General features: G+C 40.2%; 3 protein-coding genes and 1 pseudogene across 6 annotated transcripts, besides 12 other annotated features; 1 reads left to right on the top strand and 3 right to left on the bottom strand.

Annotated features, from left to right (window-relative positions):
* The first annotated feature begins 84,630 nt into the window (after positions 1 to 84,630).
* Positions 84,631 to 126,433, top strand: BEND4 (BEN domain containing 4). Of its 3 annotated transcripts, none has more exons than NM_001159547.2 (6): positions 84,631 to 84,754; positions 84,910 to 85,629; positions 93,292 to 93,858; positions 111,612 to 111,703; positions 116,992 to 117,161; positions 119,551 to 126,433. In NM_001159547.2, the coding sequence occupies exons 2-6, from the start codon at positions 85,143 to 85,145 to the stop codon at positions 119,558 to 119,560; spliced, it is 1,326 nt and encodes a 441-aa protein (NP_001153019.1). In that variant the 5' UTR covers positions 84,631 to 84,754; positions 84,910 to 85,142; the 3' UTR covers positions 119,561 to 126,433. The 3 variants fall into 3 exon arrangements, with proteins under 3 accessions (NP_001153019.1, NP_997289.2, XP_016863674.1); NM_207406.4 differs by having other exon boundaries at positions 116,992 to 117,232; XM_017008185.2 differs by lacking the exon at positions 84,631 to 84,754 and having other exon boundaries at positions 84,896 to 85,629; positions 116,992 to 117,232.
* Positions 84,939 to 85,258: a silencer, noted in NCBI's record as "silent region_15391". NCBI's record gives its function as "represses an Ori minimal core promoter by ATAC-STARR-seq in GM12878 lymphoblastoid cells {active_cell/tissue: GM12878}" and the evidence as "EXISTENCE:reporter gene assay evidence [ECO:0000049][PMID:35858748]".
* Positions 85,314 to 86,157: an enhancer, noted in NCBI's record as "H3K4me1 hESC enhancer chr4:42153146-42153989 (GRCh37/hg19 assembly coordinates)". NCBI's record gives its function as "activates a minimal SCP1, AML or CMV promoter by ChIP-STARR-seq in primed H9 embryonic stem cells {active_cell/tissue: H9 hESC(primed)}" and the evidence as "EXISTENCE:reporter gene assay evidence [ECO:0000049][PMID:30033119]".
* Positions 85,459 to 85,548: a silencer, noted in NCBI's record as "silent region_15390". NCBI's record gives its function as "represses an Ori minimal core promoter by ATAC-STARR-seq in GM12878 lymphoblastoid cells {active_cell/tissue: GM12878}" and the evidence as "EXISTENCE:reporter gene assay evidence [ECO:0000049][PMID:35858748]".
* Positions 88,239 to 89,212: an enhancer, noted in NCBI's record as "VISTA enhancer hs847". NCBI's record gives its function as "enhancer in: forebrain[7/8]" and the evidence as "EXISTENCE:transgenic organism evidence [ECO:0001131][PMID:17130149]".
* Positions 100,442 to 100,977: an enhancer, noted in NCBI's record as "OCT4-NANOG hESC enhancer chr4:42138326-42138861 (GRCh37/hg19 assembly coordinates)". NCBI's record gives its function as "activates a minimal SCP1, AML or CMV promoter by ChIP-STARR-seq in naive H9 embryonic stem cells {active_cell/tissue: H9 hESC(naive)}" and the evidence as "EXISTENCE:reporter gene assay evidence [ECO:0000049][PMID:30033119]".
* Positions 126,434 to 146,824: 20,391 nt separating the features above from the next.
* Positions 146,825 to 246,756, bottom strand: SLC30A9 (solute carrier family 30 member 9). Of its 2 annotated transcripts, NM_006345.4 has the most exons (18): positions 246,526 to 246,756; positions 235,506 to 235,670; positions 219,116 to 219,175; positions 216,771 to 216,870; positions 214,356 to 214,448; positions 213,902 to 213,984; positions 201,953 to 202,011; positions 198,233 to 198,300; positions 187,807 to 187,909; positions 177,040 to 177,095; positions 174,165 to 174,300; positions 171,937 to 171,976; positions 170,665 to 170,736; positions 170,094 to 170,201; positions 166,595 to 166,760; positions 161,500 to 161,629; positions 158,961 to 159,074; positions 146,825 to 151,204 (listed from the first exon to the last, which is right to left on the bottom strand). In NM_006345.4, the coding sequence occupies exons 1-18, from the start codon at positions 246,632 to 246,634 to the stop codon at positions 151,160 to 151,162; spliced, it is 1,707 nt and encodes a 568-aa protein (NP_006336.3). In that variant the 5' UTR covers positions 246,635 to 246,756; the 3' UTR covers positions 146,825 to 151,159. The 2 variants fall into 2 exon arrangements, with proteins under 2 accessions (NP_006336.3, XP_047305481.1); XM_047449525.1 differs by lacking the exons at positions 146,825 to 151,204; positions 158,961 to 159,074; positions 161,500 to 161,629; positions 166,595 to 166,760; positions 170,094 to 170,201 and having other exon boundaries at positions 170,717 to 170,801.
* Positions 206,022 to 208,218, bottom strand: ATP1B1P1 (ATPase Na+/K+ transporting subunit beta 1 pseudogene 1; annotated as a pseudogene).
* Positions 246,585 to 246,724: an enhancer, noted in NCBI's record as "active region_21512". NCBI's record gives its function as "activates an Ori minimal core promoter by ATAC-STARR-seq in GM12878 lymphoblastoid cells {active_cell/tissue: GM12878}" and the evidence as "EXISTENCE:reporter gene assay evidence [ECO:0000049][PMID:35858748]".
* Positions 246,585 to 246,875: a biological region, named in NCBI's record as "ReSE screen-validated silencer GRCh37_chr4:41992428-41992647".
* Positions 246,656 to 246,875: a silencer, noted in NCBI's record as "fragment chr4:41992428-41992647 (GRCh37/hg19 assembly coordinates)". NCBI's record gives its function as "represses an EF-1alpha promoter that drives an FKBP-Casp9 reporter gene in an ReSE screen in K562 erythroleukemia cells {active_cell/tissue: K562}" and the evidence as "EXISTENCE:reporter gene assay evidence [ECO:0000049][PMID:32094911]".
* Positions 247,005 to 247,084: an enhancer, noted in NCBI's record as "active region_21511". NCBI's record gives its function as "activates an Ori minimal core promoter by ATAC-STARR-seq in GM12878 lymphoblastoid cells {active_cell/tissue: GM12878}" and the evidence as "EXISTENCE:reporter gene assay evidence [ECO:0000049][PMID:35858748]".
* Positions 250,821 to 255,530, bottom strand: DCAF4L1 (DDB1 and CUL4 associated factor 4 like 1). The gene has a single exon (NM_001029955.4). It carries the CDS (start codon positions 255,491 to 255,493, stop codon positions 254,303 to 254,305), a length of 1,191 nt encoding a protein of 396 aa, NP_001025126.2. The 5' UTR covers positions 255,494 to 255,530; the 3' UTR covers positions 250,821 to 254,302.
* Positions 254,268 to 255,040: an enhancer, noted in NCBI's record as "H3K27ac-H3K4me1 hESC enhancer chr4:41984263-41985035 (GRCh37/hg19 assembly coordinates)". NCBI's record gives its function as "activates a minimal SCP1, AML or CMV promoter by ChIP-STARR-seq in naive H9 embryonic stem cells {active_cell/tissue: H9 hESC(naive)}" and the evidence as "EXISTENCE:reporter gene assay evidence [ECO:0000049][PMID:30033119]".
* Positions 254,268 to 255,799: a biological region, named in NCBI's record as "BRD4-independent group 4 enhancer GRCh37_chr4:41983504-41984703".
* Positions 254,600 to 255,799: an enhancer, noted in NCBI's record as "BRD4-independent group 4 enhancer chr4:41983504-41984703 (GRCh37/hg19 assembly coordinates)". NCBI's record gives its function as "activates an origin of replication core promoter dependent on BRD2, P300/CBP, MED14 and CDK7 cofactors, and independent of BRD4, by STARR-seq in HCT116 cells {active_cell/tissue: HCT116}" and the evidence as "EXISTENCE:reporter gene assay evidence [ECO:0000049][PMID:35650434]".

Genomic DNA, 266,729 nt, shown 5'->3' with positions numbered 1-266,729 from the left:
GAGGTTCACAGATCTCCTGGCTGCCATTCTGAGAGCCACGATGTGGCATGGGCACTGTGTGGTACAGTGTGGTTTGTGGTGAGCCATCGTCAGGCCTACCCATGCGTAGTGGATGTAAGTGGAGAATCCTCAGACCCTGCAGCAAAGGTCCCATAACCCAGACATTAGGCCTGGGAGATGCAGCTTGCAGAGGGACAGAATGAAAGCCTTAGTAGGTCGCATGAGTTGTCTCTAAGTGCTGATGTAGCCAGGGCATAAGAGACATAGGCCCACAGTTCTCTGTACTCTGTGTGACCTGGGGTCATCTTCCTGCATGCAGGCTGCCAAGGCCACCAGACTGAATTGATCCTCCATGAGAAAGCAAGGCAGAGAGAAGCCATTTCTTTCCATCTAAACCTTTATCAAGAGTAAATCCTTTACATTGCTATTTAGCAGCTTTGATTGTAAGTCAGAACAAGAGCAACCTTGAACTGAGTCCAAACTGCCCTCTTCACTAACCCTCACACCTGGTCAGGCCTAGCCTACATACGTGCCACCCACTCCCTTCCCCTCCCAGGGGCAGACATTGCTAATGGATCACAGCAGTCTGTCCTGCTGAGTCCAAATGAGCCCCACAGTTCTCATCACTGGACTTCAGGCGGCTACTGTCATCCTACTACGGTTAGCAAATAAGTTCAACCCAATTTGCCAACCCTGATGGACACTGAGTTTTATGAGGTAGACTGAGAAATACTAAACAACTCCATATTTAAGGAGTTAGAAAAGCATAATCTGTTTGTGCACCACTATTTTTCAAACCAGAGAGAGTATATGATAAAAATAAAGACTATTGGCTGGGTGTGGTGGCTCACACCTGTAATCCCAGCACTTTGGGAGGGCAAGGCAGGCAGATCACGAAGTCAGGAGATCAAGACCATCCTGACCAACATGGTGAAACCACATCTCTACTAAAAATACAAAAATTAGCCAGGCGAAGTGGCATGCGCCTGTAGTCCCAGCTATTCAGGAGCCTGAGGCAGAAGAATCACCTGAACCAGGGAGTCAAAGATTGCAGTGAGCCGAGATCGCGCCACTGCACTTCAGCCTGGGTGACAGAGTGAGACTCTGTCTTGAAAAATTAAAAAAAAAATAAAAATAAAAAAAATAAAAATAAATAAATAAATAAAGACTATTGCCAGATATTGGCCCATCTTATTTAGATTTTTATTGTTTTCACAGCTTTCTAATCGCACATCTATTTTAAAGTTTCCTCTCTGTTTCCAAAGTGTTTCTGACTCCTTTCTCTCTCACACCCTCTTAAATGTGGTGGCCATTCAGCAACTGGATCTGGCCTCTCCATCTAAGAGCACTTCTGCTCCCTTTTAGACCTTTCAACATTTAATACCCTCTCAGTGTCACTATCAACAGAGCTATGAGTGAGCTCAACCTTTCCCTAGAAGTGGTGATTTAATGTGTGAATTATATGGTTATTAGAATGGGTGTCAGGGAAACAGTGTAATATATGTAATGTGGGGGCTGATGGGGCTGGAGAAGCTGAATCCATCTGGATGATTTCTGGCACTTCTTTTAATGCTATGTCAATTATTCTTATGACCAATCACTCAAAGCTGTCTATTACCTTCTAATAATAATAATAATATTTTTCACTTAATGTTGCACCTTTCACCAGAGTATTTCAAAGAGCTTTGCAAACATTCATTAACATTTTATGAAGTGGGCAGGTAATATATAAATACCAAGTCACATGTCCCTGAATAGCAGCCGTTAATAGTTCCCTTGACACCACATTCAGGTTAGGGCAGAAACTAAAAGAGACCGTGTAAATGAGAAGTCACGCGCCATCATTACCGGCATTTACTGGGTGTCCACAGGGGCCTGCCAGAGATGCAAATATAAGTCTTATTTTCTTGTCTTTCAGTGTGGTGGGAAAGGTGGGCTGTCCTTCCTCTTACTACCTCTCATACACACGAACCCCTCTTCCGGAGACACAATGTAGACAATCCAGAATACTAGATTCTTTCAGCCTCAAGCTCTCAGATCCCATGCTAAGAGGAAGCTATCTTCACAGGGGGATAATTCTGGTTGTCCTATCCATGATCCTGACACAGGAATCGTAAGTTCTTCCACCCTATCCTCAGAACAAAATGGAATGGCTGACAGCGCACAGCAAGGGCTGGGAAGGACATGCTGTCATACTCTGGGTAAGGGGAGCTTGAACATTGAGTGCCAATGAGATTGAGTGTGAGCAGTGACCTAAGAGGCAACCACAAGGGGTCCCTAAGAGCCAAGGTTACAAGTGCCCCAGTTGAGTAGCTGGTGGGGACAGGCAGAGAAGAGGAGTCACCCTTGAACTCCTATTCTCTCTCTTTTTTTTTTTTTTTTTTTTTTGAGACATAGTCTCACTCTGTCGCCTAGGCTGGAGTACAGTGGCATGATCATGGGTCACTGCAACCTCCGCCTCCTGGGTTCAAGCTATTCTTGTGCCTCAGCCTCCCAAGTAGCTGGGATTACAGGTGTGCACCACCAGGCCTGGCTGATTTTTTTTGTACTTTTAGTAGAGACAGGGTTTCTCCATGTTGGCCAGGCTGGTCTCAAACTCCTGACCTCACATGATCCGCCTGCCTCGGCCTCCCAAAGTGCTGTAATTACAGGTGTGAGCCACTGCGCCAGGCCTGAACTCCTATTCTCTATGTAATTTGTCTATATTGGAAGATATAATAGAATTAGAATGAGAACCAACAGCACATTTTGTTCATTCCTCTTGACTTTCTCTGGGAATGTAAGCGTGTATTTACCCACATACTGGTATTAGTCAAGATATGCTAAATTAGGCTGGGCATCATCATCAAATAATCTCGAGGTGTTGACACCACAATCGTTTACTTGTTGTTCACACTAAATCCATTTCAGCCTCATATCAGACTCCCTACTAAGAGGAAGCCATCTTCATGGGGAAGAGGTGAAATTCTGGTTGCCTCTAAATGATCCTGACACGGGAATTGTAAGTACCTCAACCCCAGCTTCAGAACAGGCTCAGGTTGTTCTTGGGGACACTCGTCCTCCATGTGGTGGCTCACCATTCCAGGCTTCAATCTCGGGCGTCTCCATCCCTGCATGATCCTTCCTGGTTCACCATGGTGGGGAAAATAAGATGGAAGGTAACATACCAGCTCTTAAATGCTTTCCCCAGAGGTGACACACGTCATTTTTATTCCCAGCCTGTTGGCTAGAACGAGTCACGTCGTGCCATCCAACTAGTGGAGGGGCAGGAAATCACAGTCCTCTGTATGTTTTAGGAGGGGAGAACTGGAAACATTAGCAATGTCTGCTGCAACTATTAAGTGCTGGCTTAGTTTGGGACCAGAGGAATCTTCTTCTTTTTTCTTTTTGGAGACAGACTCTCGCTCTGTTGCCCAGGCTGGAGTGCAGCAGTGTGATTTCCGCTCACTGCAACCTCCACCTCCTGGGTTCAAGAGATTTTCCTGCCTCCGCCTCCTGAGTAGCTGGGATTACAGGGGTGCGCCACCATATCCAGCTAATTTTTGTATTTTTAGTAGAGATGGGGTTTCACCATGTTGGCCAGGCTGGTCTCGAAATCCTGACCTCAGGTGATCCACCCGCCTGGGCCTACCAAAGTCCTGGGATTACAGGCGTGAGCCACCGTGCCCAGCCGGAATCTTCTTTAGACTTCAAAGGCAATGTGGTAGAGCATAGAACAAGAGTGTCATGACAAGTGAGTTGGCTTCCCTTGCCTTGTGCTCTGTGGACACTGTCAGACTGTAGATAAATGCATCCTCAACATTAGATATCATTCAGATACGTCTAACGGTGCCATTGTGTTTCTTTCTGCACAGACCTAAGCTTTCTCCCAGTAGGTTTTCCTCTCATGCTTTCTTTCTCCTTTTCATCCATTAATTTAGAAAGGTCTTGGGTCAGCATATTCCTCTCCTACCCCACCCCCAGTTTCCTTTACACAAAGGGTGTTTTCTGACTGCAAAAACATCATGCAATGGGGAGAATCCTGTGAGCCAATATTTCTGTGTTCACTAAGATAGCCGGGCGCGGTGGCTCACGCCTGTAATCCCAGCACTTTGGGAGGCTGAGGCGGGCGGATCATGAGGTCAGGAGATCGAGACCATCCTGGCTAACACGGTGAAACCCTGTCTCTAATAAAAATACAAAAAATTAGCTGGGCGTGGTGGCAGGCGCCTATAGTCCCAGCTACTCGGGAGGCTGAGGGAGGAGAATGGCGTGAACCCGGGAGGCGGAGCTTGCAGTGAGCCGAGATCGCGCCACCGCACTCCATCCTGGGAGACAGAGTGAGACTGTCTCAAAAAAAAAAAGGAATGTTCTCTCCTGTCTCCTTTTTGAAATTTAAGAAATGATGATCATTCCGGTGATTTATGCAATATTCACTCTTGATTACCCACCAGTGCATTATCCATATTGTTTCCTAAACATTGTTGACATAATTGGGTTAGGAAGATATTTTTCACCCTAATTCACTATCCCTTCTTTAAAAGCAGAAAATTTTCTTAAGATTTTTCTTAAACCCAAAACAGATTTCATGTTCTTCATATTAGAAAGAGTATGAAGCCAAAAGGTACCGGCTCCCTTCGCTACTCACAGCCAGAAGTCTCTCCCTTCCTCCCCGACCTTCTGGGCTCAGTGGCCCCATCAGTCCTTCATTTTCTTTTGGAAGCTGGTTCAGGGAATAGTCTACTGTAGCAGAGGAAAGTCAAGGCAAAGGGGAAGGAAAGGAAAATTCCTCCATGTCACAATCAAGTTCCCGGCACCCTTTCATTCCAATTCTTTATAGCTAATCTAATTTTTTCTAGTGGGAAAAAAGGATTTGAGAGGTATAAGCGTAGGGGCAGGGGACTTTTCCACAACTTCTCAGCTATGTGATTTGGACAACATACTTAATCCCTTGGGTCTCCGTCTACCAATCTCTAGAAAGGAAACAATAATACTGCCAACATCGTAAGATTGTTGTAAGGAAAAATGAAAATACATACATGAAATAGCACAAAGAAGACATGTAAAATTTATCTCCCCTTCCTGAAAAGGTTGTTCCATCTCCCTCTTCCCCTCCTCTCTCCTTTTTCCTCTCTTCCCAGCCCATCATTTCTAACCTTTTCCCAGGCAAAGACTGAGATGCCCACAATGAACCTTTCTTTGCCCAAGAAAGGTTCCATTAGGCCTCTGTCTGTGACAAAGCTCCATTAGACATTGCCCAGGTGAAATTCCATTAGATCTTAAACAAAAGGACAAGTCTCTCATTAAATCTATTGGGAAGCATCAAGAGGAATTCCTAATAACAAATCTGCATATGATATTTATTATCCCTTAATGAAAGTATGCATGCAGTGACCCTTGGCATATCATCATGAATAAAAATGGTTTTAGGCTGGGTGCAGTGGCTCACACCTGTAATTCCAGCACTTGGGAGGCCGAGGCAGGCGAATCACAAGGTCAAGAGATCCAGACCATCCTGGCCAACATGGTGAAACTCCGTCTCTACTAAAAACACAAAAATTAGCTGGTGGTGAGCGCCTGTAGTCCCACCTACTCAGGAGGCTGAGGCAGGAGAATCTCTTGAACCTGGGAGGCAGAGATTGCAGTGAGCTGAGATCGCGCTACTGCACTCCATCCTGGTGACAAAGCGATACTTCGTCTCACCAAAAAAAAAAAAAAAAGGTTTTAATGTTAATAGCCTCTCTCCTGACTTAAAAGAAAAAGTCTTCGCCAGGCATGGTGGCTCACCCCTGTAATCCCGGCACTCTGGGAGGCCGAGGTGGTGGATCACGAGGTCAGGAGATCGAGACCATCCTGGCTAACACAGTGAAACCCCGTCTCTACTAAAAATACAAAAAATTAGCTGGGGGTGGTGGCTGGCGCCTGTAGTCCCAGCTACTCCGGAGGCTGAGGCAGGAGAATGGCGTGAACCCAGGAGGCGGGGCTTGCAGTGAGCCGAGATAGCGCCACTGCACTCTGGCCTGGGCGAAAGAGCGAGACTCCGTCTCAAAAAAAAAGAAAAAAAAAGAGAAAGTATTGCATAACAGGCTGTTAAAAGGTTTCAGGTGCCCCATCCAGAGGTTCATACGAGAAGTTAAATTTTTCCTGGGGTCCAGGTGCAGTGGCTCACACCTATAATCCCAGGCTGAGGCGGGCAGATCACTTGAGGTGAGGAGTTCGAGACCAGCCTGGACAACATGGGGAAACCCCATCTCTACTAAAAATACAAAAATTAGCCGGGCGTGGTGGCAGGCACCTGTAATCCCAGCTACTCAGGAGGCTGAGGGACGAGAATTGCTTGAACCTCCGAGGTGGAGGTTGCAGTGAACCGAGATTGTGCCACTGTACTCCAGCCTGGGTAACAGAGCAAGACTCCATCTCAAAAGAAAATCTTTCCTGGGAACCTTCTATCCTCAGGTTTGCACATTCCTGTTAAAGTACCTCCTTCATGCTTCCATCTCATGAATCTCAACCCATCTTTTGGGAAACTTCAGCCCCTCTTCTTGGAAATTGCTCTCAATCCCAAATCAATCCCCTCTCACGCCCCAATCTAAGGTATATTTCTGCAAGTCTCAGTAGTTAAGTACACAGCAACACCTCAGCCAGGAGGAGGGCTGGAAGGGAGAGACTCCTAGGTGCTTTTTTTTTTTTTCTTTTTTGAGACAAGAGTTTCACTCTTGTTGCCCAGGCTGGAGTGCAATGGCACAATCTCAGCTCACCACAACCTCCGCTCCCAGGTTCAAGTGATTCTTTTGCCTCAGCCTCCCAAATAGCTGGGATTACAGGCATGTGCCACCACGCCTAGCTAATTTTGTATTTTTAGTAGAGACGGGGTTTCTCCATGTTGGTCAGGCTGGTCTCGAACTCCCGACCTCAGGTGATCCACCCGCCTCAGCCTCCCAAAGTGCTGGGATTACAGGTGTGAGCCACCACGCCCAGCCCCTAGGTGCACACTAATAGCACAGCCCAGGATAGGGAGGGCGCAGACCTTGCAAAGCAAGTCCCTGTGTGACCTCACCAACCCCATCAGTGTAAACTGAAGGCACATCTATTTATTCTCCCAACTTTATAGCTAATAACTGTTGGGCTAAGTAAACACATCCCCCAAAGACAAAAAAAAAAAAAAATCTCATCTGTTCCTTCATTTATTCTGCAAATATGTATTGGGTTATCATTATTATTATTTTGAGATAGAGTCTCACTCTGTTGCCCAGGCTAGAGTGCAGTGGCACAATCTCTGCTCACTGCAACCTGTGCTTCCCGGGTTCAAGAGATCCTCCCACCTCAGCCTCCCAAGTAGCTGGGATTACAGGTGTGTGCCATCATACCTGGCTAATTTTTTACTTTTAGTAGAGACAGCGTTTTGCCATGTTGGCGAGTCTGGTCTTGAACTCCTGGCCTCAAGTGATCTACCCACCTAGGCCTCCCAAAGTGCTGGGATTATAGGCATGAGCCACCACGCCCAGCCTGTATTGGGTTACTTATTATTTATTTATTTATTTATTTATTTATTTATTTATTTTTGAGACAGAGTCTCCCTGTGTCGCTCAGACTGGCCTGCAGTGGCGCAATCTCAGCTCACTGCAACCTCCGCCTCCTGGGTTCACGCCATTCTCCTGCCTCAGCCTCCCGAGTAGCTGGGACTACAGGCGCCCACCACCATGCCCAGCTAATTTTTTTTTTTTTTTGTAGAGACGGGGTTTCACTGTGTTAGCCAGGATGGTCACAATCTCCTGACCTCGTGATCCCCCTGCCTCAGCCTCCCAAAGTGGTGGGATTACATGCGTGAGCCACTGCGCCCAGCCCTGTATTGTGTTATTATGTGTGTCAAGAACTCTCCTAGACTTTTTTTTTTTTTTTTTTTGAGACGGAGTCTTGCTGTGTCGCCCAGGCTGGAGTGCAGTGGTGTGATCTGTGATCTGGGCTCACTGCAAGCTCCGCCTCCTGGGTTCATGCTATTCTCCTGCCTCAGCCTCCCGAGTAGCTGGGACTACAGGTGCCCGCCACCACGCCTAGCTAATCTTTTGTATTTTTAGTAGAGACGGGGTTTCACCATGTTGGTCAGGCTGGTCTCTATCTCCTGACCTCGTGATCTGCCTGCCTCGGCCTCCCAAGAACTCTCCTAGACTTTGTGGACTGTTGCTCCTCTTGTGAAGCTTGCATTCTAGTAGAGGTGTGTGCTGGATATCTTCTGTGTGCTTGGCCAGATCCCCTCTCCACTCTTTGCAACCCTACTCTGTGTCTTGGGAGACTGATCTTTATGAACTATATCCATTGGCAGCCTTGCCCTTTGGTCTCTGGTTGGGTAAGGCCAATGAGAAGCACTAGCAGAAGACTGGATTGAAGCAGGAGCGTGAGGTCTGCATGTTTATTCCCCCACACCCTCCCTGCTAGGTCACAGCCCTGGCAGGTGAGCTCTCTTATAAACTGTAGCTATTCTCTCCAGGCTCACGTAGCTGCTCACTGCCCCTCCCCGTTCAGGCCTAGGGTGGTAAGAGTTTCTTGTTATTGTTAAAAGGAGCATCATCAGCCCTCGATGGGTTCCCTTACCTGCCCACATCTTTGTGAACAGGCACTTTACCAGCCTCTCCTCAACTGTCCCATTTGAGTGGGTTGTTTTCTACTGGAACTTCATTGATGTAGGGAGGTAGATGTATAATCAAAATGATCCATAATACTGCTTATAAAATCTAGTTATTGTAAGAGAAGATAGATTGTGGAGGGGAAGGCACTGTAAGAGTGGTTAGGAAAGGTTCTTTGAGTAGGTTACCTGACTAATAAACAGGGGTCAGCAATTCTCTGAGGGAGATCATTCCAGACAGAAGGAAAAGCAAGCGCAAAAGACCAGAAGCAGGATGAGCTCTGCATCATCTAAGAAGGAAAATGAGGCCAATGCAGAGAAGGAGGAGGAGTGTGATATGTGATGAAGTGGAGAAGCAGGCAAGAGCCAGCCCAGGTGGATTCTCACACTGCTATACAAAACTACCTGAGACTGGATAACTTAGAAAGAAAAGAGGTTTAATTGGCTCAAGGTTCTGCAGGCTGTACAGGCTTCTTCTGGTGAGGCCTCAGAAAACTTACAATCATGACTTACAATCATGGCAGAAGGGGAAGCTAGCCCATCTTACACGGCCGGAGCAGGAGGAAAAGAGCGAAGGGGGAGGTGCTACAAACTTTTAAACAACCAGATCTCATGGGAACTCAATCACTATCAAGAGAACAGCAAAGAGAAAATCCACCTCCGTGATCCAATCACCTCCCACCAGTCCTCTCCTCCAACACTGGGGATTACAATTCAACCTCAGATTTGGGCGGGGACACAAATCCAAACCATCTCAGAAGGAGTTTAGATTTTGTTGTGGGGCAATGTGAAGATGTGAAAGGGATTTCGGTAGGAAGGTGGCATGATCAGCTTTACATCTCTGAAAGCACTCCCTCGGGCCGATCTGTGAGAATGGATTCTTGGGGACAAGAGAGGAAGCGGGAAGATCCATTGGAGCCTCTGGGAGCATCCAGAGTGGAGAAGATGGGGACCTGGAGTTGGCTGGAGACTGACAGTGAACAACAGTGTTGGGTGTAGTATATGTTGGAGGAAGAACTCACAGGACTTGCCAGGGAGTGAGATGTGAAGAATGGAAACAAGAGGAATCAAGGATGACAGGGAGGTTTGGTACTTGAGCAGTTGCATATGCAACGGCACCATTGACAGGGATGCTTAAGACTAGGGCAGCAGCAGGGGGTGAGGGAGAGGAGGGAAGATTAGAGAAGACATCCAAGTGCAGCTGCCAGCATCAGCGATACCATGTAGAGAGGGACTTACCGCAGAGGAGCTGGGCAAGCTGGTGGAGGGAGGGAATGCAGTTCATCTGCACCATCTAAACCTGGGAAGGTGATGGGACATCATTTTCTAACTGCTCATACATTTCAAAGTGCTGCTCTCTCAACAGAGTCAGCGTGTCACATTAATATGCAGAACACTGCTTACTTTCTTTCCTTCATTTCATACTTCCAAATTGTACGTCTTGAGGCCTGCAGAAAATAAGAAAGAGGCCCAGCTCTGAGCCACATCCCTTTAATAGCTGTTCCTTTAGACATGCAAAGAAAAGTCTGGAGCTCACAGGGATGACCTGATTTTTTTTCCCGTGGAACCCCTCTCTCCTCAACTTCTATGTATGGGAAAGAAAGGAATAGCTTTATTCATTCATATATTCAACAAGTATTTACTGATTACCCACTCTGGGCCAGTTTCTAGGTGCTGGGGTAGAAAACAGACAAAAATTGCTGCCCTTATAGAACCTACCTTCGAGGTGGGGGAGACAGAAAATAAATAACAGACATCATTTTAAAAATTAAATGATAAAATGTCTTAGAAACTGAAAAGGCTCGGGGCGGAGAGACAGGAAACAAACAACAAACATCATTTTAAAAATTAAATGAGCCGGGCGCAGTGGCTCTTGCCTGTAATCCCAGCACTTTGGGAGGCCAAGGCAGGTGGATCACCAGAGGTCAGGAGTTCAAGACTAGTCTGGCCAACATGGTGAAATCCCGTCTCTACTACAAACACAAAATTAGCTGGGCGTGGTGGCACATGCCTGTAATCCCAGCTACTTGGGAGGCTGAGGCAGGAGAATTGCTTGAACCTGGGAGGTGGAGGTTGCAGTGAACCAAGATGGCACCACTGCACTCCAGCCTGGGCAACACGAGCAAAACTCTATTTCAAAAAAAAAAAAAAAATTAAATAATACATCTTAGAAACTAAAAAAAAAAAGCAGAATAAGGGATATTTGGAGCACAGAGGGGGATTCCATTTTTAAATAGGATGGTCAGAATAAGTCTCATGGAGCAGGTGGCATTAGAATAGTGACTCAGAGGTGAGGCATAAGCTAGGCAGATATGGGGATAACATCCAGGCAGAGGCAGCAGCCGGAGTCAGGAATGAGCCTGGTGTGGGAGAAATAGCAAGGAGGCCGGTGTGACTTACATAGCCGTGCCTAGGACACCGGCCCTCTCCAGCACCTGCTGAACACCACCTGTCCTTCAAAGCCCAGTCCAAATGCTGCCTCCTCCACGAAGCTCTCCCCAGATACTCCAGTCCACATTCATCTTTCCACTCTCTGGACTACCTCAGTACCCACAGTCAAGGCCACACAGTTCAGAAGTTATTTTCAAATGGTTTTATTCATTTTGCCTACCCAGCTAAACTCTTTCAAGGTTTCTAAATTCAGTGAACCCTTCTTTGTACTTCTTTGTGTCAACCTTGGCACACAATAAATGAATAATAAATGCGATTGATTTATTGACTAAATGAGGAATTCTTAAATCATTATATTGGACTTTGAAATTACAGGCACACAAATGTACATCCACATATGCCTAAAATCTTCCCCTCATGTAGTGCTAACCTCTCTTCACAACCTGGCTGAGAGGACCTTGCTGGAATATCAAAAGACTGGGACCAAGGAGGAAAGGAGGGATGGAAGGGTGAAGAGGCTCCAGGCGATCATGATGTGTTTGAAAGATGAATGCTTGAGGCACAGATACTTGGGAATAGATTTGTTAAAATGGCAGAGGGCAAGAAACAGTTAACTTTGGTGCCTCAGAGCAGCAGAGGAAAAAGCTGAAAATCATTTTTTTGTAAAATTTGTAACTTTAAAAATCTATGTTTTAAAAAAGACAAAAAACAGTGCAGGAGAGACTGTCTCAGTAACTGTCTAACGAGGTTGGCAAAGTGACAAATGTTTCTCTCTTCAATGGTTTTTCCATAGTTAAAAAGGGAAGTTAACATCCATGGTAATTTGCAGCATTCAACAGAAAGATGACCTCACTTTGCAAATAGACTTCTTATTTTCCTTCCCACTTGGTGTGTCCCAAGAAATAAATGTGGGCAATGTCATAGGAAGAGCACTTTTCCTTCCACCCCCATGTTCTTAACCTAAACCACAGAGAAGACACCATCTCCTGTCTGCTAGGTGAGAGAATTGAGAACACCTGTACTTTCTCTCTCTCCTCTGTCACTGGCTCATTCCATGTGACAGAGAGATGGGAAAGGGCAGGGCAGGCACAGGCCATGTTATCCGGGAGGCAGGACCTCCTCCAGGAAGCAGAGACCAGCTTTGGTTCACTCCTTCACATTTGCACTCAGCTCAGCTTCACAAATCTGCATGTGCCCAACGAGATGAATAACTGTTTTCCTCTCCCAGCTAATAAACAGTCAAATCGGGCCTTCTTCGGGCAGGCCTGGTCAGGTCTTCACCTTTACAAGATGGGCTGAGAATGGTTAGGTCAGGAATGGGAGGGTAAGGAAGGTTGTGTTTTGGAGGGGGAGGCAGAAGGCTTAGCCACATTCTCCAGCATTGCTACTAATAAAGCTGATCAGCATCTCAATTGGTCAAGAGCCTGTAGAAGAGGAAGGGTCATTAATTAGCCCCCTCAGATATCCAACACAATTGAATTCTCCTGATAACAAAGACTCTTAGAGAAGTACCTGAGATATTGAAACATTCAAGCACATCAGCACCATTGTATTTTGTGATAAAGACTAGAAAGCTGAATCTAGAATCTATGATCATTTTCCAAAAAACATGGCAGGTTTTAGGGCTCTATTGTTTCATGTAGTAAGATTTTCAAGGAGAATTTCCAAGTAAGAAATTCTCTGTAGTCTTCATTTTAACAAATAAGAAGGAAAACAATGAAAGATATATTCTAATGCCCATGAACATTTTCGAACTGACATTGCATATTCCCTCCAAAGTGGCACTGAGAAGGACACATCTTTTCCGTGGTATTCCTGGCAAGAATGCATAACTTGAAACGAATCATAAGAAAACAATCAGACAAACCAAAATTGGGGGAACATCAGGGGCTTGTACTCTACAAAACTGTCAATCTCATGAAATACTATAAAAGAAAGACCAAGGAATGGTTGCAGATTAAAGGAGACTAAAGAATGTATGATCCTGGGGCCTGGCACGGTGGCTCACCTCTTTAATCCCAGTACTTTGGCAGGCCAAGGCATTTGGATCACTTGAGGTCAGGAGTTTGAGACCAGCCTGACCAATATGGCGAAACCCCATCTCTACTAAAAATACAAAAATTAGTCAGGCATGGTGGTGCATGCCTGTAATCCCAGCTACATGGGAACCTGAGGCAGGAGACTCGCTTGAACCCGGAAGGCAGAGGTTGCAGTGAGCTGAGTTTACGCCACTGCACTCCAGCCTGAGTGACAGAGGGAAACTCTGTCTCAAAAAAAAATAGAAAGAAAAAAAAAGTATGACCCTGGAATGGAAAAAAACATTTGCTAGAAAGGACACTTCTGGCATAACTGGTAAAAATTTGAATATGGAAGGTATATTTAAAAATAGCCTTGACTGGGCACGGTGGCTCACGCCTATAATCCCAGCACTTTGGGAGGCCAAGGTGGGTGGATCATCAGATCAGGAGTTCAAGACCATCCTGGCTAATACGGTGAAACCCCGTCTCTACTAAAAATACAAAAAATTAGCTGGGTGTGGTGCTGGCCGCCTGTAGTCCCAGCTACTTGGGAGGCTGAAGCAGGAGAATGGTGTGAACTCGGGAGGCGGAGCTTGCAGTGAGCCGAGATGGCACCACTGCACTCCAGCCTGGGCCACAGAGCAAGACTCTGTCTCAAAAAAAAAAAAAAAAAAAAAAAAGAATAGCCTTGAATCAATGTGAAATATCCCAGATTTGATAAGTTTATGATGTTGATGCACTTAATATTCTTTTTTTTTTTTTTTGAAATGGAGTTTCACCCTTGTTGCCCAGGCTGGAGTGCAATGGCTCAATCTCAGCTCACTGCAACCTCCCCCTCCCACGTTCAAGCAATTCTCCTGCCTCAGCCTCCCAAGTAGCTGGGATTACAGGTGCCCACCACCACACCTGGCTAATTTTTGTATTTGTAGTAGAGATGGGGTTTCACCATGTTAGCCAGGCTGGTCTCGAACTCCTGATCTCAGTGGATCTCAGGTGATCTGCCCGCTTCAGTCTCCGAAAGTGCTGGGATTACAGCATGCCCAGCCAAGGCACTTAATATTATTAGAAAATATTTGCTGACACCATTATGATCTCTGCAACTTATTCTCAAAGGGTTCTGCAAAAAATAGAATTTGTTACATATCATGTATCATATCATAGACATGCATTTATAGAGCAAATGTGGCAAAATACTAACAATGGATCAATCTAGGTAAAGACAACTGATTTTATCACTCTTGCAACTTTTCAGTAGGGCTGAAAAAATTCAAATTAAAAGGTTAAATTTTAAAAAAGAGATCCTCCCCAACAAGATACCATAATTCTTATGTATTCTTGAAACTTTGAGAGAGGATTAAATAAGTCTTGAGGATGTCATAAGAGATAGAAAATAATTTTGTAACAAATCCCCTGTGTCTCAGCACACTGAGGCTGTAATTTAGGTCACCTCACAAGGGGGATCTAACGGTCTGAGTGACTGCTTTCCAATCTGCCTGTCAAAAACAGACCTACCTGATGTGCAGGGTGGAGAGTGGTGGCCCATAAAGTGAGGCTTGCTTTAACTGGTTCCATTTTGGAGCCACGTGCAGCCCTCCTCACTTTCCACCCCTCCCTGGGCTTGCATCCCCCCCATCTCATCCCTGTTCCAGTCTACAGCTACACTGAAAACACAGCTGTGCCTTCATAGTGGAAAAAAAGAGAGAGAGAATCATCCAACGCTCAGACTCACCTAGATCACAGATTGTGTTTTTAAAATATATTCACACTGCTCTCAAGCATTTGCCATAGAAACAGACATGCATAAATCCGCTTTATGATAAGGTCTTTTTGTTAAACCAGTTTAACAATATTTCCTTGAAAACGGTCCAAGACAGACATGCCTTATACTAAATAGTGTTAGGGTGAGGTTTCAAGGTATAATTATGACCATTTCAAATAAGCTATTTCCATCATAAATGTCAGATAATTTGCAAATCTTGTTTTAGTTACACAGCCAGGATTCCTTTACCTCCTCTGTATCAGCCCATTTACAGGCCCTCAGTAGGTGTCAGAGATTGCGCTCGATAAATATTATCTTACTGGATCCTCACTACGTTTTTAGGTATAACGTATTATACCTAATACCTACATTTGTGTCTCTGTTTTACAGACAAGAAAATTGCGGCACAAATGGTTAAGTCAATGGCCCAAGGACACACAACTTATATTAACAAGCAGAGCCAGCGCTTGAGCCCAGATCTACCTAATTCCAAGATCCAGACCTTAACATTACTCCATACCTATGTCTCATTCACTGCAAAGTAACCCCTGTATTGGATTCCATCAGACCAATATGAAGCCATGGAGAGACCTCAGAACCTCAAGAAAACTCTAGGACAAGCCAAGCAAGAAAACAAGGACATTTCTTTTCTTTTTTTTTTTAGACGGAGTCTCGCTCAGGCTGGAGGGCAGTGGCATGATCTTGGCTCACTGCAAGCTCCACTTCCCGGGTTCACGCCATTCTCCTGCCTCAGCCTCCCGAATAGCTGGGACTACAGGCGACCGCCACCACGCCCAGCTAATTTTTTGTTGTTGTTGTATTTTTAGTAGAGACGGGGTTTCACCTTGTTAGCCAGGATGGTCTCGATCTCCTGACCTCGTGATCCACCCGCCTTGGCCTCCCAAAGTGCTGGGATTACAGGCGTGAGCCACCGCGCCCAGACATTTTTTTTTTTCTTTCTTTTTTTTTTTTTTTTTTTTGAGACGAGTTTCGCTCTGTCACCCAGGCTGGAGTGCAGTGGCGCGATCTCTGCTCACTGCAAGCTCCGCCTCCCGCGTTCACGCCATTCTCCTGCCTCAGCCTCCGAAGTAGCTGGGACTACAGGCACCCACCACCACGCCCGGCTAATTTTTTTTTTTTGTATATTTTTTTAGTGGAGACGAGGTTTCACCGTGTCAGCTAGGATGGTGTCTATCTCCTGCCTCGTGATCAGACCCCCTCGGCCTCCCAGAGTGCTGGGATTACAGGCATGAGCCACTGCGCCCGTCAAGGATGCTTCTTATCGCAGGAAGAATAGAAGACTTTTCTGTTCAGCTCCCACTTTTTTGCCTGGATTGCTTGAACTTCTCACTCATAGAAAAAAAAAAGGCCAAGTTTTGTTTTGTTTTTTTTTTGCCATTTATTCTCTTCTTGAAATTGTGTAGACAACTTAGAATGACGTTTTGAATCAGAATCAAGTTCTTCTGCCACTCATCCAAAAGTTCAAAACGTCTGTTTTATATAGATGGCACCAAAAGCTTCAGGACATAATTCACATGCAAAAAAGTACAATGCTGAATATGAAAATCTGAAATACATACTGCATAAGTAATAGTAGTAAAAAGCCAATGACATTTTAAAGATATTTTAAAGATTTAGTATTTATCATTGTAACACAGCTTTTATGTTTGATGTTATAGGAAGCTATGAGTTCACTTTGGAATCAATGCTATTTTATTGCTTGCTGTTATATTTATGGAATGTTACTGTGAACAAAGCGGAGCAGGCCAAGTCTATTCCCAACATAACTTATAAATAATGTAAGTAAATAAACTAAGCAAATCTTCATGAAGCAATACATTATTTACTATTCTTTGTTGCTGAAATATGAGTTTAAGTTTTGGTTACATATTAATGTAAAATCTTAGCTTTTCCTAGGTCTCCCTGGGGAGTCAGATTCTAAAGCTTAACTCAGGATTAACCTTGCAGGCCTTCCCAACTCGGCTAGCTAAAAGCCACACTTCTCTCCAGAGTGAGGAACCAGAAGCTGGACTTTGGAAGTACCATCTCCCTCCATCACAGGCCAGTTATTGACAACGATCCCAAGAAAGTTCACATCAGCATCACAGTGTAACTAATCCAAGTGGGTGTTCTGTGGTTTATGGCCAGTTGGGTTTTGCAAGAAAATCACTTGTCTAAGAATTTATCTCACTAATTAAGGCTATTTTAACTTTCATATACTATACCCCAAGTGGGAGTCACTCAAACTTTCTTCAACCTTTAGAGTGTATTTAATGACTCATTTGCTCATTTAAAGAACATTGGCCAGGCACAGTAGCTCACACCTGTAACTCCAACTTTGGGAGGCTGAGGTGGGAGGATCACTTGAGGCCAGGAGTTTAAGGCCAGTCTGGGAAACATAGCAAGACTCCATCTCTATAAAAAATAAAAAATTGGCTGGGTGTGGTGGTTCATGCCTGTGGTCCCAGCTACTTGGAGGCTAAGATGGGAGGCTTGCTGGAGTCTAGGAGTTTGAGGTTGCAGTGAGTGGCAACTGCAATTGTGCCACTGGCCGTGCAGCCTGGGTGACAGAGCAAAACCTTGTCTCAAAAAAAAAGGAACATTAATTGAGTCCTATCATGGTGCAAAGTCCTGTTCACATTAGCATATTACAGTGAATAAGATAGGTAAGGCTTTCTTCACAGAGATGACATTCGTGAGGAAGTAGAGAATTAGACAGCAAACGTAAACAAATAAGATCATTTCAGTAGTAATTAGGAAAAGAAACAAAGGTGATATGATGAAAATGATGAACTCACTTTAGAAAGGGAGGTTAGAGAGTGTTCTAGAAGGAAGTAACATTTGAACTGAGGCATGCTAAAGAAAGACTAGCACTTTTTTTTTAATGAGAAAATGTATTCTTTTCTTTCTTTCTTTCTTTTTTTTTTGAGACAGGGTCTCACTCTGTCGCCCAGGCTGGAGTGTAGTGGTGCAATCTCGGCTCACTGCAACCTCCACCTGGTTCAAGCAATTCTCATGCCTCAGCCTCCCAAGTAGCTGGGATTACAGATGTATGCCACCACGCCCGTTTAATTTTTGTATTTTAGTAGAGAGGGGGTTTCGCCATGTTGGCCGGGCTGGTGGCAAACTCCTGACCTCAAGTAATCTGCCCTCCTCCGCCTCCCAAAGGGATGGAATTACAGGCATGAGCCACTGCGCCTGGCCTTTCTTTGTCCTTTTAAGGCCAGCTAAGAGTCAGTGATCCATGGAAAAGAGGCAGTAAGATCGCTAGTTAGGAAACTTTTCAAGGTAATCTGAGATAGAGTCTTCTTGGAGAAAGGAGACACGGTAACGTAAGGGAAGTGCTAAATGGTGGATGCCATCCCTCAAAGAGAGAAGTGGTCCAAAATGGCACCTGGGAATGAAATGCAGTGGCAAGAGATGGTTTGGTCCAGGGAGTGGGTACTAGGAGATCACAACAGAAATGGGGGTGAAATAAGAGATTTGTGTGGCCATGAGCAGCGGGGGTGGCCTCAGGAGGAAGGTGGGGGGACAGGAACTGAAAAGACGCCACCGAGCCTGAAGATGTTCTGAGGGGCCAACCATGCAGATTGCATCTTCGTTCATCCCCGTGTAATCTCTGCTTTGTCCCTGCTCCTGAAGAACAAGCAGCAGTGGTCTCACTAGCAGCCCCAGGAGGCTGAAGGTCTTACTTGTTTGAGAACATTGTCCCATCTCCTAACCATGCTTGAAAAGTTGTATGGCTTGGCTATTCATATGTATCACCCCTAATAGACTTAATTATCTGAAACCAAAAGGCCAGAAAAGATCTCCAGAGGTTTCCCAATCAATGTTCTGCCTCTAAACAGAATAAACGAACAAACTACCCACGACAGAGATTAAACGCCTGGTTAGATGACCAGGCCTCCACAAATTTGTGAAGAGGGTGAAAGTCGACTTTTTACTTATAATTACACCACCCTTCACTGTGTGGGGTTAATGGGCCTTATTTTCCTAATGCCTAACATTTATTTCAAACTCTCTGCACCTGTTCTATCAGGCTGTCCCTCAGTAAATATTAGGTAGAAAAGACTATAATAAATGAACTCTCTCTAAGCAGTCAAGGTCTCCAGTTTAATATTAATCAATTATAGCCCTTATTAAAGGTTTACCCATAGGATGGAAGTGGGATGGAGGAGGAAGAATGTTTGCCATCTACCAGGGACACTTGATGCCAATTAAAGGAACAGAAGGTACGAAGGGCACAATAAATTGATTTTTTTTGTTTTTACTTTTTATTGACATACATAAGAAAAGTATACTCACCAAAAGTGTACAGGCTGATGAGATTTTTAAAAACTGAACATGCGGCCGGGCATAGTGGCTCATGCCTGTAATCCCAGCACTTTGGGAGGCTGAGGTGGGCGGATCACGAGTTCAGGAGATCGAAACCATCCTGGCTAACATGGTGAAACCCCTTCTCTACTAAAAAATACAAAAAATTAGCCGGGCGTGGTGGTGCGTGCCTGTAGACCCAGCTACTCGGGAGGCTGAGGCAGGACAATGGCGTGAACCCGGGAGGCAGAACTTGCAGTGAGCCGAGATCGTGCCACTGCACTCCAGCCTGGGCGACAGAGCGAGACTCCGTCTCAAAACAACAACAAAAATAAATAATAATAAAAAAAACTGAACATGCTCATGTACTCAGCACCTCGATCAAGAAATTGGCAGGATGTGGTGGTTCATGCCTGTAATCCCAGCACTTTGGGAGGCCAAGATGGGCAGATCACTTGAGGTCAGGAGTTTGAGATCAGCCTGGCCAACATGATGAAACTCCATCTCTACTAAAAATACAAAACTTAGCCGGGCATGGTGGTGGGCACCTGTAATCCCAGCTGCTCGGGAGGCTGAGACAGGAGAATTGCTTGAACTCAGGAGGCAGAGGTTGCAGTGAGCCGGGATTGTGCCACTGCACTCCAGCCTGGGCAACAGAGCAAGACTCCGTCTCAAAAAAAAAAAAAAGAAAGAAAGAAAAAGAAATTGATCACATTCAGCTGTCCAGCACCTCTAGCTCTCCCTGTTCCTTCCTGTGTCACTCCTGACCCCGTGGGCAATCATTTTCCTGACTTCTCACACCATTGATGAGTTTTGCCTGTTTTGGGATGTTATGTAAATAGAATCACAGAATGTACTCTTTTGCGTCTGGCTTCTTTGGCTAAACATTATCTTTACGAGATTTGTTCCAACTGTCGTGTGCAGTTAGAGTCACTCATTCTCATTGACATATAGTATAAGAAGTCATCTTGTAAATGTCAATATTTGACTCCCAGGACTGAATTCCAAGCATGCTTAAAGAGAAAAAAATATAAACTCATCCCCAGAGTAAAATTAACTCCGTTGACTGCAATAATTTTTATTTTGTTCATTGAGCACTGAGTTCATAATGCATTCTCTTAGACGTTCTTATTTAATTTGAAATTTACATCTGAGCTACTCTTAACAGGATACAGACAGATGAGTTCAAGACACAACCCTTTCCCAGCACCAAAGGAATGAAGCCAAGTTGTTCTCTTGCTCCAATTTTATTTCTTCTATCACAAGTAACTATGCATGAAGATACACCAGGAACAGCTGCCAGCGACTCATCCTCTGGGGGACCCATCCAGCTCAGCCAGTCAGTCAGTTGCTGGCATTTGTTCACAGGTTGCAAACAACAGAAAGTGCTTGTGATCATTATCTACACACTTCTAAGCCTTGCAAACAGAGACACACAAAGTCATAAGCTACAGCTGCTCCCTAATTCCTAAGTGTGTGCTTTGTCCATTCCACCAGCTTGCCTCTCCTAAATAACTTGCCTTCCGTCAGACACCTAGGGAACAGTGGCATTGGACCAGGAGGCTTCTAGTTCACACTGGACTGCAAACTGTTCCTAATTTTTGCTTGGATGGCAGTAAAATGTAAAATGGAATGGGTAGAAGTTGACATCAGTTTGACTTTAAGAGTCATGCCAGGTCTTGCAGGATGTGGTCATTACAAGCCTATGAAAATTTCTGTTTACTCTATCTTGAAAACTAAGAGTTTAAAACAGCAGAACATTTTCAGGGCTGTGTGATACTTACGGTTCATTACAATAGCCTGTAAATAAATTCATAGGTGAAAAAAACATTTCCATTTGGAATAAGCTTAGCCTCTTTTGCCTGTATTGTGAGGTAGCGTGGGGGCAGTGGAACGAGAGCTGAGTTTTAATTCGGGAGATGTGAGTCTCCTTACATCACAGCATCACAAGCTGTGAGACTGGTGTGTCCTTTAAGAATTTCATAGGTCCTAAGTTTCTTCCCTGTGGAGGCTAACTTCACATCCAAGGGGCTTGGATCACATCACTTCACAACCAAGGGGCTTTTTAATTTAAGTTTCATAAATTGTTCTCATTGTCTAATGTGATTTTTTTTTTGACATTGATCATTTGAGTCTGAAGAGAAATACTTGGGATGTGAAGATCTGGACATTTAGGACTCTGAAGTCTTAGTTCCTGGAGTATATTTGGAAAAATATTACCTGATTAGAGGAGCCTGTTGCTCAGGCTGGAGTGCAGTGGTGCGATCTTGGCTCACCGCAACCTCCGCCTCCCGGGTTCAAGCGATTCTTCTGCCTCAGCCTCCCAAGTAGCTGGGATTACACGCATGCGCCACTACACCCAGCTAATTTTGTATTTTTAGTAGAGACAAGTTTTCTCCATGTTGGTCAGGCTGGTCTCGAACTCTCAATCTCAAGTGATCCACCACCTCGGCCTCCCAAAGTGCTGGGATTACAGGTGTGAGCCACCGCGCCCGGCCCTAAAGTTACTTTTATCCAGTAAGGTATTTCTTATTCCTCTTTTGCATAATTTTCTCAACTATTTTAAGATTTCCATTAAGATTTTCAATGTAACTGCAAATATGTATTTACTGATTTTGAAAAAACGGAAAATTTTACAGTTTTGAGTGATTCATGTCAATGATTATACATTTCTCCATTTATCCAATATGATTTTTAAAGGTTTTTTTAGAAGGGTACAAATCTTTTTTTTTTTTAACTTTTTCTTTTTCTTTTTTTTCTTTTCTTTTTTTTTTTTTTTTTTTGAGACAGAGTTTCGCTCTTGTTGCCCAGGCTGGAATTCAATGGTGTGATCTTGGTTCACTGCAACCTCCTCCTCCCAAGGTTCAAGCAATTCTCCTGCCTCAGCCTCCTGAGTAGCCGGGATTACAGGCGCCTGCCACCACGCCTGGCTAATATTTTGCATTTTTAGTAGAGGCGGGGTTTCACCATGTTGGCCAGGCTGGTCTTGAACTCCTGACCTCAGGTGATCCACCCGCCTCAGCCTCCCAAAGTGCTGGGATTACAGGTGTGAGCCACGGTACCTGGCCAGGGGTTATGAATCTTATCAAATTATTCCTACGAATTTTGTCAGGTGTGGTGGCTCATGTCTGTAATCTCAGCACTTTGGGAGGCTGAGGCAGGAGGATCCCTTGAGCCCAGGCGTTCAAGACCAGCCTGGGCAACATGGCAAAACTCCATCTCTATCAAAAAATAAATACAAAAATTAGCTGGATGCGGTGGCACGCACCTGTAGTCCTAGCTACTAGGGAGGCTAAGGTGGGATGATCGTTTGAGCCCGGGAAGGGAAGATTGCAGTAAATTGAGATCACATCACTGGCACTCCAGCCTGGGCAATGGAGTAAGACCCTGCGTCAAAAAAACAAAAATAAAAATAAAAAATCTGACCAGGCACAGTAGTTCATGCCTGTAATCCAAGCACTTTGGGAGGCCGAGGCAGGTAGATCACCTGAGGTCAGGAGTTTGAGACCAGCCTGACCAATATGATGAAACCCATCTCTAATAAAATTACAAAAATTGTAATGGTGGCACGCACCTGTAGTCCCAGATGCTCAGGAGGCTGAGGCAGGAGAATCTCTTGAACCTGGGAGGCAGAGGTTGCTGTGAGCCAAGATCGTGCCACTGCACTCCAGCCTGGGTGACAGAGCCAGACTCCATCTCAAAAAGAAAAAGAAAAAAATCTAATACCCAGAATCTGTAAAGAACTTAAACAAATCGACAAGAAAAAAAAAAAAAAACCCAAATAACCCCATTTAAAAATGGTCAACATTTCCTCTCTCATATAACTGGGAAAGAGGGGGATAAAAAGGGCAATAGAAATAAACAGACACTTCTGAAAAGAAGACATACAAGTGGCCAAAAAACATATAAAAAAATGTTCAACATCACTAATCATCAGAGAAATGAACATCAAAACCGCAAGGAGATACAATCTCACACTAGTCAGGAAATGCCTATACACTGTTGGTGGGAATGTAAATTTGTTCAGTCACTGTGGAAATCAGTTTGGAGATTTCTTAAAGAACTTAAAATAGAACTACTATTTGACCTAGCAATTCCATTACTGGCTATTATCCAAAATAAAATAAATCATTCTATCAAAAAGACACATGCACACATATGTTCATTGTGGCACTATTCATGATAGCAATGACATGGAATCAACCTAGGTGCCCATACACGGTGGATTAAAGAAAATATGGCACATTTTTGCCATGGAATACTGCACAGCCATGAAAAAGAACAAAATCATGTCCTTTACAGCAACGTGGATGCAGCTGGAGGCCACTGTCCTAAGCAAATTAACTCAGGAACAGAAAATCAAAATACCACATATTCTCACTTATAAGTGGGAGCTAAACATTGAGTCCACATGGACATAAAGATGGCAACAAGGAACACTGAGGACTACTAGAGGGAGAAGAGAGGGAGGGGGGATTGGGCTGAAAAACTACCGATTGGCTATGATGCCCACTACCTGGGTGACAGGATCATCCATATCCCAAACCTCAGCATCACACAATGTAGCCATGCAACAAACCTGCACATGTACCCCTAAAATCTAAAATAAAAGGTGAAATATTTTTTTAAAAAAAGAATGGCTATTTAATTTTACAAAATTATATTATAGCATCTAATGATTTAATCCTATTACTCTTTTTCCTCTTTTAGTTTAATTTGAAGAATTATTAACTTGTAGATTTTCTTATATCAAAATAGCTTTACTTACAAAAATAAGCCCTCCTAGTCACGGTGTGCCATTCATTTTATACAATGCTACATTCAATAAACTAATGTTTTAGTCAGACTTTTTCCATCCACATTTATAAGTGAACATACAATTATCAGATTATCCTAGCTTTGTAAAGTGAACAAATGAACTGTCCTTTGTTTTCCCTGTGGCATGAAATTATTTAAATAATTTATGAATTTTCATTTTACTTCATAATAACTTAGAGAGTTATTACTAGATATTATTAGAGAAGGTATTGTTGTTACATACCTTTTAATCATGACAAGGAGCTGGTATTCTGAAAAGAATATAACTTGACTAAAGTCAGGCACCCATTAAGAAATAAAGCTGGGAGTGGAACACCAGGCTTCTGATTTGAGGCCTGGTGCGTGGTCTATCATTTACTACTACTTCATCTTTCTAGGGAGGATCTTGAAATCCTGACTTCAACAAGGGTGAGCAGAAGTCCTGTAGCAGAACCAATAGAAGAAAGCTGCCCTTTGGAGAACACACAATAGAGCAGCCACAAGCCCTGCAAAGAAGAAATATGAATTGCTGGAAAGCTACAACTACAGAATAATCTCCTCGGTATTTGATCCTTTGAAATGGGATGGTCCAGATGGAGCAAACAGACCACTGCCAGTGATTTAAGATGGCAGACTCACAAGGGGCAACTGTGTGTTGGTTGACAACACCTAAAGTAATGATAATTCATGCACACATATTTCTTTATAATTTACACATGATAAATTTAGGTACGTTAAATCATTTGTCGAAGATTATACTCTATTATCCCAGGGGTACTGGACCACTCCATAACCCCTTGAATTATGCTCCTTGTGTATTTCCTTCACAGCATTTATCATTCTTATTGCAATTATTTTATTTATTTGTGCTACTTGTTCTTTGCTTGCCAGCCCCACTCCCCAACTACAATGGAGGCAACATAAGAGCAGGGGCCATATTGCATTATTGTTTTATCCACAGGCCTGAACACAATGAAAAGACACTCAAAACATATTTGTTCTATGACTGAAAAAAATAAATATCATAAACCATTTACGCCTAAAGTGATCCCTGCTTGAATCCTATGTAGAAAGGACACCATCTTTTTCTCCGGGATGGTGGTCCCATTGCACACAAGTTTAGTAATCACACTGTTTGCTGCTGCCTCTCTAAATATAAAATGTGCTGTACATCCAAGTCCAAGTTCTCCATATCAATCTTACACAATCACCTTATTTGACAGTGACATTCTTTTTAAAGGCAAATCAGTGTGAACTCCCAATATCCCAAATTAGATCAAGCACACAAGTTCAAATGAGTTGGCCATTAATTACTCACCACCACTGGCCTAAGTTTGAAACCACCAGATCTCATTTTTCATGGAGCTGACATCCTGAAAGGCACCATTTGTCAGGAGACCTCCCTTGTATTTTTTTCTTTTTCTCCATTGTTTCACTGAATTAACCAAAGCAATATTAAAGAAGTTGCTAAATACAGATATTAGTTCATTTGTAGCTAATTATTATAGGTAAATGGTGCAGTAAACGAAGCACCCTACTACACCCTCCCTGGCTTTTTTTTTTCCTGAAGCTTTTGTGATGTTCTCCAGGTAAATCCCATGCATAATGTAAGAGTGGCAATGTTGTTTGCATAATAAGCTATTTTCTACCACAGAAGCAGAAACATTTTATCGCTATAGAGAAAGCTCAAATTATGAATACATTTTCATATAAGTTGATTTATGTGAAAATTACAAATAAAAGCAGAGCCGAGCTGCAAGTGAATTGTTTGTTCCCAGTTCAAGGAGTGGTGTTATTTGAAATTAAAAAAGAAAACAACCCCACCGCATCCTGCTAAGAGAAATATTTTTAATGTTATTCAGACTGAAGCACACAACATGGAATCCAAGAAGGAAAGCATTACCTGGCCTGGCAGTGGGACCTGAGGTTGCAAAAACTAACATAAACTTGTCCACTGATTTCTGAAACCATTTTATCCGTGATATAATGTGTTTTTACTTGAACTTGGACTACAAAGATTCTCAACAAACTCTATAGTAGATCTATTTCTTTCAATAGTCAAAGGAAGTTGAAGGAGCGAATGGCAGCCCATTATCATCTCTGCATAAGTAAAAGATAAATCTGTGTTGAAGATATGAGAATGGTTTTGTACGGGACCCAACGCTTCCCAGACACCTGCAAAATTCTCAAAGTGGAGTTCACATTTCTAATTCCAGGCCAAATCATTGGGAGTAGAGAGCACATCTTGCAAAAGTTCCCACAGGTACACTGTTTGGCATCCAGGTGGTTGATCTGTAATCAGGATACCAGCCTGGCCACAAAGTTTTGGCCAACATCTAAGATATGGAGGAAGCAGGTTTTAGGGAAAGAAGATCGTGACAAATCTACACAGTTAAATCTACATAGTCTACATGAACAAATCTATATAGTCAAATAAATGCAATCAGTTTAGCCATTTGCACAAAGTATGTCTTCCTATGCCTAGTCCTTTAAGCCTGTTGGTATGGCCCATACCTAGGCCATGGTCACAAACACCCCAGGCCTGGCTCTTGTCCCAGACCTCTGCCTGCTTATGCTTGAACTGCTGCTTGCTAATCCCTTACTTTTCAAATTACTGGTTCCAATAATGATCTGCATCCCTCCTTAAATTTTGCACCCCTTCCCATGTCCCAAACTAGGTTGCAAGACTTGGGGTCTTAGTTCTTTGCTCTGCATGCTCCTCAGAATCTGGTGATGCTTAAAGCCTCAAAGGAGACTCCCATTTTAGCCCCTGGCCATGTTGCTAAGCCACCATGAACACTTCTACCTCTCCCCCTCCTCCTCCCTGCAACACACAGGAGGATCATTTGAGTCGTATTGATAGTAATCTGAATATTTGTCTCAGAAATCTTACTGTACAGCTGTTAGTTGCCAATTCACTGACCTGCCAAGAGATGTTGCATGTGCGGATCTGAATTTTTGCAAGGCCTCTCCCTCTCTGTTGCCTCCAAACCATCAAGATTCATTGTTTGTTTGTTTGGTGAGTATCTTCCAGCTAAAGCAGAGACAGAAATCATGTAAATTGACCAGGCTTGTTAGGTCAGAGACTAGAGCCAGTCCCTTCACTGTGACCCAGATTCAGGTATTAAATGGCCACCCGAGGATGTCTGCCACATTCATCCTGTTTTTATTTCTTATTTGTGTGTCTTGGGTTGATTCTGCGCTTTCCCTCCAATACTACACTGGCAGCCTTGATAAGATGTGAAAATAAGTAATGTTTAGGTGAACCACTGTCTTAATCGCATTGCCTTGGATTACCACATTCTGTGTGTTGACAGACAGGGGGAAATACTGGGTTCACCATTCCTGCACCATTTGAATTTCAGTCTAGCAATAAATCTTATACTTGGGACTTAAAAGTCTGAAGTAGATGATCTGTTACATCTCTTCCTCATCTATTAATCTCTGATTCTGTAAATACAAATAGGCCAAGAATAACCAGAGTTCTCTTTGAATCAGAGTCTTAAGAACCTCACTCTACCAAACAAGACCACATAAGTTTGTGTCCCTTACCAATTCAGAAAGATAAAAGGCCTTTAAAGAAAAAACACTGTGGCCAGGTACCTGTAATCCCAGAACTTTGCGAGGCCGAGGTGAGTGGATCACTTGAGGTCAAGAGTTCAAGACCAGCCTGGCCAACTTGAGGAAACCCCGTCTCTACTAAAAAATACAAAAAATTAGCTGGGCGTGGTGGTGGGTGCCTGTAATCCCAGCAACTCAGGAGGAGGCTGAGGCACGAGAATCGCTTGAACCCAGGAGGCAGAGGTTGCAGTGAACTGAGATGGCGCCACTGGACTCCAGCCTGGGTGACAGAGCAAGACTCCATCTCAAAAAAAAAAAAAAAAGGAAAAGAAAATTAAAAATACTGTATGATTCCACTTACATGCGGTACCTAGAGTATTCAAATTCATAGAGACAGAAAGAAAGTAGAATGATGGTTGCCAGGGGCTGGGAGGAGAAGGAAATGGGGAGTTATTTTGTAATACGTACAGAGTGTCAGTTTTGGAAAATGAAAAAAGTTCTATGGGTGAATGGTAGTGATGGTTGCACAACAATGTGAGTGTACTCAGTATCACCAAACTGTATGCTTTAAAATAGTGAAGATGGTAAATTTTATGTTATGTATGTTTTACCACATACAAAAAATAATAATAATAAAAGAGATTTATCGCACCACATTTAAAATGGGTAAAAATGTACTTTAAAAAATATCAGATGTTGGGCCGGGCACGTGGCTCACGCCTTTAATCCCAGCACTTTGGGAGACTGAGGTGGGTGGATCACTTGAGGTCAGGAGTTCGAGACCAGCCTGGCCAACATGGTGAAACCCCATCTCTACTAAAAATTTTAAAAATTGGCTGGGCGCAGTGGCTCACACCTGTAATCCCAGCACTCTGGGAGGCTGAGGCGAGTGGATCACGAAGTCAGGAGATCGAAACCATCCTGGCTAACATGGTGAAACCCCGTCTCTACTAAAAATACAAAAAATTAGCTGGGCGTGGTTGCGGTTGCCTGTAGTCCCAGCTACTCAGGAGGCTGAGGCAGGAGAATGGTGTGAACCCAGGAGGTGGAGCTTGCAGTGAGCAGAGATTGCGCCACTGCCCTCCAGCCTTGGCGACAGAACAAGACTCCGTTTCAAAAAAAAATTAACCAGGCGTGGTGGCAGGTGCCTGTAATCCCAGCTACTCGGGAGGCTGAGGCAGGAGAATCTCTTGAATCCGGGAGGTGGAAGTGAGCCGAGACTGCACCATTGCTCTCCAGCCTGAGCGACAGAGTAAGACTCTGTCTCAAAAAAAAAAAAAAAAAAAAAAAAAAAAAAAAAAAAAATCTGATGTTTATATGTGAATAGCATGACTATTGAATCATTGACGTAACACTCTAAGCACCTACTATATGCCTCGCACTCTGCTAGATCCTGGGGATACAGCATTTATTACAAGAGACACAGGCTCTACCCTCACAGAGCCGAGAGTTAGGAGAGACAGAGGGATATAAAAAACCCATTACAATTGGATGAGGGCTTTGAAGGAAAAACGAACGCTGCGCAGGAACATTTAGCAGACACCGATTCTGATTCTCCTAACCAGATCTGGATCAGAAAAGCCTTCTTTGAGGAAGGGACATTTAGGCTAAAACTGGAGGGACAATGGAGAGTTTACTAGAAGAGACGCTTTGGGGCGATGCTTCGTTTCGGATTTTTCTTTTCTTTTTCTTTTGAGACAGGGTCTTGCTCTGTCCACCCAGGCTGAAGTGTAATGGTGCAATGACAGCTTATGGTAGCCTTGACCTCCCAGGGCTCAGGTGATCCTGCCACCTCCGCCTTCTGAGTAGCTGGGACTACAGGCATGCACCACCATGTTCAGCTAGTTTTTTGTATTTTTTGTAGAGATGGGGGTTTTGCCATGTTGCTCAGGTCGGTCTTGAACTCCTGGCCTCAAGTGATCCACCCACCTGGCCTCCTAAAGTGCTGGGATTACAGGAGTGAGCCACTGTGCCTGGTCAGTTTCAGATTTTTCAATGTACCATCTCTCCACTAAGAACTCTCTGGGCTCTTGAATTTCTGTAATACTTGTCACCAAGAAGTTTTCTGGAGACCAACCTCACACAGAAGACAAGTATCTTTCTTTTAATTCAATCTGAATACCTAAGAGAGTGGGACCTAGATACTAGGCCAAGGTCAGTGATAAAAGAGATGGCATTTTAATCTCTTGCTTTACCTTTTCTTTCCAAAGCTCTTATTGGCATACAGGGAATAATAGAATTCTCTAAGGGCCCTATAAGTTTTTTTTTAAAATAAGGTTGGAAGAAATTTTAAAGAGGCAAAGTGGTTGGCTAAAAGTTTGTCATTAACAGTTCAATAGCATGTTATATATTTGTATCTGTTTCCATGCCCTCACTTCTAAAAATTATCCAGTTGCTTAGAGTTAACAGCAATTTTCCATCATCCTTAATGTCTGCATTATCCCAACAAAAAAGCTTGCAAGCAATATCTCCTGCCTCAAAATACACACATACACACACACATAAATTTTCCATCTCCATTAGATTATAAACTTAACAAAGCAGGGCCCAGTTCTGTTTTATTCCCTAATGCATATTCTCAGGGGTTCTTACAACGTCATAGGTCCTCAACAAATATTTCCTAACTAAACCCCTCTCTTGGCCCCAGCTTCTGAAATCTCTGTCACTCATAGCTATGATACAGCCCTTTTCATACTGTATATGAAATAACATGGCTTTGGGAATCGGACAGACCTAGGTTTAAATCCTGGATCTGCTGTTTAATAAAATATGAATTTAGGCCAATTACATAAACACTCCAAATGTCAGTGTCCATATGTGTGCAATGGGAATAATAATATACTCAGTGATGTTAGAAGATGCGAAAGTATTATATACACATGTGGCGTGTAAAAACACTGTAATGGTGCCCAGGTTGTTAGCTCCTGTTTACAAATAAACACAGTGTGGCCCACTGAGGTTAAGTAACTTCCCCAAGGGACCAACTTCATCAGCTTCATATGCTTGATTTTAAGGAAGGTGGAAAGAGTAAACAATGGAATTGCTAAGACTGGGGCTGAATCCCTGATTTTTTAGGTAAACACAAAGTCTCGCCCCTCTGAGAAAGATCTAAAAATCAAATTGTATAGGATAATATAAAATAAACCCAGCAATGCATCTCAAACTTTAACGTGCATCCAAATCATCTGGGATTTTGTTACAATGCGGACTCAGATTCACTGGGGTGAGGCCTGAGACTCTGCATTTCTAAGAAGCTCCTAGATGCTCCCCCATGCTCCTGCTGTCTGCAGACTTATACCCTGGGTAGCAGAGGTTTAAAGCACTATGCAAGATATTGGTTATTATCACTCCAAGGGCCACACTGTTGTAATGATAGTGTAGAAGCATCTCATTTCTGTGCTCCATGCAGTGACTTCCCCCAAGTACTGTGATTTTCTCTTGATGTCTTTTAAATGCCACAAAAGTCATTCTTTGACTCCAATAATGATTGTGATAAATCCATCTGAATAAGGATCCCCACGCTTCTGCTAGGCAGTGTCTTGAAGCTCAGCACCATATTGTTTGTAGTTGCCTTAGTTTTTCTCCTCTCCAATCTGTTGTCAAGTCAGTGAACCAGACTCACATCAAAGTCAATCTGAATTCATTTGGTACAATTTCAACTGATTCTATTTCAAAAGGCTCTGCTAACTTCAAAAATAATATTCATTACCTGGTCGTTGAAGGAAACTGCTCTCAGGATATTGTATCCCGCCATCCCTTAATTTGGTAATTCTATCAGGAAAAGCAATTAAGTTTGTCTGACATGACTTGTTTTTATAAATCCATGATGCTTACTGCTCTTAATTTAATTCTCCTCTTACCACTTATAATTTCATTCTCATCTGACAGTTCATATTTTCTCTCTGAATGATTTTTCCCCCTTTATGTTACTAATCACAGAAAATGCAGTGAATAACATCAGCCTCTGGGTAGGAAAGAGACTGGAAAGGGATGGGTAGTGCACAGGCTTCCCTCAGGAAGAGCAGGAATTTTGTCCCTTATAGTTTCCACATACCCTAGAGCAGTCCTTGGCACACAAATGGTGCTCAATCAACACTTAGTATCAGGCACCATGCCAGGCACTGTGGAGACAAAGACTCTGACCCAGGCCTTTCCCCACACATCATATTAATGGGAAGGCAGACATTTAAAGAAATAATTATGAAGCAATCTGGAAAAAAAAAATGATACTATGACAGGATTTCTGGAGGCTGGACCTTACAATTTTATTTTGTTTTCAATGCTGGAAAAACTTCCATTTAAAATGCTGTCAGCAGTTTCTACCTTATTGATTGGAGACCTGGATTAACTATGATAATGTACACGTAGCAGTAGCACAAATGAGCAGCTGGTCAGCCATCCTGGAAAATCTGAGGTCAGGAAAGGTGATGGGTAACAGAAGTCATAGAAACTCAATCAATGGGCCATAGGGAGCCACTGAAGGGTTTGTAAGCAGGGAACAGAGATCATAAGATATATGCTATGAGAAAAATTAATAGTGATTGAAGGAATTTAAGGTATGGGTTTAATGGGGGATACGACTGGAAGCATGAGAACAGGAGACAATTCCTGACAGTATAGGTGAATGGTAACAAGGGTTTGGAGCAACTGCTAATAGCAGGAACAGCTGTCATGTATGCTGTAGGTACCATGTGCCAGGCACAGGGCCAACACCTTGCAAGCATTACCTTACTGAACTCAGAGACCAAGGGCAAGAGAGGAGAAGGGGTTTGAAAGACATAAAGGAGGCAGGGTCAATATCCCTAGTGGCTGACTGGATGTGGAGAGGCGAGGGAGAGAAAGGAATGGAGGATGATTTCCCTGTCTTGTGACTTGTAGATGGCAGTGTCTTTTATCAATTTAGAAATGATTTGAGGTGAAATATTTTTGGGTTGGTGGAATATCATGAGTTCAATTTTAGATAGGGTGAGTTGAGGGGCTTGTGAGACCTCCAGGGAAAAATGAACAGCTGGATAAATGAGTCTGGAACTCAGAACAGAGTTTTTGGCAAGAGACAGTTTCAGGAATTCGCCATATACAAATGGAAGTAGAAATGGCAGGCATGGGGGGAAGAGGGTGCAGATGAAAAAATCACAAAAGCAGAGATAGAAAACGTCAATATTCAACAGGTAGGCAAAGAATAAGGAAAAAGGTTTAGAAGGAATCTTAGAAAGGTAGGATGAGAACCAGAAGAGGTTGGTGTCAGGACAGCCAAAGGAAATGAAAGATTAATAAAGAATGGAATGGTCAGCGTTGTCCAGTGCTGCTCAAAGTATATTCATTAAGTTTATTCTGGGAATAAAAGTGTCATTTATTCATTCAACATGGGGGGTCCTTACTGAAAGCGTTCTTGCCCATCAGAATATGGCAACAAGCCGGATGAAGCTTTGTTTGCAGACAAGTTTATCCACTTAAAGTCTATAAAATTCAAGAAGTGTAATACAAGTCAGCAACATTGTGTAGATGCCAGAAATTCACCTTAGAAGTACAATATCTATGTCGGCTGGGTGCAGTGGCTCACTACTGTAATCCCAGCACTTTGGGAGGCTGAGGTGGGCAGATCACCTGAGATTGGGAGTTTGAGACCAGCCTGACCAACATGGAGAAACCCCACCTCTACTAAAAATAAAAAATTAGCCAGGCGTGGTAGTGCATGCCTGCAATCCCAGCTACTAGGGAGGCTGAGGCAGGAGAATCACTTGAACCCAGGAAGCAGAGGTTGTGGTGAGCTGAGGTCACGCCATTGCACTCCAGCCTGGGCAAAAAGAGCAAAACTGCGCCTCAAAAAAAAAATATATATATATAGATATATAAAAATATATATATATATATAGATATATAAAAAATATATATATATATATATAATATCTATGTCAAGAGAGGTGAGTATTCCTGGGAGTCTCCTTTGCTGATTAGGCTGCACCTGGGGTTCAGGTATGAACATTATGCATTGGAAGGGGTATATATTAATCAGACATGACCATCAGAGGAAGACAGTGATGATGAAAAAACTTGAATCTGCATCATGGAAGCAATGGCTAAGAGCAGATCTTCCGTGTGCCTTGGCATCCTGGTGTGCTCTGAATTGTTAAGAGCTTTGCCTGGAGCTGCAGGATACCTCAGCCCTTCAGTAGGACCTGGGACAACCAAAGACCCCATGCCGGCCAGCTTTGGCCCAGGTAGCCTTAGTAGGGGTTCTACAAAACATTATCCAAGCATAGTGAGGTCTGAGGATGCCCTTCATGGTTCTCCAAGGGGAAAACACCTGCTCCACTTGCATGTACTGAACATGGACAAGAAGATGCTCTACCATCTGAAACACAAACCTTCACAAACAGCAGCATGGGACACTCCTGCCCATCTTGAAAGTGGGGTCAAGGAGCTGTTACTGAAATAGTTCATATTCCAGGGGCCCAAAGAGCACAGTGTGTCACCTTAGGTGTTGCTGGTTGGAGGGTGCAGGTGGGGAAAGGAAACTGGGCAGAAATGTGATTCTGGTGCTGCCCAGAGCCTCTTTCTTCACATATATCAAATATCTCTCTCCATGTTGCAGGACAAGTCCCCTTAGAAACCCAGCTCTTTCCCCACTTTCTGGCCTTTGGTTTTCAGAATAACTGCAAAATATGCGGGGAACACAACATCTTGAGATAAGGTGTAACTGTCCAGAACAGCCTGGGTTCTGTTCATGTCCCCACTAAAATAGGGTTTCCTGCAAAATTTTAGCTGAGCAAGATCTATTGTCTCCAGGTATAAAACCCAGAATCGACTGCTTTTGGAGTCCCTCAGCTGTAATGTCATGTAGAGACCATGCAGACAAGATTCCATCCATCCTCTGCAGATTTCCTAAGCCTTGGGGGACTGGTTCACCGTGAATGCTAGGCTTAGGATCTTGCTGCCTAACTGTAAGTGATAAAGTTGCTTTGCATAGTGGGCCCAGTAGCTCATGCCTGTAATCCCAGCTACTCAGCAAGCTGAGGCAGGAGGATTGCTTGGGCCTAGTAGTTCAAGGCCACAGTGAGCTACAATTGTGCTACTGCACTCCAATCTGGGCTACAGAGCAAGACACTCTCTCTAAAATAAATAAATAAATGAAGTTGCTTTGCTTAACTTGTGTAAGTGTTCTGTCTCACTAGACTTGTGCAAGTAGTAGAAGTTGCTGCCCAAGATGCAACGGGCTAAAGAGGTAACCAATGCACAGTAAATCTGCTTCTGACATATGTGGCTGATGCAGCCATACAGAAGGCATCCATACGGCTGCTTTAACAACATGCACGCATTCTGCAAAACAGAGCTTCAACATATTTGGGAACTCCCCTCCCCTCCTCTCCCCTCCCCTCCCTTGCTCTGCTCTTCTCTTCTCTTTTCTTTTCAGAAAGGGTCTCATTCTGTCACCCAGACTGGAGTACAGTGGTGCCATCTCAGCTCACAGCAACCTCTGTGAAATGGTTTGGCTCTGTGTCCCCACTCAAATCTCATCTTGAATTGTACTCCCATAATTCTCACATCTTGTGGGAGTGACCAGGTGGGACATAATTGAATCACGGGGGCAGTTTCTTCCATACTGTCCTTGTGGTAGTGAATAAGTCTCACAAGATCTGATGGGTTTATAAGGGGTTTCTGCTTTCGCTTCTGCCTCATTCTCTCTTGCTGCTGCCATGTAAGAAGCACCTTTCACCTTCAGCCATGATTGTGAGTCCTCCCCAGCCACGTAGAACTGTGAGTCCATTAAACCTATTTTTCTTCCAAGTCTTGGGTATGTCTTTATCAGTAGTGTGAAAATGGACTAACACACTTCGCCTTCTGGACTCCAGCAATCTTTCCACCTCAGCCTTCTGAGTACCTTGGGACTACAGGCGCCGCATCACCATGCCCAACTAATTTTTGTTTTTTTGGTTTTTTTGTACAGATGAGGTTTTGCCATGTTGCCTAAGCTGGTCTCAAATCTTGAGCTCAAATGATCCGCCCACCTCAGCCTTCCAAAGTGCTGGGATTATAGACATGAGCTACCGTGCTTGGCCTTGGACTACTTAATATTAAAAAGTTCAGTTGGGTTAGAAATCCTTTCTTATAAACACTAGAAATTTCAACATTACATTTGTCAATGAAAGTAAAGAAAGAGTGATTAGAGTCTTTAACTATAACTTCAACTACTACACATTTTTGAAAAGTTGTAAAAATGGTAATGTTATTTTTAATCATAGTTCCTTGACCATCATGGCTATCAAGAATTTGAATAAATCTTCATTAACAAGTCTGGATCAGGAATTTCATGCAGCCATTTCAAGCATAAAACCTGGTATTAAAAGTTATGTTCATGGAAGCAAGCTAAATTTTGCTTTCAAACATTTGAAAAGATTTTATTTGGAAGTTTAATACAAATTCAATATTTAACATCTTTCATAATATTTTGTATTTTATTTTCTTATAATTATACACTATAAAGAGAAGTGTAATAATTTTCGCCAAGCCCCAGACAGACATCCTTAACTCCCCTCTGGTTTACCCCAGGGCGCCATGCAAATATCATCATTTTCAATGTCTGCCTTGGTGTTCAAAAGACTGAGAAACACGGGTTAAAAGACTTGTTAACGGAGAAGGAGAAACATCATGAAAACCTAAATTGGAACTGGCATGGAGGCCAGGAATTCAGTTGTTCTGAGTATCTCCACGGTGGTGGACTTGGAACCTCAAATGGGTTCCAGTCAAAACCCAAGTGTCAACACTACCCAACGACAGAGGCCATGAAGGTTCTAACAGAGTCTGGCTGACCATTTTTTGTAGGTGAAGATTTAAACTTCAGAGCATGACTGGCCTCAGGAAGCTGTAAACTCTCCCTGGCCTTTAGATTCTATGATTCTGTCCCAACCAGTTCAGGAAGACTTCCAGCCTCTCCCGCAATGATATCTCTTAAATTCTCAGCATGGAGAGACAGAAGTCATCATCAAGCAATGTAAATAAGAAGATACACATGCCATGCCTGGCAGAAAGACTAGGACATCAGATCAAGATTATGTACACAGCAGCATCTCTACTGTCTTTACCTGTAAGAAAAACATATGAGGGTTGGCATGGTGGCTCACGCCTGTAATCCCAGCACTTTGGGAGGCTGAGGCAGGAGAATTTTTTATGTCAGGGGTTCAGGACCAACCTGGGCAACATGGCAAGACACCCTCTCTACAAGAAATTTTTTAAATAATTAGCTGGGCATGGTAGCACATACCTGTAATTCCAGCTACTCAGAAGACTGAGGCAGAAGGATCACTTGAGCCAAGAGTTTGAGGTTACAGTGAGCTACAATTGTGCTAATGCATTCCAGCCTGAGTGACACAGCAAGACTGTCTCTAAATTTAATAAATTTTTTTTTGAGACAGAGTCTCACTCTGTTGCCCAGGCTGGAGTACAGTAGTGCAATCTTGGCTCACTGCAAGCTCCGTCTTCTGGGTTCACACCATTCTCCTGCCTCAGCCTCCCAAGTAGCTGGGACTATAGGCACCCGCCACCACACCTGGCTAATTTTTTGTATTTTTTAGTGGAGACAGGGTTTCACCGTGTTAGCCAGGATGGTCTCGATCTTCTGATCTTGTGATCTGACTGCCTCGGCCTCCCAAAGTGCTGGGATTACAGGTGTGAGCCACTGCGGCCGGCCAATAAATATTTTTAAAAAAGAAAAACATGTGAAGAGACAGACACTGACCACAACTCAGAGTTCCAGTGTTTAGTAAACTACCCACTAACTACTAGATACTGGAAAAGTTGATTCACCTCTTACTTAATTTTCTTCTGAATACAAACAATGGGAATGCGGGGGAGGCTTAGTTGATCTCTAAGCATCTTCTCAGCTGCACACTTTTATCAACCTAAAATTGTGGATGTAACTTTTCTTGGTTGTACTGCTCCTCAGATATACAATGAATACAGAAGGGCCTCTCTCTTGCAGGGTAGTTTCCTTCATTTCAACATTGTCTAAGCACTTACTGTATGCCAGGCTCTGTGCTGGACACAAATGTATCAAACTGTAATAGCAAGGACAGACTACAAAAAGGAAAGGAGAAAGGACAGGATTCCCAGAAAGGCCCTTGAAGACCCAAAGGGCACTGAAGTAACTCTCAGGTTATATGGAAAATGAGGGTGTAGAAGAATAAAAGCAAGATGGTGACAATCAGAAAAATGAAATAAAGTCTCCCACCAATCTTGTCCCCCATAGCACCACAGCAACAGGATATTTAGATCACTGTGTGTACCTTGAACAAAAAGCAGGCTGGACAGGCAATAGCTGCTTCATGACCCAGGGCTTCCCTAGAGGTACAGAAAAGAAGAGGTTGGAGATTGAGCAAAAAATAAGAATGGTGGCACTAAGAGGAGAGGAACCATTCGGTTCACCTTCACAGAAAACTGAAGAAGGAATTCCTGAAAGCTTACCAATGGAGTTCCAGGAAGCCAAGTGGTTTGATAAAGACACACACATACTTGCCAAGACCTTGTTAGCCTACTTGGATAATGGAATACAGGGACAGTGGTTGAAGGTGAGTTTTGCAGACTATGGCCATCCAAGAATTCCAATGCCATCCAAATACTATCCACCCATGTTAATATGTTATGTGGTATATTTTATTCATTCATTTATCAACTTAATATAATTATGTAATTTTGCCATAATGGTGCTTGTTCTATATGCCAGGTAATCCTAGAAATGCTGAAAAAAGGATGTCTGCCATCTGGCAATGTTGTTTGAAACAAATTGCCTAAGAGAATTCATGAACAATTAAATGGAAAGAGGGGGTGTTTCATAAAAGGAATAAGACTTCAGTTCCTGCAGTCATGGAATTCAGAAGCTAACTGGGTGCACAAACATGTATGCAACTATCAATGTGAAAAAACCATCAGGATCAAATGGATAACACATATGAAAAGGTGCTGTAAACCATAAATCATGATACCCACCACACAGAAGGCATATTGGTGTTAGCGCTAGAAGTAGTGGTATTGTCACAGTGCAGTTCCAGATTTAGACTAACTTCCCTATAACGAAGAGGTATAATCCTTCTCTCTGATCATTTGAGTAGCATCTAAACAGTGTCTGTTTCTTTCTTTCTTTCTTTTTTCCAAGTCTCGCTCTGTCGCCCAGGCTGGAGTGCAGTGGCGTGATCTGGGCTCACTGCAACCTCTGTCTCCCGGGTTCCAGCCGTTCTCCTGCCTCAGCCTCTGAGTAGCTGGGACTACAGGCACGTGCTACCACGCCTGGCTACTTTTTGTATTTTTTAGTAGAGATGGGGTTTCACCACGTTGGCCAGGCTGGTCTCAAACTCCTGACCTCATGATCCACCCACCTTGGCCTCCCAAAGTGCTGGGATTACAGGCATGAGCCACCACAACCAGCCGAACAGTGTCTGTTTCTAAAAATCATTATTCTATGCAAGTCTATGTTTGTCACTCAGCTGTGCATTAATGTTTTAACCAAGCACTCTGATACCAGTTTAGTCAGTTATATAATCCTCAATTTTTTTCCCGCATTTTGAATATCTCTTTGTTGTTTATTGCTCTGCTTTCACATAGAACTTGTCTGAACGGTCTGGGTGCTTTCAATTGGGCCTTATCAGAGATCATGGTTATTGGAACTCTGCATTTTACAGCTTCCATCTCATTAATGCCAGCACTAATTTGTGGTCCAATCCAATACCACCCCCATAAGATCTGCATGAATACACACTGAATTTCAATCTGCCATTCAGCAAGCATGAAGTCCTTTATGTTCATTATTAGCCAATCAAAGAGCCCCCGTTTCTTTTCTCTGCATTTTTTCCATAGCAAAATCATTTTGTTATTATCCCAAAGCAGTTGCTTGGTAGGAAATATTAGAAAAAACAATGACAACAATAACAGCCCTTCCTCCTCTTCCTTCTCTCTAGCAAATGCAACTGCTTCAACCTGGAAACTCTGGATCAAATTGAGTCACCAACTTGTTTGTTAAAATCCTCCTTCCCTAAAATAGTTCACCCTAAAATATTTTGTGGTATATTGAAAAATGGGCCTATTTTCTCACCCTTCAAGGAGCAAAAGGACTGTTGAGATGAAAACCAACTTATGCTCTGGCAGAGAATCAAACCAGGTTGCCAAACCAAAGCAAACTGATAGATGCAATGCCACATGCGTCAGGGTGACCTCATTCCAATGCCCACCATTTTCTTTTCCTGAATACTAGGGCCTGGGGTCATTATCACGGAATTCTCCTTTGTTCAATTTACATGGTTAAATGATTTCCCTTTCACATCATTTCAGTCCCATGCATCATTACCAAAAGTACTCCACTCTGCTATAATGTTCTGCATTTCCTGTTCCAACAAATGCCTCGTCCTTCAAGTTCCTCACGTAATTTTCTGTTCTGCAACAAATTTCAATTGCAAAATTGGTTCAAGTAGGCTTGGCTATTCACATTTTGAGACAAATTAAAACTAGAGTGAACGTTAGTAAATAAAGGGAAATAACAAATGGCAGACTGTCTCGTTCAGCAAAAGAATGTAGTGAATTTCAAAGGAGGTCAATTTTTTGGGATTTCCTTTTTAAGGATCAAAGAAAGAAGATCTCAAAGGTGAGTATTTTCTCACAAAATAAAGACCTGAGAACAACCTCCTTTCTACCTCACACTGAGACCTAGTTTTGCAAGTTGGACTCAGATGATTTCTGTGCAGAGGTGTGCTGGGGAGTGTTCTTGATTCAACACCAGTGGAGCAGAGGAAAGGAAGTGGCAGTGAGAGAGGCTGGACTGCAGTGCCACCACAACACGGTCTCAGCCAACCCCACAGGGAGGTCTGGAGCAGGCATGGCTCTTCAGAGTTGTCCCGGGTCTGGACAAAGGGGCTGGGCTTTTATACCTCAGTAGTGGCCAATCATTGGGCGTGGGCTGCCCCAAGACGGGGGCAGGGGCGGGGGCGGGGGCGGGGGCGGGGGGTGGGGAGACGGGGATGACCTTGAACAAGAATGCTCTCTCTCCACCTGATGGTAATTTCCAGAGAAAGACGTCAGCCAACAACCTTCCTGGCAGTTAAGGGAATTAAGTCCCTCAGTCCTAAAAGGGGAATCTGAGTGATGCCTCACAGCACCCCAGACACATGGAAACTCTTTGCAATGGGAAATATCTGATTAACTGCCTTAAGCTGCAACACGTTCCTTGAGGAGATCTTCTGCCAGAGCTATTTAAATGCTATCTGATGGTTGATACCAATCACTACTAAACAGTTTATTCCTATGGCTTTTATTAAAAAGTATATTCACCCCTATTTTCATAAGGTGCAAACCTCTATTACTCGAGGCGCAGAAGAAAGTAAAGAAGTGGGTTTTTGTCCCAGGTCAGCTACTTCTGTACCTTAAAGGGACACTTAAACTCTGTAAGACTTTGCTTCTTCCCCAGTAAAACATGGATAACAATATGTTCTACCTTCCTCGTAGGGTTATTAAAAGAGGCAATGCACATGAAACACTGCCTAAACAATAAAATGCTATACAGAAAGTTTATAATACTTAGCAAAGAGTAAGTGCTCAAAAAATATGTTGAATGGATATAAGAATATGATCATTCCCCCCATTTCACCAAGAGTCTATGGCCCCTGGCTTCCTTCCAGCACATTGTCAGTCTGGGTCTCTCATACTAGCAGCTTGTGTAAGGAACAAGTAGGATTTAGTGTGATGTGGGGGCACACTCCCTGCTGTGATAAGCAGCACAGCAAGAATTCTCTCCACCCTGATGTCATGGCTTTAGTCTCAAAAACCCAGGGAAGTCTCCAAAGCAACTGATGTCGTCGCCTAATTGAGTCTAAAAAATAGCTCTTTATCAATTAGGCCTAAACAAAAATTATTTTTATGATAGACATGCTCCAGTGTTGAAGTGTGAAATGTTAACTAGGCTCACCCAGCAAGCTAACTTGTTTTCAGGTGTCTTGAAAGCATAACCGCATGATGCAAGTCTGCAATCCCTTATCTACAACTCCAAAATCCAGAAAGCTCTCAAAACCAAGTTTCTCCCTAACTCATTTGGTAGCAAAACCTGACCTGAACCCCTATGAGGTTGTTTATGGTGTTTCCTTGGCTCTCCTAGTGCATTTCACTGCATACATATGACTGTGTGTGATTATCAGGGGCTACCAAGAACCCGATGGTAGTGTTACATAGATATAGTACATGCTCCTTAAGGCTTCAGACATGAGATTATGTGAACCTCTGATAATAGCCAACATTTATTTATTTATTTATTTATTTATTTATTTTTGAGACGGAGTCTAGCTCTGTCGCCCAGGCTAGAGTGCAGTGGCGTGATCTTGGCTCACTGCAAGCTCTGCCTCCTGGGTTCATGCCATTCTCCTGCCTCAGCCTCCCGAGTAGCTGGGACTACAGGCGCCTGCCACCACGCCCAGCTAATTTTTTGTATTTTTTTAGTAGAGATGGGGTTTCACCGTGTTAGCCAGGATGGCCTCGATCTCCTGACCTCGTGATTGGCCCTCGGCCTCCCAAAGTGCTGGGATTACAAGCGTGAGCCCTGCGCCCGGCCAATAGCCAACATTTATTGGAATTGCTATGTATCAGAAACTATTCTAAATGCTCTGCGTCTAATATCTCAATTAATTCTCATATAATCTTATGAGATACATGCCAACTTCTGTCCCATTTTACAAATGAGGAAGTTGAGGCACACAGAGGATATGTAAATTGCCCATCATACAGAAAGTAAGTCATGAAGCTGGGGATTGAAACCAGGCAGTCTGACTCCAGAATCTGCCTCTTTTCTTTGCCACAAATTCATCTTGGTGGATCCTATAGAGGTCAGCAACAGAGAGAGAAAGAGAGAGAGAGAAACAGAAAGAAAGAGAAAGAGAGAGGGATTAAGTTTAAGGAATTGGTTCATGTGATTGTGGGGGCTGGCAAATCCAAAATCTGCAGGACAGATCAGCAGGCTGGACACCCAGAGAAGAGTTGATGTTGCAGCTCAAGTCCAAGGGCAGCCTTCAGGCAGAATACCCTTGTCCTTGGTAGAGTCAGTCTTTTTTCTCTTAAGGCCTTTAACTGATTGGATGAGGCCCATCCACATTAAGGAGAGTAATCTGCTTTACTCAAAGTCCACTGATTTAAGTGTTAATCACATCTTCAAAATACCTTCACAGTGACATGGAGACTAGTGTTTTACCAAACACCTGGGTACCATAGCCTAGCCAAGTTGACAATAAAATTAACCATCATACTAATCTTAAAATTATCCAGTCTAGGCCGGGCACGGTGGCTCACGCCTGTAATCCCAGCACTTTGGGAGGCCAAGGCGGGTGGATCACGAGGTCAGGAGATCGAGACCATCCTGGCTAACACTGTGAAACCCCTACTAAAAATACAAAAAATTAGCCGGGCGTAGTGGCGGGCGGCTGTAGTCCCAGCTACGTGGGAGGCTGAGGCAGGAGAATGGCGTGAACCCCGGGGGGCGGAGCCTGCAGTGAGCCGAGATCGCGCCACTGCACTCCAGCCTGGGCGACAGCGAGACTCGGTCTCAAAAAAAAAAAAAAAAAGAATCCTAAACTGCAACCACTTTATTCCAAATCTGAAAAGCAGTGACTTGAGGATATACCTTTACATTTTCAGTTGGGAAAGAAGAGAAATGGCTTGTAAGTAGAGATAGATGACATGGGAGGAGATACCAGAGGCCCATTTTTCTCTGCCAGAAATGAAGGTTTCAAGGCCATTCAGTGAATCCAGGGCTGCGGGTTGGGTGAGGGGGTATGGGGTAATCTGGAGCCTGGGGACTCCGGCACATGAGAATATGATCCACCGCAATTAGCTGGGGTAAATTCTCATAGAAGACACTTGATAAAATCAGAACACTGAACAGAGTGTGGGTCTTCTGCTGGTCTCCCAGAGCTTCGGCTGCCTCTTCCCCATCTTCCCTCTGCTTTACCCATTCCCAAGGATCAATCAAAAAACAAAAAGAAAACAAAACATCCAGTCTTCTAACAACTCAGAGTAGGAAAAGATGAGGGCTCAGATACAGTGGAAGGGTCAACAGGGATTCATCTACACTCTATTAGAGCAGACAGTTTGTAAAATCTGCTCACAGAAAGCATAAGAAAAAGGAAACGAGATGACAAGAAACCATCCAAACATACTACAGCAAAGGAGGAGGCAGAAGAAATGCAAAGGAAGAAGGGAAAAAAGGAGGAAGGAAGGAGAGATAAGGAGAGAGAAAGAGAGGGAGAGAGTGCCCAGTGGGTGGGCCCTGGGTGTGGCCTAACCAGAGAATCACATGGCAGGTCTCCAGGGGAGTTTTCCCACTGCTTAGTCGCCCTTGGTTCCCTCCCATCTTCTGAATAGGATTCCCTGGTCTTCCCACTTGTGAACCACCAATATCCTCTGATCAATTCCTTTTCTAAGTTAACCAAAGTTGGTTTTCATTGCATAAAACCAAGAACCTAAATGTATACAGATGGTAAGCAATTAATCCATTTAAATAGAAAATTAAGATTAAGCCATTAAGGGAATAAGAGCTGCAAAACAGGTGTTAATGTTATACACTTTGCCAATATTTAATAAAATAATATAACAAAAACAGGAGAGGAGGAAAGTGGAAGGAAGTGGGAGTACTAATTTCCTCATTTTCCCTAGCAGGGAATTAATAGGTACTAATTAAAATGGAAACACATGGTTTTAAAAACACAATGACTCGTAACACTTCTTATATCATTTTATTAATCTTAGAGTGATACTTCAGGTAATCCAGGTGAGGAAGCTAAAGTCCAGAAGTAATAACGGACCTAACCAAAATGTAACAAGTTTATTCAATAAAAAATTTAGCAAATGTGCCTGCTAGGTGCTAAGCATTATGCTAAGTGTTGGGCTTACAGTGGAGGACAACCCAACATGGTACCGGCCTTCATGGGGCTGCCAGTCTAGTGGGAGAACCAGGCATAAACAAATGAACAAAGAAATAAACATGAAAGTGTAATAGTGATAAGGGCTGTGAAGAAAAAGAACAGGGCACTAGGAGAGAGAGAGAATATCACCCACTTGACACAGGGTGGACAGGAAAGGTGAAATTTAAAAGAAGACCCCGGCTGGGCGCAGTGGCTCACACCTGTAATCCCAGCACTTTGGGAAGCCAAGGCAGGTGGATCACAAGGTCAGGAGTTCCAGACCAGCCTAGCCAATGTGATGAAACCCCGTCTCTACTAAAACTACAAAAATTAGCCGGGCATGGTGGTGCACGCCCGTAATCTCAGCCAATCAGGAGGCTGAAACCAGAAGGCGGAGATTGCAGTGAGCCAAGGTTGTGCCATTGCACTCCAGCCTGGGCAACAAGAGCGAAACTCCATCTCAAAAAATAAATAAATAAAAATAAATAAATAAGTAAAAGAAAACCCCAAAGTTACCAGCCTTACAAAGATTAAAGGAAGAAAATTCCAAATAGAGGGCATGTACAAAAGCCCCAAGGAAGGAGAAGACTTGGCATGTAGAGGAAAATGGAAAAGGATATAAGAACAGTGAGTGAGGGGCAGGGGGGATGAAATGAGGGCGGAAAGATGAAAAGAGATAAACTATACAGGGCTGGCTTGTGTGGACACGAAATGGTATTCAGCTTTTATTCCAAGAGCAATGGAAAATCTCTGAACAGTCTTCATCAAGGAAATGGCACAGTGAGATTTGCACTGTATAACAACTACCATGGCTGCTGGGTGGAATGTGGTTTGAAAGGCCACAAGAGGCCAGGCGCGGTGGCTCACGCCTGTAATCCCAGCACTTTGGGAGGCCGAGGCGGGCGGATCACGAGGTCAGGAGATCGAGACCATCCTGGATAACACGGTGAAACCCCGTCTCTACTAAAAATACAAAAAATTAGCTGGGTGTGGTGGCGGGCGCCTGTAGTCCCAGCTACTTGGGAGGCTGAGGCAGGAGAATGGCGTGAACCCGGGAGGCGGAGCCTGCAGTGAGCCAAGATAGCGCCACTGCACTCCGGTCCAGGCAAAAGAGCGAGACTCCGTCTCAAAAAAAAAAGAAAGGCCACAAGAGTCGAATTGGGAAGTCAGGTTAGGAGCAGTTGCCTAGGAAAGCGATGATGTTGATTGAACCTGGTTGATGGCAGTAGAAATGGAGAGAAGTGCATGAACTGGAAACATATTTTGGAAGTAAAGTCCAAAATGTTCGTGATGGATTAGATCTGAGAGGTAAGGGAGAGGGAAAAATGAAGGATGACTCTCGGGTTTCTGGCTTGGGCTACGGGATGATCCCATTTACTAAAATGGTGAAGGCTTTGGGATAAACATTTTGGGAAGTGAAGTGATTATTGAGAATTTTATAGACATTTCATGCCTAAGATATCTGTTAAACATTCAAGCAGAGATGTTAAGTAAGCCATTCAATCTTTTTCTTTTTCTTTTTTTTGCAATTGCTTCTCCTCCTCTTCCTTTGACATCCCAGGATATCACCATAGGCCTCTAAAGCATTTACATTGTTTACATGGAAGCTGCTCTGTGTAGTCATCCATGTAGTAAAACTTGAGGGTGGCCTAATACCTGTGTATGCAAAACTGATCACCATACATGACCTAATTTCTTGTCATTATCACATTTTTTAGTCATGGATAAATCAGCCAAATATGTTTGGTTTTCTACTCTTCAAGGCACATGGTAGGATCGTTCTTACTCCCTCTCCTGTGGTTGGGTGTAGCCATGTGACTGGCCGGGCTGGGGAAGCCACTAGATCTTTAGCTCAGAAGAGAAGTTGGGGTGGAATCATCATTGCACAGGGGGTATTTTAAAACATGGGAATGTCGAGAATGACCTAAAGAGAGTGTTGAAAAAAGAGGCCTATAACAAACCCATGAGAAAATCCAATACTTAGAGGTAGAATAGAACAGAAGGATGTAGGAAGGTAGCTATAAAACTAGGAGAGGGTGGTGCCCCAGAAGCCAAAAGAAGAAAGTGCTTTAAGAAGAGGGAGTTTCCTACTTTGTTGACTGCTGCTACCAAGCTAATTAAAATGAGGACTGAATAGGGTCCGTCGTGTTGGGCAGTCAGTGAAAACTGACAAGAGTAAAATACTCTTTTTCTGTAGAGATAAAAGCCAGAAAGCTCTTTTAAGAAGTTTGACAATGATGAGAAGCAGAGAAATGGAGCAATTACTAAAAAAAGATTGGATCAGGGGAGGAATTTGAGGATGCTTGTATGATCCAGTAGCAAGGGTGGTGGTGGGGATGACAGTAAGGTAAGGAAAAAGGAGAAGGCACAAAGACAACATGTGAAGGGGGGATGTTCTAGAAGAGAACAGCAAAGAGGTGAATGAAGACACAGGAAGGCCTGTAGATACCGAGATGGAAAGATGAAGGTGTTCCCACCATATGGCTTCTGTTTTCTCAAAGAAGATAAGTTCGTCAGCTGAAAATCAGTTGAGAGAAATGAAGGAAGGGGTGGGAAGTTTGACAAGCAAGTCATACAAAAGTCACTGGGACAGTGGGAAACTAAGCTTGTCTGAGGTCTGAGGTAGGACTGCAACACAGTATAAATGTGGCAACGCCCAGGTGCTCAGGTGAATGCTGTTTCATCCTGGGTTAGGATTTTGCCAGGTAAATGCGACAAAAGGTGAGAGAATCAAGGGAATTCCAGTTATCTATAATACACCAATTATAATAATGTGATATGAACACTGAGTTGGATAATGAGGGAAGGAAAGGGCAGAAGGGGGCTGTAAGATACAGAGAAAAGAGGATGGTTAGTGGACCAGAAATCTTAATGACACCAAGGAGTTGTTACAGTAGAGAATTGAACAAGACAACTGGAAGCAGAGGTTTCAATTGAAGAGTGGGGTGAGTGGAGCAGTGATTTTGAAAATGTTGCAATATTTGTTGATGAGTATGGTAGCTGCAATAGAATGGAGATGAAAGTCACTGAGCCGTGTGTTAGACGGGTCAAATCTGCAAGGTTTTTTTTTTTGAGACGGAGTCTCGCTCTGTCACCCAGGCTGGAGTGCAGTGGCGCAATCTTGGCTCACTGCAAGCTCCACCGCCCGGGTTCACGCCATTCTCCTGCCTCAGCCTCCTGAGTAGCTGGGACTACAGGCACCCACCACCATGCCCGGCTAATTTTTTTCATTTTTAGTAGAGACGGGATTTTACCGTGTTAGGCAGGAAGGTCTTGAACTCCTGACCTCGTGATCCGCCCATCTCGGCCTCCCAAAGTGCTGGGATTACAGGCGTGAGCCACCATGCCTGGCCAACTCTTGCAAGTTGAAGTCATCAATTATGTGCGCAAACATTGGGGTGACTAGGAGGCTGTTGGCCATGGACATGTGATATGAACACTGAGTTGGATAATGAGGGAAGGAAAGGGCAGAAGGGGGCTGTAAGATACAGAGAAAAGAGGATAAGGAGGGATCGCGGAAGTAAGATTAAACGGCAGACTCGGTAGCACTCGTCCAGCCTCACTTCGCCTTTGCCCGACTGCTTCCCCATTTAGCTACTCTAGCCCAGCGTTCAGCTGCCTTTTTATACTGAGGAGCTCCTTTTGATTTCCTCAGGTTTCACAGTCTTGAGGAGATAAAAAGGTGGTGGGCTAATGAGAAACAGCATGGATATGTCAACCCTGAGTAAGGGTGGGGACTGGAAAAGTCAATTACTGAAGGGGTACAGTCTTGATAACTTCTGCTCCCCATGGAGACCCTTTATTAGGAGTTGTGGCAACACCATTTAGGATGCAGACTGCCCAGGTAAAGTTGTAAGATCTGCCAATGGGAGTGCCCTGGCTGTAAAAATAAAGGAAGACAGAGATAGAAAGAGGAAGAGAGGAGAGGAGGAAATATGCATTAAACCATCACCTATTATGTGCCATATTTTGGGGCTGTTTGCCATTTAAGTCTCTGCAGGTTGTGTACTGCACAAAGGAACCACATTCCACATTTAGACACCAGAGATTTGACTTTTGTTTGTTTTTAATTTTTATGGGTACATAGTAGGTGCATATATTTATGAGATACATGAGATATTTTGATACCAGCATACAACATGTAATAATCACATCAGGATAAATGGGGTATCCATCACCTATAGCATTTGTCATTTCTTTGTGTTACAAACATGCCGATTCGATTTTTAGTTATTTAAAAATGTACAATAAATTACCGCTGACTGTAATCACCCTGTTGTGCTATCAAATACTAGATCTTATTCATCCTATCTAACTATATTTTTGTACCCATTAACAATCCCCACTCCCTGTCGCCCCACTATTTTCCCCAGCCTCTGGTAACCATGATTCTACTCTTCTCCATGAGTTCAATTGTCTTCATGTTTAGCTTCCACAAATGAGTGAGAATATGTAAAGTTTGTCTTTCTGTGCCTGACTTATTTCACTTAACATTAAGTCCATATTTTCATCTATGTTGTTGTAAATGGCAGGATCTCATTCTTTTTTATGGCTGAATTGGCTCCATTATGTATACGTACCACATTTTTTGTATCCATTCGTCCGTTGATGGATACTTAGGTTACTTCTTGATTTGTACATATATTTTGACAGTTTTCTGGCAGATGGCAGTTAAGTGTCTTGTTCCAATTTTCAGTATATTAGGACAATTTTCTAATAAGCAGAAGTAAAATCACTGGAAGAAAGAGTGGATTTTTGGCTGGGCGCGGTGGCTCATGCCTGTAATCCCAGCACTTTGGGAGGCCGAGGCAGGCAGATCACGAGGTCAGGAGATTGAGACCATCCTGGCTAACATGTTGAAACCCCGTCTTTACTAAAAAAATACAAAAAATTAGCCAGGTGTGGTGGCAGGCGCCTGTGGTCCCAGCTACTTGAGAGGCTGAGGCAGGAGAATGGCATGAACCCGAGAGGCGGAGCTTGCAGTGAGCCGAGATCGCGCCACTGCACTCTAGCCTGGGCGACGGAGTGAGACTCTGCCTCAAAAAAAAAAAAAAAAAAAAAGGAGTGTATTTTCGTAATTCACATAAAGTTACCATATAGACCAGTAGTGGCCGTAATAGTCACAATGCCAGATGCTTTATGTTATCTCATTGAATCACCATAAAACCTTACAAAATCATAAGATGAAGAAAACGAAGCTCAGGGAAGTTCACTAACTGATTAACAGTCAACCACACACTGGCAAGAAGCTAAGCTGAAATTTGCTTCCAGATCAGTGTGTACCAAAATCCAGGTTTCTCACTCCACCACGTTGCTTCTCACTGCAAATCCCGATCTAAAAGAGACACCACTAACATCAATTGTGCTTTGACTTTGCCTCAGACACTCTTCCAGGTGCTTTCACATACAACAGTGAGCTAGGTCTTACTAACTCTGTTAGAGAGCAGGAAATGGGCCTGAAAGGTTTACCCAAGGCCACACAGCTTAAGTTGTCCATTTACTGCCTCTTTCCTACTTTCTCCTTCTCCTCACACCACACTCCATCATCGAACGTTCCCACGTCTTATATCCACTTATCCTAGGCAATCCATAAACAAAAAACAGCCTTTCTCCCATTTACCATATAACTTATATCCCTTTAGCACAATCAACATCATCTAAAATCATTTACAAAGTGAATAAGATAGCAATTGTCTGATGATGCATTTGCTCTCAAAAAACAAATAAATGAAGATCAAGTTAGAAGTAAGCAAAAGCTTCATTTCAGGGAACAAATTTCTAGCTCTTCTTGATATATATAGTTTTTATTGGGTTGATTTATGTATTTCACCCTAAAGATGAATTTGACCCTCTATAAAGAACATACAAATTAATATTCACCCAAGATATGAATCTTTTTTCATTTTCATATTAGTGGAAATCAATTTGTTAAACTATTGTTGAGTGCAATTTGTTAATTTTTCACTCCTACTTTTCTGCCTAAGTTGAGGTATTTGGAAATATCTATATAAACACTTTCTGTCAATACTACCAAGATTTATATTGCCAAGTTACTGTAACTGTTGGCTCTGAGAGCACTATGAACTATGCCTTGCGATGTTAGATTCTATTGAACTTATGTAATAGAGAAGTGATCCATTTTTTTAAAAAGCTCACAATGATTTTTGTCTCCAGCAGGCAGTGTGTAGCAATGACTTCTAGGTTGAAGAGATACAACTAAAAAACTGGATGTGACCCTCTTAATAGGTACCTAGTCTAGTGTGCTGACATTTCCATGTATTCTTTTTTTTTTTTTTTGAGACGGAGTCTCGACCTGTTGCCCAGGGTGGAGTGCAGTGGTGCGATCTTCGCTCACTGCAAGCTCCGCCTCCTGGGTTCACGCCATTCTCCTGTCTCAGCCTCCTGAGTAGCTGGGACTACAGGCGCCCGCCACCACGCCTGGCTAATTTTTTGTATTTTTAGTAGAGACGGGGATTCGCTGTGTTAGCCAGGATGGTCTCGATCTCCTGACATCGTGATCTGCCCGCCTCGGCCTCCCAAAGTGCTGGGATTATAGGCTTGAGCCACCGCGCCTGGCCTCCACGTCGTCTTTAACCCATTTCCTATGGTGGTCACTAAGCAGCTCGCTGCACCAACAACCCCACTTAGTTAGAGCCTAAGAATTGGGATTTATTCAGAAGTCTCTCTCTCTCTCTCTCTCATAGTTGGCTAGGGCTGCTGTAACAAAGTATTGCAAATGGAGTGGCTTAAACATCAGAAATGTATTGTCTCACAGTTCTGGAGACTAAAAGAAAATCAAGACATCAGCAAGGCCAAGTTCCCTCTGAAGGTGCCAGGGAAGGGTGTCTTCCAGGCCTCTCTCCTGGCTCCTGGTGGTTGCTGGCAATCTTTGGCCTTCCTTGGCTTCTAGACACATCACTCTGAGTTCTGCCTTCATGTTCATATGGCCTTCTCTCTGTTTGCATGTCTGTGTCCAAATTTTTCTTTTTTATAAGAACAGCAGTCATGTTGAATTAGAGGCCTACCCCATTCCAGTTTCACCTCATCTCAACTAATCACATCTGCAAAGACTTTATTTCCAAATAAGGTCATATTCTGAGGTACCAGGGGTTAAGACTTCAACAAATGAATTTTGGGTGACACCATTCAACCCACGCACTTTCATAATCTTCAACATACAAACATACTCTTCCGTCTCCTTTCTTATAAATGCAGTCGTGCGTCACTTAAGGATGAGGATATGTTCTGAGAAATGCATCATTAGGTGATTTAATCGTACTTACACAAACCTAAATGTAGAGTCCGCTACACACCTAGGCTATATAATACAGCCTACGGTATCTAAGCTGCAAACCTGTACCGCAGGTGACTGTACTGAATACTGCAGACAACTGTAACAAATCATAAGTATTTGTATATTTAAATATTATATTAGTCTGTTCTCCCATTGTTATAAAGCAATTACCAAAACTGGGTAATTTATAAAGAAAAGAGGTTTAATTGGCTCATGGTTCTGGAGGCTGTCCAGGAAGCATAATGGCTTCTGCTACTGGGGTGGCCTCAGGAAACTTACAATCATGGCGGAAGGTGAAGGGGAAGCAGGCACGTCTCACAAGGCTGCAGCCATGAGAGAGATGAGATAGAGAGATGGGGAAGGTGCTCACACTTTTAAATAACCAGATCTCACAATAACTCACTATCATGAGAACAGCAGCAAATGGTGCTAAAACCATTCATGAAGGACCACCGCCATGAGCCAATCACCTCCCACCAGGCCCCACCTCCAACAATGGGGATTACAATTCAACATGAGATTTGATGGGGACACAGAAAACCATATCAAACATAAAAAGGTACCGTAAAAATACAGTATTATAATCTTATGGGACCAATGTTTTATATGTGGTCTGTCACTGACTGAGATGTCGTCATGCAGTACGTGACTATAAAGCTAAAGAATAGTAACATTTACTATAACCTTGATACTTTCTTCCCTTTCACAGCCAGCTTCTGAAAAGAGCACCTTTTCTCTTTATTTCTCTGTCCATTTATTCCTAAACACACTTTAATCTGGCTTGGCACCAAATGTTCTCAGTAAGTTCAGCAACAGCTGCTTAACTTTTAAATCATCTTACTTTTTAATCTTGATCTTGATAAACCTCCGTATGGCTTTTGAAACTGCAAATCACATCCTTCTTCAGAAACTGCATCCTTTCTTGGTGTCAGCATTACTATCTTGAGGTTTTCCTCTTCTCTGCTGCCAGGTCTCCTTGGCCACATCTTCTGAAAGTGTTCCGGGAATCCTGGCTCCTGCCACCTCCCTTCACTCATCCATGCTCATGGTATCAGGCACTTCCTGCCCATGGATGTCCTAAGTCCACCAATCGAGGATACACCTCTCCCCTGAGTTCTAGAACATCCCCAGGGCTTTATTTCCCACCTCCTCCATGTGCTCAAGTCACCTACAATTCAAATAATCTAAATAGAAATTTTCCTCCATGACCTATACATTGGAGAATGGTCCCACCACTGACCCGGATGCCCTTGTCAGAAACCTGGGAGTCACCTTGCCTCTTGTTAAGCCCTCTTACCCCCAAACAGAGAGTCACAGAGATTTCTAACATGCCTTCCCATAAAAGGACTTGGAAATGTGACGCACAAATGAGAGCAGGGTTTGACAACGACTCCCTAGTAACCTGAAATTTGATTGTTCTCACAAGGATGCACAATAAACAACAGCTGCTCAAGGCCACTGACGGAGTAGATGGCATTGTTCCATCCTGCCTTCTAGAATCCTACCCCTCCACTGTGGTATCTCCTCAACCCCTGGCCTGTCCCTGAGCCTCCCACCTGGGCCCACAGCCAACTACTCCACATGGCCTGGTTAGTACAGCGCCTAGGCCATCCTCCTTTTAGGAGTCCACAAAAAGGTTTTAAATTAATTTATTTTAAAATCAGAAGAAAAAATAAATATAACTCAGCCTGGATTATACTGATCTATATGCCAACACGGTTGTAAAATATAACTTTTGATTTTTTGTTGTTGTTTGGAGGAGGCGGCCCACAAAAGCAAAAGTGCTCAGAGGATAAAGCAGCCTGCCTAGATCTGCCCCTCCCTCATTACCTTGTCAATGGCCCTTCCCTTAGCTACAAAGGAAAAGATACACGAACTCACTCACACTGCAGCACCAAAGGTTGACCATTTAACTAGGTAGCCTACCAAAGATGATTTGCTTTAAATTTGTCTGAAGTTGGCCAGGTGTGGTGGCTCACGCCTGTAATCCCAGCACTTTGGGAGGCCGAGGCGGACAGATCACGAGGTCAGGAGATCGAGACCATCCTGGCTAACACAGTGAAACCCCGTCTCTACTAAAAATACAAAAAATTAGCTGGGCATGGTGGCGGGTGCCTGTAGTCCCAGCTACTAGGGAGGCTGAGGCAGGAGAATGGCGTGAACCCAGGAGGCGGAGTGTGCAGTGAGCTGAGATTACGCCACTGCACTCCAGCCTGGGCGACAGAGGGAGACTCCGTCTCGAACAAAACAAAACAATTCGATGTATTTTCTTTCTGTATCTGTATGTATTTGTTGATACACGTATATATGTTCTTTTAAAACACTTTATTGAGGTATAATTGATATATATTTTCTCTTAATCAAAATTGAGATCATCTTTGTTTACTTATAATTTTATCATAAGCAATTTCCTATAGCATTAAATATTTTATTGTTAGTGCCATAACTAATATTATTGTACAAAAGTTTTTGTCTGTATTTCCAGTGATTTCCTTAGAGTAAATACTTTAAGTGAAACAACTGGCTCCAAAGCTATAAACATTTTCAGTTTCTGATGCCCATTGCTAAATTTTTTTACCAGAAAAGTATAACCCTCTCATGCCAATTTCCCTATACCCTACTCAGGACTTTTGGGGTGCTTTGTAATCTCTGAAAGTCTAATATGAAAAAAAAGGCACTTCTTTGTTTCACTATGTATGTATTTGATTAATTGTGACATTAAAGGTGTTTTTTTTAAATAATTACTAAACAGTTATGTTTCTTCAGTGAACTGTCTATTCATGTGCTTCACTTATGATCTTGGGGTGATGACCTTTTCTATTTGTAAGTCCTTTCTATTTAATAGAGTTATTAACTCTTTATATATGACTGCACATTTTGGTCCAAGTTTATAAACCTTTCAATTGGGTATTATATCTTTAATCATACAGAAGTTCTTAGTTAAAATTTAATAAAATCAGCCAACCCTTCTTATTTCTGCTTTAGAATTATGCTTTGAAAACCTCTATGTCATCCTAAGATTATCATTTTTGTTCTAGTATTTTATGGAATTTTGTTTTTACGTTAAAATCTTAATCTACATAGAATTTATTTTGACATAGGCAGTGAGGGAATACTTTGGTCTTCTTCTTTTCTAAGTAATTAGAAAATTATACAAAAATTAGTTTTTGAATAATCCATCCAGTCTCTCCCAAATTGATTATGTTTCCCTTTATTAATGAGAAGCAAGTCTGTTATTTGACCTTCTAGTCTGATTCATCATCTGCTGCCTAATTGTTGGCCAAGTACTGTTTGAATATTTGTAAACTTACAATATGTTTTAAAATCTGCTGAGTTAAGACTACACTTTTAATCCTACTTTTCCGAAATGTTGTTTGTTACCCTACTGCCTTTATTTTTTTCAGAGTAAGGGAGAGCAACACAGAGAGACAGAAAGAGCAAGAAGGCAAAGAGAACACACTGAAGACAAACTTGGCCATTTAAGTTCCTCCTTAGCCTCATTTTCTCCAGCTGAAGATCTTTAGATTCCATTATCATTTATGGAATGCATTGTAAGTGACCTAAGCACATTCACATAAATTATGTCAGTTTCTTCCCGTTTAGTGTCAATATCCAACTTTTAATCAATTACAATTTTTTTACACTTTAATATCCAAAGAGTACAGACAAAGCTTTTATGTGTTCAGAACTACAAAATAAATTTATTAGTGATCATCCTAAGGATTAATATTCCTAGACTTTCCATTCCTTGAGAAGAAAAAAGACTTTAATAAATATCTTATAATCAGGGATTCACATCCAGAAACACACTTTGCTGAAAAGCACCACTTATATTATTTTATGGATATCAAAGTTTTGAAGTTTTATTATGTAATTAAAAATATATATATTTCAAGTAGTAAATCCATTCCCAAAAGAACACAGAAATGCAAATAAATTAAAGTTCTGTAATTCACAGCATTAGGAACAGTTTCTGTGGGGTGGCCAGACGATGGGCTCAAGTATAAAGTAGATGTGTTTTCACAGAAGGGGTAAAGGATATGAAATTTCTCTTCGCTACCTAGATGTAGACTTCCACCTAGATCATTCCAGATAAACCACCTTCCTTCCGCACCCTGGATGATGGTTTCCCTTCCCCACAGCAGCCAAAGAGCAGGCCTTGAAACCAAAAGATCCACCTGCCAAGCTCAGCTCTTCCATTTGCTTTATGACGCTGAGTCAACTGCTTCACTATCTGTGATTCAGTTTCCTTACCTATGAAATCGGTAAAATAATGCCAGGTTTTGGAGTTGTTGTGGGGATTAAAAGAGTAAATGCATGCAAAATGCTCAACATAGAGCATTCACATAATTTTACTGAAGTTTTGAGGTTGTTTTGTTGTTGTTGTTGTTTTAGCTACATCTGCTGGAATAGGACGAGGTTTTGAGTTTTAAAGGAATAATGATTTTTAAATAAATCCTATTTTTAAAAATCATTTTAAGATAATTTTAAAATAAATCATATTTAAAATCAAAGCCCTAGCACATTGTCGTCATTGAATAAATGTCAGGCAACAACTTAATAAGGTAATGCCCCTGTGGAGTAAAGAATTTTAAGATTCATGAAAACTTCTAACAATATCAATTCTTAAAAATTCAAACATTTTATATATATACATATACATACATATATATAAACATATACACATATATATACACATATATATGTGTATATATATATATTTCCCATTCACCAATGTAATGCAAAGGGAAAGAAGCAAAAATAAAAAGTTTCACTTAAAATGGTAAATAAATTTACAATATATGCTTTTCAACCTCAGTTTTGCATTGTACAAGAAATGCTGGCTTGACTATACAACATGTTCTGAAAGATGGGTGTGAATAATACACCACTTTGAACAGACTTCTATTTCCATCCAACTAAAAAGTACTATAAATTCCCAAATGATCCTCATCTTTAATTTTGCCCTTTTCCTTTCTAGTTAACACAAAAGAAGAATTCAACTAGCTTAAACACAGATGGTCCAGCTGAGGTTAAGATTTACCACCTCTTGCCCTATTGTGGTTTCCATCTTTGTCTCAATGGAGTAAAATTTATGAAATAATTATTTCCTATCACTTTAATTTTTCCACCTCCCACTGGTTTTAATAAATATAACCGGCAATATAAAACAGTGATTTTCCAAAGTTTTTAAAGTTGTGGAAATCTTTCTTTAAAAAAAAAAATCAGCCGAGCGTGGTGGCTCACGCCTGTAATCCCAGCACTTTGGAAGCCTGAGGGCGGGCGGATCACGAGGTCAGGATATCAAGACTATCCTAGCTAACACGGTGAAACCCCGTCTCTACTAAAAATACAAAAAATTAGCCAGGCGTGGTGGCCGGCGCCTGTAGTCCCAGCTACTGGAGAGGCTGAGGCAGGAGAATCTCTTGAACCCAGGAGGCTGAGGTTGCAGTGAGCCGAGATCGCGCCACTGCACTCCAGCATGGGTGACAGGCGAGACTCCGACTTAAAAAAAAAAACAAAACAAAAAACTATCCAGAAGCCCAATATGCAAAATAGATCAAGGTGAAGCTGCCCAGATTGAAAGGAGATGGGAAACCTAGAAGCCTTCTAGTAGCAACCAACCCCAGCCCAACAGCTAAGGTCTCTGCCACCACCAAGATCTCTGAAATAAAACAGATCAAATCATGTCACACCTGGCTCAAGACCCTCCAATGGCTTCCCATCACACAGAGATTAAAATCCAAAATCCATGCCTTGCCCAACTTGTTCTGGACTCCTGCTACCCCTCAATCTTTGATGTCCTAAAGATATTCCTTCCCACCCACTGCCATCCCATTCCTGCCACCATCCTGACACCTCACACTGAGGCAGGAGATAGGGTCTGGAGGCAGGGAACCTAAGGCCATTTCACCCTGACTTTCTAGAACTAAATCAAAAGGAATCCCCCCACCCCCACCAACTTTCCACACGTAAGTAACAAAAGGACCAGAGACTACTCCCTTTGCAAACCTCCTTTTCTGCGTGACACATGGAAAATTGAAAGTACCTCTGATTGGTTGCATAGGAGTGTAACTTTGTAACTTCACTTCAGCCTTTGATTGGTGGCAGACAGCAACCAATCAGACTGATTGCAGGCCAAGTCTTCATCTGCGTAAGAGTGCAAGTTTGTAACTTCACTTTAGCATCTGATTGGTTGCTTTCCGCAACCAATCAGATGTTTGCATAGGGGTGTAACCTTTGTAACTTCACTTCAACCTCTGATTGGTTGTAAGCAGCAACCAGTCAGACTGATTGCAAGCCATCACTTCATTTTCAGGGGATGAACACCAAGTGACCAATGGGAAACTTCTAGGAGGGTATCTGGACCCCAGAAGAATCTGTATCAGGGTCCTTGAGCTGCTGCTCGGCCGGCTCCCACACTATGGAGTGTACTTTAATTTTCAATAAATCTCTGCTTTCATTGCTTCATTCTTTCCTTGCTTTGCTATGCGTTTTGTTCAATTCTTTGTTTGAAATGCCAAGAGCCTCAACAACTTGCAGTCAAGACCCTCTACAAGTAACAATACCGCTACTGCTACTGCCCTAATTATACCTTGAATAAGACAAACATTCCTGTTCCTCAGACCCTTTGCATTTGCTGTTACCTCTACCTAACGGCTCTTCCACTGCAAAACCCATGGTTCCTTCCCTTATTTCTTTTATATCTCTAAGAAAATGTTATTTCCTTAGAAAAGTTATCCTGGCTGGCTGCACAGTGCAAAGTAGTACACTCCCATCCCCATTACTCCACCCCTTACCAATTTTTCTTTTTGGCACTATTATTGAAACATTTCTCTATTTACACATACCTACTTTTTCATGGCCTGTTTCTCCCAGTTCCCTGTGAACTCCCTAGGATAGAAAATGTTTGTTCACCACCTACTCAAATACAATACCTGACACATAGTACTGCTCAATAAATAGTGCAGGTTGAATAAACGAATGAGATAGCTATGCATGGTTCTCGAGGCAGTTCTAAATCTCTACAATGAAAACTGTGGTATGTGTGTAAGTGAATGCAGGTACACCTCATCGCATTGTGATTTGCTTTATTGCACTTTAAAGATAATGCATTTGTTATGAATTGAAGATTTGTGGCAACCCTGCATTAGGCAAGTCTATTAGTCCCATTTTTCCAACGGTATGTGCTCATTTCATGACTCTGGGTCACATTTTGGTATTCCTGCAGTATTTTAAATGTTTTCATTATTATTATATCTGTTATAGTGATCTGTGATCAGTGATCTTTGATATTAATATTGTTATTGTTTTGAGGTAACACAAACCATGCCCATATAAGATGACAAACTTAATTGATAAATGTTGTGTTCTGACTGCTCCACTGACTGGCCCATCTCTCTCCCTCTCCTTGGACCTCCCTACTCCCTGAGACACAGTATTTGAAATTAGGCCAATTAATAACCATTCAATGGCCTCTAAGTGCTCAAGTGAAAGGAAGAATCTCATATCTCTCACTTTAAAACAAAAGCTAGAAATGATTAGCTTAATGAGGAAAATATGTCAAAAGCCAAGACAGGCCAAAAGCTAGGCCTCTTGCACCAGTTAGACAAGTTGTGAATGTAAAGAAAAAGTTCTTGAAGGAAATTAAAAGTGCTACTCTAGGGAACACATGATTATAGGAAAGCAAAACAGTCTTATTGCTGCTATGGAGAAAGTTTGAGTGGCCTGGATGGAAGTTCAGACAAGCCACAACATTCTCTAAAGCCAAAGCCTAATCCAGGGCAAGGCCCTAACCCACTTCAATTCCATGAAAGATGAGAGAGGTGAGGAAGCTGCAGAAGAAAAGTGTGAAGCTACCAGAGGTTGGTTTATGAGGTTTAAGAAAAGAAACGATCTCCATAACATAAAAGTACAAGGTAAGGCATTAAGTCCTGATGAAAAAGTTACAGCAAGTTATCCAGAAGATCTAGCGAAGGTCACTGATGAAGGTGGCTGCACTAAACAATGCGTTTTTCAATGTAGATGAAACAGCTTCTATCAGAAGAAGAAGATACCATCTAGGACTTTCCTAGCTAGAGAGGAGAAGTCAATGACTTCAAAGCTTCAAAGGACAGGCTGACTCTCTGTTAGGGGTGAATTTAAGTTGAAGACAGTGCTCAGTTACTATTGCAAAAATCTTACGGCCCTTAAGAATTACGTTAAATCTACTGTGCCTGTGCTCCAAAAGTGGAACCACAAAGCCTGGATGACAGCACCTCTACTGATAGCTTGGTTTACTAAATATTTTAAGCCCACTGTTGAGACCTACTTCTCAGAAAAAAAAGACTCCTTTCAAAATATTACTGCTCATTGACAATGCACCTAGTTTCCCAAGAGTTCTGATGGAGATGTACAAGGAGATTAATGTTTTCATGCCTGCTAACACAATACCCATTATATAAGCCATGGATCAAGGGGTAATTTTGACTTTTGAGTCTTATTATTTAAGAAACACATTTTGTAAGGCTGTAGCTGCCATAGATAGTGATTCCTCTGATGGATCTTGGCAAACTAAATTGAAAACCTTCTGGAAAGGATTCACCATTCTAGATGCCATTAAGAACATTTGTGATTAATGAAAGGAGGTAAAAATATCAACATTAAGAGAAGTTTGGAATAAGTTAATTCCAATCCTCAAGGATGACTTTGAGGGGTTCAAGTCTTCAGTGGAGGAAGTTACTGCAAATGTGTAAATAGCAAGAGAACTAGATTTGGAAGACAAGTCTGAAGATGGGACAGAACTGCTGTAATCTCATGATAAAACTGTAAAGCATGAAGTCTTGCTTCTTATGGAATAGCAAAGAAAGTTTTTTTGTTGTTGTTGTTGTTGTTTTTTTAGAGACAGGGTCTCGCTATGTTGCTCAGGCTAATCTCAAACTCCTGGGTTCAAGCAGTTCTCCCACCTCGGCCTGCCAAGTAGCTGGGACTACAGGTATGTACCACCATACTCAGCTTGAAAATGGTTTCTTGAGATGGAATCTACTCCTGGTGAAGATACTGTGAACACTGTTGAAATGACACAAATAATTTAGAATATTATATAAACTTAGTTTATAAAGCAGTGGCAGGGTTTAAGGGGATTGATTCCACATTTGAAAGAAGTTCTACTGTGGGTAAAATGCTATCAAACAGCATCTCATGCTACAGAGAATCTTTCATGAAAGGAAGAGTCAATTGATGCAGCAAATTTCATTGTCTTACTATAAGATATTACCACAGCCACTCCAACCTTTAGCAACCACCACCCTGATCATTCAGCAGCCATCAACATTGAGGCAAGATCCTCCACCAGCAAAAAGATTATGACTTACTAAAGGCTCAGATGATTGTTAGTATTTTTTAGCAATCAGGTAAAATTTTTTTGAGATGGGGTCTCACCGTGTTGTTCAGGCTGGTCTCAAACTCCTGGGCTCCAGGGATCCTCCTGGTTCAGCTTCCTGAGTAGCTGGGACTACAGACACGTGCCACTGCACCTGGCAGTTTTTTTTTTTTTTTTTTTTTTGAGACAGATTCTCACTCTGTTACCCAGGCTGGAGTGCAGTGGCACAATCAGGGCTCACTGCAGCCTCGACCTTCCCAGGTTCAAGTGATTCTCCTGCCTCAGCCTCCCAAGTAGCTGGAACCACAGGTGCACACCACCATGCCCAGCTAATTTTTCTATTTTTGTAGAGATGGGATTTTACCATGTTGCCCAGGCCGTCTCAAACTCCTAGGCTCTTGCAATCCACTCACCTAGGTCTCCCAAAGTACTGGGATTACAGGTGTGAGCCACTGTGTCTGGCCCATATTTTTTAAATTAAGAATGTACATTGCTTTTTTTAGACATAAGGCTATTGCACACTTAATAGACTATAGTGTTAACATGACTTTTACATGCACTAGGAAACCAAAAAATTCATGTGATTCACTTTATTGCAACATTTGCTTCATTGCAGTGGTCTGGAACTGAACCCAAAATATGAGGTATGCCTGTATTCCATAGACAATTATGGGAACAGTGTCAAAACTGACATAAAAAAGGGTGACTGAAGGTTTCAGATAACACCCAAAAGTACAAGTTGTTTGAACATACAAATTTTGTGTCTTAGGCCTAGATTCAGGAGAAGCACAGGTGAGTTTGTGAACGGATTATGAAATTGATCTCATAAATGCAGATTATTTGTAATCACAAGCTTCACAGGGCCTCAAAAAGGACAAAAGAATGACAGATTCGTAGGCTACTGCTAGGTGTGTCTTCCTGGTATCCTCCAAGACTGTGGTCCATGAGGTATGAAAAATCCACCAGGTCCAAAGATCCCCACACAAAGAGGGTCCCTAGCTTCTTGCTTCTACCCCATTCCCTGCCAGATAGGTCATGTGATGCTATGGTCTGCATGTTTGTAATCTCTCAAAATTTATATGTTGAAATCCTAAACCCCAAGGTGATGGCATTAGGAGGTGGGGTCTTGGGGAGGTGATTGGATTATAAGGACAAAGCTCTTATGAATGAGATTAGTGTCATTATAGAAGGAGACCCCAGAGAGCTAGCTAGCCCCTTACACTATATGAGGTCACAGTGAAAAGGCACCATCTATGAACCAGAAAGTGGGCCCTCATCAGACACCAAATTTGCCAGTGCCTTGATCTTGGACTTCCTAGCCTCTAGAGCTATGAGAAATAAATGTTGATTGTTTATAAGCCACCTTGTTTATGGTATTTTGTTATAGCAGCCCAAATAAACTACATGTTAGCTCCCAGAAACAGTTTATATCATGTATAGAACATTAATTATGGTCACCATCAATCTGCATCCCTCAGGCCTGACATACAGAGTCTCCATCCTGAAATTCTTGCTGCATCATTCTCATGCAATATATTTTTTCTTTCCCCTGTGTCTCAGGATCCACGGATCAACCTTATATATACATTTAGGGGCTATCCATTGACTGATCCAGTCCACCAAAGCATGAAGCTGAGGACTACTTTGAAAACACACAGAGATACCAGAAAATGCCATGGCTTAAGCAAAAAACTGCTTCTGGAAATGATTTAAATAAACAAAATTAGATACACAAAAATGGCTCCGCAAAGGAGTCCTGGTGGGCATATTAACATTCACTTAATACAGGTCTTACCAGAGCAGGAATCAGGTCCAAAGAAATGTGGCCAGAGTCACTGGGAATAAGATGGGTTATTTTGGACATTACTACAACTCATGTTTAAATTGAAGTTAACATGCCGGAGTTTACCATTTTGCTATTGATAAATCAAGGTTTTGGGGTTTTTTGGGGACGGAGTCTTGGTCTGTTGCCCAGGCTGGAGTGCACCATCATGAATACTTGTAGACACCAGCTTTGTTAGAGGAAAAAAAAAAAAAGAAACAGGGCAGGGCGCGGTGGCTCACGCCTGTAATCCCAGCACTTTGGGAGGCCGAGGCGGGCAGATCACGAGGTCAGGAGATCGAGACCGTCCTGGTTAACACGATGAAACCCCATCTCTACTAAAAATACAAAAAATTAGCCTGGCGTGGTGGTGGGCACCTGTAGTCCCAGCTACTCAGAAGAATGGCATGAACCCGGGAGGTGGAGCAAGCAGAGAGCCAAGATCGCGCCACTGCACTCCAGCCTGGGCGACAGAGCGAGATTCTGACTCACAGAAAAAAAAATAAAAAAGAAAAGAAAAGAAAAAAAAAAACAGAAACAGAAAAGAACAGTGATCCTTGCAGCAAGATGTGGATCATTTTCTCAAGATTCCCATTCCCAAACCTCCCGCCGGGGAAAATTCCAATCCTTGCAGCAGTAACCCATGGAATCCTCGGCTAGAGTACTAATCAAAACTTGACCTTGAGATTTTTGAAACCTTGGTAGAAATGGTAGAAGTCAACTGTCATTCCAAAGCTTCAGAAAGACGATAAACAATCAAAAAGAAAACAAGCAGTGCTGCTCCTCTATGCCCAGAGGACCAAATGCAGCAATGCACTTGGCACTGGGACTTTTGTCCTTCTCTCAGAGTGATGTCTGGAGAACTGGCAGCCTTGGGAGCATCAGGAGATGGCACCCTTAGCCTATAACGCTATGGCATGCTCCCAGTAGACAGCCACCACCACTGATAATGATGAGAGCCTTCAGGTGGTGTTTTGGCACTGGGTACCAACTAAGCAGGAGAAAAAGAGCATGGCGGACACCAAATGGTGTCCGTAGGTGACATTCAAGTTGTGGGGCCCTTTGAGGACTCCAAGAAATCTTTGTTAGGTGAGGTATTTTCAGGGCAAGAGATGCTGCAGGGCCTGAGGATAAAACAGGATATCTGCATTTCTAATGTTCTGACTTCATTTGTATTTGTAAGGTGGTGTGCTTTGTAACCTTTTGATAATAGCATTACACATTAGGCACAAGGAGAAGGAAAAGAGAAAGAGGTTCAGAACATTGTTGAGTGTGGAGTAAGGGGATCCTGGCATTTAAAAAAAAAGCCTCCTTGGAAACCAAGATAGGGGCTGCAATGTTACAAAGCAGCAGGAACTGATAGGTGAATGCCAAGGCAGCAAGTATACAGCATGACAATGACGCCCGGAATGTTATAGGTTTGGAAGTTTTCCTAATCCTTGTTTAATCTCCTGGGAGTTTTTTTTTTTTTTCTTTCATAGAAATGCATCTTTAATTCCATAATGAAAATCAAGAGACAAATAGATTTTATGTTACGGCCAACTTATATCTATTGCGTTAATGAGTGGGCATCTGTACTTAAAAGGAGAAGGAGTTCTAGATGATGATTATTTAGCCTCTGAGGAAATTGCCTTCAATTTATTTATTTGACAAATATTTATCAAGCCTGGCACTCTTGTCTGCAATGGAGATACTGCAGTGAGCAAAAGTCTCTGCCTCCACAGAATCTACATTCTAGTGAGAGGTAGACAATGAACAAAGGAAACAAGCAGAAGGGATACTGCAAAGTGATGAAGGCTGCAGAGAGAAAGTGGAGGGTGTTAGTGAGTGTAAGGGCAGGGCAGGGTAGGAGGGTCTCACTGAGAAGGCAACCTTTGATCTCTCCCTCAGGGCATGCTTGCTCACACTGAGAATTTGATCAGAGACATAAAGGAGCTGAAGGAGCAACCCCATGGATCTGAGGGGAAGAGAGTTCCAGGCAGAGAGAACAGCAAGCTCAGAGACCCTGAAACAAGGCTGCTCCTTGAGGGCTCCAGAAACAGCCAGACTGGTGTGGATGGAGTGGGGTAAGCGCAGGAGGGTGAGGTCACACGGTGGGGAAAAGAGATGTGATCATAAGGGCCTCTGCGGTGTGTGTGAGCTTTAGCCCGAGTGAGAGGGGAATCCACTGATGGATTTGAGCAGAGAACTGACAAGAGCTGACTCACTTTTAAAAAGGATCACTCTGGTGGTAGCACTACCAGTGCTGGATATTATTTGACCCGAAGCCACAAAAAAAAAAAAAAAAAAAAAGATTAAGACTTAAACTTCCACAGAGTTCTTATCCATCTACTGACTCACCTTCAACATGGCCACTGACATTTTCAAAACTGGGCTGAGAGATCATTTTGTGAAAATGCATAAAACAGCATTTCTGTCACTTTAAACATACAACAGAGATGCACAGCAGAGATGCACGAGGAAGTGCGGGATGGGATGAAGTACTGTCTCCCCAAGACAGGTCAGGTTATGCATATTGGCCAAGTCTGCAGCTTCTGGCCCATGCTCCAAACTCAGTTTTCGTCCTATTGGAGGTTTGGGGGTACCATGGCCAGAGGAACATGAGGGGAGAAGAAAGGAAGAAACAAAAAAACTGTCCTGACCCCAATCCTAAAATTCAGTCTTCATGAAAGAACCTGGAGTTATTGCCCACAGACCCAAGTGTGGGGTCGCCATCAGACATCAGACTAAGTGTTTAGGTCCTGGTCCAGAGAGGATCTGTCAGGATCTAAACACTTACTCTGATGTCTGATGGTGACCTCTGGTCCTGGAGATTCCAGGACAGTTGTGATTTCATATATTATGTCCCATTGGTCCCACAAACCATCAAAATGTTCATGAAGAACTTCCCATAAGGCTGAAAACAGGAGTCTCTGTCACAGAGAGAAGAAAGAGAAGGGAGGCTGGAAGAAGAGGGTTTCTATCAAGAGGAATCAACCCTCAGGATGATGAGGAGGGGGACAAGGGAAGGTTTGGGTAGTTCAAGGGCATCAAGTTCTGGGCTGGGACCACTATTTCTATGTTTCTGGGTTGGTAATCCTGATTTTAAAAGAGAATTCGTGCACATAATGCTCCCCAGGGCCCAGGCACTCAAAAAGGCCAACTCCCTGGCCTCACCCCTGAGCCATCCATTATCAACTTTTAGGAAGGCAGGAGGAGAAAAGCAGGCTTTAGACAACTCGCATAATATAATTCCATGTTTCAAACACATACAAACATACATGCATATACTAAACATACACACACACATGCATACACACAAACACACATGCATATACTAAAACACAAACATATACACAAACACACATGCATATACTAAAACACACACACATGCATACACACAAACACACATCATGTACTAAAAAAGAACATTAAGAAGAATGTAAGTCAAAGTGTTGACAGTCACCATCTCTGGATATTTTTATTGTTGTTCACCTGTATTTTTTTCCTTTTCAAACAATGAATGTGGATTGCTCGTATTTCTTTCAAGGCAGGGAAGTATGCGTTATATGGTAAAAAGGATATTTGGACCAATATGAATGGTCCAAATGAGAAAGTTCTTCCTGAAAAGCTAATGTTTTGTCACCTAAATGACATGCGTGGAAGCAGTTCTTGAATCTCTAGTCAGACTTGAAGTCTGGTTTCGGTTTTGGAATACATGACCTGCACGGCACCCACCCCTAAACAGACTGGTTTGAGCATGGCATGGGCATCAGGGATGGGAGCATGTCTTCCACATCTTCTTAAGAAAATGTGCTATGTCCGTCCTGTTGTTTCATTATAAGCTTGCCAGTAAAACCACTTCAAATCAAGTGACTAGATTTTTGGAGGGGTTTCACTGCTAGAGAAAGGGCTCTTTGCTATCCCTGTCTAGCAAGATACAGAAAAGTTGATTGCTACATTTTGCTTTCCATCTGCCCCTTTTTCTAACTTTTCTTTTTTTTTTTTTTTCCCCCGAGACAGGGCCTTGTTCTCTCATCCACGCTGGAATGCAGTGGTGCAATCACGACTCACTGCCGTCTTGACCTCGTGGGCTCAAGCAGTCCTCCCACCTCAGCCTCCTGAGTAGCTGGGATCACAGGCACATGCCACCACACGTAGCTAAATATTTTGGTTTTTGGTAGAGACGAGGTCTCACTATGTTCCCCAGGCATTTAAAAAAAAAGTGTTTTTTTGAGACAAAGTCTCACTCTGTTGCCCAGGCTGGAGTGCAGTGTGGCGCAATCACTGCCCACTGCAGCCTCGACCTCCTAGGCTCAAGGGATCCTTCCGCTTCATGCTCCCAAGTAGCTAGGACTACAGGCAAGCACCATCACACTCGGCTATTTTTTGTAGAGATGAGGTCTCACTATGTTGCACAGAGTGGTCTCAAACTCCTGGGCCCAAATGATCCTCCCTCCTCGGCCTCCCAAAGTGCTGGGATTACAGGCATGAGCCACTGCACTGAGGCCTAACTGGGGGATTAATTGCATTTATCCTCCTTTACCTCCATTATTATATGCTGGATATTTTGGAGATAGATAATTAGGCATAGGTTGGTGGACCATAAAGAGCCACATTTGAACTTGACCAAGAGGAAAAGGCATTGCCCAGAAATCCTATCCTTGGAGCTAGATGCAATAACTGGATGTGAAATTAAGTTGTTACTCTGATAGGAAACGGGTGAGTGTGTTTTGGCTGAACATGGGGCAGTTAGAAGAAATGAATCCATTCTTCTGATTGTATGCATATGTGTGTCAGGCAGCCAAGGGATGGACTGCCCTGGTCTCTAATGACAACTATCACATCCCCTCCTTCGGAAATACACCCTCTGCCCTGGCTGTAGTGGTAAACGTTGGACTCAGATCAATCAATCACAATATCCATCCTTTGGCAGCAGAGATTGATTGGTCCCAGGGTAGTCAAATGTCCCAAAGTAAAGCAAATCAGTGTCCTTCCCTAGGATTTATATACAAGCTTGTGATGAAAGAACTCTCTTGTGCTAGGCTACTAAGTTGAAGCTGTGGGCTCTGACGTGTGGACAGGGTCAATCTGCAGTAGGAGAGGCTGAGATGGATTCTCAAAGATAAACTGAGGCAAGCAGGGAGGAAGAGTGGATGCCAGCACCAAGTCTTGGTTCCAGTTGCTACGGCCTTGACTGCTATAGTGATTGTTAGCCACACATTTATCCCAGTTATGTCAGTCAATACATTCCTCTTCTCAAGGTGGTCTGAGTTGGTGTAATGGTTAGTTTTACATGTCGACCTGACTAGGCCACAGGGTGCCCAGATATTTGGTTAAACATTATTCTGGGTGTGTCTGTGAGGATGTTTCTCGCTGAGATTAGCATTTGAGTCAAGAGACTGAGTAAAGCAGATTGTTCTCCCTAACATGGGTGGGCCCCATCCAATCCATTGGAGGTCTCAATAGAATAAAAATGGGGAGTAAGGAAGAATTCACTCTCTGCCTGTTTTTGGGCTCTGACACTCGTCTTCTTTTGCACTTGAACTGGAACTTACACCATTGGTTTTCCTGGTTCTCAAGCCTATGGACTTATATTGGAACTACACCACCAGCTTTCCTGAGTCTTCAGCTTACAGACAGCAGATCACGAAACTACTCAATTTCATTATCATGTGAGCCCATTGCTTATAATAGATGTATCTATCTAACTATCTATGTTCTATTTCTCTAGAAAGCCTAGAAAGCTCTGACTAATGCAGTTGGGTTCACTGATGACACTTGTACCCAACGATTCAGCTACAATAAACATTACCAAAGAGTCAATGGATCCCAACTCATGTTTCTTTGTCATAAAAGAAGCCTAACAAGTTTATTTTTCATTCAACTCCATGCTGATCTTCCATGGTCGCCTGTTCTTTTTTTTTTTTTTTTTGAGACAGTCTTGCTCTGTCACCCAGGCTGGAGTGCAGTGGCGCTATCTCGGCTCACTGCAAGCTCTGCCTCCCAGGTTCACGCCATTCTCCTGCCTCAGCCTCCTGAGTAGCTGGGACTACAGGTGCCCGCCACCACGCCCGGCTAATTTTTTTGTATTTTTTAGTAGAGACAAGGTTTCGCCATGTTAGCCAGGATGGTCTCCATCTCCTGACCTTGTGATCCGCCCACTTCGGCCTCCCAAAGTGCTGGGATTACAGGCGTGAGCCACCACGCCCGGCCGGCTGCCTGTTCTTAATTTACCTTTGATTGGTGTTGAAAGGCCTCAGGATTACAATGGGGTGTCAAATAAAGAATGTAAACATTTTGCCATTGGGCCCCCCACTTGAACAACATTTCTCAAAGCAACAACTGTTGTTAAGATAGACTCATGTTTCCCCTGTGGAATTCCCTGGCAACTTAACATAAATAAAGAAATCAGCCATAGGAAGGGGATGTCCTGGGGCAACTGAGGTGGGGAGAAATGGAATTCAAGGCTCAGATGAGAACGGCATTTCCTGCGCTACCTCAAAGACCCCAGCACCTGAGAGAAGTGCAACCGTGACAAATATGCAGAGTGTAGTCTCTCACCACAGGAATTACCAAAGAAACTAAAAACAGAAACATGCACTGCATAATCTCTAACCTCAGGGGACAACAAAACAGAGAATTGCTGTGTCAATCTCATTTCCTTGTTAGGTGCATTATCATAAGTGGGGAACTTTCGTTTTGAATGCCACACTTCAGTAACATTTACCCGGCTCCAGCTTCTGAAATATTGAATTCCATAGTAATTTTATTTTTTGCTTTTGATCTTTAATGTTTTGCTCATTTATCCATAAACATGAGCTACTGAGCCAACTTCAAATTAAACAGCTAAAGTCTGACGCCATCCAGCTAGGACTAAACCAGTAGCCCAAGGAGGACCTTACGTTGGTGTGCGTAATAATAAATTTTAAATGTCTATTTTTGGATACCTCCATGTAAGATTCTTCGGTGATGATCCACGTCTTGATTTACCTGCTGCTCTGGTTTAGGAAGAAAGATGTATACAACATTGGGATCTTCCTGGATATGGATGGTAAAAGTCGTTCTCATAATGTGAATTTTAGAAATCCTCCCATTTTGTCAAAACATTCTATTATAGGACGGTTCTGAGGAGGGGAATTGCTAGAACCACTGTGCAAAGCAGTACTTTGTATCAGTTGATTAATTTTAAAAGTAGCTCATTCAACCAGTTTTGGCAACCAAACTATTTCTGAAATCCAGAATAGCAAAAACCTGAGAATGAGACAGGGAAAAAAACAGGCGAGTTAAGAATAAGTCACAGTGAATTTACTGAATCATTGTCAGCGGGGGGAAAGACAGACTGGGGTGCATCCGAGCCACTCCTCGGCTAGTTCACCTTCCCTGTGCTTCCCCATCAATGCCAAGCTCGGGCCTGGGGCAGCTGGCAAACCTGGCCTGCCTGATCTGCCCACCTGGCAGAGGAGTGAGTTAGTCGTGATTATCCTGTTTTTACAGCTGGGGAAAATGGGACTCAGAGGTCACAGCTTGCCTAGGGTCTCATACATAACAGTGGAACAAAAATTTGGATCCAGGGAGCTGGGTGCAGTGGCTCACGCCTGTAATCCCAGCACTTTGGGAGGCCGAGGAGGGCAGATCACGAGGTCAGGAGATGGAGACCATCCTGGCTAACACGGTGAAACCCTGTCTCAACTAAAAATACAAAAAATTAGCCGGGCGTGGTGGCAGGCGCCTGTAGTCCCAGCTACCCGAGAGGCTGAGGCAGGAGAATGGCGTGAACCCGGGAGGTGGAGCTTGTAGTGAGCCAAGATTGCACCACTGCACTCCAGCCTGGGCAACAGAGTGAGACTGTGTCTCCAAAAAAAAAAAAAAAAAAAATTTGGATCCAGGGTTCCAAGGTCTGTGCTCTTCATGTGGCTTGGGGAGAGGCCAACAGAGAACACTAAGCTCTGAAGATCCCTCTAGTGGGTAGTTGCTAATTTTGGATTAAGATATATACAGAGGGGCCAGGCATGGTGGCTCACGTTTGTAATCCCAGCATTTTGGGAGGCTGAGCTGGGTGAATCACTTGAGGTCAGGAGTTCCAGACCAGCCTGGCCAATGTGGCAAAACGCTGTCTCTACTAAAAATACAAAAATCAGTTGGGCATGATGGTGTGCGTCTGTAATCCCAGCTACTTGGGAGGCTGACACATGAGAATTGCTTGAACCAGGGAGGTGGAGGTTGCAGTGAGCCGAGATCGCACCACTGGACTCCAGCCCGGGTGACACAGCAAGACTCTCTCTGGAAAAGAAAAAAAAGATATATACAGAGGACTTAATCTGATTCTATCTAATGATGATGGTAAAAGCCAATCTTTACCAAGTGTTTCCTGTGTGCCAGGCATGGTTTGTATACACACATTAATCCTTTTATTTCTCAGAGCAATGCTGCTAAGTGGGCACTATTATTATCCCCATTCTTTAGATGGGGAAGCCCACTTACTGACACAGGGATACACAAATGGTAGGTGAAAGAGTCAACATAAAACCCAACAACTAGGCTATAATTACAGCACTTTGGTTAGAACCGAGGTGGGAAAATCACTTGAGCCTAGGAGTTTGAGACCAGCCTGGGCAACATAGGAGAACCACCATCTCTATAAAAATAAAAAAATTAGCTGGACACAGTGGCATGTGCCTGTGCTCCTAGCTACTCAGGAGGCTGGAGCAGGAGGATTGCTTGAGACCAGGAGGTCAAGGCTGCCGTGAGCTATGATCACACCACTGCACTCCAGCCTGGGTGACAGAATGAGACTCTGCCTCAAAAAAAAAAAACCATCAAAAATCCAAGCAACTGGCTCCAGAGCCCATGCCCTTAACCTCTAAGTCTTCCTGTTTCTCAGGCACATCTATAATTAGTAGTTAACACAGTCCACAACCTTGTAATTCTAGATTGCACGACCTGGACTTTCATTCAGAAAAACATTCATGTTGCCCTCCTATTGGCAATAACGAGACACTTGGGACATAAGCAGCTTACAAGTTTCTAAAAAAAAAAAAAAAAAAGGGATCTTTCTCAACTTTACTCAATTGAAAAAAATCTATATTTGAAACCAGATCTGTGTTCTTAGACATCCAGAATAGTTGTGATTATTTCAATAGGCTGAAAATACAAGCCCTCATAGGTTCAAGGAGTGGGCTCACCATGGAAAGGGTCATACCCATGGGTCTGTCCTTATCTCCCAAATTCATGGATGACCATCCTTGGAAAGCCTGGAGTCCACTTGGGAAAAAAATAAAAACTAGATCTTTCATTAAAGGGAAAGTAACCTAAGTAAAGCTATTGTCATACATATCATAGAAAATACATGACTTGATTCATAGAGCACGGTGTGTCTCAAGTCACTGTTGCAGGTAAGTCTGTCCAGAGCAATCCTTCTAAATTTTGCCAACTAGAAAAGAGAGATAGCAAAGCATAAAGTCATCTATCACTTTTGATATTCAAGATTGTGTGTCTGACTTTGTCCTTTCATTTTTCCCTTCCAATTTCACAGAAGGTTTTATAGTTGACTTAGGAATATTTTTATCCCACAAAAATGGCTTTTATTAAAAGGTTGAAAGAGGAGCTATTAGTTAACTCACTCTTAAAGATGCAAAAGAGAGCAGTTGCTCTTGTCTACTCAGCATCCCTTCCTTAGAGAACCATTTCCTCCTATATGCGGTTCTGGAGGTGTCTTATGGCCCAAGCGTAGCTCATAACAGGACCTACTCTCCCAGGCAATGATGCCTGGTCCAAGGATAGCATGTGAGAGTCATCTTTCTGTTGTGAGTTTTAAGCTGGGAAGATGACACTTTATGGCTGCTGGAGGCCATCTTTTTTGCAACACGGAGAGGTGAGAATTGGATGGAGAGAGAGAAAATTCTGGAATCAGTGAACCCATTTTTCATCCCAAAAACTCTTAATTCCTGCAGTCCTCCTTTCCTGTGAGAAAGCTTGGCATTCTTCCAAGTTGAATGAGCCAATAAATTTCCCTTTGTACTTAATCTGGTTTGAGTTGGATTTCTGTCTCTTGCAACCAAGAGTCAGAATGTAAAAGACTAAAACTTTAAATCTCTTCCTTAACCTCTCACAGAAGGTGTCTGCATAAGTTAAATGTATTTCCCTCTCTTAAAAAGGACTATTTCTTTTATACCCAGTAAACTTGTCATCTTGCTAGCCTCAGTCCTCTTCACATTAAATCCATTTCTTTCGTTTTCACTTCCCACTTAGCCCAGACTTCAAGCAGATGTGATTGCTTTCTAACTGCAGTAACTTACTTTGTCTTTGGGGAGACAGGAAGATACTCAGTTTGCTCATAAATAGCAAAATGCTCAGGCATCCCAATGTGTACTTGTTTTCCATGTGGTAACCTTCATACCATGATGTGTTTATTCTAGTGACATTGCCAGTGCTTCAAGCAATCGTTTTCAAGATAGTTGTATATTAAAATCACCTGAAGATATATGTTTAAATCACCAATAACAAGGTCTCACCTCAGAAATTCTGTGTTAATTGCTCAAGAGAGGGGACCAAGTATCAGTATTTTTCAAAATTCTTCCAGCCAAGGTTAAGTCAGCCAAGGTTAAGATTGGCTGACTAAAAATATGTTCATATATGTCTTTAATAATTTTTATGAGTGATTCAACTAGAATAACTTGTTCTCTGTCCATGCTTTTTGTGGTAGTGTCAGAAAAAGCTTGGAGGCATTAGCCCTATGTAACTGTCCTTCACCATTTCCTGGGATGTGCTTGAATTCATTAAGGCATATTGGACATTTCCAGAGATGTGATGGAAATGAGCAAGGGACCCTGTTCTTTTTTTTCTGAGACAGGGTCTCACTCTGTTTCCCAGGCTGGTGTGCAGTGGAGTGATCACAAGTCACTGTAGCCTCGGACTCCTGGGCTCAAGTGATCCTCCCATCTCAGTCTGCGAGTAGCCAGGACCAAGGTGCATGTCACCATGCCCAGCTAACTTTTTTTATTTTTTGTAGAGGCAGTGTTTTGCCATGTTGCCCAGGCTAGCTGAGCTCCTGAGCTCAAGCAATCTGCCCACCTCAGCCTCCCAAAGTGCAGACCCTATTCTTAATAGCCACACATTGGCCCTTTGTTCTGTGGCCTCCTAAGAACTCACTGTTCATGCCCAAGTGTACATATCTGTTGTGTATATTTAAGTCTTCTGTCAATATGTATGAAATCATACAAGTTCTGATAGACTTGCAAAAAAATCAAATACTTGACCTTTTTGGCATAACTCATTCTGATAGAGATTATCATATAATCTACATATGGTATATGATTATCATATATGTATATATACCATACACCTACATATATGGCATATGTATTAGCTTGCTAATGCCGTAATAAGTACCACGTATATGCATTAGTTTGCTAATGCTGCAATAAGTACCATGTATATGTATTAGTTTGCTAATGCTGCAATAAGTACCACGCTGGGCATGGTGGCTCATGTCCAAAGTCCTATAATCCTAGCACTTTGGGAGGCCGAGGCAGGTGGATCACCTAAAGTCAGGAGTTCGAGGCCAGCCAGGCCAACATGGTGAAACCCCATCTCTACTAAAAATACAAAAATTAGCCAGGAGTGGTGGCAGGCAATTGTAATCCCAGCTACTCGGGAGGCTGAGGCAGAAGAATCACTTGAACCCAGGAGGTGGAGGTTGCAGTGAGCTAAGATCACGCCACTGCACTCCAGCCTCGGCAGCAAGAGTGAAACTCCATCTAAAAAAAAAAAAGAAGTACCACAAACTGGGTGGCTGAAACAACAGAAATTTGAACAGAGACAGGGACGTAGGGAGAATGTCATGGAAGATGAAGATGGAGATTGAAGTGGTATTTCTACAAACTGAGGAACACCAGAGATTGCTAGCCAACCAACACCAGAGGGTAAGAAAGAGTCATGGAATGGATTCCTTCTCATGGCCCTCAGAAGGAACCAATCCTGCTGACACCATTTGGTTGAATCTTGGTTGGATCTTGGATTTGTAGCCTCTAGAACTCTGAGGCAATAAATTTCTGGGTAAGCCATTCCGTTTGTGATATGGCAGCCTTTTCTTTTCCCTTATGGAAAAGAAAAATCTGACTTTGCAGTCATTCACTTTTGATGCTGGAGTGGTGGGGAGAAAGACCCACAAGTTTGAATTACCTGAAAACAATAAGTTAAAGGATCACTGTTGGTCTTCACGCAATATATAAAGTCTGTTACCAGCTACTTTTTGGAGACCAAAGAAGAGGTTAAAAAAAAATAAAAGTCCTTGTTCTTTCCTAGCCTAGAAAACAGATCCAAAAAGTCCAGCTGCCTGGACATTTCTTATATAAGTCAGTTAGACACTTATCACAATTTTAGAAGCGAAATCATATTTCTATTGGTTTCCAAAAACTAGTGCTTACAGAAGCTTTGTTAGTAAACCATGAAATACTCCAGACAACCAGAACACCAGACAAATCCAGCTGCTTTCTTGGCTGGGGGCAAATGGCATGCATTAATTTATAAAAATTCTAATAAAGTGTATAATGTGTGATGTTACAAAACTGCAAGTTGCCAATATTTAAGATTATATTTCAGTGGCTCATTTCAGAAGCTTCTCTGTGGAAGTGGCCCTCCTGTGATGGTATGGAATAAAACCTTGACTTAAACACCAATAACCATTATGAACCGATCATTTCCTGTCGTAGCACAGTACCCAGAGAAAGTTAAGAGTGGCCAGGATGGAAATGGATCTTGCTGGAAAAGACTGCAAACTCTTCTTAGGAATTAAATCCCCAACAGTTTGACTTGCTGTTATCGTATATTCTCAACTTTCTCTTCCTAACTCTTTTCTCCTTTTTTCTTCCTGGCTTTAGTATCCAATTTTATTCTCTTAAATATCTCAAGTGGCTGGGTGCAGTGGCTCATGCCTGTAATTCCAGCACTTTGGGAGGCCAAACCAGGAAGATCACTTGAGCCCAGGAGTTCAAGACCACGCTGGGCAATGAAGTGAGACCCTATCTCTCCAAAAACAAACAAACAAACAAACAAACAAACAAACAAGAAAAAAAGCTGAGCGTGGTGGCTGAAACCTGTGATCCCAGCTATATGTAAGGCTGAAGCAGGAGGACTGCCTGAGCCCAGGAGGTCAAGGCTTCAGTGAGCCAGGTTTGCACCACTGCACTCCAGCCTGGGTGACAGAGCGAGACCCTGTCTCCAATAATAATAATAATAATGAAATTAAAAAAAAATTAAATATCTTAAGCTCATACTTATGTCCATGGTGCTTTCAGCTCTTTGGGAGGAATGTTTCTTTAGGAGTTGGAAGAAAGTGAAGAATAGAGAATAAAAGGTTAAATTTATGAAACTTGACAAGGTACATTTGCTACACTGATAAAGAGAAGAATATTGGGCTAACTTCTTCAATGATTTGCTTGGTGACTTTGGGGAAATTTCTTCAGTTCTCTGAAGGGAAATAGCCACAACGTCATAATATTGGAAGGGTCAATGGACAAATAAACTAATCCATTATCAAGACCCAATTAGCCAATAGTCAATTCTGGAGCTGATGGGAAAGAGATAATCTCTTGCACACAGTTGACAACTGCTGGTGGCCAGATAGACACTGTAAAGGAAAGACCTGCCAGAGAATGAATCAACACAAAGAAAACTGGAGGCAAGAATGGACAGGGGTAGATTACTAATAACACCATGTGAGCACCCATGCCTGCAGATATATCTCTGCATTATTCAAGCTATAAACATATTTGCTTAAGTCCATTTGAGTGGATTTCTGTCACTTGCTACTAAAAGAGTCTTAATGATTCTAGGATTCTATTAGTGAAAAAAAAAATGGTAATTAGATCAAAGATGACTGTCCTCTTCTACTCTTTAAAAGGATTCCAAAAACGTCTTAGAAACCATCATAGAAAGGTGTAGTGTTACGATATATATTGGTTTTCATCCACTGTTCCTGGCTCACAACTCTCATAGCCCTTGTTACAATCTTTTGTGACAATGTTGAGTATGTTAGGCCTCAGGTGCAAGCCTGAGGAAACGCAAACTCTGCCCCGCCCTCCTCTCACCTGCCCCAAGGCTGAACTTTAATCTTCCCCCCACCTTTCTGACTGTGGGTCTTTTTTTTTTTTTCTTTCAAATCTCCTATTCTGAGAAGCAGGACTGTGGGTCTTAATACCCGTGCCAGAGAGGGCCCCACTCTATACACTGGGAGAAGGAATGCTGACATCATGAAGCTTCTATAAAAACCCAAAAGGAACTGGGTTCCAAAGTCTTCTGGATAGCTGAGCACGTGGAGGTTCCTGGAGGGTGGCATGCCCAGGCAGGGCATGGAAGCCCTGAGCCTTTTCCCTCATATCTCACCCTACACGTTTCTTCATCTATACCTTTTGGAATATCCTTTATAGTAAACTGGCAAAGGTAAGTAACGGTTCCCCTGAGTTCTGTGAGCTGCTCCAGCAAATTAACTGAACCCAAAGAGGGGGTCATAGGAACCCCAACGTGAAGCCAGTAGGTCTGAAGTTCCGGAGGCCCGCACTTGCGACTGGTGTCTGTGGAGGGGGCAGTCTTGGGGACTGAGCCTTCATCCTGTGTGATCTGATGCTATCTCCAGGTAGATGGTGTCAGAACTGAAGTGGCACCAGCTGGTGTCCAGTGCTTGGTGGTGGAGAAAACCCCCATGTTTGGTCACAGAAGTCTTCTATGTTGATGAGTGTTGTGGTGTGAGAGCAGAGGAAAAATGCAGTTAGAGTTTTTCCCAACCCAGAAGGAAAGATAAAACTGTTGTAGATTTCATTCCAAAGAGAGGATGGAGGGGATTAAGCTTCCTCTGAATAGCCACAAGGGCCAACAGTTCTGAGAAGCAAAGACGTAAATTTGTGTTCAACACAAGGAAAAAATTTCCACTGTTGAGAGCTATATAAAGCAGAACAGGTTGCTTCTTAAATGCATTCCGGATCTGCCCACTTCCTTCCATCGTCACTGCCGCTACACTGGTCCAAGCAGTCTTGGCTCTCATTTAGACTGCTGCCAGGGCTTCATCATGTCACTCAGTCAGAAAATATTTATTGAGCCTCTTTTATGTGCTAAGCATTATTTTAGATGCTGTGGACTCTGTAGAGAACAAAACAGATAAAATCTCTGCCCTGAGGGAGTTTGCATTCTAGTCAATGGAAGCAAATAATAAACAAGTAAATATACAGCATGACAGATGGTGATAGGTGCCAGACAGGAAAGGATATGGGGGGCGGGGGCAGGGAGGGGCAGGTAAGTCAGCTGTAAATAGGTGATCAGTGCAGGCCTCACTGAGAAAGGGATACAAGAGCAAAGACCCAAAGGAGATGAGGGCGAGAGCTATACAGGTATCTGGGGAAACAGTATTTCAAGAAGAAGGAGTACTGACAGCAAGAATCCTGCATGAGACAGGACATTTTTAGCCTGTTCAAGACCAGTAGGGCTGGAGAGGAGTGAGGGAGGGAAGGAGTGAGAGACAAGACTAGCTGGATTTCCTAGGCCAACTAAGAATCCCTAAGCCTAGCTGGGAAAGTGATCACTTCCACCTTTAAACATGGGGCTTGCAACTTAGCTCACACCCGACCAATCAGATAGTAAAGAGAGCTCACTAAAATGCTAATTAGGCAAAAACAGGGGTAAAGAAATAGCCAATCATCTATTGCCTGAGAGCACAGCTGGAGGGACAACTATCAGGATATAAACCCAGGCATTCGAGCTGGCAATGGCTACCCTCTTTGGGTCCCCTCCCTTTGTACGGGGGCTCTGTTTTCACTCTATTAAATCTTGCAACCGCACTCTCTTCTGGTCCATGTTTGTTACAGCTCGAGCTGAGCTTTCGCTTGCCGTCCACCACTGCTGTTTGCCGCCGTCGCAGACCTGCCACTGACTTCCATCCCTCTGGATCTGGCAGGGTGTCTGCTGTGCTCCTGATCCAGCAAGGCGCCCATTGCCACTCCCGATCGGACTAAAGGCTTGCCATTGTTCCTGCATGGCTAAGTGCCCAGGTTCGTCCTAATCGAGCTGAACGCTAGTCACTGGGTTCCACAGTTCTCTTCCGTGACCCACAGCTTCTAATAGAGCTATAACACTCACCACATGTCCCAAGATTCCATTCCTTGGAATCCATGAGGCCAAGAACCCCAGGTCAGAGAACCCAAGGCTTGCTACCATCTTGGAAATGGCCTGCCACCATCTTGGGAGCTCTGGGAGCAAGGACCCAACCACTCCCACCACCGTAACAGGAGTACAAGAAATGAGGTCCCAGAGGCAAGGGGTAGTGACAGATCATGAGAGGCCTTAAGCTGTCAATTTTAAGGACTCTGCATTTTACTCTAAGGAGGAAGACAAGAAAAGGCAGAGTGGAGACCACATTTTACACACACACACACACACACACACACACACACACACACACACACACATATATATTTTTTTGAGACGGAATCTCGCTCTGTCGCCCAGACTGGAGTGCAATGGTGTGATCTCGGCTCACTGAAAGCTCCGTCTCCCGGGTTCCAGTGATTCTTCTGCCTCAGCCTGCCAAGCAGCTGGGACCACAGGTGCATGCCACCACACCCAGCTAATTTTTGTATTTTTAGTAGAGATGGGGTTTCACCATATTGGCCAGGCTGGTCTTGAACTCCTGACCTCGTGATCTGCCCGCCTCGGCCTCCCAAAGTGCTGGGATTACAGGCGTGAGCCACCGCGCCCGGCCCATGATTATATTTTAAAAGGATCACTCAGCCGCTGTTTTGAAAATAAATTGTCTCCCTGCTGCCAATCTGATCCTCTAAAGTTCATTGTCCACAAAGCAGAATGAATCTTTTAAAATACTATGAAATGACCCAGCAATCCACTCCCAGACATTTATTCCCCCAAAAATAAAACTCATGTCCACATAAAAACCTGTGTTTGTTCAGAGCAGCAAGAGTTGTTAACAGTTCAACACTGAAAGCAACCAAAATGTCTTCCAATAGGTGAATGGTTAAAGAGCCTGTGGTACATCCATACCATGGAATCTACTCAGTAATTAAAAGGAACAAACTACCGATGCACACAACAACACAGGTGGATCTCAAGGGCATTCAATTAAGTGAAAAATTTCAAAGGATCACATAATTGCATGATTCCATTCACATAACTCTAGTGACATAAGATGTACCCATCGGAGGATACAGATGAAGGGTACCTGGGACCTCTCTGCAACTTCCTGTGAATCTGTACTTACTTCAAAATAGAAAGTTGTTTTAAAGAAAGCACTGTAGAAAATAAATTGTGTTTCATTGGAAAACTGCACTGCCTACAAGCAACACACCCTTCCCAGTTATCTGATTCTACTCTTTCATTGTCTTTGAACTATTTTTACAAGTTCTAAACTCTGCAAGTTTAGGCAACTGACAGACATGCAAACTGTCCCATCTGGTATAGGTTCCCTTTCCTCCACCTGCATGCCTCCATGGAAAAACCATTTACACATTCAATTCAACATTCCTTTATTCCATACCAATCTGTGCTTCCCTTTGAACAGTGTAAGGGCCCTGAATAATTATGTTTAATACAATCTTTAACACGTGCTCATTTTTATGTCCGTATGAGAGTCATGATTTTACCTTTTCTGAAAACATCATTTTTTAAGAACATGAATCTGGTCATGTTGTTACCTCTGTGTAACTACCTCCAAGACTTCCCGCTGCCTTTAGAATAAATCCCCCAAGTGTCCCGTGATGTACAAGGACCTGCACAGCCTGGGCCCAGCCCGCCTCTCTCCTCTCCTCCTTGCTCTGCCCCTTGCCAGGGCAATTCCCATGGCTTCCCCTCTTTCAGCTCCCTGAGAACATCAAGCTTGTTCCCATCTTATGGCTCTTGCACCTATTGTCCCTTAGCCTGGACTGCTCTTCTCATGGGTGGCTTTTTCTCATGAGTGAACTCTCAGCTCTATTGTTCCACCTCAGAGAGATCCTCTCAGTCACATTCTATCAAAAGTAACAGCCTCACCCTATTTTTTTTTTTTTTTTTGAGAAAGGGTCTCACTCTGTTGCTTAGGCTGAGTGCAGTGGCACCATCTTGGCCCACTGCAGCCTCAACCTCCTAGGCTCAAGTGATCTTCCGGCCTCAGCCTCCTGAGGAGCTGAGACTACAGGTGCTATTAGCCACCGTACCTGGCTAATTTTTTATTTTCTGTACAGATAGGGTGTGACTATGCTGCCCAGGCTGGTCTCAAACTCCTGGATGCAAGGAATTCTCCCACCTTGGCCTTCCAAAGTGCTGGGATTACAGGCATGAGCCACTGTGCCCAGTCTCCCACCCTGGTTTTTCATCATAGTTTGTTTAGAGACGGGCCTGGCTCTGTCCTCCAGGTTGGAGTACAATGGCACAATCACAGTTCACTACAGCCTTGGACTCCTGGGCTCAAGTGATCCTCCTGTCTTAGCCTCCCAAGAAGCTAGAAGCACAGATGCACAACATCATGCTCAGTTATTATTATTTTTTTGTAGAGACGGGCTCTCACTATGTTGTTCAGGCTGGTCTCAAACTCCTGGGCTCAAGTGATCCTCCCCATTCAGCCTCCCAAAGTGCTGAGATTACCAGCATGAACCACTGTGCCTGTCCCTCATCATAGTTATTTCTATTTGAAATAATATTTTTCAGTTAGTTACTGGTTTATTTGTTTACCTGCTCCCCCCAAATCCATAATAGTAGGACCTTGTGATCTGGGTAACATTATATCCCCCAGTGCTTAGAAAGGTACCTAGCACATGGTAGACACTCAATAAATATTTGTGGAATAAATACCTGGGGGAATAAGGTCCCTGAAGGTAGCAAGATCCCCATCAGTGGAGGCATTTAAACATGGTTTGCACAACCACTTGCCAGGGCCATCGAAAACTATGGGCAGAGGCTTAGTCACAAGAATAAAAGACTGCATAGGTCCCTTCTAGTCCTATGTACCTACGATTATATGGCCACCACACCTTTTTTGCTATGCAATGGGAAAAGCAAAGGAGTATTCCTCAGTCATTTTGTACCAAATGATAGTATGCATACTCCTGTTCCTGCTGCAATATCATCTTGGCATTAAAATGTTGAAGCTAATCAGACATTTAATTTCAAAGTGGAAGGTCATTATCTTGTCACAAAATTTTATTCCAATTACTTTTTTTTCTATTATACGAAATGAATTAAAAGTAGCACAAAACATTGGGAGATCAAACAGTCAATCAGAAGCTCATTAAATATCATTGAAATTGGTGCAATAAAAAGCATTTCCCATGGCTGAGCTATTATTTAAAAGCTATATTCTGGATGGCTCAAGGAATTGACATGCTGCCAATCAAAAAATCACCCTGTCCATAAATAGCCACTTGGCTTTTCAAAATTCACTCTCACTCTCTCTCTCTCTTTTTTTTTTTTTTGAGATAAGAGTAAATATCTAAAAAGATTTAAAGCATGGGTATAATTACTATTCTATCAGCTCCTATGAGACCCCTAAGAGAAGATATCAGCAAAGTCACTATCTGATAATTTAGGCCACAATTTAGAGCAAGATGCTCACAGAGTGCTACCAGTAATTTTATGAACACTTAAATACATTACATCTATGTACAATACTCAGTTAAATACAATCTCAGGCAGGGGTTAGTGGTCAGCTATAATTTTAAAATTGCCTTCAACTCCACACTTAGAGTAAATGCTCATTTTATTTTTAAAAGGGTGATTCTTAAGTACTTCACTTTTCTATGAACTCAGGACGCAGACATAGGTGACTGCCCACATGAAAATCTGAAAGCTGATCATTTAAAACTTTTAAATATTTTTCCTCTGGGCACCTTCCCCTCCCCCTTCCCCCCACTTTTAAAAGCTAAATGACTAATTTGATTATTTCAGTTTTATAGAAATAATCACTTTTTGATGTAAAGGACAGCATGTCCTTTTCAATAGAAAATATACAATAGAAGTATTGTTCCCAGTCTCTTAAGGTGTTTAAGTGGTGAGGAGGATATACATTTAAAACTACATAGAAGAGGAAGCCCCCAGGTACAGGAAATTACTTCTTCAGAAGAACTAAAAGATTTCTCTCCTCTTAACTCCCCACACTGCCACCACCCCAATTTCTTTTCAAAAGCCAGGACTTATTGGCAAATTATCTGGGAGTAAAGTGGGAGGAAAACATTTCAATGCAAAATTCAGAACTGCTTTATAGAAAGGAAAGTGTGGGGAGGTTTGTTATCATTTATTTCCTCCAGTATATCATTCAATTTCAGCTGTCTCACGTCTCAGAAGTAGCTCCCCCATTTCTCACTTACGTGCCTAAGAAACATCTCCCTGGCATCTCATTCTCTTTCTCTTTCACCAGCATTTCATTATTTCTTAACTGTCCCTCTCATGCTTGTCTCCTTTTCCTAGTGATCCACGTGTCCTCATTTAGCAGTTTTCAGAAGCCAGGGAGAAACATTGCAAATAATGTTAAATATGATTAATATCTTGAATTCCTTGAAATATGACATGCATGAGTTACAATGAAACCTCTTTTATTTCCCCATGAAATGCTTTTGCATAATGAGAAAGAAAATGTCCTCTATGCCCTAATCAGCCCTGACAGTTCCTGGACTCCCAAATACTTATATTTATGGCATTATTTATTTCATCTCTAATAAATGGATTGGGGGGGGGACACAGCACCATCTGAGGAAGCTGCAGGAGAGAGGGAGACAATCTAGGGGGGAATAATACAGAAGCTGAACCAGCAAGGCAGAGAGAAAAAGCTTCCAAAGGGAAGGAGACCAGGGAAAGAGAGGCCAAAAGATGTGAACCCCCAGAAGAAAATGGGTCACCTTCCTAAGAATAAAAGGAAGGCTCTGAAAAGGAAACAAACTTCAGAGTGCAGAGATGAGGGTCCTACATCAAGGAGCATCCAGAACTCTGACCTGGAGAACGAAAAAGGAAGGCTGAAAAGCAAACCTGGGGCAGGGTATGCTGGTTGGCCTAGAAGAGGGGTGATTTGGGATAGGGAGCAATGGACCCTCTGCCCCAAAAAGTGGCTGGGAGAGACCAGGACATCTGCATCCCATGGAGGATCTTCCTCCCAACGACTGAGATCTCTCATTCAAACGGCTACTGAAATTGGGCACCCTCCAGACCCTCGCCGGATGGCGCCAGTTGCAGTGAGTAAAACAATGCAAGGAGTGAGTTCTCGTGTTTCCCTGGGCTTGCAAGTACATATACATATATTAAAAATGACACTGTTGAAAGTAATCATCACCTCAAAGGGAGGTATCAGGACATTTCCCCACTCAATTGCACAGAGGCTACTGGCTATGGGAAGTGAGGAGTTGACTTCAAATAACCTGGATGCGTCAGTGCAACACAGCCGCACACTCCCGAGTGTCTGACTTTGGGCAATTCCCTTCAACCTCTCAGAGCCTCGGTTTTCTCATCTTTATAATGGGGGGGAAATCATGGTGTCATGCACGTTCTCGGGGCCCCTACGGGAAACAAATGAAAACGTGAAAAAGTTCTACGCCTTGCGAGCTTTTATGTTCCGCATGAGCTCAGAGGCCGCGATGCTCGGGGAAAGCAGGACCCCAAAGCCCCGTAAACACCGCGCGACCACCCGGGCCAAGATCTTCAAGAGGTTCTTTTCAGAAGGATCGGAGAGCAATTCCCGATTGGTAGAAGAACTTGCTGTAATACACACGTACTCTGACGACCCCGCCCCAACGACTAGCCCCTCCTCTGTGCAACCCCGAGAGTTTGGGGTCATGCAGGGGGCGCCACGAGCTCGTTTCGGAAGCCGGACCCCGCCCGCAGCCGCAGAAGCCTCGAGTCCACATCTGGGTCTCTAAAGTCTCGCCGTAGCCAGATCCCGGATCCCCACCTTCTTCACCAGTTCCCGGGCGTCCTCCAGGTCCTCGCTTTCCCCCTTCCCCCGCTCCCCGTCGGAGGCGCGGAGCCGCCAGGCAGACCCCGCGGGCGGCTGCGGCGCCAGGCCCCGCCCCGCCCCCATTATCATTAGCAGATATTACCCTAAACACTTGCTCTTTACCTCCTTTCTCCCTCCAGGCATTGGCGAGGCAGCCTGTCAATCAGGAGCTCGGGCGGCAGCCCCCCGCGCGGGGGCTCGGCGATGCCAGCCTCAGCGACAGGCGGCGGCGGCGGCGGCCACGGCACAGACACACACCCTCCCACACGCGCGCACCAGGGCAGACCCGGCGGGCAGGCGGCGGAGGCACCCTCGGAGCCCGGCGCCCGGCGGGGAGGGGACGTGCTCCGAGGGACCGGCCCCGAGGCGCCGGATGGAGGAAGAGATGCAGCCGGCAGAGGAGGGGCCCAGCGTCCCCAAAATCTACAAGCAGCGCAGCCCCTACAGCGTCCTCAAGACGTTCCCCAGCAAGAGACCGGCGCTGGCCAAGCGCTACGAGCGACCCACCCTGGTGGAGCTGCCGCACGTGCGGGCGCCCCCGCCGCCCCCGCCGCCCTTCGCGCCGCACGCCGCCGTCTCCATCAGCAGCAGCGAGCCGCCGCCGCAGCAGTTCCAGGCGCAGAGCTCCTACCCCCCCGGGCCCGGCCGGGCCGCCGCCGCCGCTTCGTCGTCGTCGCCGTCCTGCACGCCCGCCACATCCCAGGGCCACTTGAGGACTCCGGCGCAGCCGCCGCCCGCGTCCCCCGCCGCCTCCTCGTCGTCTTCGTTCGCCGCTGTCGTCAGGTATGGCCCAGGCGCGGCGGCGGCCGCCGGCACCGGCGGCACGGGTAGCGACAGCGCCAGCCTGGAGCTCAGCGCAGGTACCAACTCTCCGCACAACTTTCCTTCCCGCCACGGCCGGGGGCAGCGGGAGGGGACCCAGGAAGGAGAAGCGGGGGGCCGCCGACACTTACCCGTGCTGGGCCGTGTCGGGATGTCGGGGCGCACCTGGGGCCTCCCCGCGCACCCGGAAACTTCGAGAGGATTCTCCAGCGCCGCCGCGCCTGGGCTTCCGACGGCGCGCGCCTAACAGGTGGCTCCGCGGCTTGGATCCCGCGCCGGGAAGCACGGCTGTGGCAGTCGGCGACCAGGATCGCTCGGGCGTGGTCCGGAGTGGGGCCAGACGCCCCCCCGGGGGATAGCGGCGGCCGCTCGGGAAGAAGCTGGAGCTTCTCGGGCCGCCCCGCTGGGACGCCCTCGTACTACTTCACTTTTTCCGTCTGCTTTTTCCCTTTCTCCTTCTTCCTCCATTTGTTTCTTCTTCTCTCCACTTCTCCTTTGCCTTCTAGTGCTTTCTTCGCCACCTCTTTGATGCACTCTCACGCTGTCGCAGTCCATGCTGGCTGGCTCTCAGTTCCGTTTTTCCTTCTGTCTTTTTTTGTGCGCCTGTGTTTCTCGGGGGCGCTCTGTCTCGCTCTGTCCCTTTTCCTTCCCACCCCTTGGTTGTGAGACTCGGGGCTCCTCCGCGTCCGCCACGCCGTGGATTTCGGGCGCGGGGAACCATCCCGCCCCTCCTTCCTGCCCCGGGAGTCGCAGGCACTCTGCTCCCACCGCCCACGTCGTCGTCCCCGCCATCCCCTCGTCCCCGTCCGTGGCACGCTGCCGCGCCGCGGGGTCCTGCCCCTCCCGAGCATCTCGGCCCGAGCCTTACAGAAACGCCTCGTGGGAGGCACCCACTCTGGGGTCCGCGACTCCTCTCCTTTATCTCGAGTCTGCGGGCGCTGCCCGGCAAAGCAGCCCACTGCCTGCCTGCAGGGAGCGAGATGGGCTGGTTGCGAGGCCACAGCCTGAGGCCTGCGCCCAAGGGACCTCTCCACCAGCTCCCAGTGGGTGCAGCCACGTTTATCCACTCATTAGAACTAAAAGTTCCTGCCAAGGCCTTTTATGGCACTTTGAAGCCCCCCAAATCCTGCATGTCAGTGAATCTTGAGACTTATTTTTTTCTCCTGTGGAAAATAGAAGTGTTGTGTCTAAATGAGTTATAGATGCCTCCAGTAATAATTCTGTTGTTTGTCAATATTTTGACACATGAAGGATTGGTTTTGGAAAAGAAAACCTAATTACAGGTTATAGTGAAGACTTGATCTGTTGCATCTCTCACTGATTTGAAGATGTTTGATTGCTTTCAGTGGGGTTCTTAGGTGGACTTCCTTATTGTTTGTGGGGTATGTTTTTTTTCAGTTGCTCTTGCCCCAATATTCCATTGTGTTTTTATATTCTTTGTTAGGCAGTTGGCTCACTTGATTTTCCTCCTTACTTTTTTTCTTTTTCCCCCCTTCTTAAGGAGGTTCATTTTCTTTCTTTCTGGCTTGAGATCTTATTTTCTCCTAAACTACTTCTTGTTCAGGCATGTGTTTATTTCTAGGCTCAGCTTTATCATCCTGTATTTTTATGTTCTTTGCCAGCAATTTGGGTCCTTTTCCCATTTTCTGTGTTTTGCTTTTACTCTTTTGCGTAGCCTCAGTTCCATCATTTTCATTGACGTTTTCCCCTCTATCTGCCCAGGTCAGTCTTTGATCTCCTCTTGCTTCTCCTTCCAGCCTTTGTTGATTGTCTTTCCATATTTTACTTCCTGTTATACACTGTAAATTTACCCCCTTCTCATTTCCATTTTCATCCATAGTTTTAGCCGGCTATATATTTCCTGTATTGCTTCTTTTTTTCTGCACCAGTCACTTGCTGTTCTTTCCTTGGTTACTTCTACCCTGGCAGTTTCCTTGCTGTCCTTCCTTCATGTGGGTTTTTTTTTTCCTTCCTTTTCTCACCTTGTTCTAAATGTTCTTTTTCAGTGTTCCTTCTGATGTCCTGTTTAGTTTATTTTGTCTCTGTTCCCAGATGGAAATTATAACATCACTAAATCTAAAGGAGTGAAGAGGGGCTTTTTTGATGCCCTTCGAATTTCTCCATATTTCCTTTTATTCTCACGGTTGCTTTTGTTGTTTTTAAGGAGGTCATAGAGAGGGGTAAGCTTGATAGCACCAAGGGCTGGATCCCTCGTGCTTGTTGGAAAGATGGGAATTGGATGGTAGGCTTCTTCCATACAGTGAGGGAAATAGTCTGGGGGGAAGAAAGCCATAGAACTAGACATCATGAATTGTGGTCATAATATTAATCACTGATGGACAAAGCCATCTCTTAACAGGCACAGTGATGTGAGTGGCCATCAGAGAACAGCCACCTGAAGAGCTGATTGGTTCTCTGAGAAACTAGTCGTTCCACTTTGAACCAATAAGCATGTGTGCACAGACCCGTGGCCATTTAAGCATACTGGGTGGGGTGGGGGGGGTGGGAGCGGCGCTTTGCCTGTTGCACCCTCGCAGAAGTGTAATTGCTGTGTTTCAGGCTACCTAGTAAACTGAAAATAGTCAAAACATTCATGTTACGAAATGAGTCAAGGACAGAAGAAGAGACGTAACTGAGTGTCCAGAGTAAATGGAGTGAAAAGATGAAAGGGTTGAAGTGAATCTTATTTGCCATTAAGGGCTATAACTAAGAAGAGAAATATGTGATTAAAAATAGATTTTTTCAACATTTTTATAAAATCTCATGAAGAGTATAATTTTCCTTAAAAGGGGTAATACACCATGGTTTTAAAAGCATATTTTTCCTCTGTGGGAGGCTTAGAGTTAAAACCCACGTAGATCTTGATATGCAGCCTAAATTTGGCATTAGGAAATGGGAAATTGCATCTTTAAGCAGAGTACAATCAAAAATGAATTATAATAAATCCTATATAATTGCATAGGTCATTCTCTTTAATGAGATTTTATTAACCTGACTGTCAAGCTTTTGAGTCAGGCAGATATTTTATCTTCTTCAACTGATAAAAGTGTCAGCTATAAACCACCATATAAATATTCATAAATCTACACATCTGTGGCAGCCTATCAGCATCATTCTTTTGGACATTAAAAGCATTCTAATTACTTTCTGTCTAGCAGAGCTGAAATGCTGCCTGTTATAGTATGTGCTTGGCAGGCATGATTGCTTTTGTTTGCCATCACAAATAGCAGCATCCTATTTTATATACCGATGGTCCAGAAAATATTCAGGGATTGACTGAGCAGGATGAATATTAGGAAGCACCATCTGGTTTTGATAGCACCGAGTATATTAACTCATCTGTTAATTTTTGACACATCATTGATTTATTTATTTAGAAAAATTCCATCCTGTTTTGCTGTGTTGATGTTTGCCATTATGAAAAAAATTGGATGGCATTTTTTAAAAAAGACATAGTTCATTGATTTAAGACAAGGGTGGTGCTTCCAAAGATGCTTTGATTTTCTAACTTCTATTTTCTATGCCATGAAGCCCTCTTTTAAAAATAAGTTAAATTAATGTTTTAAGGAAATCATCTATTTTGAACTAGTTAGAAATCGTTGGGTAGATATAACATATGAATACATGATAGTAGGTCACTAAAAAAAATTTCTGCTTCTGCATTTTTAATATTAATATATTTCACCCTTCGCTGGGCTAAAATCAAAAGGTTACCACTAATCTTGACTACTGTGATCTCCTTCATAGAAGCAGAATTCTCTTGGGGATCTGCTGTGATGGGCAAATTCCATTCAAGGCTTTACTTACAAAGAGGGGCGGTAAAGTAGGGAGACTATTTGATTGCCTACTTCCCATCCCTCTTCTTATTCACTTATCAGATATAGGATGGATTAAACCTCTTAAATTCAGACGAATTTCCCAAAATGAATTTTTTAATTAAAAAAATAATCATGGGTTCAGATTTTGGAATCGGACAAGGCACAATTTGCAGCATAATATTATCTCCCAGTAGGCTGCACAATAAAGCAAAATAAATTAGAGAGAAGTGGGCATTTTAGAGGGCTTTGTGATTGTGATTTATTAACATTTTATGGTGTTTAATTTTAGGGAAGTTAGGGATAAAGTAGCCCTTCTGTAAACTGTTGATTTTCTCTTTCCCTGCCATCACTTGAGTGGAGCATTCTATGACTTAACAAAAAAAAAAAAAAAAAAAGTTAAAAAAATCATAATACGTGTTCACAGTTTGCTGAGTTAAGAATCATAGATCAGTAGCCATTCAATTGTGTTTGTATGAAAACAGAACTTCATTTCTTAGTGATAATGGGCATCACACAGTACTTGGATTTATAATTATATTCTGTCTAGAAGGCTAAAACTATTGCTGCATGCAATGTGTATTAAGTGGAAAGATTTGCTGTTTTCCACCGAATGTAATGGTAATATTTTTCATCACAATCTTCCATGTATCAATGTTAAAATAATATTCAAATAATTCAAGGTAATGAAAAGAGAAAAAATTCTACTCTAAGGGTGACAATAGCCATTTTTGTACATATCATTTCTGAAAGCAAATTCAGAATGAAGCATTTAAAAAACTGCAGGCAAGAACTACTTTATGATTGTAACTATTCTCTCATATTCTGAGTGCACTTTAATAGATTATCTTCATAATGTAGTATATTACATAATGATTTTTTCTCAGCATGTTACAAGTTTATCCTTCAGTTAAGAAAACAAATCACGCTTGTCCCTAAGTCAGATTTTTTTCCCTTAAAATCTATACTCTAATGTGATTTATCAATGTGATTAAAACTACTGAGTGTGTTGTAGGACACTGAACAAATACATTCAAGCAGTTCTTACTAGCCAGTTCTGTTTTAGACTTTCATATTTTGTCCCTTTCATCAAGGTTATGTTAAAGGTGTATAGGGGAAATCAATTGGGACTATGCTGATTAAAATGCAAACAGTAAATACAACTTCAGGTCTAGAATGGGATTATAGGATTAAAATGAATGAAAACTGCTGTTGTGCTAGAATTGAAAATTCCCAATCAATATCATCCTTTGATTTTACTAATAAAAGAACAGAAACCAGGAAGTAAAAAAATGAGTGTAGCATCTTAAACCTCTTACTTGTATAGTTCAGCTGTTGGCTTTCTTATTATTTGGTTTTGGCCATTGTAAATAAATGGCACCCAAATATTTTTGTGAGACTCCGGATAAGAGTACAAATAGTGCCTCACAGAGCATATATCAGATAATTACAAAGTATAAATCAAGCTAACAAATTGTTTAACAAAATATGTTCTGTCCACCTACCTTGGCAAATACACCTTCACAGTAACCAGGTTTGGAATTTACAACCAACCCATGTCTTTCTCTCTCCACTCCTAGCTTTATCTTCCACTAGGAGGGACCTCACATACACATATGTGGAGGTCCCAGTCCACACTTCCAGGATCTGACACCATGGTCTCTGTCTTTGGATTGATGGCTCAGAGAAGATGGCAGCATAGATCTTTAAAGCAGTTTGAGTGGGGAATTCTTGGATCTTGGGGTACTTGGCCATGTGGACAGGATTGGCTGGAGAAGGAGGGTCAGGTGGCGGTCCTGCTGCCAAGGTCTGAGGGTAATACTGCTCCTAAGAGTAAGAAAGTACTATTCTAAGAAGAAAATAGTCCTGTGGACTCTCAACCAGCCTAGGGTGGACTTGCTACCCCTACCTCAGTCAAGTAAATCTGAAAATGCTATAAACTAAGATGCTCTTATGTATGTACAGGAGTACCTGCTGTGTGTTCAGTAACTATTTCTCAAGGTGTTGTGCTGGCCTCTGACACTCCAGTGCAGTTTATGATCCTCTACTGAGTAGAAGAGATCTGGCCTCTGTTCTGACTTGCAGTTTTTCAGCGGGATTCAGGATTTGGGAGATGTAAGGCATGCTTCCTATGTGCCAAACACTGTGCTATATGGGCTTTACATATATATTCTTTTTTTTTTTTTTTTTGAGATGGAGTCTTCACTGTCGCCAGGTTGGAGTGCAGCGGCACCATCTTGGCTCACTGCAACCTCTGTCTTCTGGGTTCAAGCGATTCTCCTGCCTCAGCCCCCCGAGTAGCTGGGACTACAGGTGCGCGCCACCATGTCCAGCTAATTTTTGTATTTGTAGTAGAGACGGGGTTTCACCGTGTTGGCCAGGATGGTCTCGATCTCCCACCTCGTGATCTGCCCACCTTGGCCTCCCAAAGTGCTGAGATTACAGGTGTGAGCCACTGCACCCAGCTGTTTTACATGTATATTCTTATTAAAAAGTTGGAAAAGAGCACTTGGACCCCTCTCCTCTGACTATCTTAGTTATTTCATGAAAGGATAATAAGAAAAAAGAACACAGTGGAACGTTGAGCACTGCATGGAGTTCTCCTGTAGTGTGGTTTCCTTGGTCTTACATCCTGGGTGTGTTCTAGGGGATTTCTTATTGAAGCTGTTCTAGCTTATTTTTCCCATAGCAGCCCTTGAACATCTCACCATTTTTTATTCTGAAAGTTTTCTTTCCTCCAGAAAAAAATGCAGCTAGTCAACATTTTCAGAGAGAGCTAGTGCTAGTTGCATTTTTATCTTAAACAATAGTTATAGGCATCTACAATCTAGAATATTTTGTTTATTGCCATTATTCTGGGAAAGGGGAGAGGAAATAAGAGACATCCTCATGCTTCTGTGTCAGCTCTGAAAAGTGCCCCTCTCTGTATTTATAATAGCCCATTCTAGGTGGCAATCAGGAAAGAAGCGAATCTACCCTGTGACATTTATATTTGGGGTAAATTTTCAAGACCCTTCGATATCATTAAATTACATTTTCTTTTTACAGTGGGTTGATTGCTTTTGTTTGCTTTTTGCTTTCAATGGTTGACAATATGCTTTAGAATTCATGTACATGGGCTAACAGGCACCCATGCCTCGTGCCATTTTAGGATATTTGGCAATCTACTGGAAGAGGTTCTAAGAAGTGATACTACTGATTTTCAAATGATACACGTCAGCCTAAACATTGGCCTTGACAAGAAGTCCAAGTTAGCAAATAAATGAAAAGAAGGAATAGTGAACACTGATGTTAGAAGACACATACAGTTTTGTGCTCATCCTGTGCCCATAGGCCTACTCTTTGTTTTACCTTAAATTTCTAGTGAGCTCTTCAAAAAGACTTATCTTTCTTCCCCAGTTTGCATCTGGGAGCTATGTACTCTCTGCAGGGATTGTATCAGCTGATTAATAGCAAGGGCATGAGGGCACTCCAGAAATAGAAGTAATGATTGCTTTAAGCCCTCCTATCAATGAGGAATTGAGTCTGCAGTGGCTGGCTCGATTCCTTAGAGTAAGGATATTAATGAAACCAAAGGTGTGAGTTCAGACCTGTGCAGCCAGTTAATGCCACAGAGAGGGAAATCTCTATATGGTGCCCAAAGTCACAGTCCAGCCGTTTCCTAGAGCAAGAGACTGCGTGTGACTCAGCAAGCATCCCGCAGTCGCAGAACAACAGGAAGCTATGCGTTCTATTCACAGTGGATTTATTGTGTCATCTTGGTTTATGACAGACAGTAGAAATACATATTTTTAACATGTTTGAATGTTAAGCTGAAAATTGAGGACTTTATTTATCTTTTGCCGTTGGCTGTTGGTCACTGATGTGTCCTTTCATTTGTTTCAGAGAGTCGAATGATCTTGGATGCCTTTGCCCAGCAGTGCAGTCGAGTTCTTAGCCTCTTAAATTGTGGAGGAAAACTCCTGGACTCCAACCATTCTCAGTCCATGATTTCTTGCGTAAAGCAGGAAGGCTCAAGTTACAACGAAAGACAGGAGCACTGTCACATTGGGAAAGGGGTCCACAGTCAGACCTCAGACAATGTAGACATAGAGATGCAGTATATGCAAAGGAAACAACAAACTTCTGCCTTTTTGAGGGTTTTCACTGACTCTCTACAAAATTACCTGCTCTCGGGAAGCTTTCCAACTCCAAACCCCTCGTCAGCCAGTGAATATGGCCATCTGGCCGACGTGGATCCTCTGTCAACCTCTCCTGTGCATACATTAGGTGGCTGGACTTCCCCAGCAACGTCCGAATCCCATGGCCACCCATCTTCATCTACACTGCCAGAAGAGGAGGAGGAGGAGGACGAGGAAGGCTATTGTCCTCGATGCCAAGAGCTGGAGCAGGAGGTTATTTCACTGCAACAAGAAAATGAAGAGCTCAGAAGGAAATTAGAGAGCATCCCAGGTATCCTGCCATATTCCTTGCAAGACAACTGCAACCCTTCTTTCTTTCACTTGTCTCATCTGTCTGTGTATTTCTGTACTCATGTATGTGTATGTGTATATGTATGTGTGGGCTTTTTTTGTTTTTTGGCCAGTGATGTAGAAAAGTTGGAAAAAACAGACATGCTCAAGAGCTTCTCAGCCCGTCCAGTGCCAAACAGAAATTTTAGGAGGAGCCACTAGCCTGTTTACTTCCAGCCACCGTGTTCTTGTGTATAGGCCTGAACACCATAGTCCTATTAAAAGGTGTGTCTGTCAATATAAAAATAATTTCTTGATGTGCTGCTTTGACATTGAAATAGGTCAAGTGCTATAAGCCTGTTTTCTTAAAAGGTGGTCCTCTTCCTTTAAAATGGGTTTTGAATTTTTAAAAACTTTGATCCTATGCATTTTATTAGTCAATGATAGAAATTAAAGTGAAATACTTTGAGAGGCAGGACTCAAGTAGTACTGAACAAATGAAATGGTCTCTTCTATTTCATTAATTTTCCCTGCCTTTCCTTTGAAGTTTCAACAAGCATAACGTCTTTAGCATATACACTGTCCTAATAGGTCAAAGATAGACCAGTAATTAAGCCGGCCCCAAACCGTTTCTTGGCCCTGACTAAACATGAGGCATTTCCTGCCTGTTAGAGACACTAGATTTTCAGAGTAGTAAAATCATCTTTCTGGCAAGACATTCTCTGGGTTGAAAAGTCTTTTTTTTTTTTTTAAACTGGTAAGGTACTGATTTTACTTTTTTTTTTTTTTTTTGAGACGGAGTCTCTCTCACTCTGTCACTGAGTCTGGAGTACAGTGGCACCGTGTGGGCTCACTGCAACCTCCGTCTCCTGGGTACAAGCAATTCTTGTGCCTCAGCCTCCCGAGTAGCTGGGATTACAGGCACCCACCACCACGCCTGGCAAGTTTATATATATATATATATTTTTTTTAGTAGAGATAGGGTTTCACCATGTTGGCCAGACTGGTCTCAAACTCCTGACCTCAGGTGATCCACCCATCTCGGCCTCCCAAAGTGCTGGGATTACAGGCATGAGCCACTGCGCCAGCCGTGATTTTACTTTTATCTTTGAATTCATTCCTGTACGTCTGTAGCTTACAGAAGACATTAAGATCATTAACAGGAACAATCTCTTCAAACCTTTTTAATTGCGTGGTCATTGCTAAAAAGTGTTTAAGCTTGAGGCCGGGCGCAGTGGCTCACGCCTGTAATCCCAGCACTTTGGGAGGCCGAGGGGGGGCGGATCACAAGGTCAGGTGATCGAGACCATCCTGGCTAACATGGTGAAACCCCGTCTCTACTAAAAAAATACACAAAAGTCGCCAGGCATGGTGGCAGGTGCCTGTAGTCCCAGCTACTCGGGAGGCTGAGGCAGGAGAATGACGTGAACCCAGGAGGCAGAGGTTCGGTGAGCTGAGATTATGCCTCTGCACTCCAGCCTGGGTGACAGAGGGAGACTGGGTCTCAAAAAAAAAAATGTTTAAGCTTGTGCCCACAAATATACACATTTATTGGCTAACTGCATACATGTACTACTATTCTAATATATTGGGGTTCAAAATAAATCATACATAAGAAATTTTAAAATTTTAATGCTGATACATATGCATAAATATAAGTTATATCCTTTTTTTTGTTTGTTTTAATTGAGACGGAGTCTTGCTCTGCTGCCCAGGCTGGTGTGCAGTGGTGCCGTCTTGGCTCACTGCAGCTTCTGCTGCCTGAGTTCAAGCGATTCTCCTGCCTCAGCCTCCTGAGTAGCTAGGAGTACAGGCATGCACCACCACGCCTGGCTAATTTTTTTTTTAATTGTATTTTTAGTAGAGACAGCGTTTCGCCACATTGGCCAGGCTGGTCTCGAACTCCTGACTTCAGGTGATCCGCCGGCCTTGGCCCCCCAAAGTGCTGGGACTACAGGCATTAGCCACAGCACCCGGCCAATATAAGCTATATTCTTTGCCTAGTACAGTATCTTTGTATCACTCAATTTGGCAGCTGATCTAGAAAGAAGGAAATGTTAAAGAAAGCTACCCACTTGTTTATTAGTAGACCAAGGAAACAAAAAGAAGGTTTATCATTTAAAATAATTCTCCAAATAGAGCTGAGGCTTGGTTCAGAACATTTTGGAATTAGATTAAGTGCAATTGTCCTGTGGAGGGGAGGAAGTAAGAGGTGCAGCAAATCCGTTTTCTCCTTTTACATTGGAGCCCTGGGGTTAGATGCAGACGAGTAGTGTTTTCCCACGCCAGGCAGGCACCGACTGCAAGACAGACACTGGGTAGAACCCAGAAGAATGTAATGGAACCAGATCATTCCTGGTTTCCCCAAGTCCGAGACATGGTTGCAGCTAGCACACTGTGGGATTTTACAAGTCTCACAGCTGTGTAACCAGTGCTTAGTTCACTGTGGGTTTATCTCATAGGGGTATTTCTGTTGTCACCCCCACTGCCCTCTTTAGCTGGGGCAGAAAATCGTGTCGTAGAGATCATCCAGCTACAGAGACTTTCATCAGCCACTCAGAACCATAACCAAAGGAGCCTTCCTAGCTTCTGAAGTGCTTAGTGGCACTCCTTGATCTCATCTTGGGAAAGAGTTTCAGAGTGCAAGGACAGGTGACACAAATGTCCCAAGTATTATTGTCTAATTCCTGATCCTAAATATTTGGCAAGCTGTATGTCCTTGATGTGCCCTAAGCAAACTTGGGGTTCAGTCCGCCTCTCACTTACCGAACCCATAGCAGGTCAGGTTCCTGTGGTAGGAGTTAACTCAGTGTTGGCTTGCCACTAATCATTGTCTTTTGTACTTCCCAGAAAGTTGGAGATGCTGCCATTTCTTGAGCCTTCTTGATGATCAAACATTGAATTGACACTGGTTGAAATTAGGCTAATCATCAGTCCTATTACTGTAAACATTCAACCCTGTTGACAATCCCGTCCCCGAACTTGAACCAGCAACCATTTCACATGGATAACCATGATTATGTTAAGAAATACATCCAACAATATGGATGAAAAGCCAGTTTATTAATTATGCATTGTAAAAATAGTATACAATGAAGAAAATATTAGCTTATTTGTGATTACTTATTACGTGTTCATGACCTAGGGACACCTTAATATTGGAAAACAGGTTAAAGTGTCACTTGGAGATGAAAACTTGATCAAAGGAAAATATTAGCTTATTTGTGATTACTTACCATGTGTTCATGACCTAGGGACACCTTAATATTGGAAAACAGGTTAAAGTGTCACTGGGAGATGAAAACTTGATCAAAGGGAGAAGTCACTGCCCTCTTGCCCTTACCTCTCAATGCCCATTTTTACCTAAACAATAAACTAGCCTGTGAGTGACACCCAAGAATCCACTTTTTACTTGATTAGCTGTGCATTTTGGGTGGAGGGGTATCTGTTATCATTTGAAGAAAAGTGCAGTACATGGTACACTGGTTTTGCATAGAATAAAAATGTTTTGTCATACTGTAACCCTCCTACATAATTTGGGATGGATTTTCCCTAAGCAGTGGTCTCAACAGGACCCCATCGTTCTAGAGGCTAGTACATTTCTGTGGAAGGACCTGGGGCTTTCTTCTAGTAGAATCTACCTGTGTTGTGGGAGTCACTTTTTTACAGCCAAGCAGGATGGATGAATACAAAGGAGAACGCAACGCTCAGCAGTTAGCACAGAAAATAAGGTTGAAAAGGAGATGGGTCAGCTACTGCAGGTCAGAGCCCAGGTAGCGTTCCTCGGTCATTTGTCTGCCTTTCCGGAGGAGTGCTGTTGAGGATTTTTTTTTTTTTCTGAAATAAAGCCTTTATACCTGGGAGCAGTTCTTGAAATGAGAGTTAAAAATAAACAAGCCTATCAGTCTACAAGAAAAAATGATTTCACTTGGGCACCTGTCAAGGAAAAAGGTGAAAGACCATACCAAAAAAAAAAAGAAGTTGTGGGCAGGCACTATTTCTGGCACTACTCTGAGAGGGGCAGTGTTACGGTATTATTTATAAAATATCCAACACAGTCTTTTGATGATCAGCTACATGCAAGGCAGGGGCTTCTGGAAAATTCTCTCTAACTTTTCAGAGTCAGTTGCAGGTGTAGGGAATTCAAATTTTATCCCAATGAAATAGCATTAGCACATTTTCTTTTGTATTAGATCACCACACTAGAAAATTAGAAAGTCTGTTTAGAAGTTAAATTTTTTGAAAAGAGTGAAATTTTATAAGCAAAAACCACAAAAGCAGAAGACTTTTGGATCAGGAATGTGAAGGGATGAGAGGTTTTTAAAAGAAGGAAAATAGTGCATAGAACTTCTCATTGGACAGAGTGTCAGCTTAGAGTAGTCACATTTACTTAGGAAGCTTAGTCAACACTAAGGAGAACTCATAAAAGAGGGCAAATATAAAATACCATATTTCATCTAATCTAAGACGCCAGTGGATGTAAGCTACACCAATCTTTATGTTCCACTAAGAAGAAATCATAATTGTACATAATAATTATCTTTGAACACAAAGTCCATAGATACTAAATGTGAAAAACTCTGGGTCTTAGAATCATAAAATATAGTAATTTTTGCTAAGAAAAGTCCAAAGTAAAATAATTATAACACATTAAAAATACCTTGAAATTTTCTAAGTGTCAAATATAGGGAGGATCTGTTTATTGTTGATATTTTAAATAAACTTTGTTTTGTAAAGTTTGAGTATACAAAATGAAGTTAGAGGATATATAGTTAAAAGGTTACTGTAGTGAAGCTGTATCTATCATCTCACATAGTTACACATTTTTCTGTTGTTGTTCTTGTAGCAAGAGCTGCTACAATCTGTTCGATAGCCTTAATCTCAAGTACGGTACAAATTTGTCACGTGTATTCCTCATGTTGTGTTGAATCTCTAGACCTATTCATCCTACATAGTGCTACTTCGTAACCTCTGAGCTATATCCCTCCGTTTCCACTCCCACTCCCCACCCCTTGTAGCTACTATTTTGTTCTCTAGCTCTGTATATTTGAATTTGAATTTATTTTAGGTTCCACATGTAGGTGAAATCTTACAATATTTTTCTTTCTGTGTCTGGCTTAACATAATGGCCTTCGGACTCACCCAAGTTGTGGCAGTGGCAAAATCTTGTTCTTTTTTAGGTCAGGATAATACTCTATCCAATAATATACCACAGTTTCTTTATCCACTTGTCTGTTGACAGACAAGGTTGTTTCCATGTCTTGGCTATTGGGAATAATGCTGCAATGAACGTGGGAGTGCAGACATCTTTACAAGATGTTGATTTCATTTCCTTTGGGTATATGTCCAGGAGAAGTTTTGCTGGGTCATATTTTTAATTTTCTAGGAAAATTCCAATACTGTTTTCCATAATGTCTGTACCATTCTACATTCCCACCAATGGTGTACAAGGGTTTCCTTTTTCCCATACACTCACCAACACTTGTTATCTTTTGATCTTTTGCCAACAGCCATCCTAACTGGTGTCAAGTGGTGTCTTATAGTGGTTTTGATTTGCATTTCCCTGATGATTAATGATGTTGAGTACATTTTTATATACGTGTTGGTATTCTTTGGAGAAGTATCTATTCAGGTCTTTTGTGCATTTTGTAATTGGGTTATTTGTTTTTCCACTGTGGAGGAGTATGAGTTCTTTAGATATTAACCCCATGGTTTGCAAAATTTTTTTTTCAGACCATAGATTGCTGTTTCATTTTGTTGATTGCTATGCAGAGACTTTTTAGTGTGATGCAGTTCCATGTTTAAAATTTTTGCTTTTGTGGCCTGAAAATTTTGTGGTTGTTCTTGTAGTACGAGCTGCTAAAATCGACTCAATATCCTTAATCTAAAGAACAGTACAAATTTGTTACATTGAGTTATTTGTTTTTGCTTTTGTGGTGTGAGCTTTTATGATACCTAAAAAATTATTTCCAAGGCCAGTGTCCAGGAGCATTCCCCTGTGTTCTTTGTCTTCCAGGACTTTTATAGTTTCTGGTCTTGTATTTGGGTCTTTTATCCATTTTGAGTTTATTTTTGTGTATGCTGTAAGGCAAGGGTCTAATTTCATTCTTTTGCATGTAGAAATCCAGTTTTCCCACACCCTTAGTTGAAGAGTATTGTTAATATTTTTGTAGGACCCTCTACTTTATAAAAAGTGCATTTTTTTATTATCTCATTTTATCCTCATAACTCCATGGGGCCACAGCAAATATTAATATCATTCCTATTTTATAGACAAGGAGGTTGAGACCTGGACAGTGAGGTCAGTTGGAAATTTAGGATTATAATCCAAGCCTCTGACTCCAGATCTAGTTTGTTACCCCTCGCCACCCTCAAAACAGCTGATTCTCATTATTCACCATCGTTATGTTCTATAAAGTCACTGTGAGTACCACATAGAGAATATTAAAGCATTCCTCCTAGGGGAAATACAGAGCTAGGTTCCTAAGAGCCTCTGCTCACAACAGTTTCATCAGCTGATCAATATATAACTTGTTTTATGTGCATGTTTATTTAAAGAGATCTTATTTAATAATTAACGCTGGTTGAGTAACAGCACTATAACTCATGCCCGAATGAGGCGTATCTAACATGCTTGTTTTCTCTGTAAGGCACATCACAGTCTTCTTGTACTTAGGAACAGTAGACAGCACTTCAGTGCTACAACTGGGGCCATTTGAAACAGTGAGATCACCAACAAAAGTCACAAAAATACAAAAACTGTAGCACTAAATAATAGACCATGGTGAGGACACTTGTTTACAGTTACGAGAGCTGAAACAAGAATGCAAAGCATCCCGTTGTTAAGCTTCAGCTGGGAATGTATGCATGTCAGGATTTCAGTGCTCTGCATATGTCTGTGAATGACTGCAAAAGCACCACAAGTTCTGATTTGGGGGTTACAAATACATTTTGGTAAGTAAAGCAAATTTGCAAATACCGAATCCATGAATGATGAGGACCCACTGTACCAACTCCAGAGGCTACAAACTAGAGAACTAACCTTGGATTCTGCAGTTCTGATCATGTTAGTCCACTGTTGACATTTTCTAATTAAGAAGGTTTTAAAATGATCAATCATGTCAGTTTTTGGATAACAGGAATTTTGCAAGAACAAAACGCCCTTAGAGTAGATGCAGTGTAGATGAGTGCTAGTATGCTCCAGTGCCCTCACCAACCTCCAAACTTGAAAATACCCACAAGGGCCTGTGGGAGGGAAAATGCTTAGGTCGGTTTCTGATCCTGAGAAGCTCACGGATCATATGTAAAGTGGGGGCTCTGAGGTGGATGAAAAGACCTTAATACATTCTGAGTATTACAGCGAATGATAGGGAAAGAGGAATAAAGAACTGAGTTCTTTCACTGAGAATTTGGTGAACATCATCATGGCTCTTGGTTACAACTATCAGTGACACTGAGGGAGACAGAGCAACAGAAGGTAAAGAGAATGGATTCGGAGTCAAAGCCGTGTTTGAATCTCTTCTCCTGCTACTTGGTATCTGTGATTGTTTTGCCAAATCGCTTTAATCATGCCAAATCTGTTTCCCTTTCTCTAAAGTGAGGTTAATAATACTCTAGGAATGTTTTTTTTGTATGTTTGTTTGGTTGGTTTTTTTAGACGGAGTCTTGCTCTGTCGCCCAGGCTGGAGTGCAGTGGCACAATCTCGGCTCACTGCAAGCTCTGCCTCCCGGGTTCATGCCATTCTCCTGCCTCAGCCTCCCAAGTAGCTGGGGGTACAGGCGCCCCTCACCACGCCTGGCTAATTTTTTGTATTTTTTTTAGTAGAGACGGGGTTTCACTGTGTTAGCCAGGATGGTCTCGATCTCCTGACCTCATGATCTGCCTGCCTCGGCCTCCCAAAGTCCTGGGATTACAGGTGTGAGCCACTGCGCCCAGCCATAATACTGTAGGAATGTTGAAAGTACCAAATACAATAAGGCATGGTTGGGATACCTACTGATCTTCCAGTAAGCACTCAATAAGTGGAAACTTTAAGAAAAAGAGGAAATTATTCTGTGCCTAGTGCTCCAGAAATCATAAGTTGTTTTCCTTATGATAAGTGGTATTCTTACCTTACAAAGGTGTCACCATTCAATTAGTTGGCCAGGTAGGGGACCTCAGATCCATCCAGAGCTCATCTCTCCTTCCGACTCCCAATCAGCCTCCGTTCTTCTGGGTGCTACCTCTTACACACCCATCAGTGGGACCTCTGCTTTCTCTCCACTGGTGTCAACCAGGCTCATCTCATAACTGGAGCTGTTGCAAGAGTCACTAAGCTTCCCTCCCAGACTCCAGTCCCTCCCATACCAGACTCTGGTCTCTCCCCCAAACAGCCCCAGGTCACCCACTGCCAAAGAGCCTCTAAGGGCTTCAAATAGTCTATGGAGTAAATTCTAGCATCCTCAGTGTGACACACAAGGTTCTTCAATTCCTGGATCTTTTCCTGTCTGTCTTTGGAGACTGAGCCCTCAGTGCCCACCAGACACCAAGTGTTCCAACCCCATTGGACAGTTTGTGAATCCCTGAACAGTCAAACACTTCCATACTTCTGGCCTTCCTTTACTCCAGCTATTCCTTTCAACCTAAGAACATACTCCTTTTCTCTCCACTTGAGAAACTCCTATTCATCCTTTAGTACCCAGCTCAGGTGACACTGTAACAAATGCTTCCCACAGTTCGCAAGCAAGCACTTTTCATAGCACGTCATGCAGATTCTGTTATCGTTACCGTGGGAAATTGTTACTCTATATGCGTCTGTGTCTCCTGATGTCCTGATATGAAGAGAGGCCATGGAGGTCTTTGAGGACAGAGACGCAAAGTCATCTTTGTGTCCCCTCTTTCCTAGCCCACTGTTAGGCATGTTGTAACATCTGCATGTCAATTGAATTGAATTAATGGAATGAGGATATTGACATGAACAAAAATATAACAATGCATCTGTAGGCTAATACTTAAAGCTCATTGTTTATTTCTAGATATTTACAATTCAGGAGCTTATACTTTACAGAGATGATGTGAATAGGGCACGTAAAGATGATTAAACACACACATGGCCATGGTTATCAGAGGACAGTAAATAATTCAGTTGCCCTATGAAAGTGTATGTGGAGTATTTTGAGATGTTTTAAGTCCTTGAAAACAACTACATAGCAAGATAGATTAAGTAGTGCTTGAAGGGTGAAGAGAGAAACTCTCATCAAGATTTTAATGCAATGAAAATTAGGAACTAGAGACCCAAGCACCCTTAAGATGGGCAAAACCAGAATCTGAGCAGTTTCCCCCAAGGAAAACTATTTACGAAGACCATTTCAGTAGTCTTATTTACCAGCTGCTCATACAAGACAGCACAGTCAACAGAGTCAATTAAGTGGCCTCAATGAAGAATTCACTAGACTCCCAATCTTAAAATGACAGTAGCTTACAATAGGCAATATTTATTGGATGCCCATTGCTTTACATGTATTATTTTAAGTAATCCTCACAATAACTGTATACAGTAGGTCATTTTCCCAGTTTGTTTGTTTGTTTGTTTTTTGAGACGAAGTCTCGCTCTGTTGCCCAGGCTGGAGTGCAGTGGCACTATCTCGGCTCACTGTAAGCTCCACCTCCCGGGTCATGCCATTCTCCTGCCTCAGCCTCCCAAGTAGCTGGGACTACAGGCGCCCACCACCACACCCAGCTAATTTTTTGTATTTTTAGTAGAGACGGGGTTTCACCATGTTAGCCCAGGATGGTCTCGATCTCCTGACCACGTGATCTACCCGCCTCAGCATCCCAAAGTGCTGGGATTACGGGCATGAGCCACGGCGCCTCGCCCATTTTCCCAGTTGTACAGGTGAGATCATAGAGGCTGGGAGAGGTTAAGTAACCTGCCCAGGATCACATGGTTAATAAGTGTCAGAGTCAGTACACTGAAAAATAATAGTATCCAAGAGTTACTTTAGGACTAATATCCAAGGCTTTTTTGTCAGTTAATTGGTGTCTACTAGTGTTACCATAGAATGTCTTAAAGACCCTATGTGTGTGGCTTTAAATAACATCCCTGGGGGCTTTCGTTTTCTTGAGCAGGACATCCATCTAGATATCCTGCATACCCAGTGGAACATTTGTAACCCATCCCTCTCCATGTTTACTTTGCTTAGACAATATTGTCTATTGCTGCTTAGACAGTACAGCTGCCAAGGTGGCACAGTCAACAGAATCATGTAAGTGGCCTCTGTGGATAATTCATAGACAACCAATCTTAAAATGACAATAGTTTACACTAGGCAGTATTATTGGGTGCCTTTGGCTTTACATGTATTATTTACACAAAAGACCTTCCTTATTTCCTTTCTTCCTCTTAAGTATTTTACTGTTTCCAGGATTATACAAGATGCATTTTGAGATTTTGTTACATAGAGGAGAAAAAAATTATAAATATCAATATCAGGATAGGTAGTAGGTACGTTTTAGCTGCCTTTATAGCCATTCTTCCTTGTAATAGAAGTTTCATTTTTGGTTCCTCATGTATTTTCTCATTACACCTACTAGATTCATCAGACTTTGTTCTGTAGAATGGACAAATGAATGAGTAAAACATGCCCAATGGGTCTGAAGTAGTAGTTTCACCGTGAGAGTGACTTGTTTAAAATTCCTAATTTAGGCTGGGTGCGGTGGCTCACACCTGTAATCCTAGCACTTTGGGAGGCTGAGGCGGGTGGATCACTCAGGTAAGGAGTTCCAGACCCCCCTGGTCAACATGGTAAAACTCCCTCTCTACTGAAAATAGAAAAAATTAGTGGGGCATGGTGGCGGACGCCTGTAATCCCAGCTACTTGGGAGGCTGAGGCAAGAGAATCTCTTGAACCTGGGAGGCGGAGGTTGCAGTGAGCCGAGGTCACACCATTGCACTCCAGCTTTGGCAACAGCACTGAAACTCCATCTCAATAAATAAATAAATAAATAATAAAATAAAAAATTTCTAATTTGCACGAGGAGGCAGTTGGCTGTGAAGGCCTCTGGGGGCATCAGCAGCTCCTCAACGATCCCCTGACCTCTTGCTGCTGAAAGCCAAGACTCACTCTCTCTTCCCTTGGGGGCCAAGGGAGTGGTGTGGTGGCCTGGACTCCACACAGCTACACCTGCAGCACTGGCTGCTTACCCCACCCGTGAAGGCCAGTCCTCACTCGGAAACTCCACAGTCCCCCACAGAACCTTAGGTTAACAGAACCGAGGGACACGAGGACAGGAGGTTTTCCACAATTTCCTTTTCAGTGCCCATGCACCTCCGGGCAGGCAGTGTGGTGTAGCTGTGGGTCAGGATCATAAATTTCACTCCCACTTTTCTAGACGCACCTGTCTCCGTTTTCCAGATTGACTTTTTTTTTTCACAGAAAATATTTCACTTGATTCCACAGCTTCCCTGTGTAAATCTAGGCATCTATCCAGAGAGCCCCCAGTCAAGAGTGATTTTCCAAATCCTTTGCAGCAGGCCTTGGCTGGGGGTGCTTCAAGGTCCCTGCCTTGTAGGACCAGGAGTGGGAGGATGGGAGGACATTTGGTGAAGGGAGGCACTCAGAACACCTGGGGCAGTTTTGGCTATTTTTTTTTTTTTAACAATTGACCAAATATGAGCCTTGTCTTCAGTCTTACTGGTCCTTAGCCTGTGCCCAGGTATCAATGTACAGGACCCATTTGCCTTAAATAGAGCCACCTGTGGCCAGTAAATATGCATAACACTGCATTTCCTTCCATCCTGTGTGCATCCACCGGCTTGGGTCATAGCTTAGCACTGCTGCCTAAATGTTGTGCATGGAAAGAAAGAAAGAGCCAGCCTGTAAGCCCTTCCAGGACTGTCCCCTCCACACTGAAGTAATAGCAAGGAAGGGGAGACAACGGTGATGTAGACATTTTTCAAACAACTTTTAAATTAGTATAAAACTATTATACCCACTGTAAACACTTTTTACAATTGAGTTTTTAAAAGGTCTTAACTACCCTAATCCCACAATTAAAATGTAATCATTGTTAACTATTATCGTTAACACTTTGGCTTATATTCTTTCCTATCTCTTTTCTATGCATATAATTATATTTAACATGGTCAAGGTCATGGTGAACAGTTTTATATGCTGCCTTGTAAACATTTTGGGACTTAATGTAAATTTATTTTATTTTATATATTTTAAGTTCCGGGATACATGTGCAGGATGTGCAGGTTTGTTACATAGGTAAACATGTGCCGTTGTGGTTTGCTGCACCTGTCAACCCATCACCTACGCAATAAGCTCAGCCTGCATTAGCTGTTTTCCCTGATGCTCTCACCCACTGCCCCCCCTCCCCAATAGGCCCCAGTGTGTATTGTTTCCCTCCATGTGTCCACGTATTCTCGTTGTTTAGCTCACACTTATGAGTGAGAACATGCAGTGTTTGGTTTTCTGTTCCTGCATTAGTTTGCTGAGGATAATGGCTTCCAGCTTCATCCATGTCCCTGCAAAGGCCATGATCTCTCGTTTCCTTTTTGTGGCTGCATAGTATTCTATGGTGTTTGTGCACCACATTTTCTTTATCCAGTCTATCACTGATGAGCATTTGGGTTGATTCCATGTCTTTGCTATTGTGAATAGTGCTGCAGTGAACATACACGTGCATGTATCTTTGTAATAGAATGATTTATATTCCTTTGGGTATATACCCAGTAATGGGATTGCTGGGTCAAATGGTATTTCTCGTTCTAGGTCTTTGAGGAGTTGCCAGATTGTCTTCCATAATGGTTGAACTAATTTGCTTTCCCACCAACAGTGTAAAAACGTTTCTGTTTCTCCACAGCCTCGCCAGCATCTGTTGTTTCTTGACTTTTTAATAATTGTCATTCTGATTATCATGAGATGGTATCTCATTGTGGTATTTTTTTTTTTTTTTTTTTTTGAGACGGACTCTTGCTCTGTCGCCCAGACTGGAGTGCAATGGCGTGATCTCGGCTCACTGCAAGCTCCGCCTCCCAGGTTGATGCCATTTTCTTGCCTCAGCCTCCCGAGTAGCTGGGACCATAGGTGTCCGCCACCACGCCTGGCTAATTTTTTGTATTTTTAGTAGAGATGGGGTTTCACCGTGTTAGCTGGGATGGTCTCGATCTCCTGACCTTGTGATCCGCCCGCCTCGGCCTCCCAAAGTGCTGGGATTACAGGCGTGAACCACTGCGCCCAGCCTCATTGTGGTTTTGATTTGCATTTCTCTAATGATCAGTGTTGTTGAACTTTTTTTCATATGTTTGTTGGCCACATAAATGTCTTCTTTTGAGAAGTGTCTGTTCATGTCCTTTGCCCACTTTTTAATGGGGTTGTTTGTTTTTCTCTTATGAATTTGTTTAAGTTCCTTGTAGATTCTGGATGTTAGACCTTTGTCAGATGGATAGATTGCAGAAATTTTCTCCCATTCTGTAGATTGTTTGTTGACTCTGATAATAGTTTCTTTTGCTGTGCAGAAGCTTTTACTTGGATCCTATCTGTCAATTTTTGCTTTTGTGGCAATTGCTTTTGACATTTTCATCATGAAATCTTTGCTTGTGCCTATGTCCTGAATGGTATTGCCTAGATTTTCTTGTAGGATTTTCATAGTTTTGGGTTTTACATTTAAGTCTTTCATCCATTCTGAGTTAATTTAAGTCTTTAATCCACCTTGAGTTACTTTTTGTATAAGGTATAAGGAAGGGGTATAGTTTCAGTTTTCTGCATATGGCTAGCCAGTTCTCCCAGGATTCCCTATTCTTTCCCCATTGCTTGTTCTTGTCAGGTTTTTTGAAGATCAGATGGTTGTAGATGTGCAGTCTTATTTGAGTTCTCTGTTCTGTTCCATTGGTCTGTGTGTCTGTTTTTGTACCAGTAGCATGCTGTTTTGCCTACTGTAGCCTCCAGTTGTGTTCTTTTTGCTTAGATTGTCATGGCTATATGGGCTCTTTTTTTTGTTCCATAAGAATTTGAAAGTAGTTTTTTCTAATTCTGTGAAGAATGTCAATGGTAGGTTAATGGGAATAGTATTGAATCTGTAAATCACTTTGGGCAGTATGGCCATTTTCATGATATTGATTCTTCCTATCCATGAGCATGGAATAGTTTTTCCATTTGTTTGTGTCCTCTCTGATTTTCTTAAGCAGTGGTTTGTAGTTCTCCTTGAAGAGGTCCTTCACTTCCCTTGTTAGTTGTTTTCCTCGGTATTTTATTCTCTTTGTGGCAGTTGTGAATGGGAGTTCACTCATGATTTGGCTGTCTGTTATTGGTGTATAGGAATGCTTGTTTGATTTTTGCACATTGATTTTGTGTCCTGAGACTTTGCTGAAGTTTCTTATCAGCTTAAGAAGCTTTTGGGCTGAGACAGTGGGATTTTCTAGATACAGGATCATGTTATCTGCAAACAGAGACAGTTTGGCTTCCTCTCTTCCTATTTGAATAAGCTTTCTTTTTCTTTTTTTTTGGGAGATGGAGTCTCATTCAGTCGCCCAAGCTGGAGTGCGGTGGCACAGTCTCGGCTCACTGCAAGCTCCGCCTCCCGAGTTCACGCCGTTTTCCTGTCTCAGCCTCCCGAGTAGCTGGGACTACAGGCGCCCACCACCACGCCCGGCTGTTTGTTTGTTTGTTTGTTTGTATTTTTAGTAGAGACGGGGTTTCATCCCAAAGTGCTGGGATTACGGGCATGAGCCACCGCACCCGGCCTTGAATACCCATTATTTCTTTCTCTTGCTTAATGGCACTGGCCAGAACTTTCTTTTTTTTCTTTTCTGTTTTTTTGAGACGGAGTCTTGCTCTGTCGCCTAGGCTGGAGTGCAGTGGTGCGATCTTGGCTCACTGCAAGCTCCGCCTCCCGGGTTCATGCCATTCTTCTGCCTCAGCCTCCTGAGTAGCTGGGATTACAGGCGCCCACCACCACACCCGGCTAATTTTTTGTGTTTTTTAATAGAAACGGGGTTTCACCGTGTTAGCCAGGATGGTCTTGATCTCCTGACCTCGTGATCGGCCTGCCTTGGGCTCCCAGAGTGCTGGGATAACAGGCGTGAGCCACTGTGCCTGGCCCAGAACTTTCAATACTGTGTTGAATAGGAGTGGTGAGAGAGGACATCCTTGTTTCGTGCCAGTTTTCAAGGGGAACGCTTCCAGCTTTTGCACATTCAGTATGATATTGGCTGTGGATTTGTCGTGAATGACTCTTATTATAAAAATTTTTTCATATGCGTCTTTTTGTTTGTTTGTTTTAGAGAGCGAGTGTTGCTTTGTTGCCCAGGCTTGAGTGCAGTGGCACAGTCATGGCTTGTTGCAGCCCTGAAATGCTGGACTCAAGTGATCCTCCCAGCTTATTCTGGGTAGCTGGGATTACAGGCACAGGTCACCACACCCAGCTAATGGTTTGATTTTTTTGTAAAGATATGTTCTTGCTGTGTTTCCGAGGCTAGTCTCAATCTCCTGGGCTCAAGCGATCCTCCCACCTTTGCCTCTCAAATTTTGGGATTAGAGGCATGAGCCACCATGCCTGGCAACATCTTAATGACTCTAAAATATGGGTGAGGGATCAGAAAAAAGTTCATTCAAATCCTGGTCAGTGAGTCTTTACAATTTCTCTAAAACTTCCAAGCAAAATCCAAGGTAGTACCTTGCACATGTCACTTGACAAAGCAGTGACATATGTACCCTTGCATTTTATTCTAACCATAAACTGTGAAGAACAGAATGCTGCTTTGGAGCCTCATACTCAGCACTGTGTAGAAGGGATTCATACGTAGAAAGTAAATGAAGTCCCCAAGGTCACACAATCAGTGAAAAACCCGGAACTAAAATGCAGACCTGTTTCCTGTCTCCATTTGTTTCTCAAGACTTAGGGTTTTTTCCAGCAATTAATGCTCAGTGTCAGGAGACACATTCTTCCTCACTGTGGCATCAGTAAAAAGGGTTGGACTTTTAAGAAGCTGGTGAAATTAGGGCCATTTGACAGGTTTATTGAACTTTGGTTTAATAACAGGCCTACTTCTGATACACGTGACTTATTTTGGTTGACCTCTTATTGTTCAGCAAGTGCTTCGTCAATTTGGAGAATATATCCATATAACTGTTCACAAGTGGCCACAGCCCAGGTCTGTAAGAATGATGACTATTTAAGAAAATACTTCTTTGGCAAGAAGAAAAATTTTCTAACCTACTCCTACTTCCTGTTATTCAAATTCTTCAAAAGGATGTTGAAGTAGTTTTTGATTTATTATGTTACATTGTGATGTCACCTAAAAAATCCAAAGCTATTATATTAGCATTGCATAAAATGATAATTCCTGTTTGCTATCTTAAAAAAAATGGGTGAGAAACACGAAATTTAGAAAGCTTGGTGGTGATACTTTAAAATTAGGGCTTAGGTTAAATATTTATTATTTTCTTGAACGTGACAAGAACATCTTAAGAAAACACACAGCTAAGAAATACAGTGGAAACAATTCATATAAATTAGGTTATTAACTAAGCTACCAAGACCTTTATCTTTTGTTCTTTTTGTTTTGTTTTGTTTTGTTTTGTTTTTCCTTTTTCTGGAGAACAGGGTCTCGCTATATTGCCCAGGCAGGTCTCCAACTCCTGGGCTTAAGCTATTCTCCCGCCTTTTGCCTCCCTGAGCTGGGATTACAGGTGTAAGCCACCACGCCCGGCCTAAGCTACCAAGACCTTTAAAGGCAATTAGTTACTACTCCTGAAAGGACTGTAATGTAAATCTTCAGATGTAGGCATTATTTATGTAGTGGTACAAAAAAATGTCATGCTCTATGTTAGGTTGGTATCTATTCACTTTTATTGTGATTATTCAATGAGTCTATAAGACTAAGCCTCAAAAAATAGTTTAATAGTAAAATGTATAACCAAAGGGATCAAATCAATTGAGCTTCTTTTTGGGACACTTAGGGAAGAACTGTGTGGCCAAGTGTGTATGCATTGAGAAGCAAGTCTAATTGTATGGAATTCTGCTTACTGAAGAACTAGGAATGAATCCATCATTAGAAACACTTATATTATTGATTAATAATTAGCAAAACCTTACTTTTCAGTACCTTAATTTTTAAAAGCATCATTGGGTGCTACTGCTGCAACCTGAGTCAAATAAGTCAAGACATGTCTCTTCTGTGAGTTCTTTGTGATCATGATTGTTGACCCAAATTCATCTTGGAGTAAGTTTGACTTGAAAGTTCTCAGTGAATTGTGCTGAGCCTAAAAATTCTTTCCAAACTATAGCATCTGTTCTGTATTTACAAACTGAAATAACTACGGATGTCAAATGAAAGAAGATTCTATTTCCTTTAGAAAATATTTTTTTTTTTGGAAGTTTGCATCAAAAATCTTTTTAGAGGCTGGGTGCGGTGGCTTGCGCCTGTGAACCCAGCACTTTGGGAGGCCAAAGCAGGAGGATCACTTGAGGCCAGGAGCTCAAGACCATCCTGGGCAACATAGCAAGACCCTATCTCTGCAAAAAAATTAACATAATTAGCTGGGTGCAGTGGTGCGCACCTGTAGTCCCAGCTACTGGGGAGGCTGAAGTGGGAGAATCACTTGAGCCTGGGAGTTCAAGGTTGCAGTGAGCTGAGATCACCACACTGCACTCCAGTATGGGTGCCAGTAAGACCTCTGTTTAAAAAAAAAAAAACTTTAAAAAATTTATTTATTTTCATGTTACGGGATAGCCAATGTGTAATTGTTGCCATTTCTTCCACCCAGTGCCCTGCCAGACCGTTTTAGATTACTTGAAGATGGTTCTGCAGCACCACAACCAACTCCTGATACCACAGCCAGCTGACCAGCCGACAGAGGTAGGTCTCTGGTAAAAAGGTGAATGTTCCATTTGGAATTCTCTTAAGTATCTTGATTAACTTATCAGTGTATACCAGAACAGACTGGCTAGCAAAATAGTTTTTGACTGAGGTTTATGGGTCTGTTGCCTGTAAGTATGTAATTTGTGGAGAAAGATCACGCATGTATTTAACTACAGAGATTCAGCTGCATGTACTAAGTGGGGAAAGACAGAGCTAATGACAATTTAAATAGCATGGGCAATTTTTCCACCATTCTGTTTGCACAGAGATGCCTGGAATGAGAGACACCAACTTGTCATTCCCTCAGACAGAGCCTGTGTTCCACATGCCCCTCACTCTGGGCACCTCACACACTGGGCATGATTCTTCAGTGTGCAGATAGGCATTTTCCAGAAGTCAGGGCCCCTGCACATGGGTTATTTTTTTCACCTGGACTTAAATGGAAGAAACCACAGTCTCTCCCAATCTGTAGAAGAAATGGTGTGTTTTAATAGTAATAAAGATGGTACATACTTATAAGATGTTCAAGACTCAGTTTTGAATATATGACTTTCATACGAGACTTGAGAACCATGGACAATCCCCATGAGAATCCCCTGGGGAAGCTCTCAGGTTTCCCCCAGCCTAAAAAGAAGCCTTCCTTGGATTCTCCTTCTCTTCTGCTGTCATTGCTCTCCTTTCTACTTCCATCTCCTTCCAGGCTCCCAAAGTATCCTGGGTCAGCACCTTCATTCTACACTACAGCACATCTTGCTTCTTGAAAGTTGGGCCCGGGTCTCATCTCTAGTGTCATAGAAGACACTCAATTCATGATTGCTGAATGGTGACCTCATTTTTTTCTAATGATTAAACATTTGAAAAGCTGGTCTATATTCGTTATCTTCTGTCTTTTAATTTCCATTTGCTCTTCCACCCTGTAATCTGGCTTCACTTCCACCGCTACCAGAGTTTTCTGCAAGAGGCCCCTGGTGACTCTCCAGTTGTCTGGTCCAGTGACCCTTTTTCCACTCTGGTCACCCCAGGCCCTCACCTCTCCTCCTCCGTGCTCTCTCTTGTCCTTAGCCTTAGTGTCAGTACTTTCTCCTGGTTCCTTGCCCCTCTTCCTATGACGCCTTCATGAGTTTTTCCATCTACTGTTCTCCAGAGTTCATGCTTTGTCTTTTTCTCTCACTCTCTACTGCCTTTTCTCATCAGTTATGTTTCCTATTTATTTGTTCACTTATTTTTGAGACAGGGTCTCGCTTTCTTGCCCAAGCTTGAGTATAGTGGCATGATCATGGCTCACTGCATCTTCGACCTCCCAGGCGCAGGTGATCCTCCCACCTCAGCCCCGCAAATAGCCGAGACTACAGGTGTGCACCACCACGCCCAGCTAACTTTTAGTTTTTATAGAGATGGGGTGTCACTATGTTGCCCAGGCTGGTCTTGAACTCCTGAGCTCAAGTGATTGTCCTGCCTCAGCCTCCCAAAGTGTTGGGATTACAGGCATGAGCCTGTGCCCAGTTATGTTTCTTATAACATTGACTACATGTGTGTTAACAAGTCCCACATGCATACCTAGAGCATCAGTCCCTGTGGCTTCACTGTAGACCACCGTGCCAAATACCTGGCCCACAGTGGTTTGCCCATACATCGCTTGATCTCACCACACCTATTCTGAATACCCATCTGCAGTTCCTCCTGTTTTCAGTAAAGGCCCCACCAACCCCAGGTAGAAGTTTCTGACATATCACTGACCCCCTTACTTCCTACGTCTAAGAATTCTACAGCCATGTTGAACTGCCTCTCTTTTCCTAGGTTGACTCTCTCACCTGACTATTGCAGCAGCTTCTTTCTTCTCTGTTCTCCACCCTGGAAAGTTGTTTTTTTTTTTTTTTTTTTTTTTCTGAATTACAGATCCAAAGTAAATATATGCTTAAAATCCTTTGCTCCCTAGAATTAAATCCATATTTCCTAACTTGACAATACTGTCATATAAAAAGCACCGCTGAAAAGCCCACTTCTTCCAGGAAGCTCTCCCTGACTGCCACACCCCTGCTTTGTGCCTGTGTGGCACAAAGCAGTCTAATTCAGAACTAGTTTCCTTGCTTAATAGTAAATGTACACCTGTGTCTTCCATTTGATGATGACTCTTAAGTAACCCATTAATTAAGGGTGATTTGTTCTGTTTTTTTTTCAGTGACTCAACAATAGGTCAATGTTTAATAACCTGTGGGTGGCTAATTGAAAATATACAACCAGAATTCTACAAAAATGAAAAGATAGGGGAAATATCTACATAAGACTACTTAAACTTTATGACTCATCATCATTATGACTCTTTATATTGTCATTTCAGGCACATGAGCATTTTCTCGTTTTTATTATTTATCATATTTTACTTATTAACTATGCTAAAACAGGTTTATAGATCTCATCCATAACCCAGAGAGCATTCTGAATTGTGCTTTGGGCTATAAATTGCTTTCTTTTTCTTTCCCTTTTTCTTGATGAAAATTACCTCCAAATGGTATTCCTACATTTTATGAGACCAACATTTTATGTAGAGCTGCTGCATTCAGTGGATTTTTTCAAAGGTTTTGAGAAAGCTCTTTTCCTGGATTGTCAGCTGCCAGATCACTAGTCCATCCCATCTTGAAATAGACCATTTTCAGGGGCACAGCAAAGCATCGCTTACAGGGTGAACTCTGAACTTGAGGATGGCATCCGCAGCCCCGTCCCTTTGAGTTGTGAGGCCTTGGAAATGGATTTGACCTCCTTGGTAAGATAAAGCTGTAATCCTGGCTTACCAGGTAAGCTCACTCTCCTGAGCAAAACAGCTTTTAAAAATTATATGGTGTTAAATAAACAGCTTAAAAAGCAGCTAGACAGTCTTTTTTAAGGCTGACGAATATTTACAGGGACCATAACTAAGAGGATGGTGCACGTCTCATTTTTTAAATTAAGGATGGTAGAAGTCTCCTTTTTAGTGGCTCCTCATCTATGTTGCTCTCCTTAAAGTTCTTTAACTTTGCGAATTTATATTCAGTGGTTAAAAAAAGTAAGAATTCTTCATTGTAGCCACCATTACTGGGTGTCTGCTGTGTGCCAGCCACAGAGGCCCGTGCTCTACTGCGTCAGCCATTCAGCAAATGTTTATTGCACCTGCATTGTGTGAGGAGCTGTACTCCACCCTGAGAGTCTGGCATTGAATAAACAGGTAACAGTCCCAGCCCTCATAAGCTTTTTTTCTGGTGGGAGACGGCTGGTCTCCTCACCACAAACCACCAAGCTGGGATTATCATCTGTATTTTAACACAAAGGAGCAAAGTTTAGAAAAGTCACCTGCCCAAGGCTGAACCCAGAGCCCAGCTGAGGAATAGACCTAGTACCTCCACCTGTGAGGAGAAAGGAGGGAAGTGTGCAAAGTGCTTGGGGCAGGTGCTTCGGGCTGGTCATCAGTTGCTCAATAAATGGTGACAGTTACTAAGCTTAAGCTTCCTCCGCAAAAGTACTGGTGACACAGTGAGTGGTTTTGAGTTAGCCAGCCCCCCGATTTCACCCCCGCTCCCGGCCCACCCAGCCTCCCTGAGGGCTGGGGGTCAACCATTCAGAGCCCTTAGGAGCCTGTTCCTCTCAGTGCTTGGGAAGCAATGGATTTATTTTCCCTCCTGCTGCTTTCCTCCCAGCCGTAGCCTCTGTTCCTCATTTTTGTGAAAGACACCGCTGTTTGACCTGGGGATCATCTTGCTTCCTCAGTCTCCCGTACATACCCTGGCCCATGGAATTGGTTGCCTAGCCCTCTCAGTTCGACAGCTTTCACTCCCACCTCTCTCTGTCCTGCACAGACTTGATTCAGACCTCCGTCTCTCATCTCCTGCCATGAAACTGCAACCGGGGCTGAAGGACTTTTTGGGAGCTCTGGGCCCCTGCCCATCTTTTGATTGTCTCTTATACACAGGGTCCACCACTGTACCCAGCCAAGGCTTGGCTCATGCTCCCAAATAGTCATATCTTGTACTCATGATAATTCAGTTCCTTTCAGTTGTACAGATGAGGAAACTTTGGTCCAACAACTTGAAGTAACTAGCTCGTTAGTCTAATAAGACACAGAACCAAGATTCAATTAAAACCCAGCCTGACTAAATTCAGAGCACAAACTAGGTGCCTCAGTTGCCTTCCTTAGGAAAGGAAACCACATCACGCCGTTGCTTGTTGAGGAGAGTATGAATGCTGCCGTGATGAGTCTCCACGCGCAGAACTCCGTGCCGGTTTCCTAGCCGCATCGGGCTGCCTCCCTCTTGTTGGTTCCTATGCCATTTCCCCTTCTCAGTGTTTAACTCAACAGAGCACTTTTTGAAATAAAACCCTATCAGATCCAAATGGTGCCAAATTTATAACCTGTAGTAAATTTGCCGAGTTGTAAAATGAATGAGTTTTCCCTTTGTTTTGTACACCTTAATTACTGGGGAAGGAGTATATTAAAACTAAGATCATGGGTTAATTAATTTGTCCTGGACTGTAGAATTTTATGGACAACCAGAACTAAAGTAATGGTTGTGTAGGTGCAATTGATTAAACATGGCTTATAAATGTTACGGAAATTCCCGTAATTAGTCCCACTGCAGCTATTTAGCCCGGGAATTTTATAGCAGACGTAAATTATGAAGGTGAAAAGTAAGAAAAATTTTGAGTTGACATAGTGGCATTTGCAGAAGCTATAATTTGAGGAAACCTGTTTTGCATGATTATTAGTGATTTTTTTTTTCAGTTTCCACAATTCTCCCTTCTTAAAATTTGCTTTTTAATGTTTCTGTTGTAATGCAGTGACTACCAGGTGTTGGGTGCGTTAAACACAAGTAAAACCTTATTAAAATAGATCACCAGCATCATTTCTAAAAGTACTTAAAAGTAACCAAAGAATTGAAGAGACCTGTTTGATCACACTCTTCAAAGTTTTGCATATTTTAATAGATTGAAAAGGAAAGTTACAGGTTAGATTTAAATAGTGTTCCCTGTCATTGGATCTTGACACATTTTAACCTACCTGTTAAAATGTAAGTTATAAATAGCTCCCCTTTCAAAGGTGTTCATTATACCTCATTGGCTCTTGTTATAGAAAATGCAAATGTAATTTGAAAAGTGCCCCTTCTAAGTCTGAGCAATTATTTGCGCACTTCAATACCTGGTTCATTGTCAGCATAGCCACTTGGTTAAAAAAAGCATGTTTGCCTTTGAAATGGAGATCACTTCTGCTTCTGGCTGGCTGGCTCGGTGGGTAATGAGAAAATATTTCGCTTTTCCAGGGAAGCAAGCAGCTGTTGAACAACTATCCTGTCTACATAACGAGCAAACAGTGGGATGAGGCTGTAAATTCTTCAAAGAAAGATGGGAGACGGCTCCTTCGATACCTCATCAGATTTGTTTTCACAACCGATGAGCTTAAGTACTCATGCGGCCTTGGGAAAAGGAAAAGGTCAGTGCAGTCAGGAGAGACAGGTCCCGAAAGACGCCCTCTGGATCCAGTTAAAGTAACATGCCTCCGAGGTACTGCATCCTTCCGCTCAGTGTCACCATCTGTGATCTCATTTCACCGCATTGGCTGTGGCTCTCCCCGTACAAGTGTTCAGCCTTCTGTATTTTGATTTCTTTCTGCTGAGAACGTCTAGGCTTCATGTGGCCCATCTACTCAGTCTTGAGAAGCTCTTTTAAAAACCTCCGTTTGCCTTAGCGTTGTTGTTCTCTCTTAGTGGTACATAAGCATCGCATAGCACCTCATGTTTCACGCTTCAAATTCAGATTTTCTTTGCTGCCAGAGAAGGCCACCTCCAGCAAAACTGGAGCATAGGGGAACACACAGAAGAAGGGAAGGTGTGGAAAATTTTTTTAATGGGTACAATGTTACCTCATTTCCAGTTCTAGTTTGTGTCCCCTTCTAATACCTTCTCAAGAATACTTGGCCCAACTCCTTAAATTTGTTTAGGATTAATTCTCCTTAATGCTAAAATACACCTTGCCCAGTAGAACATTTCTCTTTTGGTTAAAAAAAAAAAGTTTCTATTAAGTGTACTGCAGAGATAATACGACTTCAGCAGTATTAATAGCTGATTACTTTGCAGTTGATCTGCACTATTGTAGGCCAGGCAGAGGGGTGGGAAGGAGGAATCAGGAGGTATCCAGTTGATTCAGCAAGTGCAAATACAGACCTAGACAAATAGAAGTGTTATAGTGCCAACAAAACATTGTTCACACCTGAAAAATCCATATCAAAAAGCTCAATATTAACCTATACAGTTCAGTGGCAGTTTTATTGGCTGGAAAGACTTAATATTGATTTACTGAAATAGGGATAAAAATTTTTCCTGGTGAGGAAATCACAGTAAAAAAAAAAGCCGGATTATCACTGCTAAGGCCCTAGTTATTGGAAAGAATACTCTACTTCTGCACTCCCTCCTGAGATGCTCACAGTGATTCTGGACATTATGTGCCTAGGATGCATATGTAGTTTTTGTTAGCAGCTGAGATTCCCTAGGCCTACCCCCAGACATTCTGATTCAGAAGGGATGGGGCAGGCATGCGTGGTTCCTAGATCAAGACAACCTTAGGGGCGTATGCACACATGGCCCACGATTCAGGAAGCCACCTGAGACGAAAATGCCTGTATTTACTAGGCACAAGTGCTCCAGCACACCTCCTATTAGTTGGTCTGAATATTCCACTTACTCAGAGTGACTAAGTGGCAGAAATTTCCAGGGTCTGTCCTGCCAAACTAGCCATAGTTTTCTGTATTCCCTGACATCATCAGAGATGATGGAGTTACTCTCCAAGGGGCAGTGTTGAGCTTGGGGGCTTGACTGAGTGCCCTGTCTGTGTGTACTCAAGGGAGTTGCCTTTGGGCTTATAAAGGAGCCAAATAAGGGGTCTCATCGCTGTATCATTTTCCAGAAATTCTTACTCAACATTTTACATTTCTATAGCAAGTCAGTAGAACTGATGGATTAAAATACATCCCAGAGAACTAGTGCTGCTGCTCTGGAAACACTGCAGGAGCCACTGTCACACTGATGCCTGATGCAGTCCAGGCTGCCTAACCAGAGACTGCTGTCTCTAGCTCATTTTTCACTTAGGGCCACAATGCGTGGACCTCCATCCCGCTTTTGGTTGGGAAATACGTAGGCAAGATATGGTGATTATCTGTGTTGGAGGCAGCTGCGACAGTTCACTCTTCTGGGCATGTTAATTGCTTTTTGGTAAAATTAAATATTTAGAGGAGATAACACGTAAAAAATATTTGTCAGCCCATGTATAGAAATGACATTTTCAGAAATAAGTATAGCTAATCACACAACATTCTAAGAACATGGGTACCTTTTCTGAACTAACACTTAGGCACCTCCTCAGTCATTAAGACTGTTATTTTATTGTACTCTATCTTCAAATTAGTAGCTGGTTAAAGAATACCATGCTAATGGTATTTGCTGTGCTTCTGGAGATAGTAACATTCTCAAAATGTGAGCAGGTAACAACTTGGGTTTTGAAATCTGTCTCCTTGACTTACACCAGACATGGTGCATCCCATGCCTTACAAATCAAATTTACCTTTTATTTCAACAGCAAATGTTCCTTAGAGGGATTACCCTCTATATCTGTGTAATTTTTTTTTTTTACTTTTGCACATGAGAAGAAAATTTGTATGGAATAAATTGGGTCTAATGAGTGACATCATCATGGCATTGCGTTGGATTTCCCATAAAGCTTTTCTTATAGAGCTTCTGTTAAAGTTTAAGCAGCCTGCCCTGTCATCTTCTGCAAAAACCAGCTGTTTTTTTCTCTCTCTCTTTTTGATGTTGTATATATTCCTGCAGAATTCATTAGGATGCATTGTACCTCCAACCCCGATTGGTGGATGCCCTCGGAAGAGCAGATAAACAAAGTGTTCAGCGACGCTGTCGGTCACGCCCGACAGGGGCGGGCGGTGGGGACTTTCCTGCACAACGGTGGCTCATTTTATGAAGGGATCGATCACCAGGCTTCTCAGGATGAAGTCTTCAATAAAAGTTCCCAGGATGGATCTGGGGATTAGTGGACAGAATCTTCCTGTTGTAGCAGCTGGTCCTCTCAAGAGTTCCAATTGTGAATGTCCTGTTCCTGTCACCTGAGAGTCCAAAGCCTGTCATTCTGCCATAGTCTACACATTCTCAGCTGCCACAGTACCCAAATAGAAATCCATTTTAGGGTTGTTTGGGAAGTCTGTGGCACCTACAACAGACTTTTGGAATATTATATTATAAAAAGAAAAAACTACATCTGATTTTTAAATGATTACTAGCTAGATCATGAGGGTGAAAAAATAGGTGAGCTCCTAGTTACCTTTCTGAAATCTTCAAACTCTGCTACCTGGGCAGAGATAGTCCCCAAGGTAGGCTGGGGTAGTGTTTCTGCCCATGGGAGAAGGTGGAGACATGGAGTTGTGTTAAGGGACAAGAAGCAAACATTCTCTTAATTCAAATAAGTTGTCTTTATGTTTTCCAAAGACTTGACTTCATATTTCTCGGCAAAGACATAGGATAGATGACATCATATACCATTTTGACATTAATAATGTCTATTACTAAAAGGAAACCAGAGAACAGAGGCAACATCTGCAGACAGTGATTAATTACAGGTCAACTGTTTTTCTGTTGTTTAAAAACCACTGTGTTGATCAAGAAGGCACTATTTGATCTCTGGAGTTTACAAACAGTAGTCATTTTTCATTGTTAGTCAAGAAACATCCAAAGATCCAAAACCATTTTCAAATGCTCAGTTTTGTAGGTTAATAAATCCGCAGTTTCCATAGCCTTAAATCAGGCTTTGTTGACACAATGCCAAAGTGATGGGTAGAACAATGAAAATTTAAAGCAATTAGTTGTTTGGTGCACTGAAGACCAAACAAGTGGTGTGACTGATGGTATTCGCTGAATTGACTAGATGTTCTGGCATTGTATACACACAGCTTCAAGGCGATTCTGACAACTATGCAATGGGCTTGTCAGTAATTGCTCTGAAATTTGAGGGTCTTTCTCTGCTGAGCTGATCTTTAGAATTTGTATGAAACTTGTTTCCCATTGTCCTTGATGAAAACATTTCATCCCCTCCGTGCCTCCTTTACCCCAATGTACCCCTTAGCTATGGCTAAGTCAGCACTGTGCCGCTATCCCCTGGTTAATTTGTTGAGTTCCATATGTGAAATTAGTGGTATCTTTGGAAACTTTCCATATTGGCAAATGCTATAGAGGTGCTAGAGTCATCATTTCTGAGGGCTTCCTGTTTGGACTCAGGAGAGGCTTTCTTTACCAAACTAGTCCAGATTACTACATTCTTTGTAGAGCAAAGGGCTAAATGGACAGCGTTTATTGAAGGCTACTAATGTCATCTACAGACATGACCAAGGGTTTTTGAAAATTGGTTGGAGATTCAGGTTAATGAGCATCCATTGATAAAGGGTTTTTGGGCTATTTTTGTCAACATAAACTCATAAATTGTCCTTTAGATTTAATATTTAGTTTGTATTCACTATATACAAAGTCCTAGAAACAGGTCTTTCTGTAGCTTTTGTTTATTAGCTTTTTTGTATTACTAGAATTCATCCATTGAAAAGTTTAATGTTTATGGAGGTGGTCATCTGTCAGATCTGCTCAATGATGTAGTGGGCACTAATATTTCAATCCTGTTTTGAGAAAATTAACTAAAATTTGTCATATCATTCAATGGAATAGGGAGAACCAATATTCAATTCTATTTGGGGCAAATTAGCTAAAATTTGGAAGTAAAAGAAATGATATGGGCAAATGCCATGTTCTTACGGCAGCCATGAGACCAGTCTCTTTGGCTCTCCAAGGAAGAAAGATACCTCTTAAAGCATTTTTTAGAGGTCCGAGAAGTCAGTGTCTGTCTTATAAGATTCTTTGACAACATGACATCTTCGCTAGAAGAAAAACACCACCATAGCCTCATCTGTTTTTCCATCTTACCTTAATTTTTCATTGGCCTTAAGTTGTCCTTACTGCTGAATACATCGTTCTGTTTTTCTAAAGCAACAATATTTGATCACTGCTTTTAAGAAAAACAGACTAGCCCTTCTTGTTTTTCTGGAAGTTTGAGAGTCCTGAATATTTCTTCATATCCAAATATCATCTTGGAGCCCTATCGTGCTGGTCTTCGCTGAGGCTGATGAGAGCACTTTCTGCACCCCTGCTCCATGGCCGTACATGACAACGCACCTGCACCACTGCTGCAAGGGCGGGGGGCAGCAGCCTGTGTTTTGGCTGTCACTGTTACCTCCTGAGAAGGCTGCTGTCCCAGGTTTGCACACCACTTTTGTTCCAAAGTTACACATGGTCTCTTCCTCCCTCGCACCCATTCCAGGTTAATCATTTCTCTATCAGCTGTTTCTCCATCCACAGATTCTGAATGTTGAGACTAATTGTTGGGCATCTCTTTTGCACAAGGCTGACAGACTCCATACTCAGCATCGCACAGCCAGTTCTAACTCCTCTGCTGGGTCTCGGACCTACAGCTTTTGCCTGAGTGAAATGTTCCTACGACTTTTGCTCCTGAGTGAGATATTCCATTGTACTTCTACTGTTTGTGTATCTGCTGGGTTCCTTTAGCCAAGCCTAGCGTCTGACGCAGGCACTAGCCGCCACTGAGGCCGTGATACAGCATCACTGTGGACACTGCTGGCTCCTCTCCTTGGGACATATCCACACTGCCCCTTGAGCTTCACCTTTAAGGCTGGTATGTACGTAAGTTCACGGTGGTCGTCTGCATGGTCTCCTCTTGTTTAAATCAGGACCAACAAAGGATGTTCATTTGTATTTTGGCAAGGCCCATTGGGCCTCTGTGTAGCCAGGTTAAAAGCTCACTCACTAGGATCGGATGCTGTCATTGCTCTGTGAGCCTTTCAGTTGAAATCCTTGGAGACTTGAAGGTGTTGCTTATTATTTTGATTTGATTTTCTGCATCTTTATCTGGCAAATGGACAGATTGCTCTCACAAGAAACTTAGTCATGTCAGCTTTTAGAGTCCTTCTTGAGTCATGTTAGCATTGGTAGTGTAAAATAGATTGAGTTAAAACAGCTCAGGATGCAGCTGTGCCCCCACTTAATTGGTGAGAGGAGGAGGTCACGGGGCTGGCTTGACAACAAAGACTAAATGTGGCTTTTTTGTCGGTGACTAGGTGTGGTCCATAAGCAGAAGAGCCATACCTACAAAAAGTGACAACTGTCCTGTGTTTTCCAAATTAAAATCTTGTTACAAAGATCATGCCGGCTTTTCGCAGTGAGTTGAAGCCCCAAGCTCAGTTCCAGCCAGGCTCAGGATGACCCTCAAATGATATGTATTGGATAGTGTAGGTCAGGAGCCTGTGGAGGGGACCAGTATTTTGCAAGCAGTTACTAAAGTCACATTTCTCACTGACTCTTGACGGTGCATTGTTCAAAATCTCATGGCTTAACCTTAGTGTTAAATGCTTTCAAGAAAAACTGTAACCATTTCAATTTTACAAGTACTTTCTCATTTTACTTGAACATTTTACAAGTACTTTCTGTATTTACTTGTAAATATTTCCTCTAGCCCTTGAACCCGCGCATCACTTTTTTGGTTTTCCTCATTCCACCACAGCATTTAGGTGACCGTTACCATTTATGTTTCATTAAGCTTCACTAGGAATGTAAGGATAATATTAGAGCATTTGCAGAAAATTGTTATCTCCTTTTGTAGGGGATTCGAGACATATTTGTAGCTACTTCACGGCTGTAGAGTTAGTGGGTGATCGGGTATTCTGCATTGTTCCTTATCCCTTTGTCAGTGACAGACACATTGACATAAGAGATTCCTACAGGATTATAAGGAGAGATAAATTATTAACCATTTTTTTACTTGATCCAACTACTCCATGTCCCATCAACTAGTGGTAACTGATGTTGATAGGATTTTTTTTAAGTCCAGTAACTATTCTTGCAGTATCAGATGTTTACCCCAAATTAGGCAATAACCCAGACTTCGAATCTGTAGGTTTATGATTCCTACATTCCCCTGCCGCTCTCAATGGCTTGTTGCCTCCCTTCTGTTGCTCTCAGAAAACAGATGGAGATCAGGTAAAGATGAAACGTGCACTATATGTTCAGAAAAGCAAACATCCATTGTCCTCATTTAGATTCCATCCTTCAATTTATGCTCTAGAACCTAAACCTAATACCCATTGACTACCTCCTGAGTTTCTTAGGTTTCAATTATTTTTTTGAAATGTCATCCATGGATAATAGCTTCAATTTTAGGAAAGATTTAAATGTATAACTTTCCTCATTCAGTGCTGTGTCATTTCACAGTACAGATCTGCGTTAATTTTTGACAGCTCATATATACAGATTTTTAGAAATGTAATAGAAAATGATTTTGCACATATGGTGCAAGTCTTGCTGGTGTATGTTTAATGTGGCAACACGTGCCAGAACTGTTTGGCAAAACATGTCAAATGGAGTGCTTGAGTCAGAACTCTAATGTAAATGTGTCTAAACAGCAGTATGTATCATTATGATGTATTTTTGTAAACATAGTGATGGCTGCTTTCAGTCATGTAAGTGCTGGATAAAAATAACCACTTCAGTTGGAGTAATGTAGGAAAACGTCACCCAGCAGATGGGTAGTCCTCTGCAAAGTTACACTGTCAGCCAGTGGCACTGGTTCTTTTATTTATGTTGGGTTTTTGTTTTTTTTTTAGAGGAGAGTGAAGAATTGACATCAGACAACATGGAGTGCAAAAATAATAACCCATCAATATTTGCCTTCTAAATGTAAAATGTAAAAGTTTAACTGATCTGTGTACACATTAGAGACCACTTTCACACGCCACAATATGTTCAGTTGCAGGTTAACACTGAGAGGTTGAGACTTCCCTCATCTGATGACCAGCTTGGTTAATTTGACTTCTGAAGGCACTAAATTACCAAGTATTTGCAGTAATGGGGACCGGATTAATTTTCCTCACAATTCTCTATAGCTGTCTGATATAAGGGCTGTGTTTTTATTGAATCACAGATCCTCAAATTACAGTGAAAGCATGTCTTGCTAGTAAGACTCATTTGAAAACCTCTTTATTCTTGGAATAATTGGGCCAGTACAAGTGGCCAGATGTATCCTGGCCACATTGGAAAACTATTTGGGCCCGTTCAGAACCACTTAACTGCAACAACAGTAGTAACTATAGTTAATATCTATCTATTGAGTTATTGTGTGACAGTTACTTGGATAAGTACTTTAATGCATTCTCATTTTAATCCTCACAGCTACCCTATGAGGCTGTTACTGTTCTTATCCCCATTGTATTGATAAGGAAACTGCCCAGGGTACTCAGCTAAGAAGAGGATTGCTTTGGGCATAGGAAGCAGAATGACGAGTTCAGTCTTCCTCAGTAGTTGGAGCACAGTTCTCAAAGCCCATCAACACTTTGGAATGGATTTGTTGTTTTATTTATGCCATCAAGGGAGAGTTGATATTTGTGTATTGCTAAAAACTACTAAAGTATGTCGATGCTTAGGTAGGAACATACAAACCATATATCCTCTGGGATCTGCCCAGGTTTCTGTATAAGGCTTGACCTACGTAAGATCCTATGATGAAGACCAGAAAACTTTTTTTAAAAGTAGGTAAATTAAAATTAAAATCACGAGTTTGTTCACATTTGTCCCATAGGTTCCTAGTGCAAAAATGCAGGGAGATAAAAGCAAACATTTGAACTCAGTGAAGTGAGAGTCTTTGGGAACTCCTAGATGTTAGAAATAGCACCGGGGCATCAGGTAGCCAACGTTCAATTCACTTTTCACGTTTGTGTCTTTGTAGCTTTAGAGCTGATGAGTCTGATTGGTTTGGAAGAGAGAGTTTTAATTTATGATGTCACTGTGAGAACTGTTGTGAAAATTTTGTAAGAAAATACAGTAATCTGTTGATTTTTTCCTGTAGTTTTGGCTTTCACATCCCTTTGGCTGTGTTTAAGTTCAAGAGCATGCCAAGGCCATGAGGGTCCTGGCTTGCACTTCTTGGGAACAGGGCATGCTAGAGGTGGGTCATGAAGCTTTCAAGGTCACTGTTCCAGCCCGACCCTGCGCAATTTAGGCATTGCCTTTATGTCTCTCCTCTCTGGAACTTCATGTAGCAGCCTAACACCGGGGCCGAGTTGCCTTTACTCTATTTTCTATGATGAATACTTGTGGAGAAACTGTGACAAATCCATTGATCCTGATATTTTTATTGTTGGAGTCTTGTTGATTCTCTATGAATAATTTCTATTTGATTGTACTGTGTAGAGTTAATACCCACTAGGGATATGTTAATAAAGCTACAAATGCATAGTGTAATATAGAATAGCAAGATTTTTTTGTGAACAATTTATATAGAAGAGTAAGTTGTTTTTTAAGTGTTAGGCTCATTTCTTTTAGAAACTTAAAATGTTATAAAAGTTTTTTAAACATTCAATATTTTTAATTATAAGAGACATTTGTTACTAGAGCCAATTATTTCAGGTGTTCTAATTGGAGTGTTGATTTTATTACCTCATATACCTCTAGAATGCCACGTGTTCTGTTGGGGATAAAATTGCACAATAAATGTCAAGTCTCTGTTAAGTGTTTTAACTTGGTTTTTGCATCTTTCTAATTCATTGTAAATACTTTTCTGTTTCTTTGAATACATAACTTTTCTCTCCCTGAAGCTAAGAGTTTTGCTTGTCTCTGAACATCAGGAAAATGTTACATGCTTAATATCCAAATACAAGATGCTCAGTTTTGTCAGGAAAGTGACCAGAAATCATCCAGAAATTCATTTGATCTAATGAATGAAAGGGACGGCCAGTGACAAGCTCAGAGTGATATGTAGTCCAAGAGGATTTTCATACGGTATTTTACACATTCACACGTAAAGCACACATGCTTGCTATTCGTGGTACCATTCCATCAGGAAGAAGAAAAAAACCTATAGCTGCTACCCATGACTTTAAAAAATAAACAGATACTGATTATTTATGGTTTTTGAGCAGCGTTCTGCGTACAAAGGCAGAATAGCTGTGGCTAAATAAGGGGACATGGTTGTGGCTTCCCACTTCTAGTTATTACATAAAATGTAAATCTGACATAATCATTATCAAACAGCATAATTGAGTAACTGTTAAGTCAGACTAAGTAAAAGCTAAGATGACACAGTCTTTCATTTTAGGGAAAACATAAAGGTATTTTATTTTTGCCCTAGAAGATGCAAACTTTTTTAAGAGTTCTTGTTTTTGTTTTTTGTTTTGAGACAGGGTTTCACTCTGTTGCCAGTGGCTCAATCATGGCTCACTGCATCCTTGACCTTCCTGGGCTCAAGTGATCCTCCCACCTCAGCTTCCCGAGTAGTTGGGACCACAGGTGCACACCACCACACCCAGCTAATTTTTGTATTTTTTGTAGAGACGGGGTTTCACCATGTTGCCTGAGCTGGTCTTGAACTCCTGGGTTCAAGCAGTCCTGCCGCCTCAGCATCCCAAAGTGTTGGGATTACAGGCATGAGCCACCATGCCCAGTGTAGACAGTGATTTTGGATGGAAAAGGAATACTTTAGTCCAAATAATTTTTGTTAGAATCGGAATATCAGTTAAAAAGAAATTAAAGTTTTTCTGAAGCATTAAAAGAGGATTATTAATATGAGCTGTTGGATATTTTGTAGCAAAGCACACATAGGGTAAAGCTACCAATTAAAAAGTGTTAGAAACAGGCTGGGTGGGGTGGCTGACACATGTAATTCCAGCACTTTGGGAGGCCAAGGCGGGTGGATCACTTGAGGCCAGGAGTTTGAGACCAGCCTGGGCAACATGGCAAAACTCCATCTCCACTAAAAATATTAATATAAAAATTAGCTGGGCAAGGTGATGCATGCCTGTAGTCCCAGATACTCTGGAGGCTGAGGTGGGAGGAGCACTTGAGCCTGGGCAGTGGAGGTTGCAGTGAGCCGCAATGGTACGACTGCACTCCAGCCTGGAGGACAGAATGAGACCCTCTTTCAGAAAAAAAAAAAAAAAAAAAAAAAGTATTGGAAACAAGTTCAGTTAGGCTGCAGAACACAAAATCAATATGCAAAAATCGCTTGTACCTTTATACACTAGTGGTACACAATCTGAATGATTAAGAAAACAATTCCATTTACAATTGCATCAGAAAGAATAAAATAGGAATAAATTTAACAAAATAAGTGCCAAACTTGTATACTGAAAAACTACAAAATATTATTGGAAAAAATTTTAAACAACCCAAATAATGGAAAGACATCCCATGATAGTGGAGTGGAAGACTTAATATTGTTAAGATGGCAATATTCCCCGAATTGATTTACAGATTCAATGCAATTTTTATCAGAATCTCAGCTGGCTTCTTTGCAGAAATTGACAAGATGATCCTAAAATTTATATGGAAATACAAGGAACTCAGATAGCCAACAGAAATAAACTCTTACATTTATGATCAATTGACATTTATCAAGAGTGCCAGGACAATTCAATGGGAAAGAATAGTCTTCAACAAATGGTACTGGGACAACAAGATATTCATATCCTGAAGAATGAAGTTGGATTCCTACCTCAACCTCAAAAAGTAACTCAAAATTGATCATTGTTCTAAGAGCTAAAACTATAAAACCGTTAGACACAGGAGTAAGTCTTCATCTTGGCTCAGGCAAGATTTCTTCAATATGACACCAAACGCTTTAGTGACAAAAGAAAAACATAGATCAATTGGATTTCAACAAAATGAAAAACTTGTATGCTTCAAAGAACACCATGAAAAATGAAAAAGACAACCCACAGAATGGAAGAAAATACTTACAGATTATATACCTGATAAGAGACTGATGCCAGAGTATATAGAACTTACGACTCAACAATAAGAACAAAAAGCCCCATTAGAAACAGGCAAAAGATCTGAGCGTGTATGCCCCAAGGAAGATATGCAAATGGCCAATACGCACAAGAAAAGATGCTCAACATTATTAATCACTAGGGTTATGTAAATCAAATTGCAATGAGATGCCACTTCACTAGGATGGCTAAAATGAAAAAGACGGTAACCAATGTTGAGGATGTGGAGAGAGTTGAAACCCTCAAACATTGCTGGTAGGAATGTAAAGTGGCACAGTCACTTTGGAAAACGCATTGGCAGTTCCTTAACAAGTTAATCATAGAGTTATTATAGGATCCAGCAATGCTTCTCATGGGTACATACTCAAAAGAAATAAAAATACGTCTACACAAAAAGTTGTACTCAAATGCTTATAGGAATATTATTTATAATAGTCAAAAAGTGGAAATAACCCAAATGTCCATCAATTGAATGAATAAACAAAATGCATGTCCAAACAATGGAATATTATTCAGCCATTAAAAAGGAATGAAGTATTAATACGTATTACAACATGAATGAACCTTCAAAATTTATGGTAAGTAAAAGAAGCCAGACAAAAAGCCATGCATTGTATGATTCCATTTATATAAAGTCCAGAAGAGTCAAAATACTATGTAGGCAGTTTTAGAGAGTGCTGCTCAGTGCATGGTTTACATAATGAAGGAACCAAATATAGGATGATATAATCACTTCTAAATTTATTATACATTCATAAAATATATTTATTAAGAGCCTGATGTGCCTGGCATTGTTACCAGGCGCCATGGCCTAAGAAGCAAAGTAATACAGCCAATGGCTTGGCAACTATTTGAAGAAAAATGACAAAAGAGCTGTTAATTACGAGAAAATCCCGAGCTTTACTGGGCAACTTGTTCCCGCATATAAACCTGTATTCAGAAAGGTGAATCGGGTTGAGTGTGGTGACTCATGCCTATAATCCCAGTGAGGTTGAGCTAGGAGGATTGCTTGAGGCCAGGAGTTTGAGATTATCCTGGACAACACAGTGAGACTCAATCTCTTAAAAAAATTTTTTTTAAGCAGAATCAGATATAAAATGAGAAAAATACGTGCCAGTGAATCAGTGTCTCTATTAGATGAAGCCGTCTGTTAGATGTGGCCATCTCTTGGTTCTGATTCAGCTCTGTAGAGATACAGTCTCAGTGCCTGTAATCATTGGTCCTAATGTTTAAGAAACATGCCTGCATTTTATCTGTAAATTAAAAAAGATACAAAATTGATGTGAAAGAAGAGAAATACACTTGCAGCCTTAAATAAAAAGCTGCAGTAGAATAAAATACATCTAAAGTAGAATATCTTAGTGCTTGTACTTACCAGTTGTATATTTTTCACAAATTGGGTTAAACCATGGTTTTGAAATACAGCTTTAAGATTAAACATTTATTGTCATTTCACAAACATTTTATAGACCAAATTGATGCAAATTTTTTAAACCTTTTTTTAGTATTAAAATTAAAAATGCATTGAGGCATGAGAATGCTTAAGAACATTCTCGTTTAAGAATGCTTAACATAATAAAAATGAAATACAGGCTGGGCGCAGTGGCTCACGCCTATAATCCCAGCACTTTGTGAGGCTGAGGTGGACAGATCAGTTGAGACTAGGAGTTCAAAACCAGCCTGGTCAACATAGCGAGGCCCCTGTCTCTACAAAAAAAAGGAAAAAAAAAAAAAAGCCAGACATGGTGGCAGACACCTGTAGACCCATTTACTCTGGAGGCTGAAGTGGGAGGATCACTTGAGCCCAGGAGTTTGAGGTTGCAGTAGCGCATGATCAGGGCACTGCACTTCAGCCTGGGCAATAGAGAGAGACTGCCTCAAAAAAAAAAAAGGAAGAGGAAGAAAGGGAAGAAATATAGTCATGTACCACGTGGTGACATTTTATTCAATAACAGACTGTATGGTATGTATGACAGTGGTCCCATAAGATTCTGATACTGTATTTTTACTGTACTTTTTCTTTGTTGAGATACATAAATACCACTGTGTTACAGTTCCCTACACTGTTCAGCACAGTCACAGGTGGTACGGCAGAGATGTCCAATCCTTTGGCTTCTTTGAGCCACGTCGGAAGAAGAATTGTCTTGGGCCACACATAAAATACACTAATGAGGTTGGGCGCGGTGGCTTACGCTTGTAATCCCAGCACCTTGGGAGGCTGAGGCGGGCAGATCACGAGGTCAGGAGATCGAGACCACGGTGAAACCCCGTCTCTACTAAAAATACAAAAAAATTAGCCGGGCGTGGTGGTGGGTGCCTGTAGTCCCAGCTACTCGGAGAGGCTGAGGCAGGAGAACGGCATGAGCCCGGGAGGCGGAGGTTGCCGTGAGCCGAGATCGTACTACTGCACTCCAGCCTGGGTGACAGACTACGTCTCAAAAAACAAAAAAAAAAAAAAGAAAAGAAAAAAATACACTAATGATAGCTGATGAGCTAAAAAAAAAAAAAATCTCATAGTGTTTTAAGAAAGTTTACAAATTTGTGTTGGGCCGCATTCAAAGCCGTCATTCAAAGCCCCATGGGCCACGGGGGAGAAGCTTGCTGTACAGATTTGCAGCCTAGGAGCAACACTCTGTACATAGAGTCTGGGTATGCAGTAGGCGACACCATCCAGGTTTGCGTCAGTGCTCCCTGTGATATTTGTACTACAGAATCACCTAATGACACAGTTCTCAGAACCTGTCCTCATCATTGAGCAACGCACGACTGATGAAGAGTAGGCTGTGTGATTGAATAGAAGCAGGGGGACCAGCCAATGTAACTGGAGATACAGGCGTTTTTTTAAACCCAGGGTTTGCTTCCAGATAAGGGCTTAAATAGTGACTTTTCACGCTCCACCAGATGCTGGGGAGAAACGCAGGCCCTGCCAAGAGATGAGGAAAGGGGTATAAACGTGTATTCTAGTCTTGTTTTATTTATTTATTTTTTTTGGTACCAGTGACAATGATTCTTTCTCCTTCCTAGCAACACAGAAGCATTTTCAATTCAATATAAAAATATAATAATGCTGTTTGATTGTGGCTTAAGTTGTGTTTTCTATTAACATTTTGTGCTAAATAATTACCCATTCACTCTGTGGTGTATATTTGGGTAGACTTTGTGTGTTTCTGTGTTTTGAGACAGGGTCTTGCTCTATTGCCCAGGCTGGAGTGCAGTGGTATGATCATAGCTCACTGCAGCCTCGAACTCCTGGGCTTAAGTGATCTTCTCACCTCAGCCCCGAAGAGCTGGGACTATAGGTGTGTGCCACCATGCCTGGTTAATTTTTTTCCTTTTGATAGAGACAAGGTCTCACTATGTTACCCAGGGTGGTTTCAACCTCCTGTCCTCAAGTGATCTTCCTGCCCTGGCCTCCTGAAGTACTGGGATTACAGGTATGAGCCACTACACCCAGTGGATGGACTTTTTTTTTGCAGAAGTATTTCTATGATAGCTTTAAAATAGGTAAAGATTGGGGCTTTTCCTAGTCCTTTCACATTTCTCTTTAAGGATACATGATGAGGAAAATCCTCATGAATCTACGGGGAACTACAAACATTTGTTTAATGAAGGATTTTTAATACTGGTGAAAAGTATAAAGGATGCCATTTCTTTGAAGTATCAGTAATTGAGAAGTTATCACTGTTTATCAAGTTTGATTATGATCTGCCTTGGTGTGGTTTTATCTAAATTTCTTCTACTGGGGTTTGTTGAACTCTTGGATCTGTGAGTTTATATTTTTCATCATATTTGGAAAATTTTTCAGTCACTATTTCTTCAAATATAATTTCTGTCTTCCTTCTTCCTCTTCTTTTTCTGGCACTCGAATTACATATTGTGGAAGGCAGAATAATGACTCACCAACGATGTCCACACATGTTAATCCCCAGAATTTGTGAGTATGTTAGATTGCAGGGCAGAAGGGATCTTACAGGAAGATTATCTTGGATCATCTGGGAGGGCCCAAAGTAATCACAAGGGTCTTAAAAAGAGTAGGTTTGAGTGATGCAGTGTGAGGACCCCATGCTGGTTTTGAAGATGGAGGAAGGAAGCCACAAGCCACAGAATACTGGAGTCTCTAAAAGCTGGAGAAGACAAGGAAATTGGTTCTTTCTTAGACCCTCCTGCAATAAATGCAGCCCTGTGGACAGCAGTGAGGCCCTAATTGGACTTCTGACCTACAGAAGTATAAAATAAATTTGTGTTATTTTAAGGGGCTAAGTTTGTTGTAATTTTTTACAGTAGCCGTAGCAAACTAGTACACACACATATTAGACTGATTGATATTTTCCCATAGATCACATGGACTCTGTTTATTTCTTTTCTGTCTTTGCTTTATTTTGGATAGGGTGTATTGCTTCAAGTTCACTGATCTTGTCTTTTGCTGTGCCTAATCTGCTGTTCTATCCAGTGTATGACAGAGTGTCACATCTGTCCTTATTATGTTTATATCTTCATTTACATTCTTGAGCAAATTTATATTTATATGGCTTTGTTAAGGTCATCATGTATTCTATCAGAAAAAAGTTTTCTCATCTTCAATAGTTGTTTCGTTGGTGTTATAAATTATGTCTCTTCATAAGATTAGCAAGAGCTCTCTGTTCCTCAAATTTTAACCTGCTTATAAATCACCTGCAAATCTTGTTAAACACAGATTTTCTGATTCAATAGGTATGGAGTGGAGTCTGAGATCCTATGTTTCTGACAAACTCACTGAATGTTAAGAACTAAGATTATTTTCAAATGTGTGGATATCCAGCCTGCTGGCTCAAGAAAAGCTCATCTTTTACAAGAGATGCATCTCTAATGATGTAGGGATAGTTATTGTGGTTGTAAAACGGAAACAACTTTTTAAAGAAAGATCACTATGAATTATCTTGTAAAGGAATACATTCTTACCTACTTTATTTCTTGGGTACATCTGTAGTTGTAGCCAAAGTATGATCATAAAATAACATCAGTTGTATTTTTAACAAACATTGAAGAGCAACTAAGTATTCCTTTAAAAATAATCTCTTATGAGGCTATCATCTTTTTCTAACAATGTCATCATCTTTAGGATATGTTTGAAATACTGCTTGGGAGTTACCTGAGGTATGTGGGACCAATTTTTAAAATAGGCTTGATGGAATAATGGATATCTTTATCTTTTGAAGATAAATTTGATTTTTTGGAAGCAGTCAAAACTAGTTGGATTGACAACTGATGAATATGGTAGATTGATTAACTGGCTATTATTATTTTGGGTTAAAAATAAGGAAAACTATAATAAAATTTATTTTGTGTTTGTGACTCACCAGTGCATTTTGTAGGAGAAGCCCTAACCATTCTATGAACATTTTTAAGATAATGTTCTTACTTCATGTTCTTCAGAATATACTATAAAGCTACTATAGTAGCCAAAACAGCACGGTACTTGCATAAAAACAGTACAGAAATAAATCCACATATCTACAGCCAACTGATTTTCAACAAAGGTGCCAAGAACACACCTTGGGGAAAGGATAGTCTCTTCAATAAATGGTGCTGGGAAAATTAGATACCCACATGCAGAAGGATGAAACTGGACCCCTATCTTTCACCATATAACATAGTCCCCCCCTTATCCCAGTTTTCCTTTCTTTCTTTCTTTTTTTTTTTTTTTTTTTTTTTTTTTTTTGAGACAGAGTCTCACCCTGTCGCCCAGGCTGGAGTACAGTGGTGTGATCATGGCTCACTGCAACCTCCACCTCTCGGGTTCAAGCAATTATCTGCCTCAGCCTCCTGAGTAGCTGGGATTACAGGCACCACCACCATGCCCAGCTAATTTTTGTATTTTTAGTAGAGACGGGGTTTTACCATGTTGGCCAGGCTGGTCTTGAACTCCTGACCTCATGATCCACTCGCCTTGGCCTTCCAAAGTGCTGGGACTACAGGCAGGAGCCACCACGCCCAGCCTCCAGTTTTCTTTTCTGAGGTTTCAGTTACTCACGGTTAACCACAGTCTGAAAATATTACATGGAAAATTTCAGAAATAAGTAATTCATAAGTTTTAAATTGCACACCCTTCTTTTTTTTATTATACTTTAAGTTCTGGGATACATGTGCAGAACGTGCAGGTTTGTTACATAAGTACACATGTGCCATGGTGGTTTGCTGCACCCATCAACCTGTCATCTAGGTTTTAAGCCCTGCACGCATTAGGTATTTATCCTAATGCTATCCCTCCCCTTGCCCCCCACCCCCCCGATAGGCCCCGGTGTGTGATGTTCCCCTCCCTGTGTCCATGTGTTCTCATTGTTCAACTCCCACTTATGAGTGAGAACAAGCAGTGTTTGATTTTCTGTTCCTGTGTTAGTTTGCTGAGAATGATGCTTTCCAGCTTCATCCATGTCCCTGCAAAGGACGTGAAATCATTCTTTTTTATGGCTGCATAGTATTCCATGGTATGTGTATGTATATATATATATATGCCACATTTTCTTCATCTAGTCTGTCATTGATGGGCATTTGGGTTGGTTCCAAGTCTTTGCTATTGTAAACTGTGCTGCAATAAACATAGTGTGCATGCATCTTTATAGTAGAATGATTTATAATCCTTTGGGTATATACTCAGTAATGGGATTGCTGGGTGAAATGGTATTTCCGGGTGAAATGGTATTTCCGGTTCTAGATCCTTGAGGAATCGCCACACTGTCTTCCACAATGGTTGAACTAATTTACACTCCCACTAACAATGTAAAAGCATTCCTATTTTTCCACATCCTCTCCAGCATCTTGTTTCCTGACTTTGTAATGATCGCCATTCTAACTGGTGTGAGATGGTATCTCATTGTGGTTTTGATTTAATTGCTCACCCTTCTGAGTAGTATGATGAAATCTCATTCCCTCCTTCAGGAACATGAATCATCCCTTTGTCCAGTGTATCTGTACTGTATATGCTACCTGCCTATTTGTCATCAACATCATCGTGGCTCAGTGATCCAGGATCAGTGAAGCAGATGGTCTTCCTTCTGACCTATCATCGAGGGTCTTGTCCAGTGTATCTGTACTGTATATGCTGCCTGCCTATTTGTCATCAACATCATCGTGGCTCAGTGGTCCAGGATCAGTGAAGCAGATGGTCTTCCTTCTGACCTATCATCGAGGGTCAGTAATAGCCTAATGCTACGGCACAATGCCTACGTCATTTACTGCACTTCATCTCATCATGTAGGCCCTTTATCATTGCACATTGTCTCAAGAAGGGTGAGTACAGCACAGTAAGATATTTTGAAAGAGTCCACATTCACATGACTTTTATTACAGTATATTTTCATAATTGGTTGATTTTATTATAGTTAATCTCTTGCTGTGCCTCATTTATAAATTAAATGTTATTATAGGCATGTACATATAGGAAAAAGCTTAGTATAAATAGGATTTAGTACTATCCATGGTTTAAGCATCCACTGGGAGTTTTGGAATGTATCCCGTATGGAAAAGAGGGGATTACTGTATAAAAACTAACTCGAAATGGATTAAAGACTTAACTGTAAGACCTGAAACTATGAAACTAATAGAAGAAAACAGGAGAAATGTTTCATGACATTGGTCTGGGCAAGGAGTTTTTTTTTTACCTCAAAAGTACAGGCAACAAAAGCAAACTAAAAAGCTTCTGCACGGCAAAGGAAACAATCAACAGAGTGAAGAGACAACCTACAGAATGGAAGAAAACATTTGTAAATGTTTGTGACAAGAGGTTAATATCTAGAATATATAAGGAACCCAAACTGTTGAGTTCAATAGCAAAAAAACCAAATAATCCAATTAAAAATGGGCAAAAAACCTGAATAGACATTTCTTGAAACAAGACATAAAATTGCCAACAAGTATATGAAAAAATACTCAGCATCACTAGTCATCAGGGAACTGCAAGTCAAAATCACAATATCACCTAACTCGAGTAAGAATGGCTATTATCAAAAAGACAAAAAATAACAAGTGTTCGTGAGGATGTGAAGAAGAAAAAACCCTTACACACTGTTGGTGGGAATGTAAATTATTATAGTAATTATGGAAAACAGTTTGGAGGTTTATCAAAAAAATAGAAATATAACTACCACATGACCCAGCAATCCCAACACTAGCTATTTATCCAAAGGAATTGGAATCAGTATGTGAAACAGACATCTGCATGCTCCTGTTTATTGCACCACTATTCACAATAGCTAAGGTAAGGAATCAGCTTAAGTACCCATCATCAGATGAAGAGATAAAATGTGGTGTATATGCACAATAGAGTACTATTTCACCATAACAAAACAGGAAATGCTGTCATTTGCAACAACATGGATGAAACTAGACGACATGATGTTAAGCGTAATAAGCCAGATAGAGAAAGACAAATACCACATGATGTCATTCGTATGTGGAATCTAAAAAACTTGATTTCATAGCAGTAGAGAGTAGAACCTTGGTTATCAGAGGCTGGGGGAGAAGGGTGGGAGGTAGAGGAGAGGAGGAGATGGGGAGAAATTGGCCAACAGATGCAAAGTTACAGTTAGGAGGAATAAGTTCTGGTGTCCTATTGCAAGTAGGGTAACTACAGTTAGCTATGTATGTTTCAAAATCGCTAGAAGAGGATTTTGAATGTTCTCACCACCAAGAAACAATAAATGTTTGAGGTGATGGGTAAGGTAATTACCCTGATTTGATCATTACACAATGTATACATGTATTGAAACATCATATAGTACCCCATGAATGTGTACAATTATGAGTTGATTAAAAATAAAAATTTAAAAAATAGTGAAGCTTATTTTATTAAGGAAAAATTAATTCTGGAATTAAGTGTTTAGGAATGTAAATCTTCAAAAATATTGTAGCTAAGTTTATTTGGATTGGAGATAGGTATCAAGAAATTAAGTAAAGAAAATTGAACTCTAATCTGAAAACACTGCCAAGCCTCGATAGGAGGTCGTGTTGCAACATTGGGCCTGTCTTCTGTACACAGAAAGTCCTCAGAGGAGTGGAGGTAGCTGGAGACCCCTGGAGGAATCTTGCAGGGCTGGGGACGTAAGACAGTCCCATGGAACAAATAAGATGGAAACAGCTGCAACATATATTTTTTCCTTTTAGAGATCCAACCTTATTCCATTTATAATAAACTGAGAAGTTCTATATCAAATATAACTGCCTGTAACATTTTAAATTGCTTCAATCTGAGTTTAACACCCACCTTTCCTTTCATCTCTTAGCAAATAATCTTAAAGCTGTATCTAAAATGCAGTAAGAAAAATTACAATAAAAATGGGTTTTGGAGTTTTTTCAGATTTATTTAATATTTCTACAGAGAATGGATAAATCACAATTTACAATTCCAGCATGAAACAATATCTTGAAGTCACACTTATGAGGAAACAAGTTAAATATACTGAACCCCCAGAGACTCTATACCATTTTGAAATAGGCATGAGACTCATCCATTGTGATTCTTCAGATTTGGCAGAAATGTAGCAAAAGGGAATTTATTTCGTACTGAAGGCTAGAGATAATTTGTTTCAACACCAGGGAAAGGGTCCTCAGGAATGAACGCACTCTGATACTCTTGCTAGAATAAGATGGTATTCACCTAATTAGACATAGTTATCAACTGAAAATCAGTAGCCATCTATTTGTACATGTCCTCTACCTATTACCTAGCACACTCTTTACCCTCCTTTTTCTCTGTGCCTGGCCTTACAAAGGGTACTTCCCCAAGGAGGATTCCCTACCCCGACTGCCTAGGTAGTTACAAGGTAGTACAGTGCCCAGTGACACAGACACTCAAAAAGTATTTGTCATATGAATGCAATAATGGAAGTCTGTTTTTAAATTTTCTTTTTCAGTTTTCCAATTTAATAGGACAATTGTCCTACTCTTCTCTGACAAATAGGTTGTTTTTATGATGCTCCACAGTGAGATTTAATATCATTTCAGATTATATCAACAAAAAGTTAAGCAAACGACCACGTTGAGTTCCAACAGCATATTCCATATTACTAGGGTTGGAAATTTAGAGTCTAGTGGTATTAAACCCAAGTTTTATAATTCAAAGAAACATGCTCATCTTCAGTCTTTTCCCTTTAAAACTTTTGGTTCTTACCTCCTCTTGAAAGTAGGTATTAAAATTAAAATTCTAATTCAAAAATTCTCACATCTTAGTTTTATGACACTCCAATCAATGTCTTCATTTATCCCAAGATTGAAGAATTGCTTGTCCTTTTCTTTTCTTTTCTTTTCTTTTCTTTTCTTTTGACATAGAGTCTCGCCGTGTCGCCCAGGCTGGAGTGCAGTGGTGTGATCTCAGCTCACTGCAATCTCCGCCTCCTGGGTTCAAGTGATTCTCCTGCCTCAGCCTCCCGAGTAGTTGGGATTACAGGTGTCCACCACCATGCCCGGCTAATTTTTGTATTTTTAGTAGAGATGGGGTTTCACCATGTTGGCCAGGCTGGTCTTGAACTCTTCACCACAGGTGATCCACCCACCTCAGCCTCCCAAAGTTCTGGGATTACAGGTGTGTGCCACTGCGCCCAGCCTGAATTGCTTGTCCTTTTAAATTAACTTTTTATTATAAAAGACAAACTCATTGTGGAAAATCTGTAAATGACAGAAAAAGAGAGAAGATAAAAATTATCCACGTATGAAATTGTTAATAGTGTATTTGCTTTCAATCCTTTCTCTATGTACACAACTTTGAAATTATTCTGAATATAGTTATGTATCCTGTTTTTTCACTAGAAAATGAATCTTAAGCACTTTTTAAAATTTAAAAAAGTAATACCTGTTCATAAAAATGTTTTTTATGTCCCACTCCAATCTCAAACCTTAGCAGTAACAACTTGAACTGCAAGATGTATATTCTTTTCTTTTCTTTTTCAGACAGGGTCTTCCTCTGTTGTTCAGGGTGGAGTGCAGTGGCATCATCTTGGCTCACTGCAACCTCCACCTCCTCCCACCTCAAGTGATCCTCCCACCCCAGCCTCCCAAATAGTTGGGACTACAGGTGCGTGCCACCACGCCCGGCTGATTTTTGTATGTCTTTGTCTTAGAGGCCGGGTTTCACCATGTTGGCCAGGCTGGTCTCGAACTCCCGGGCTCAAGCAATCCTCCTGCCTTGGCCTCCCAAAGTTCTGGGATGACAGGCGTGAGCCACCACGCTCAGCCCAAGATGTATATTTTTACATTTTTCTCTATCTATCATAAGCATTTTACTGTATTAAATATCCTGCCAAAAATGCCTCCAAAGACTGTATTATTAGGCTGTATTTCTAGAAGTGGAATAAATAGGTCAAAGGACATGGCTATTTTCCAGACTCTTTTTTTTTTTTTTTTTTTTTTTGAGACAAAGCGTTGCTATATTGACCAGGCTGGTAACTTCTGGCCGCAAGCAAACAATCCACCCACCACCTCCTCCCAAAGTGCTAGACCTGCAGGCATGGGTCACCATGCCCAGACATATTTTTCCAGACTCATTTAACATCTTCGGCTATAGTACCCCCCACATAGCTAGGCCTACTTCACACTCCCATCGGCAGCATATTGGAATGCCTATCTCACAAACCTGGAGATGTCAAGTAGGCAACTGGACATTTGAGTCTGGGATTCAAGGTAGAGAATCAAGGTTTCAATAAATGTTTTTTTTTTTTTGGAAAGCCATGGGACTGAATCACTCAGTGAATGAATATAGACAAAGAAAAGACATAGTCCTGGGATATGCCAATGTTTGGAGGTAATGGAAATGAGGAGAAACCTACAAAAAGAGACTGAAGGCCGGGCATGGTGGCTCACACCTGTAATCTGAGCACTTTGGGAGGCCGAGGCAGATAGATCACTTGAGGCCAGGAGTTCGAGACCAGCCTGGCCAACATGGTGAAACCCCGTCTCTACTAAAAATACAAAAATTAAGTGATGCACACCTGTAGTCCCAGCTACCAGGGAGGCTAAGGTGGAAGAATCGCTTGAACTCGGGAGGTGGAGGTTGCAGTGAGCCAAGATTATGCCACTGCACTGTAGCCAGCCTGGCAACAGAGCGAGACTCTCTCAACAAAAAAAAAAAAAAAAAAAAAAAAAGACTGAAAAGGAGTGGCCACAGAGGTTGGTGGAGAACCCAGAAAGTAGAATTCTGGAAGCCAGATTCACTGTGTCAAATGCTGCTGACAGATCAAGTAAGATGACAACCTAAGATTGACAATTGTATTTAGTGGTATGGAAGTCAAGGACAGGGTTAGTGGAGAGAGTGACAAAAGCCTGATTGGAATGGGTTTCAGAGAAAAGGAAAGAGAGGCAGCAAATATAGACAACTCCTTTGAGTTTTGCTGTGAAGGGAAGTAAAGAAATAAGAAACTAAGTGAAGGATTTTTTTGTTTTTACGCATTTTGTGTGTGGGGGCGTGGTTGTGATGTTTTAGTCTGTTTTTCTAAGATGGGAGAAATAACAGCATGTTTACAAAAATTTAGGAATTCTGTAAATATCTTATACATTATGAAACTTAGGAAGCTTAAGGAAACCTGGAAAAGCAAACACAAATTAATTATGGGCATTTCCCAGGATACCTCCCATTAAGTGGACTCAAATTAGGGTCCCAGCATCTTCTATACTTGAAATCACTGGCCCATGATGGATAAACAATTGCTTGGTTCTGATCAAGGCAGGCCTTATTGACCTCAGGAAGGACAAGATACCACAGCCATGAGTAATTCTGTCCTGGTTATTGGATGAGGGGATTATCAGGACGGGACATCCCCCACCTTGACCATCAGGAATGATTATCTGGTTGACAACACTGCCATCATCTTCCTTCTTCTAAGAAGGGCCTCACGGGCATCTAGTATATCATAGCTTGTATATAGTAAATATTCAATAATTGACATGGGCTGTCAATCCATATAGAAAATGTCATAAGGAAATTGGATCAGTTTGAGTAATTCCTTGGAACTTCAAGCAGTGATGATATTAGACCATCTATCATCCAATCCCTTAATGCTCTTTTAACCTCAACATGATCTGCCATAGTTCCAGGAGTAATCTAGAAGTCATCTTATAAAATCTCTTTTAAATAGGATTTAACAAAATATAAATAATCATACATTACAGGAGGATTTCTTTAAATTGTGAACTCTTCTAGTGCATCTAAAAATAGATTTAGAAATATTTAATTTATAGATTTAGAAATATTTAATTTACACAATGTCCAGGAACTTATTTTTCTTTCTTTTTTTTTTTTTTTTGAGACGGAGCCTCGCTCTGTCACCCAGGCTGGAGTGCAGTGGCGCAATCTCGGCTCACTGCAACCTCCGCCTGCTGGGTTCAAGCGATTCTCCTGCCTCAGCCTCCTGAGTAGCTGGGACTGCAGGCACGTGCCACCACGCCCGGCTAATTTTTTGTGTTTTTACCAGAGACGGGGTTTCACCGTGTTAGCCAGGATGGTCTCCATCTCCTGACCTCGTGATCCGCCCTCCTTGGCCTCTCAAAGTGCTGGGATTACAGGTGTAAACCACCGCGCCTGGCCCAGGAACTTACTTCTTGTATAAAGTGTGATAAACCCGCAACTCCTTCCTTTCTCACCACCTGGGCCCACCAATCCCATATTTTGTTCTCTGAGACCTTTATGTGATGAATGGTATCATACTTATTTAGCCCTTTGCTGGGCCACAAGATAAACTGACATGAACATTCAGAAACATAATTTATGAACTTGGGTAAGAAATTTTGATGGTTCAAGAACACTTTTGTATGATTCAATTGTTCCCTAATGTTCAGAATGTATATTATGCATTTGAATGAGAGGAAGTCAAATTCAAACTCTTCATTTTGAACATGAGAAATTTATTTGCTGAAAGTAACACTTACCAGTTGGTAGCCTTAAGTTATAGCCCAAGAGCTATTTGTATTGATACATTTCTAAGAGCTAAGCCAGAATTTTATCCTCCTGCCTCCAACAACAGAAACCAGGCACTCTTATGCTGTACACTGTAAAGACACTCTCAAATATTAAAGAGAGACTAGGATTACTTTAATCCACCATATTAGGACTGTCCAAAACAACTTGCTGTGATAATGAAAATGTTCTATATCTGAATTGTACAACACAGTCACTGGCCACATGTGGCTACTGAGCACATGAAAATGTGGCTAATGCAACTGAGGAACTGAATTTATTTTATGTAATTAATTTAAATTTAAATATCCCCATGTCACTAGTGGCTACCATATGGTAAAGCACATTATGTGTTATGTCCTGTTGATGTAGTAATTTTCAGTAAACACAACTCTGGAAAATGGCTGTGTACTTACATTATGAGAAGGTTCATTAATATATATACTATTTTATCATCTTTGTAGAACAGGGGAAATATATATAATAAACATGTATATATGTGAATATATACATCAAATATCTCTATAAGGATATATCACAAGCTTATAACATTAGTTGCCTCTGGGAAAAGAAAATGGATAGCTGTGAGCAAGGTTGAGAGAAAGAATGTTTCCTATAAATCTGTTTGAGCATTCTGAATTTAGAATCATGTGAATGTTTTATCTATTCAAGCACAATTTAAAAATATAGTCAGATTTTCGTATCCATGGGTTCGCATCTCTGATTCAACCAACGTATCGAAAATACTCAATAAATAAAAAATTGTGTCTGTGCTAAACGTGAACAGGCTTTTTTCCTTGTCATTGTCTCCTAAATACAGTATGACAACTACTTACATAACATTTACAATGTGTTAGGTATTATAATAGAGATTATTTAAAGTATACTTGAGGATGTGTGTAGGTTATATACAAATATGCCATTTTATATAGGAAACTTCAACATCCTTGAATTTTGGTATCCCAGGGATATCCCCACAGGGTATTTCCACAGATACCAAGAGATGACTATATATATAAATTTTTTTTTTTGAGACAGATCTTGCTCTGTCGCCCAGGCTGGAGTGCAGTGGCATGATCTTGGCTCACTGCAACCTCCGCCTCCCAGGTTCAAGCAATTCTCCTGCCTCAGTCTCCCAAGTAGCTGGGACTACAGGTGCCCGCCACCATGCTGGGCTAATTTTTGTATTTTCAATAGAGACAGGGTTTCACCATGTTGGCCAGGCTGGTCTTGAACTCCTGACCGTGTGATCCACCCGCCTCAGCCTCCCAAAGTGCTGGGATTACAGGCGTGAGCCACCGTGCCTGGCCGGGATAACTATATCTTTAAAACTTCTGACTAATTCTAATTTTCACACCTCTCCCTGAATTTCTTTCCTACGTGGTTCACATCAATGACTGACATTTGAACAAAATATTGTCTTCTGGATATGTTTATCCAGTGGTAGTAATAGTTAAAAATAAATATCATTTAAAAAATAGGCCGGCTCGGTGGCTCACGCCTGTAATCCCAGCACTTTGGGAGGCCGAGGTGGGCAGATCACAAGGTCAGGAGTTCGTGACCAGCCTGGCCAATAAGGTGAAACCCCATCTCTACCAAAAATACAAAAATTATCTGGTCAAGGTGGCAGGTGCCTGTAGTCTCAGCTACTTGGGGGGCTGAGGCAAGAGAATCGCTTGAACCTGGGAGGCAAAGGTTGCAGTGAGCCAAGATCGCGCCATTGCAATCCAGCCTGGAAGACAGCCAGACTCCATCTCAAAAAAAAAAAAATAAATAAATAAATAAATAAAAAATAGCCTAACGAAACAGACAAGACCTCAGCGTCCATAAAAACCTTAATGAGGGCCGGGCACGGTGGCTCACTCCTATAATCCCAACACTTTGGGAGGCCGAGGGGGTGGATCATCAAGTCAAGAGATCGAGATCATCCTGGCCAACATGGTGAAACGCTGTTTCTACTAAAAATACAAAAATTAGCTGGGTGTGGTGGCACACACCTGTAGTCTCAGCTACTCGGGAGGCTGAGGCAGGAGAATGGCTTGAACCCAGGAGGCGGAGGTTGCAGTGAGCCGAGATCGCGCCACTGCACTCCAGCCTGGGCGACAGAGCGAGACTCCGTCTCAAAAGAAAACAAACAAACCAAAAAAACCCAAACACCGCCCCCCGCCCCGCAAAAAAAAACAACTCATTGATCCACGCCCTACCCCAACCGTCATCCCCCTGTCCCAAGCAGTCTGAGTTAGATTTAGCTAATTGTTCTGACTACTGAATATAAATTAGGTTACTGTATAACAATATAATGAATATTTCCTTTCTAATTTTATACAGTGTTACTTCTCTTGGGCTTTTCTGTTTAGCAGAATGCTTCCTTGTGAGTTCAAATCCTGACTCTGCCTTTTATTGGATGAGTAGTCTCAGACACTAATATTAACTACTGTATCTGTTTCCTCATCTGCAAAAATGTGAATTACAGACCACATTTCACTGGCTCTTTGTGGGGATTAAATGTGTACATGTAGGCATGTACAGGCATGGTGGCTCATGCCTGTAATCCCAGCACTTTGGGAGGCGGAGGCTGGCAGATCACGAGGTCAGGAGATCGAGACCATCCTGGCTAACACGGTGAAACCCCGTCTCTACTAAAAATACAAAAAAAATCAGCTGGGCATGGTGGCGGGCGCCTGTAGTCCTAGGTACTTGGGAGGCTGAGGCAGGAGAATGGCGTGAACCCGGGAGGCGGAGCTTGCACTGAGCCGAGATCGCGCCACTGCACCCCAGCCTGGGCGACACAGCGAGACTCCGTCTCAAAAACAACAACAAAAAAGTGTACATGTAAAACAGTACCTGGCAAACAGACCTCAAAATATTCTGTTAATAGCTGTTATAATACTAGCAAGTATATATTTTAGTCTATTTAAAAACTTTTTTTTTTTTTTTTTTTTTTTTTGAGACAGAGTCTTGCTGTCTCCCAGGCTGGAGTTCAGTGGCACAATCTCGGCTCACTGCAAGCTCTGCCTCCCGGGTTCTTGCTATTCTCCTGCCTCAGCCTCCCCAGTAGCTGGGACTACAGGTGCCTGCCACCACGCCCTGCTAATTTTTTGTATTTTTAGTGGAGACGGGGTTTCACCGTGTTAGCCAGGATGGTCTCGATCTCCTGACCTCGTGATCCGCCCACCTCGGCCTCCCAAAGTGCTGGGAATACAGGCGTGAGCCACCGCGCCCGGCCGTTTAAAAACCTTTTAAAAGGGTTGTATTTTGGGCCCTAATGACACATACAATTCTTTATTTTCCTGTGCAAATCATAAACTGTAGTGGTTCTACTTTCAATAGGTTTTGAATTTTGGGAGGGAATTTTACCCTCTCAAAATACCAAATTACTTTGGTTTAGTTTCTCATGAAAAAGAAAATACAGTTGGAATTCCCACAGGATTAGTATAGAGTTCAATTTAGATCACAGTGCAGGCTGGCCTTAGGTTGAGGGTTTTGATGTTTCCATGTTTTGTATTTTTTTCTCTAAACATACTCTTGTAGACACATCTGAAACAAAACAGCCTAATTAAAATGTTAAATAATCTAGTTATGTCAAAATGTACTGAAAATATATATCACTAAGGAATATAACTTTCCAAATTTTGTTTTACCAAACATATTAATGTTAATATGTTAATAAACAGTATATTAATAGTTCTTTTTAAACTGAAACCGATTATAAAATGATTAAGTTATTATAGTTTGGTTTTATAAAACCAAAAAATGAATAGTTCTCTTTAAAGTGAAACCGATTATAAAATGATTAAGAGTTATTATAGTTAGGTTTTGTACGACCAAAAAGAAATCCTAAAAACTAACAGGCGGCCGGGCACGGTGGCTCACGCCTGTAATCCCAACACTTTGGGAGGCAGAGGCGGGTGGATCACGAGGTCAGGAGATCGAGACCATCCTGGCTAACATGGTGAAACCCCGTCTCTACTAAAAATACAAAAAATTAGCTGGGCGTGGTGGCGGGAGCCTGTAGTCCCAGCTACTCGGGAGGCTGAGGCAGGAGAATGGCGTGAACCTGGGAGGCGGAGCTTGCAGTGAGCGGATCTCCAGCCTGGGCGACAGATCGAGACTCCGTCTCAAAAAAAAAAAAAAAAAAAAACTAACAGGCACACTGAATGAGTAACAAATTCTGTTCAAAAACATAGGCATAAAAAATATATCAGATTATATAGTTTAGTTCTTAGCACATGAGGTAAAGAAGAATTTATGTTCAACAAACATTTATTTCTCAAGGGAAAAAAAATCCCAAACTAATAAATGAGTTGCCTTTATTTACATATGACATTTATTAAGGGAAAAAGTATCCTGAGGGACCAGGACCATCTTAATGTGCCAGGGAAATCAGACAGATGAAATACAATATAACGAATAAAAATTTTCTTTTTGCATAAAGCCAAGTCTAAGGATGCAAGTAAACTTACATGCAAATATAAAGGCTGTCAGACTAATCTATATAAATGGCTTCCAAAGTTCCATTTCAGAGAAAGAAATGAAGGATTTAGGGGAGACAATCTTTGAATCAACATTTTACCTTCGATTCTTTGCTTCACTGACTTCTGACAGTTTGGCAAATTGGGGTTCATCACATTTAAAAGAAATGCTGCCAAAGCTTGACAAATGCAGTCTAAGAAGATAATACAAATTCTAAATGCCTATGCAGTTTTCTGTAGTTCCCAGCATTCTTCCTCAAAAAGTTACGAGACTTAAAACTTAGGCACTCTTTAGATGGTTATCATTTTAGCAAAAATCATTACCTAAATTATGAGATAAGGTAACACTGAAAGCCATATACCAAAAACTCAAGCCTTATGACATTTTGTTATTCACTTTGCACTATGTGTGTGTGTGTAGGAGGATGTATGCAGGGATTACCTTTGCTTTTGAAAAAATTTGAAAATTTTTCCGTCTGATCTTATCTCACAGGTTCTTTAGTGTATGTTCAGGAACTTACCTCTTTGGAGTTGGATACTATAGGCCCCCAGGATACTCCACTTAAAAACAGATCACCGGAGCAGTGGCTCACACCTGTAATCCCAGCACTTTGGGAAGCCGAGGAGGGCGGATCACCTGAGGTCGGCAGTTCAAGACCAGCCTGACCAACATGGAGAAACCTTGTCTAAACCAGAAATACAAAATTAGCCGGGTGTGGTGGCGCATGCCTGTAATCCCAGCTACTCAGGAGGCAGGAGAATCACTTGAATCGGGAGGTGAAGGTTGCGGTGAGCTGCAATTGTGCCAGTGCACTCCAGCCTGGGCAACAAGAACGAAACTCTGTCTCAAAAAAAAACAAAAAAAACAAAAACACTCCACCCCTCATCCTCCCACTGCCATGATGAAAACTGTGCCACCTTATATAGTTTGGGGACTGCTACTTACAGTGAATTAGAGATCCATTCTCAGCCAAAGCTAAAAGTAGGTACAGATGCTTTTTACTTATTATTGGGTTATGTGCCAATAAACCCATCATAAAAATTCTTAAGTGCAACCATTATAAGTCAGGGACCACTGTATACCTCACCTTTGATAAATCCTAGATTTTAGTTTTGGGCAAGAAGGAATCAATCATGGACCCTTGACTGCCCCTCCTCTGTCCAGTATTATTTTTGTAATTATTCTCCTGCAGAGAATATTTTCCTTAAAAATGATTTATATGCTTTAATACTCAAATGCTATATGCCAAAGTAGATACAAAGTAAGAAACATTAATTTGGTAAAATAACAAGAAACCTGAAAAACTAAATATAGCCTTATTTTTGGAGAAAGAGACCCAAATTCTCTTTTTGAGACAGGATCTCACTCTGTCATTCAGGCTGGAGTGGCATGATCATAGCTCATTGCAGCCTCGACCTCTGGGGCTCAAGTGATCCTCCCACCTCGGCCTCCCAAGTAGCTGTGACTACAGATGCTGATATGCTTTGGATCTTTGTCCCCACCAAATCTCATGTCGAATTGTAATCCCATGTTGGAGGTAGGGCCTGGTGGGAGATGACTGGATCACGGGGGTGGAGTTCTCATGAATACTTTAGCACCTTCCCCTCTTGGTACTGTATAGTGAGTTCTCATGAGATCTGGTTGTTTACAAGAGTGTGGCACCTACCCCCAATCCCCGCCTCTTGCTCTTCCTCTGGCTATGACTGCTTCCCCTTCGTATTCTGCCATGAATGAAGTTTCCCGAGGCCTCCCCAGAAGCAGAAGCTGCTATGTTTCCTGTTCAGTCTGCAGAACCATGAGCCAATTAAAGCTCTTTTTTTGATTACTCAGTCTCAGGTATTTCTTTATAGCAGTGTGAGAATGGACTAACACAGGTGAGCACCACCACACCCGGCTAACTTTTTTTAGTAGAGATGAGGTCTCGCTGTGTTGCCCAGGCTGGTCTTGACCTCCTGAGCTCAAGCAATCCTCCTGCCTCGGCCTCCCAAAGTGCTGGGATTACAGGCATAAGCCACCATATCCAGCCCAAATTCTCTGATTTGAAAATTCAGTGACTCTAGAAAAATTTCCTGATTCCACATAAATACTCAAATTCCTTGATATGTTGTACTCCTTTATGTCTTATTTTACATAAACAAACTTTATGTAAGTTTATCAGTGCAAAACAGAATTAGAAAAGATGGCAACATAAACCTTCAATTATTATTTAAGAATGGTATGACCTCAACCAAAATCAGATTTAAAAAGAAATATCAGAATTTTTTTTTTTTTTATTAGGGAATCCTAAAAAAAAAAAATTACCATTTGGAATACCTGCTGCACATTAACTTTGAGGGTCGTCTTGGGAAAAAAAATGAGTAATTATTCTTGTCTGGCTTTGTGAAATTTTTCAGAGTAATATCACTAGGAGGAAACTGGATATAATTTGGTACTTTCTCATATGGCAATGACATGAAGTAATAAATGGCAAGTGGGAAAGGGGAAGGAAGAAGAAAAAAGTATAGAATAAATCATAACAGGTAAAAAAAAAGTTTTTTTTGTAAAGAAGGGATAAGGAATTTGAAACTGTAAGAATAGAGTATCAAATTATATATATATATAACAATTTTCTATCTTAAAAATAAAACTGGAATGTTATTTCACTTAAAATGTACAGCATGCAAAATACTCTGTAATAGTAAAAAAAAAAAAAAGAAAAATACACCAACGTAAAGTCTCACAATTTTCCAGTAAATGAGATTTCTGGGTCAAAAATCACCATTACAAACCCTTTAACCAAGGATTTATTTTTTGTTTCCAGCATTACAATTTGCAATAATTCATAGATTTCCATTCCAGTAAGTTTTAAGACACAGATCTCACACAGGCAGTTGGGTCCACATGTTAAGAACTCATTAATTCAGCAAAGAGATCACCCAGCCGCCATTCTCATATGAACAATGCTCACTGCTACCTGAACATTTTAAAGTATGTTATGAGTTGTTTTGATGATGACAGCTGCAGCTTTTCACCACATTTTCAATTACTGAATTGCATGTTTTTTTTCCACCTTGATAACTTAGGGTCAGTAGAAAGCTATTTACTTACATGTTATAGTCAATATAACTATACTAAATGCCCATTTGTAACTGAAGAAACTCACAGACACAGTATGAACTATATTATACAAAATCATGACCATGAGTTTCAGTGAGAGATTCTGTCTCTCTCTTAAAGCAAGAAATATCCCACAGCTCAGATTTACATAAGTAGTGCCGCCTTTTAAATAAAAGTCAAATGCTGTCCTGCCTGTAAAATTATAAATATTTCTAACCCACTTTACAGAATTTTAAAATGCTTATAAATGCATTATCTTCCAGTAAATAAACATTATGGTACTGAACCTCATTTAAAAAAAAGTCATCACACTGGCCCATGGAAATATCTAGGACTATATCTCCTAACATTAGAAAAATTAAACCAAATAAGGGGAAAAAAGCAAAGAAGAAAAAAGAAATTTTACAAAATGGCAACTACTATGACCTAAAAGAGTGTACTGAGATGTCTTCATTCAATTCAGTAACTAAACATTTCTGGAATGAACATTTGTAGATAACTAGGTAAGGAGAGTGATTCTCTTAGCACTCAGGTCAAAATCACAAGGTATGGAGAAATAATTTCCACATTCTATAAGGAAAGACAGACTTTGAAACGGAGTGACTGTTTAAAAACCACATACCAAGATTTAGCCAGAATATTGAAGATTGGCAGATCTTGATGGAGTGAAATCTTCAGAGGCAACAAATTAAAAATCATGATCCTATGGATGCCACTTATTTTTACCAATGTGAAAAAAGGAAAGATGATTGCAAAGTACAGTATACACTGAACAGGTGAAATATGGGACATTATGAACAATTTAAATAACCAAAATGTTCCCTATGGAAGCATAAAAACATGATTTTCAAATTGATTCAACTTGTAGTGTGTCTGTTAGATGTAAGTAGTAGTTTTAGTTCTGTGTCCTGCTGAGTTGCTCTTTACATAAAATATTTCCTTCATCTTAAAAAAAAGGCTTCTGCATGGCACTGAGTCTTTCAGTGTAGGAGAGGAGGAAACTTTGTAGAGTGGACGGACAAACTTGTTTCCAAGGTCCCCACCCAGGTGATTCATTCCATCAAACTCACAGTATCTCCAAATCTACATGTCGAACTTCAGGATTTCGTTTCTGGAAAGAAAAATCACCACCACATTATTTGTAGCAAAATAAAATCTTGTTTCTTTTTATTCCTTTTGGTCATTAGAGCCAATGAAAACATTTGCAAACTATTTCACTATAGCATACTAATGAGAGAAATAGTTGCATAAGAAAAAAAGTAAGATCAATAGGTAAATAGACATACTATAAACAGTACAATAAGTAGTATCACATTCCTAAGTTTGTTCATGTGTTTGTTAATACAAAAGTGCATTAAGGATCTAGTACATGCCAAGCATTGCGAAGCACTGGAAATACACATTTTTGTGTGGTGAAAACAAAATCACTGCAAAACAATAATAATCAAAAAGAGTAAATTGACAACCACTCATTTTATATACTTTAGCAACAATCCATATATTCTTGGGCCGGGCCCTGTGCTAGAAAACAGAGCTATGATTATTAAATAAGACTCTGTTCCTGACCCTGAGTGACTCAGTTTAGCTAGGGAGACCAGCATAGCAGTAATCATCTACAAGTTAAAGTATTAGAGCTAATAATAAAAAGTTAACATTTATTGCTTACTCACTCATGTATCAAGTACTGTGTTACATGAGCACATGTATGTGTGTTTTAAAAGCCTCATAACCTAATTACTATTTCCATCTTATACATACATCAGGGAAAACTGAAGTACGAAGAAATTAACTAACCTGTCTGAAGTCACACTGCTAGTAAGTGATGGAGCCAGGATTGATTCCAGGCCTGACTCCAGGCCTGATTCCAGATCCCAAGCTCCTATTACACTGTACTAAATAATAACACTGGGAGCAAAAATGAGACAGCCATTTTGCTCATGAGATCTAGAAAATTTCACTGAGGATATAATATCTAAGGTAGGTCTGCATATGATGAGCCTTCCAGGTAGATAATGAAGAGTGTCTAGACAGAAAACACAACATCAGCAAAGTCAGACAGCCTGCAAAGTGTGCACTGGCACTATGGTATAGCTAGCACAGAAGCTGCAAAAAGGGTAGGGTTGGTAATGAGGCTGGAAAGACAGGCAGAAATCAGGTTGTTAAAAATCTTATATGCTAGCTTAAGGAACTTCAATTCAATAACAACCAATACTGTCTACTATTACATGCCTACTCTGTGCCAGGCATTGAAGTGTATATGACAATGAGCTGGGAACAAACAGTATTTGCCTTCAGTGGACTTACGTTTGGTAGTGAGGTGATATAGGTAAATTAAGTAGGCAATTACAACACTCGGCTACCACAGAGCAAAGTAAAGATTTTGGGTTTCTTTTTCCTGTGAGTGCACAAAGGAAGGGCACCTGGCCGGGCGCGGTGGCTCACGCCTGTAATCCCAGCACTCTGGGAGGCCGAGGCGGGCGGATCACAAGGTCAAGAGATCAAGACCATCCTGGCCAACATGATGAAACCCCATCTCTATTAAAAAGTACAAAAATTAGCTGGGCATAGTGGCGCATGCCTGTAATCCTAGCTACTCGGGAGGCTGAGGCAGGAGAATCGCTTGAACCCGGGAGGCAGAGGTTGCAGTGAGCCGGGATTGTGCCACTGCACTCCAGCCTGGCGACAGAGCGGGACTCCATCTCAAAAAAATAAAAAAATAAAAAATAAAATAAAATAAAGGAAGGGCACCTAAATCAACTTAAGGGGAATTACAAATATAATAAAATGTAACATATTAATACTGTGAGAAGGGAGGACAGAAAGTAGTGTATAAAAGAACTAAATCTACACCTATCGTAGAGGAAATACTGTTAAATCAAGAGAAGTAGTATAAGACTTTTATGCAGAAATATGGCAATAAATAAAGACATACTAAAAGTATTAAAAATGGTTATCTCTTAAAATATAAGTACTGAGGCAGGTGAGGCAGTGATAGTTATTTCTGTTATAATCTTTTCAGTTCTATTTGACTTTATAAACTTTGTGCATTATTGATAAAAATTGCAAAAATAAAAAGGGGAGAAAAGTTCCTGTAAATGATTCAGTTAGGATTCCTAGCTTAAAAATATCCTAGGACCATGTGCATATTACTTGTATTAAAGGCATCCAGTTATAAAAACAAAATCTGGCAGAATATTGGAGTTTTGCTCCAGCAAGAACACTCTACTGAGTGCACACAGGGATTTTTCTTATAACTAGTGTCGCTCAGGTGTGCCTGGGGGTACTTTCCTCTTAGATCCTAATGTGGGAATGACCAGGGACCTTTTAACAAGGAGGGCACACTTTTGTTCCCAACTTTTTCCTTATTTAAAACTATTCCCTGTCTCTAGAACTCCTTAAACTCAATATAGAATTAAAAAAAAATTCTCCAAACAGAAATGAAACTAAATTGTATCTTCCTACTCCAATCAACCCTTACCTATCCTAATATGACTTGAAAAATTTACCTGTTCATTAAGTTTGACATTATTCTGTCTAAAAAGCATGATATAAATAAATGTGTACTAATAAAAGCTTTATCTTAAAAAAAAGCCTAAAAATTTGCTCTGCTTTTTAAAATCAAGTTTTCAGAGTAAACTAATCAAATTTGTAAAAGTATATGTGCACAATACAAAGCACACAATATATGCTGAATGAATAAATATGATTAATATCCTTAAAATTCAATGTTTACTGCTTAACAAGATATCATGTGTATAGTAGAAACTAATATTTATTGAACAGAACTGAAAATCAATAATTGGTATCCAATTTAAAATTTTCACCCACTTATTCAACAAATACTTTAAAATCTATATTCCTTGCATTGCTCAATACCGATTAGGCTATTTTACACACCATGAGGATTTTATTCCAATACTTGCAGAGAGTTAAAGCCCAAATTACATAATTTATTTTACAATGCTGCAGATTCATTAAAAACAATGCTTTAAGAGAAACTGGAGAAACAAAGGCAAAGTAAAGAACAGAGCATTTAATTCAGCCATTATTTATAAGGAATTTATGAATGCTACAGCAGCCTCCCAATGAACTAATTTCCATTAATCATCATAAACAAAAAACTTAATGGAGGGATAGGAGAAAGGTTTATCTATACTCTGAAATACAGAGATAAGACAAAAAATGTTTAACAGGTCAAAGAACTTCAAAATAATAACAAGATATATTTTATATTAATTTTGTAGTTCCTATCTTGTAATATGGGAATCTATGAATTAGTCTCTATTATTTTTAACACCTTTACAGATAACTATACAAAAGTTCTAGAATTTTTTTTTTTTTTTTTGAGATGGAGTCTTGCTCTGTCACCCAGGCTGAAGTGCAGTGGCACAATCTCGGCTCACTGCAACCTCCACCTCCCAGGTTCAAGCAATTCTCCTGTCTCAGACTCCTAAGTAGCTGGGACTAGAAGGGCCCGCCACCATACCAAGCTAATTTTTCTATTTTTAGTAGAGATGGGGTTTCACCATATTGGTCAGGCTGGTCTTGAACTCCTGACCTCAGGTGATCCACCCGCCTTGGCCTCCCAAAGTGCTGGGATGACAGGCGTGAGCCACTGCGCCCAGCCACAAGTTCTGGAATTTTAAGCCAAAAATATAATCTATTTCAACACTCAATGGCATTACTCAACAGAGATGACTCCACTGGTACAGAATTATATAAATGAGTGTGACCTCCCAAAATAATCCAATAATAATTACAATTTAAACTGAGATACTAAAAATGAAGGAATATGCCAGTGAACAAAGTTTTAGTTTTCAAAAGGAAATCACCTTATTTTCATGACTAAGAAAAACAATTACATTCATGCATTCCCTTTTGGTTTGGCACCTCAACTATGAACATGTCCTTTGACTTAAGATTAATTATGCTTTATTATCTTTATTTTATTTTATTTATTTATTTTTTTTTTTTTTGAGACGGAGTCTCGGTTTGTCACCCAGGCTGGAGTGCAGTGGCTCGAACTCGGCTCACTGCAAGCTCTGCCTCCTGGGTTCATGCCATTCTCCTGCCTCAGCCTCCGGAGTAGCTGAGACTACAGGTGCCTGCCACCACGCCCGGCTAATATTTTGTATTTTTAGTAGAGACGGGGTTTCGTCATTTTAGCCAGGATGGTCTCGATCTCCTGACCTCGTGATCCACCCGCCTCGGCCTCCCAAAGTGCTGGGATTACAGGCATGAGCAACCGCACGCGCCCGGCCATGCTTTATTATCTTAGCCAAAGACGTTTCCACCTGAATGTATGGATTATACTTACCTTCCTGGTTTGAAAGACTTACATAATTCAAAAACATTATTAATGATTTAATAGCCTCTAGTTAAAGTACAAAGTTAGCTAAACAAAAACAATAAGGTCTGATTGTTGTAAGAGTAAATGTAGGTGACAAGGACCAATTTGGTGATTATTCTTAAATCTGGCTTCTGATTTCTTGTATCTACTAAAATGTAAAGCAAATATTTAGTCCATTATTTTCCTTGCCAGCAAAATAAAAACAAGTAGAATAAAGAGCAAAGTTTATTCAATCTTGTGCTACCTTGCACAAAAATAACCATTGTCTCACATTTTATACAGATTAGTTGTTTGCAAAGTGCGGTTCAAGGACTGCTGGGGTCCTGAGACCTTTTTAGGGGGACTCTAAGGTCACAACTATTTTCACAGTAACTGTAAGACATTCTTTGCTTTTTTTACTATGCTGACATTTCCTGATGGCATAAAAACAATGGTGGGTAAAACTGCTTGCACCTTTGCACAATTCAACACAAATGGCATCAAACAATACCAGTAGTCATTGTCTCTACTGTCCCACACTTGACATTAAAAAAAAAGCCAGTTTCATTTAAAAAAGTCTTTCATGAAATAGCAAATATATCCATTTTATTAAACCTAAACCCTTGAGTTCACTTTTAAAAATACTGTGACAAAATGGAAAGTACGTAAAAGTACTTCTTTGATTGCTTAAGTTGTGAGCTGAATAAACTGCTTTTTAATCTAGAGTACATTTTTATTTGAAAGATTAACAAACTCGGTTTATTCAAATTTGGGTATTTGGCAGGCATCTCCTAAAAAATGAACAAAATGAGTCTTATTTCAAGGAAAACAACAGTATTTGTTGCTAATGATAAAATGCAAGCTTTTAAGTGGAAATTTAAGTTGAAAAACATATCCACCCCATCAGCCTGAGAGTGTACCCATATTTAGAAATGTATCAACATCTGAAAGATCTAAGTACTTCTGTGAACCAGTATTTTCCAAAATACTAATTCATAATGTTATAGAATCATGCATGGGTAAAAGATTCATTCAGAGTATAAAAATAGACCAACAGATTTTAATATAACAGTGTATAGTAGAGAATTAATCTTACCCAAAGGGAGGTTTGGCTTTTGTTCTCCATAACCGGGAGGGAATTTCTAGGCCCTTGACATGTCCTGCCTAAGAGTGTCTTTGTTTATCTGGGGGCATTAACTTTAGAATGTGATATATGATGGGGGCCTTTGGCCACACAGTATCTGCTCTACCTCTAGAAGGGCTAGAGACAAAAGGTCAGCTACTTATGCAGTCAACTATGGAGCCTCAATAAAATCTCTGGTCATCAAGTCTCAGATGAGCTTCCCGGTTGGCAACACGTCATGCTACTGTCACACTTCATTGCCAGGAGAGTAATACTATGCATTACAGAGAAAAGACAACTGAAACTTCATGTTTGGAACTTTCCTGGACCCTGCCCTATGCACTTCTTCTGCCCTTGGCTGATTTCAAGCAGTATCCTTTCCCTGTAATAAACCAAACCATGATGGGTATAACATGATTCGGTGAGTTCTAAGAGTCCTAGTGAGTTATTAAATCTGAAGGTGCTCTAGGGAACCTCCTGAACTCACAGTTGGTATTAGAAGGAAGGACAGTCTTGTAGACTGTGCCCCCTACCTTCACAAGTAGCATATGAGAAGTTCATTCATTGATTTGGTTTCTACCAGCTGTTATAACACCAAAAGAGAGTATCACAATTATCTCAAAAGGCTATAGGAACAGTTCTCCCTTTCCTTCATGTTCTTCGGCCAAACAATCAAATCACTACAACTGAAGGCAGAAGCAGATATGGGAATGTAGCTGTCTTCTACTAAGCCAGGCATAAGAGACTTTTGCAAAAATGTGAAATATCACTCTTCTAACTACGTTTTTTCATTTTGGAAAATATAACTATTTATATAAAAATGTGGGCTTGGCATGGTGGCTCACGCTTGTAATCCCAGCACTTTGGGAGGCTGAGGTGGGCACATCACAAGGTCAGGAGTTCAAGACCAGCCTGGCCAACATAGTGAAACCCTGTCTCTACTAAAAGTACAAAACAAAACAAAAATTAGCCAGGCGTGGTGGTGGGTGCCTGTTATCCCAGCTACTTGGGAGGCTGAGGCAGGAGAATCCCTTGAACCTGGAAGGCGGAGGCTGCGGTGAGCTGAGATCGTGCCACTGCACTCCAGCACGGGTGACAGTGCGAGACTCCGTCTCAGTTAAAAAAAAAAAAAAATGTGACTGGGTGGGGTGGCTCACTCCTGTAATCCCAGCACTTCACAGCACTTTGGGAGGCCAAGGCAGGCAGATCACTTGAGGTCAGGAGTTCGAGACCAGCCTGGCCAACATGGTGAAACCTCATCTCTGCTAAAAATACAAAAATTAGCTGGGCATGGTGGCAGGCACCTGTAGTCCCAGCTACTCAGGAGGCAGAGGCAGGAGAACTGCTTGAACCCAGGAGACGGAGGTTACAGTGAGCCCAGATCGTGCCACTGCACTCCAGCCTAGGCAACAGAGTGAGATTCTTAGTTAAAAAAAAAAAAAAAGTTATTTATATTAAATAGGTGTATGTTTTTAAAAGTAAATGATAAATATTTTAAAATTTATCTACTTTCATGCATGATTTGGTAAATATCAATAACTATAACTCAAATAAATAAAATCTCTTTGAGGTCTGCAATAATTTTTAAGAATGAAAGCGTCTTAAGACCAAAATATCATCTAGAAAATTCAAAAATTATGTCAGATAAAGCTCATGAACTATAATATTAACAAAATCTTATTTGAAGTACTTGTATTAATCTAATCGGATATCCAGATTCTCAAAGGAAAACTTGAAAAGTAGAGATGGAAGTTTTTTTCTTCAATTTTTTACAAAATTAAAGAATGGTCAATATCAACTGCAGAAAAAGCACTGCCTTCAACAAATTATATACATTAAAGATCATTTACAAGTTTTTATTCATTGCAAACAGAATTCAAATGTCAATAAATGGCAATTTGAGAACACTGAGACATTTTAAAAGACAACCTGATCAGGATCAGGTAATATTTCAGTAACATAATCAATAAATTACAATAACATCCAACTGAATAGAAACAAACAAAAACAGAAAATAATTTCAAATGGGCTAAAAGCAAGATATACATTCTATTTTTTCTAACTTTTGACCACAGTCTAAAGTTTCCTTTTCATCTTTCTCTAGGAACTTTCAAAATGCTTATTTATTAACAAACAAAAAAACCCCCTTTGACTATTTTAGAAACTAAGCAGGCTGCATAAAATAGTGTTTAAAAGTAAAGAATCTGGTTCAAATCACAATTTCCCTATTTCCTTGGGTAAATTATTCAACTTATCTAACCCAGTCATTTTCTTGCTTATAAATACCTACACACTGTGGAGTTATGAGTGGGTTAAAGCATGCATGTGATGGATGCACTTAGTGTCTGCTGTAGAGTAAGTACTCAAAAAAATAGCTGCCATTATCATTATGTTATTTTTATGAATACATCTTACTTTCAGTTCCTTCTCAAGTCTATCTACTTCAGCTCCTAAAGTATCAATAATATTTTCTCCATGTTTAAGCATAAAGGTCTCTAGTTCTTCAGGAGTTTTCACTTCTTGAATTTCCTATAAAGAAAATGAAAACAGGAAAATAAATTTTTAAAAAACCATAGTGGTACACTTATGACTCCTTAAAAAAAAACAAACCTATAACAAACGCCATTAAGTTTAATGAACATTTTTAAAACTTTAAGCCACAGGCAATGGATTACCTATTTCCAAAACAATTCGGATCAAGAAAACTGAGTATAATACTACACAGAGGTAGCACTACAAAATTACTGGGGAAATAATATAGTCAATAAATAGTGTTAGAATATTTTCCCTTAAGAAAAAAAAATTGAATCCCTATGTCAGACCATTAAAATAATTCAAAGTGGATGAAAGACATAAGGGTAAAAAACAAACCACAAAACTACTAGATGAGAAGAGAATATTTTTATGATAATGGGATATGGAAGGATTTTTCATGCAAAAGAATAAAAAGCACAGAGGAAAAGATTACAAATCTCACATTAAAATTAAAAATCATATTAAATATTTTGTATAACAACAAAAAGAAAAGGAAGTTATAAACTAGAAAAAAATAATTGCATATATACAAGTAAGAATTAGCATCCAGGATATTAAAAATAAAGACCTTTCCAGGAGTTCAAGACCAGCCTGGCCAAGATGGTGAAACCCCATCTCTACTAAAAATAGAAAAATTAACCGGGTGTGGTCACAGGCACCTGTAATCCTAGCTACTTGGGAGGCTGAGGTAGATAATTGCTTGAACCTGGGGGGCGGAGGTTGCAGTGAGCCAAGATCGCGCCACTGCACTCCAGCCTGGGTGACAGAGCGAGACTCTGTCTCAAAAAATAATAATACAATGCAATAAAATAAAGACCTTTCAAATCTATAAGTGTAATGCAAATGAACTTAAAACATGAAAAATCAGGGAGCAATGTAGAGGAAATCCCACTGGTCAATGAACTTCAATGTTTATTAACCTCAATGCTCCAAGAAATAAAATTAGAACAAGATACTATTTCACACCTATCAAACTGGCAAAAATTTAATAACTCTATTAATACAATCATGTAAGAATAGGAAGCAAGAACCTTGATATACAATGATGGAAGTTAAATTGACACACTTTGGAAAATAACTTGGTAAGACCTAGGCAAGCTGAAGGTAAGTACACCCAATGGCCCACCTATTTAAAATCTAGCTATCTATATATACACCATACTAAAGAAATTTTCATATATGTGAACAAGGAAACGTGTGAGAATGCAATCATGGCATTGTTTCTTTCTTTTTTTTTTTTTTTTGAGACGGAGTCTCGCTCTGTCGCCCAGGCTGGAGTGCAGTGGCACGATCTAGGCTCACTGCAACCTCCAACTCCCAGGTTCAAGCGATTCTACTGCCTCAGCCTGCCGAGTAGCTGGGACTACAGGCACGCACCACCACACCCAGCTAATTTTTGTATTTTTAGTAGATACGGGTTTTCACCATGTGGGCCAGGATGGGATCGATCTCTTGACCTCGTGATCCGCCCACCTCGGCCTCCCAAAGTGCTGGGATTACAGACGTGAGCCACCGCGCCCGGCCATGGCATTGTTTCTAACAGTAATATAAATGTCCATCAACTGGAGACAAAATAAATAAATTACAGCATATTCATAGGATGAAATGCTCTATAACAATGAAGGTAAACTGACTAGAGATATATAAATTAACACGGAAGAATCTAAAAAATATGTTGTTATGCCAATTGTAGAGACGCATACAGTAGGATACCATTTATACCAATTTTTAAACATTCAAAATGTTACATATTACACTAAAAAATGCTGAAAAGTATAAAAATCTGAATGGAAAAGACAGGTACCAAATTCAGCATAATGTTTAATTCTAGGGATGGAAGAAGAAGAATGAGATATAGAAAGAGAAAATGGGGGCTTGAATTGTTTTTGTAATTATTTCTTTTTTTAAGACCTTAAGCAAATACACTATAGCAAAATGTTAAGATTTGACAGGGGCAAGTGGTAACATCTGTGCTGTTCATTATATTCTGTTTTATAAATTCTCTTTTAAACTATTCTTAATAAAAAAATGGATTCTGGAGTCAGGCAGATCTCGATTCATATATGACTCCATCTCTGTGGCACTACAACTTAAGGCAAATTACTTAATCTCTGTCTTTCAATTTCTATATATGTTAAAATAAAAATGTTATTTCATTGTTGAAATAACAGGGTTGTTGAGGGTAAATTAGATAAAAAAAGATTAAATGCACATAGCAAGCATGAAATAGTAAGTTTGTTCTTTTGCTGTCTCCTCTGAACCCCTCCATAGTAAATATAAAGGTCTCTGTTAAATTTTGGAACCTAAGAAGTTGAGAGCTAAAGTGCCTTTAAGATCTATAAAAAAAAATTTCATTTTGTTTACCTTAAAAGCATTTTTCTAACCCTCAGTTATGTAAGAAAACAACAAATAAACTTACTTGTAACATTTGGTCAAAATCTTGTTTTTCCAAATATGATCTTGTAACAACTCGCCCATCAAAATCTACTTCTGCCTTAAATCTTACTTTACCTAATCCCAGATCTGTGGCTTTAACATCATGAATTGCCCTGCAATCAATAACAATGCATACAAATTTATTTATACATACATACACATATATATACTTTAATAGCACAAAGGCTTGAATTATTGTTTTTTTCCCCACTAGTTACGAGAATGGACTAAGATGGCTTCAGAGTATTCACCATTAAGTACCACCTATCATTTTCCAAGGCCTGTCCGTTTAGCTTTTTTTTTGGCATGATATCATACAAAGGTGCAAACTTAACAAATATTATTTTATGGTAATTTATGAATTATAAAGCTCATGTATTAAAAGTTCATTAACTCTGCTGGGCGCAGTGGCTCATGCCTGTAATCCCAACACTTTCGGAGGCCGAGCAGGGAGGATCACCTGAGGTCAGGAGTTTGAGACCAGCCTGGCCAATATGGTGAAACCCTGTCTCTACTAAAACTACAAAAATTAGCCAGGCATGGTGGTGCATGCCTGTAATCCCAGCTACTCAGGAGGCTGAGACAGGAGAATTGCTTGAACCTGGGAGGCAGAGGTTGCAGTGAACCCAGATTGTGCCACTGCACTCCAGCCTGGGCAACAGAGTAAGACTCTGTCTCAAAAAAAAAAAAAAAAAAAAAAAAAAAAAAAATATATATATATATATATATATATATATATATATATATATTCATTAACTCTAAATCAATTTTCTAAAATGTCATGTTATCTCATAAGCCTTTGTCTCCATATATCTACTTATCAATTTCCTAAATGCCATATAAAAATTTGTTTTAATTTATAATGGTGTTGTAGAGTATATTAACCAATTGTATGTTCACTAGCTTCTTTAAAAGTCTTCATACAATGCTGTGAAGTTCTCTATTAGAATGAGGTTAATAATAACTGCCACATGGGACTTGATGTGAGGAATAATGAGCTAATACATATATAAAATGTTTAATACAGTAAGAACTATAAGGCAGGCATTTAATGGATGGCTTTCATAAGTGGATAGGGTGACATCTTTATTTTATACATGATAAAACCATCCTAGAGTGGCATAAGTGACTTGCTCAAGGTAATTTAGCTAGTAAACAGCAGATTAGGACTCCCCAGCCCAGCTCTTCAGAAATGCAAGCCCAGTGGTATTTGCATCATACCCTTTTGCCTCCCAGACAGGAAAGCAGATACTCAAGCATAACTACTTTTCACCCCTCCTGCTCTAACCCTCAGTAAACAATCTTCCCTAGAAACTGCTGAGAAATTCTCTTCTTTCTACAGTGATCACTGTAAGATCTTTTCTGTACAGCACATATAAGAAATAACAAAACACTCTGAATTCTGAGGACATGGAGATTTACTAGAAAAACAAGCCTACGTAAGACTCCAAGTATTCTTACAACATTAGACCCTAATTTCTGAGGGATCCTGAGCAGGTTACTAAACACTGAGTCCAAAATTTTTTATCCATATAAGGAAGCTATATTTTAATCAACCATCAAGGATGAAATAAGAATTAATGTTTTAATATTTATAGTTACATGTGCTCAAGTTAAAACAAAACTTTTTCAGATTGGCAAAAGGCTATATCATTTATTCTTTTTTTTTTCTCTCCTGGTAACTCACAGAACATATTTATTCATTTTCAAAAATCATTTCTACTTTAGTCTTCACAGAGTATAAACACATTTCATTATTTGGCTGGTATGTGAGTAGCAACTAATAAATATATTTAGATATACTTTTTCCTTATGTTCTTACATATAACTAACTACAGACAGAAAACTGTTTGGAGGGCTCCCATATGATCAATCCCTGCCACCTATACGCAAGCCCTTGTGTGATCTCCTCTCACTGAATGTGGGCTATAACTACCAAATATGGCAAAGTGATGAGATGTCATTTCCAAGACCAGGTGACTAACCTGTGACTTTTGTCTTGTTCACACTCGCTCTCTATTGCCTTATCAATTTGCACGCTTTGATTAAGCAAGCTGCCATGTTGAAGAGGCCCATTTGGCAAGGAGCTAAATCTTGCGAACAATCATGTGAGTAAGGTTAGAAGCAGCCCCTTCCCCAGGAGATGACTATAATCCCAGTCAACACCTTGATTACAGTCTATGAGAAACCCTGAAGTCGAAGACCCAGATAAGCTGTGCCCTGATTCCTGACTCACAGAAACTGTAAGATGGTAATATGTTGTTTAAACCACTAAGTTTTGGGCCAATTTGTCACACAGCAGTAGGTAACTAATATACTGTTTAAAAAAATTGTATGAATTTTCTGGATTACTAACGTATTTTTTCCAATAATTGAATCCACAGATATTCACTCTTCCACAAAATTTCGAATTTGCCAGTCTTTCAGTTTATAGCTCTTTTTTAGACATTACTTATTAAACAATATATACAAAATTATAAACATGTATGTAGCAACAACAGAGCACCAAAATATATGATGCCAAAACCAAGAAGAAATGAAGGGAGGAAGAGCTAATACAACAACAATAACTAGAGACTTCGATACTTTCAGTAACGGATACAGAGGCCGGGCACGGTGCTCACACCTAGCACTTTGGGAGACCGAGGCGGGTGGATCACCTGAGGTCAGGAGTTTGAGACCAGCCTGGCCAACATGGCCAGTGATGAAACCTCGTCTCTCAGGAGTTTGAGACCAGCCTGGCCAACATGGCCAGTGGTGAAACCTCGTCTCTACTAAAAATACAAAAATTAGCTGGTCATGGTGGTGAGCACCTGTAATCCCAGCTACTTGGGAGGGTAAGGCAGGAGAATCACTTGAATCTGGGAGGCGGAGGTTCCAGTGAGCCAAGATCGTGCCACTGCACTCCAGCCTGGGCAACAAGAACAAAACTCCATCTAAAAAAAAAAAAAAAAAAAGGATAGAACAATAGAGCAAGAAGATAATTAGGGAAATTGAAGTCACTATAAACCAATTAAACCTAACAAACATCTACAGAACACTCTACAACAACAGCAGAATATACATTCTTCTCAAGTGCACATGAATATTATCCAAGACTATATGTAAGGCCATAAAACAAACCTTGGTAAATTTAAAAGGACAGAACTAATATAAAACATATTCTTTGACCACAATAGAACAAAATAATAAATCAATAATGGAAAGAAATCTGTGCAACTCACAAATACGTAAAAATTAAGTGACATACTCCCCTAAATAACTGAAAAGAATAAAAAAAGAAATTAGAAAATACTATTAGATAATGAAAATGGCACAATATATGGAAATGTGTGGAATGCAGAGAAAGCAATACTTAAAGGAAAATTTGTAGCTGTAATTGTCTATTTTAAAAAAGAAGAAACATCAAATTAAAAGCTTAACCTTAAGACAGTGGAAAAAGAGCAAACTAAACTGAAAGCACGCAGAAGGAAAAAAATAATAAAGATTAAAGGAGAAAGTCATGAAAAAGAAAATAGAAAAACAACAGAGAAAGTCAATTAAACCAAAAGCTGGTTCTTTAGAAAGATCAAGAAAATGAACAAACCTTTAGCTACACTGACCAAGAAAAGGAGAGATTCAAATTACAGAAATGAAAGATGAGACATTTGTACCAACACTAAAGAAATAAAATGGATTACAAAGGAATATTATAAATAGCTGTATACCAACAAATTAGGTAAATTAGAAGTAAAAGACAAATTCCTAGAATACAAGCTACTTAAACTAAGTCAAGAAGAAACAGACAATCTGAACAGATCCATAACAAGAGATATAATTACTAATCAAAAAACTACCCACACAGCAAAGCTCATATCCAGATACTTGAATTCTACCATTTAAAGAAGCTAACACCAATTATTCACAAACTCTTCCAAAAAAATAGGAGAGAACATTTCCCAACTCATTCTCTGAAGCCAGTATTATCTTAATACCAAAACCAGACAAAAACATCACAAAGAAAGGATATTAATTTGGATTATCTCACATTATGTTAATAACTCTAATACTGACTTTCATAATGCTCAACTTCTAATCTTTTTTTTTTTTTTTTTGAGACAGGGTTTTGCTATGCTGCCCAGAATATAGTACAGTGAGTGGCTATTCACAGACATGATCATTGCACACTAGCCTCAAACTCGTGGCCTCAAGTGATCCTCCTGCCTCAGCTTCCCAAGTAGCTGGAACTATAGGCATGTGCCACTGTGCCCATCTCTCATTTTCTAATCTTGTTCCAATAAGATAGTTACTTTTCAAGATTAAACATATAGGGCATAGAATATAAATCTAGTAATCATTAATATATTTTACTAATTCAGATATACGGGTCATTTTAAAAAGATTTAACTTAAAGATTTCAAGTACAATACACAAAAAAATCTTATTTTAAAGTTTGAAAAAATATAGAGCGAGTTAGTAGAAAACTGGGTTTTTAAAGGTTTGTTCTTTTATTTCATTATAAAACCACAATGCTGCTAGAATTTCACTGAAAAGCACTATTAGAATTCTGTATCTCTTCTGCTGATTATCTCCTAAGTCTCCAGTTCTTTAGTTTTACATAATTTAAAAGATAAAGATTATAAGAAAAATACTTAAAATAAGCTAAAACAAAGTCTATTTTCAAAGTAAATATAAATTATATTTAATTTGGTAATCATTGCCCAATGAACAAAAATCTTTTTAAATTTAATATATTCAATTTGTAATTGCAATGCGAATATAAGGCAACTCTACAGGTTCCATATTAAGTATTTCCACTAAGAAGACAACTACTTTGCAAACTTCCATTCTCATTATATCAACTTGACTCTTCCTTACTCTAAAAATTAGAAGTATAGAAAATTTAAAAGGAAACTTAGAAGGAGTTTCCTAAGTGTATTCTTTCTTACTTCCAGGATTATAATTCTGAAAAGTTACAGACTAAAACGTTCTGAAGACGAGGAATCCAAAACTTCCTCTGGAAGTATTTACAAACCAGGCATTTCTGTTTTTTAATATGTTTTTGTAAGCCTTAACAGGATTACTGGAATAAGGCTGACCTTACTGATGGGTCATTCTCCAGGAGTTCAGTGAGCCGTTGTACTTGTTCTGGCTGGATGGACCGCCCTAAGAGTGCTTCTGTGTTAGTGTAGATGAGGAATGCTGAGACCATGCCTAATAAGGTGCCCACACCCAAAGAACCTAGGCTGTCATACAGTGGATTGCCTAAATGAAGCACATAAAAAAATCAGTAAATTAACAGTTTATATTATTTCAGTGAACTTTATAGAGAGCAAAGAACCAGAACGAGTAAATCAAGGCACTTGAAATTTATTCCTAATTTCTTTAATTACTTCCTTTAACAACTCCTAATAGTTTTAATATACCACAAAATGAGGATGCTACAACTTGCTTTCATAAGAGTACTATGTGACATAATTAAGATCTCTTACTTGTACCTGTCATTACATATGTGAAGTTTCTGAGCACATTTAGATTAGAGACACCAATACAAAAAAATGACATAATGAAGAGTCCATTTCTTTTAGATATATCCATAGCACTTTTCCTACACCAGATAGACAAAATAACAGTGGAATCAAAAGCTGAAAGAAACCTTTTTCCGTATCTTCTTCCTACTAATGTTCTGTAAGAGAATTAAGCCCTACAGAAAATAATATGGGTGACTCTCTTCTCATCCAACCAAGGATGATATATAGCTAGTATCATTCTAGATAAAAAGGAGAGAACTTAATTCATTACATGCCATAGGTGCCTCAAGGTGGTGCTTCTCAAAGTGTGGTTCCTGGACCAGCAGCCATCACTTGAAAACTTGGTAGAAAAGCAAATTCTCAGACCTCATTTCAGGCCCCTGAATAAAAAATTCTGGATGTGGGTTTCAGCATTCTGTGTTTCCCCAAGCCCTTCAGGTGATTCTGATTCTAATATTTGCCTTAGGTTGTCAGGGCTTCTCTCCCAGAACCAATGAGAAAGGCTGATTTATCATCTATGAATGTATAGGTAATATTTATATAATAGACACCAATAAATACGTTTTAAATCTTTATAATAAATTTTACACATGGCTTTTATGACTACAAGTCTTTTTATCCCAAAGATGAAATGTCATCAATATATTTAACTCTTCTTAATGCTTGATAAAACATATATTTTGCTAAGCTGTAACACTAAAAAGCAAACTTGTTAATCTATACTAAGTGTTAAAAATGATCCGCTTGTAAAACATTATCCATTAGAAGTTTTGTAATTATAGAGCTCAAAATCAAATACTGCTCTTTAGAAATCCAAATGTGAAGAGTTATTTTTATTTAAATATATACATTCATGTACTCTTAAAGAAATTACAGGAATATTAGCTGAAAGAAAATACCTTTTTTAAGAAAACTTTTATTTCTTGGCATGTTATTTAATTTAATTTGAATAAATTAGCTAATTAAGAAAAATTTAATTCATGTAAAACACATTACATATTTTTGTAAATTTGATTTGATTGGTTTCTATTATTATGTAAAAGAAAATAAATTATTCAAAGTTGACATCTGCATCAAGTCACACTTTTCTTAAGCCTAAAATTTTGCTAGTAATTTATGTTCAAAAACAGTCTAAAACTATATGGTCAACCAGAAAAACAATCAACATTTTTACAAATATTTTGGATCACAATAAACATCAGAGAATGCTAGTTTGGTATTAAAATGCACACTCAGAATGAGAAAGAAGTATTCATATTTCAGACTATTTGAAGAAACACTGCAGAACTGTGGAAGCTCGTCACCTAAAATTATTTTAAATATGTAAGGACAAATAGAGAAGTATGGAAGAAGTTCCTTTCCAAGAGAATTCCAACTTCATAAATTGAGTCTTTTCATGCTAAATGGTTGTTTTCGAAAATAAAAATAAAATAGAATTGTCTTTTCATTTACTTGTATTTTATTGGCCCTCAAAACACTTAATTAGCTACCAAAATAAGGACACAAACAACTTAGAATTAAAGAAATAGGAAGGCAACAGTAGTTATTATTGGCATTAAGTGTGGAAAAAGACAAATGAACAAGAGCCACAATATACGGTTAAGTCCTCATTCATGTTGTCAATAGGTTCTTAGAAACTGCGACTTTATAGGGAACAACATATAACAAAACCAATTTTACCATAAGCTAACTGATACAAACAAGAGTTAAGTTCCGGCCGGGCGTGGTGGCTCATGCCTGTAATCCCAGCACTTTGGGAGGCCAAGGTGGGAGGATCACCCCCGAGGTCGGGAGTTTGAGATCAGCCTGACCAATATGGAGAAACCCCGTCTCTAATGAAAATACAAAACTAGCCGGGCGTGGTGGCGCATGCCTGTAATCCCAGCTACTCGGGAGGCTGAGGCAGGAGAATTGCTTGAACCTGGGAGGTGGAGGTTGCAGTGAGCCGACATGGCACCATTGCATTCCAGCCTGGGCAACAAGAGCAAAACTCTGTCTCAAAAAAAAAAAAAAAGAGTTAAGTTCCTATGGCATATTTCTGGTCACAAAAACATCACTCAACTTCTAAGACCCAAAACATGTCTAATATTGAACACTGAAATAAATGTGGGCTACATATACATTTTTAAAAATTAATAAAAACTATGTAAAATAATTATTTACCCAATTTTTGGTGAATCAGTGAGTATCAGCAATAGTAGGGGTGGTGAGTTAAATCAAAGAATAAATGTTTGCAAAGTGAAAATTGTAAGGAACACCTATCACCACATAATTCAAAAATAAACAACCACAAATATGTAGGCTTGCTGAGCGCTTTCATACATCAGTTATTGTCCTGCATTTGTCTGATTATCATCTACTTGAGCCTATCCTAGCAGTTCAGGACACAGGAAGGAACCAGACCTGGCCAGGATGCCATCCCATGGCAGGGCACACTTACACACACCCCCACACTCACTCAGATTGGGACTATTTAGACACCCCAATTCACTGACCATGTACGGCATTGTGATGTGGGAGGAAGTTGGGGTGCCCAAAGAAAACCTATGTAGATAAAAGGAGAATGAGCAAACTCCACAGAGATGGTAGCTCCAGTTAGGAATTGATATTTTTCGCAACAATGTTATAACAAAATCAAGTTGAACAAAACAATGTTATTTGAGGACCTATGTATATTTATTTGGAACTTTAGAGTTTATTAAAACTCTCATATTTTCTTAATAAACCTAAGAGGTTACCAAGGTAAATATTATCCACACTTTTATAGGTAAATAAAAAGTTCAGAGTGATTGCACAATTTTTTAAGTCACAGCTAGAAAGACGTACAGCATTACAGAAATCCTTTACAAATAGCCTTCCTTATTTCTAATTTAGAGACATTTTTAATTCAAATAAACCTGAATACTTCTGCTGACCAAATGTCTTACATAAGTCAATGATTAGTAGGAATTAACATTTAACAATTTGTTGGTTTAATATTATTCAATGATATAAGAGAAAATTCCCACATATTAGAGAATTATTTAAGTAGGACAAATAAATCACCTGTAATTTAAGGAATATTTACCTGTTATAGAAGTAAGGCCCATGCAAGTGGCTGCTATTATAACTCCCAAGACTGCAGCAGTATCCTCCAATAATATCACATTTGTACTAGGATCACGACTTTCCATTACTAGTCATTGGGGAAGAGACAAGACAAGAAAATTTCTAAAATCTTAACTTGATACTATCAGGTAACATTTTAATAAGTATCCATTTAAAATCAAGATATAAGTTAAGATAAAAAAGTGTATGAGAGATTATGATTTTAAAAACCTTGCTCAATGCAAACATAATTTCTTGGCTTAAATGTCAACAATAACTGATACATAAAGTCAAATTACTTTCTCAAGTTATATAACCATATAAAGAAATACCTTAGTTCACTTAAGTCAAATCCAAATATAAAGTATCCATGTTCAAATTTCTATACTACATTTCTTTTTAATAAGGGCTGAAGGATATGTAAGAGCCACACAGGGATGATATTCAGATATATTTTGTACATTTCTATTAGGAACAAAGCAATAACAGTACTAAGTAATTTTAAGCAAATAAGGGAGGTGAAACAAACACTTGGTTTCTAAAATACATACCATACTTGTAAAATGACATTCCTTTAGCCCGAGCATTCCTACGAAGTTCATTTACAGCAACAAGAAGTGTTGCTAAAAGAAAAGCATTCATATCAGCAAGACAGAAACTTCATGCCTCCAAACTTTAAAGATGGCATCTCAAAAGATAAACAAATAAGCACAACATTTTAAAACTAGGGTTGGCAATAAGGACAAGTTCTATGTTAATTAGTTGTTATCAATTAATCATTATAATAAAATGAACCCCATAGTTCTAAACCATAATAATTAAATATAATTACTAATAACAACAGCTTTAGTTTATTGAAGAGCTGCTATTTGGCAGCACCACACTAACCACATTCATTTCTGAGCCTCCCAATCTTTTGAAGCAGGTTGTGTTATAACCATTTCATAGACTTTCAAAGATGAGGGGCCCCATAAACATATACAATTAGGATCTGTCAATAAAAAATGTTAATTTTAAAAATAGATGAAGGGAACATTATACATAGAAAGTTACAATGTTTCAGAAGTAAACATGAGCACAGCAGTGAATCAGGCAGTTTTATACTGATATTAGCAGTTCTCTGTCATCATACTGCTATAGCTGTGTATTTCAAAAACTTTGAAATATTTGTCTCACAAGAGCCAGTAAATAATATTCTTCTGGTGAATATTATTAAACTCTAATTTTAAAAGTTCAGTTTAATTATGTTTTTTATACTCCATTTCAAATGTTTTGAGTATTATGGTATGATACTCAAAAATGAAACATACTTTCCCTTTTAAATAAGTAAAATAATTATTTATCCAATTTTTAGTGAATCGGCAAGTAACAGCGATAGTAGTGGTGGTGGGTTCAATCAAGGAATAATGCTTGCAAAGTGAAAACTGTAAGGAACACCTCTTACCACCACATAGTTTAAAAATAACCACAAATATGGTGGGCTTGCTAAGCGCTTTCATGCCACATCAGTTACTGTCTTCCATCTATCTGATAGTCACCTACTTGAGCCTATCCTAGCAGCTCAGGACACAAAGAGAAATGAGGCCTTGCCAGGATGCCATCCCATGGCAGGGCGCAGTTACACACCCCCCCACAGCTATCCATTACAGAACAACCACAGTACATTATGCAAAGACTTTACTCCCTAAAAGTAGAGAAAGCTTAGATGCCTATTCCCACACTTGCTTTTCTTTAATCAACAGAACTTAGCAAACTATAATAATGGACAGCTGAATATATATTACTAAATTAAGAATAGAGACATACTTTGTGACAGTACATACCTCCTTCAGATACTAATGATCCTGCTAAAATACAATATGCCTAGAAAAGAAATATTAAAATAAAGCATAAATTAAGTACTTCCAATCACAATTGTTCATATATAAAGTCCGTAATGTCTAAAACAAAAACACGAATTCAAATTTAAGCCAGACAGTAAGGTTACTAATGGGAAACAACTCAAATGAGGAGGACAATGAGATATGAATACAATATTTGATATCAGGAGTGGTAGACACCAGATACAGTAAGATCCACACCCAAACTCAAGTAACTTCTGGATTTTGCTTCCATGCCTAATACCAAGAAAATCCTGATTCAGAAAGATAAGTAGTTACAAACAGTAACCAATGTTTGTTTTTTGGTAATACCACATTCCCTGCAATCCCAGGACACTCTTCAATTAAAGATGGTAAAAAAAGCTTTAGACAGGGGTGTATCAAAAAAAAAAAGTTAACCTAGCAACACATTTTTTTTATTTTAATGAAATTCAAACCAAACATCTACAGAATTTTCAACAATGTTTAGAACCCTAGGCTTTCCTAAAATAGAGGTCTGAAAACTTTGAACCTAGTCCAACACTATTTTAAAAAGGGCCATAGTCTAATGGAAACCCATTTAGTTACTGAAAGACACAAGAGCTTTTAGAAGTTTTAAAACTTATACACAACTGAAAATTTAACTAATTACCTAATCTCTAACTACAGAGAGTGCTTTGCCCCTATAAAGTGACACTATACAAATTAGAAGAACGCTAGAACAATGAAGTACCCATAAAGTGGCCAAATCTTTTCAGAATGGAGGAAACACATTTGTTTGTTTTAATTATATGAAATGTATTATGGTAAGAAACTAGTCAATCAAAACTATAGAAAACTAGAGAATAACAAATAAGCCTAGTTTAATGTGCTTGTTATTAAGTAGATTTGCATGATATAACAGGATATTAAAAAAGTAGACAGATTGATTCTGTCTAGTTCTGACTACAACTCAAAATAGAGAAGAAAATAGGTACAAGTATCCCCACATTCCAAAAGGAGGTGTTATACCATCTATTCAGGCCTTGCACAGAAGGTAGCCCAAACCTGGGGCCTCTACCCACTAGACTACATGCTAGCTCCACATCCTCTAGACCACATAAGAAGAGCTGAAATTGAGGAGGCCAAAAATGAAGATTTCTTTGGTGAAAGCTGTTGAGCTACTAAGATTGTTCAGTAGCCTTGATGTGTGTCCCCCGGGATATTGGATATCACAGCAAACTGTCTGATGCATACCTGAGTGATACATCCATACGCAAGCCTACTAACTGATATTGGCTGTATCAGCAGAGTAGATCATTGGGCTTGAGAGAAAAACCTGCACTCCCACAGAAAGTGTGTTAAAGATGTCTGTTTTAACACACAGGTCCCTAGGAGTCTTTTATAAGGAGATCAGCTGCTCAAAGGGCATTCTTTCCAAATGCAAGACAACTTCAGCACTGTCTGGAAACCACACCATGAGATGCAGAAGCTGAGAGGGTAGGCTATGTGATCAATTTGGGCAGCCATAGCCAGAGCAGCCAAGCAGGGTAATCTCCAAGAAGTGCCCATGAGAAAAAAAAAGACAGTTTTAAACATCTACAAAGGCCAGAGGAAACCAATGCAAAATAACACTGTAGTCAGTAAAGTGGTATGTTTTTATCCCTTATCCAAACCCTCAACACTTTCCAGGGAATAGGAGAGAGGGGCAGAAGCCCCAGAGGGGATCATACGGGTGATCATCCTGCTATCCTCCCATTCCCCCAGTGCAGGCTTCCTACCTGAAGGAAGCCCAGGATGCGGGAAAAGAGAAGCTTTAACTTCAAATATAGTTCCAACTTATGACTATTACATGGGTCTGAATATTTTAATTACTGAAATGAGACTATTCTTGGGACCAAAAGTGAACAGAGGTTTTCTTGTTCTTCAACAGTAACTGGAGAAATTAGTGGAACTGCCCAAGATTTTAACCAAGGAGCAGGGCTTGATAATTGGTACCTACAGAGATCTTGTTCAACATCATTGAATCTTATGGATTTAGAGGTTATGTCCAGTCACGTTCTAAAAATTAAACTATAGATATATAACCCTACAATACACAGTCAAGAAGGTGTATGTCATTCTCCTTTAACACCAATATGACAAAGGCCTTCTACTGTACACAATCACTATGTCATAAGACATCAAAACTGAGGAGAAAAAAAGAGGATTACCCATAGAAGGGATTCTATTGGTTGAGGATGAAGCAATCCCATGACTCCATGGTACCAAGATAGTCCTGCACCCATCATGAAAATACCAACACCACTAATTAGCGAAGAAATATAGCGCATATTTGAAAATCCGTACCTGAAAAATAGAAAAGAATATAGTTCGCAAGAAATACAAATGGTTTCTTTTAAAATATATGTGCTTAATAGGTCAATGAAAAAGACTAACAATATCAAGATGTTATAATTTTATATTTAAGTAAGATGTTAAGTGCCAAACTTGAAAAGCAATATGTAAAGTGGAAAAAACTGTAAGAATTTTGAAAATACATAAAGTGAATACCATTTAATTCAGGTATTTTCTGATCTCTTTTCCAAATAGCCTATTTTGATTTAGAGAGCTACTTTACTATTATGTACCACAGATCCTGGTAAAATTAATCTTTTAAAAAATGCATTCAGATGTTTAATGAACAGGATAACATTTAAATTTCCTTGTAATGCAGCTTCTAATTGAATATTTTCATCTTTGTGTGCAGCCAGTCTATTATTTATAATACCTATAATTTGATGCTGGATACAGAAGTTTACAACACATAATTTATTGCTGGTTCTGAATAGGTTAGCACACAGCAACTTTCAACTATTACTAGAACTAAGACCTTCAGTTTTCTGGGTGTTTTCATGGTGCTAAAATCTCAATTATTTTTCAAGCATGCTTCATCAATATGTACATTATTTTGTATTATTGTTAGTACTGACACAATACTTAGTATTAAAGGTGCTCAAAAATATATTAATAACATACTAGAGGAGGAAAAGAATCACTCATTAATAAAAATATTTCCTGGAAAATTTAGTCCCAAACCCAAACTCAGTGGCACTCTTCTGAGAAATACAAATTTAAACAAGAATTCTTTTTTTTTTTTTTTGAGACGGAGTTTTGCTCGTTGCTCAGGCTGGAGTGCAATGGCAGGATCTTGGCTCACTGCAACCTCCACCTCCCGAGTACAAATGATTCTCCTGCCTCAGCCTCCCAAGTAGCTAGGATTATAGGCATGCACCACCACACCCAGCTAATTTTGTATTTTTAGTAGAGACGGGGCTTCTCCACGTTGGTCAGGCTGGTCTCGAACTCTCAACCTCAGGTGATCTGCCTTCCTCGGCCTCCCAAAGTGCTGGGATTACAGGCGTGGGCCACCGCGCCCGACATTTTTTTTTTTTGAAACGGAGTTTCGCTCTTGTTGAACAGGCTGGAGTGCAATGGCGTGATCTTGGCTCACCACAACCTCCGCCTCCTGAGTTCAAGCGACTCTCCTGCCTCAGCTTCCCGAGTAGCTGGGATTACAGGCATGCGCCACCACACCCGGCTAATTTTTTTGTTTTGTCAGTAGAGATGGGGTTTCTCCATGTTGGTCAGGCTGGTCTCGAACTCCCGACCTTAGGTGATCCACCTGCCTCAGCCTCCCAAAGTGCTGGGATTACAGGCATGAGCCACTGCACCCGGCTTTCAACAAGAATTCTTAATCAAGCTGCTCTTGGAATTCCTTTTTGCAAAGAGTAATCCTGCCATGGGGAATTCCCAGTTTATAGATGTGACAATGTGACAATCAGCTCACTCAGAAAAATTTACTTTCTTCTAAAGTAACATGAATATATATTCACGTTAAAGTAAATTAAGATCTAAAATAAATGGTATTACTTCAGGTGATTTCAAGGAATTATTAACTTATTGAAAATTTTGATTATGTAGGTCTAAACTGCCCAATATGATGAGCCACTAGCCACATGTGGCAATTTAAATTTAAATAAATTAAAACTAAATATAGTTTAAAATCTAGTTCTTCAGTTGCACTGGCCACATTTCAAGTGCTCAATAGCTACATGTAGTTAGCTACTACCATACTGGACAGATATAAAATATTTCCATCATTGCAGAAAATTCTGTTGGGCAGCACTAAAGTAGACTATAAAAATACCTTGAGAAGAAATCTTCACAACCTAAAATTTAAAATTTGTACCTTCTGTTTTTAAATCTTTTGTACATAAAACTGGCCATGAAAAAAAAATTTTTCTTAAGATGGTAAAACACTGTAATGATGGGTAATTAACACACTAGAGAGCTATTCTCTATACTAGCTTGACAGTTACAAAACATTCAAATATGTTATTTATGGGAAAACAGTAGTATTGCTTTCAAGTAAAGAAAGGCATTTCTAAAGAATAGAGGTAGACTCCTTTACAGAAATAAAAGTGCACTTTTTTTGGTCTTAAGATTTATCAAATTATATTACTGAAGCTAGTCTTAAAATGATGTTTGTGGAATTCAAAAGTGTTAGATGGTTATGTTAATAGAAGCAATAGAAAAAAATCTCTGTATCAAATAATGGCTATGATTCAAAATAATACATTCTAAAAAGTATACTCATTTTACAAATAAATAATTCTGAAATATTAACAAAATACATTTCCAAATCACAACAGGAGGATTAAAATAAGTGTGTATCTAATAGAAGTTATCATCAAAATTTTAGATTGGGCAGCCTATGAGTCTAAATCTAGAATATATGTTTCCTTGGACCAAATAAAACAGACCTCTAAGATCAAAATATGTGCTTTATTATTATCAAATATGGAGAAAACAAGATCTCCATGCCGTGCTACAAAGCATAAAAATAACTTGAACTCCATTTTCAAATTATACCTTGAATTTACTTTGACACAGTGGGAAGTTCTGCATTTTAGATACTACAGTGGAAGAAATGACCAAATCTTGAACAAACTGCAGGTACATAAATTGCAGGAGATTTCTGATATTTAGTTATTTCAATGACTTATCGCCAAAACAAACAAAAACAAAATAAGGCAATGTCCTTACGGATGAGAAGGATCTGGTGTTTGAACAGACTTACTGATGCCCAATGCTAGTAAACCCTATGAAGAAGAAGAAAAAAAGGTGAATAATCATTAGCAAGATGGAGAGTATAATATGGTAAAGCCAATGTGGAGGGTGCAGGCTAACAATGACAAAGAAACACTCAACATATGCATGTCCAATGACCCAGCAATTCTGGTTTCTAGTACTTACCTTAAAAAATAAAGATGAACTCAAAGGGGTTCAAAACACCATTGTTTATAAAGATGAGAAACATGAAAGCAACCTAAAAAAAATCCATCAATTGGGAATGACAAAATAAATGATAAACCATAAATTACTTCTACAGTAGGTTAAAAAAATAGGGTTAGAGTAGAGCTTTCTATACTGACATGGATAAAGCTCCTAGACATACCATTAAGTGGAAGAAGAGAAAAAAGCAAGTTAGGAACAGTATGTACAGTACAGAACTTATGCTTTGTAGTTTTATAAACTACATATAATGTAAAGCACAGAAAAGGTTTAAAAGAACATGCAAGTAACTATGTTTGTATCTCTGAAGAGAGGCAGAATTAAGGTAGTCTAATATTTGACTTTTTACAGGAAGAATAACTTGTATAGCTTTACAAGTAAAAGATAATAACAACTTTAAACAATATATATATATTGTGTATGGGCACACACATTTCTATTAAAACTGCAAAACCATGCACAGGAATTATATATCATATTCTTTTCTTTCCTTCCTTTCTGACTGCCTCTCCTCTGTCTCACTTGCCTTCATCATTTCTTCCTTCTTTCTTTCATTTCCACTTAGGTGGTTTTTAAAGTTTTGCCCTTTGTTAAAGAGTTATCCACTGGAACTTCTCAATAGTAGTATGCTTGTCCCTAGTAAGTCCTTTCCATCCTAATTTGATGTGAATCTAGAAATCACATCATAAGACTACCTTATTAGAACTATTTGATAAAAATATAAAGCCTCTGAGTGAATTCCCTATGTAATTTTAGTTGATTAATCTGAGGCTTTTCCTTTTTCCAGCATCATATCAAATAATCAGATAAGTGAAGTTTCTAGATAATGACTTCTTCACAGATGAGGTTTCCCTTAGGTTACAAGAAATTTAATAGACACATTTTTTCTAATAAAAAATAGAGATTAAAGAAACTTGAAAATACTTAATACAAATATATTTTTAGGTCTTAATATTGGAAACCCTACCCTAAATACACAGAATATTATAAGCTTTTACCACTGGATTCCATGGGAAAAGGGAGCAAACCACCTAAAATATACATGATTTTTCAGGGAATTAAACTAAGAGAATGACAGGAAATTCAAAGGAAGATATAACTCTTTTACACCCTGATATGGTTTGACTGTGTCCCCACCCAAATCTCATTTTGAATTCCCAAGTGTTGTGGGATCTGGTGGGAGGTAACTGAATAATCAGGGCAGGTCTTTCCCATGCTGTTCTTGTGCTAGTGAATACGTCTTATGAGATCTGATTGTTTTAAAAAGGGGAGTTTCCCCGCACAAGCTCTCTTCTCTTGTGTTGCCACCATGTGAGACGTGCCTTTCACCTTCTGCCATGATTGTGAGGCTTCCCTAGCCATGTGAAATTGTAAGTCCATTAAACCTCCTTTTTCTGTAAATTGCCCAGTCTTGGGCATGTCTTTATCAGCAGCATGAAAACAGAATAATACAGTAAATTGGTACCAGTAGAGTGGGGTGCTGCTCTAGATACCCGAAAATGTGGAAGCAACTTTGGAACTGGGTAACAGGCAGGGGTTGGAACAGTTTGGAGGGCTCAGAAAAAGATAGGAAAATGTGAGAAAGTTTGGAATTTCCTAGAGACTTGTTGAATGGCTTTGCCCAAAATGCTGACAGCAATACGGACAATAAAGTCCAGGCTGAGGTGGTCTCAGATGGAAATGAGGAACTTGTTGGAAACTGGGGCAAAGGTGACTCTTGTTATGTTTTAAGCAAAGAGACTGGTAGCATTTTGCCCCTGCCCTAGAGATTTGTGAACTTTGAACTTGAGAGAGATGATTTAGAGTGTCTGGCTGGAGAAATTTCTAAGCAGCAAAGCATTCAAGAGGTGATTTGGGTGCTATTAAAGGAATTCAGTTTTTTTTTTTTTTTTTTTTTGAGACAAAGTCTCACTCTGTCGCCAGGCTGGAATGCAGTGGCACGATCTTGGCTTACTGTAACCTCTGCTTCCCAGGTTCAAGCGATTATCCTGCCTCAGCCTCCCGAGTAGCTGGGACTACAGGCAAGTGCCACCACACCCAGCTAATTTTTGTATTTTTAGTAGAGATGGGGTTTCACCATGTTGGCCAGGATGGTCTCGATTTCTTCACCTCGTGATCCGCCCGCCTCAGCCTCCCAAAGTGCTGGGATTACAGGCATGAGCCACTGTGCCCAGCCCCGGCATTCAGTTTTAAAAGGGAAACAGAGCATAAAAGTTTCAAAAATTTGCAGCCTTACAATGCAATAGAAAAGAAAATTCCATTTTCTGAGGAGAAATTCAAGCCAGCTGCAGAAATTTGCATAAGTAATGAGGAACTGAATGTTAATCACCAAGAAAAGGGGGAAAATGTCTCTAGGGCATGTCAAAGACCTTTGTGGCAGCCCCTTGAATCACAGGCCTGGAGGTTTAGGAAGAAAAGTGGTTTTGTGGGCTGGGCCTAGGGTCCCTCTGCTGTGTGCAGTCTGGGAGCTTAGTGCCTTGCATCCCAGCTGCTCCAGCTGTGATTAAAAGGGGCCAAGGTACAGCTCCAGCTATTGCTTCAGTAGGTGGAAGCCCCAAGCCTTGGCAGCTTCCACGTGGTGTTGGGCCTGTGGGTGCACAGAAGTCAAGAACTGAGGTTTGGAAATCTCTGCCTAGATTTCAGAGGATGTATGGGAAACACCTGGATGCCCAGGTAGAAGTTTGCTGCACAGGCGGGGCTCTCATGGACAACCTCTGCTAGGGCAGTGCTTAAGGGAAATGTGGGGTGGGAGCCCCCACACAGAAAACCTACTGGGACACCACCTAGTGGAGCTGTGAGCAGAGGGCGGCCATTGCCCTCCATATCCCAGAATGATAGATCCACTGACAGCTTGCACAGTGCACCTGGAAAAGCCACAGACACTCAATGCCAGCCCCTGAAAGCAGCCAAAAGTGGGCTATATCCTGCAGAGCTAAAGAGGTGGAGTTGCCCATGGCTGTGGGAGCCCACCTTTTGCATCAGCGTGACCTGGAGGTGAGACATGGAGCGAAAGGAGATCATTTTGGAGCTTTACGAATTGACTGCCCCGCTGGATTCTGGACTTGCATGGGGCCTGTAGCCCCTTTGTTTTGGCCAATGTCTCCCTTTTGGAGACATTTACCCAATGTCGCCAAATGGAGACATGGTATTTACCCAATGTCTGTATTTACCCAATGCCTGTACCCTCATTGTATCCAGGAAATAACTAACCTGCTTTTGATTTTACAGGTTCATAGGCAGAAGGGACTTGCCTTGTCTTAGATGACACCTTGGATGGACTTTTGAGTTAATGCTGAAATGAGTTAAGACTTTGGGGGACTGTTGGGAAGGCATGACTGGTTTTGAAATGTGAGGACATGAGATTCGGGAGGGGCTGGGGCGGGAAGATATGGTTTGGCTGTGTCCCCACCCAAATCTCATCTTGAATTCCCACATGTTGTGGGAGGGACCTAGTGGGAGGTAACTGAATCATGGAGGCAAGTCTTTCCTCGGCTGTTCTCGTGATAGTGAATAAGTCTCACAAGATCTGATGGTTTTAAAAAGGGGAGTTTCCCTGCACAAGCCCTCTTCTCTTGTCTGCTGCCATGTGAGACATGCCTTTCACCTTCCACCATGATTGTGAGCCTGCCCTAGTCACAATTAAACCTCTTTTTTTTGTAAATTGCCCAGTCTTGGGTATGTTTTTATCAGCAGTGTGAAAATGGAATAATACACACCTGTACATTAAAAGTGACAGTCATTATTCACATTATGTGTATATATGTATACATATATATGTATTTATATTATTTTTAAAATATTCAATAAACATTCAACTATTTAAAAATCCTTAATATTCAGTTGGCTGTGCAATGAAGTGTGAGATACCGTCAACTATTTTATAAAATGAATATGGACCATATTTATTAGTTCTAACAAAAATGAGACCACCCCAACCAGCTCTCCTCAGAGGTAAGACAGAATCACAGTTATATTTGATATGTATCCTTCCAGACCTTTTTCTACACATTTACAACATAAATCTCTATCAGTACGTATATATAACCTACAGAGCATTTGTTTAGTTTGCAGCATAACGAACATTAACATCTAGTGGCTAAGAAGTACTGTAAATGCTCTCTACTCCATGATCACCCTTCACGTTTCTGGTGTTCCTTAAGTATCATACTATCCAGCACCTGCATAAATGGTACCTTAGAAGATCTTTCTAGTTGTTTTATGTGCATATAACCGCATATAACCTGTTTAAAGAAGACAGAGAAAGAACCATGTCTTCTTCTAAACACTTGCTACATTGCAAACTCAGGTGCTCAATAAATTCATCTCAGTTGATATTAAATGATACGATGTGCAATATTTAACAGAAAAGTTTTCCAACATGAACTGTAACAGAAATTGTAAGGCTAACATGGTGAAACCCTGTCTGTACTGCAAATACAAAAAACTAGCCGGGCGTGGTGGCGGGCGCCTGTAGTCCCAGCTATTCGGGAAGCTGAGGCAGGAGAATGGCGTGAACCTGGGAGATGGAGCTTGCAGTAAGCCGAGATTGTGCCACTGCATTCCAGCCTGGGCAAGACAGCGAGACTCTGTCTCAAAAAATAAGTAATAAATAAATAAAAAACTACATTATAATTAGAGACACAGGTCTAATTTAAAAGTTGGAGGTACTTAAGTCTCTCAAGAAGTGAGGGAAAACATATGGCATAAAAATATTACAATGAATTAAAATTTTAAAAATATTATAGGTCTCGAAAGAAACAACTTTCTGAAATACAATTTCCATCTATTCAGAAAGGTCCAGTTGAAATATTTTTAACTGAAGTCTTTTTGAAAACTCTAAGAGACGGGGTTTTGCCATGTTGGTCAGGCTGGTCTTGAACTCCTGACCTCAGGTGATCTGCCTGCTTCGGCCTCCCAAAGTGCTGGGATTACAGGCATGAGCCACCATGCCCGGCCCTGATAGAACATTTTTAAAAACTCAAATCATCCATCATTAAGCTTTAACAATTATAAATATGTAACCAAATATGTTTTATTTCATCCATATCTACTCCCTCATGAATATTTTGAAGTAAATTCCAAGCATCGTACCATTTCATCTTTAAATATTTTGGATGAATCTCTTTAAAAACTAGGCTTTTTAGAAAATACAGCCACAAGACTATTATCAGACTTTTAAAAATCGATACTAATTCCTGGCCGGGTGCGGTGGCTCATGTCTGTAATCCCAGCACTTTGGGAGGCCGAGGCAGGTGGATCACAAGGTCAGGAGATCAAGACCATATCGAAACCATCCTGGCTAACACGGTGAAACCCCGTCTCTACTAAAAATACAAAAAATTAGCTGGGCGTGATGGCAGGCACCTGTAGTCCCAGCTACTCGGGAGGCTGAGGCAGGAGAATGGTGTGAACCTGGGAGGCGGAGCTTGCAGTGAGCTGAGATCATGCCATTGCACTCCAGCCTGGGTGACAGAGCGAGACTCTGTCTCAAAAAAAAAAAAAAATCAATACTAATTCCTTACTATTATCAAATATCTACTAAGTAATCACATTTCCACATAGGGAGAATTTTTTTGAGGTAAAATTCACATACAATGAAATGCACAAATCCTGAATGTACAGTTTTGTTTTTGTTTTTGTTTTGAGATGTCTAGTTCTGTCGCCCAGGCTGGAGTACAGTGGTGCCATCTTGACTCACTGCAACCTCTGCCTCCCGGGTTCAAGTGATTCTCCTGTCTCCATCTCCTGAGTAGCTGGGATTACAGGCATGTACCACCACGCTCAGCTAATGTTTTTGTATTTTTAGTAGAGATGCGGGTTTCACCGTATTGGCCAGGCTGGCCTCGAACTCCTGACCTCCAGTGATCCGCCCACCTCGGCCTCCCAATGTGCTGGAATTACAGGCATGAGCCACCGTACCTGGCCCAGAATGTACAGTTCTGGTTGTTAACAAATACACATACCCTTGAAACATATATTCCTATGAAGACACAGAACCTTTCCATCATTCCCAAAAAGCTCCCTGTGCCTCTTTCCTCCCCGACATCAGACGCAACCATTTTTCCCAATTTTTTTAAACTATTAAAAATTAAAGTTCCTTGCTGGAGATACATCTATGTTGCCAGTCAGAAAAGTACTTCATTCCCTTTTATTGCCAGATAATATTCCATTGTATGAGTATACCACAATTTGTTTATCTGCTGTACTGCTGATAAACATTTGGGTTGATTCCAATTTTTTCAGCCATTATAAGTAAAGCTGCTATAACATTCCTTTTTTTTTTTTTTTTTTTTTTTTTTTTTGGAGACCGAGTCACTCTTGTCATCCAGGCTGGAGTGCAGTGGTGCAATCTCGGATCTTGGCTCACTGTAACCCCCGCCTCCCGGGTTCAAGCGATTCTCCTGCCTTAGCCTCCCGAGTAGCTGGGATTACATGGGCCCATCACCATGCCCAGCTATTTTGTACTTTTAGCAGAGATGGAATTTCACCATCTTGGCCAGGCTGGTCTCGAATTCCTGACCTCAGATGATCTGCCTGCCTTGGCCTCCCAAAGTGCTCGGATTACAGACGTGAGCCACCGCGCCCAGCCAACATTCTTATACAAATCTTTTGGGACCATTCATTCCCACTTCCCTTGGGTAAATACTTAGAAGTGGAATTGGTGGGTCACAGGATAAGTATATGTTTATAGGAGGCTGCCAAATATTTTCCAGAGTGGTTGTACCATTTTAGTAATACACCAGCAATGACTGGGAGATCTGGCTGCTCCACATCTTCACCAACATTTGGCTGTCAGGTTTTTACTTGTAGCCATTATAGTGGATATGCAGAGATGTCTTGTGGTATTAATATACATTTCCTGATCATTAACGGTGTTAGCACATTTTCAGGTGTCCACTGGCCACCATTCATGTTTCCTTATTTGTGAAGTACCTGCCCAAATCTTTATCCTTGGGGGGAAAAAACTGGTTCTCATTTTATTACTGAATCGTGGAATTTCTTAATCCTGGATACCAGTCCCTTGTCAGAATGCTTTGTGACTATTTTCTCCCAATCTATGCGTATTTATTTCCTTAAGGATGTCTTTCAATGAGCAAAAGTTTTTAATTTTGATGAAGTTGAATTTGTAAATCTTATTTTATGATATTGTTTCTGTGTCCTATTTATGAAATCTTTGCCTACCAGGTCTAAAAGATATTCTCCTAGGTTTTCTTCTAGAATCTTCATAGTTTTAACTTTTATATTTGGACTATGATCCATTTCAAACTTGTATACAGTGTGTGAAGTAGGAGTCAAGGTCCTTTTTCTCCCCATATGGATCCAATTTTTCCAACATTATTTGTTTTAAAAAGTTTCATTTCCTCACTCAATTGCTTTGATACCTTTGCCGAAAGGCACGGGCCATGTAAATGTGGCTCTGTTGTTGGATCCTCAATTTTGTTCCATTGATTTGTCAATCCTTATGCCAGTAACTCACTGTCCTAATTTCTATATAAGTTTATAATGTCTTGAAGTTCTCCAAATTTCTTGTTTCAAGATTGCTTTGAATATTCCAGGTTCTTTGCATGTCCGTATGAATTTTGGAATTTATTCGGTTTGTCAATTGTACAGAGAAGTCTGTTCATATTATGAATGGAACTCCATTATATCTGTAAATCAATTTAGGGAGATTTGACAGATCTATGACATCCAATCTATGAACGCGGTATTGTATCTCTCCATTTCTTTAGGTCTTCTTTGATTTCTCTCAGCAACATTTTATGATTTTCAGCGTAAAGGTCTTGTATGTCTTTTGCTAGATTTATCTCTAAGTATTTAATATTTTGTGATACTACTTATGGAATTTATTAAAATTTCCTTCCCCATTTATTTGCTGATAGTAGAAATGCAATTAATTTCTTCATATTAACCTTCTATACTTACTGATTTTGAATGTTAAACCAACTTTACACTCCTGAAATCTTACTCACTTATGATATAATATCATTTTTATATATATCATATTTATATATTTATATAATAAAATCTGATTATATTTTAAGGAGTTTTATATCTGTGTTCATGAGGAATAACTGGTCTGTAGGGTTTTTTCCCTCTCATAATGACTTCGTAAAATTTTGGCATCAGGGTTATACTAGCCTCATTAAAGCAGTAGAAAAACATTTCATTCTCTATTTCTGAAAGTCTGTGTACTCAGCATTGTTTCTTCCCTAAATGCTTGACAGAATACTCTTGATATTGTTCCATAGGTTACCAAGGCTTCCTCCATTTTTTTCAATCTTTTTTGTCTGTGGCTTTAGTAAGAATATTTTCTGCTGTTACATATTCAGGTTCACTGACTGTTTTACCTGCAGTGTCTAATGTGCTGTTAATTCTATACAGTGAATTTTTCACACCAGATATATTTTTTTAGCTCTAAAAGTTTCATTTGGTTTATTTTTTATACCTTTGATTTATCTTCTTATGTTCATATTTTCCTTTCAATACATGACTGTACTTGAAATAGCTGTTTAATATCCTTGTCTGCTAATTCTATCATCTGTTTAGTCTGCTTCCGACTGATTTTTCTCCTGGTTATGAGTCAAATTTTCCTGCTTCTTATACTGGCGATTAGTCTTTTTTATTGGATGCTAAACACTGTGAATGTTATACTGAGTGTTTGGATTTTGCTGCCTTTATTAAAGAATGTGAGGCTTTGTTCTGGCAAGTGATTAAATTATTTGAAGATCAGCTTGATCCTTTAGAACTTTTAGGAAGATTTGTTAGGGAGGGTTCTAGAACAGCCTTTACGTTAAGAATAATTTAGCCCTACTCCTAAGGTGAGCCTTCCATTGGCCTCGATAATCAATGAGAACTCTCTTACGTCAGCTAGTCAGAACCTGAATGTAACCTAGCTTTGTGTGAGCAGTGGGAATTAGTCAGTTACTGCTCCCTGCTGGTTCTCTGCCCAGATTGATGCTCACATCTTACACATGTGTAACTTAACATTCAGCAAACATTCAATTCAAGGAAATCCCTATGTAGACTTCTATAGCTTTTTGTCCTTGTAGCTCCTTCCTCTGTGGAACTCTTCCTTGTAAGTTCTAGCCACCTCAGACACCCTGAACACTGATTTCTGTCTTCTCAACTCAATGAGACTGTTATTTCCCATCCTGCTCCACTATCCCAAATATGTGTTCAAGCAAAAAGCCAGAGAGATCAGAGAGTTCAAATAATTTGTTTCTTATCTCTCAGAGATCATGGTCTTATGCTGCTATTATCCAATATACTGTCTAGCTTTTAGTTGTCTATGGCAAAAGATTAAACTCAATCCCTGTTAGTCTGTCATGGGTGAAAGCAGAAGTTCTGAACATAGTATTTTGCAACTTGATTTTTTACTCAATTTATCATGGTTATCATTCCAGGTCAGTACACAGATATCTACTACATTCTTTTTAAATGCCTGAATAGCATAGAGAATGAACACTTAAACACTGTCTTCAATGTTTGAAATAAAAACTAATATTGAAACTAATAACATCATACATATCTCCTTGCCATATGGACAAATATTTCTGTATTTCAACTTTCCTCGATAAGCTTACAAGAAAATAGAGATTATAAGTTATATATCTCTCCCTATCCCCTCTCCTCCCACTGCATACCACAGTTGAATGGTAAAATTTTATAGAGACAGTATTTAAGTATATATTGAGTATAAAAATTAAGTTCAAGGTAAATACTTAGTACTAATGGCAAACGCTTGTCTTCTTTCCTTACTTTTATGAAGGGTTTTAATCCATCTGATTTGACAGTGAGTGAGACAAGTTCACAGGCTTAATTTTTAATTAATATTGCTCTCCTTGCTCCTTATCTTCACGTTATTTTTATCCTTGTCTTAAATATTCTTATTTTACCTGTGTCTCTCATTGAAGTTCTCCCAAATCAGTTTTTACATAACAGGACTAAAAATAAGTAAATATTGAAAAGGTATCCTCTTAATATACCACACTCTTTAAAATGTAATAGGATGCACACACAGAAATTTTTATTATATTCTTAGAAAAGTTTTGGGTTTCTAGTTTTCACAATTTGGGCCACAGGGGGTTTAGAAGGTCTTTTAATTGTATTAATACAAAAATTTTTCTCCATTTGCAAAGCCAAGGAAAGTAATTCAAATTATGAATCTAATGTGAAAGCATTTTAACCAATTACATATGATTTTACATCTTTATTCCAAAAGTTTAAATTCATTGACTATTACAGTCATTGAGAATTCATATTCAGAGACCAGATTTCTGCTCAGTGACTGACAATGTTATACTTCACATTCCATTGTCAGAGGTTCTTAAAGCATAACAATCTGCTTTAAAATACTATGATTAAATTTCTATGCACTTCATTGCTGAAAAGTAAACTTTTATTTTATCCCACAAGCCAACTACTGGAATCATTCAGTTTTAAAATAGATCAACTTTTAGATTAAAGCCTACAACTATTACTTTAAAATTGACTTATAAAAAAAGCTTTAGTCCTCACCTGATTACAAGTATCAGATAATGAGTGTATAGCTTCTGAGAACATACTTGCTGAACCGGTATAAATCCAGGCAAGAAATTTAAAGAAGCAGTTTAATCCATTGCTAGAAGAGAAAGAGAAAACAATTTAGCATAGGTTTGGACAAAAATTTAAGCCAAAAGCATACTCAATCAGCTGTATATCTCTACACTAGATTCTGTTGAAAGTAAAATTAGGCTAAGCACAATGGCTCACACCTATAATGCCAACATTTTGGGAGGCTGAGGTGGGAGGATGGCTTGAGGACAGGAGTTCAAGACCAGTCTGGGCAACAAAGTAAGACCCCATCTCTACAAAAAATTTTTTAAAAACTTAGTCTGGTGTGGTAGTGCACGCCTTTAGTCCCAGCTACTGAGAGGCTGAGGTGGGAAGATCATCTGAGCCCAGGAGTTTGAGGCCGAAGTGAGCTATGATCGTGCCACTGCACTCCAGCCTAGGCAAGAGAGTGAGACCCCATCGCTAAAACAACAACAACAATAACAAAAAAAACAAGTACAATTAAAAGAATCCCTAGCCTTAAAAAACTTTGTTTAGGTAACAAGAGTAAAAATTTGAAAAAATATAGATTATGTACTGTTAAGAGGCATGCTATGTGTAAGCAAATTACTTAAGTATATTTTGAAAACTGGTGAGAAAAGATGGTCTTCTATATGTGGACAAGATAAAATGTAAAAGAAAATTATGTGTTTTAGGTAGATAAAAGCAGATCTGCACCTGATACTGTCCATTGGGCCAGTGTCAAAGGCAAGACTTCAGTGAAAATCTGTTTACTTAAGGAGGCAGATGCCAGAGGTGACTCTAAGCAGTCTCAGAGTCATACTAGAAGCAGCTAGATGCCAAAATAAACAGTTAACTCTGAGGAAACTAGCTGCTCAGATACTAACAGTAATGACTAATATGATTTATCTCAGACGTTATGCTAGTGAGTTACCATGTTATATTACAAGTCTGTTATACAAATATTAACACCCCCATTTTATAAATGAGAGAACTGTATGTCCCCTTTTAGCTACCCTTTTCCCATCTCCTCCACCTCAGATAACTTCTTAAAAACATCATATTTATTCTGTCTGTCACAGTTTTCATCTTATCAATACCACCTACCATTCCATACTACTAAATTCCTGGAAATATTTTAGCATTTCTCTTAACCTCCTGGGAGCATCTGACACTATTTTCTTCTTTTTTTAAACAATGTTTATTTATTTTTTAAATTTATAATTTAAGTTTTGGGATATATGTGCAGAATGTGCAGGTTTGTTACATAGGTATACATGTGCCATGGTGGTTTGCTGCACCCATCAACCCGTCATCTACATTAGGTATTTCTCCTAATGCTATCCCTCCCCTAGCCACCCACCCCCCAATAGGCCCCAGTGTGTGATATTCCCCTCTCTGTGTCCATGTGTTTTCATTGTTCAGCTCTCACTTATGAGTGAGAACATGTGGTGTTTGATTTTCTGTTCTTGTGCTAGTCTGCTGAGAATGATGGTTTCCAGCTTCATCCATGTCCCTGCAAAGGACATGAACTCATCCTTTTTTATGGCTGCATATTATCCCATGGTGTATATGTGCCACATTTTCTTTATCCAGTCTATCATTGATGGGCATCTGGGTTGGCTCCAAGTCTGCTAATATGAATAGTGCTACAAAAAACATACACGTGCATGTGTCTTTATAGTAGAATGATTTATAATCTATTGGATATATACACAGTAATGGGACTGCTGGATCAAATGGTATTTCCGGTTCTAGATCCTGGAGGAATCGCCACACTGTCTTCCACAATGGTTGAACTAATTTACACTCTCACCAACAGTGTAAAAGTGTTCCTATTTCTCCACATCCTCTCCAGCATCTGCTGTTTCCTGACTTTTAAATGATCGCCAATCTAACTGGCGTGAGATAGAATCTCATTGTGGTTTCGATTTGCATTTCTCTAATGACCAGTGATGATGAGCTTTTTTCCATATGTTTGTTGGCTGCATAAATATCTTCTTTTGAGAAGTGTCTGTTCATATCCTTCACCCACTTTTTGATGCAGTTGTTTGTTTTTCTTGTAAATTTGTTTAAGTTCCTTGTAGATTCTGGATATTAGCCCTTTGTCAGATGGATAGATTGCAAAAATTTTCTCCCATTCTATAGATTACCTGTTCACTCGGATAATAGTTTATTTTGCTGTGCAGAAGTTCTTTAGCTTAATTAGATCCCATTTGTCAATTTTGGCTTTTGTTCCCATTGCTTTTGGTGTGAAAGTCATGAAGTCTTTGCCCATGCCTATGTCCTGAATGGTATTGCCTAGGTTTTCTTCTAGGGTTTTTATGGTTTTAGGTCTTACGTTTAAGTCTTTAATCCATCTTGAGTTAATTTTTGTATAAGGTATAAAGACAGGGTCCAGTTTCAGTTTTCTGCATATGGCTTGCCAGTTTTCCCAGCACCATTTATTAAATCGGGAATCCTTTCCCCATTGCTTTTGTCAGGTTTGTCAAAGATCAGATGGTTGTAGATGTTTGGTGTTATTTCTAAGGCCTCAGTTCTGTTACATTGGTCTATATATCTGTTTTGGTACCAGTACCATGCTGTTTTGGTTACCGCAGCCTTGTAGTATAGTTTGAAGTCAGGCAGCATGATGCCTCCAGCTTTGTTCTTTTTGCTTAGGATTATCTTGGCTATACAGGCTCTTTTTTGGTTCCATATGAAATTTAAAGAAGTTTTTTTTCTAATTCTGTGAAGAAAGTCAATGGTAGCTTGATGGGGATATCATTGATTCCATTAATTACTTTGCGCAGTACGGCCATTTTCATGATATTGATTATTCCTATCCACGAGCATGGAATGTTTTTCCATTTCTTTGTGTCCTCTCTTATTTCCTTGAGCAGTGGTTTGTAGTTCTCCTTGAAGAGGTCCTTCACATCCCTTGTAAGTTGTATTCCTAGGTATTTTATTCTCTTTGTAGCAACTGTGAATGGGAGTTCACTCATGATTTGGCTGTTTGTCTATTATTGGTATGTAAGAATGCTTGTGATTTTTGTACATTGATTTTGTATCCTGAGACTTTGCTCAAGTTGCTTATCAGCTTAAGGAGATTTTGGGCTGAGATTATGGGGTTTTCTAAATATACAATCATGTCATCTGCAAACAGAGACAACTTGACTTCCTCTCTTCCTATTTGAATACCCTTTATTTCTTTCTCTTGCCTGATTGCCCTGGCCAGAGCTTCCAATACTATGTTGAATAGGAGTGGTGAGAGACAGCATCCTTGTCTTGTGCTGGTTTTCAAAGGGAATGCTTCCAGCTACTGCCCATTCAGTATGATATTGGCTGTGGGTTTGTCATAAATAGCTCTTTTTATTTTGAGATACGTTCTGCCAATACCTAGTTTAAGGTGAGAGTTTTTAGCATGAGGCGGTGTTGAATTTTATTGAAGGGCTTTTCTGCAACTACTGAGATAATCATTTGGTTTTTGTATTGGTTCTGTTTATTTAATGGATTACATTTATTATTTTGCATATGTTGATGCATATGTTGAACCAGCCTTGCATCCCAGGGATGAAACCAACTTGATGGTGGTGATAAGCTTTTTGACATGCTGCTGGATTTGCTTTGCCAGTATTTTATTGAGGATTTCTGCATCGATGTTCATCAAGGATTTTGGTCTGAAATTTTCTTTTTTTTGTGTGTCTCTGCCAGGTTTTGGTATCAGGATGATGCTGGCCTCATAAAACGAGTTGAGGAGGAGTCCTTCTTTTCCTATTGTTTGGAATAGTTTCAGAAGAAATGGTACCAGCTCCTCTTTGCACCTCTGGTAGAATTTGGCTGTGAATCCGTCTAGTCCTGGGCTTTTTTTTTTTTTTTTAGTTGATAGGCTATTAATTACTGCCTCAATTTCAGAACTTGTTATTGGTCTACTCAGGAATTCAACTTCTTCCTGGTTTAGTCTTGGGAGGGTGTGTGTGTCCAGGAATTTATCCATTTCTTCTAGATCTTCTAGTTTATTTGCGTAGAGGTGTTTATATTATTCTCTGATGGTACTTTGTATTTCTGTGGGATCAGTGGTGACATCCCCTTTATCATTTTTCATTGTTGTCTATTTGATTCTCCTCTCTTTTCTTTTTTATTAGTCTGGCTAGTGGTCTATGTATTTTGTGAATCTTTTAAAAAAACCAGCTCCTGGATTCACTGGTTTTTTGAAGGGTTTTTGGTGTCTCTATCTCTTTCAGTTCTGCTCTGATCTTAGTTATTTCTTGTCTTCTGCTAGCATTTGAATTTGTTTACTCTTGTTTCTCTAGTTCTTTTCATTGTGATGTTAGGGTATCGATTTTAGATCTTTCCGACTTTCTCCTGTGGGTATTTAGTGCTATAAATTTCCCTCTAAACACTGCTTTAGCTATGTTCCAGAGATTCTGGTACACTGTGTCTTTGTTCTCATTGGTGTCAAGGAACTTATTTATTTCTGCCTTAATTTAGTTATTTACCCAGTAGTCACTCAGAAGCAGGTTGTTCAGTTTCCATGTAGTTGCGCGGTTTTGAGTGAGTTTCTTAATCTTGAGTTCTCATTTGATTGCACTGTGGTCTGAGAGACTGTTTTGATTTCTGTTCTTCTGCATTTGCTGAGGAGTGTTTTACATCCAATTATGTGGTCAATATTAGAATAAGAGTGACAGGGTGCTGAGAAGAATGTAAATTCTGTTGACTTGGGGTTGAGAGTTCTGTAGATGTCTATTAGTCTGCTTGGTCCAGAGCTGAGTTCAAGTCCTGAATATCCTTGTTAATTTTCTGTCTTGTTGATCTGTCTAATATTGACAATGAGGGGTTAAAGTGTCCCACTATTCCTGTGTGGGAGTCTAAGTCTCTTTGTAGGTCTCTAAGAACTTGCTTTATGAATCTGGGTGCTCCTCTATTGGGTGCATATATATTTAGGACAGTTAGCTCTTCTTGTTGCATTGATCCCTTTACCACTATGTAATGACCTTTGTCTTTTTTGATCTTTGTCGGTTTAAAATCTTTTTTGTCAGAGACTAGGATTGCAACCCTGCTTTTTTTTTTTTTTTTTTGCTTTCCATTTACTTGGTAAATATTCCTCCATTCCTTTATTTTGAGCCTATGTGTGTCTTTGCACGTCAGATGGGTCTCCTGCATGCAGCACACCAATGGGTCTTGACTCTTTATCCAATTTGCCAGTCTGTGTCTTTTAACAGGGGCATTTAGCCTGTTTCTATTTAAGGTTAATATTGTTATGTGTGAATCTGATCCTGTCATTATGATGCTAGTTGGTTATTTTGCTCATTAGTTGATGCAGTTTCTTTATAGTGTCAATGGTCTTTACAATTTGGTATGTTTTTGCAGTGGCTGGTACCAGTTTTTCCTTTCCATATTTAGTACTTCCTTCAGGAGCTCTTGTAAGGCAGGACTGGTGGTTATAAAATCTCTCAATATTTGCTTGTCTTTTCTTCTCCTTCGCTTATGAAGCTTAGTTTGGCTGGATATGAAATTCTGGGTTAAAAATTCTTTTCTTTAAGAATGTTGAATATTGGCCCCCACTCTCTTCTGGCTTGTAGGGTTTCTGCAGAGAGATCTGCTGTTAGTCTGGTGGGCTTCCCTTTGTGGGTAACCCGACCTTTCTCTCTGGCTGCCCTTAACATTTTTTCCTTCATTTCAACCTTGGTGAATCTGATGATTATGTGACTTGAGGTTGCTCTTCTCGAGGACTGTCTTTGTGGTGTTCTCTGTATTTCCTGAATTTGAATATTAGCCTGTCTTGCTAGGTTGGGGAAGTTCTCCTGGATAATCTCCTGAAGAGTGTTTTCCAACTTGGTTCCATTCTCCCAGTCACTTTCAGGTACACCAACCAAATGTGGGTTTGGTCTTTTCACATAGTCCCATCTTTCTTGCAGGCTTTGTTCATTCTTTTTCATTTTTTTCTCTAATCTTACCTTTATGCTTTATTTCATTAAGTTGATCTTCAATCTCTTATATCCTTTCTTCCACTTGATTGATTTGGCTATTGATACTTGTGTATGCTTCACAAAGTTCTCATGCTGTGTTTTTCAGCTCCATCAGGTCATTTATGTTCTTCTCTAAACTGGTTATTCTAGTTAGCAATTTCTCTTACCTTTTTTCAAGGTTCTTAGCTTTCTTGCGTTGGGTTGGAACATGCTCCTTTAGCTTGGAGGAGTTTGTTATTACCCACTTTCTGAAGCCTACTTCGTCAAACTCATTCTCCGTCCAGTTTTGTTCCCTTGCTGGCGAGGAGTTGTGATCCTTTGGAGGAGAAGAGGTGTTCTGGTTTTTGGAATTTTCAGCCTTTTTGCACTGGTTTTTCCTCATCTTCATGGATTTATCTACCTTTGGTCTTTGATGTTGGTGACTTTTGGATGGGGTTTTTGTGTGGACATCCTTTTTGTTGATGTTGATGCTATTCCTTTCTGTTTGTTAGTTTTCTTTCTAACAGTCAGGCCTCTCTGCTGCAGGTCTGCTGGAGTTTGCTGGAGGTCCACTCCAGACCCTGTTTACCTGGGTATCAACAGCAGGGGCTGCAGAACAGCAAACATTGCTGCCTGTTCCTTCCTCTGGAAGCTTCATCCCAGAGGAGCACCTGCCAGATGTCAGCTGGAGCTCTCCTGTATGAGGTGTCTGTTGATCCCTGCTGGGAGGTATCTCCCCATCAGGAGGCATGGGGGTCAAGGACCCACTTGAGGAGGCAGTCTGTCCCTTAGCAGACCTCGAGCGCTGTGCTGGGAGATCCGCTGCTCTCTTCAGAGCCAGCAGACAGGAACGTTTAAGTCTGCTGAAGCTGCGCCCACAGCCGCCCCTACCCCCAAGTTTTCTGTCCCAGAGAGATGAGAGTTTTATCTATAAGCCCCTGACCGGGACTGCTGGGCCTTTCTTTCAGAGATGCCCTGCCCAGAGAGAAGAAATCTAGAGAGGCAGTCTGGCTACAGTGGCTTTGCTGAGCTACGGTGGGTTCTGTCCAGTTCGAACTTCCTGATGGCTTTGTTTACACTGTGAGGGGAAAACTGCCTACTCAAGCCTCAGTAATGGTGGTCCCCAACCCCCAACTCCCCAACACACACCAAACTCAAGCATCCCATGTCAACTTCAGACAGCTGTGCTGGCAGCCAGAATTTCAAGCCAGTGGATCTTAGCTTTCTGGGCTCTCTGGAGGTGGGATCTGCTGAGCTAGACCACTTAGCTCCCTGGTTTCAGCCCCCTTTCCAAGGGATTAAAAGGTTCTGTCTCACTGGCATTCGAGGCACCACTGGAGTATGAAAAAAAACTAGTCTAGCTAGCTTGGTGTCTGCCCAAATGGCCGCCCAGTTTTGTGCTTGAAACCCAAGGCCCTGGCGGTGTAGGCACCCGAGGGAATCTCCTGGTCTGTGGGTTGTGAAGACCATGGGAAAAGCGTAGTATCTGGGCTGGAATGCACCGTTCCTCACAGCACAGTCCCTCATGGCTTCCCTTGGCTAGGGGAGGGAGTTCCCCGACCCCTTGCACTACCCCGGTGAGGCAATGCCCCACCCTGCTTCGGGTCACCCTCCATGGGCTGCACCCACTGTCTGACCAGTCCCAATGAGATGAGCCAGGTACCTCAGCTGGAAATGCAGAAGTTATCCACCTTCTGCATGGATCTCACTGGGAGCTGCAGACAGGATCTGTTCCTATCCAGCCATCTTGCCCGCCACCCCCTAGCTGGCTATTTATTTTTTAAAGACAGGGTCTTGTTCTTGCCCACGTTGGAGTGCAGTGGTATAATCACAGCTTACTGTAGCCTTAAACTCCTGGGCTCAAATGATTCTCCTGCCTCAGCTTCCTGAGTAGGTCTACAGGCGCACATCACCCACCATGCCCAGCTAATTAAAAAAATTTTTTTGTAGGTACAAGGTCTCACTATGTTGCCCAAGGTGGTCTGAAATTCCTGAGCTCAAGTAATCCTCCTGCTTCAGCCTCCCAAAGTGCTGAGATTCCAGGTGTGTGCCTGTACCAGGCCTGCTATTTCCTTAAAACATGTGTGCCTGTAGTCCCAGCTACTCAGGAGGCTGAGGCAAGGAGAATCGCTTGAACCTGGGAGGCGGAGGTTGCAGTGAGCCGAGATTGCACCACTGCACTCCAGCCTGGCGACAGAGTGAGATTCCGTCTCACAAAAAAAAAACAAACGCTTCTTCCCTTGGCTTTCTTGACACTCCTTGATATGGTTTGGCTCTGTGTCTCCCACAAAATCTCATCTTGTAGCTCCTATAATTCCCACATGTTTTGGGAGGGACGCAGTGGGAGATGACTGAAGCATGAGGGTGGGTCTTTCCCATGTTGTTCTTGTGATAGTGAATGAGCTCATGAGATGTGATGGTTTTTAAAAATGGGAGTTACCCTGCACAAGCTCTATTTGCCTGCTGCCATCCATGTAAGACATAACTTGCTCCTCCTTGCCTTCCACCATGATTGTGAGGCTTCCCTAGCCACGGGAACTGTAAGTCCAATTAAACCTCTTTCTTTTGTAAATTGCCCAGTCTTGGGTATGTCTTTATCAGCAGCGTGAAAATGGACTAATACACTCCTGGTTTTCTTTCTACTTTTCTCCTTACTCCTCCTCAATCTCCTCTGCAGGCACTTTTTCCTCCACCTTTTTCTTTTTCTTTTTTTTTTTTTTTGAGACAGAGTCTGGCTCTGTCGCCCAGACTGGAGTGCAGTGGCGCAATCTTGGCTCACTGCAAGCTCCACCTCCCGGGTTCACACCATTCTCCTGCCTCAGCCTCTCAAGTAGCTGGGACTACAGGCGCCCACCACTACGCCCAGCTAATTTTTGTATTTTTAGTAGAGACGGGGTTTCACCGTGTTAGCCAGGATGGTCTCAATCTCCTGACCTCGGATCACGAGGTCTCCCAAAGCCTCCACCTTTTTCTTAATGTTAACATTCTTCAAGGAATTTTTCCTGAGGACTTTTTATTCCTGATACTATATATACATACATTCCTCAGGTGATCTTTACTTTTATGGCTTTAGTTATCATCTATATACTAAAAACTATCAAACCTCTAACTCAGATTTCTCTCCTGAGCTTCAGACCAATATATATTAACAATAATACTTCTTAAGTACATATCTTAGAGCAGGTACTATGTTAAGCACTTTTCACACATACATCCCTCCAATGAGAAAAGCTATAATCACTATCCCTGTATTACTGGTGGAAAGAACCCTGTTGACTTATCTCCACCTGGGTGCCCTAAACATACCACCAGCTCAAAAATGAACTCATCATTTTCTCTGCTCCCACCCTGCTCCTCCTTCCAGTACTCTCCTCAGTGAATGGTACATTATTTACACAATTGTACAGCCAGAAACCTGGTCACTATCCTTGAACATACCTTCTAAGAAGTTGAAACTGTCTACGTCTATCTGTACCACCACTATTGTAGTTATGACAGCATTATTCCTTGTCTGTATTATAAATGTCTTCCTCTAGTTTAGTGTCCCTCCAATCCTTAAAGAATTATGTATTATATCTTTATATTTTCATATCCTATCACACTGATACATATTTTACATATATATATTTAAGAATAAAAGAACTAATGAATTATTGAATGATTTCATCCATCCTAAAATAGATTAGTCAGAAAAACAGACAAAAGGTGAACAAAACAATAGGAATCAAGAAGATAGAGGGAAAAAGGGGAAGGCAAGGCCGGGCTCAGTGGCTCACACCTGTAATCCCAGCACTTTGGGAGGCCGAGGTGGGCAGATCACGAGGTCAGGAGATTGAGACCATCCTGGCCAACGTAGTGAAACCCCATCTCTACTAAAAATACAAAAATTAGCTGGGCATGATGGCGCGCACCTATAATCCTAGCTACTTGGGAGGCTGTTGCAGGAGAATGGCTTGAACCCGGGAGGCAGAGATTGCAGTGAGCTGAGATTGAGCCACTGCACTCCAGCCTGGCGACAGAGCAAGACTCTGTCTCAAAAAAAAAAAAAAAGAGGAGGCAAAAATAACAAGAACAAATAATTATGTTCTTCCAAGATAAGTGGAATAAAGATAATAAGCACAAAGATATTCTTCAGTAGCTGTAACCCAGGTTGGTTTAGCTAACTTCTTTAAAAAAGACTTCTATCAACTCCAATAAAAACAAGAAAGGATTTTCAGGTAGCAACTATTCTTAGATCTAACTACATCAAAAATATACAGAGAATGAGCATGGTTATCTATATGAATTCATGCTCTTTCCCCACCACTTTACTGACAATAATAAAGACTTATTCAATTTCCTCCTAAAACAAAATAAACCTCAAACTCTATAGCTAGCTACCATGTAATAAATTTACATATTTAAGGATATACATATTTAAAAGAATATATTCTATTTCACAAAGCTTATTTTTCAGTACTTACATGCAAATTGCAACCATCACCACTTTTCCTGGTCCCTTAAAAAACACTGATGCTGTTCTGGAGCGTGGCTGTAAAAAAACAAAAACTTTTTTTAATACCTCCAAAATTTTGCAGAGAAGCACTGTAACTGGTGGCTTTGACAGACCAGAACATTTTCCTCTATCAAAACTTCTGAATTAGATTTACTTATTTTTCTCTAGAAGTTCTTGTTTAGAAAGTGGAAAGATTAAAACCGAAAGCATATCTGGGTCTCTTTCCAGAAACTTGTTTGTTTTGTTTCCTTGTAATTCATGTCCTGCCTACTTCCAGAAAGGATCTGAGCTGGCTACATAAAAACTAGTAATAAAGTAGAAAAATGCACTGTGCTGAAATTCATATGCTCTAAGAATGTGTGAAATCAGACACCCAAAATTCTGTATTGACCTGCCTTCAGAGCTAAGAGAAGGAACTACACAGGGATAAACCTTGTCCATGTGATCTCAACTTTTACTTCGATTTGTAAGCCATAAACTCTGACTATGGGTCTAGATTTCTGAATTATACTGTTTATTGATAACAAACAGAATGTATGTTTTATTAAAATAAGAATATATTGTATTATTTGGATGAATAGAGAAAAAACTCAATGAAATTATTATGGGAACAATAGAATGCTGCTTACGGTGAAAAATAAGATTTCTTTAGAAGAAAGGTTTGGGAACTCATGGGAGGGGCAAAACAGGGAAAGGAAATGAGATCTTTAAGATCAGAATAAGAAATAATAAGAAAAATAAGGAAAAAGATTCACTCGGCCCAAACCACTCTAATAAAGAAGGCTGTAGAAAACGGGAAGATGTGTTGGTAGAAACTAGAAATAATGATAAGGTCCAAGGAACTCTAACAAGAGAATAAAAATCTAGAAAAACAAGAGATCACAAGGAGCCAGGATCCACAACCTGCTTGGGAAGCTTCCTGTAAAAGCTACTCAAAAATTCCATAATCAGGTCGGGCGCAGTGGCTCACGCTTGTAATCCTAGCACTTTGGGAGGCCAAGATGGGCAGACTGCTTGAGCTCAGGAGTTTGAGACCAGTGTGGACAACATGGTAAAACCCCGTCTCTACTAAAATACAAAAAAATCAGCCGGCTGTGGTAGTGGGTGCCCGTAATCCCAGCTACTCAGGAGGCTGAGGCATGAGAATCTCTTGAACCCGGGAGGCGGAGGTTGCAGTGAGCTGAGATCGTGGGCAACACAGCAATACTCTGTCTCAAAAATAAAATAAAATAAAATATTAAAAAATTCCATAATCAGAGCAATTGGAGAACTGCCCCTTTTTGAAGACCAGGACAGCAAAATGTTAGAAATTAATGAAACTGGATAGCCAATATCTATTTTTCTATTTTTATATATCTTTGAGAACATTCACAATAAACAAGGTTCTTTAATATTGGGACAAGTGCAGAAAATTTGGATAGATTTCAGAGAGAACTACCAGGAAAAGGAGCATAAATTGTTCAAAGCATTATTGGTGCATTTCAAGGTGATACTATTGTGGAGTTAAATATATTAAGCAGAGATAAAGGTACTTCCAATTCTCTGAAGTACTATATCAAGAAACCCATGAATTAGAAATAGAAGGGAAGGCATGGGAAAGTAGAAAGGTATTAAAGGGGAAATTATTATATAAGAAATTAAATACCAGAGGAGCAGACCCAGAACACTGTGATTTCATATATCTCATTATTGGAGTTCTCATGAGATAAGAATATATTGGAAAAACAAGTGTCTGGGTCAGAAATAACAAAAAAAAAAAAAAAAAAAAAAAAAAAAAAAAAAGAAGGCATTTAATTTTTGCAAACAGGATTAGCCCTATGTTTTAGAGAAGGAAAGCAACCATCTTCAGTGAGAGAACAACCATTCCTAAAGGGAATAGGGGTACAGTAGAGGGAAATGAAATACTAGTTTTATCCTAATGTCCCAGCAAAAAAACGTTGTAATAGCAAAAAAAAATCATTTCAAAACATGGAATATTCAAAAGTTGACCAGTATTAATCTTCTGAAGTAACAAAGATTTCATAAGTCAACAGCTACTATTAGAAAATCTGGTGAGGATGATTCTCCATGTGAAACAGATGTGAAGGCGAGGAGTGAATCTTCCCAGGAGGCAGGTCTCACCAGCCTAAGTTATCCCAGCACAAGAGGCAATGGCAATAGCCCTTGAGGCATGAGAGTGAAAATGCTGGCTCATAAGACATATGAAGGCTCTACCAGAGGAGAGTCCACATCTTCAGGGCAGTACTGGGGTGCCAGAAATGCAGTGATCAAAGGGGAAATGGAAATTAAGAGGTCTTGAAGATAATAAATGGAAAAGGAAAGCATATCAAATAAGATTTGGCTAAAATTATCATCACTGCCAATGTCTAAACTTTGCAAAATGGGTGCAATGTCTCAAATGCCACCAGAGAGAAGAAAATGTGCATAGGTAGCCTTTTATCCAAATATGACATTAACTTCTTGATAGGAGATTCCTCCCAGCCAAGTTTAAATGGAAAGTCAACTTGGCCACAGACTGCTTGGCATCTTAAAGGTGCTGGGGACTTTGGTAAGTCATTTCAGTGGGGTGGTGGGGTTGAAAGCCCAATTGGATTAGGTTCAGGAGAAAATAAGAGGTAGAACAGTAGAGGCAAACTTTCTACATGTGTCCCAATATTAATTTCCTTCTAGTAGGAAGGAAAGCAGAGTATTTTGTCACATGTGTAGATGAGTTAGTAAATTTGGTGATGAAAAGATGAGGTGATGAAAAAGATGAGGTACTTTTATGAAATTACACCTATTTTTTCAATAAAATATGAAGCAAAGTCAACAGCTGAAGAGTAAAGAGTGAGGCTGTTGGCAAGAAAGAAAAAGATATGCAATAGCTATTTCAAAGAGTGGGAAGGTGAACATACTCTGGAAGTTTAGTAAGACTGTCAAATAATATTGAGTATCCATTGATTTTGTATAGTCATATAAGGAAGAAAGAACAATCACACTGGCTGTGTAATTTTCTTCTCCAAGGGCTAAGCTTCTTGGATACAAGCACAGAGTTGGCAGTCTGAATGTTGAACCAGAGTTAGGAGCAGAAAGAGAGAGGCTAAAGAAAATTAAGAGTGTGTATGACGGATATAAATCTCACTAAAACCTAAGAAAATAAAGTCTTCCTCATCTATATCTACATGCTTAAGGTTCATAACATGGTTATGACTTTAAAGAAAACTTATGTACAAATGTTTTAAATTTCAAGAAAATCAGGCCGGGCACGCTTGTAATCCCAACACTTTGGGAGGCCGAGGCAGGCGCATCACCTGAGGTCAGGAGTTCAAGACCCACCTAGCCAACATGGTGAAACTCTGTCTCTACTAAAAACACAAAAATTAACTGGGCATGGTGGCATGCCTGTGGTCCCAGCTGCTCGGGAGGCTGAGGCAGGAGAATTGCTCAAACCCGGGAGGCGGAGATTGCAGTGAGCCGAGATTACACTACTGCACTCCAGCCTGGGCAACAAGAGCAAAACTCTGTCTCAAAAAAAAAAAAAAAGGAAAATCAGACGGAAATGAATGAATTGACTATAATTCAGTGAACTACAATGTACTCAAGAAAATCTTAGATTGAGATCACAGACATGCTAGAATTTTACAATGGACTGATATTAGAATTTTGCTGTGCAACACAAACACACACATTATTACAAAGATATCCATACCTTGGTATTTCCCAAGAAATCTCTGTATTCTCTTAATATTTTTTGGTTTCTAAATAGCCCTGTAAGAATAACAAAATAAATTTAGGTCATAGATATTCTTACCAGTCACAGTTTAGATGAACATGATATTCTCTTCAGGACTATGTTAAATATGCGCTACTAGCTAACAGCAAAAATATTAAGTTATAAAAAATTTGGATTTGTAAACTGATTAAAAAATGGGGAGAGGATTTCAATAGACATTTCTCCAAAGATTATATAGAAACCACCAACAAGCATATGGAAAGATACTCAACATCACTAATCATCAGAGAAATACATATGAAAACCACAATGAGATATCACCTCACATCCATTAGGATGGCTACTATTAAAAAAACAAGAAACAGAAAATAACAAGGATTGGCAATGTGTCAAAACTGGAACCTTTTTGCACTGATGGTAGGAATGTAAAATGGTGCAATTGTTATGGAAAAAAATATGAAGGTTCCTAAAAAAAACTGTAACATAGAATTACCATATAATCCAGCAATCCTACTTCTGGACATACGTCCAAAGAATAGCAAGTGGGGCCTCAAAAAGCTATTTACATGCCCATGTTCATAGCAGCAGTACTCACAACAGTCAAGAGGTGAAGCAACCCAAATGTCCATGGATGGATGAATGAATGGATAAACAAAATGTGGTATATACATATGATGATGGAGTATTATTTAGCCTTGAAAAAGGAAATCCTGTCACATGCAACAACATGGATAAACCTTGACGACACTATGCTAAGTGAAATAAGCCCATCTCAAAAGGACATACACTGTATGACTCCACTTATATGAGGTATCTAAAGTATTCAAATTAATAGAAACAAAAAGCAGAATGGTGGTTGCCAGGGACCGGGGGGTGGCAGGGAAATGGGGGGTAGTTATTTAATGGGTATAGTGTTTCAGTTTTGCAATATGAAAAACCTCTGAAGATCTGTTTCACAACAATGTGAATATACTTACACACTTATGAACTGTACCTTTAAAAATGGTTAAGATGGTAAATTTTGGGCTATGTGTTTTTTACAATAAAAAAGGAGGCAGGAAAATCTGGATTTGCAATGAGATAAAGACAGTTTGGTAAGATTCTTTTCTCAATATTACCTTTATAAAAGTTAACTAAGCCTGATACAAAAACAAGTCCTTCATTTTTACCTCAAAGTTGAAAAATATGAGAGAGTATTTTTCTATTACTGTGTTTTCTCAAATTTTTGTATTACAAAAAATTCTTTTAACTTTTATTTACAAGGCTTCTCATGGTATCGTTTTAATAGCAAAACACTAGAAACGTCCTATGGGGGAATGATTGAATACATTACGGTATATCAAAAAACAGAGTATTATAAAATAAATGAAGAAATGTCTCTATTTACCGCTATAGCATAGTCCTCATGACAGAGTTAAGTAAAAAAAGCAAGAGCAGCCGGGCACGGTGGCTCATGCCTGTAATCCCAGCACTTTGGGAGGCCAAGGCGGGTGGATCACAAGGTCAGATCATCGAGACCATCCTGGCTAACATGGTGAAACCCCGTCTCTACTAAAAATACAAAAAATTAGCCAGGCATGGTGGCATGTGCCTATAGTCCCAGCTACTTGAGAAGTTGAGGCAGGAGAATTGCTTGAACCCAGGAGGCGGAGGTTGCAGTGAGCCAAGATCGTGCCACTGCACTCCAGCCTGGGCCACAGAGCGAGACTCCGCCTCAAAAAAAAAGCAAGACCAGAAAGTATGTATAGTATGCCTTATTTATGAAGGGTATGGCGTTTAATACAAATGTGTACGTTTTTTTAAAAAATATTATTTTTATTTTTAAATTTTTGGTAAGGAAAATGGTCTCGCTAATGTTGCCCAGGCTGGTCTCAAACTCCTGGTCTCAAGTGATCCTCCCACCTCAGCCTCCCAAAGTCCCGGGATTATAGGCATGAGCCATGGAGCCTGGCTTTATTTTCTTATATTTTAAGTATTAAAAAAAAAACCCAAAAACTTTAAAACAGTTACTTATACAAGAGAGAGGACTTAGAGTGGAAAGGACAGAGATGGAAGCTAGAGTTCTCTGAAATATCTGTTCTGTAGGTTTGACTAAGAAATCATGTAAATTTTTAGGCAATTATAAAATAAAAACAAAATTATTTTTAAAAATCAGAAGCAAAATGAAACAAATGAGCCTAACTGTATATCTACTGATGATATTTCTATATAGAAAAATTTTAAGTGACTTTAACACACAGAAATTGAACTATACATCTCTAGTGGGATATATATACTAAAGATACAAAGAAAAGCAAAGAAATCTTAAATTACATTGTTAGTATTAATACTGCTATTTGAAACTACACTTTATTCTCTATGTGTGTAGAGACATAGAATAAATCAAGTATGTAATTACTTTAACTTGATTTTATTTTCCAGTAAAAAGAAAAGTGGCTCCTTTTAGAAATAGTTGATTACCAACCCAGGACAGGAAACGTACAAGATGAATCTGAAACATATTATTCCTGAAAGTAAGGACGCCATGATACTAGAGTTATGACAAAGGGACTTAGGAGCCAACTGAGGTGCTTCCATTGACCAACATTAGGACAGTTTGAGCACTGCTACTTTGTTCTTTCCTTGCATATCTTCTTCTCCCTCTTCCCTCTTCCTTGATCTTCCTATCCCACTGCTCCCCTCCTGGTAATGAACTCCTATACTCTCAAGAAACTCCCTCCATCCCTTTTCTTCCTGGGTTATTGACCATAATTGTCTCACAATTTCCACTTTGAAATTTTGCCAACTCATCTGGAGAAGGAAATATTGTCATTTCTAAGCCTTGGTCCTGTGCAGAACTGAGATAGTCAAATAATTTAGAATCCTCCTAAATATTTATACTCCAAGGCTTCTAGTTACATCCTTCCAGTTTCATAGCTTCTTTCCAGGTTACTAATAACAAAAATAAATAAAATGGGGTGGAATCCTAACGAAACCATTGAAATAGGGTTGGCAAACTTTTTTCGAAGAGGGCTGGTGACATGGTTTGGACCTGTGTCCCCATCCAAATCTCATGTCAAATTGAAATCCAATTGTTGGAGGTGGGGCCTGGTGGGGGGGTAACTGGGTCATGGGGGTGAATTCTCATGAATGATTTAGCAATATCCCTCTTGGTACTGTCCTCACGACTGGTGAGTTCGTTCTCATGAGATCTGGTCATTTAAAAGTGTGAGGCACCTCCCCCATCTCTCTCTTGCTCCTGCTATGTAAGATACCTGTTCCATCTTTGCCTTCCGCCAAGACTGGAAGCTTCCTGAGGCTCCCCAGAAGCTTCTATGCTTTCTATACAGCCTGCAGAACTGTGAGCTAATTAAACCTCTTTTCTTTATAAATCACCCAGTCTCAGGTATTTCTTTATAGCAATACGAGAACTGACTAAACAGCTAGATAGCAAATATTTCATGCTTTGGAGGCCAAGAGGTAATATAAAGGACATGATGAAGGTATAGCAAGAAATAACTACAAATTTCCATGAAATTTTTTGACAAAATTTAAAATATAATAAAAATATGTGAGTGCAATTCTTTGTAATACAGGTCTACTAATGAGAAGAACAGAATTCTTTTTGGGGGGATAGGATAAAATATTTCACTTAATTGGGATTCAGTTAGTATTCCTTATCATCAAAATTAATTGTAAATGTTCATCTATTGATGATGATCTGATATGTTACTATTTCATATTCAAAATCTTATAGATAGGTACTGCCAAATGCTGATATAAATCTATAAACATAATTTTAAATAACTATATTCATTGCTTTGAAAGCATTTATAGAATTCTATGAAATTCTTGTTGATATTTGCCTTTTAGCATCTTCTTACATTGACGACTAATCACTTCCAATTGAAGTCAGGAGAAAGCTGCTCAACTGCACTATTTAATGGATTTTGAAATATGTAAATTTCCTCTGCACTTGCATGGAAATCTGAAAAACACTTCTGGAACTATAGGTTGGGCTTGGAAAATATATCTGCTGCAGATGTCTTCTGTTTTTTTTTTTTCATGTATTCATTCTTTTATTGTCCATTGTTTTAACTTGACTGAATACATGATCAACAAGAGCACTGTACTCCTGGCAATTATTAGAACATGGACTTTGCATAGTAGAAAACATTTTACACCAGTCTATGGAGTACTGCATTGCTTTGTATAAAGTTCAAAATAAAGATTTATTTTCAAACAAGTGACTGTGGTTTATTTCATACACTACACTTTTTCTTGCAGAAAAAAATAAAACTGTACAACTGCATAAATAAAAAATTCTTCCACCATGAAAATGGTTAAAACACTCATAAAGACACACCATCAGCATGATGCCCCCAGAAAGGAAAAAAGGAAAGTAAAAGAAAATGTACAAAGCAAATTTATTAGGCCTGTCACTAGCCAAAGTGATGGGCAAATCCAGATCTCAGACACAGCTTTAGAACATACTAGAGGACAAGGGAAGAGATGTCAAGACAGCATTCAAAACAAGCACAACACAACCCATCACCTTTTTGTGTTTTTCTGTAGTGTCACTTAAAATTTAAAGGGCAGTTCCCCCATGACAAATCCCTGTCCCATTCCCAGGAGAAAAAATAATAATAAAGTAAGACCTAACACCACAGGAAAAGACTATAGAATATGTTAAAGATGCTCATTGATGGGCCATTATCTTTGAAAGAGCCCAAAAAAAAAAAAAAAAAAGACCATGCCAGTTTCATTCCCATTGAATATTTACACCTTGGACAGCAAAACCTGCTCACATAAAGTACAAAACAGATACGATAACACATGGCTTGAAAAAGGACCAGAGTATGCACCTATAGTACTATACATTAAATAAAATATAGGAGGCAATACTTAGGGGCCAGAAACACTGCTTACAAGTCACTTATGGAATCATAATTTACAGTAAAAATGAGCACATCCCAAGGCTCAATTTTTCTTTTGTCATTTACAGTAGAATATTTTGTTGCTATTGCTACACTTTAGTTTACATTAATTACATTCTAACCAATTAAATGCAGAAAGCAAGTGTAAAGCATATAGATTATGCTTTAAGTGTAGGTCCCATACATATGACAGTTTGTTCAAGACTAACAGGCTTTTGTATCTTTTTTTAAACTTATTAAATGGCTAGCGGGAAAGATTTGTGCTTGTGATCAGCTCTTAACTTCAATTTTTACATCAAAGGATCCCTGAAAACCATCTTTCTCACTGTGCCCAATGTTCTCACCATCTGCTTTACACTAGGCGAATTTCAGTGTCCATGGTAAGGTTGGTGAACTGTACAACAAGCAGAGGCTGCAGGTATTTGGGCTGCAGGAGTTTGCCATAGTAGGGATAATTCTGCAGAGGAAAACCAAGGTAGGTGCCCAGTCCAAAATACTCCACATTTCTATTTTTATCCTTATCTTCATCTTGCTAGCCAGTGCACTGAACAGGAAACACAGATGCGTTATACTTCATCACTGGGTAAGTCTCCAAGGACTCATTCTCGGGAGACTTAGGTTTGAAGCCTAGAACTCACTTGAGCTTTATAATAACATGTGGTTTGCCCTCTTCGTAGCTGTAAGTTTTGTCATTTAATCCAGAGCAATTTCCCAGCCACTCAAGCTTGAATCTGCAGACTTTCGCTCACCTCATTCTTGATTAAAGTCTCCTCGTTCTTTGGGTTCACTGGGCACATTGTCACAATTTTCAAAAATCATGTCATCCTTCTGGGCTGAATCTTTGTACTTTTCCAGGAACCTAACTACGTTCAGCACATATGCCTCACAGTGCTTGGGATCATTAGGATGAAAGGCAATTTCAGTCTGCTGGATCTGAGAAATCTGTGTTAATCCTGGTGGGGGTCCTGATATGTGGTTCTGATATGTGGGTTTAAATTCACTGATGGTGAGCAGCACCACTTGGATCATTCCGATGAAGATGCCAGTCAGGCAGCCATAAAATATTATGTAGAATAGAATGATCTTAAACCAACTGCCACCAGTCCTGCCTAAAAACTCCTTCTTCTCTGAGTTCCAGAAGAATTTCTTCCAACTGCCCTCCTCATTGGCTTTCCTGCAGGTCATGGCAACAGCGGGTCAGCAGCTGCCGCAGTCGGAAGGGTGGGTGGCTTCGGGGCACGCCCTCGTGTTCTCTGAGGTGTTGCTCATTGTCTCTGGCCTGGCTCTCCGCAGACAGGACACACCACTGCCACTGCGGATCTGAGTGCTTGTGTTAAACTTTTAACAGCATGGGAAGTACATAAAGCTGACTGACATTACTTTGATTCAAATAATGTATCTACTGTTGAAATGACTTCACAGCAGAGTAAGTTTTGTATTTAAGCACTGTTTTCCCCTGTAATTTTACACTGAATGCATTAAGAAAAATAACGTCTGCAGCAAAACCTAATTTTCTAAGCCACTCAGTGTTTGATAATAGTGGTTGACAGGTGGGTCTTCTTATTCAGAAAAATTTCCATTTTGAATTTTTCAATCCTGAGCTCAAAAAATGGCAGTAAAACTGCTAAACCACTGAAATGCAGTGTAGAAGGACAAGTCAGGATTATCAGCTTCTATTTCTTTCAGTGGTTAAGTCCACAAGTTCAAAGGTGATACTATTGGTTCAACAGCAAACAAGATTTAAGCATTTTCCACAAAGTTCCTACTCATGACAAATATTTTCTGGGAAGTATCTACTGATGAAAAGGCTTTAAATATCTTATGTTTTCACAAACTTTATAAATTTGTCCAACTAAGGCTTTTTCTGCTCCACATGTATTTTTACCACCATCATCTATATAAGACATCTTAGCAGATTCCACATCAGGTTTACTGAATTAGTATTTTCACATCTTCTTTGAAAATATTCTCACGTGGCTGGGCGCAGTGGCTCATGCCTATAATCCCAGCACTTTGAGAGGACAAGGAGGGAGGATCACAAGATCAGGAGATGGAGACCATCCTGGCTAACATGGTGAAACCCCATCTCTACTAAAAATACAAAAAAAATTAGCCGGGCATGGTAGCACGCACCTGTAATCCCAACTACTCGGGAGGCTGAGGCAGGAGAATCACTTGAACCCAGGAGGCGGAGGTTGCAGTGTGCTGAGATCATGCCACTGCACTCCAGCCTGGTGACAGAGTGAGACTCCGTCTCAAAAATAAAATAAAATAAAATAAATTCTTGCCTGTGGTTGCTCCACATACACTATTCACAAAGGGTAATTCTCCAGTCTCTTCAAACTCAGCACTCACTCCTCAAATAGTATTGGTACACAGGTCAACTTATCAAGAGCCAAGGAACATCATTCAAAATAATTTGCCTTGCTTTTTAATTGACTACTGATGTCTGTCCTCAGTGTCCTCAACTCTTGAAGCAACTAGTCTTGCCTAAAGACTACTAGTCCTGGATACATTTCTTCAGCTGCTTAAATTAAACAGGACTTAATTTACTTGCCATTAGAAACCCACTTTCTTTGCTTGACTAATAAGCCACTCAGAAACCAAACTTTGGTTGCAGCCTCATTTTCATTTTCTATTTTTGTGAACAAATTCTGCTGTAATATATTCCATCTTAAATTCTCTAGTTTTTCTGATTGTTACACTCCTGTGAGTTGGGAATACTGTGATGATTGATTAATCTAGTAATGTCAACATATATTGTATTCCTTTAACTCAGCTATGGTGTCACTGCATAGTAGACACAGTACTTTGCCATCTAATTCAATAAAAAATAATCCATGCTCAACTGTGACTTAAAAGCACAACACTAGATGTCTACTTTTCTTACTCACCAGACAGGTATGCACTCATACTAAAAAAAAAAAAGGTCATGTACAAGGATACCTATGACATTTGAAATACTGTTGAATTATAACTGTTACTGAATTGTAACTGAGTAGCAGTGCAAAGTGACAGGAGCACCACACGCAGTCTCTGTCGGAGCTACTCAACTCTGCTGTTGGTAGTGCAAAGGCAGCCACAGACAATATGTAAATAAAAGATCATGGCTACGTCCCAATAAAATTTTATTTGTGGACTCTGAAATTTAAATTTCATTTAATTTTCATCTGTCACAAAATATTGTTACTCTTTTGCTTTTTTGTCAGTCATTAAAAATATGAAAACCACTCTTGGCTTATAAACTATACAAAAACAGGCAGCAGACCAATTTGTTCCACGGGCCATAGTTAGCCAACTCTGGCTACTGAAGACAGATGCCGTAACACCGGCAAAAGTTATTTATTAAGAGCCAGGGACATAGGTTGTTGTAAGCTATCCAGGAAGCCATCCTCTATTAAAATTGATTACACTAAGATCCAAAACTATAAACAAAAAAAACCCCACAGAATTAATAGGTAAATTTAGAATTAGACTTCTAGAAATAAACAATTTGTGGACACTGACCCTGATGTAGAATGCCAAGGGACCCTTTATGCTCTCTTTGGTTAAAGGGCCTTAAATTAAAAATAGGGTGGTAAGAAAGATTAAAATGAACTGGCAGTTAGTTCACGTTGGAAAAACTAAATTGCAATGCACTGTCAAGAAACCAAAAGAGAAGATGAAAAGAAAAAAAAAAAGGAACAAACTTAGGGCTTTTAACAGCCATACAAGGCAAAATTTATTAACTTCTCAAACCCTAAGCAAGTGCAGTCCCTTTCTAATACTAATAAAAATCAGTGTCATTGATAAGAAGTAGGAACACTAAAAAATAAATTGTTCTATCAAACCAGAAAGGGAATAGCAGCAATGATATTCTTCTGAGAAACCTCACGATGCTTAATAAAATCTGTTAGTCGTTTAACAGATAACAATAAAGTCAGCCTGATTATCAAAGAAAAATATGTATACATTTTTCATAAATACTAGTACATCGATCTCTACTTTAATCCTGATACATTACCATATATAAGTGCCCAAGAGTAAAAGAACTATATAACTGCACTGGCAATATCTAATTCCCCAATGGAATATGCCCTATCTGATTGCATCCTGTGTTAGTACCTGTATTACCTATAAAGAAACTCAATGGAAACCATTAACTGAATAGTACACCAGAATTTCCAGGACTATCTGTCCCCAGTATGTATTTCTTCCATTGAAAGTAAATACTTCACTTCTGTTAATTTAAGTGCAGTCCTCTTTATAATATCTGTGGATTGTCAGCTAGACACGGTGGCACACACCTGTAGTCCTGGCTACTCAGGAAGCTGAGGCAGGAGGATCACTTGAGCCCAGGAGTTCAAGGCTATAATTCACTATGATTGCACCTGAGAATAGCCACTGTATTCCAGCCTGGGCAACATAGTGAGACCTCATCTCTTAAAAAAAAACAGATAATCGCCAGGTGCGGTGGCTCACGCCTGTAATCCCAGCACTTTGGGAGGCTGAGGTGGGCGGATGACGAGGTCAGGAGATCGAGACCACGGTGAAACCCTGTCTCTACTAAAAATACAAAAAATTAGTTGGGCGCGGTGGCGGGTGCCTGTAGTCCTAGCTACTTGGGAGGCTGAGGCAGGAGAATGGCATGAACCCGGAAGGCAGAGCTTACAGTGAGCTGAGATTGCGCCACTGCACTCCAGCCTGGGTGACACAGCAAGACTCTGTCTCGAAAAATAAAATAAAATAAAAATAATCAACAACTTTTTCTGAGGCCAAAAATCCTTTGATACTAGGATTCACTGTCTCCTTCAAACTTTTGAAAATGCCAAACCAATGATTTAAAGAACTTGGATTTTACAAGGAAAACTATACTTATTCAACAACTAGATGATTTAATATTATATATTCCAGGTCACACAAATATACTCCTTATTCCTCCTGACTAGGTTAGCTGAAAAGAGACATACTATTTTCAGTTTTGTCAAGAAAAGGAATCATCAACAGAAGGTCAATCACTTTCTTTGTCAGAATTAAAGCTATTTGAGAACATCCTAGACCTTCAACCAAAGGGCAAATGAGAGGATTACTAAGACTGACAGCTTACTACAGGCAATGGATAGTTAACTTTTCTAAAACAGTTCAACCATCACCATCACATGAACTGACTAAAACAAACATCCTGACCTTTTAATATATACTGGAATATTTATAAATAAAATGATATAATGTCTGGACCTGGTTTCAAAGTAATCCAGTAGAGTGAAGGTTAGTGAGAGGGATATACATTAAACAAGGCTGGCCATGTTGTTGGTAGCTGTAAAGCCAGATGATGGGCATTAAAAGGTTATTATGTTTTTCTCTGCACTTCTGAATATGTTTGAAATTTCCCTACTAAAAAGAGGAGAAACCAAATTTCAAGATAGACTGTTAGAAAATATTTAGAACATATGAAACTAACTTGGTTAGATTTTGGTTAAAATCCACCAAAAACTTATTTAAATCAATTTTAAGAGACACACAATCTAATAGAAAAGTGAACAAAACATATAAAAATTATTACAGAAGAACTAAGAAAAACCACTATACATAGAAGATAACCTCAGTAGTAGTCAGAGATATTCAAAATTAAACGAGGTACCATCTGTTGCCCATCAAATACACAAAAAAGTTAAAATCTTGTTAATATCCAGCATGGGCAAGGGTATGAAAAAATAGTCTCCCTCATACACTGTGATTGTAAATGTAAATTGGTACCATATTTCCTTCAGAGAGTAATTCTTTAGGATCTATCAAATTTTTAAATGCCTATGCCATTTGATCCTAAAATTGTATTATTAACACTCAATCCTATGTAAATATTCACAATTATCTCACGTTAAAAAAATAAAAATATTTATTGATGTATTCTTTCTAACAGTGAAAAACTGAAGAACATAAATCTTGCTACATCCATACAATGGGGTACTATACAACTGTTAAAAAGAATGAGGTAGATTTCTATATGTAGATATGGAAAACGGTTATGATTATACCACTATCTATAAAGAGCAAGATGTACAATATGTATGGTATCACCCCATTTATGTCTATGTTGCCCAGGGTGGTCTCAAACTCCTGGGCTCAAGTGATCCTCCCACCTCAGCCTCCTGAGTAGCTGGGATTACAGGCAAGTAGCTGGGACTATAGACATGTGCCACCACACCTGGCTCCTAAGAGTCTTACTTGCATATACATTTCAAACACCAAGCACAGCTTCTTGTTCATAGCGGGTATTGGATAAATATCTGCTGAATTAATTAATGTAGCTGAGTTAATAGACCCTTCTGTAAAAAAGTAATTGATATGATTTGGCTCTGTGTCCCCACCCAAATCTCATCTCGAATTATAATAGCCATAATCCCCATGTGCCGAGGACAGGCCATGGTGGGAGGTGACTGGATCATGGGGATGGTCTCCCCCATACTGTTCTCATGATACTGAGTTCTCGAGATCTGATGGTTTTATAAGTGTTTGACAGTTCCTCCTACACACACGCTGTCTCTCGCCTGACACCATGTTAAGATGCGCCTGCTTCCCCTTGCGCCATGATTGTATGCTTCCTGAGGCCTCTCCAGCCATGCGGAACTGTGAGTCAGTTAAATCTCCTTTGTTTATAAACTACCCAGTCTTGGGTAGTATCTTTATAGCAGTGTGAAAACAGACTAATACAGCAATTACTTCCTATTCTATCACTTTTATAACAAGTATAATCTTTAAATCAGATAAGTTTTGATAGTTATATGTCTTATAAAAATGATAAACTGTAGCTTCTCTTCCTCTCATCATCTTCAAAAAGCTATACAGGAGAAAACAAAAATACAGTTCCTGTTTTTGTGAAATAATTGAATCCCAAAACGGAAACTAGCATTTGCTGGAAGCAACAGAGCCTAGGCCAACAGGTATGCTAGCACTAGAGAGTTCTTACAGATACAGTTCTCATCTACAAGTTATTTTTCAATTAACTTGACTTTAAATTGAATATACTTACTTTCTCTGTATTCTATTTCTGCTTCCTTACGCAATTTTTTCTCTCTGGCAAGAGCTTCAGGGCTTCCCCAAACTTCCAAAGATCTGTGCATACACACATGGTCACCACAATGAACAATTTTAATGACTTTATTGACATCACATTTAAATCTAAATTCTCTAATGAGAATCTTACAACAAAGTGTAAGGTGCTTTTGGAGAAACATAAAGGACTTAGGAACTTTTCCAAATGAAATCTAAACAACTAGAGTAAATTCAACAGCAAATTTTCTTACACATTATGACATATATTTAGTTAAGGAGTACATATTAGTAACTCACAAATAAACAGATTTGCAAATACAAAAATATTGTTTTTAAAAAGTCATTTAAAAAATTCTGACTCTGTCTAAAATGTATTTTTATTAATCCAAAATTTGGTTTGCACTTTTATTCTGAAAGAACTATGTTCTTACTTTGCTTCCACATCTGATCTCAAGTATACAGTAAAAGACTCAGTATCTTCATGGGGACTTCGTCGTCTGATTTTTCGAAGTTGTTCTAGATCACTAGAGAAAGAAACATGTTGAATTTATTCAGACAAAGTGCATATAGTTTATATACTTAAAGAGGATTACTAAGGGCAGATAAAAGCAACAACACTGATCCCCATCTTAGAGAAATATTGATGTGAATGGCTTTTAAAGATCAGTTTAAAGATGACATTTTGTATACAAAAAATAGAGACAGTGAAAAAAAATTACTCTTGATGCTCAGTGTAGACACCACAATATAATATGTAGAGATTCACTTCCCTCACCAGTACTTGTATTTGTATCTGCTATGGGCACACCACTGCCATCTCTAATATATGGGGAAAAAAGTGAAAAGTTAGGTAATGCGTGGTGGCTCACTCCCAGCGCTTTGAGAGGCCGAGGTGGGTGGTCAGGAGTTCGAGACCAGCCTGGTCAACATGGTGAAACCCCGTCTCTACTAAAAAAAAATACAAAAATTAGCTGGGTTTGGTGGTGCCTGCCTGTAATCCCAGCTACTCAGGAGGCTGAGGCAGAAGAATCACTTGAACCCGGGAGGCAGAGGTTACAGTGAGCCAAGATCACGCCACTGTACTTCGGCCTAGGAGATAAAGCAAAAAAAAAAAAAAGTGAAAAATAAGCAAGGTGCGGTAGCTCACACCTGTAATCCCAGCACTTTGGGAGGCTGAGGTGGGTGGATCACTTGATGTCAGGAGTTCGAGACTAGACTGTGCAACCTGCAAAACCCTGTCTCTACTAAAAATACAAAAATTAGCCGGGCGTGGTGGCGGGCGCCTGTAGTCCCAGCTACTCGGGAGGCTGAGGCAGGAGAATGGCGTGAACCCGGGAAGCGGAGCTTGCAGTGAGCCGAGATTGTGCCACTGCAGTCCGCAGTCCGGCCTGGGCAACAGAGCGAGACTCCGTCTCAAAAAAAAAAAAAAAAAAAAAAAAAAAAATTAGCCAGGCGTGGTGGCGCACAGCCATAGTCCCAGTTACTCAGGAGGCTGAGGTGGAAGAATCACTGGAGCCTAGGGAGGTAGAGGCTGCAGTAAGCCATGATTGTGCCACTGCACTCCAGCCTGGGCAGCAGAGTGAGACCCTGTCTCAAAAAAAAACAAACAAAAAAAACGAAAAGAAGAAAGAACATGGATTAGAATATCATCCCTCTACTTAAGAATTTAAGTTAAAAATTTACAGTCATTATTTGTTTATATGTAGATTAATACTAAGTGGTAATATCCATTCAAAGGAATGATGTCATAAAGAGTTTGTGTCAATTACATGTTATTTATTTTCCTTTCTCTTAAATTCTGAAAGGCTTATATATTCATCAAGTCACTGCTAAATAGTCATTCTATATTTAATCATGGATCTTCCTATGGAAATTTTGTTAAAGCAATGAAACAATCTATAAATAAAAAGTCTGTGACTATGTAATGTTATCAAGTTCTAGAAATTAAACCTAGATTTAAAAAACATCAATAACCATCACATGTTAGTAAAAATGTATGGATCAGCTTTCAAAAGATATATATTCTAGTTCTCCCTGTCACTGACTCACTTAAATGAGCTGGGTCAATCACTAACATCTTGTATTATGCTCATCCTGGTCTATTAAAGTGGAGACAGCAATGCCTAATCCACTTAATTCACAAAATTTGTGTCAGAACTAAATCAATATTATAATTGGTTGTTGATGTAATAGTTATAAAAGTTAAAAATTATAGGAATACCTATTTCTTGATATATACCAAAGTGGCTGTGACAATGAGGAAGACTGAAAAAAAGATAGATCATCTGATTTCTCTAATTCGTGCACAAAGGAGGGAGAAAAGTTTAAATCTGTGACTAACATAATTTCAATAAATATAAATATGAGAAAATTAATAATAACAGATATTGGAAAGTAGTAAAAATAATTTATACTCAACAGAAATCACAGTTGGGAGCATGAACATAAATTTAACTCACTAAATTAAGTACTCAACTCTGCTGGCCAAAAAACCAAAACAGTCAAACATACAAATACGCAAATAATCTTATTGAGAATTCTGTCACATACCAATGACTTAACAATTTAACTCCTAAGATTCTTGTGTGATGGAAAGCTTTTGAAGAATTTACCATTGTGGGTTTAAGAAACTAAGAAAGACTAGAATTGCTAATGCTGGGGCAGGATTCAGTTTAGTTTGCTAACAATTTTTAACATTTTTGACTGAATAAAAATATCTCTTCATTTTAAGGAGCCAGTAGCAAATTTTCCATATATGGATGGTAGCAGGTAACACACTCTAAGAAAGGAATAGTTATTTAGATTATTTAGATATGACACACGGCTACATTTTTTAAAAAAATTACCTGGATTTGAGGCAGAACTCATTTATCGCTCTGACTCCAGTGATGAAATTATTCTGAGTGTACTTTGAGCCATACTCCCTTTTCTTAAGGACTGCTTTAACTAAACAAAAAACAGGAAAACATAATAAATATGCACATTGAAAGTCACATGTGAAGATGAATATAGGCTGATACTTAAGAGGCTTCACTAATGAATTTCACAGAAAACTGATCTTTTTCACTGAATGACATCAGAGAAAAAATTATCCAAGTGCAGAATAGGATGAAATTGCATTTGTAGCCATCTAGCTTTTGTCTCTATATGTCATCTATAACTGATCCCAAAATGTCAACCTTTGTCTAATGAACACCTTGAACAGGTATTACTGGTCTGTCTAAATCATATTGGTATAATTTAAATTGCTTAGGGTCTAAATGAAAATGAACTGAAGTTTTGATAAAAAATTACAGAGTATTGGGAGGCCAAGGCAGGTGGATCACTTGAGGTCAAGAGTTTGAGACCAGCCTGGCCAACATGGTGAAACCCTGTCTCTACTAAAAAAAAAATACAAAAAATTGGCCAGGTGTGGTGGTGGGTGCCTGTAATCCCAGCTTCTCAGGAGGCTGAGGCATGAGAACCACTTGAACTTGGGAGGCAGAGGTTGCAGTGAGCCAGATCATGCCACTGCACTCCAGCCTGGGCTACAAAGTCAGACTCTGTCCAAAAAAAATAATAAATAAATAAATAAATAAAATAACAGAGTAGTTGAGTGCTTTTCAAACTGTGAGGTGAAATCAGCATTTCATACAAAGTAGAAATATAAAGTAATCAAAGACTACTACATATAATTATTTTTTTGTGAAAACCTTTGTTTCATTTACATATACTAATCTATGTGTATACTAGTTGCTAATTAGTATTTCTTATGTGGGTTACAGTCAAAAAAGTTTAAAGCCACTAGACCATTTCACATAATGTAATAAAACTGAAGAAAAGTACAGAATAATTTCATCAGTTAAAAATTACAAAAAAAATTATTATAGATTATAGGTTAAATATTGCCTTCTAATAAATTGTTTTTCTATTGTCAAGTATCAAACTGCTCATAAAAAGGCCAGCGACACCAATACCAATACCAATTTGGCATCAATTATAGTCTGTGAGTTAAAAATTACAGAACATTGGTCTATGTTAATAAATCATTATAAGGTGAGACTTTTGGTCATATGATAGAGATAAATAAGCAAATACCTGAAGTGCAAGAGCAAAATAACAAACTTATGTGTTCTATTTCGAATTGTCATCTATTCACTTCATGTTCTATTCTCATATTTATTATTTCACAATTTTCTGTTCTACTTCCAAGTTGAAAGAGCAAATTCAGCCTAAGATTACCTATCACTACAGTGGGTAAAAAGATTCCTAAAATAATACATACTTACATTAAATGCACAAATATTATGTAATAAGAATATTTGAAAAATAAAGTTCAATTAAAAAATCAAAACCTTATCTGAAAAAAAATATAAGGAAATACAGATTTTTTTTTTGCGTGAGTTTCATGTCTCTAAACCGCCTTTTAAATTTTTAAAAAATTTTTAAAAAAATTTCTTCCAAATAGCTAAAAAACCCTGGCCCAGGTTATTAATGATGAAGGTGAGGATGATAATGATAATGATGGCTGCTATAACAACATTAATTGTTATTAATTGTCTACCATGTGTTAATCAAAGTTACCCTAGAAAAGAAGTCTCATTTTCAGCACCACGTTATAGGGGAGAAAACTAAGCCTCAGAGAAGTCAAGTAAATTGCCCAAGGTCAGCCAGCTGGTAAGCACTGGAGCCACAAATTTAATCCAGTTTTATCTGATGCCAAAGCCACAGTGCTGTTAATCATAGAGTTGCTGCCTCCATGAAACAGCTGCTTTGGAGATGGGAACCACAGCTTGTTATACAGAAGAGAGCTACAAACAGGAATTCCTTCAATTTCTCCTAGAAAATAAAGTCAGACAATAACGGCCAAACTCTACCTGGATTTGAATAAGCAGTAGCTGAAAAGTGTGGGCCTCTTGTTCTTTAATTGCCTTACTCTTCTAAAAATGATAATGCAATTGATGATTCTTATTTGCCATTATTCCTTTCTTGGGCTTTTGAAAAAATTTGTGACAAAAATGCAAAATAAATTTAATAGAAAATTAGTTTATATGTAAGAGAATAAATCCTTATGGTCAATCTATTTAAATAAAAGTAAAAAATAAACTATACTCTTAGAATAATATAACTATAAAGAGCTCTACATAAACCAATGTTATATATTTAATTCAAAACATCTTTATAATACAAAAATAGGATAAAATATATTTACCTCTTACTTGGAGAGGTTCTTGCTTAAGTGGAGCTTTGAGTTCTGTGCCTATACCTTCTGCTGTAAAGTTTATTAAAAGAAGTTTACATTAAACAACTGCTTTCATAAATCTATAAACTTAATTAATATTAGCCAATGTAATATAGCAATGCATAAAAACGACAATGTATCAGACCATGTTGGATTCATCTTAAGAATGTAAGAGTAGTTAAACATTACAAAAGCTATTTATCTCATTAACAGATTAAAGAAGAGAAACTATACAATCATTTCAGAAGCTAAAGAAAAAGCATTTAATACAATTCAACATCCATGCAAATCTCAAACCCTTTTAGAAAATTAGGACAAATAGGAATTTCTTTAAAGGGTAAAACAAACCTACAACAAACATTGTCTTTAATGGTGAATGTTTAAATGCATTTTTAAATTAAGGAACAAAAGAATGCACAGTTCTTCTATTTAAAACTGTACCAGAGATACCATTCAATCAATAAAGAATGATTATTAAGTGGGACTGGGACAACTGTACAACCCTACACCTACCAAAAAACACATTAAATTTAAAAAATTTGAATCTACCTCCCACCATAAAGAAAAAACAATTACAGGTAGATTAATTAATTATTTAAATGTTAAGGTATTTACATGCCTTATAGTAGATAATACAGAATACTTTTATGGTACAGAAAGATTTCTTAAACAAGATATAAACAACACAAGAAAAACTGGATAAATTTCTGCCAAATTAAAACTCAGAAAAACTGTTCATCAAGTAATCCCATAAAAAAAAAAAAACAGAGAAAAAAGAAAGGCCGCAAACTGAGAGAAGATATTTCCAACAAATAGAATCAACAAAAGTAATCAAGAATATTTAAATAAGTCCTCTAGATCAAAAAAATGACAATCCATTAGAAAAAATAGGAAGGACAATCTTGCACAGAAAAGGATATACAAATAACCAATAAACATTTGAAAAAATGTCTGCCCCATTATTAATAGAATCCAAATGAAATCATAAGATGCTATTTTATAACCATCAGATCAAGAAAAAGGAAAATATGAGAATACCTAATGTTGGCAAGGGTATGGAACAATGAAAATGCATACACTGCTGGTGGAAATATAAATGGGCACAATACCTTGGTAAACAAGTTGGCATTATCTACTATAGTTGAACACAAGCATAATTTATGACCCAGCAATTCTTCTAGGTCAATATATTTGGCTTCAAGAAACTCTTGCACGAGGGCACAAGGACAGAGGTACATGAGTGTTCAGAGCAGGACTCTGTTCTGTTGTTGTAAACTGGCAACAACCCAAATGCCCATTAGCAAGAGAACAGATAGATAGATAGATAGATAGATAGATAGATAGACCATGTTATATTCACACAACATTTCATACAGCAGTGCATAGTAACAAACATAATAATGGCCATCTTTCTTTGAGCTTTTACTGTGTGCTAAGTACTACTCTAAGCATGTATCAACTCATTTAACTCATACAACATCCCTGAACAGTATGTGCTATAATTATCTCCAAGAACATTAATGAACCAGACACACACACCAATCAATAAGATAAATCTTAGCAACTAAATTTAATGAAAAAAGTAAATCACAAAAGAATATATACAATAAGCTATCACAACGAAGTTCACAAACAAGCAAAAGTAAATAATCAGGGCTATATACAAATGTATAAAGCTATTTCCTCTTTTTTTTCACATGGATACATAGGACAAATGGAGATAGGAGGATGTGATCAAGACAGTGAAGTTCTTAGCTTGAGTAGTAAATTCCAAGGTTTGATTTTATTATGTTGTTAACTTACATATGTATTATAATATCCTTTTGTATGTATCAAATATATTGTAAAAATCTCACCCTTAAAACATTTTCCATTATATTTATATCCTCATTCAATAACATTTCAGAGTTTATGAAGAATGGCTATATATACTAAGCATTTAACATGTGCCATGTACTGTCCTATGCACTTTACAAATTATTTCATTTAATTGTCACAAAATTGCTCTGAGGAAAATACTATTATCTTCATCTTATGAGAAAACTGAGGCACAGAGATTATTATAACTTCCCCCAAAGTCACAGAGCCAGTTTTCCTTGTTATGAGGAAACTGGGGCATAGAAAGGTTTTGTAAATTCTCCCAAAGTCACGCAGCTAGTATTTTAAACATGGAGGCACAGTTATTTTGATTACTCTACACTCTTAACCACCTTCCTGTATTGCCTGTGTTTAGAACAATATTTAATTTTATGTGTAGGTATTTGTGTATTTTTCTAGGTGGTAAAAAAAAGAATAGATACTAGATTACCAACATGAAGATCACTGGAACCTCCTGAAAACAGCAGTTTCTGGACAAGAATGGGAATGGACACAATAGTTGAGGAGAAAATAGGAGATTAAATGGAAGCGGTATTTGGACTTTCAGCAGGAGCTGAAGAGAATGAATCAAGGAAAGGTTGACTGCATTTTACATAGAGATAGGAATGATGCAATAACCACGAAGAAAATATAAAGTAGGCTAACAGGATAATCCCAAAAGCAAAGTCCTTGAGCAGATGGGGTAGTAGGGGATCCAGAATATAAGTCTCTGAAAACATGGAATGAAACAGAAATTAACTAATTCCACATATTTAGATTATGAGTTCATTTAAATGATATGGAACACCACTAAGTCTGACTACTTAACTGTGGTACATTTGTACTTCTGCCATCTTATTGTTTTCAGTTTACCATCTTGTTTTCTTTGCTTTTATTTTTATTTCGCTTTTCCTGCCGTCTCCATCTCTTAGATTGAAAAAGTTTTCTATATTCGCCTCCCATCCAATCCCCCAATTGCTATTTGGAATTTATAAGACTGTATTTCTATTGTTTAACATTATTTTTCTTTAAAAAAAACTTTTTATTATTTTTTGGGTTTTTGTTTAAATTTGCTTTTATATTTTAATTTTTTATGGGTACACATTAAACATTTATGGGGTACATGAGGTATTTTGAAACAGGCATACAAAGTGTAATAATCATATCAGGGTAAATGGAGCATCGATCATCTCAAATATTTATCGTTTGTGTTACAAAGAACCCAATTATACTCTTTTAGTTATTTTTAAATGTACAATAAATTATCGCTGACTGTAGTCACCCTGTTGTGCTATCAAATACTAGCTCTTATTCATTCTATCTAACTGCAGTTTTGTACCCATTAACCATCCTCACTCTCCACCTCCCACTATTCTTCCCAGCCCCTAGTAACCATCATTCTACTCTCTCTCTCTCCATGAATTTACTTGTTTTAATTTTAGCTCCATAAATAAGTGAGAACGTGCTGTTTTTCTTTCTGTGCCTGCCTTATTTCACTTAACGTAACAACCTCCAGTTCCATCCGTATTGCTGCAAATGACAGGATCTCATTCTTTTTTATGCTTAAATAATACTCCATTGTATATATAGACCATATCTTCTTTATCCATTCATTTGCTGATGGACACTTAGCTTGCTTCCAAACCTTGGCTATTGTGAACAGTGCTGCAATAAACATGGGAATGCAGATAGCTCTTCTGATATACCGATTTCCTTTTTTTTTTTTTTGCGACGGAGTCTCGCTCTGTCGCCAGGCTGGAGTGCAGCAGCACGATCTCAGCTCACTGCAACCTCCGCCTCCTGGGTTCAAGCAATTCTCCTGCCTCAGCCTCCCGAGTAGCTGGGACTACAGGCACATGCCACCACACCCAGCTAATTTTTTTGTATGTTTTCCTTTCTTTTGGGAATATACCTAGCAGTGGGATTGCTGGTAGTTCTATTTTTGGTTTTTTGAGGGTCCTCCAAATTGTTCTTCATAGTAGCTGCACTAATTTACATTCCCACCAACAATGTACAAGGGTTCCCTTTTCTCCACATGTTCACTAGCATTTGTTATTGCCTGTCTTTTGGATAAAAGCCTTTTGAACTGGAGTGAGATGATATCTTATTATAGTTTTGATTTGCACTTCTCTGATGATCAATGATGTTAAGCACTTTTTCATACACCTTTTTTTGCCACTTGCATGTCTTCTTTTGAAAACGTCTCTTGAGATATTTTGTCCACATTTTAATCAGATTATTAGATTTTTCCCCCATAGAGTTATTTAAGCTTCTTATATATTCTGGTGAGATCAATAGTTTGCAAATACTTTCTCCCATTTTATGGGTTGTCTCTTCATTTTGTTGACTGTTTCCTTTGTTGTGCAGAAGCCTTTTAACTTAATGTGATCCCATTTGTCCATTTTTGCTCTGGTTGCCTGTGCTTGTGGGATCTAACTCAAGAAATCTGCCCAGTCCAATATCCTGGAGAGTTTCCCCAATGTTTTCTTTAAATAGTTTCATCATTTGAGGTCTTAGATTTCAGTCTTTACTCCATTTTGATTTGATTTTTGTAAATGGCGAGAGAAGGGGTCTAGTTTCATGCTTCTGCATATGGATATCCAGTTTTCCCCAGCACCATTTACTGAATAGACAGTCCTTTCCCCAATGTATGTTTTTGGCACATCTGTTGAAAATGAGCTCACTGTATATCTATGGATTCACTTATGGGCTCTGTATTCTGTTCCATTGGTTTATGTGTCTGTCTTTATAACAGTAAAACAGCATAAAGGATTTAGGTTTAGTAACCTAAACCTATGCTGTTTAGATTATTAAAGCCCTGTAGTATAATTTGAAATCTGGTAATATTCCTCCACAGTTTTTTTCTTGTTGCCCAGAAAGCAAAGGTGGGTAGGGGGTGATTTGCAGTAGTATCTGAGAAAGAGTAAGACGAAAAATAAATGTTACTCTAGAATTTCATAGTGATCTAAATGTCTTCCATCATACTATTATTATTATTTTTTTAGGAGTCAGGATCTTGCTATGTCACCCAGGCTGTAGTGCAGTGGTGAGATCATAGCTCACTGCCACCTCCAACTCCTGGGCTCAAGTGATCCCACCTCAGCTTCTCTAGTAGCTGGGACCAGAGGTGAACACTATCACATCAAAGTTAATTTTTAAATTTTTTGTAGAGATGAAGTCTCACTATGTTGCCCAGACTGGTCTCAAACTCCTGGGCTCAAGTGATCCTCCCACCTCAGCTTCTCAAAGTGCTCAGAGTACAGGCCTGAGTCACTGAGCCTGGTTATAGTATCAGGCCTCAGCCACTGAGCCTGGTTGATTATAGTTTTAGCATTTAATATTAAAAAAAAGTTTACTGTTTTATTATCAATAGTTTTACCAGGACATTTTATCCATTTCTTGTTCTTTGTTGTCTCTTGGATATTTCATCCTTTCCCTTCTGTAACTCCAGGTTTCTTCTGCATCTTGCAGAAGTACATGCTTTAATAGTTTTTTTTGTTTGTTTGTTTTTTAATGTGGAGGGGTTGTTTAGTAAAATGACTCTCATCTTTGAGAGATGAAGATGGTTAATGGATTAAAAAAATAGAAAAAGATCTACTATTTGATAGCACAATAGGGTGACTATAGTCAGTAATAACTTAATTGTATATTTTAAAATAACTTACAGAATGTAATTGGTTTATAAACCAAAGGATAAATACTTGAGGGGATGGATACCCCATTCTCCATCACGCGCTTATTTCACATTGCATGCCCGTATCACAACATCTCATGTACTCCATATATACACCTACTATGTACCTCCCAAAATTTTAGAAAATAAGCTTTTTTTAAAATGACATTCATCTTTATATGTATGATAACATTCCTATTTTTGCCTTCACTCTACAATGATTATTTAGATCACTATGAAATTCCAGAGTAGCATTTATTTTTCCTCTTACTCTTTCCTGGATATTATTCCAAATCACTCCCCCATCTTTGCTTTCTGCATATTTTTGCAGGTAAAAAGTCTACTTCAGTAGAACAACAATTAGGCTGATAGTATTCTGATTTTTCTCTTTGTCAGCTTTTAAGTTGGGTTGTTTCGTGTTTTGGTTTTTAAATCTGTGGTGTCTCTACAAAGTGTCAGGGGTAGATTTCTTTTTATTTATCCTGCTTGGTACTCAAAACATATTTCTGATCTGAGAAGTCCTGTTTTTCTCAAATTCTGAAAAATTCTCATCTCTCTTTATATATTGATTCCTCACCATTTCTCTACCTATTAAATGTAGGCTAGAGCTGCAAGTTCTTAAATGCTTTCAATTTTTGGAATATCTTTTTGCCTTCCTATGTGCCTTCAGACTGAATTTGAATTTACTAACTCTCCTACTGACAATGACTATTTAGTCTACTACATTTTTACTTTAGTGGCTACACTTTCATTTCTAAGATTTCTAATTGTCTCCTTTTCCTAATTATTTGCTCTGGTTTTATTTCTGCAAGTTTGTGTTTCAAAATTCCCTGTCATTTTTAATGAATATGAGTCCTTCATTTAACCTTTTGAGAACATTAAACTTATTTTAAAGCAATTGAAGCTGTTATTTTAGCTTCAACTGGAATTAATTCACATTTATTGATTCTATTGGCTTTCGTAGCATTAGGATTCTTCATGTATTTTGAAATTTTAGAGTTCACCATCTTACCCTGAATAGGGTATATCCTTTCATTCTCCTCTTCACATTCTTGTGCTCAGAGTTCATTCTAATACCTCTATGCAAAACTCATATTGCCAGTTTGATCTCATATTGCCAGTTTGAAATTCCTTCCCCTCAATCCAGTCTCTAAGCCAGGAAACAGCAAGTTTCAGTTCCTGGTTGATATGGTTTGGCTCTGTGTCCCCATCCAAATCTCACCTTGAATTATAATCCCCATAATCCCCATGTGTCAAGGGCAGGACCAGGAGGAGGTAATCAGATCACGCAGCAGTTTCCCCCATGCTGTTCTCATGATAGTGAGTGAATCTCACCAGATCTGATGGTTTTATAAGTGTCTTGCATTTCCCCTGTTTGCACTTATTCTCTCTCCTGCCACCCTGTGAAGAGGTGCCTTCTGCCACATGAGGCCTCTCCAGTCATATGGAACTGTGAGTCAATTAAACCTCTTTTCTTCATAAATTACCCAGGCTCAGGTATTTCCTCATAGCAGCATGAAAATGGACTAGTACACTGGTCTTCTCCTTGCCTCCCTAGGCCTACAGCTTCCTGTAAGACACAGCCTCAGGTAGCAACTGGAATTAGCTATTTTCAGTCTCCTTCTGTGGGGGTGGGTGGATAAGTTCAAATAGTGAGTCTGACTCCAGTACCTTGCTATTCAAATAGCACATGTAGCATATTACTCCAAACAAGCCAAACTCCTAGCTGCCACTCCCAGATTACAGACCCAGAGTCCAGATGCTTCTGTTCCATTTCTTTGATATAACATGTCTTTTTTTAGTCCAACTATGTCTTCAATTTTCTCTTTTTATACTTTATCTATTATTCCAATGAGTGGTTAGTAGAACACATGCCTCAAAGTATGTATTCACAATACCACTGTGATCAGAAGTTCTGCCTATCCATTGAGTTACCTCTTTCAAAGCTTATATGAAGCAATTAAATGCCAATATATTAAGCACTAACAAAAGCAAAGCCCTATTTGAAATAAAAGCAAAATATTTTACAGGTAATTTTTAGTATATTTCTTGGCAATTGTTTTTCAGTGAAAACCACTAGGAAAATGACCAAATACTGTGTGTGTGTTTATTTTATTTTATTTTATTTTATTTTGAGACAGGATCTTGCTGTGTCGCCCAGGCTGGAGTGTAGTGGCACAATCAGGGCTCACTGCAGCCTCAACCTGTTGGGCTCAAGTGATCCTCCCGTCTCGGCCTCCCAAGTAGCTGGGACTACAAGCACATGCCACCACACCTGGATAATTCTTTTATTTTTTGTAGAGACAGGGTCTCCCTCCCCATGTTACCCAGGCTGGTCTCAAACTCCTGACCTCAAGGGATCCTTCACCTTGGCCTCCCAAAGTGCTAGATTACAGGTGTGAGCCACTTCACTTGACCAAAATACAGTACGTTTTGATACCTAAAGCATGTACAGAAAATCTAAAAAGGCTTTAAGTGTTTGCCAAATCCTAAGTAGGTTATGATGTCATACTAGTAAATTGAAGATAAGCTTAAAAACACTTCTATTTAGTAACTACATTTGACCTTAAAAAATTAAATTATTATGATTTTATTTTTGTCTCGCTACACAGCAAGCAAATTCTAAAGTATCTTTATCTATAGAACCTACACATCCATTTCTTACAATTTAGCTTTGGGAAACAGAGAGCAGGGCAGAGAGGAGTGAAGGGAAAAAGGTGGAATAATACATTTTCAAAACTTACCTAATGTCCAAACAACTGATATCTACTGTCAAAAGTTTCAGAAACAACCCTAGTTTCTACAATGCTCAACATTATTGAACTTAATCACATAAAATGAGTTGCTTTAAGCTGTATATTTCTGGATATTCTTCTCACTACAAACTGTCTAGATGTTACTAAATATATAGTGTTATACAGCACAAACAAGAATGCTAGTAAATGGCTTAAACACATGTATGAATACTTATTTTACATAGCACCAACTTAATAAACTCACACTGCATCACTGCAGTAGAATCTTTATGATTTCAATCAGTAACCAAACATTCTATCCATGAATATCGCTAGACATTTGTTTTAAGCTCAAACCCTGGCTGTTTGCCACACATCTGCTGTCATTAGCAAAATTAAAACTAATTTTACTAAAATTTAACAAATCTGAATGCTCCTTAAAAACTTAAGGATTCCTTAGCAAGTCTCTGCTTCTTAATGAGCTGTTCCTGACTTTATCATGTGATTTGAATTATTCAAAACTCAATCTCAAATCTTTAAATATACAAATTATCTTTCAATCAAGCAATTACTTGCACTCTGTCTGATGGCTAACAAGGTCTAATGTGGCCTAAGCAAGTACTGAAAAATTGAGCCCAAAATAAAACTGTCAATAAACAATGTATTTCTAATATAAGAAAATAAACTAACATTTTTATTCCAGTCAGCAGAGAAAAAAGAAACTTAATCATGGATTTCAATTTGAAAGATTCTGAATGGTGGAACCATATTAAATATTTTCCCCTGAGTCTGTGTTCACCTCTGCAGAGCATTGTAACATATTTTACCCTTAATTATATTATTTCATCACTATTTCTTTTCCCTTAACTGTGTTCTAATAAACATGCTTATTTCTGGAACTTAGGGACTCATTACACTCTGCATTCTTTCATTGCATAAAATCAAACTCTCAATCAATATTTACCCCAGCAGTTCTCCATCACCACAAAAGAAAGAGAAGAAATTGCACAGGTAAACCCAAAGGGAGGATGAGGCTTAGGAAAAAGAATGAAAACAAGGAGCCATTAAATGTATACAGGTTTCTCAAGGAATCTGTAAAATCTTCCCCTGTGAAAGACATCTAACTAAAGGAAAAATGGTCTTGAAATGTTTATTATTCTTCAAACACTGTCTTCTCCTGACACCAGATAGTCTGGATTTTCTCCAGCCACTCCTTCTCAAGTCTGCTTTGCAGGCTCCTCTTCTACCTGTCCCTCACCCATGTGGGGGATTTTGTACTAGAAGATCTCTCCTCACTCTAAACACTGTCCCTGCACTGTCCCAAACAGACCCATGGCTTCAGTTCCATCTATGTATAGGTAAAAACTCCTAAATCTTTAGTTCCAGGTTAGAACTCTAAGCATTCACTCACTTATAAATATTTATTATGTCCCTACTATCAGCAAGACACTGAGGTTCATGCTGTCATGGAGCTTGCAAACATGTAGGTGATGAGGAAATAAAATATGGAAAACATCAATCAGGAGTAAGTGCTACCTATGCCAAAAATTAAATTAGGGTAGTATTAAAGACTTACTGGGTGGCTACTTTAGGTTGAGTGATTTTAAAATGTCTCTATGCAGAGCTGACATTTAAACTGAGATATGAATGACCAGAAGAGGCTGAGCCATGTGGAGAAGGGCACCTTGGAAAGAGAACGCAACTAGAGCAAAGGCCCTATAACAACAAGCTTGCCATTTTCTCCGAACCAAAAGGAGAGTGCTTTGGCTGAAACATAATGAACAAGCAAGAGAGTAGCAGAAGAAAATAAAGAGGAATACGGAAGCCAGATCAGCTAGAAAGAACTTTGAGAGTCAGAATAGTAAATTTTAATTTTATTCTAGCAGTCTTGGCTTTGTTCTATGGGTAACTAGAAGCCAATGGAGAGTTTTAATTAAAAAAGTGACATGATCTGTTTTTAAAAAGACCACACTTGTTACGTGAAAAATGAACTACAGAAGGACAAGAATGGAAGCAGAGATCCCAGGGAGAATACTACCACAGTAAATCAGACAAGAGATAATGATATCTTGAAGTAGGATAGTAGTTGTGTTAAGATGTGTGACATCTTTTGTTTTTTGAGATGGAGTCTTGCTCTGTCGCCCAGGCTGGAGTGCAGTGGCGCGATCTCAGCTCACTGCAACCTCTCCCTCCTGGGTTCGAGCGATTCTCCTGCCTCAGCCTCCCGAGTAGCTGGGACTACAGGTGCGTGCCACCATGCCCGGCTCCGGCTAATTTTTTGTATTTTTAGTAGAGATGGGGTTTCACCGGGTTAGCCAGGATGGTCTTGATCTCATGACCTCGTGATCAGCCTGCCTCGGCCTCCCAAAGTGCTGAGATTACAGGCATGAGCCACTGCACCCGACCTGATGTGTGACATTTTAACAGACGATGCAGTGACTAGTAGATTCACTGGATAACCAACTGCCTATTGGTCACTGCATCATCTGTTAAGACCTTCCATAGGCACCTATAATTCAGATGTGCAAACCAAGCCATCATCTCATTAAAATATACTCCAGCTCTGGTACTCCTAATTTTAGAAATCAATGAAATCATCTAGACAGCTGGCCAAACAGTAACCAAGCATTGCCCTTGGCTTGACCCTCTTCTTCATCCCCCAGATTCAATTACTAAGTCCTAATTATTCAGCTCCTAGATCTCTTAAGGTCATCTACTCCTTTAAAAAAAAGCATTATTATTACCCTACTCCAGACCTTCATTTGTACTACTACTTTCAATCTCCCTCCTTTGCAACCTGTTTGACATTTTGCAACTAGTTATCTTTCTAAAACCTTAAATCTGATCAAGTACCTCCCCTACTTGTATTAATAATACTCTGTTATTCCCACTACCTACAAAACAAAGTCCAAACTCCCAAACAAGACCCCGATCTGACTAGTGCTTAACTCTTGCCATTTTCTCAGAACATGGCTGAGAAAAAGGGAGACTGCTTTGGCTGAAACATAGTGAGCAAGCAAGAGAGCAGTAGAAAAAAATTAAAAGGAATATGGAAGCTGGATCACCGTCTCTTGTACTTTCAACACTACCAACCCCACCGCCAAATCCTCTACTCACTATTCCAGGAATTTTACCTCCTTTTTCCACCATTCACCACACATCCATACCTACTTTTTTTTTTTTTTTTTTGAGACAGGGTCTCACTCTGTTGCCCAGGCTAGAGTGCAGTGGCACTATCATGGCTCACTGCAACCTTGACTTCTCAGGCTAAGGTGACCCTCCTACCTCAACATCTTGAGTAGCTGGGACTATAGGTGCACACCACTATGCCCAGCTAATTTTTGTATCTTTTGTAGAGACAGAGTTTCACCACGTTGCTCAGGCTGGTCTCGAACTCCTGGGCTCAAGTGATCCACACACTTGGTCTCCCAAAGTGCTAGAATTTCAGGTGTGAGCCACCACACCTGGCCAATACCTACTTTTCTTTCATGTCTCCAAGGAGGTATCATTTCCTTATGGAAATCTTTCCTAACCACTCAAGACTCAGTTAAGTGCCTCTCCTATGTGCCCCTGCAGCACCATTAATGAATTTCCCCTATCACAGTATGGTTATCCCTCAGTATTTGTTGGGGATTGGTTCCAGGACCTCCCTGTAGATACCAAAATCCATGGATGCTCAAGTCCATCTTATAAAATGGTGCAGTATTTGCATATAACCTATGCACATCCTCCCATGTACTTTAAATCATCTCTAGATTACTTATAATACCGAATTCAATGCAAATGCTAAGTAAACCGTTGTTACACTGTATTGTTTAGGAAATAATGACAAGAAAAAAATGTCTGTATATGTTCAGTACAGATGCAGCCATCCATTTTCCCCCCAAATCTTTTAATCCTTGTTTGGTTGAATCCACAGATGCTGAACACATGAATACAGGGCTAAATGTTACAATACAATATTTGTTTGCTTAATTTTCTGCTTTAGTAATCAACTCTGAGTCATTCTCATTTGCTGCCATATAAAAAGTGCTCAATAAATATTTCTTGAGTAAATTAATGAATAAATGAATAAAGGACTTCCTTTAATGCTTCCTTTTATTGTACCCCAAGCAAAATCTTTTTAAATGCATTGTTAGTCTAGCAAAAAATGATACGAAAAGGCCAAAAATGAAGTGAAAGCAGAATCTCTACAGAACAAATGAACATATCAAAGCCAGCTTTCCCCGGATTTCTATTGAAGCTTGGATTCTTTGAGCTTATTTCTACCTCCAGAGCTACAACGGGCATGGAAGACCAGAGAATAAGACTAGGTTCTGCCAAGATAAGGAGTCTAACAGGGGACACTGAGGTAAAAAGCCACAGCCATGGGATCACTATGAACTAGAAATAAATAATACACATAGAAGGGAACAGCAAGTAAGCTGGCCTATCTGTATTTTGGTGTTAAATAGTGGGGAAGAAAAAAATACTCCTCTGAAAATCCTACAGACAAGTGAACCCTAACACAAGTTACAGTCTGAATTCACAATGTAAATCTAAAGCAGAGAACTGAATTTAATGTGGTCCCAATAATGCTACTGGAGAGTAGCACACAAAAGCAAAAACAAACCCTTCCAGGCAGAAAGTCATTTTCAGTCCAGATAAACATCAAATACTTTCAAGATACAAAAACATCATGGAAAATGAAGAACTCACAGTTATAAAACACAGGTACGACATCATGAATAAGAGCAAAAAAGGGAAGAAAAGTCTCATATAGTGAGAAACAAAAAGATTTCATATAGCAGAATTTTCTGTTAAAAATATAAAATAGCTATGTTTAACGTATCTAATGTAATAAAAGGTAAGTCTGAAAATACAACCAAGGAATTAAAGACCAACCAAGCAAGGTAAAAAACAATTTCTAGAAATGAAAAATATGGCCGGTATAGTGGCTCACCCCTGTAATCCCAGCACTTTGGAAGGCTGAGGCAGGAGGATTGCTTGAGCCCAGGAGTTCAAGACCAGCCTGGGCAACACAGGGAGACCTTGTCTCTACAAAATATAAAAATAAATTAGCTGGGCGTGGCAGCACACACCTGTTTTCTCAGCTACTTAGGGGGCTAAGGTAGGTCGAGCCCCGGAGGTCAAGGCTGCAGTGAACCATGATCACACCACTGCATTCTAGCCTGGGCAACAGAATGAGACTTGGTCTCAAAAAAAAAAAAAGAAAAAGAAAAAAAAAAGGAAAATATAATCATTTAAGTTAAAAACCCAACATACATAATCAACCAGCATATTAGAGGCAACTAAAGAGGAAATTAGTGATCCTGGTAGACCTGAGGAAATAATACAGAATGCAGGCCAGAAAGGTAAAGAAATAGAAAATACGATAGAGAGGTTTAAAGACATGAAAAACATAAGATGATGTAACATATTTCTAATTGAAGTTCCAGAAGGAGATAATACAGAAATGGGAAGATGTAATATATGAAGGGATAATAAGAGAATTGTAGAATTCCAGAACTGTAGAAAAATATCAATCCTCAGATCCAGGAAGCCCAACAAATCTCAAGTAGAATAAATACAAAGAAATACATACCTAGTTACTTCATAATAAAACTGCCATTTATACCAAAGAAAAAGACTTTCAAATTAAAGCTAATCAAATTTAAAATGCTGTCAAATAGAAAAAATATACAAACAAAGGCATAATATCTGACTTCTCAACAATTAGTGGAAGCCAAAAAACAATCGAGTAACATCTTAAATGTGCCTTTCCCACAAAAGATCCTCAGCTAAACGAACTTGTATAGGATGTACATCAGACAGAAAGATCAGACATAAGAAAAGGTGGCTAACAAAGATTCTGAATAAATCTAAGCAAGCAACAATGCATACTTTATAGCAGAGAAAGAGCAGAATAGACAGAAAATATTAGCCAACAAATAGCACATAAGTTGGAGGCGGTGATCAGAATTAAAGCACTCTAAAGCTTTTGTGTTTTTCAGAAGGAAAGTAAATTTATCAATTAACTTTAGGCTTTGAAGTACAGACACAGAGTCTAAAACTTTCAAATGAGAGAAAGAGAATAGAGGAGAAAGGATGACGGAATGAGAAAAAAAATTAAAGGCAAAAAAGGAATTTAAGAAAACAGGACAAGGAAACATGATAAAATGGTAGAAATATGTTTAACTATATCAGTGATTACAGTAAATGCACACTGCCTAAACTTCCAGTTAAAAGACAGAGATGATCATATTAAGACAAAATTAAGTTAAAATCAAAGGATGGGAAAATAGTAACCAAAAGAAATGTAGTGGAGAGCTCACTAAAGAAAAACAGTAGCTGCACAATGATAGAGGGAATAATTCATCAGTGTTAGGTAATAATTCTAAATATGTATGTATCTAATGACAGCCTCAAATTATAAAAAGCAAAAATTTACAGAACCATAAAAAAAGACCATCAAATCTACCATCAGAGTGTGATACTCCAACATCTCCCTTGGTAATAATGAATTTTTAAAACAGGACAAAGATCTGTACTGAACAACTAAAAATAAGAATTGATGTGTATAAACACCACACCAGCAATTAAAAATACACATTATTTTCAAGCACAGGAAAACCATTTAGAAAAACTGACCAATTGCTAAACTAAAATGTTACACTCAACAAATTTCAAGACTGAATCAATACAGACCACATTTTGTGAAATACATTAAATACAAAAAGATAAACAAAAATTCCATCTATCTGTAAATTTACAATGATGCTTTAACAACTAAAAAGTCATAGAAGAATCACAATAGAAATAAGAATACATTTAGATTTACAAATAATAAAAATATTATATATCAAAACTGTGGGATGTGTTATCATGGCTTAAATGTCTACTTCAGAAAGGAAGGAAGGGTTAATAAACTAAGTGTCTAACTGACAATTAATAACAGAATGACAGAACCAGAAAACAAGAGATGCTAGTGAGACTGCAGAGAAAAGTCAATACTTAATACACTGCTGGTGGGAATGTAAGTTAGTTCAGCCACTGTGGAAAGCAGTTTGGAGATTTCTCAAAGAACTCCAGCCAATCCCATCAGGGAGTGTATATCAAAAAGAAATAAATTATTCTACCAAAAAGACACATGCACTCATATGTTCATTGCAGCACTATTCACAATAGCAAAGACTTAGAATCAACCTAGGTGTCCATCAATGGGGTACTGGATAAAGTAAATATGGTACATATACACCATGGAATACCATGCAGCCACAAAAAGGAATGAATTATGTCCTTTGCAACAACATGGATGTAGCTAGAGGCCATTATCCTAAGCAAATTAACACAGAAAACAAAAAACCAAGTACCACATATTCTCACTTATAACTAGGAGCTAAACACTAGGTACACATGAACATAAAGATAGCAAAAATAGGCAATGGGGACTACTAGATGAGGGAGAGAGAGAGAGGGCAGCAATGGTTGAAAAACTATTTGGTACTATGCTGACTATCTGGGTGATGAGATCACGTGTACCTCATACCTCATCATCACACAAAATACCATGTAACAAACCCTCACATGTACCCTCCTGAATCTAAACAAAAGTTGAAGTTATAAAACAAAACAAAAAATAATGACTGAACAAACCCAAAAAAAGGCAGAAAGGAGGCTATAATTAAAAAGTAAAAATTGACGAAATAGGATACAAACATATAATGGTTCAAAGTAAAAAAAAATTACTTGGAAAAATAATAAAACACAAACCTCTGGGAAGACTAGCCAAGAAAATAAGACAAATATTAGGAATGAAAAAAGGACATAACTACATATGCTATTGGGAGTAAACAGGGAACATTATTATACACTTTATACCAATAAATTAAAATTTTAGTTTAAGTAGATAAGTAGATAGTTTTTCGTAGAAAACTGAGTCAAAAAGAAATAGAAAAAATAAAGAAATTAAATAAGTGCTTTAATAGTTCCCACAAAGAAAACATCAGTCCAGACAGTATTATAAGTAAGTTCTATCAAACATCCAGGGAACAAATAATTTTACACAAACTATTCCAGTATACAGAAAAAAGTACATTAAAAAAATTACACATACCTGTTTCAAATGATGGTACTTTTTCCACTCTGAGTGTTTGTGATCCCTGTCCTTCTTTCTGAACATTTGTGGAGTACAACTTTACTTGACTCAGGGTACCAATATATGGATGACTACAGGGAACCATGTTTGAAAAGCTTCCAAATGTCACTAAATTCTGCCACTCTAAAAGAAAAAATATATATACTTTAATTTCAAACCAAGTCCTAGCTGCATAATTAATTGCCAAGCCACCCTCTCCAGAGGTGTTTCACTGCTTCTAGGTACACATGAAATACCATTTTGTAAAGAAAAATTAGTGACAACATTCTAATTTTCTCTAACTTGTAAACTTATTTGGAAATTTTTAAAAATATAAAAAATCAAATAAAATATTTATGCTATTCAGCTATTTTGAAAGGTATATAGTACATAATAGATACTCTTTATTTTGCATGTTGGTTGCAAGCTAAAAAAATGTTGGCATAATTACTTTTCAGAATAAAGGACTCTGGGAGGGAAGGTCAGGAAGACTTCCTACACAAAATTATCCTGTGTCCTTCTTCCACTAGCTAAAGATTTATTCCTCTTTCATTTCACAATCAAGTGAATTATATTAATCATTCATTCATACTGTCACCGATTTTTTAATCAGATAATTAGATCAACATTTGGTGAGATGCCTCAGTAAATGGGGAATTTTAATTGAGTGAAGAATAGAAGACTAATTACAAAGCACTTCAGCTGCTTCATCTGGGTTGACTGTGAGCTTTGAAGGGCTCAAATACAGAAGGAAAGTATATTCCACAATTTACCCAAGTACTAGAAAACCAAATTTGTTCCTATTTTCCTGTGACCCTCCTTCTCTTTTTTTACCATGAGTACTGATAATTCCTCTTTTTGAAAGAACCCAAAAACCCTATATAGATATCATTCATATATTTTGTAAAGTTTTAGGTGAAATCAAATTACATCATTACAGATAGTCAAGTTTTTCCAAGGATGGAGGGTTAAGCATTTAAGAGTTGAAACTTTTGTAAGTGCTTAATAATGATCTTCCAAAAATGTTAATTCATGGATTGTGTGTGCAGATATATGCATTCTGAAAGAAAAGCCATTTCTTAATGGCTCAGAGAATTCATCAGGAACATAAATTATTATGAATGTTGAAAATAATATGAAGAGCACAAAGGACATAAGGGAACATAAGTATTCACTCAAGTTTCCGGCCTAGAACTTATTTTCTTGAAAAACTTTCTGATGTGAACTGATTCTTTTACTTATTTGAGAAACTGTTGAAGGCCTATAATGTTTTTGGTCATTTGTGTCTATTTTTTAAAGGGTCAGTAAAGCAAATATAACAGCAGAAGATTCCTACACATTAAAATATGCTGCCTACTAGCAAAAATAATTAGTAAATATGGGCTAAAGCAGATTTTCATAGGAAACACACTCCAGAAAAGCATCTTCTTCATCCTGGCCACTGGTGTTCTGACTGTTCAGCCCTATTCAAAATATCTTCTGTAATTATTACCTGACAAAGACAATATGCCACTAACTTTTTTTTCATACACTGATGAAATATTTTCATAGAATTTGTGCTAAGATGTTTAAAGAGGGATTACTCCACAGTTTAAAAGTCCTTCCTTGGAAGACGACCCATTTCCATGACTTGATGCTAGATTTTTTTCAGTGTTCTCTTTTGTTTTTAAAATGCTACAGAAAATCTCAAACGTATGCAAAGGTAGAAAAACCAGCACAATAAACTGCCACGTACCCATTGCCTACTTTCAACAATGATCAACTCATGGACAATTTCATCTCATCTCTACCTGCACCAATATTAATTTGAAGCAAATCTCAGATATAATTTCATCCATAAATATTTCAGTATGTATTTATAAGAGACAAAAACTTTAACACAACCATAACACCATTACCAGAAATTAAAAAAAAACCTTAATATCAAATATTCTCAATTTCAAATTTCCAGTTGTTACAAATGTTACAATTTTTTTCCAGTTTCTATGTGAATAGATCCAGATAAAGTCCACATATTGGGACTAATTGAGATGTCTTTTAAGTCTCTTTTAAGCTACAGAATGTCTTTTTTTTTTTTAACTGCAATTTTTATGTTGAAAAAGCCAGGTTGTTTGTCCTGAATTTTTGTCCTGGTAGTTTCCCAGGCTGAATTTTGCTGACTGAATTCCTATGGTATTGTTTAGCCCATTCTTCTGTATGTTCTATAAATCAATGGCTGTAAAGGCTTTATCTAACTTCAGGCTATTTTTATTAGGTCAACACTACTTTGTTAAGTGGTGATGAGTTCTTTCATCAGGAACCACACAGTAACTGGTTGATTTATTTGTGATCATAGTGTCTACTGTTCTTCAATGCTTAGAATCATTTATTCATTAGGTGGTTACAAAGTGATGATACCAATTTTATTACTCCTTCATTTACTACTCAGAATATTTCTACAAAGAGAAAATATCCATCATTTATTGGTTATTCAGAAAAGTAGTTCATATAGGAAAGTCAGACTAAATGCTTCTTTCCCTTTATTTACCAGTTCTCAAAATAATACGTTAATTACCCAAGGTCCTGTAATAGTGACACATTTTTAATTTGTGTGTATATCATTACAACTTCATAAATTTAAACATTACTTGGCATTTTTCAATCTAGTTTAGTCATTATCCTGACTAATGCTCAAACTGTTCTATTTTGGGCCAGTAGAGGCCTCTTAAAATTGACTCCTAAGTGCTTTTGACACTATCTTCATAATCTTTGATAGCTTTTTCTTGCTGGCTGTTTTGAAAAGTCCTTAATTTTTAACACCAGTAGAAATTCAGGTAACAGCAACTTTAAAAGTACACATTTGGCATTCATACGAGACAGAAAATGGCACATACATTTACCACCTAATATTGTATATTATAAAAACTATACTGAAGCACATTTAACTCAATAAAACAAATATAATACCTAACACATAGCAATAGAAACACAACCACTGGTTAAAGAATTACTGAATTCCGCAGGGTGCATGGCTCATGCCTGTAATCCCAACACTTTAGGAGGCCAAGCTGGGCAGGTCACGAGGTCAGGAGTTCGAGATCAGCCTGGCCAACATAGTGAAACCCCATCTCTACTAAAAATACAAAAAAATCAGCCAGACGTGGCGGTGGGCGCCTATAATCCTAGCTATGCGGGAGGCTGAGGCAGGAGAATCGCTTGAACCCGGGAGGCGGAGGTTGCAGTGAACCAAGATCGCGCCATTGCATTCCAGCCAGGGTGACGGTGTAAAACTCCATCTCAAAAACAAACAAAAAAAAAGAATTACTGAATTCATTAATTCCAGTAAGCAAAGAGATAGTGAAAAATATTACCCACCATTAATATTCTTTTTTCAAGGTGACTTCTAAACAAGCTACATATCGAAGTCTTTACTCTGGCACTTACTATTCTACTGGCCTGGACAAGAACTTCCTTATGGCTGTGTATATAAGGGCTGTGTCTTCAAGACTGCAGAGTTACTGGTATCCTATCAGCAGTCTACTCAGAACAGCCACACTTCTCCGTCTTTATTTTACTCTCATGGCCTCTGTAGCTAGTGACCTAATGGCCACTGCCAGTGATCACTACTTGTCCTCTCTCTCTCCAATCTGGTTTGTCACCTACCACTACTCTGGCTTCCAGAGAAAATCTGGCCATCATTTTTAGGCTACGAATAACAACAAAAAGACACTCTTTTTCTCTCACACAAACTGACAACTCAGTCTACTGTATACGTTGCTTCCGCAACAACAACTAAAAATAAACAAAAAGATTTCTTGCAACGTGAGTTTATTTCCGGCTAATTTCAGAGCCAGAGTCAAGCTTGCAGCCTGTCTTCTAGATTTCAGTCTCCTTACTTAAGAGACTATTTCAATAATTCTTTTCCAAAATTTCTAAGGCAGTAATATATGAAAGCTAAATAACTGTTAAAGAGGTTACTAAGAGGTTATATAACCTTTTAAAGAGGTTATTAAGTGTGAATTTAAAATACATAATATAGAATGCAAAGATGATTCCTCATGGTATTATTTATCACAGGAAAAAACAAACAACTCAAATGTTCCCTAATAGAAGAATGATTAAATTACGGCAGGTAACTATACTTTTATTATGTATTCATTAAAAACTTTTAATAACAAGGAAAAACACTCATGTTATAATGTTGCATAAAAAAAGCGGAAGACTTATACAGTATGATTTCAACTACTAAAAATGTGGTGAAATATCTGAATTATGCATAGTTTTTACTTTATACCTTATACTTTCCCTGTATTAAAAAAAATGCCCATAATAATAAAAAAAAAACCTAAGAATGTGTCCATAGCTAAATTATCTGGAACTTCATCAAGGTCTTATTAACATCATTATCACAATTTGTAATATAGTCTACCATTAACAGATTGACTATCTCTGGTTTACTTTAATCCTTTCAGCTAGCCAAAACTACAGGAAAATCCTTTTTATCCTTAATCATGTAGCAAGCAAAAGTGTGACCTGGATGGAGTAGCTCAGTCTAGAAGACCACTGCTGATGTAACTTTTCGCCAGAGCAGAGTAAAAAACAGAGAATCTTTTTTTTTTTTGAGTTAGGAAACAATAGGAGATGATGACAACTTCCTAGACTGCATCTTGACATACCTCTCTACTGCCTTGCTTAATTCTATTTTTCTTTTTCATTTTTATTTATTTATTTATTTATTTATTTATTTGAGATGGAGTCCCACTCCGTCATCCAGGCTGGAGTGCAGTGGCGTGATCTCAGCTCACTGCAACCTCTACCTCCCGGGTTCAAGTGATTCTCCTGCCTCAGCCTCCCAAGTAGCTGGGATTACAGGCATGTGCCACCACGCCTGACTAATTTTTGTATTTTTAGCAGAGATGTGGTTTCACCATGTGGGCCAGACTGGTCTTGAACTCCTAACCTGAGGTAATCCACCCTCCTTGGCCTCCCAAAGTGCTGGGACTACAGGCATGAGCCACCGCACCCACCTGTGTTTTTCTGAGACAGGGTGTTGCTCTGTCACCCAGGCTGGGGCAGTGGTGCAATCATGGTTCACTGCAGCCTCAACCTCCCCAGCCTCAGGTGGTTTTCCCATCTCAGACTCCTGAGTAGCTGGGACCGCAGGCGTGTGCCACCCTACCTGGCTACATTTTTTAATTTTTTTTTGTAGAGATGGGATTTTGCCATGTTGCCCAGGCTGGTCTCAAACTCCTGGACTCAAGTTATCTACCTACCTTGGCCTCCCAAATTTTGCTGGGATTACAGGCATGAGCCACTACGACTGGGCCAGAGTGATATTTTAAAACACTCCTCTTTTTCTAAGCCTATGGCTTAAAATACTCAAATTTCGGCCAGGTGCAGTGGCTCACGCCTGTAATGGGACTTTGGGAGGCCAAGGCAGGTGGATCACCTGAGGTCAGGAGTTTGAGACCAGCCTGACCAACATGGAAAAACCCCATCTCTACTAAAAACACAAAAATCAGCCAGGCGTGGTGGCTAACACCTGTAATCCCAGCTACTTGGGAGGCTGAGGCAGGAGAATTGCTTGAACCCAGGAGGTGGAGGGTGCAGTCTGCCGAGATCCACCATTGCATTTCAGCCTGGGAAACAAGAGCAAAACTCCATCTCAAAAAAAACCACAAAAAATAAAAAAACTCAAATTTATTTTCATACCACCCCACCATACCCTAGACACAACAGGTTTCTTTCTGCTCCTTAAAACTATTTGTCTGGGCCAGGCGCAGTGGCTCACACCTAAAATCCCAGCACTTTGGGAGGCCGAGATGGGTGGAATGCTTGAGCTCAGGAGTTTGAGACCAGCCTGGATAACATGGTGAAACCCAGTCTCTAACAAAAATATAAAAATTAGCTGGGCATGGTGGCGCTAGCCTGTGGTCCCAGCTACTCAGAAGGCTGAAGTGGGAGGATCACTGGAGCCCAGGAAGTCAAGGCTGCGGTGAGCTGTGATCCTGTCAGTGCACTCTAGCCTGGGTGACAGAGCAAGACCCTTTCTCAAAAATACATACATATATACATACTAGTCTGATCTTTACAGTTCCTCTTTACTCTTCCCAAATTGCTCTTTCTCCCAGACCTTCACGTGGCTTGCTCATTTTCATCTTTCATGCCTAGGCTCAGTCATTACCTCAGAAAAGCTGGAGTCCTAGGCCATCTTATCGAATGAAATAGCCCATCCTGGCTACTTTCTAGCCCATCATCCTGCCTATCTCTTCTATGGCACTTTAAATATATTTATTTCTGGTGGAAGAAAGGTGGAAACCATCCACCTCGTTCAGCACTACACTATCAGCAACTATAATGCCTGGCATCCAATGCTGAATGATTCTCATTCACAAAAACTCTAGGAGGCACATACTACAGTTAGCTTCATTTTATACTTAAGTACAATAAATTCTATCATGAACTTGATCTGCATAGAATCTTCCTGTCTGCCTGCCTAAATGGTCTTTTTTTTGGTGGGGGGACGGAGTTTTGCTCTTGTTGCCCAGGCTGGAGTGCAATGGCACGATCTCGGCTCACTGCAGCCTCTGCCTCCTGGGTTCAAGCAATTCTCCCACCTCAGCCTCCCAAGTAGCTGGGATTACAGGCGCCTGCCACCATGCCCAGCTAATTTTTTTGTGTTTTTAGTAGAGACAGGTTTTTGCCATGTTGGCCAGGCTGGTCTAGAACTCCTGACCTCAGGTGATCCGCCCACCTTGGCCTCCCAAAGTGCTGGGATTACAGGTGTGAGCCACCACACCCAGCCCTAAATGGTCTTTTATAACTGTCAATGCTCTCTTAATCAGACTAAGAATTTAACTTTTATCCCCAGCAGAGGTCCCTCCTCCTCCCCAACCTCTTTAAACAACTAAGAGCATTGACAGTCTAAATGGTCTTTTTTTTTTTTTTTTTTTGAGACCACATCTGACGGGTTCAAGCAATTCTCCTGCCTCAGCCTCCTGAGTAGCTGTCATTACAGGCGCCCACCACCATGCCTAGCTAATTTTTGTATTTTTAGTAGAGATGAGGTTTCACGATGTTGGCCAGACTGGTCTTTTGTAACTGTCAATACTCTTAGTTATTTAAAGAGGTTGAGGAGGAGGAGGGACCTCTGCTGGGGATAAAAGTTAAATTCTCAGCCTACTTTTCTTATGACAATAAATACTAGCAGATTGGAGACAATAATAACATAGTATGTTTGATTTCTATTTTCTATTTAAAAATTACACTTTTATTAATTTCAGTGTTCATCTAGTATACTTAAGTGTCTTCCCCTCTCAAATTTTTGCCAAATGAGGCAAGGTATAAATACATGAAAAAAAGAAATATGTGCTCTATCCTAACCCAAAGAACTTTTTATAAAAAAGGATATACTTACTACAGAAACTAAGTAACATTTTTATTCTTTAGAAGTATATGTGTACTGTAGATCATTTGTAAAACACAAATAAAAAAATTTTTAGACAAACTCACTGTTAATATCACAGTATATATTTTCACTGTATTTTTCTACAGTTTTTACCTAATAACACAAGAGTATTTTCCATGTCACTATTCTTCTAAATTATAACTTTTTTTTTTCTTTTGAGATGGAGTTTCGCTCGTCGCCCAGGCTGGAGTGCAGTGGCGCAATCTCAGCTCACTGCAACCTCCACCTCCTGGGTTCAAGTGATTCTCCTGCCTCAGTCTCCCAAGTAGCTGGGATTACAGGCGCCCGCCACCATGCCCAGCTAGTTTTTGTATTTTTGGTAGAGATGGGGTTTCACCATGTTGGCCAGGCTGGTCTCGAACTCCTGACCTCAGGTGATCCCCCTACCTCGGCCTCCCAAAGTGTTGGGATTACAGACATGAGCCAACACACCCAGCCCTGAATTATAATTTTTTAAAAAAATGGTTGTATACATCACCAGCCCATAATAAAGGTATCATAATATATTTCAGTTTCCCACTCTCCATAACTATGAACTACCAATTTATTACTATAATAAACTTCTGCAAACATTTTAATATGTATTTTGATTATTTCTTTAAAGTAAATCCTTTTGAGTAAAAACTGTTAGGTCAGAGGGCATAAACCGTTTATGTTTTCAATCAGTAGTTAAGAGAGTTCCTGTTTTCCCACACCCTCAATATGGGGTATTATCATTATGAAAAATTCGGCCAAAATGAAATAGGCAGTGAGAAGTAAAACCCTTTAAAGTCTCTGTTTTTCAGTATGGAACATTTTTGCATTTTTATTGGCCACTTGAACAACTTTATGAACTTTGTATTCAATTCCTTTGTCCATTTTCCTACTGGAATGTATACTGGTTTGTAAAAATTCTTTATAACTTAGATACTAACTCTAACTACACTATCTAATTGAGTAGTCACTGTTTACTGAGCACTTAAAACGTGGTTAGTCTGAACTGTGATGTGCTGAAAGTGTAAAATACTCACTGGGTTTTAAAGACAGTACAAAAAGATGATGTAAAATACTTCAATAATTTTGATATTGATTACATGTTGAAATATTTTGAATATACTTAATAAAATAGTATTAAATTTTATATATTTTATTATTAAAATATATAAATTTCGTTATTAAAATTAATTCTAGGATATATTAAAATTAATTCATCTTTAATTTTACTTTTTTTAATGTGGCTATCAGACAACTCAAAATTACAAACAGGGCTCTCATATTTCTTTTAGACAGTTTCTATTTTGCCTTTAAAGGCATTCCTCATTTTTAAGTATTCAAGCAATCCCTCAAGGTTTCCTCCTCTCCTTATGCTTTATAAGCTTTTCCCAGCCACAGGCATTTTAGAAGCATAAACTAAACCTTACTTCTAGACAAATAAAAACAACTGTTTTTAGATTTTCTTTCTCCAAAAGTTCTTCAAATAGTCTTCTCACATGCATCCAATTTAAATAGTACTCTTTTTCTAAATGATTTTTAAATTTTGCCATAATAATGGTTGCCCTTTTAAGAAATGCTTCATTACTGAAACTAAATTTTCACAAAGTTATTTTTAAAAACCTACTAAGCATTTTTAAGTGTAAAAAAAATTTTAATTTTTTGTAGTAATAAACATTCCAAACAACTTTGCAAAGTCATTTTGACCACTAAGGTAGGTAATAATTATCTGTGTTTCACAGACAGATGAGACAAAGAATACATAATTTTCAACATAATGACAGCTACACAGAAGAGGGATTACAAATTACACTGTTTCTTCTCCTTTTTGCCAACACTTAAAGGGCAGTTTAGACTAAATTTAACAGCCACTGTAATTTCAGTGTAAAATGCCAAAATTGCTTGGTCAATAGAAACAATTGTGTTAGAAACTTACTTGGGGATTCTGGAGTACAGTATAAACGTATGATTCATTTTTCTTTTTCTTTTCTTTTTTTTTTTTTGAGACAGGTCTCACTCTGTCACCCAGGCTGGAGTGCACTGGCATGCTCAAGGCTCACTGCAGCCTCAATTTCCTGGGCTCAAGCGATCCTCCCACCTCAGCCTCCTGAGTACAGGCTAGGATTACAGGCGCGCGTCACCAAACCAGGCTAATTTTTTGTAGAGAGGCAGTTTTGCCATGTTGCCCGGGCTGGTCTTGGAACTCCTGGGCTGAAGCGATCCACCCACCTCAGCGTCCTAAGGTTTACAATCTTCCTGAGGATTAGCAGCATGAGCCACTGCACCCAGCCGATGATTCATTCTGTCCATAAGGGAACCTGGCAGTATATTGCCAATATGGAAAAACTCAACAGTTACACTTTTCTATCACTACCAAAAAAGCCCTGGGAATAGTGCTGTTAAAATTTATCCGTTTGAAATTCTAAGATTCAGCTTTACATTTATTGCAAATAAAAGATACGAATATATTCTAATTTATATCCACAGCATAGTTACTATAGCTTATATTACATAAAATCTCGAATGACTGCAACTTCCGACTTCTTTCAGGAGGTCACGAACATGTTACAGGTTTTTTCAAACCTATGTTTTTACAGACAGCTCACTATGTTGCCAAGGCTAGCCTAGAACTATTGGGCTCAAAAGATCTGCCTGCCTCAGTCTCCCGAGTAGCTGGACTACAGGAGCGCACCACCACACCTGGCTTCGAACATGAATGTTTCGGTAAATACTCTCTGCATCCCAAGAATGGAGGGATTAGGTTAAGGGTGGACTTAGTTCTGTCTTCTCCCTCAGAGATCCTATCAGTTCTCAGTGTCAAGCAATGTGTGTCAAGCTACGGCAAAAACGAAGGTAAGCCTGATTAGTTCAATGTTATTTTGGAAACTCTCAAACCATTTAAATTTGAGTCAGAAAAGAATGTTGAGAGAGACGAAAATTCTCTTCAACCACCTTTTTTTCTGGGTTACCACTACAACTGCCACCTTTTCACCAAAAAGACTGCTCAGCCGAACTGAAGAGTTTCTTTGTTTTTCGGACCCAAACTGGGTTCATTCAATGATTGTCGGATACTTTCGTACTTCTTCCAAAAGATCCGTAGTGAGTAGCACCCCTCCTTCCTTTTAGAAAATTTAAGAAAATAAGTTGGGAGAGTAAGAAAAAGAAGGCCAAGAAAATCTCAACCAAGTGCTAAATGAAGGTGCGCTGGAAAGCTCCAAAGACCCTGGAACTTTGCGGAGTCCGCAATTTCCAACCGCGGAGGTGAGTAACCGCGGGACACCGCGATGCGCACGTAACATTTTGTTTGGTACAAAGCGGTAGGCTTCAGAGGTGCAATCCGGCCCGCGAGGTGCCCACAAGTTCCCGCGGGGGCCATGCTAGGGCTGCAGAAGGCATCAGAGTCAGAGACCTGTCAGGACCCCCGCGGGCTGCGCAGGCTGAACTGGAAAGGCGGAGGCCAGAAAGGAAGGTTCTGAGGTTGGCGAAAGGCAAGTGGGCGAATTGCCCCAGGCGAGGCGCCGAGCCCAGCCTGGCCCTCCAGTTCGGCTTCTACGGAGCCAGCGGCCAGCGCGGGACACTCACCCTGGCGGTCGCTGGGATTACAGGCCGCCGCCCTGCATCGCAGACGGAGCCGGCACAGGGAGGACCAGCTACATCTGTGGGCCGCGGCGGCGGCCAAGCCGGGTAACATCCTGGTGGGGCAGAGGCCCCTACTCGGACACCGCCTTCTGCCTCCGCGCCGCCACCGGTACCAACTGACTCCATAGACTGGACATCAGCGAACACCGATGGCTTCGCCGCCACAAGCTGCCTGGGTGACCCGGAAACGGCAACGTCATTTAGCGACGCCTGCCGTGGAGGTAGCGGAAGTGACGTAACACGTTGAGCACCAATAGGGAGGCCTTCCTTCCCGGGGACCCAGACTCCCAAAGTGGGGAGGGCGTGGCTGCAGGGGAAGTTTGGTGTCTGCCGTCTTCTTTTGCACCTGTACTTTTGCGCTTGGTTGGAAATCACGTAAACTGTTTACATCTTGTTCAGCCAGGAAAGCTGTCCTTTGGGAGTTCTACTTATTCCTTTTTTTCTGGACTCGAAACCGGGGCCGTGGTTTCGGAAATGGGAGGAAAGATGGGAAGGATGGACGCAGGTTTTCTGAGCCTCTCTACCTAGAGCCTGCCAGGATAAACCCAAATTAGAACCAACATGTCCAGTACTCTCCGAACGTCTGCCACGTACATCGTTCTCCTTGTTAACACCAGTGTGTATCCAGTATCATAAAGGCAAGTACACACTTCGGAATCAGCTACTTGCCCTACTAATCTGTGAACCTCAGATTTTTGCCTGCAATATAAGAGGTTTTATGTTCATGACAAGTTAGGGTAAACGGAGGTATGCAGACTTCGAAACATTTTGGTCCCAGGGAGAAAGAAACCTGAACAGTATCCACGTTAACTGTTTCTCTCTGCCATGCTCATTCAGCTCTTAACTCAAACTCAAGAGAGGCCTTCCTTGACCACCCTAGCTATGGTAGTCCTGGTCATTCTCTACCCGGCTGTCCTATATACTTTTCTTCAAAACGCTTATCACTATTTGAGATTTTTTTTTCTATTTTGTGTCCTAGAATAGAAAATAAGCATCATGATGCTGGAATCTTGTCTATTTTGTACATGGCTGTATAAAGCCGCTAAAACAATGCCTGGCAAAAATAAATTGAATGGAATGTATGGTGGTTTGTTTTAAAGTTAATCTGAGTCGCTTATCTATATTACTGCAAAATAACTATCTCGGGGAAATTTAGTATGTCCTTAATTTTTAAAAAAATCAACAAGTCTCTTATACTAATTGAGATAAGTATAACCAAATGAGGAAAGAGATTATCGTTAAGAATGGTAAGCAAATTTAATTTCCTATGACAAACATAACTTAAAATATTCAGTGGACAAACATTAAAAAATGATGTCCCATAAATGTAGGCTCAATATTACTAAAAAATCTGAATATTACTGGAAAGTTACTTTCCCTTTCTTGTAATAGATTTTAATAGAAATTCAACTTTATGAAGTAAAAATACATAAAGGCTTACCTCTTATTTTATGGTAACTATGCAAACATCTATTAACTTTTATGGATAATTCTTTTTGAACAAAACTAATCTCATATTTTGGATTCTTAAAATGGCTTTGGTTTCAACTCGTTTTAGGCAAGCCTGATCAAAACTTCTCAGGTTTTATTTTTAATTTGTGCGATAGGATTATTATTTTTATTTTGTTTAGCTGTACTAATCATTTTTAGAAGAAAATGTTCCTTTCTTGATAAAACTTTTAAAAAAAATACATTTTGTGCAGAGTTCTTAATTTCCATAACAGCCCACCTGATGTGTAAAATATGTTGGTGCACAGTAAAATTTCACAGTGTGTGCTTTCCTGTCCTTCTTTTTCCTGGTATAGTTGGGGTGTAACTTGACTTAGACACTACTAATTGTTATAAACCTCCAGTACCCTTGATTTGCCAAATAAGTTTGAAGAACAAAGTGTATCATTTTCTGTTACCTTAACTCTCACAATGCTGTATCACATAATAAAGCCTCAACAGACTTGGATTAAAATAACTCTGCAGTTGTCTTGGTATTTATACCTACATATCATGATATACTTATCCTTTTGGAAAGTCTTTGAAACTTCCCCAAGTGCTAAAACTTAAGATAATGTCAGTTTTAGAGTTCCTTAGGGGAATTTCCTTTGACCCTAAATCCCATCCTTACCAAGAGACTTTGTTTTTATGCTCCATTTGAGACACATTCAGCGTTGCCTACCTATACATAACAGGTAAGATTCTAGTATCATAGGGCTTATTTTCTATTGGAAGAGGCAGCAAATTTATAAATAAATATATTGATAATTTAAAACTAATAGCAGCAGTAGTAATATTAATCATTTACTAATTGCCAGGCCCTCTGTGTACACTGTCTCATTCATAATACCTTAAATAAGTTATAGGTAGACGAAGAAACCAAGGCACAAAGATCTTGATCTTAAACACCACTCTTTCTAAGTCAATGGGTACTTGCCTTTGGAAGAAAATGTGATGTCTTCTCAAAAGACTTGAATGATAATATGGTGTTCCTATTTTTTTTTTCCTGGAATGTAGGTTAAGAGAGAATTTCCCCAGATATTTTTTACTCATGTGATCAACATGGTATAAAATTGTCCAAGTTTCATGAGGATACATGATATAAATAGATGCCTAAATATAGGGAACTATTAAGTCAGATAGATAGAAACAGAAGTAGGAAAGGAGTGAAGTGTCATTTGATTATTACCATACACCATAATTCCTGCAAGGTTTTCCATTAACTCTGAAGAAGTTCCAACATCTTTCAGAAATTTGCTTGTGCAATTGAGCTAACTACTATTGCTTGGTTTCATCCTGTCTATAGCTTTGGGAAAATAACTCTGATCTTGAGACAAACTTGACTGGTTATCTGGAAAACTGACTTAGATAATCCATTACAAAATAAAGTAAGTGGCTCTATCATGAGGCTTACCAAAAACACAAATTTAATTTTGAACACAGACATACTTGTTGTCATCACGTTTTGGCGATTTTTTTTTTCTTTGCCTCTAGGAGTGGGGGAGGAGGGAGCTTGCCCACCTGAACACTTCAATAAGAAAATGGCCCAGCCTGGCCAACATGGCAAAACTTTTTCTCTACTAAAAATACAAAAATTAACTGAGAGTGGTGGTGCACACCTGTAATCCCAGCTACTCGGGAGGCTGAGGAATAAGAATCACTTGAACCCAGAAAGTGGGGGTTGCAGCGAAACGAGATTATACCACTGCACTACAACCTGGGCAACAAAGTGAGACTCTGTCTTGAAAAAAAAAGAAGCAAGAAAGAAAATGGCTTATAGCCAGGTGCTAGTGGCTCATGCCTGTAATGCCAGCACTTTGGGAGGTTAAGGCAAGAGGCCAGAAGTTCAAGACCAGCCTGGGCAACACGATAAGATCCCATCTGTACCAAAAAAAAACAAACAGAAAACAAAACTGGCTTATACATGGGTAAAAAGAATTACCTGGTCACACCCCCTCTCCTGTACAACAATGGTCAGAAGCAATAAGGGTCTGCACAGACACATTTGGCCTGTAAAGGCAAACATGCAAAAGAAATGAAACATGCACTTGATGTGGTTTCTGACCAGGTCTGACCAGGTTGCTAATCCTCGTCTCCATTTTTCAGAGAGGTGAAAGGTTTTTTCTACAGTTCACTTAGCAAGAATGTCACAGAAGATGGAATCAGACTCAGGTCCTCTAACTCCAAATCAGTTTACATGGTTGAGTGAGCATTGCAGAGGAGGAGAGAAGGAAGGAGTGGCTTGTTCTTACAGGTTTTCCCTCTGACATTATCCTATGAAATTACTTGTGGGATTTTTTTTGTCACAATTATCTTGTCAAATAGCCATTTAGTAGTCCACTACCATTAAACTTACGTTCACTCTTTGCCACTTCCATCCAAGAAAAGGAGAATGATTTCTCCAATGATAACTGTATTCCTGGATCATAGCTCTCTTATTCAACACTTCTTAGCTTCTCCAATAAAAGCTCCTTCTCTGCAATTTACCTGGTATGGTGGAGAAAAAATTACACATACACACACTTTTCCTTAGAGGGTAGTGAACAAGATTCATATTACAGCTGGAATAATTGAGTTATTAAATACTCCTGGAGGCAAGAGACTGACTGTTTGATAACCTTTATCCTTGAGAAGAATTAAGCTGAGACAGAGCATGGAGGTGTAATATTTTTAGAGAGGGCAGCATTTGTGAAGAGTCAATTCCTTCCCCAAAGCCACAGGTGGGGGCAGCAAGAGAAAGTCTTACTAGGTTTTTTAAAATTTAACTTTTTATTGAAGTATAATACACACAAGACATATATTAAGGGCATAGCTCTAACAATTATCACTAGTGAACAAAAACTGTGTAGCCAGTACCCCGCTATAGAGAGGATGCACCTGACAGCAGTAACAACCATATCCTGAGAACGACCCTGTGATCTAAAACGAATGTGTGCTCAGAATCCCAAACTAAGGAAACAGGAGCGACTAACCCTGAGTTTCACTCCTTATCTATGAAGGACGTCTGAACCCCCAGCCCATCCCTTACAACACAGGCAATATAGGGGATCAAGGTCCTTTGCTTTGGGTTAAATGGAGGTTGCTAGGTGGAGTGTGCTAAATGAAAATGCTATATAAACTGCATGCTTTTTACAAACAGTAGTGGTTCTTCTGTCCAGCCTACTACCACTGGACCATCCCTATATATAAGTTCCCCCAATAAACCCAAGTCTTGTTCGCTGTCTACGCATCTTCTTTGGACTCTCGGACACAGTGCCATTACTATTGGAGTCACTAGGGGTCTGGCATGACACCAGCATTGCTAGCTTCCTAGAATCTTCTTCTGGTCACTACTCTTCTGCCCTACAAGTATACCATTAATCCTGCTTCTAAGAACATAGATTCATTTTGCCTGTTTAGGGACTTTATGTGCATTAGTTGTACAATATGTGCTCTTTTGTGTTTGGCATCTTTATTTCAACATTATGTTTGCAGGATTTGTCCATAGTGCTATGCTCATTCTCACTGCAAAAAGGATTCCATTGTGTTAATATCCCACAATTTATCCACTCTACTATTAATGAACATTTGGGTAGTTTCCAGTTGGAGCTATTAACAAATTATGGTGGACACAGGTATGCATTTCTGATTAATATATTCCTAGGACTGAAATGACTGGGTCATAGAGTATGCAAACTTCTAGCTTTAGCAATTACTAACTTTTCCAAGTGCTTGTACCAGTATACACTCAACAGTATATGAAAGTTCTATTTGCTCACAACTGCACCAACATTTGCTTCTCTTTTAATTCCCAACGTCACTCCACCTGATCTATTTTATTTTAACCATTATAGTGAAAGTGGTGTGGCATTGTGGTTTTAATTTGCATTTCCTTGACAATAAAAGAAGTTGGATGCCTTTTCAAATGTATATTAGCCATTTGGATCTCCTCTTTTTCTCCTATTCAAGACTATTGCCTCCCTTTCTTTTAGGTGTGTTTTTCTTACTGATTTTTTTTTTGCATTTGTTTTCTTTGCAAATGAGGATAAACAGTTTATCAAGTTATGTAGTCATTTTTTGTCAATTGCCAAATAAATGACATATCAGTATCAGACATATATATATATACATATATATGTCTGCAGCTAGTTCTTACTGAATGATTGCAATGTCTTTTCTTCATTAATTGTTTTGTTTTATTTTGAATGCTTACAATGTAAAAGGGACAAGATACATATCCTTTAACCCTGTATCTACTTTATCATTTAGTTTTATTATCTAAGACATTTTACACTGAAGAAACAACAGCAAGTAAAGCTTACACAATTTCTCATGTCACATATCAAGTTAGTATAAAAAACTGACTGAAAGGATTCCAAAAATCTGTGCCTAACCATACTCCCATATCTTCTCTATTGATCTACTCATCTTCTATCAATATGTAATTACATTAACCTCATCTATGTCATATAAAGCACATCTATCCCATCTATTTTAATTCTATGTATTGAAGTCACCAAATTTGTATTACCAGCCATGACATGACCCCTGATCTGCAGAATACTTTGTATCTCCAATTGGAGGTTTAGTAGATGTCTAAAACTCAGCATCATTCCCTTCACCTAAAGTTTTTTCTCCTCATCCTCCCCAGGTTAGTAAACGACACCATCATCTACCAGTTCTAAAGTTAACAAAAAAGCTGCCATCCTCAGAGCTTGCAGTGAGCCGAGATCGCGCCACTGCACTCCAGCCTGGGCGACAGAAGGAGACTCCGTCTCAAAAAAAAAAAAAAAAAAGCTGCCATCCTTTTTTCTTTCACTTTCTAGTTTACTCTCATCAGCAAGCCTTATCAATAATACTACCTTCGAATGATCTTCCAATGCAATCATTTCTGATCATTTCTACTTCTCACACATGCAGGTCCAAGGCATCATTGTCCCTTGCCTAACTACAATAGTGTCCTAATTGCTTATTTTTATTTTTTGAGGAATAACATATATACAGTAAACTATAAAAACGTGAAGCATATAGATATATGAATTACGTATGTATCAAGTGTCAAGATAAAGAAAACTCAGCATTCCTAAAGCTTCCCCATGTCACTTCTCAAACATCCTAAAAAGAAAAAGAAAAAAAAATCCTTTCTTTCTACAGAGGTACGTACTACTCTACCTTTAATCACCATAGACAAGTTTTTACTGCTTTTGAACTTTAGAATTGAATCATACAGTTTGTACTCATTTCTACCTAATTTCAGTCAACATGTTGAGATTGGTCCATACTGTTTCACATAGCAAGTGTGCCTTATTTTCTATTATTATGCAGTATCCGATTGTATGATTATATCACGAATTTTAGCATTTTCGAAATTCAGATCATTTCCAGGCTTTGGCTATTAAGAAGTAGCAACTAACCTTATTACACGTTTTTTTTCTTCCTTGCTTAGTAGAAAAACAGGCTCTTTAACATTTTTAATAAATCTCTCACAAACTGCTGCTCCTAGATTACAAAAAGTCAAAGCCAATTCCTTGAATCTGAACTTCAAGTCACCATAATAGAAACCGGAGCTGCTGTACCTTACATTCTGAAAGGTACCTCAACAAAAGCACATCAAGGACTGTTTAAAACTTCTAGTATTTAAAAAGATCCATCTTTCCTTCCAATGCCTATGGATGATAACAATAAAAGGAGAACCTTAAGAGATCTGCTATTGAGTTTGAGAAGGCCAAATTTAATGATTCCAAACTCCAGCCTTAAATATTTCTGTAGAGACTCTGAGAAATTACCTCTCCCTTGTCTCCACTCCCACTGGCTTCCTCAAGCGCAGATGCCTGGGACCCTGTATGATTAGTCAAACAGTCTTACCAGTACCATCATTATGCTTCTCTAAAGGGCTACTAGTGAAAGAAGCTGCTTTAATTTATTTTAGTTTTTGCCAATCTTCAGTCCTTAGAAAAGTCTTAATTATTTAAAAAAAAAAAGGGTTGGGGAGGTGGTTAACTGTTCTAAGGCATTCAACAAGAGGAAACAGGTACCTTTTATGAAAAGGACTTTCAAGTTAAGTCCACAGTTTAACTGAAATAACTTTACAAGAACGTCTCCACATAAAACTCTTAACACCTTACCCCTGGCAGCCGGATGGATGCGATCTATATACAACACGTCTCTTAAAATGCTCTCACAGAAACGGTAATAAGATACTCTTAACTTCCTTAAGTCAAATCCACATTCGGCCGCGCTGCCACCTGCAGAATTAGCTGAAGGGGAAACAATAAAGGTCCTGCCGGACAGCCATGAGCAGCCCTGGTGCTGCTCCCCGGATGCCCCCGAGCCGAGAAGCGAAGGCCACGCTGGGAATGTCGTCCTCGGAGGCAGAGTACGGGGAAGGGATGGTTCTGAGCAGGTGGGCATCATGGAGGCTCCAGATTCTCGTGTAGCAGTCCTGGCCCACTGCCACCACGATTCCCTCTTCCTCGTGCACATGCAGGGGCAGATAGGCGGACTCATTCACGTGACCTTCGTACTGCCTTACACATTTAGTGGCCCTCAGATCCCACAGCTTGATCTTTCCAGTCATGTCTGATGCCATCAGGCATTGCTCTTCTTGGAGGATTTGCACAGAGGTCACTGCTGAGTCATGGAACAGGCGAGTGGCCCTCCACCCCTTGCCTCGATTTCTACAACGCAGATCAATGGCAAAGATCTCCCCGGAGCGACAGCCATTAAACAGCAAAGGAGCCGTACTAGCAAACTGCTGGGCCAAGACATCACTGCTGGTATCAAATGACTGCTGGTGTCCCGTCGCCACGCTGGTCAACAGGACCTGCTGAGACAAGCCTGCACTAAAGCAGTGATATGCCCGGGTGTTGAGGGACCACGCACAGGACCAGGCCTCTGGGATCTGGAAACTGCAGAGCATGCCAGGCTGGTTAACTCTTGTGTGAACACTTAAGAACCGCGACGCTGGGAGCAGCACTGCACAGCTTGGAGCATCTGTGATTCCCTCGAAGCACAGCAGAACGTGAGAGTCCAACTGGTTCAGCGAGGCCCAGCACAGGGACTTCACCTTCCGGTTGGGGACGTAGAGGTTTCTGAGCACGTACACGTGGAACGAAGGGATCTTCAGAGTTCGCAGGCTGATGATGCCGTACTTGGAGCCTTCGACTTCGACCTGGTTCACTACGAAGAGCTGGTCGCTGTTGGTACTCGCCAGAATGAAGTTAAATCGGTCGCTCGCCAAAGAGGAGGGATCCAAGCTCCGAATTTGGACCTTTTTCCGCTCCATGCAGCTCACACGCAGCTCGTTGGCTAAACGGGAGTAACTGGTGACGTTGAGGAAACCTAGCTGGCTTTTTCGGAGCATGGAAGATGCATTAAATCCCATTCTGGCTACCTTTTTCAGCTTGGCCTCTTCCTCGAGGAGTCGCAGCCTTTCAGCCTCCATTTCCTCCTGCGGAATGTTCCTCGTGACAGGAAATTCTGCAGGATGTTCTTCTCCGTGACAGGATGTTCTTTTCCGTGACAGGAAGTTCCGTCCGGGTGCAAGCGGAAGTGTTGCTACTTTTTATCCTCTCTATTCTAGGAGGAAGTCCATTGTTACAGATGTGTATTACAAATCTCTTTTCCTACTCTGTGGGTTGTCGTATTCTCTCAGTGGTGTCTTGATGAAAGGAAGTTCTTGATGTTAAATTTTTTCCTTTCTCTTTTTGAGACAGGGTCTTGCTCTTTCACCCAGGCTGGAGTCCAGTGGCACGACCACGGCTCACTGCAGCCTGGAACTCCTGGGCTCAAGTGATTCTCCTACCTCTGCCCTACTTAGCTGGGACTATGGGCTCACAACACCATGCCAGGCTACTTTTTTTGTAAAGATGGGGTCTCCCTGCTTTGCCGATGCTAGTCTGGAACTCTTGAGCTCAAGCAGCCTGTCCGCCTCAGCCTCCCAAAGTGCTGGGATTACAAGCATGAGCCCACGCGCCCTGCCTGTATTTCTTATTTTTTTATTTTTTATTTTAAGACGGAGTCTCGCTCTGTCGGCCAGGCTGGAGTACAGTGGCGCGATCTCGGTTCACTGCAAGCTCTGCCTCCCACGTTCACGCCATTCTCCTGCCTCAGCCTCCCAAGTGGCTGGGACTACAGGCGCCCGCCACCACGCCTGGCTAATTTTTTTTGTATTTTTAGTAGAGACAGGGTTTCACCGTGTTAGCCAGATGGTCTCGATCTGCTGACCTCATGATCGGCCCGCCTCAGCCTCCTAAAGTTCCGGGATTACAAGCGTGAGCCACTGCGCCCGGCCGCCTGTATTTTTAAAATACAGTTAGAGACCAGCCTGGGCGGCATGGTGAAACTTTGTCTCTAAAAAAATACAAAGATTAGGCCGGGCGCAGTGGCTCACGCCTGTAATCCCAGCACTTTGGGAGGCGCAGGCAGGCGGATCACGAGGTCAAGAGATTGAGACCATCCCGGCTAACACGGTGAAACCCCGTCTCTACCAACAATTAAAAAAATTAGCCGGGCATCGTGGCGGGCGCCTGTAGACCCAGCTACTCTGGAGGCTGAGGCAAGAGAATGGCGTGAACCCGGGAGGCGGAGCTTGCAGTGAGCCGAGATCGCGCCACTGCATTCTAGCCTGGGCAACAGAGCAAGACTCTGTCTCAAAAAATAAATAAATAAATAAAATACAAAAATTAGCGGGGTATGGTGCACACCTGTAGACCCAGCTACTCAGGAGACTGGGAGGGAAAATCACTTGAGCCTAGGAGTCTTGGAGGGAAAATCACCTGAGCCCTGAAAGTTGAGGCTGCAGTGATCACCCCACTGCACTCCAGCCCAGCTGGGAGACAGAATAAGACCCTGTCTCAAAAAGAAAGAAAAATAAGTAAATAAATTATGAATTTATCCAAATTGTCCATTTGTTTCATTAATGGTTAGTGTCTTTCATGTTCTGTTCAGGACATTAGTACCTATTACATGATACTAGTAAAGTTTTGGGGTGTCTTCAAGAGGAGGCTGATATCTCCAGTCCCCATCTGGATGTTTCCTTTGCCACAAAGCTTGCTGACTCCCCTTACGCTATGAATTTCCAGGAATTTTGGAGGACTGGGGAGAGTTGGTAGGGACTACAGAGAAATCCGGTGATATCTGGACTATGGATCCTGTCGGAATCTACAGGCCCCAGAGCTGGGATCACAGAGAGCACAGGAGATTGAGGCCCACACACTTGCCATGGAACATAACATGGGACAAGGGATTTCTATGTATCAGAAGAATGTGTTTCACCACTGCCAAATGGAAGTCAGCTGACAGATGCAGAAGTCTTGCAAAGGGCTATCAAAGCATAGAGGACTGCTTGATACTGAGTTATCAGTGGGGCTGTTAGGAACCCCATATATTCTAACAATGACCTACAGAAAGCAGATAGCAACATGGCGGCAGTCAGACATTTAAGGCATTGCCTGTTTTCCTTCTTAAACCTCCTGACCCCACCATCGGAAGAGCAGGCACATGGAAAAAAAGGGGTGTGTATAAAGAAAGTTGGAACTACGGGTCTAGTCTGCTCTGGAAGGCATGGAGGAAGTTTTTGAAATAAATATGAGACTAATATTTTAAATCAGTAGGACCTAATCTTAATACCTAGAATGAAAGTTTTAATAACTAAGGAGGCTGATACTTTGAAGCAATGAAATCTGACAAAATACCAAGTGTAGAAATGATGAGACTTTCAAGCTTATGCCTCTTGAGGTGAGATTCTCAATCAAACTGATTACACATCTTTGTCTACCCTAGTATACTGTGGACATCTTTAGACAGGGATTGTTTCTTATCCATCTTTCTATCCTTACTGTCTAGTGTATAATATAGTACATGGGACATAGGATATAGATAAGTGAATGAAGGAATGAAAATTATAAGAACTACATGTTTAATTCTCCTTTATTTCATAGGCTCCTTCACTGAGAGGAATAAGGGATTAAGGTTATTTCTGCAAAATCTATCCAACTTCTACTCTACAGGGAGAGCTTTCAATCTATTTCCACTTCTTTTTTTCAATTTTTAATTCCCGTGGATATATAGTAGGTGTATATATTTATGGGGTACACGAGATGTTTTGATACAGGCATGTAATGTGAAATAAGCACATCAGGGTAAATGGGGTATCCATTCCCTTAACCATTTATCCTTTGAGTTACAAACAATCCAATTACACTCTTTAAGTTATTTTAAAACATACAATTAAGTTACTATTGACCATGATCACCCCGTTGTGCTATCAAATAGTAGGTCCTATTCGTTTTTTGTGTTTTGTGTTTTTTTTTGTGTGTGTGTGTGTCTTGCTCTGTTGCTCAGGCTGGAGTGCAGTCGTGCGATCTCGGCTCATTGTAACCTCTGCTTCCTGGGTTCAAGTGATTCTCCTGCCTCAGCCTCCCGAGTAGCTGGGACTACAGGCTCCCGCTACCATGCCAGGCTAATTTTTGTATTTTTAATAGAGATGGGGTTTCACCATATTGGACACACTGGTCTCGAACTCCTGACCTTGTGATCCGCCTGCCTCGGCCTCCCAAAGTGCTGGGATTACAGGCATGAGCCACCACGCCTGGCCAGTCCTATTCATTATTTAACTTTTTTTTTTTTTTAACTCATTTACCATCCCCACCTCCCCCTTCTTTTCTGATTAACTAACTTTCCTTCCCTCTCAATAAACATATAAATCAACCTTCTAGAAAAAATAAGTCTCCTTAAATGCTACATGACTTTTTATCTACTGTCTTAAAAAATTATTTCAGCCTTTAGGATTCTTTCCTTCTCTTTTAGGAATTTACATACTCCATTCCCACCATGCCACTCCATTTCCTTCATCCACCATCTCTTCCCATTTCTCCATAGAAGAAATTGGAAACGTTCCCCATAACTCTCACAACTCTGCCCCTCAGGTCTTACCCCAGCTCAAGGTCCCATACTCACCCTGCCCAACCACATCGTGTGACCTTTGCAGCAGTGGTTCTCATCCTGGGACAACTGTTGGCAATATCTGGAGACATTTTTAGCTGTCACAACTGGATACTACTGGCATCGAGTGGGTTGAGGCTGGAGATGCTGCTAAACATCCTACAACACATAGGGCAGCCTCTTACGACAGAGAATTATACCCCAAAAAACTCCTCTCCTCAGAGTTAAAATTCAGAACTGTGTATAAAAGGCAAGGCTTACCAGCTTCCACCATGTGTGTGTGTGTTTTAAATTCCTAAATCTTCACACATGCCACATGCCTCTTAATACTGACCGTTTTTCCCATCCCCCACCTCTGTTCATGTCTGAAGCCACTTCCTCACTTTAGCATCACTGTTGTGAGTCACAGAGAGAGGAACAAGAGGCAACATTCCTCATCTTTTTACTCCAATATCTATACAAGACGGATAGGGAGGTAAAAAGATAAACAGGGATAGATTCCTACTCTATTCTATTCTGAGCCTCTTGCAAAGTCATATTCCAAATGCTTCAGATAGGCTTCACTGCAGCTTATTTATTCTTACCAATTTCACTATACTTTTTCCCAATATCTCCAACATCCCTTTTCTTGTCTTTGAGAAGCTTCCTGGAAATAACTTTTGTCTGACATGAATCTAAACGTATTATATTTCTGTGACATTTTACACTAATTATTGCTCTTTCTAAAAATACCCAGGCCTTTACTTTTTAGCCAATTTTTTTGTTGTTGTTGTTTCTAAAACAGAAGGTGAACTGGGTCAATTCAGGTATTAATTTTAGCTATGCCATATCAACTTCTGGACACAAGCAGCTAAAGAGAAACTGGAATGGGAAGAAAATTCCATTCCTGCCCTGTTTCCTGGTTAGGAAGGAGCAGACTTTAGAGAAGGAAGGCCAAGCATGGTTTGTAACAGGCTGAAAACATGCCCTTGAAAGCTGAGGCCTCAAGTGTGCCTGTGAAATGGTAAACAAACCCGGTAATGGTAAATGAGCCATGGCTTTGGCTTATTTGCAATAAGGAACAAATCAATTGAAGTATTTCATATTCCTCTCAGAAGAGAACCATAAAGAGCCATGAGACTTCCCAAACAATTGGGATAAATGGGAGAATTTAATAAATAGAATGAAACAAACAGAAGGAAATAAAAAAATGAGCAAAATGCTTTTTAAAAAGCTAAAAACATTTTAGAAAGTGTGAGAATAATAATTACTAAACCCACATGTCTGTAACAAATGAATTGCAATGAAAGGCCAGAGTACAAATAAGAATTATTCATTAACTTGCACTGTAGCATCTGCTACTTGTTATTTCAGCAAATGAATTGTGCAGTAATGACAGTGAATTCTAAACTTGAATATCTAATAATTGAACAGTCATTCCTGCTTCCTACTTGCAAGAAAAAAAAAAGGAACTAAAAGAAAGGAAGAAAAAATAAAAGTTACTTAAAAATATGTTAAACTGATGCCAAGACTGGTCATATAATTCAATATACCATTCGAACTGGGCAGCAGGCTTCCCACTGACCCAGCTGCTGAGTACAGAGGTTTTTATGGTAACAGGTGAGCTCTAACATGGCAGCCCAATATTTTACACCCTTGCTGCATTTTCTGATAATGGACTCACACTCTTATTCCTTTTCCATAAACAAAGCATTCTGTTGCCTGTTCATCCCACTCTCCACCCAAGGAGTACCACATCACAATGGAAACCATTCTCCAGGCAATGGGTTTCAGCTATTAATCACTGGGATGTCAAATGAGAAAATATGTGATTGGTTAAGCTTAGAACAAGGTCAGGAATGAAGAATAATAAATTTGAAAGCAGACATTGTTTAACAATTGCTATGGGAAATGGATTCTGGATTACACATACAATTTTAAAATAACTTCAGGTCTCCTGAGCTAGATTTTTTTTTTAATGATAGCACTCAGTGCCAGTGAAGAGCATTTATATTTTGTGACTGCACAGCATATTTTGAACATACTTCCAATATCTGGGGAATGTCCTACCTGTGAGCCTACCTCCCCAAAGTAGAAGGCTGGAACTTGCTCTCCTGGGCTCCTTTGGAGCAAGGGCCCACGCATGTGACAAACCACCAACCAACCATCAGAACATCTATGAGAAGCTACAATTTGAAATAAAGTAATGGGAAAAGTAAGGCATCTCAAGGAACATATTCTGCAAGGGAAGAGGCGTAAGGCAAAATACAACCAGTGGAGGTGGTAAGGACACACGTCCAGGGGAGTGTCCCAGTAATAGTGGTGACTGTTCCCAATGGAAACTGCATTATTCCTGGTTAGACAGCTTCCAAGCCTGATTCCCTACTCCATCCAGACTTTTAAATACCTAATATCCTTTTAAAAAAAATTCTTCTTCTGTTTAACTAGAGTAAGTTTTGTTTCAAGCATTCAATGTGTATTTATTGAGTGCCTACTACGTTCCAGGAACTGGTTTTTAACAATGAATAAAACAAAAAATGATTCTTGTCCTAATGAAGCTTACACTCTGGTGGGGACACAAATGAGAAACAAAATAAACAAATGTGTGATAATGCTATGTGCATTATGATAGGCACTATATGGCAATAAGTACTATAGAGAAAAATCAAGCAGGAAAAAAGAAATGTCAGTGTGGAAGTGGGTGTAGTATATTTAAATAGGGAGGTGAGGAGAGGACTCACCAAGGTGACATTTGAATAAAGATCTGAAGGAGGTAAAGGAATGAGTCAAATTGATATCTAAGACAACATTCTAGGTAGGAGGAGTACTTTTGTACTTGGCAAATTCAAAAAAGAGCAAAAAGCCAGTGTGGCTGGAACACAGCAAATGAGGGAATAAGTAGTAGGAGATGAGGAACAAGAAGTGTGATCAAGAGGCGTTTGTTGGTCACTGCAAGAGCTCTGAGAGTAGAAGCCACAGAAGGGTTTTGTGCAAAGGAGACATATTCTGATGTATGATTTAACAGAATTATTGTGGTTGCTGTATCAAGACAAATTGGGGAGAGGCAGGCAAAAGCAGAAGAGAAAAGTGAGGAAGCTACTGGAATAATCGAGGTAAGACATGAAGGTTGTTTATTCACAGTGATAATTGAGCTGGGTGAAGAGAGAATCTGATTGTGGATATATGTTAGATTTGTTTGTTTGTTTGTTTGTTTTTTGTTTCTGTTTTTTTGAGATGGGGTCTCACCATGTTTCCCTACCTGGTCTTGAACTCCTGGGTTCAAGCAGTCCTCCTTCCTTAGCCTCCTAAGTAACTGGGATTACATGTGTGCAAACTGTGCCTGGGTATTTCTGAATATATTTTGAAGGTATAACTGACACAATTTGTTCATGGATTGTTTTGGGGACATTCTGATGACCTAATGCTTCTGACAACTAGAATTAGCATATATGATTTAATGTGGTTTCTAAGAATCAAAAGCCAGAAATATGTACTAAAACATTATTAGTGGTGCTATAAACCCCCAACATTGATATATTGATATAGAGCTTTAGAGTCAACACTATCTGATGCATGTAATAAAATATATCATCATTACCATGCCAAATTCATTTTTTAAAGTATTTATTTTCAGCACTATGTGCAAGACATAGTAATCTAGTAATATCGCCAAACATTTTAAATAGCACTAGAGTTTATAAAACACTTTAACATCCATCCTTGAACACAGCCAGATTCTGTAACTCACAAAGTGCTACATCACAACTATACTCTGAAGCAGGATTCCACCATCACCTAAGTTTCACTTTCTTAGTTATAAAATACTTTCTACATATGTTTCTTGAACACTAAGCCCATATGCTATGGACTGAGTAGGCCCCCACAAAATTCCTATGTTGAAGCCCTAACCTCTAGTATGTCTGTATTTGGAGAAAGGGCCTTTAGGAGGTAATTAAGGTTAAATGAAGTCAAAATGGCACTGTATTAGTCCATTTTCATGCTGCTGATAAAAGACGTACCCAAGACTGGGTAACTTATATAGGTAAAAGAGTTTAATGGACTTACAGTTCCATGTGGCTGGGGAGGCCTCACTATCATTGCAAAAGGCAAGGAGGAGCAAGTTCCATCTTACGTGGATGGCAGCAGGCAAAAAGAGAGCCTGTGCAGGGAAACTCCCGTTTTTTAAAACCATCAGATCTTATGAGACTTATTATCACAAGAACAGCACAGAAAAGACCCACCCCCATGATTCAAATATCTCCCACTGGGTTCCTCACACAACACATGGGAATTATGGGAGCTACAAGATGAGATTTGGGTGGGGACACAGAGCCAAACCATACCATTCCGCCTGGGCCCCTCCCAAATCTCATGTCTTCACACTTCAAAACCAATCATGCCTTTCCAGCAGTACCCCCAAAGTCTTAACTCATTACACCATTAACTCAAAAGTCCACAGTCCAACATCTCATCTGAGACAAGGAAAGTCCCTTCTGTCTATGAGCCTGTAAAATCAAAACCAAGTTAGTTACTTCCTAGATACAATGGGGGTACAGGCATTGGTAAATACAGCTGTTCCAAATGGGGAAATTAGCCAAAACAAAGGGGCTACAGGCCCCCCACACAAATCCAAAATCCAGCAGGGCACTCAAATCTTAAAGCTCCAAAATGATCTCCTTTGACTTCATGCCTTGCATCGGGTCACAATGATGCAAGAGGTGGGTTCCCATGGTCTTGGGCAGCTCTGCCCCTGTGGCTTTGCAGGTTACCGCCTCCCTCCTGGCTGCTTTCACGGGCTGGTTTTAAGTGTCTGCAGCTTTTCCAGGTGCAGGGTGCAAGCTGTCAGTGGACCTGCCATTCTGGGGTCTGGAGGATGGTGGCCCTCTTCTCACAGCTCCACTAGGCAGTGCCCCAGTAGGGACTCTGTGTGGGGGCTCCAACCCCATATTTCCCTTCCACACTGACCTAACAGAGGTTCTCTATGAGGGGTCCACCCCTGCAGCACACTTCTGCCTGGGCATCCAGGTGTTTCCATACATCTTCTGAAATCTAGGCAGAGGTTCCCAAACCCCCATTCCTGACTTCTGTGCACTCACAGGCTGAATACAACGTGGAAGCTGCCAAGGCTTTGGGCTTGCACCAACTGAAGCCAAGGTCCAAGATCTATGTTGGCCCCTTTCAGCCATGGCTGAGGCAGTTGGGAGGCAGGGCACCAAGTCCCCAGGCTACACACAGCACAAGGACCTTGGGCCTGGCCCACGAAACCACTTTTTCCTCCTAGGCCTGTGATGGGAGGGGCTACTGCAAAGGTCTCTGACATGCCCTGGAGACATTTTCCCCATTGTCTTGGTGATTAACATACGGTTCCTCATTACTTATGCAAATTTCTGCAGCCAACTTGAATTTCTCCTCAGAAAATAAGATTTTCTTTTCTATTGCATTGTCAGGCTGCAAATTTTCCAAAGTTTTATGCTCTGTTTTCCTTTTGAAACAGAATGCCTTTCAACAGCACCCAAGTCACCTCTTGAATGCTTTGGTGCTTAGAAATTTCTTCCACAAGATACCCTAAATCATGTCTCTCAAGTTCAAAGTTCCACAAATCTCTAGGGCAGGGGCAAAATGCTGCCAGTCTCTTTGCTAAAACATAACAAGAATCACCTTTGCTCCAGTTCCCAACAAGCTCCTCATCTCCATCCGAGACCACCTCAGCCTGGATTTCATTGTCCATAGCATTATCAGCATTTTGGTCAAAGCCACTGAACAAGTCTCAAGGGAATTCCAAACTTTCCCACATTTTCCTGTCTTCTGAGCCCTCCAAACAGTTCCAGCCTCTGCCTGTTACCCAGTTCCAAAGTCTCTTCCACATTTTTGGGTATATTTTCAACAACACCCCACTCTACTGGTACCAATTTACTGTATTAGTCTGTTTTCATGCAGCTGATAAAGACATACCCAAGAGTGGATAATTTATACAGAAAAAAGGGTTTAATGGACTTACAGCTACACATGGCTGGGGAGGCTTCACTCTCATGGCAAAAAGCGAGGAGGAGCAAGTCATATCTTACATGGATGGCAGCAGGCAAAGAGAGAGCTTGTGCAGGGAAACTCATTCTTTAAAACCATCAGATCTAGTGAGACTTATTCACTATCATAAGACCAGCACAGGAAAGAGCCACCCCTATGATTCAAATGACTCCCACCATGTTCCTCCCATAACACGTGGGAATTATGGGAGATACAAGATGAGATTTGGGTGGGGACGCACACCCATATTAGGCACCCTAATCCAATAGGACTAGTGGCCTTTTAAGAGGAAGACAGAGAGATATCTATTTATCTCTGCATACACACACACTGAGGAAAGGCCATGTGAGTGCACGGTGAGATGGTAACTCCCAACAAACCAAGGGAAGAGGCCTCAGAATGAAACCTATCTTGCTGGCACCTTGAACTTAGACTTCCTAGGTTCCAGAACTCTGGGAAAATACATTTTGGTTGTTAAACCATCCAGTCTGTGGCATTTTGTTATGGCAGCCCATGATGACCAATACACCACATTACAGAAGGAAAAGGTGGTCTTGATGTTGGCCAATTACATATACACACAAAATTCCAAGAATGTTCATTCACAATTTCATTCTCAGGCCATATAATCCAAACTACACAAGGTCCACAAATCCACAAGCCAATGAGCCTAGAATCACTCTTTTGATCTCTTCAACTTATCCCTAAGTTCCATTCACAGACACAGGGTGTTTGTCCTAGACTCTGGGGGAGCACTGTGAAATGACACCATGGTTACCAGAGAATCTCCAACAATCCCCTTCATACCCTCAATATTTGTACCGTCCAGTATCTTAGCTACTAGCCGTATGTACCTATGGAATATGTACATAAATATTTGATATATAGCTAGTCTAATATGATATAAGAATACCATACCAAATTTCAAAGACTTAGTATGAAAAAATGTGAAATATGTTAACTTTTATGTTAATTATTGCTGAAATATATTGTTGATATATTGGGTTTAATAAAATATATTATAAAAATTAACTTCACCTTTTTACTGTTTTTAATGTGGCTAATAGAAAATTTAAAATTACATATATGGCTCACATTAGTACCTTGCATTATATTTCTATTGGACAGTGCTAATTCACACACACACACACACACACACACACACACACACACACACAGTCTCTTAGTTCTTTTGATATACAGTACTCACTCCTTCCTTGAAGTCCCTGCTCCAGCTCTTCTTGAGTCTTGTCTCCAAAGGATGTTGTCAGTATTTCTCTACTCAGACTGGTTCTGCTATTCATAGCAGTCAGGTTTCAGAACATGAGTGTGCATGAGGCAGAGGGGAAAAGTTGTCATGGGGGTCTGCCCCCCATGTAAATATCTGATGCAATTAGATATTTTTCCTCATTACACTGATGCTTTTTCTGCTTTACTATCTTAGGCAATATCAAAACCCATCCTTTATTTATTTATATTTTTTAAATTGAGACAAGGTCTCACTCTGTCACCCAAGCTGAGTGCAGTGGTGCAATCACAGCTCAGTGCAGCCTTGACCTCCCAGGCTCAAGCAACCTTCCCACTTCAGCCTCCCCCAGTAGCTGGGACTATAGGCACATGCCACCATGCCCAACTAATTATTTATTTATTTTTGTACAGAACAGGGTCTTGCTATGTTGCACAGGCAGGTCTCAAACTCCTGGACTCAAGTACTCCTCCCACCTCAGACTCCC

Source organism: Homo sapiens, chromosome 4 (assembly GCF_000001405.40).
Source record: "Homo sapiens chromosome 4, GRCh38.p14 Primary Assembly".
In the NCBI taxonomy this organism is placed as follows: domain Eukaryota; kingdom Metazoa; phylum Chordata; class Mammalia; order Primates; family Hominidae; genus Homo; species Homo sapiens.
The sequence above is the reverse complement of the archived record's forward strand: the minus strand, read 5'-3'. Positions and strand labels throughout refer to the sequence as shown.

What these genes read in the sequence shown, in the direction of transcription:
- BEND4 (NM_207406.4), top strand. Translation starts at nt 85,143, where the DNA reads ATGGAGGAAGAGATGCAGCCGGCAGAGGAGGGGCCCAGCGTCCCCAAA. An exon ending in CAGCCTGGAGCTCAGCGCAG is followed by an intron (nt 85,630 to 93,291) that starts GTACCAACTCTC and finishes CATTTGTTTCAG; the next exon opens with AGAGTCGAATGATCTTGGAT. An exon ending in TAAAGTAACATGCCTCCGAG is followed by an intron (nt 117,233 to 119,550) that starts GTACTGCATCCT and finishes ATATTCCTGCAG; the next exon opens with AATTCATTAGGATGCATTGT.
- SLC30A9 (NM_006345.4), bottom strand. Translation starts at nt 246,634, where the DNA reads ATGTTACCCGGCTTGGCCGCCGCCGCGGCCCACAGATGTAGCTGGTCC. An exon ending in AGTACCATCATTTGAAACAG is followed by an intron (nt 219,176 to 235,505) that starts GTATGTGTAATT and finishes TAAACTTTACAG; the next exon opens with CAGAAGGTATAGGCACAGAA. An exon ending in CAATAGAATCCCTTCTATGG is followed by an intron (nt 171,977 to 174,164) that starts GTAATCCTCTTT and finishes TTTCTTTTCTAG; the next exon opens with GCATATTGTATTTTAGCAGG.
- DCAF4L1 (NM_001029955.4), bottom strand. Translation starts at nt 255,493, where the DNA reads ATGGAGGCTGAAAGGCTGCGACTCCTCGAGGAAGAGGCCAAGCTGAAA.